This window comes from Bufo bufo, chromosome 4, assembly GCF_905171765.1.
Source record: "Bufo bufo chromosome 4, aBufBuf1.1, whole genome shotgun sequence".
In the NCBI taxonomy this organism is placed as follows: Eukaryota; Metazoa; Chordata; class Amphibia; order Anura; family Bufonidae; genus Bufo; species Bufo bufo.
The window spans coordinates 239,645,310-239,921,029 of NC_053392.1; the positions used below are offsets into that span (position 1 = coordinate 239,645,310).

At 43.1% G+C, this 275,720-nt stretch overlaps 1 protein-coding gene and 1 long non-coding RNA gene across 3 annotated transcripts; both read left to right on the forward strand.

The window, feature by feature from the left end:
* The first annotated feature begins 28,470 nt into the window (after positions 1 to 28,470).
* Positions 28,471 to 234,726, forward strand: MASP1 (MBL associated serine protease 1). 2 transcript variants are annotated; one of them, XM_040428394.1, is made up of 16 exons: positions 28,471 to 28,611; positions 41,962 to 42,187; positions 131,891 to 132,068; positions 132,672 to 132,803; positions 143,305 to 143,501; positions 144,769 to 144,916; positions 145,073 to 145,191; positions 147,573 to 147,651; positions 154,800 to 154,937; positions 156,194 to 156,268; positions 201,168 to 201,308; positions 222,453 to 222,566; positions 224,843 to 225,028; positions 225,181 to 225,248; positions 229,330 to 229,429; positions 234,387 to 234,726. In XM_040428394.1, the coding sequence occupies exons 1-16, from the start codon at positions 28,607 to 28,609 to the stop codon at positions 234,566 to 234,568; spliced, it is 2,088 nt and encodes a 695-aa protein (XP_040284328.1). In that variant the 5' UTR covers positions 28,471 to 28,606; the 3' UTR covers positions 234,569 to 234,726. The 2 variants fall into 2 exon arrangements, with proteins under 2 accessions (XP_040284328.1, XP_040284327.1); XM_040428393.1 differs by lacking the exons at positions 201,168 to 201,308; positions 222,453 to 222,566; positions 224,843 to 225,028; ... (1 more) ...; positions 229,330 to 229,429; positions 234,387 to 234,726 and adding an exon at positions 161,759 to 164,732.
* LOC120997993 lies at positions 168,530 to 184,376 on the forward strand. The gene is made up of 3 exons (XR_005778274.1): positions 168,530 to 168,904; positions 175,243 to 175,252; positions 184,366 to 184,376. It is a non-coding gene; the product is annotated as an uncharacterized LOC120997993 (long non-coding RNA).
* Positions 234,727 to 275,720: the final 40,994 nt, after the last annotated feature.

Here is a 275,720-nt window from a genome sequence, read left to right on the forward strand (position 1 = left end):
TGTGTGATTTTGTTGTCAGCACATTCAACTATGTAAAGAACAAAGTATTTCAGAAGAATATTTAATTAACTCAGATCTAGGATTTTTGTGTACCCTTTATTTTTTTGAGCAGTGTAGTAAGGTGGTCTGCGCTGGTGTGAGATCATATCCAGAGAGATTAAAGATTTTCACAGTTGTGCAGTTTTGTTCCGTTTCGGGCTGTGTTTGTTTTCGGTGTGACGTCTGATGGTTCCTCCTCTCCGTCCTCGTCTGCATTTTTTCTTTTTTCTTCAAATTAAAAACAGCACCAACCCAAAAAGGGACCAAAAGAAAAAATGCAGACGAGGACGGACTATTCGTTGATCTTAACACATTTATTCGAAAAATCACACTGCAGCGACATTTCGCCATTCGAGCCGAACAACCCGCAACTAAGAAAGAAGACCCCCCACAGGACCCAAGTTGGGACATCACTCTACACACCGAACTCAAACCAAAGTCCACTTTCAATCCCATTTACCATAGGGGCAACCACATAAACACATTTTTTTCCCTAGTTTCTAAAGAGGTCAGAAACATCAACAAAAACACCAACACCAAACCGAACCTTACTAAAAAAGAAAAAGATGCTTTGAAAGAAATAAGCAGCAACGATAACATCACAATAAGGAGTGCGGACAAAGGAGGCGGGATCGTACTCCAAAAGAAATCTGACTATATCAAAGAAGCACACAGGATCCTGGAAGATACTTCCTACTACAAACCCCTCACCCATAACCCTCTCAACGAGGACATAAGAGAACTCGGACTACTATTAAAATAGGCTGAAGACAACCATGTACTAACCAAAAAAGAAAGAGAATTCATCACCATTGATCATCCAACTACAGCAATATTTTATCATTTACCAAAAGTCCACAAAAGCATCGAAAACCCTCCAGGAAGACCGATCATATCAGGGATCAACTCCCTGACTAGTAACCTCTCACATTACGTCGACCTTTTCTTACAGAAACATGTTACTAACCTCCGTTCCCACCTTAGAGATTCCGCCCAACTTATTTCCTTACTAAAGGACATCAAATGGAACTCCACGTACCGCTGCATGACACTAGACGTGGCATCTCTATGCTCAAACATTCCACACGAAGCAGGTATCACCACATCCCAATATTACTTAGATATGGATAACCAACTTTCTCGGGAACACAAGACATTCATTAAAGATGCCATTCGGTTCATCTTAACCCACAATATATTCAACTTTGAAAACTGTATAGACAGCAGAAGGGGACCGCTATGGGGACGCGTTTTGCGCCGAGTTACGCAAACCTCTACATGGGACGTTTTGAAGAACAACTAATCTACAATAATCACAACTGGAACGATATGATCATATTTTACAAACGATATATCGACGACCTTGTCATAATCTTGGGAGGAAGCAATAAGGAGGCAGAAGCATTTATTTCACACCTCAACACTAACACCTGGAACCTCACCTTTACAGCCAACATCTCAACCACTTCAATCGAATATCTGGATCTACTCCTATTCCCCTGTGATGAAAACATTCAAATAAAAACCTTTTTCAAAAAAGTAGACGGAAACAACTATCTTGACTTCAGGAGCGCGCACTACAGAAAATGGAAGAACAACATACCATACAGCCAGTTCAAACGTATAAGGAGAAATTGCTCTACCAAAGAGAACTTCATTACTCAAAGTAAGATCTTACGGAATAGATTCATGAACAAAGGATACCCGAGTAAGATCGTCGAGAATGCCTTCTCCCGGGCGAACACCCTAAGTCAAGACGAATGCCTGGCGACCAAAACTAAACCAAGAGAAACAGAAACTTCTAATCCATACAAAACATCACTGATCACCACCTACAACACTAACCACGAATCCTTGAGGAAGATCCTGATGAAGCACTGGCACATTTTAACTAACGATCCATACCTCAAACCCAATATACCACAGAGGCCATAAATCACATTCAGGAAAGCAAAGTCGCTGAAGAACATCTTGGCCCCAAGTAAACTAAAAAAAAAAAAAACAGCCTCGATCAGTACTATCAGTGGGATGCCTGCCCCTGTTGGCAGCTTCAGGTGCGGCCACACCCTATGTAAATGCTGTACCAATATTTCCAATAAAACCCGGACCTTTAGGAGCAACACTACTGGCGAGGAGTTCCAAATAAAAAATTTCATTAATTGTGCAACATCATATGTGATATACCAATTGGAGTGCGAATGCGGTTTACAGTACGTCGGCAGGACAATCCAGGCCCTAAGAGAACGTATCAATAAACACAGATCCAACATCACCAAGGGGTACCTAAAACATAGCATCTCCAGACACTACCTGGCCACCCACAACCAGGACCCCTCTAAATTATTAATCACCCCTATAGAACACATCGAAGCTCATTGTCCGGACAGATACAGGACCCTCCAAAGACGTGAAATGTTTTGGATATTCAAACTCCACACACTTGAACCCAATAGTATTAAAAGCATGGAGAACCAGTGTTTTTAAAATACTCACGCTCATATATTCCACCTCGCCCTCTCTCTAGGTCCGCACCCTCCCACCTCTTCCAGAACACACCCGGACACCCAGTCTGATACCTTGATCTACCAGCTCTGCATCTTTTCTTGACGGCCTCCAGCCCCATATCCAGTAATATTCCCATCGGGACCCTCTATCCAGACATCCGGCCCAGCAACACCTCCACCCTGCACACTGCCACCATACACCAACCACACTCAACCACATGGTCTGTGAGTCCCCTTCCTGCATCCCCCCCCCCTTATTTGAAATCCATCCATTTTCAGCATTTCCAGCTATTCCAGTTCCTCCCCCAATTCCATCACCATCACATTTACTCCATCCACATCCACACACTCCTCCCCCCCTTTTTTTATCCCCTACATCCCCATACCCCATTTCCAAGCTCTGCAGTACAACCCCCAGCCACTCATCAATATATCTCCCCATTCCAATACTCAGAACCCTCTCAACTATGATAGCTCTCAATGCCACCATCTAGCCTACGGCACAAACATTACAACATCAGCCACCGCTGCATCCGCCGCCCACTTACTATCGCAAGCTACACAGCAGCGCATTCTCCAACCACCAGGACTGTCAGCGCGGGCGGCTTTAAATAGTGCGGCTGTGCCGGCTGTCGGAGCGGTACTGCCATACGCGGGATCCAGCTGTCAGGCCAGCAGGGAACATGAAGCAGGCCTGGTATCTTGGGAACAAGTCCACTGATTGTTTTTTCCCAAAGATAAGTAACCTCTTTGTTCTGACCCCCCGATGTAGTTGTGGCTTATGATATACTGCCAATACACTGGGAGGTTATGAAGTTTAACTAATATTGAAACAGTTCTCGCTATTGATTGCTGCATGGTTTGTTGTGAAATATATACTGACCCGCCTCCACCAGAGGGTGAGTCGAGTATATTGGTGCCGACATCAATGTGTTAAGGCCCCTGATGAACTGATAAATACCAGAGAAACGCATCGGGCTGCCAACGGTGTCTTGTCCAGCATTATTTCTACAATAATCTCACAGTATGTCTGCCGGGTGTTTCACGGACCGTGACGCCTGAACAGTTTGTGATGCAGGACGCAGGGTATTACTATCCAAGCGCTGCATAGACTAGTTGTGCCCCAGGGACCTGGGAGCATAACTTAGTGTCTAGATAGGTTGGTTAACTAGGGATCCCTCCCCTCTCTTCCCTTCCTCTTCAGGACGAAGCTGGGCAATCGGTGCACTGTCTAGGGAAGGATATAGGGACGGTATAGGAGGTGTGTGGCTGACCAGGATAAGGGCTCTTTAACCAGGGTGTGTAGTAGGGGCAGAGACCCAGCAGCCCCTTCCCCCCCCTTTCCTTACCCCTCCCTAGACATACCACTTACCTACCCCACATCGGGGTGCATTTACATCCCGCTCATTTAATTGCACTTATCACTTATGGGCATTTATTGTATAAATATATCATTAAAAGTTATATTTTAAAGGTAACCCACATTTTCGCTATATTTTTCGTGACTCAATTTTAGGGTACCTCATACTGATATTATAGAACATCAGCTAGTTTAAAAGGTTGAATCCTAGAGTGTCAGCTAAAGATTTACAAAAGTCTCTGGCATATGCTAACATCCCTGTTAGCGAATCTACGATACGTAAAACACTAAACAAGAATGGATTTCATGGGAGGATACCACAGAGGAAGCCACTGCTGTCCAAAAAAAACATTACTGCACATTTTCAGTTTGCACAAGAGCACCTGGATGTTCCACAGCAGTACTGGCAAAATATTCAGTGGACAGATGAAACCAAAGTTGAGTTGTTTGGAAGAAACACACAACACTATGTGTGGAGAAAAAGAGGCACAGCACACCAACATCAAAACCTTATCCCAACTGTGAATTATGGTGGTGGGGGCATCATGGTTTGGAGCTGCTTTGCTGCGTCAGGGCCTGGACAGATTGCTATCATTAAAGGAAAAATTGATTCCCAAGTTTATCAAGACATTTTGCAGGAGAACTTAAGGCCATCTGTCCACCAGCTGAAGCTCAACAGAAGATGGGTGTTGCAACAGGACAACGACCCAAAGCATAGAAGTAAATCAACAACAGAATAGCTTAAACAGAAGAAAATACGCCTTCTGGAGTGGCCCAGTCAGAGTCCTGACCTCAACCCGATTGAGATGCTGTGGCATGACCTCAAGAAAACGATTCACACCAGACATCCCAAGAATATTGCTGAACTGAAACAGTTCTGTAAAGAGGAATGGTCAAGAATTACTCCTGACCGTTGTGCACGTCTGATCTGCAACTACAGGAAACGTTTGGTTGAAGTTATTGCTGCCAAAGGAGGTTCAACCAGTTATTAAATCCAAAGGTTCACATACTTTTTCCACCTGCACTGTGAATGTTTACATGGTGTGTTCAATAAAAACATGGTAACATTTAATTCTTTGTGTGTTATTAGTTTAAGCAGACTGTGATTGTCTATTGTTGTGACTTAGATGAAGATCAGATCACATTTTATGACCAATTTGTGCAGAAATCCATATCATTCCGAAGGGTTCACATACTTTTTCTTGCAACTGTAAATGACTCCCCTAGTCTTACAATTAATGAAGTTTCTAATTGTATGAATGTCGTTAGTCACCGAGCAGGTTACAGTTTTTGTTGTTTGTATAAACTTGCAGGCCTTGCAGGTGCCACATCTAAAGACTCCTATTGGTCATGTACCTTTTCTTTTTGGGCCAGTGTAATGACTATGCACCAAACTGTCCTTTAGACTTGTACCCTTTCAGTATGTAATCTGTGGGAAGGGTAGGATGGCTTTAGAGAGATCCTTATCCATGGCTAAGAAGGGCCAATAGGTTTTTAGAATAGCCAAGATTTCCTTGTTGGTTACGTCAAATGTCGAAATCGGACGGATAAGATTGCCATCTTTTTTTATCCCTAGATTTGGGTACCAAGAGGTCGCTTATTCTACTTATCTCCGCTATCTGGAAAGCTTCTTTCAATATAGAACCGATGTAGCCTCTCTGAGATAGTCTATTTTGTAATTTTTTTCATTCACAGTGAAAATTCTCATTAGTCGAACAATTCCTGTGTATACGCAGGTATTGCCCCTTGGGGATACCTCTTTTTATTATGACTGGGTGATGATTACTCCAGTGCAGGATATTGTTGGTAGCGGTGGGCTTTCTTACAATATCACAAGACACCTGTCCACAGGTTGTGTGTAGTAAAGCAGCTCAGCCACATTCAGTCCAATGGAGGTGAGTTGCAATACCAGTAACAACCCATGGACATATGTTGGGATAGAGTCATGTGGAGGGAATTCCAATGTATTCTTCAGCATCAATAGAAAGGAAAACACTGGGATAGAAATAGGTGAATCTATTTGAAATCTCTGGGATGTGCAAAGAAGAATATGATATCTAACTACCATTATGCAAGGGGTATAACCACCTAAAATAAGCACAACAGCAATGCTACAGTATTTGTATAAGAAGAACCTAGCCTCAGAACAGTGGTCTCAGGTTTAACCACCTCAGCCCCCAGTGCTTAAACACCCTGAAAGACCAGGCCACTTTTTACACTTCTGACCTACACTACTTTCACCGTTTATTGCTCGGTCATGCAACTTACCACCCAAATGAATTTTACCTCCTTTTCTTCTCACTAATAGAGCTTTCATTTGGTGGTATTTCATTGCTGCTGACATTTTTACTTTTTTTGTTATTAATCAAAATTTAACGATTTTTTTGCAAAAAAATGACATTTTTCACTTTCAGTTGTAAAATTTTGCAAAAAAAACGACATCTATATATAAATTTTGCTCTAAATTTATTGTTCTACATGTCTTTGATAAAAAAAAAATGTTTGGGTAAAAAAAAAATGGTTTGGGTAAAAGTTATAGCGTTTACAAACTATGGTACAAAAATGTGAATTTCCGCTTTTTGAAGCAGCTCTGACTTTCTGAGCACCTGTCATGTTTCCTGAGGTTCTACAATGGCCAGACAGTACAAACACCCCACAAATGACCCCATTTCGGAAAGTACACACCCTAAGGTATTCGCTGATGGGCATAGTGAGTTCATAGAACTTTTTATTTTTTGTCACAAGTTAGCGGAAAATGATGATTTTTTTCTTTTTTTTTTTTTTTCTTACAAAGTCTCATATTCCACTAACTTGTGACAAAAAATAAAAACTTCCATGAACTCACTATGCCCATCACGAAATACCTTGGGGTCTCTTCTTTCCAAAATGGGGTCACTTGTGGGGTAGTTATACTGCCCTGGCATTCTAGGGGCCCAAATGTGTGGTAAGGAGTTTGAAATCAAATTCTGTAAAAAATGACGAGTGAAATCCGAAAGGTGCTCTTTGGAATGTGGGCCCCTTTGCCCACCTAGGCTGCAAAAAAGTGTCACACATCTGGTATCGCCGTATTCAGGAGACGTTGGGGAATGTGTTTTGGGGTGTCTTTTTACATATACCCATGCTGGGTGAGAGAAATATCTTGGCAAAAGACAACTTTTTCCATTTTTTTATACAAAGTTGGCATTTGACCAAGATATTTATCTCACCCAGCATGGGTATATGTAAAATGACACCCCAAAACACATTGCCCAACTTCTCCTGAGTACGGCGATACCAGATGTGTGACACTTTTTTGCAGCCTAGATGCGCAAAGGGGCCCAAATTCCTTTTAGGAGGGCATTTTTAGACATTTGGATACCAGACTTCTTCTCACGCTTTGGGGCCCCTAGAATGCCAGGGCAGTATAAATACCCCACATGTGACCCCATTTTGGAAAGAAGACACCCCAAGGTATTCAATGAGGGGCATGGCGAGTTCATAGAAATTTTTTTTTTTTGGCACAAGTTAGCGGAAATTGATATTTTTAATTTTTTTCTAACAAAGTCTCCCGTTCCGCTAACTTGGGACAAAAATTTCAATCTTTCATGGACTCAATATGCCCCTCACGGAATACCTGGGGGTGTCTTCTTTCCGAAATGGGGTCACATGTGGGGTATTTATACTGCCCTGGCATTCTAGGGGCCCTAAAGCGTGAGAAGAAGTCTGGAATATAAATGTCTAAAAAATTTTACGCATTTGGATTCCGTGAGGGGTATGGTGAGTTCATGTGAGATTTTATTTTTTGTCACAAGTTAGTGGAATATGTGACTTTGTAAGAAAAAAAAAAAAATTCCGCTAACTTGGGCCAAAAAAAAGACTAAATGCAGCCTTACAGGGGGGGGGGGGATCAATGACAGGGGGGTGATCAATGACAGGGGGGTGATCAGGGAGTCTATATGGGGTGATCACCCAACTGTCATTGATCACCCCCCTGTAAGGCTGCATTCAGACGTCCGTCTGATTTTTACGGATCCGATCAGTCTATCAGTGGATCCATAAAAATCATGCGGACATCTGAATGGAGCTTTACAGGGGGGTGATCAATGACAGAGGGGTAATCAATGACAGGGGGGTGATCAGGGAGTCTATATGGGGTGATCACCACAGTCATTGATCACTCCCCTGTAAGGCTGCATTCAGACGTCCGTATGATTTTTACGGATCCGATCAGTCTATCAGTGGATCCGTAAAAATCATGCGGACATCTGAATGGAGCTTTACAGGGGGGTGATCAATGACAGAGGGGTAATCAATGACAGGGGGGTGATCAGGGAGTCTATATGGGGTGATCACCTCCGTCATTGATCACTCCCCTGTAAGGCTGCATTCAGACGTCCGTATGATTTTTACGGATCCGATCAGTCTATCAGTGGATCCGTAAAAATCATGCGGACATCTGAATGGAGCTTTACAGGGGGGTGATCAATGACAGAGGGGTAATCAATGACAGGGGGGTGATCAGGGAGTCTATATGGGGTGATCACCACAGTCATTGATCACTCCCCTGTAAGGCTGCATTCAGACGTCCGTATGATTTTTACGGATCCGATCAGTCTATCAGTGGATCCGTAAAAATCATGCGGACATCTGAATGGAGCTTTACAGGGGGGTGATCAATGACAGAGGGGTAATCAATGACAGGGGGGTGATCAGGGAGTCTATATGGGGTAATCACCACAGTCATTGATCACTCCCCTGTAAGGCTGCATTCAGACGTCCGTATGATTTTTACGGATCCGATCAGTCTATCAGTGGATCCGTAAAAATCATGCGGACATCTGAATGGAGCTTTACAGGGGGGTGATCAATGACAGAGGGGTAATCAATGACAGGGGGGTGATCAGGGAGTCTATATGGGGTGATCACCACAGTCATTGATCACTCCCCTGTAAGGCTGCATTCAGACGTCCGTATGATTTTTACGGATCCGATCAGTCTATCAGTGGATCCGTAAAAATCATGCGGACATCTGAATGGAGCTTTACAGGGGGGTGATCAATGACAGAGGGGTAATCAATGACAGGGGGGTGATCAGGGAGTCTATATGGGGTGATCACCACAGTCATTGATCACTCCCCTGTAAGGCTGCATTCAGACGTCCGTATGATTTTTACGGATCCGATCAGTCTATCAGTGGATCCGTAAAAATCATGCGGACATCTGAATGGAGCTTTACAGGGGGGTGATCAATGACAGGGGGGTAATCAATGACAGGGGGGTGATCAGGGAGTCTATATGGGGTGATCAGGGGTGATCAAGGGCTAATAAGGGGTTAATAAGTGACGGGGGGGGGGTGTAGTGTAGTGGTGCTTGGTGCAACATATTACTGAGCTGCCTGTGTCCTCTGGTGGTCGATCCAAACAAAGGGGACCACCAGAGGACCAGGTAGCAGGTATATTAGACGCTGTTATCAAAACAGCGTCTAATATACCTGTTAGGGGTTAAAAAAATCACATCTCCAGCCTGCCAGCGAACGATCGCCGCTGGCAGGCTGGAGATCCACTCGCTTACCTTCCGATCCTGTGAACGCGCGCGCCTGTGTGCGCGCGTTCACAGGAAATCTCGCGTCTCGCGAGAGGACGCACCGGCGCGTCCACCCAGAACAACAGGACCGCCGCAAAGACGCAATCCTGCGTACGGCGGTCCTGAGGAGGTTAAGTGACATTAAAAATATATATATCTTTTGTAAATTTCTGTTCCCAAGGACAGAAAGGTGAGCTTGATGAGCTTGAATGGTACTCTGTAGAAATCTGCCATTACTTACAATATATTTTCATAGAAATACTTAATTCAGACAATATATCCAGTACAGGATAAGCCTGGGGACATCTTGCTTTGAAAGTGATTGAAGGCATCTATGAAACATTAATATTATTCAAAAGCCAAAATTGACTTAAGTAGTGCATCAGGCACCAAAAGCTTTGACGCGCATAAGCATTAACCGGAACTTATCTTATTTGGATTCTGCTTTCACAGCTGCGCTCTTGTGGAAAAGAATCTGCATATGCTGATGTACCGAGTTTGTCTCTGGATGTGCATCTGCGTTTCCACCACCTGAGGGCCCCGAGTGATTGTTTCCAGTTTATTTTCTTTCAAGACACTGATTCTTTGATATGGAGTTCATTGAAAGAGTCCTTTGAACATTGCGAAAACATGTTTTTCTGTAAACTATTTAAAGCTACAGTTTTATTGGCCTTAGAAAATAATGTACAAATATGAAAATAACACTGTGCATAAGAGGCGCTCTAGTATTTCTAGAGTTTCAACTTAGTAAATATGTTAGAGTTAAATATGGAGTTGATTTTTTTGTGATGTGTAAATTCTCAAAGTAATTGTTTTATTATGATGATGATAATGAGTATAATTCTTCTTCTTCTTCTTCTCATTAATAGAGTGACATTATCTTTATGGTGCTACACAATTTGTTACAAAAACATAATTACAAAGAGAAACCATGTCAAACATAGCAGTAAAACACACAGTAGGTGAGAGCCATGGCCTAAAATTAATAAGGGCTAGGAACATGAAGTATTATGCATACTGCAGTGCGTCTCTAAAGCAGTATACACATTATTAGATAGAGGACGAGTTAGTGACAAAATGGAGACTGAAGTCAAACATATGAGAGATCATATGCTTGTGTAAAGTGGTTAGTTTTAGGTTGTACTACTGAGCTTCAAAATCCGACATACAGATCTGAAAAATCCTGAAACTGGCATGACAAGGTTATCAAATTCAGGGCACATTGAAAACCAGGCACCAGTACAATGTGAAATGACACAGGTCCATCAAGTCCAACCTATAATCCTGCTGTGTTCCTCCAGACAAAAACTCCAATGCGTTGGATGCCGAATGCCCCATATTAAGGAAAAAAAGATCGTTCTTGACTCTAATATGCCAATCAAAATAAATCCCTGGGTCTAATTTTCTGAAATTTAGTACCAATAATATGTATAAAGAAAGCAATTTAGGAGCATCTATTCTTATGACTTTATGTTGTGCAATACCTGTATATGACAATAAAAATAAATCCCTGGGTCTAATCTTCAAAAATATAGTACCCATAACCTGTAATATTATATTTTTCAAGAAATACTGCATTATTAGTTATAGTAGTATAAATAGTAAGCAGGGGAGCAATAAGGAATTTTGGCTAGGGGGATTCCAGGATGAATAAAGGTGGCGCATGTAAAATTTTAGGCATTGACCATTATTATAAGCCCCTCCTACATATAATAGGCCACTACCAATAAACCATATAGCTGAAATTATATAACTATACCATCATGATGTCTAAAAGAGGACACTTGGCTAGACATTTTTTTTTAACATTTTAGACATGAAACACGTTGTTCTAAACTTGAGAATTTTTATTCATCGTGAAGTTCCAAGTGTCCTCATTTTGACAGCACTACCAACCACCCAGCTTTTCTAAGGTTCTGCGGGTATAACCTGGGTATTTCCTGTATATAATTATATATGTACAGCAGGTATAAGTTATACATCTTCTTGTATATTGTGATATGAACCATGCTGGTTTAACCTGGACATCTCCTGTATATAATTATATGTTCAGCTGGTATAAGTTATACATCTTCTTGTAAATAGTGATATGGACCATGCTGGTATAACCTGGGCATCTCCTGTATATAATTATATGTTCAGCTGGTATAAGTTATACATCTTCTTGTATATAGTGATATGAACCATGCTGGTTTAACCTGAGTATCTCCTGTATATAATTATATATGTTCAGCTGGTATAAGTTATACATCTTCTAGTATATAGTGATATGGACCATGCTGGTATAATGTAGGCATCTTCTGTATATAATTACAGTATATACTTATGTACATCTGGTATAAGTTATACATATTCTTGTACTGATATGGGCCATGCCAGTATAACCTGGGTATCTTCTGCATATAATTATATATGTAAATCTGGTATAAGTTATACATCTTCTTGTATATAATGATATGGACTAGTGTTGGGCGAGCATGCTCAGCCTAACACCTTTTTCACTCGGGCCAATAAACGTGCGGGGAAGTGGTGCCACTCACTGTAATGCCGTAGCCATGTTGGTTACTGGCATTACAGTGATTGGATGGCTGGAACGCGTCATCGGGTGCTATATAGCACCTAATGACACGTGGTTGGCTCAGACTTAGTCAGGGCGAGATGCAGCAGAAGGGACAGATAGTGTAGTGAGAGGAATAGTTTGGTTTTTTAGGGAGTTTTAAGTGTTGAAAGGTGTTAGAGACCCAAGGACTATTGTTTTATCCGGCTGCAAAATATATTAGCGCAACGTGTGCTTAATTGCATGCAACTGTTTGGCTGTTGGTGAAAGAAGCGACATTACCTGCGCTACATCTCCTGTATAACGTTAGCCGCTGGTGACAGCAGCGACATTACCTGCGCTACATCTCCTGTATAACGTTTGTGCATCATAAAAATCTGTGACATTCAGTTAATTTTTTTTGCCGCTGGTGACAGCAACATTACCTACGCTACATCTCCTGTATAACGTTTGTGCATCATAAATAACAGTGCATTCAGTTTAATTTTGTTGCCGCTGGTGACAGCGACATTACCTGCGCTGCATCTCCTGTATAACGTTTGCGCATCACGAATATCAATTACATTCAGTTAAATTTTATCGACGCTGGTGACAGCGACATTACCTGTGCTACATCTCCTGTATAACGTTTGCACATCCTAAATATCAGTGACATTCAGCTTAATTTTTTTGTCGCTGTTGACAGCGACATTACCTGCACTACATCTCCTGTATAATGTTTGCGCATCATAAATATCAGTGACATTCAGTTTAATTTTGTTACCGCTGGTGACAGCGACATTACCTGCACTACATCTCCTGTATAACGTATGAGCATCCAAAATATCAGTGGCATTCAGTCTAATTTTTTCGCCGCTGGTGACAGCGACTAGTGATGGACGAACATCAAATGGTCGCAAAACGCAAGTTTGCGGCGGGCCCCATTCACTTTAATAGCAGGCAAACCTGAAAAACCTTCAGCTCATAATTGAAGCCACCAAATACTTAGTAGAAGTGCACAAATAGTCCCACAACATGGACACTGACATACTAGAGGGGGATCGATGACAAAAATTCCAGCCAAAAATATGTATCTTAATCAGGGGACATTTTTATGCATTTTAAAGGGAAATTCTTTGAAATGTGCCCTGTTGCAGCCTAGAAAAATTTTATTTTAGGCCACGGGAGTATGGGCCTTAAAAATTAGGCATTCACCTGACATAAAATAAATTCTGATTATGTGGCTCGAGGTACATTATTCAGTCAATGGATAAAGATTTTACTGTAGGCCACTGGACTACAGGCCCCAAACATTAGGCATTTACCGGACAGAAAAGATCCAATGATTATGTGGCCGGAGGTATATTACACGGTCAATGGATATCAATTTTACTGCAGGCCAGTACAAATACACGTCAAATACATATGTTTAAAAGAACTAAAAATATAAAATTGGATTACAAACATGGCTAACGAAATCCCCTCTCTTGAAAAAAAAAACTAATGATAGTAGTTGAAATTTGATAACACGTGGTCGTCACTGGTGTTGAATTCCTCCGAGGTCCCAACAATTATTCATTCACCGTACGAAAAAGAACAATTAAGTATGTGGCTGGAGGTACATTACACGGTCATTGGATATCAATTTTATAGCAGTCCAGTGTACTACAGGCCCCAAAAATTATGCATTCAGCGGACAGAAAAGAAAAAGTAAGTATGTGGCTGGAGGTAGATTACACGGTCATTGGATATCAATTTTACAGCAGGCCAGTGGACTACAGGCCCCAGAAATTATGCATTCACCGGACAGAAGTGATTACGTGGCTGGAGGTATATTAGACGGTCATTGGATATCAATTTTACTGAAGGCCAGTACAAATACAGGTCAAATACATATGTTTAAAAGAACAGAAATTATAAAATTAGATTAAAAACATGGCTAACGAAATCCCCCCTCTTGAAAAAAAACCTAATGATAATAGTTGAAACACGTGGTCGTCACAGGTGTTGAATTCCTCCGAGGCCCATAACATTAGGAATACAACAGACAGAAAAGGACTTTTATGCCTCATTATTTACATAAGACAGGGACCATTATTTGTTCTTGGTGTTGTAGGATATGTGTGGGCTGGCATGAGGAAATTCAATTAAACGTGGTCATTGAATTCCTCCAAGATACATGCCTCATTCATTTTTATAAATGTGAGGAAGTCCACACTGTCTTGAGCTAGGCGAGTGCGCTTATCGGTCACGATCCCCCCTGCTGCACTGAATGTCCTTTCGGACAGTGTGGCTTTGTGGGTTCTGACGGTGTTGCTCCCACTGTGCTCGGTGATGGGAGGCCAGGTGCCTTCTTAAGGCGGTCGTACCTAGGTGAGTGTACATGTAACATACTTGCAAGCATATATACCATTTAATATGCGCAAGGCGAGCAGTAAGGGACGGGGAAGTGGCCATGCTACTCATAGTGCATGCAGAGGCCGTGGCCCTGGGCGCAGTGAAACGAATCCTCACCTTGATCCTCTTTCCTCCCACCATGGAGAGTCTTGGCAAACAAATGATCCCACACTCGGATATTCCGAGGAGCTCTTTTTATCGCCTCTCCTTGATTTGGGCCTCTCGCCAAGCCCGCTTGAAGAGGGACATGAGATCTTGTGCACTGATTCTCAAACTCTTGAGCATCCACAGTCAGAAAAAGATGAGGGTGGAGAATGGCAATTAGTGTTTCACGAGGTGGATGATGATGATGAGACACAGTTGCCAATACGTCAACCGCAATTAGTGTATCAAGAGGTTCATAATGAGGATGAGACACAGTTATCAATAAGTGAGGTTCTTGTTAGGTCAACAAGTCAGGAGGATGACCAGAGTGAGGAAGTGGAAGAGGAGGTGGCGGATAATGAAATCACTGACCCAAACTGGGAATGGCAAGCCGGGCGAGGACAGCAGTACAGAGGGGGAGGGATCAGCAACACCGCAACACGCTGGAAGAGGCAGTGAGGTGGCAAAAGGGAGAAGGGGGGCCACACCAAACAGGCACGCAACTGTTCCCCGGACTACCCCTTGCAGCAATCTCCCTTGCCAAGGGGTAGGTGTTCCGTAGTCTGGCGCTTTTTTGAGGAAAGTGCGGACGATAAAAGAATTGTCATTTACAACCTGTGCCATACCAAAATGAGCAGGGGCGTGAACACTAGCAACCTCACCACCACCAGCATTATCCGCCACATGGCATTAAAGCACCCAAATAGGTGGGCCGAACGCCTGGGCCCACAATCAGTGTCTGCGGGTCACACCACTGCCTCCTCTTCCCTTGTGTTATGTGCTGGCCAATCCCCTTTCCAAGACGCAGGCCCGGATGCCTCCCACTTTGCACCTGGACCTTCGCAAGCACCATCAGCTAGCACATCCACTTCTGTGTCCCAGCGCAGCATACAGATTTCCATATCCCAGGCTTTTGAACGAAGTGCAAATACCCAGACACCCACCCACAGGCCATAGCACTAAATGCGCACCTTTCCAAATTTCTCGCCCTGGAAATGTTGCCTTTTAGGCTTGTGGACACTGAGGCTTTCCTGAAGGCGGCGGTCCCTCGTTACTCAGTCTCCAGCCGCCACTATTTTTCCCGTTGTGCCATCCCCGCCTTACACCAGCATGTGTCCCATAACATCACCTCTGCCCTGACCAACGCAGTTATTGGGAAGGTCCACTTAATGACTGACACATGTACAAGTGCTTGTGGCCAGGGACGCTACATTTCCCTGACGGCACACTGGGTGAACGTTGTGAAGGCTGGGAGCGAGTCGTACCCTGGGATGGCACAGGTGCTATCGACGCCAAGGATTGCAGGCCCTTCTTCCATCAAGATGTCCACCACCACCTACATTAATGGCTGCAACCCCCCCTCCCTTCTCTTTCTGCACCTCCTCCTCCACTTCCACCTCTGAATTATCATCTTGCAGCACCAGTCAGTCATCAGTCAGTAGCTAGAAGCAGTGTAGCACTGCAGTGGGGAAGCTTCAGCAGGCCATGCTGAAACTAATTTGCTTAGGTGACAAACAGCACACCGCCGCAGAGCTGTGGCAGGGTATAATGGACCAGACTGAGCTGTGGCAATAGCCACCCAACCTACAACCAGACATCGTTGTGTCTGATAATGGCCGTAACTTGGTGGCGGCTTTGGAGCTCGGCAAGCTCACACACATACCATGCCTAGCCCACGTGTGCAACTTAGTGGTTCAGCTGTTTTTCAAAACCTAAACCAAATTGCCTGAGCTACTGGTGAAGGTGCGCCGCGTGTGTGCCCATTTCCAAAAGTCATCTACAGCTGCCAACGGTCTGGCAATGCTGCAGCAGCGCTTGCAATTGCCAGCTCACCGACTGTTTTGCGACGTGAGCACGCAATGGAACTTAACATTCCACATGTTGGCCAGGCTTTGTAAGCAGCAGAGGGCAGTAGTGGAATACCAGCTGCAAAATGGTCGTCGCCTTTCCAGTCAGCTTCCGCTCTTCACAAGAGACGAGTAGGCATGGATGTCTGAGCTCTGGGAGGTTTTACGCAACTTTGAGGAATCAACACAGATGGTGAGCGGCGATGCCGCTATTATCAGCTTAACCATCCCACTACTGTGTCTACGGAAACACTCGCTGCTCACAATAAAGTTGGGCGCTTTGCATGTGGAAGAGATGGAAATGGGGGAAGACAGTACACAGGGTGATAGCCAGACCACCCTCAGTTTGTCTTCTCAGCACGAATTGGATGATAATGATGAGGAGGAGGAGTTGCTGGAGACGGTTGCCTCCACTACAGAGGTTAGTACCCATAGCAGGTTTATTCCATCTGTTCAGCGTGAATGGCCGAAGAGGAGGAAGAGGATTAGGAGATTGAGAGTCATCCTCTTGACGAGGACAGCGAAGTCTTGTCTGTTGGGACTCTGGCACACATGGCTGACTTTATATTATGCTGCCTTTCCACACACCCTCGCTTTATATACACATTTTGGCCAACACGGATTACTGGTTGTTCACCTTTTTCGACCCCCACTACAAAGAGAACTTCTCATCTCTCATTCCTGTGGTGGAGAGGACTAGCAAAATGGTGCAATACCAGAAGGTCCTTGTGGAAAAATTGGTCCAAAAATTTCCAGCTGACAACTCTGGCAGCAGAGTACGTAGTTCCGTGGGCAACCAAGGAGAGGAGACGAGGGGAACACATAGCAGTTCGAACAGAGGCAGGGCAACACACTCCAAGGCCTGGGACAGTTTTATGACACCCTGCCAGCACCCTCACCCTGATACGCAGCCTAGTGTCACAAGAAGTGAAAAGTTTTGGAAGATGGTGAAGGAGTACGTAGAAGACCGTGTCAGCATCCTCAGTGATCCCTCTGTGCCTTACAACTATTGGGTGTCCAAACTGGACACGAGGCACGAACTGGCATTCTACGCCTTGGAGGTGCTGGCCTGTCCTGCTGCCAGCGTTTTGTCAGAGCGGGTATTTAGTGCTGCTGGGGGCATAATAACTGATAAGTGAATCCGCCTGTCAACTGAAAATGCTAACAGGTTGACTCTTATCAAAATAAATAAGGCCTGGGTTGCCCCTGACTTCTCTACTCACCCACAGGAAAGCGGCTGAACATAAAGGCACTTTAAATGTGGCTTTTATGGTGTATTGAATACATTGTATTACCATGCACCTCTTCCACCAGTAAATAGGGTATTTGGTTCAATCTTCCTTTTCTCATCCTCCTCCTCCATCATATCAACATGCTTATTAGGCTGCCCTCGCTCCTAATGTTTTAGAGGGTAAGCTCAGCTGCAGGCCCTCGCTCCTAATGTTTTAGAGGGTCAGCTCAGCAGCAGACCCTCACCCCTAATGTTTTAGAGGGTCACCAGCAGGCCCTCGCCCATAATGCTTTAGATGGTCAGATCAGCAGCAGGCCCTCGCCCCTAATGTTTTAGAGGGTCAGCTCAGCTGCAGACCCTCACCCCTAATTTTTTAGATGGTCAGATCAGCAGCAGGCCCTTGCCCCTAATGTTTTAGATGGTCAGCTCAGCAACAGACCCTCACCCCTTATGTTTTAGATGGTCAGATCAGCATCAGACCCTCACCCCTAATGTTTTAGATGGTCAGATCAGCAGCAGACCCTTACCCCTAATTTTTTAGATGGTCAGCTCAGCAGCAGACCCTCATCCCTAATTTTTTAGATGGTCAGATCAGCAGCAGGCTCTCGCCTCTAATGTTTTAGAGGGTCACCAGCAAGCGCTTACTCCTAATGTTTTTGAAGATCACCAGCAGGCCATCAATTATAATTTTTCAAGGGTGTGTATGATGCCCTACTTTATGTGTAATAAGGGGTGTATTTCGAGTGCCAGTTCCTTGCAATTTTTGGCAGCCCTTTCACTTAGTGCATAGGCTTTATGATTGTAGGAGTCCCATTACCTGAACAATTGTACCACAATGTGAATGAGGCCCTCCTTTATGTGATATACAGGTTGTATTGGAGTGCCTCTTCCTTGTAATTTTTGGCAGCACTTGCTTTTTATTTACAAGTAAATATACAGAAAATAATGTTTCCTAACAATTTTTCCTCTAAAATCGATTTTATCTTCGGTTTGGTGCGTATTATTGTCAGTCTGTAAAAGTGGCGTACTACTCGGACAACATCATTCCCAGCAGCGACCTGGGAGTCCAAGATGCATCCAGACATCCTCCCCATGCTGTTCCCGAACCATTTTGGCGGTGTTTCCATCAATTTCTGACCTTTTCCTATGAACCAGACACCCTCCCCTCTTCAGAGCAGGGGGTGCCTGGTTTAATGCTTGGGTTCTCCCATTGACTTCCATTGTGTTCTGGTGCTCTATAGAGCACCTGAGCTTCCCAAAGTGTTCTACTCGAACACCCGAGCACTTTGGTGCTCGATCAACACTAATATGTACAATGCTGGTATAACCTGAGTATCTCCTATATATAATTATATATGTACAGCTGGTATAAGTTATAAGAAGGGCCTTTCTGAACATCCAGATGGGGAGTGGGGAGGACTGCTCCATCCTGTCCTTAGACGCCGCTAAGGCGTTTGACAGGGTGGAGTGGTCCTTCCTCTGGGGAGTGATGTCTCGAGTGAGGATGGGAGAATACTTCACTAGATGGGTCCAGATCCTCTATCGAAACCCGGTCTCTAGGGTCCGAGTCAATGGGGAGTATTCCCCCCATTTCCCCCTGACCAGAGGAACACGTCAGGGATGTCCCCTCTCCCCTTTACTTTTCTCGCTTTTTCTGGAGCCAATGGCATGCAGAGTTAGGGCAGATGGGGAGATACAGGGCTTCGGATGTGAGGGAGAGGCCGATAAAATAAGTCTCTATGCGGACGATGCTCTATTATTTTTGGGGGAGGGTCATAGGGAATTACCCAGGGTTATGGAAATTATAGATGAGTTCGGATCCCTTTCTGGATATGAGATAAATTGGGAAAAATCTAAATTTCTTCCATTGAGGCACCCTGTCCCACCGGGTTATAACTATCGGGTGAGCGTCCTGACCCCAACAGAATCGCTGCTATATCTGGGTGTCCATATAGGGACCAAGTTGAAACACTATGAGAAATTGAACATACTCCCTATAATAGACAAGGTTAAGGGAAAAATCAGAACATGGTTAAGGCTGCCTCTGTCACAAATTAATCGTATAGCGCTTATTAAAATGACACTATTACCGATGTTACTATACGTACTCAATGCAAGTCCAATAACGATAGAAGATAAGTTCTTTAATAAATTGGAGAGTCTTTTTAATGAATTAATATGGGGGCGCAAACAAGTTAGAATTAAAATACAGTACCTTTATAAAGAAGAGGGCGGTATTTCCGCACCCTTTCTAAAAGGATATTACTTAGCTGCACAGCTGAGATGGTGTGTAAGGAATCGAAAGAATAAATGCATACGGCTTATTTTCAGTGAGAACTGTGGACCTAGAGAGGATGTCTTCTCTATTCTTGAGAAAGGCCCCTCTGAGAAGAAAACAATAATAAATCCTTTCAGAAAAATGCTTGAGTACACCTGGCAACAAGTTAGACGCATGGTCGGAGTATCCCAAGCAGTTCAGTACACTCCCCTGTGGGGAAATACACATTTACCACAAATCAAGCAAATGGGTGGCGTTAGATACTGGGAAAAACAGGGGATATATTTAATTTCACAAGTTTTTGATAGGGGACAGATTAAGCCCTTAAATGAAATCCTTCCGGATATTTCAGTAACACTTATTGATAAATTTCGCTATGCACAATTACGACACGCTATACACTATACTGAAAATAAGAAATATTTAGATATTGTACAGAATTCCTTTTTAGACTTTTGTTACGATATGACGTTAAACACTTCTGCTGTATCTTTAATATATGCTAAGTTAAAACACGAATACACTAGCCAGATTACATTTAGAGCTGAAGGTAAATGGGAAAGGGACCTGCAAAACGTGGAACCCATTACATGGGATATTGTTTATAAAAATATTAAAAGGTCCACGATCTCCCCCGCCCATGCATGGATTCTCCTAAAAATTATACACCGTCTTTATTATACACCGGCTTTTTTGCACAATCTTTATAAAGATAGGAAACAGAACTGCTACAAATGTAACAAAGACAGAGGCGAATATAAACACTTGCTGTGGGAATGCCTGGGTATAAAAGAATACTGGACTAAAATATTCTGGAAACTACAGAACAGATCCCCCCTGAAATATGAAGCTTGCATTGACTTTGTGATTCTGGGCACCTTCCCAGAGATAAATAAAAATAAAATTGAGCAATTACTCTGGTTCCGGGGTATTGCTTTGGCTAAAATAATAATAGTTAAATATTGGGGCTCCACAAAATACCCTAATTTCCAGGAATGGATAGAATATATGGACAGGGTAATGCTCTATGAATATAACCTTGCCTATACCGGAAAAAAAAAAGTAGTTTGGCAGCGGATATGGGGTAGGTGGAAAAAATAACACCAAAATAACACCAAATAATTAAAATATCAAATGGAAACAGCTGGGACTACGGCCGCTCCGCGGAAGAAAAGGGGGTGGGTGGGGGTGGGGGTGGGGGTGGGGGTGGTTATAAAATAAGAGGGGGATTTGCTATATGATGAAATAACGTCGTAATTTGTGGTACTGTACTTTGCGATAAGTTATCTTTTTTGATACATTGTAATCCCTCTCCCTTTCTTCTTTCTTTGTGATTTTCTTTTGAAAACAAAATAAAATATTCTTAAAAAAGAAAAAAAAAGAAAGGGGGGAGATTTAAAGAGAATTAGTAACCTCTCCTGACATGTCTATTGTATTAACTACTTGTACAGTACCCCATGCAATAACAATTTAGGATCATCTATTCTTATGACTTTATGTTGTGCAATTTCTCTACTATTCCTATATTGTTTAATAGGTTGCCAGCAGTTTGCAATAAAAGACCATCTGGGCATTGTCAGATGGGAGTGTGTCCCCTGCACAGTCTGTCACTGTCCAGTCAATTCTGCCAGTGTCAGACTGTATAGGGACCCCCCCTTCAAACTGGTAACTCCTACATGGAACTATTTCTGGTAATTAATTCATAAGCTTCAAATAGGAATAGTAGAGGAATTACATATCACATACTTATATGAAAGCACTCAAGAACTGTGAGGCTTAGAGGAGATCTAAAATGCAGAAGATTTTTTTGTAGCATTTACCATTATTTTGGCACAAAGTAATGGTGTAATCATTGCATATAAGTGAGAAAAATGTCTAACATATCTAGCAAAATATGACAAATGTATCACACCAGGCACCACTGTGATAGATTTGGCACCACTTCTACCTTGTCTAGTTTTATACTGTCTAAATTTAGGACAGTAATAATAAATCTCTCCAATTTCTGAAAAAAATTCTGCAATAATGGCTACATTAACTTCTTAAGAAAACAGCCAATTTTGGCATAGAGGATGCCGAGACCTTTTCATTATGAATGGTGTAAGCTCACCAGATGTATCACAGGGGCTCAGGCTGGATGACATTGATAAATCTGGTGCAAGGTCAGACACTTATCTGTCTCTATACCAACTTTTGGTTGGCTTACTTTGAGACAGAATTGTGGTGCAAAGTGGTCTTGCCCCTTTCCCTGTGAAATTATTTTTTTATACATTCAGTGTGTCATGCTAGTGTCATCAATAACATGAGAACGTCAATAAAATTGGAAACATTAGTAAAGACCACAATTATAAAGGCATTCAATACTAATAGTATATAAATCCTTCAGAACTGTGTTTTTTGCCACCAAAAATCCATAAGGTTCCGTAAACTATGTCAGGCATTCCCAAAACGCAGCAAAAATACTGAAACTGCATATCCTAAGCCTATTCATATTTGTAATATGACAAGTTATGGCATCTGACTGATAAATGATCTAACTTGTAATTGATGTAAACTAGAGATAAGTGAATCAAAGCTAACAAAGTGGAATTCAATCCGAATTTCAGGAAAAATGTGATTGTCAACGAATGCGAATTTCCTCGCGCTTCGTGGTAACAAATCACAATTTTTCCTAAAATGGCGGCTACACGTGTGAGGACATGGGTTAAGGAACTCTGGTAAGGCGGGATGACCCATAATGCCATGCATGCAGCCAATCAGCAGCCTGCCCTGTGATGTCACAGCCCTATAAATGCGGCGGCCATCTTGGATTCAGACATTTTGCAGTGTTCGGAGTGCAGGGACAGACGTGAGAAAGCGCTAGGGACAGCAATAGGAAAAACCTAATTGTGACAAAAAAATCCTGAAAAAAACTATTTATAAGTGCAGGGAAAGGATAGGGAGGAATCATTTCACATCTTAGTGCAGGGAGAGATGTTAGAAGGTGCTAGGGACAGTGCTAGAAAAACGATTTACAAGCGCAGGGAAAGGATAGGGAGGAATCATTTCACATCTTAGTGCAGGGAGAGATGTTAGAAGACGCTAGGGACAGTGCTAGAAAAACGATTTACAAGCGCAGGGAAAGAAATTTTGGGATCCAAATAGCCATTATACAGCTCTGTCATTCCAGCAATTTGTTCTTGGGGTGCAAGTGCTACGTTAAAAAGCCTTTAGTGGCTTATAGGTTAGGATGTGGGAAATAGCTCACCCCCTCACAATCACAAAGAGGTGCTCAAATCTGAAATGATTCACCCTTCAAAGAATGCAAATATGATGTCTAGTACTAGAAGACTGGCACACTCGACATATGGGACTCTATGGATCAATGCAAATCACAAAGTTTATTGTACATATAAATGAAAAAATAAAAGGATAAAAGATAAATATGACATAATAAAATGTTTGATCATTCAAACCTTGTACAATATGGATAGTACCACTTGGTTTCTATTTAAAAAAAAATGCATAATATTACACTTGTTATTGCATGATACAATAGAACATATATTTTCACATCCTGTATCATATAATGAACTTTATGTTGGTCGAATGGTCATTGCAAATAAACGGTAACTATTTGCAGGAAAGTTCCTATAGGAAAAAAAGGTCTGCCTTGATAATGTCCTTTATGGAAGAAAAAGGGGCAAGAAGATAATAGTTTCCGCTAGGATAAAGTCAATATTCCAATTGTAATTGCTTTAAGCCTAGTTGTTTCCTTTTGCACAGAATGACTTGATAATTGGCAGTTTCAGTGTAAATAGTAATCACCCACTATTGTGGGCTTACCTTCCCTACGTCCCGGCTGGTCAGTCAAGTTATTCGGGGCCCGCTGAATACCGGCGTCCCGGCTATTTTTTCGGTCAGCGTCCCACGTGTATTCGGAGGTAAGTTTGTCGCTCCGGAAATGACGTATCTGGCATACAGGACTGGGATTAATTCCATCATACGAAATAACAGTGCACTGTAAGACCGAGAAAAGATTTTTTCTTCGAAATATTGGCTGTTGAAGCGATAATTTGAGATTGAAAAAGATCGCTAGGAGGTGACCCTTTTCTCCCTAGCTTTTGGGCCTAGTCATTTGTTCTGTTTGCTTTCCTGTGTTTGGTAATTTCCCCGCTTACCCACCTATCGTGACAACTTTACTGTTGCAGTTATTTGTGGTGAAAGCGTTTAGTGACCTATTTCAGTACAAAAATTAAAATATATTCTCTGCAGCGTTTAGTGGCCTACACAGGAGCTTCTGTTGGAAGCAGCAGTTCATTTCTGAGACGTCTGTATAGTGCGGGGGGAATCCGAAGACCCTCTCCATCTCCGTGCACCACAGAATGTCCACCTTCCCATCCATGATGACTGGGAACTCGTGAAGTTTTCCCTGACGAAGAGACCAGGGGCTGGTAGTTATGGTTTGAATCTTGATGAACTTCTGGGCTTCAAGCAATCTTGAAGCTTTGTCTTCTCATTGTCTGTAGCTACTAGAGGCCTGTTAATGCCAGGTTATTAAATATTTAATATATAATGGAACCGAAACTTGATCAAAATTATAAGATACTAAACTTAAATTCGCCAATATATTATCCCAATCTTCGATGGAAATTCCCAGACAATCAATTTGCCAAGCCTTTTGTGCTGGAGAACGTGTATTATTTAATCTTGCAGAGCCAAAGTGGCCTCCTCATGCTGCTGCAACCTCTACAATCTTTTGTCGTCGTGCTACTCTGTGGCCTCCTCATGCTGCTGCCACCTCCACAATCTCTCGTCGTCGTGCTACTCTGTGGCCTCCTCATGCTGCTGCCACCTCCATAATCTCTCGTCATCATGCCACTCTTTGGCCTTCTCATGCTGCTGCCACCTTCATAATCTCTCGTCATTGTGCTACTTTGTGGCCTCCTCATGCTGATGACACCTCCACAATCTCTCATCATTGTGTTACTCTGACCTCCTCATGCTGCTGACACCTCCACACTTTGTCGTCGTGCCACTCTGTGGCCTCCTCATGCTGCTGCCACCTCCACAATCTCTCATTGTCGTGCTACTCTATGGGCTCTTTATTCTGCTGACACCTCCAAAATCTCTAATTGTCGTGCCGCTCTGTGGCCTCCTCATGCTGCTGCTACCTCCACAATCTCTCATCGTCGTGCCACTCTGTGGCCTCCTCATGCTGCTGCCACCTCCACAATCTCTCGTTATTGTGCTACTCTGTGGCCTCCTCATGCTGCTGCCACCTCCACAATCTCTCATCATCGTGCCACTCTGTGGCCTCCTCATGTTGCTGCCACCTCCACATTCTTTTGTCGTCGTGCTACTCTGGCCTCCTCTTGCTGCTGACACCAACACAATATCTCGTTGTCATGCTACTCTGTGGCCTCCTCATGCTGCTGCCACCTCCACAATCTCTAGTTGTCGTGCCACTCTGTGGCCTCCTCATGCTGCTAACACCTCCACAATCTCTAGTTGTCATGCTACTCTGTGTCCTCCTCATGCTGCTGCCACCTCCACAATCTCTAGTTGTCATGCTACTCTGTGTCCTCCTCATGCTGCTGCCATCTCCACAATCTCTCATTGCTGTGCTACTCTGTGGCCTCCTCATGCTGCAGACACCGCCACAATCTCTCGTCATCATGCTACTCTGGCCTCCTCATGCTGCTGCCACCTCCACAATCTCTCGTCATCGTGCCACTCTGTGGCTTCCTTATGCTACTGCCACCTCCACAATATCTCGTCGTTGTGCTACTCTGTGGCCTCCTCATGCTGCTGCCACCCCTAAAATCGATCATTGTCGTGGTACTCTGGCCTCCTCATGCTGCTGACACCTCCACACTTTGTCATCATGCCACTCGGTGGCCTCCATATACAGCTGCCAACTCCAGACTCTGTCATTGTGCCACTTGGTGGCCTCCTCATACTGCTACAACCTCCAGACCCTGTCATTGGGCCACTCTGTGGTCTCCTAATGCTGCTTCCACCTTACTACTATGTCATATGTCAACTCTGTAGACTTCTCATGCTGTTCCCACCATCCCCACTTTATGACTTTTTTAGCTTTCAGCCTGGCTGACATAATTTATTTGCCCTTTCTTCTGATCTGTCAGAAGGAAGGAAAAATGAGACGCACAACGGATCCTGTCTGTGTAGCAGCTGTAAGGCCTGTATGGTCCCATCAGAATTGGCTTATGATTTGGTAGTCAAAAGCAGGAGTGGGTACAAAACACAGAAGACATGCAAATATTCCATGTGATCTCTGTTTTAGATCCACTCCTGTTTTTTTGGGCATTAGCAATACTGATGGATTATTGAGCAAATGCTGACCGAGTGAAGGCGCATGCTCCACAGACAGGACCTGTTTTTTGTGGGTTATTGTTCTGACGGATCAGAAGTAAGGCAAATTAATCAGTGATGTCAACACAAACTTACTGCTGACACCCTCTGCACCCTCGGTTCTGTAGACATCTATGTGGAATCAGCTGACGAAGGTGTAAAAGGGGTGCGCTTCTTCTTGGCACTAACATTGACCTGTAAGGCTGAGTTCATACTTGAGTTATTTGGTCAGTTTTGGCCCCGTGACTACCCAAATAAGTGAAGTGTGCAGTGATTCTAAGAGTGACACCTGTCATCTGCATGTCATACAGACTCACAGTATTATTTCACTTATTTCAAAGCAGACTCCCTATGCGTGTTACTGCAAGACACAGTGTTCTACACCACTATAAAGGCTCTCTGCAGCCAGGAAATAGCCATTTTTTAACGTAATTCGCTGCAAATGTATTCAGTTCAAACCAAATTTTTCCCCAAAAATTCGGCGAACCAGCGAATCAATTTTTAAATTCGCTCATCTCTAATGTAAACCAAAAGGGGGCATTTAACAAAACTGGTCTTAGGAAAGCTGGCTTAGTTTCCCAATCACATTCTATGTTTCTTTATACAAAGCTCCTTTGGAAAATTAAATGATGCATCTGATTGTTTGCTATGGGCAACAAAGCCAGTTTTCCTTAGCACCAGTTTTGATAAAAGCCCTCCTATGTGTATTATAAACTGACATGTCAATGTCAATTTCTTAATGAAAATTTTCAATAATTAGTTGTTGTTTTTCTTTAAATGCCAGAACCTAAGTGGAACCCTGGTGGATCTCATGAAAGTCAATGTGGTCTATCAGTCACTGTTTGGGATCAGGAAAATGAATCCAGCATAGCTTTATACAGGTGAGAAAGAGAAATTTAGGAATATTTGTTTATAGCCAATTCTACATCACTTACCACTTATTTGCATCCCTTTCTGCACAGAGGAGAAACACTGACATACAGGCCTCATATATGAGGTGACAGGCCTTATATATGAGGGAAGATATGTGTCTCCTAGAATGGTGCAGGAATCTCCAGGTTTCACAGGTGGCCCATGTCCACGGTTCTCATTTGAAAAGTCAGCAACTATCCTCAGGTGAGAGAGGGATTGGGAAAGGAAGCCTGCGGAGGCTCTGTGTCGTCCCAGCCAGGAGGACTGTGGGGCTACAAGGCTGAGGAAGCCTGAATTTGGGGGGCCCAGCGACGCCTGAGGAAAGAGGTGGCACCCGGTCAGAGTCGGAAGGACTCTTGGACCATATTCCCCCAAGGTATTGGTGTGGTAACAGCCAGGAGGCTGCTGGACCGATTGGCTGAGTAAAGCCGGATCTCACCCCTTATGTGAACTGTGTCTTAGAGGTGAATTAGGGAGACTTTTGTATTAGGTAGAGCTGTTTATTTTGGTATTTGTGGTGCTGGTGCTGGACCTTCACCCAGTGACGTGATAACTAGAAAGATCAGCTGTACTGCTTAAAGTGATACAATACAGAACTGTTTGAGCTTGAAAAAAGTCTGTCATTGCTGACCCCCTGATAGAGAGCGATCCGTTACAATATATATACAGGTGAAACTCAGAAAATTAGAATATCGTGCAAAGTTCATTTATTTCAGTAATACAACTTAAAAGGTGAAACTAACATATGAGATAGACTCATTACATGCAAAGCGAGATATTTCAAGCCTTTATTTGCTATAATTTTGATGATTATGGCTTACAGCATATGAAACCCCAAAGTCACAATTTTGAGGTACCCTGTGCTCAGGGGTATGGATTCATTACCTGACTGGAGTGTGACACTTTGAGCCTAGAATATTGAACCTTTTCACAAAACTCTAATTTTAAGCTGCATTAATGCAATTCCTTTTCATTTGCATTACTGAAATAAATAAACTTTTGCACGATATTCAAATTTTTCGAGTTTCACCTGTATATATATATATATATATTTCTATAAGGCTTATAATGCCGATAACTACTAAAAAGTCAAATTTCCTAACGTGGCTTCATAGACTTGGGAGGTCTGGAAAGTGTAATTATGTAATAATTGTAGCACTTTGGGGAGTACTCTAATGCAATTTCACTTTTTTATCTTTCTTCTTCCCTTCCAACTTAAGTACTTATTTTAAAGTCCTGTCAGGCTTTTCTTATTTTCTCCTACTGGGGAACAGTTACAGACCAGGAGGCGTGACCAGAGTACAGAATAGCAGCACTCATTTCCAGGCAAACAACACAGAAGCCGCACAACAAAGCTAGACCCAAGCAGAGCAGCAATTGGGACCAGGCACACACACATACACAAAGGAGATACAAGGCAGAGAACCGCACAGCCTGCCAACATGAGGTTAGTAAGAAAACTCACATGGTGCAGGAGAAACATTGAGAAGTCATAACCTGGAGATGATTTATGATGAGTGTCTGACTGCTAGAGTGCGGCAATTGAAAGTTTTAAAGAGTTTATAAAGAATCTGTTATACAGTATATACTCTTAGCAATTGCTGCTTGTAGTTGTGTAGCACAGTTTGTCTGCTTGTTTAGCTAGCACGTGCCATTATATTATTGCTTCCTTCTATTATGCATCTAATCTATTGGTGAAAAGTTAAAAGAAAACTGACAATAACAATTTTCCTATAAAGGTAGGAGATTTATCAGTGATATAGTACAGTAAGTTACTGAGTTATTTTACTGATATATTTTTCATATGTTCTCTATAATTAACAAATGGTAATACGGACATGTGTAAAATAATATGATATCATGTGAAATGTGCACAATGCATATGTAAATCTAAGTAGGTTGCTGTAGTCTAAGTAGAAAGTCTCACAAAAATGTAATATACATAAGTATTATTCAATATGCAAATGTAAAAGGCCACAGTATGGTTCCAGAAGCCACAGTAGTACTGTAGCCCATATACTAGGGCTATACAGTACTACTTTAGTTTATATAGAAAGACTTCAAAATAATACTACTACTACAAAAATAATAATAATATATTTTTTGATAAAGAAAATGTTGCACGAAAATGGTGATAATGATTTCTGAACATGGGGCATGTGCTTGAGCTATTTTTCGTGCTAGATCTATATTATGGGGGTCATTTATTAAACAGAAATACTCCTAAATTAGGTGTATTTCTAGCACAGACTGCGGTGCAAAGGACTTGTACTTATATTTGTACTTTTGACATTTTAAAGAGAACCTGTCATGCCGAGCATGGTGTCAGAGCTGAAGGCAGCATTTTATAGAGCAGGAGGAACTGAGCAGATTGATATATAGTTTATGGGAAAAGATTCAGGAAAACTTGTAATTTATTCATGTAAATTCCTGCTCATTCTGGACTTTGAAGTCAAGGAGGCGGTCCTATCAGTGACTGACCGCTATCTCTGTATACACATAGAGGGAAGGCTGTTAATCACTGATAGGACCGCTTCCTTGACTAAAAAGCCCAGAATGAGCAGGAATTTACATGTATCAATTACAAGTTATCTAATGTTATGAGAAAATATTCAGTGTATTAATTTGCTCAGCTCCTCCTGCTCTATAACATGCTGGCTTTGGCTTTGACACCATGCTCCGTGTCACAGGTTCTCTTTAATGTTCACAGATTCTTAGATTTGGAACTATGGTATCCTCATTTGGCCCAACTTGTGGCAATGAAGATTTATCTTGCATTGCAGCTTCTGTTAAATTTCTCTCAAACAGGGGATGTGGAGCCTGATGTTGATGTTCCTCTATTTTTGGACTGTTTAGAGAAGATCAGGCAGTAGTTGTTCCAAACATCAGTCATAGTCTAAAGCACCGCAGTGTTCTGTTAAACACTCAGGTTGTACATTAGACATTTTGATCAGGAGCACAGATGGTCATTTTTGTCTACGGGCCACAGACAGAGCAGGAACTCATCACAAAAAAGGAAGGCTCATTCCCGATTAATGGTTCCTTGTTAGATGCCCTTACATGCAGCAATGATCACTGCTGTTTGGGGATGAACAATCTGTACTACAATGATTTTTACTCCAACAGTTTCCTTGCCTGGTAGCAGCTCATCGCTGTTTACACAGGACAATGTGCTGCAGAGAATCTATGATTTTTTATACTGCATGAGCATTTCTTCATTGAAGAGTAATTGGTGCCATATTTACACTAGGCAACTGTCAGGAACAACAGTTTGTATAAGCGCTCATTCCGTATAATTGGCCTGATCTTCACCTTGACCAGCAACCTGTCCTAGAATGTGAGCAGGACTGGTTGCCTCCAATTGCAGAGCTGCCTTGGGGTGTGGGGGAGGGGACGCACTACACACTGCGCTACTCTATGATAGATAGTAATGATATGATCCTGCCTATGATATGCCAACATGGCTGAGCAGCCTGACAGAAATGCTCACCAATATGTAGTACTAGCTGAAGGACCTGGCTTCGCTCAGGTATATTTAATCTATTTCATTTAATGTTTGTATGTGTCGTTAAAAGACAGTAGCTTTTGCAGCAATCTGCCCCTTAATACTGACTTCCATAGCAGACCATCCCCTAACTGTGACCTCCATAGCAGCCTGCCCCTAGGGTGGCCAGAGGTCCAGTTTTAGACCGGACAGTCCGGCTTTCAGACTCCCTGTCCTCCGTCCGGCCAAGTGCCTGGATGGACACAAGGATGTCAATTTGAACAGCTCACTCTCAGACAGCAGCTCTGTGCTGTCTGAGTGTGAGCTACAGGAAGAAAGTCACCATCCCTCCCACCCCTGCAGCTGACAGAAGTTGATTTTTAACTTCATTTTTTCAATCCCTGTCGGCTGAGGAGTGGGAGGGGGCGTAGCCTAACCAGATTGGGGCATAGCTTAGCGGGACCTAGAAGTTGATTTTTTACTTCATTTTTTTCAATCACTGTCAGCTAATGAGTGGGACGGGGCATGGCGTAATTGGATTGGGGGCGTGTCCTTTAGAACTGCTCACTCTTAGACTGCAGCACTGTGTGAGCTGCAGGGAGAAAGTCACCCTTCCTCCCACCCCTGCAGCTGACAGAAGTTGATTTTTACCTTTATGTTTTAGGCGTGGTCTAAACAGATCAGGGGCGTGGCTTAGCGGGACCTATGGGCAAGGTTTTTAAGTTCGTCTTTTGAGGGTGGACACATTGTGGCAGGGGGTGTGTCTGGGCTACTTCCTGCAAGAGTGACGCCCCTCTGGGCAACTTACTGGCTCATTTGCATACCAAATAAACTGGATTTTCAGAGGATAAAAACATCTATTGCTGGCACATCTTGAAATAAGGTACTAAGTGCTATTAGGCCATGGCTTTACTTCAATAGCAATAATCCTGGTGACAATTTCCTTTAAATCTCACCTACAGCAGTGAAGAAAAATGGCTGAGTTGTTATGGAAACCTGGTGTAAAGCTGTGTGTGTGTGTGTGTGTGTGTGTGGAGACTGGCCTGCGAGCTTCAATTGGCTGATAAGGGTCATGTGACCAAGCTTCTATTGGCTAATGCATATTTTGGGAATATCTCAGGAACGGTACGTCCTAGAGGGCTGAGACCTGGTCTAAAACCTTACCGGACACCTGATGTACCTGTGTGCCAAATTTCGTGATTGTAAATACGGATTCCTTTAGCAGACATACATACACACACATACACTCAGCTTTATATATTAGATGTGCAAGTGGTGATCATAGTGTGTCGTGAGGCCCCATCCTCTCACCCTCCTAGGCAGCTAAGGAAGTGGTGGTAACCAGTCCTGCTCACAAACTAGAACAAGATGGTGGCGTCCATTTTATTACATTCCCGGGGAATCCTTTTAATTTGTATATTTCTTCACTTCGTGTTCGGTGAGTTTTCCTTGATGTGTATGTCCGTTATTGAGGCTTTTAAACTATTGATTTACAATAAATGTACTTTTGTACTTTTTGGTAGAAAACATTTCTGATTCTCCTATAGTGCAGGTAAGGAAACATTTACCTTTTTAATATAACTTTTTTAATGTATTCAAGGAAGACAAAAGTATTTTCATTCATGATTGTTTTTTAGTTACATCCAAAATCTTGTCTTGTCGCACCAGTCTGAATGCATTCATTTATACAATATGAGCCTCTCAGTGAGACCCTGGCTCCGGGTCACTACAAATGCAATTGACTACTTAGCTGTGACCCGGCAAAGTCCTGCAACAGTTACAGTTCAGTAAAACTGAATAAGAAATGCAACAATTGCAATTCATTCCTATTGGAGCACAACTCAAAGGGGGTAAATTTGTGTGAATTCAAAGATGACATTTCTATGTAGTCAGGGACTTTCAGTTCAGTTCAATTTAAATCGCATAAGTTTGAGAAAGGAAAACTGTATAAAACCTGTGTGTTTTTGTGACAACATGTGGAAGCATAAGTCACTAATATTTATACTTGCGGTCCCACTCTTGTGCCTTTTTTAAGCAGTGAAATTATTGTTTGCCTGCAAGATGTTTCTCATGCTGCCGCTCTTCTATACGGTCATGGCTCTGAAACTGGCGTTTTAGACTTTCTTAAACACATGTAAAGAATGCTGCGTGTTTTTATACCACTATAAAATCTCCATTATGTACAATTGCTCTTCAATTATTTTTAAAGCAGTTTAAAAAATAATAATTAAAACTTCTGTGTGTGTGTGTGTTGGGGAGGGGGGGAAGGCATGTGGGGGTTGGAGGAAGCCATACAATAATAAATAGAAAAAACATCATAGTCACCTGATAAATCTTCCTTCATTCCAGCACAACCCACTCAGGTGGGCGCGATCATTCTTTGCATGCTGTGCTACAACAATGATGTGTCCAGCTATCCTGATAATTCTGCATTTACACTACCCTAGTCCCAATAGCTGCCTGCTCATCAGTGAGGCATGCAGCAATCACTTCCACTGTATGAGGATGAGCAATGGCTACTGCCATCACTCATCCTCATAAAGATTCATTGTTTCTGAACAGCAGATTGCTGTTCACACAGCATTGTCGGCTGCCCAGAAGCAATGTTTAATGTGTTGCACCAATGATTATTTCAACAAGCATTTTCTCATTTATTGGGTGATCGTGAAGAGAGTTACATGGGCTTATTATTGGGAACAAGCTGTCACGGCATCGATGTTGTGCGCCGTGACACTTTAGCCATGCATGCTGGTTGCCAGGGGCAACACGTTTTTGTCACAGCATGTATGTGCTTTGCTCCCCTTCTTCTGGTTCCTCCCCTGTTTGGTGTCTTTGGGGTTAACTATCTGGCTGGGTGTGGCCACTGGGTTCATATTGCCTGTGGCTTCCAGGCTGGAGTCAGTTGTCCTCCAGCCTTGGTGTGTGCTGGAGGTTCTCCTGTCCTGGTCATCGGTCCAGTTTGAGGGCCACCTAGTTGGAGATCGATGTCACCTTGATGTCTCCCCTTTGTTCCCCCGTTTTGGTACCCTTCCTTTCATGTCTTTTTGTTTGGTGTGGGTTTGTGTAATGGTGTGTTGTAATGTCTAGTTTGTTGTTACATGTCTGGTCTGTTGGTGTCTGTAGTCCAGCATGTTTGCTAGACATGTTCCCTATGTTGTGTACCTCCGGAAGGGGGGTCTCAGGGTTCCCCGGAGGGGGAACCACTAGTCAGTGTGCAGCTCTGACGGGGGCCGCCATGCATCCTGTCCACATGGGGGTCCAGTTGCCATTGTCGTGGCAGGTAAGTGCGTGTTGTCTGTTGGCTCTTGCCTGTCGATTTAGTAGTGGTGCACTGTCCATCCCTTCTCTGGCAGCTAGGCCAGTGAGACTCCTGTTCATACATGTCTGGGATGAACAGGTTGTCTCAGCCCCTTTCTCTAGTTGAGGGATTATCAGCGCAATTCAGGGTCCTAGGTTTCCTGGGTATGAGCCGTCCTACCATCCAGGTCTGCTCATACAATGAGGAGTTAGGGCAAGGATTAGGGCTCCGTGACCCCGGCATCCAGGCCTAGTTTCTTTACCATCTGCTCCTCATTATACGGTGGGGAGTTTTCCCCCACTCCCCACCATGACAGAAGCATTCATATTATTGTCCGTTCCCAATAATTGTCCCAAAAATTGGGCTTGTGTAAACCCAACTTAACCACGATGCAAATCACTGGCCCCAGCAGTGTACATTATGAGATAACTGAGAACAGTGGTTGGCTGCAGGTCATGTGGGTATATGGGCACATCATTGCTACAGCACATTAAACATAGACTGATTGGGATCAACAGAGTGGTAGTGCCGGAAGGGTGAGTGCATTACTCTGGGGTTTAAAAGTTTTAACATTTTTACTGATCTCAGAAAACCCCACAAAATTCTATTTAGGAGCCTATTTAGAGAGTTTTCTAAAAAAAAATGACATACCTCACTTTAATTTGTATGTCTTCTTCTTTACAGATAGTCTTAAGTATGATAGTATGACATCAGTTATAACATTTTCATATATTTGTGTACCACTTTTATATCTCCAAACAAATAAAGATTAGTTTATTATAGTCCAATTAGAAAGTAGAACACAGCAAAACAAACAGCACTTCTCGTTGCTTGTATTCCAAGGATAATGTAAGATTGCAGGTATTGAGTCGTGTGATGTAACTGTGATTGATGTCATACTGTCTTGATATTGATTTTCCTTTTGCTCAATTTAATATTCCTCTCTTTGAAAATCTCAATAAAAATATTATCACCAAAGAAAATAATAAACCTAGAATATATACTTTACATTGTACATCTGAAATAACAAGCATAAGATGTGCGGATTCTTCCAAGTTACTGTTATTGAGTGGATATGAGAAAACATAAATGCACACATTTTGCTTTGTTTGAGAAGATGATTGCTAATAATTGCAGCCCTGCTCTGTAGTAATTTCTTTCATAAATCTCCCCAAACCTTTCTGGCACCAAATAAATATGACAATAAAGGTAAAATAAGTATTTCGGAGTTAGCAAAAATGCTGTATACACCAATCAGCCATAACATTAAAACCAATAATAGTGATCATCTCACGGTGGCTCAGTGGTTAGCGCTAGTGCCTTGCAGCGCTGGGGTGCTATGTTCCAAGCTAACCAAGGACAACTTCTGCATGGAGTTTGTATGTTCTCCCCGTGTTTGTGTGGGTTTCCTCTGGGTACTCCAGTTTCCTCCCACACTCCAAAGACATATAGATGGGGAACTTAGATTGTGAGCCCCATTGGGAACAGCTTCATGTTAATGTGTATAAAGTGCTGTGGAATATAGGAGCGCTATATAAGTGCATAAAATAAATAAATAACCTAATGACACTGGTATCAGTGAAGGGGTGGGATATTCTAGGCAGCAAGTGAATATTTAGTTCTGCAAGATATTGTGTTGAAAACAGGAAAATGGTGAAGCACATGGATCTAAGCAACTTTGACAAAGAACAAATTGTAATGGCAAGATAGCTAGATGACGAGAATTTTTTGGTATGTAGTTGTTAGTACTAGAGATGAGCAAAGTTTTGAATAATTTGATTAGGTAGCTTTGCCGAATTTCTCCAAGAAATTTGCTTTGTTGCAAATTAATTCATCAAGAAGCACTTTAAATCAGCTATATCCCGGCCTGCAGTTAAACTTCAGGGAGAGTGAATCTCGGTGTACATCACTGTGCATTGCAGCAACTTGCACAGCTAGTCCTTTCTGGTATTGAAACAGTTACTGTGACAGGTAGGTCTCATACAGTATATGGACATGTACATCGTCATGCAGGCTACCAACAGTCCTAGCTAATCCCTAACTAAACTAAAGGAAAAGCATAGAGCAGCCTTCAGTAAAGAAAAGAAAAACACTGTGCATCCCTGCAGGAGCTGTGTCCTAATGACTCTTTAGTGCAGGCATCCTCAAACTGTGGCCCTCCAGCTGTTGTAAAACTACAACTCCCACAATGCCCTGCTGTAGGCTGATATCTGTAGGCTGTTCAGGCATGCTGGGAGTTGTAGTTTTACAACAGCTGGAGGGCCGCAGTTTGAGGATGCCTGCTTTAGTGGAACAATAGAAGGACATGGAGGCAGTGCCAATAAAGTAGTGGAGAAAAAAAAAAGTTTATTTTTAGCCATGTTTTAGCAGTGCAACACATGCTTTTGAATCACTTCTGTTAGCTGTAGAATGACTGTTTGTCACTATTAGCCCCAGTTCACAATTCACTTATTTGTTCAGTTACAGGTCAAAAACACAGCATGAGGCATCAAAATCTTGATCCAGTCACAAAGTAGGAAGGATGGCAACAGCATGAGGAGTTACAAAAATGGCCCAGTCACAGAGTGGGGAAGGGGGCAACAGCAGTGGTAGTAACAGCACAAGATGGTGGCAGTAGGAGAAGATGGCAGCAGAGGTAGCAAGCGTGTGGCATTAGGCAGGTGGCAGTATCAGAAAGGTGGCAGCAGCATGTGGGCAGAGGTAACAGGCTATTTTTCACAATGTTATGCTGTGGCAGCACACTGCAGAATGATGTACAGTAGTCTGATGCCTCAGACACCAATGTGTGGAAATCCTGGCTGATCCACTCCTGGTTCATCTTTATAAAGGTTAATCTCTCAACATTTTGTGTTGAAAGGAGAGTTCTCATTAGGGTAACTATGCCCCCCACTGTACTAAACACCCAGGGCTGGCTCCATGATCATGTAGGCCCTTGGGCGATAAAGTCTCAGTTGGCCCCCTTGTGGCATATTGCAAAGCACTTACAGCAATAAAACTGCATGTATATTTTAAGATTCAAATTTTCCCTACATTTCGGATCAAATTCCACCTCAGTTGCTTCAATTCGCTCAACACTAGTTAGTACCTACCAAAAGTTTTTGACAAGAATACAACCAGTGACCTGGAGACAGGGTAATTGGTACCCAAGGCTCATTCATGCATATCGTAAATGAAGGCTTGTCTGTTTGATATGGCTCAGTGGTTAGTACTGGGGTCCTGGGTTTGAATCCGACTTAGGAGTTAGGACAATATCTGCATGGAGTTTGTATAATCTCCTTGTGTTTGCGTGGGTTTCCTGCAAGTACTCCTATTTCCTCCCACACTCCAAAGACATACTGATAGGGAACTTAGATTGTGAGCCCCATTGGGGACAGTTGGATGATAATGTTTGTTATATATATATATACCAAGCACACTATAGATATGTACTTGGTATATATATATATATATATATACATACAAACATTCCATTTGTCTAATACTAACAGATGTCTGACTACAGTAATTGGGTGCAATTGAACAAAGATATACATTATGCACCCAAAGTTCATAATATAGACTTTATAAAAATGACTGTGTATGTATGTGACTATATGTATGTATTCATACTGTCAGTTTTTGGTCAATGTTTGATCAGTGATTTCCATCAGTGATTTTGAGTCAAACCAGAAGCAGATCCTATATAGAATTAAGGTATAATGGAAAGATTTGCACATTTTCTGAGTATTTGACTCACACCTGGTTTTGGCTAAAATATCACTGATAAAAATCACTGATCAAGAAATGGTCAAAAAGTAAGTGAAAGCAGTCTTAATGTGTCATCTTATAATTTAATAAATATAGCAATACATTGTATAAATTTATCTTAATGTATATAATTAATGTTACATAAGGAGTGAAATAAAGAATTTTCTATTGCTATAAGTTAGTACAGTAATTACTTTTTTATATTTATATTTATATCTCACAACCTACATTTAAGCTGCCAGGACAGGCTGAAAATAAGTGTTTATACTATATATTTAAAAAATACAGAAAATAAAAAGCAGCAGAAAATGAAACAATGGAACAAAGAATGCAGAGTATTCTAATAAAACCAGTGTCAATTTACTAAACTGTATAATTTTGTTTTCTGCAAGCTTCTAATTGTCACATATGTTTATTCCTCTACACACAAATTGGAATCTTAAATCACTTGACTTACTCCTAAGATTTCTTTGAAGAAACTCATTTACATAAGAATTATGTGCAGCAAGACTGACACTCATGCACAAAATGGAAATCATTCTCGCAAATGTCTTGAGTTGTAGAAGAAAATCTTTGAAATGCAAAATGCTGCAGTAATGAAATCATTCTCACAGATGCGCTCAGTAGTACAAGTCTGAAGCTTCCATTCCCACTCTGTTATCCTCTAAATGTATAATTCTGTAATAGTTTACATACAAGTCATATAAATTTACTAAGAGTCAGATCCTGAAAATTCTGTTTTATTTTCTTGATCAAATAGTTTGTTGCTATTAAGGGCATGTCTTGAGTGACTCCTCGTCTCACATATTTTGGAGCCTGTTAAGAGATCTCTTATTGATTTTTCTCATAGATCAATGCATTATAGTAGGGGTCAGCAATCCCTGACACCCCAGCTGCTGGGAAACTACAACTCTCAGCATCTACACTAGTGATGAGCGGCAGGGGCAATATTCAAATTTGCAATATTTCGCAAATATTTTGTAGAATATTTGTTAAATATTCGCGAATTCGAGAATTCAAGATTATATTCTTGATTGCGAAAATCGGCAATGTAATATTCGCGTAATGCGCGCAAAATACAGGCGTGGGTCACTTATGCTACATTTTTCAAGCTGGTATAAGTTTCCTGAGACTGGAGAAAATGGTTGGCACGGCAGAACATTAGAATAGCTTTATATGCAGATAGAGTGCTCCAATATATTTGCGCTTGCGAATTTTCGGCAATAGTAAGGGGTAGGCAACTTTTCTATTGGTTGCTAGGGATGTTGCTAAGCTGTGACAAAGCCTTCTCATTGGCCCACAAGCTAGAAGAAGGGAGGGATGATCACCTGATGTGTACTGTGTTAAAAAAAAATATATATATGTATATTTAATTTTACTAATATATAGCGCTATATTCTAAATATTCGCAAATTCTCCAAGTGCCGATATTTCGCTATTCGAATATTTGCGCTCAACACTAATCTACACTTCCTTAGCTGATCTCAAAACTCTCATAGAAATTAATGTGGCATGCTGGGAGTTTTAGTTTCACAACAGCTGGAGTGCCGAAGGTTGCTTACCTCTGCAGTATAGAAACATATACAGCCTGCAACCTTGTTGAAAAGACATGGTTTACCAATATTTTGCTAACATATTTCATTATCTCTGTCCTTTGATATAGTGCTTCTTAATTTACATTCAATAACATGATTTAATCAATGGTTTCCTCATTAAATCTTATAGTTACATTAGTCATGTTTTGTCGGCATTAGTTTACAGTTGATAATTCATTACTTATGTTTTCATCCTTACACTTAAAGGGGTATTCTAGATATAAAAAGTTATCCTTTCGGTAGTATAGGGAATAACTTTGAAATTGGTGGAAGTCTTATGTTCGGCATACCCACGGATAACGAGAACCAGGACATGTAAGGAGCGGCTGGTCATGCATGCGTCCTGCTGCTCATTTCATTCTCTATGGTACTGGTGGAAATAGCTGAGTGCTATATTTAGCTATCTCTGGCAGTTTCATAGAGAATGCATTGAGCAGCAGGCTTCTTTACTGTAAGAGCAGTGAGACTATGGAACTCTCTGCCAGAAGAGGTGGTGATGTTGAACTCACTAAAAGAGTCCAAGAGGGTCCTGATTTCTGGATTGTAATAATATTATAGGTTATAGTTATTAGATCTCTGAAGAAGGGCTGTTGATTGCAGGAGTTATTCTGTCTAATTGGAGTTGGGAACTAATTTCCCCCCTAAAATGAAGAAAATTGGCTTCTACCTCACAGGGTTTTTTTTGCCTTCCTCTGGATCAACTTGCAGGATAACAGGCTGAACTGGATGGACAGATGTCTTTTTTCAGCCTTACAAACTATTGGGGTTATTTATTAAACTGGTGAACTGCCTCAGCCTTAGGTCTCACTTCAGTTATTTGGTCAGTTATTGTGAGCCAAAACCAGCAGTGAAGCCTACTCAGAGATCAGGTGTAATGATCTGATTTGCACCCATACTTTGTTTTTGACCCGCACCTGGTTTTGGCTCATAATAACTGATGGTAATAACTGAAGTGTGAACTCAGCCTTAGTTGCCCATAGCAACCAATCAGATTCCACTTTTCATTGTTGGAAAAAGAAAGGTGGAATCTGATTGGTTGCTATGAGCAACTAAGCTAGTTCTACTTTACGCCAGTTTGATAAATGACCCCATATGTTACTATGATGCATGCTACTGCTGCTCCATTCATTACAGGGTACGGGTCTCCTGTCAGACCCCCAACATTATCCCTTATCCTATGCACTTTACGTGTTAGTGTCAATGAATTGAGCAAAGCTAGTCGCTGCCAGATACCTGCGACACCATGTTATATCCTAAATGAACAAATAATCAGACATGTTGTCCACAGTCCATCATGCCAGATTCTTATTTCTCTCAACATCTGCTGTTAGGGGGGAGTCAGAAGAATCCTTTACATATTAGATAATTGGCCAACTTTCATGTAATTTGGATGAGCACCTTTACATTACAGTCATTTAAGAAAATTCTATTTGTAAAGGAAAATATAAGAGAAAGAACTCTAACTCAGACATAAAGACTATAAATTAAACTTCCATGCAGTGTCTCTTGGGCTCCTCATAATAATAGTCTACTCATGGCAAGAATTTATACATTAACATTTCCATGCATGATGGTGTCTCTTTGTTAAAGCTCTGACTTGTTCTTTCCTGTCAAAGTGATTTAAGAAAACATGAAACCTCTAAGAGTAACCGGTGGACAGATAGTGTTTGATGTCTTGTGTGCTGTGCCCGCTGTTGATGTATTAGAGAGTTACTTTACATACGTTTCAGACAGCCAGAGTCCCCAGTACTGTTCACAGGGAACAGAGATTACTCTTTTCAAACCTGAATGTAGTATGGCTCATTTAATGGAAAACAAAGTATTTTATGTTTTATCCTATAGACGTTATAGATTTCTCAGGCAAGAGAAGGGTTAAAACCATTGTTTCATTTTTCCTCCTTATTCTAGTCACATGAATCATGATGAATTAAGTTTTTATGGATTGTTTAAAAATACACTTGGTCGAAATTGTAAATTTTGTACTGTGTATTCACGTGATCAATCTTTTGAATATGCAGTATAAAATAAATTGGCAAAAATACCATATTTGCTCAGTAGAAATTAGAAATGTTTTAGAGACTACTGTGAAAAAAAAATGTTTTCAAAATTATCTTTAAAGGGGTATTCCTATCTCAACATTGATGGCATATTGCCAGGATAATCAATGTCAGATAGGTGTGGGTACCACATCCGGACCAGCTCCTATCTCCAGAACAGGACCCCCGAGGGTAACAGGAAGTAGCCATGCAGGCATGGCTACATCTCCATTCACTGCTATGGGACTGCCAGAAATCTCAGCCCATAGCCGAATTCAAATCTCTCGCAATTTGATTTGTATAAATTTCTAAAGAAAGTGTCCGCCATTTTACAGTTCAAAAGACATTGAAGAAGGAATCTACCACCAAAAAGGGATAATTAGCAGACCACATTGATGCCTATTATACAGAGCCCAGAAACATATAAGGATTCCCTCATACTGCACTGCCAACTTAGTTAATTCAGGCAACAGACAATACTAATGTGCATTCCCCAAAATGCCAGGCAGAACAGGCAAAAATGACATACAGTAAAAGGAAACTAAGATTTTTTTTGTGTCTATAAGCATAAAGGTATATGTGTATAAATGTATATGTGTTTATAATGTGTTTGTAATATTCTTTGATTTTCTTCTAGGTTTCTTCTTGTTTTCACTCCTTTTCTGTGGTTGCTCTGTAAAGGAGATGTCATTGTGCTCACGGAGATGTATGGTGAGATCAGAACACCGAGTTTTCCAGATTCATATCCCAGTGAAACAGAGCTGACCTGGAATATTACTGTACCAGAGGGATTCAGGATTAAGCTGTACTTCATTCATTTCGATTTGGAGCCCTCGTACCTATGCGAGTATGATTATGCCAAGGTAAAATAAATATCTGTAGACTTTACAATAGACAGTATTCATAAAAGCTTATTCATCTTACTTTGTGGTTGATGTGGTTGTTACTTTGGACGTTTATCCCTGGTGAATAAATGAAGATATTTTACTTGAGCATGGGATCAGATGGACCACCCAGTTGAGGCTCCACAGTGACAGTGAGTTGCACTAAAGTTTCAGGCCTTTTGAAAAGAACAGACATAGGAAATATCAAAGTTGCAGCATGGTTGCATTTATCCCACAGTTTTACAGTGACTCACGGGCAGGGATACAGTACTGAGGGGCATAACTAGAAAAGGCTGGGCCCCATAGCAAACTTTTGAATGGGGCCCCCTCAAGCAAATTTTCTGCAACCCCCCCTACCACAGCTAGTTAAGCCCAGCCACACTCACCATACAACCACCACCCACTTAGTTATGTAAAAAATATGAAAATAAAACACTTACAAGTGCTGGACAGGTTGAGGAGTCAAGAGTTTACTTTATATTATGATGTCTGGGCTCTGTATGCCCCCCTTAGTAGCTATCCCCCTTAGTGCCACCTTCATAGTAATGATGCCCCATTAGTGCCCCCACACAGTAGAATGCTCCCTTAGTGCCTCCTTCAAAGTAGTGATGCTTTCTTAGTGACCCTACACTGTACAATGCCCTGTTAGTCCCCCCACACAGTAGCTATGCCTCATTTTTCTTCCCATACAGGATTCTTCAGTTGTATGTCATCAGGGCGAATGTTCCTGCCACATGTGACTGTGTCAGAACATAACCTTACAAAGAAAAAGCTCCACTTTCAGGACCATGTGACAGGGAGTTAAATCAGACCATCCATACAGTTAGTAAAATTAAAGTCTTTTAGTAAATTTCTTTATTTTACACTAGCAGAGCAGTGAATAACTATTTATGGTGTTGGACAAGTCCTTTAATGCATAAGAAATAGATTCTAGTTGCAAGCAATTGTCACTAATGTCAGCTCCAAATGGAGTTGTCTTCTGCTAGACATTTGGAGCCCATTATTGTGTTAAAACCTACATGAACAGTAGGTCCATTGTAGGCCTATTGATGCTCTCGTGGACCAGTCTGAGTATTGGGGAAAGCCATCTCGCTGCCTTCGTTCTGTCATAAATCTATGCTAATTATGATGGGAGAAACCAGGAATGTGGTTTTGTAGAAAATCTGTAGTAGAGGATCTTATCTGAAAAAGTGTTCATTGAAGAGAATACAAACCAGAGAAGTGCCCTCTGCCCCTAAATAAACACACTGGTCACTGGTTGAGTTAATATTTGCCATTTCCTGTCCTATCTCTTTTCACTGGCTGATGGATGTGCATAGAGAGGTTGTTGCTAATGAAATGTTTTTTTCTTGGACCCAGATAATGATGTAAACATGTTAATATGATTGACAGCTCAACCGTTCCTCTTGTGGGAGATTTTCCTTAACCGCAAAATAGGGATTATGTGGAAGATGGGGGAGGGTAATACGCACGTAGAACATTCAGTTATTTCATGCTTGCAATGTACTGTTCAGTTTTATGAAAAGTATAATGTTTAACTATCGATGCACTGATTGATTACTGATAAATCTTCAGGGTGCATTATTTTATTGTGAGTAGTAATACGTTCCTGCTCTTTGTCAGCAGTTTACACATCTCTGTTCATATTGTTCACTGGAGCCAAGGACTTTGTGAACTGTTCCCTGCTGATTTGTCACAATGGTCAGCACTGCTATCTGCCTGAAAGTGGTCTCTTTTTGTTTCTTTTCTTTTGCCCTCCGCACTCTCACACAGCTTGCATAACCTTTGCCCTTAAAACATGAGATTGGATTCAAGAGGATCAAGTGGAGCTGCATAATTTGGAAGAGAACGAGATTCCCAAAACATATCAGCCCTCCTTTTCTATTTCTTTCTTTTCCTCTGCCCCTTGCTCCCTACTGAGTGGTTTCTACTTCTCCTTTTGTTGAATTGATAGATGGTACCTTTAATTCATTCAGTGGCAGAAGATCTGATGTGGGTGTATGTCTTTTGGAATGTTCTTGACTTCACTTGCAGTTCTCTTCACTTGCATGTAAATTTGTAGTATCTCCAACAGCTCAGGAGATACTACAATAGATCATCCAACTCCTTTAAATCAGTTGTCTCAGTTCAGTAAGTGGCATTTATCATGTAGCGATAGTTAATGCAAGCCACTTACTAATGTATTGTGATTGTCCATATTGCCTCCTTTGCTGGCTTCATTCATTTTCCCATCACATTATACACTGCTCGTTTCCATGGTTACATGCCACCCTGCAATCCATCAGTGGAGGTTGTGCTTGCACACTATAGGAAAAAGATCTCAGCCTCTCTGGTGGCCAGGACCATGGGAACGCATTTAGGCTAGTGTTTTTTCCTATATTGTGCAATCACGACCACCACTGATGGATTGCAGGGTGGTCTGTAACCATGAAAACGAGCAGTGTATAATGTAATGCAAAAATGAATTCAGCCAGCAAAGGAAGCAATATGGATAATAACAATACATTAGTAAGTAGCTTGTATTAACTTTCTCTACATGATAAATGCCACTTACTGAAGTGAGACAACCCCTTTAATGATCAAATAATTAAAAGGCTTTTCCAGGAGTAGAATATTGATGGCCTATCCTTAGGATAAGTCATCTATATGTGTTCAGTGGTGGTGACTCAGTGATCAGCTGTTTGAAGAAGTTGCATTTCAGAGAGTGTTGCAGCCTCTTTCTAGGCCAGTGATGTAATGTTCATCAGGTTTATATGCAGTTTATTCCCAATTAAGCGATTGGGTCTGAGCTGCAATAAGAAGCTCACCCACTAAACAATGGACTGTGCTGTGCTTGATATGTTGTGACGGGGCTCCAGCGCTCACTAGAACATCATGGCATATCTATTTTGGGTAAGATTAGTGATGAGTGAGCATGCTCGGCCGAATATCTGTTCGGCTCGAGCATCGCTATGCTCGGCACATGGCGGTACTTGACCAAGTACCGCATGTGCTTGAGCGCAATGCTCGAGTCTCCTCCCTGAATGTTTTGTGGGTTTTAAGCAGCCAATAAAGGTGCAGGTAAGTACTGCCCTCACTGTAATGCCAGTAGCCATATTGGCTGCTGGAATTACAGTGATTGGCTGTCCGGAACGCTTCATCGGGTGCTATATAGCACCTGATGATGCATGTTCGGCTCAGACATAGACAGGGAAAGCAGGAAGGGAAAGGCAGTGTAGGCAGCGAATTTCACAGTTTTCATTCTGAGAAAGCTTTTCCAAGACCCAAAAGTCCTTTTAAGGACTACTGTGTGTGTGTGTGTGTGTGTGTGTGTGTGTGTGTGTGTGTGTGTTTTAGAGCAGCAATCTATTTACCTGCAGTCTCAGGGACAGTGCTGAGGAAGGGACAGAAATTAGCTGTTTTTACTACCAAAAGCTTTTCAATGAGCCCAAAGTCCTTTTAAGGACTACTGTGTGTGTTTGACAGCAGCAAGATATTTTTATTTTATACCTATTAGTGACATATACTGTACATCATCCGCAGACTGTGTCATTAATAATCTGGGCTACATCTAGTGTCCATAGTTTGTAGCTTTGTGTAAAAAATACTGAACTACATCAGAAAACTGTGTCTGTATTGCAAATTCCAATATTCTGGGCCTAATATAGTGTGCATATTCTGTGGTGTTCTGTAACCAATACTGTACTACATCAGATAAAAGTGTCTCTATTGCAAATTCCAATAATCTGGGCCTAATATAGTGTCCATAATCTGTGGTGTTCTGTAACCAATACTGTACTTCATCAGAAAACAGTGTCTGTATTGCAAATTCAAATAATCTGGGCCTAAGAGTCGTATTGTGCTGAATTTAGAAGATGGGTGACTGACTCGGAGTGGAATGATCCTGCACTCCGTAGTCAGTTTTGTCAGGGGCTATCTGAAAGATTAAAAGATGCCCTCGCATTTTAATGAAAATCCTGATTCTTTGGAGGCGGCTTTTTCTTTGGCCGTACGGATTGATAGACGTCTTAGGGAGAGGTGCAAGGTTTACCTTGGGCATGGGGTGCTGTCTGGTGGGGAATCAGTCCCTCCTGTGCCTCAGGGTACTATGACACTTGAATCAGGGACTGGAGAGGAGCCTATGCAATTGGGTCAGGTTACTTCTTGCTTTGGTAATAGGAAGTTTAGGAAGCTGAATAGACTGTGTTACTTCGGTGGTAAAGAAGGTCATTTTGTTAATGTGTGCCCTTTTTATTAAACCTTGAAGTGGTAATGAAAAACAAATAGGGGATTCCTTCAAAGGAAAAATAAACTCCCTTACTCTTGGTAGTGTGAATGGGGAGTCAGAGCAGGCATATTTGTATCCTACCTGCAGTACCCGATTCCTCCTGCCTGCCATGGTGGCGCTAGACTCTGGAAATTTTGAGTTAAAGGTATTTGTTGACAGTGGCGCAGGGGTTAATCTTATTGATTTTCAATTTCTTTAGAGTCATGGTTTTAAAATTAGCGCATTAAGTAAAGAGATACCAGTGTTTGCTATATATTCCGCCCCCTCTCGCAAAGATGTCTAACTCATATTGTTCAGGATATTCATTTAATGGTAGGTGATTCTCATGTTGAGTTCATTTCTTATTTTGTTATGAAAGGTTTGCCTGCTCCGATGGTTCTGGGTTTACCATGGTTGATAAAAAATAACCCTACCATTGACTGGCAAACAAGACAAATCAGTAATTGGAGTGAATTTTGTATGAACAACTGTCTTAGTGCCTCTATTTCGGGGGTGTCCACTAAGGTGTTCGGGGGTGTCCACTCAGTTTCTTTCCGATTTTTCGGACGTATTCTCAGAGGGTTGAGCTCAGGAGTTGCCCCCTCACCGAGAGTATGATTGTCCGGTCAATCTTATCCCCGGAGCAAAATTGCTATGCGGGAGTATATTGCCGAGAGTTTGGCAAAGGGACATATTAGACCATCTAAATCTCCTATGGCCGCTGGCTTCTTTTTCGTAAATAAGGACGGATCCCTTAGACCGTGCCTAGATTTCCCGGAACTGAATCTCATTACTGTCCGTGATACTTATCCCCTTCTCTTGATTCCGGATCTATTTGATCAGATTGTCGGTGCCAAGGTGTTTTCTAAGTTGGATTTAAGAGGAGCTTATAATCTGATCAGAATCAGGGAAGGAGATGAATGGAAAACGGCCTTTAATACCCCCGAGGGTCACTTCAAGAATCTAGTCATGCCCTTTGGTTTAACTAATGCTCCAGCAGTCTTTCAGCGCTTTATCAATGACATTTTTCATCATTTGGTGGGGAGGTTCGTTGTTATTTACCTCGATGACATACTAATTTACTCACCCGATATGAAGATTCATCAGGATAATTTGAGACAAGTGTAGTCGATCCTTCAGGAGAATAAATTGTATGCTAAGTTGGAAAAATGTGTGTTTGCGGTTCAGGAGCTGCCGTTTTTGGGGTACTTGCTTTCTGCCTCCGGTTTTTTTATGGATCCCGAAAAAAGGTCCGTGCGGTACTGGAATGGGATCGGCCGGAGAATCAGAAAGCTCTGATGCGGTTTTTAGGATTTACAAATTACTACAGAAAATTCATCCTGAATTATTCCACCATTGTCAAACCTTTGACAGATATGACTAGGAAGGGCGCTGACTTCTCTGTCTGGTCGGATGAGGCATTACAGGCTTTTTCTGCTATTAAGAAATGTTTTGCTTCTGCTCACATTCTGATGCAACCTGATGTGTCTCAACCCTTCATTGTGGAGTTTGATGCATCAGAAGTAGGAGTTGGAGCAGTTTTGTTGCAGGGTCCCTCTCCTAGCAAATGGTGCCCATGTGCTTTTTTCTCCAAGAAACTCTCGGCCGCCGAAAGAAGTTATGATGTTGGGAATAGAAAGTTGTTGGCCATCAAATTGGCCTTTGAAGAGTGACGTCATTGGCTAGAAGGGGCTACTTATCCGATTACGGTATTTACTGACAATAAGAATCTGGCTTACCTACAATCTGCAAAGTGTTTGAATCCTAGGCAGGCTAGATGGTCATTGTTTTTTACCAGGTTCAATTTTGTGGTCACCTATCGCCCTGGGATTAAAAACGTCAAAGCGGATGCGTTGTCATTTTCCTTTCCTGTAGTGGGGGGGATTCAGAGGATCCCGCTCCGATTTTGGCTGATGGGGTAGTGGTTTACACCGAGCTGGAGATGGAAGTGTTGGGTGCTCGAGAGAAGGCACCTGATTCTTGTCCTCCAGGCAAGTTGTTTGTTCCTTCTGAACTGCGATACAAGGTGTTCAAGGAACATCATGATACTGTCCTTGCGGGACATCCTGGAAGTAGATCCACTGTAGATCTTATTTCCCGGAGATTCTGGTGGCCAGGGTTGCGTAAAGGTGTTGAGGGTTATGTAGCAGCTTGTGAGACTTGTGCACGCATGAAGGTGGCTCACACTCGGCCATCAGGATCTCTTATTCCTTTGTCCATCCTATCTCGTCCTTGGACGCATTTGTCCATGGACTTCATTACTGATTTGCCGAGTTCCTCTGGGAAAACAGTGATTTTGGTGGTAGTGGACCACTTCAGTAAGATGGCTCACTTTGTACCATTATCAGGTTTGACCAATGTGAAAACTCTCACTCAGGTTTTTATTGATAACATTGTGAAATTACATGGCATTCCCTCTCATGTGGTGTCTGATAGGGGGACGCAATTAGTTTCCAGGTTTTGGAGGGCGTTTTGTTCTCGTCTGGGTATTCAGTTGTCTTTCTCTTCGGCTTTTCATCCTCAGTCGAATGGTCAAACTGAGCACACTAACCAAAACCTGGAGACCTATTTGAGGTGTTTTGTCGCTGAGAATCAGGATGAGAGGTCCTCGTTCTTGTCTTTAGCTGAGTTTGCCTAGAATAACCGCAGGCAGGAGTCAACTGATAAGTCACCATTTTTTGGCACATATAGTTTTCACCCTCAGTTTGGTAATTTTTCTGGGACCGAATCTTCTGGGATACCGGAAGAGGAGAGATTCTCTTCCTTATTGTCATCTGGCGAAAGATTCAAGTTAATTTGAAAAAAATGGGTGAAAGATATAAACAGATGGCTGATAAGAGACGTATGACTGGTCCGGACCTGTGTGTGGGTGATTTGGTGTGGTAGTCCACTGAGAACATTAAACTGAAGGTACCCTCTTAGAAATTGGGTCCAAGATTTATTGGCCCTTAGATAATCTCGGCCATTGTCAATCCGGTGGCATTTCGTCTGGAACTTCCGCAGGCCTGGAAGATCCATAATGTGTTTCACAGGTCCTTGTTGAAGAAATATGTGGAACCTGTGGAACCATCTCCTTTGCCTCCTCCTCCTTTGGTTGATGGTAATCTGGAGTTTCAGATCTCTAGAATTCTCAACTCACATGTTCTTCGAGGTTCCCTTCAGTACCTGGTGCATTGGAGGGGATACGGTCCCGAGGAAAGAATGTGGGTTCCAGCTACAGATGTTAATGCTAGCCGCCTTGTGAAGGCCTTTCACAGGGCACACCCGGATAAAGTTGGTCCTGGGTGTCCGAAGGTCACCCGTAGATGGGGGTACTGTTACGCCCTGCCCTGCTGGTGTTCTGAGGAGATCTTTTAGAATTGCTGCACGTGACTCGATCTGACAGTTTGTTTTGTTGTGGGTTTGAGCAGAATCCCACCTCCTCCCAGGTGTTGGTCTTCAGGTAATTGGTGAGGCTATTTATTCCTCTCTCTCCCTATAGCCTTTGCGGGTTATAGTTCTGCCTTGTGTGAGCTCTGAAGTTTGGTGGATCGTCTGCTCCAGCACATCTCTAGATAAGTCATTTTTCCTTATTCCTTCTGTGTCTGTTTTGACTAAGCCTCTAGGGAGACGCTAGCTCCTTCGGTTGTTGAAGGAGCTGGGTGTCTCACTCTTTCCTACAGCTGAGGGTTTGGTTCAGTGTGTTTTAGTCTTAGGTACGTGGGCATGTGCATGTCTACCACCGAGATATGCACATGGGCTTAGCAGCTTAGGGAATGTGTTTTAGGGATTGCTAGGAGGTGACCCCTTTGTTCCCCAGCTTTTGGGGCCTAGTCAGTTTTGTTTGCTTTGCCATGTTTTGTTTCCTTCCCTTATCTTACCTACTGTGACACCAATACTGTACTACATCAGAAAACAGTGTCTGTATTGCAGATTCCAATAATCTGGGCTTAACATAGTGTCCATAATCTGTGGTGTTCTGTAACCAATACTGTACTACATCAGAAAACAGTGTCTGTATTGCAGATTCCAATAATCTGGGCCAAATATAGTGTCCATTTTCTGTGGGTTTCTGTGACATATACTGTTCTGCATCCAAAAACTTTGTCTTTAGCGGACAGTAAAACAATATGCGCCACATCTAGTGACAACACCATTAATCTGAAGAAGGCGAGCACTAAGGGACGGGTAGGTGGGTGTGATGCTGATGGTGCACGCAGAGGCCGTGGCCCTGGGCGCAATGAAACTGTGCCTGCTGCCAGTGCAACAGAAAAAAAAATTCCACCGTACCCAGATTCATGTCCAACTTAGCTGGGCAGCGCAGGACAACACTGTCCAAGTCAGACCAGTGCGCACAGTTGGTCGGTTGGATTGCTAAAGATAATGCTTCCGGTCGGTTAAGCACCACCCTCTATTCCACCAAGTGCAGTCTCTGTAGCCAAGAGTCTGGTCAACCGAATCCTCACTCTGATCATCCTCCCTCCCACCATGGAGAGGCTTGCTAAACAAGTGATCCCACACTCAGATATTCCGAGGAGATCTTTCCAGCGCCACTATTACATTTGGCCCTCGCTTGAAAAGGGACCTGAGATATTGTGCCCTGATTCCCAACCTCTTGAGCCTTGACAGTCTCAAGAATATGACGGTGGTGTACGGCAATCATTCGTTCACGAGGTGGATGATGATGAGACACAGTTGTCAATCACTGAGGTTGTGGTTAGGTCAAGTCAGGAGGATGAGCAGAGTGAGGAAGTGGAAGAGGAGGTGGTGGATGATGAGGTCACTAACCCAATATGGGAACGTGAAAAGCCGAGCGAGGACAGCAGTACAGAGGGGGAGGGATCCGCAGCACCGCAACAGGCTGGAAGAGGCAGTGTGTTTGCAAAAGGAAGAAGTCGGCCCACACCAAACAGGCCCGCAACCGTTACAGCAAGCACACCCATGCGTAAATCTACCTTGCTAAGGGGTAGGTGTTCTGCAGTATGGCGCTTTTTTGAGGAAAGTGCAGACGACAAAAGAGTGGTAGTTTGGAACCTGTGCCGTACCAAAATGAGTCGGGGCATGAACACTAGCAACCTCACCACCACCAGCATGATCTGCCACATGGCATCCAAGCACCCTAATAAGTGGGCCGAACCCCTGGGTCCACAATCTGGGTCTGCGGGTCACACCACTGCCTCCTCTTCGCCTGTGTTACGCACTGCTGGCCAATCCCCTGTTGAAGGCACAGGTCCGGATGCCCTTCGCCCTGCACGTGGATCTTTGCATGAACCATCAGCAACAACATCAACTTCCCTGTCTCAGCGCAGCGTCTAAATGTCCATAACACAGTCATTTGAACGCAAGTGCAAATACCTACCCACAGGCCTTCCGCAGCCTGATGCCGGCGGCCGTCCCTCGGTACACAGTCCCCAGCCGCCACTATTTTTCACGGTGTGCCGTGCCCGCCTTACACCAGCATATGTCCCAGAGCATCATCCGTGCCCTGACCAACGCACTTACTGGGAAGGTCCACTTAACCACGGACTCATGGACAAGTGCTCGACGCTACATTTCCCTGACCGCACACTGGGTGAATGTTGTGGAGCGCCAGGAGTGAGTCGTACCCTTGGATGGCAAAGGTGCTACCCACGCCCAGGATTGCAGGCCCTATGTCTATCAGGGTCTCCGCCAGCAGCTATGTTACGGGTTCCAACCCCCACTTCTCCTCCTCCGCCACTTCCACCTCCAGCAGCAGTCAGCCATCAGTCGCTAGCTGGAAGCAGTGTAGCACTGCTGTGGGTAAGCGTCAACAGGCCGTGCTGAAGCTGATCTGCTTAGGGGACAAACAGCACACCGCCGCAGAGCTGTGGCAGGGTATAAGGGACCAGACCGAGCTGTGGCTCTCGCCACTCAACCTACAACCAGGCATGCTGGTGTCTGACAATGGCCGTAACTTGGTGGTGGCTTTGGAGCTCGGCAACCTGACACACATCTCATGCCTAGCCCAGGTCTTAAATTTTCCATCTGACAACGCGGCCGGCAGAGTCCGTACTTCCTTAGGCAACCGAGGAAGGGAGACAATGGGAACACACAGCAGTTCCAGCATAGGCAGGGCAACACTCTCCAAGGCATGTAACACTTTCATGACACCCCGCCAGCAACCTCACCCTGAAGCGCGGCCTAGTGGTACAAGGAGGGAAAAGTTTTGGAAGATGGTGAAGGAATACATAGCAGACCGTGTCAGCGTCCTAAATGATCCCTCAGTGCCTAATCCAGATTCTATATATTCCCTCCACTCAATTTTTTTTATAGGGTCAGCTCAACTGCAGGCCCTCAACTCTAATTTTTTTTATTGGGTCAGCTGAACAGCATGCACTCACATATAATGTTTTAGAGCGTCAGCTGTACAGCATCCACTTGCATATAATGTTTTAGAGCGTCATTTGAACAGCATGCACTCGCATATAATGTTTTAGAGCATCAGCTCACCTGAAGGCACTCGTAAATAATGTTTTAGAGCATCAGCTGAACAACATGCACTTGAAAATAATGTTTTAGAGTGTCAGCTGTACAGCATGCACTCACATATAATGTTTTAGAGTGTCATTTAAACAGCATGCACCTGCATATAATGTTCTAGAGCATCAGCTCACCTGCAGGCACTTGCGTATAATGTTTTAGAGCGTCAGCTGAACAGAATGCATTTGCATATAATGTTTTAGAGCGTCAGCTGAACAGCATGGACTCGCATATAATGTTTTAGAGCATCAGCTGAACAGCATGCACTTGCATATAATGTTTGAGCGTAAGCTCACCTGCAGGCACTAGCATATAATGTTTTAGAGCGTCAGCTCATCAGCAGGCCCTCGCCCCTAATGTTTTAGAGGGTAAGCTCAGCAGCATGCCCTCGCCCCTCATGTTTTGGATGGTCAGATCAGCAAGCCCTTGCCCCAAATGTTTTTGAGGATCACCAGCAGGCAACCAGTCATAATTTTTCAAGGGTGTGTATGATGCCCTCCTTTATGTGTAACAAAGGGTGTATTGTAGTGCCGGTTCCTTGTAATGTTTGGCAGCCCTTTCACTTAGTGCATAGGCTTTATGAGTGTAGGAGTCCCACTACCTGAACAATTGTACCACAATATGAATGTTTTGGAGTACCTCTTGCTTGTAATTTTTTGCAGCACTTGCAATTTATATGCAATTGAATATACAGGAAAGAATGTTTCCCAGCAATTTTTCCTGTAAAATTATTTTTTGGGGGGCTTTGTCCGTATTTTTGTCAGTCTGTAAAGTGGCGTACAACTTGGACAACATGGTTCCCAGCAGCGACCTGGGAGTCCAATATGCATCCAGACATCGTCCTCATGCTGTTCCCAATCCATTTCGGTGGTGTTTCTGTTACTTTCTGACCTTTGCCAATGGACCAGGCACCCTCCCCTCTTTAGAGCAGGGGGTGCCTGGTTGTCTCCCATTGACTTCCATTATACTCGGGTGCTCGAGCACACGAATATAGCAATGTGTTTGGGCCGAACACACAAATTTTTGGGTGCTCGATCATCACTAGGTAAGATGTCCTGTGTATTTACACATTTATTATCACAATTATACACTATTTATATGCTGTCAGTATTTCTTCATGACTTTTTAGGCTGACTATACTGGCGAGTCCCATGAACCTCTATGTACCACCATACAATACTCTATCACTAGACATTTTTTATTTCAGATTTATGTAGTACTACCTGAAGGACCCGGCTTCGCTCAGGTATATTTAATCTATTTAATTTAATGTTTGTATGTGTCGTTAAAAGATATCAACCCTATCCACTGTAACAGTGACATCTACAACACCACGCCCTGAAATCAGTGACCTCCACAGCCCCCCACCCCTTAACACTGACCCCCCCCCACAGTGCCTCATGCCTTAAAATTGGACCTCCACAGCAGCCCACTCCCTTAACTTTGACTTTTACAGCAGCCTTTCCCTTTAACAGTGACTTTCACAGCATACCACCCCCTTGACAGTGACCTCCACAGGGGCCCGGCCCCTTAACAGTGGCCTTTACTGGATTGGGGGCGTGTCCTTTTGAACAGCTCACTCTAAGACAGCAGCACTGTACTGTCTGAGTGTAAGCTGCAGGGAGAAAGTCACCCTCCCTCCCACCTCTGCAGCTGATAGAAGTTGATTTTTACCTTCATATTTTCAATCCCTGTCAGCTGAGGAGTGGAGGTGGCGTGGCCTAACCAGATTGGGGCATGGCTTAGCGGGACCTGAGGCCGGGGGGGGGGGGTTTAAGTCTTTTGAGGGTGGACACATTGTGGCAGTGGCCCTCTGGGCACCTTACTGGCTCATTTGCATACCAAATAAACTGGATTTTCATAGAATAAAAACATCAATTGCTAATACAAAGGCACATTTTGAAATAAGGTACTAAGTGCTATTAGTCCATGGCTTTACTTCAATAGCAATTATCCTGGTGACAGATTTCCTTTTTAAAGCTCTCCTACAGCAGTGAAAATAAATGGCTGGGTTGTTATGGAAACCTGGAGAAAAACTATGTATGTGGAGGCTGGAGGACCTGCGAGCTTCTATTGCCTGATAAGGGTCATGTGACCAAGCTTCTATGGGCTAATGCATTTTTTGGGAATATCTCAGGAACGGTACGTCTAAAACCTTCCCAGACACCTGATGTACCTGTGTGCCAAATTTCGTGATTGTAAATGTGACGGTACAGATTCCTTTAGTGGACATACATACATACACACATACACTCAGCTTTATATATTAGATACAGCTGGAAGAAAAAAATCCCTCTGTATGCTTTCTAATGAAATCAAGAACCAATTGACTTATATTTTTGAATACGCCATTTAGGAAACACTTTAAAAGTGTTGATTATCTTTGTCTCTTTATCTGAAGGCATTATACTGGCTAGTAACAAACTAGCAAAAACACTCACATGGGGCTGAACCTTAAATAGGACCTTTCATGGGTCCAAACATTGTAAACTAACTATCAGGATATGTAGAGTGGCACCCAGGGATATCACTGCACTTACTATTATTCCTGGGTGCCGCTCCATTCGCCCGCTGTGGCCCCCGGTGTGGCGAAACCAACCTCGCCACTGGGTTTTGGAGAGGCCTGGCTGCTGGCCTCTTGCCCCAGGATTATGGGCCATATACTAACTTTTAAACCCCTGAACCTATTCAAGTGAATTTTGAATAGGTTTGTCCCCAAGTTATACTGTTTAAATTGATGTAAGTTATATGTATGGCCAATGTAAACTCACCAAGTTGTAACAATTTATAATAAGTGTAACTTGTCAGCTTGGGAGGAAAATGCTGGGTGTGTTTCTATTGTGCCATTGTCCCATTGTGTGTTTAAATGGTGATGTCTGTTCTGTTGTCTGCACATGTGTATTGGTGACTTCTCTTTGTCTTGAGAGATAATTGGATTACGCCTCGGGTGTCTCCAGGGGAGAGAGGAGGAAACCATGATGCATTGTGGGGATAGAAACATAGAAACATAGAATGTGTCGGCAGATAAGAACCATTTGGCCCATCTAGTCTGCCCAATATATCTGAATCCTATGAATAGTCCCTGGCCCTATCTTATATGAAGGATAGCCTTATGCCTATCCCATGCATGCTTAAACCCCTTCACTGTATTTGCAGCTACCACTTCTGCAGGAAGGCTATTCCATGCATCCACTACTCTCTCAGTAAAGTAATACTTCCTTATATTACTTTTAAACCTTTGCCCCTCTAATTTAAAACTGTGTCCTCTTGTGGTAGTTTTTCTTCTTTTAAATATGCTCTCCTCCTTTACCGAGTTGATTCCCTTTATGTATTTAAAAGTTTCTATCATATCCCCTCTGTCTCTTCTTTCTTCCAAGCTATACATGTTAAGGTTCTTTAACCTTTCCTGGTAAGTTTTATCCTGCAATCCATGTACTAGTTTAGTAGCTCTTCTCTGAACTCTCTCTAGAGTATCTATATCCTTCTGGAGATATGGCCTCCAGTACTGCGCACAATACTCCAAGTGAGGTCTCACCAGTGTTCTGTACAGCGGCATAAGCACTTCACTCTTTCTACTGCTTATACCTCTCCCTATACATCCAAGCATTCTGCTGGCATTTCGTGCTGCTCTATTACATTGTCTTCCCACCTTTAAGTCTTCTGAAATAATTACTCCTAAATCCCTTTCCTCAGATACTGAGGTCAGGACTGTGTCAAATATTCTATATTCTGCCCTTGGGTTTTTACGCCCCAGGTGCATTATCTTGCACTTATCCACATTAAATTTCAGTTGCCAGGGTTCTGACCATTCTTCTAGTTTTCCTAAATCTTTTTCCATTTGGCGTTTCCCTCCAGGAACATCAACCCTGTTACATATCTTTGTGTCATCAGCAAAAAGACAAACCTTACCATCGAGGCCTTTTGCAATATCACTTATGAAGATATTAAACAAAATTGGTCCCAGTACAGATCCCTGTGGAACCCCACTGGTAACATGACCTTGTTTTGAATGTTCTCCATTGACTACAACCCTCTGCTGTCTGTCACTCAGCCACTGCCTAATGCACTCAACAATATGGGAGTCCATGCTCAATGACTGCAGTTTATTGATAAGTCTTCTATGTGGGACAGTGTCAAAAGCCTTACTAAAATCTAGATATGCGATGTCTACTGCACCTCCACCGTCTATTATTTTAGTCAGCCAGTCAAAAAAAATTTATAAGATTTGTTTGACATGATCTCCCTGAAGTAAACCCATGTTGTTTTTCATCTTGCAATCCATGGGATTTTAGATGTTCCACAATCCTATCCTTTAATAGGGTTTCCATTAATTTGCCTACTATTGATGTCAGACTCACTGGTCTATAGTTGCTCGATTCCTCCCTACTACCTTTCTTGTGAATGGGCACGACATTTGCCGATTTCCAATCTTCCGGGACGACTCCTGTTACTAATGATTGGTTAAATAAATCTGTTAGCGGTTTTGCCAGCTCACCACTAAGCTCTTTTAATAATTTTGGGTGTATCTCATCAGGCCCCTGTGACTTATTTGTCTTCACCTTAGACAGCAAACTTAGAACATCTTCCTCTGTAAAGATACATGCATCAAATGATTTATTAGTTATCCTTTCTAGTGGAGGTCCTTCTCCTTTTTCTTTTGTAAAAACTGAACAGAAGTATTCATTAAGGCAGTCGGCTAGCCCTTTATTCTCTTCTACATGCCTTCCGTCCTTTGTTTTTAATTTAGTTATTCCTTGTTTTAATTTCCTTTTTTCATTTATATATCTGAAGAATGTCTCTGTGTATCCTACAGTGCTGCATATCTGTCCTATGTCACAAGTCTTCCTTCTGGTCCCCTACGGGCGTGTACTTACATTGTATGTGTTGTAACATATTGATTGGCTGTATTTCAAACCCCTGTGGGCGGACCTGTATTTGCAACAACTGTAATAAAAACCAGGCTGGGTGTGCCAGCACCTCAGACCACTGCTTGACCCTCAACACGGAGCCTTGTCTCGTTATTGGGGGGATCCGCTGTATGCTGTTAGGGACTGATTGCCAGGAGTGTAGGCTGATTCCTGTTCGTCTGCTAGCAGCTATTCGTGAGGTTCCAGTTCGGAGTGCTACTTTGTATCCAGTTCGGGACATTGGTGTTCTGCAGTAGCTGTGCCTGTCTCTCAGAAAGGGGCACATCGCTTAAACGGATTTTAACCCCTTGTCTGCTGAAACGGTCCGTTACACCCGGTATATACTCCCACTCTGTATGCTAATTGCTAGCATCGGAGCAATGGGGAGGAGACTGCTCTTTTTCTCAATGCTCTGAAGTGTATGTAAACCTTTAAAATAAGATATTCGGGTTTATTTCTGAGCGACTGCACAGTGAAGATTAAGTATACCTTTTTGATTGATGTGACGTCAGGAAGCAATGAATATAAACAAACTAGGAACGCTAGGGCCGATAAACCGGATATGGCGGCCACATGCGTTCCAAAGACCGGACATGACGCGCGCCTGTGGTCAAAGGACCGGATGTGGCGCACTAGGAAGCACCTCGCGACCGGAAGTGACTGTTTGGCGTTCCATTAAGCGCCGATTTCAAACAGCTGGCATGGGGGTATGTAGGGAAGCTAACAACAACAGTGTGTGTGACTATCTGGAGGAAGGGGACGATACCAGAGCGCAAGGGAGCGTGAGTACAGGACTTTTTAACTGAACTTGGCAAGTTCGATTTTTGGTCTACATCAAAGCCTTATATACTATATGTTTTTACAGTTCTGGACACTTTATTGGTCCTTATCTGAATGGGCTCCTGATAATGATGACCGTGCCTGATGCTAAGTAAGTGTTATAAAAATTAGGGGACATAAGTACAAATAGGACTAAGGCTTTACCCTGATACATCTCTGCCTTCTATCCACAGGTGGGATATATCTAATTGGTCCCCTTGAGTCCTTGCACCTATCATTATCTGTGCTATCTGGTTCTGTATCCTCCATTTGTATTATCTTATATTCTAAGTATATCACAATATATCATAACTATCTTTTACTAAGACGGTTTACCCATGACTGTTTATTTACCCCCTGATGAACCTAAAAATAGGGGAAACGCGTCGGGGATTTTTCTTTAAAAAGCCTGGGAACGTATGACTATCTTGACGTCTCCAAGGGGCTTTTTTATGGTGCCAGAGGTGGAACCCACACCTTCACACCATATGTTTTTCCATCTACATGGGCTGCTGTCAAGACAGGCGATAACTATCCTGTGACATTAGCTATATCCGTCTTGTATACAGGTTGCCGGATTATTGGTCATTGAGAAGAGGGTGTACGTAGGGCAGCCAGTCCAGGTTCGAGGACAGGGAGTCTCCACCATCAGGGGACGTCCCTGGGCTGAGGTTTTACAAAGGGTGAGTGTAGGGATAGGATAGACACTCCAATACTCCCCATTACTGCCTTGTGTACACCAACCTTCATAACCATATCAATGGTTGGTGATTCTGTATAAGTACCTATCACTATATATATAATTTTTTTGATTATCATTTCTTTCACAGATATTCACTGGTGAACCATGTATGTGGTATTATTTTATAATTATAACTAAGTAAAAGTTAAGTTTTAAGAGGGTCAATTTTTCTGGAATTCTGTATATTCGATGATCCCATTATAATTTATTTACTAATTCAGCTGGACGTTTAGCTCTTTTTCTCAATGGGCGTTCCTTTTCCCTGGCTGTAGCGCTGTTCAATCAAAAAAAAACTCACCTTCAACGATAGTGAATGCTTTTTACAAAATGATGCCAACATAAAGTAGACATATGGTGAATGTTAATGACTATTTTGTGAGTTGTCACTATAAGTCTTAAAAGCAGAGAAATTCAAAATTTTCTGTACATTTTGGATTTTTTTTATAAATAAAAGTAAAACATATCAATTCAAGTTCACAACTATCATGAGGTACGATGTGTCATGAGAAAACAGGCTCAGAATCGGTTGGATAAGTAAAAGCATTTCAAAGTCATTACCACATAAAGTGACACACGCCATATTTGCTAAGGGGTTAATGCTGTCAGCAAACAGTACATGAATAAATATACAGATTGAATGATGAAACTCCTCATACCATGTCATTCTCCTGTCCTATGCTTGGCCTTCCTGTTCAGGGCTGTATTTCGTTTCATAGAACACAGTAGTGTGGGGAAGGGACAAATAATTGCCAGCTGCTGTCTTATAAAGGGGGTCTTAGCCCCTAGTGAAAAGTCAGAATGAGATGAGGTATTTTCAGAGAGTGCCACTGTACATAGATCATGATGTATTGCAAATAGATTACAGAAAATCTGGTCTTTATGGGATGGTTCACTAAAAGAAGTGGTCTTCTGAGGGGTTTCTTGGATAATGGATAATATTGTTACTGTACATTCAATTAATTTCCCTTAGTCATTTTACATTCCTTCTATACTTGTTTTGTCTTCTTAGCATTAATGTAGTCTGTGGGGAAATTTATCAATCCCTCTGTGCCAGAATAGTGGTGCCAAAAAGTTCAAAATTTAGGCATGACAGTTTTTACCCTTTATGCCATGCTCACCACTTTTGTAAACAAAACTAGGCATGATTGGGAGGGGCTAGAGAGAGAGATTTCAATTCTGGAGTATGAATGGATTGACGTTTATCGGACCACGCTGCTTTAGATCCTCAGGAAGTGTTCCTTTTTAGGTTAGGGCCATATGCACCTTCAGACATAGGAAAACATTGATCTCCACACAAATCTTCCTCCTTCTCAGTGAGCCAATCTGTGAATCATCAAATAGGTCGCACCGATACTGAAGTACCATCGACAAGGGTCAAATCGTAAAAGATTTATTATACTCACAGACGTAATCAAGTTTAAAACATATCATAAAACACTAGATAACCCTCGTGTTTCTGCCCGGCCCGGGTTTTGCTCACGCTTCGTCAAGGGCAAACACTCCACCCAGTTTTGGGTTGTCTTATAATTCCACATAAATCCCTTCTCCCCACCTTAGTCCAGCAAATTAGCATAAACTTAATTATAATAAAACCTATACAGTTGCAAGAAAAAGTATGTGAACCCTTTGGAATTATATGGATTTCTGCACAAATTGGTCATAAAATGTGATCTGATCTTCATCTAAGTCACAACAATAGACAATCACAATCTGCTTAAACTAATAACACACAAAGAATTAAATGTTACCATGTTTTTATTGAACACACCATGTAAACACTGTAGTATGTGAACCCCTAGACTAATGACATCTCCAAGAGTTAGTGAGGTAAATCAACAACAGAATGGCTTAAACAGAAGAAAATACGCCTTCTGGAGTGGCCCAGTCAGAGTCCTGACCTCAACCCGATTGAGATGCTGTGGCATGACCTCAAGAAAGCGATTCACACCAGACATCCCAAGAATATTGCTGAACTGAAACAGTTCTGTAAAGAGGAATGGTCAAGAATTACTCCTGACCGTTGTTCACGTCTGATCTGCAACTACAGGAAACGTTTTGGTTGAAGTTATTGCTGCCAAAGGAGGTTTAACCAGTTATTAAATCCAAGGGTTCACATACTTTTTCCACCTGCACTGTGAATGTTTACATGGTGTGTTCAATAAAAACATGGTAACATTTAATTATTTGTGTGTTATTAGTTTAAGCAGACTGTGATTGTCTATTGTTGTGACTTAGATGAAGATCAGATCACATTTTATGACCAATTTGTGCAGAAATCCATATCATTCCAAAGGGTTCACATACTTTTCTTGCAACTGTATATACCCTATAAAATCTTTACATAGATAACTATCCATTCCTCTAGTTTCATAGTCCAGATTTATTTTCCCCAATGAAATACTAAAACTTTATTCCTATCCACCATATACAGAATATTATGCCCCAGCTAGTACTACTTCTACTCCACTCTCATGATTCATTCAGACCACTCCGGTATTGCTTCCATTCATAATTCCTATTCAGCTACTAGGTCCCGGTCACGGAGTTAATTTCAGCCAATCAAAGGTTACAACCTTTCAATCACAGAACTATTACTCTATAAGGCTCCTCCCTCAACCCAAGGTATCGTACTCCTTGTTCTTTAGCTTTCCCATCTCATTCACAACTCATACCTCTCTTAGTTCTCTAGCTTTGTCAAACTTCCGCATATTCATATAACTTATCGGGTCGCAACCTCCCTTTTATATAGTTAGTACACATTCTCATCTCCATCACTATTTCTCTGGTTCTACTATGGTTAAAAACAGGAGCAATTCCATCACATCAAGCAGGGCTTGAGATCAAATTCCACATCGTCTCCAGTATATATATACATTCAACTTCACAGCGGCTTATTTTAGCAATAGGGTCCCCACCCCGCCAATGAGGTTTAACCAATTCAACACCACTGAATATCAAACCTTTCGGATTTTTCTAATGCACTTCTTTAAAATGGAGGGAGACACTATGTGTCTCCAAGCCTTTTTTGATGTTTCGGATATGCTCCTGAATTCTTGTTTTTAATTTCCTCATTGTCCGTCTCACATAATGGAGGCCACAAGGGCACTACAATAGGCAAACGACCCCTGCATGTTGACATGTAATCTCCCCTTTGATTTCAGATGTTTTATATAAGGTTGAATTGTTTGTACATTGTTCTTTTTATTTTCTTTAGTTCTATTTCTACATGGGGGACAGAAGCTGCACCATGTGAACCGGTTCCCTTTCTTCTTCGTGGTCTCTCCTGGAATACAACTGCGCACCAAATGGTTGCATATATTTGGGGCTTTCTTGTATGTTATGTCTGGTTGGTCAGGGATCACCTTTCCCAAAACTGGATCATTTTTTAAAATTGCCCAGTTTTTCCTAATGGCATTTTTCATACATCCAACATTTACATTATACTGCATAAAGAAGATGAAATGAAAATCCTTTTCTTTCTTAACCACTTTTGTCCCCCCTTATTTTCACTTCCTGCTACATCCTTACTGCATCTAATAAGATACTCTCTCAAATAGCCCTTTTCTATAAAGCGGTTTTGAATAAGTTGGCTTTGTTCTTTATAGACCTCAATATCTGTGCAGTTTCGATAAACCCTTTTAAATTGCCCCTTTGGTATACCGTATTTTTCAACCAAGGGCCATAATGACAACTGGTAGTTTTTATATAGGCATTCATATCAGTTTCCTTAAAAAAGGTTTTTGTTTTAAAGGTAGTAGCTAGAGTTGAACGGACACCTGGAAGTTCGGGTTCGACAGGTTCGGACAAACTTTGCAAAAAAGTTTGAGTTCAGGACTCGAACTTGACCCTGAACCCGAACCCCATTGAAGTCAATGGGGACCTGAACTTTGGAGCACTAAACTGGCTCTAAAAAGTCATGAAAAGGGCTAGAGGGCTGCAAAAGGCAGCAAAATGTGGTTAAGAGCATGGCAAGTGCTCTGCAAACAAATGTGGATAGGGAAATGACTTAAAATAACATAAAATACGTAAAGATAAAAAATAATCATCTTGATCTAGGAGGAGGAGGTCCATATAGAGTAGGAGGTTGAGGAGGCGGTGGATGTGGCGGTTTAGGTGGAAGTGGAGGTGGAGGAGGAGGTAGCCTACACTGGTTTTTGTTTTTTATTTGATTTTATTATTTATTTATTTTTTGTTTAAATTTGGGTAGACCCCAAAACATTGGGAAATATCAAAAATCAAACAAAGAGAAAGTGCGCTGGAGTACAACAATGGCTGGGTGAGGCCGGTATACATGTCTATTCTGCACAAGGTACGGACAAGTCCTGTGGGATCCCTGCCTGGTTCATTTTAATGAACGTGAGCTTGTCCACATTGATTGTGGACAGGCGGTTGCGCTTGTCTGTGATAACCCCCTCCTGCAGTGCTAAACAAACGTTCTGACAATACACTGGCTGCAGGGCAGGTCCGCACCTCCAAGGCGTAACGGGCAAGCTCAGGCCATGTGCCCAATTTGGAGACCCAGAAATTGAAGGGGCAGACCCATCAGTCAGTACGTGTAGGCGTGTGCACACATACTGCTCCACCATGTTGCTGAAATGCTGAAATGCTGCCTCCTGCTAAGACATTCCATATCAGCTGGTGGTGCTGGTTGTTGTGGCGTGCTAACAAAGCTTTTCCACATTTTGGCCATGCTACCTTCTAAGGTGCTGGCGGTGCCCCAGCTGCATTGGCGACCTCTTCCTCCTCCTCAGCCTTCGCCTTGTGCTTCCACTGAGCCCCCGCTGTCAGGTGGGAATGCCATCAGCAGCGCGTCGACCAGCGTGCGCTTGTAGTCGCGCATCTTCCGATCAGTAACAGACGTTGTTAAAAAAATTTGTTCCCTGTCAGCAATGCAGAGCGGGGGTTTTTCACCGGCAAAAATGGGTTAATGTCAACCATCAATGTTAACAGTTGAATTTTAGAAATTTAGGTCCCTGTCACCTATGCAGAGCAGGGGTTTATTCACGGCAAAACTGGGTTCATGTCACCCACCAATGGAATAGGCGATTTTACAAAAATTAGGTCCCTGTCATCTATGCAGAGCAGGGGTTTGTATACGGCAAAAATTGTAAAATGTCACCCAAGAATGTAACAGACGATTTTTAGAAATTTAGGTCCCTGTCACCTATGCAGAGCAGGGGTTTATTCACGACAAAACTGGGTTCATATCACCCACCAATGGAACAGACGATTTTACAAAAATTAGGTCCCTGTCACCTATGCAGAGCAGGGTTTTATTCACAAAAATTGTAAAATGTCACCCAAGAATGTAACAGACACTTTTGCACCCTGCTCCCTCTTTTGCTGTGCTGGTGCCTCTGTGCGACCACCGCCTCTTCCTCCAAACTGCACACGTCACTCGCATGACCTTGATTCCATGTGGGGTCTAGTACCTCATCATCCTCCACATCATCTTCCACCCACTCTTTACCCCTGCCCTCCTTGTCGGTCTGCACACTTTCGAAAGCCACAGCAGTTGGCACCTGTGCTTCGTCATCATCAGAGACGTGCTGCGGTGGTCTTCCCATGTCCTCATCCTGAAACTTAAGTGGTTGGGCATCAGTACACTCAATCTCTTCCACTTCATGTGGATGGCCCACGGAAACCCTGCCAGCAGAGTCATCAAAAAGCATAAGAGACTGCTGCATGACTTGGGGCTCAGACTGCTTGCCTGATTTGCAAGGGGGTGAGTTAAAAGACTGATGGCCATAGGCTGTAGGTGCCAACTCTGAGCTTTCAGCAGGGGATACCTTGGGTTGAGGGAGGAGCCTTATAGAGTAATAGTTCTGTGATTAAAAGGTTGTAACCTTTGATTGGCTGAAATTAACCCCGTGACCGGGACCTAGTAGCTGAATAGGAATTATGAATGGAAGCAATACCGGAGTGGTCTGAATGAATCATGAGAGTGGAGTATAAGTAGTAGTAGCTGGAGAATAATATTCTGTATATGGTGGATAGGAATAAAGTTTTAGTATTTCATTGGGGAAAAGAAATCTGGACTATGAAACTAGAGAAATGGATAGTTATCTATGTAAAGATTTTATAGGGTATATATAGGTTTTATTATAATGAAGTTTATGCTAATTTGCTGGACTAAGGTGGGGAGGAGGGATTTATATGGATTTATAAGACAACCCAAAACTGGGTGGAGTGTTTGCCCTTGACGAAGCGTGAGCAAAACCCGGGTCGGGCAGGAACACGAGGGTTATTCAGTGTTTTATGATATGTTTTAAACTTGATTATGTCTGTGAGTATAATAAATCTTTTACGATTTGACCCTTGTCGATGGTGCTTCACTATCAGTGTGACCTCTTTGATGATTCACAGAGAGGCTCACTGAGAAGGAGGGCGATTCGTGTGATGATCAATGTTTTCCTATATCTGAAGGTGCATATGGCCCTAACCTAAATAGGAACACTTCCTGAGGATCTAAACCTTTAGAGACTTTTTTTAATTGTATGAATGGATTGAGTTGCAACACAATTGTTAAGAGGTGTGTGGGTCTTAAAAATTGTGGTGCATATCATACCAGTGGACCACAGATTAAGACTGGTGTATAAAATGCTGGTTTTAATTAGTGTTGATCACGAATATTCGAATTTCGAATTTTTATTGCGAATATAGGTACTTCGAAAATTCGCGAAAATTTCGAATATAGTTATATATATTCGAAATTTTGAATATTCAAATTTTTCCCTTTTTTTTTTTTGATTTTTTTTTTTTTATCAGTACACATGATCCCTCACTGCTTCTAGCTTGTGGGCCAATAAGAAGGCTGCAATATACTTGACTTTAGGAGTAGTAGTGTTTGCGAATTTTGCTCTATATTCGGTTTTTTTGAATATTCGCTATATTGCTATATATTCTTGTTTTAGAATATTACGAATATTCGAAAAAACGAAGTTATAGCAATATAGAGAATATTCAAAAAAAATCGAATAGAGCAATTTAGCTAATATAGTGATATAATCTTCTTTGTCTAATAGTTGTAAGTTGAAAAATTCGCAATAAAAAATTCGAATCCGAAAATTCGCATATTACACAATCATTACCTTTCAGATTTTTTGAGTAATAAAAAAATCGCGAATTTTCGAATTTGCGAATTTTCGACGAATATTCTACAAAATATTCGCGAAATATTGCGAATTCGAATATGACCCTGCCGCTCATCACTAGTTTTAATGAATGTCTTGACAAAGTCCTGAGTTTTAGGATCTTTTCACCTAACATTTTGGAGAGTCACTCTCCTATAATTTTTTTAAATCAAAATTATTTTGGTTGAACCTGATGAACATATGTGTTTTTTCAACTGTAGTAACTATTGTAACTATGTGTAATCAAGGACTGGATCACAGGGCATAGGGGAAACATTCACAAAGGAAATATGTAATGTTTCCTGTCTCCCTTGTCTTGTTATCCGATCCTCTATTTTATAAAAAAAATAATACGGGAGAGTGGATCTGCCAGGTGTAATGTTAAAGGGGAATTACCCTTGATAACTAAATGAGTTTGACCAGTAATATTGAATCTCTAATGGTCACTTTGTGGGCCTGAAAGGGGTATTCCATAATATAGGTATTAATGGCTCCTCCTCAGAATAGGTCATCAATATCAGATCAGCTGTTTTGGTCAGCTGCCAGTGCTGGAAATTATACGGAAGGACCCGTCCACTGTGTAGTTTCCAGCACCAATATGCTGTGTAAGAGCTTTCATTCACTTGAATGGTAGCCAAGATGAAATACTTTAGCAAAGCCACTACAAAGTGGACAGAGCCATGTGCTTGTGTTAAAAAGAGGTTGTCTAGGACTGGAAAAAGATGCCTGCTTTCTTTCCAAAACAGTACCACACCTGTCTACTGTTTATTTGTGACACTCCAGCTCAGCCCCATTGACTTCAAGCAGAGTTGCAATATTAGGCACAGCCCATGGACAGGTGTGGGGCTGTTTTTGGTATAAAACCGACATCTTTTTTCTATTCCAGGACAACCCTTTTAACCACTGTGTAAATATAAAAAGATTTATTAGTACATTTGTGGAATTTCAGGCTGAGCTAATGAAGTTTTTGTAGAATAGGGCAGTTAGTGGATCATTCTAATTTTAGTTGTGCTCCGTGGTGACACAATATTTGCATTTCTGCTTAAATAGTAGTTTATTGGAACAGATCTCCTCTACCTTTGAGAGCACCCCAATAACAACCACAGCCGCAAACATTTGGGCACAATGGATGTGACAGCACAGAGAAAGGACATCATTGTCCCTACCATAAAATAAGATGACCCTGACCAGCCTGTCTAAAGAAATTGTGCTTTCAAACTGATCATGCGAACTATGGAGCACAACCTCAACTTGCCTAATGATCCATCAGCCCCCATAAAATTTATATAAACTATCTACACTATAACAACATGAGAAAAAAAACTCCACCAATGAAAGCTCAGTATTTCTTAGTCTCTGAGTACTTTAGTTTTCTCTCACAAGTTAATTAACTTCCTATAAAATTGGCCCCAATGTGAGTCCCATTACAGAAAGAGACTGATGTGATGATGCTATCTTCACAGATATGAGAAATACGTTGGTACTATATAGACAATTAATCAAATCTATACTTCAACACATTCAATAAAACATTCTGCATTTATGAACTTGTGTTTGTAAAGAATATTAAAGGAGCACTACCATAATTTTTTTTTTACAAAAACAGGCAGACAGGTTCCAGTATATAATTTTCTGATGTTACTCCATTCATTCTACTTCCTGTCCTGACTTTTAACTTCATCTTTTGTTTGGCCTTTAGTATGGTGAACAGTCTTGCTTGACTTTGTCAGTCCAACTATTTGCTGTGGCCAGTGAGAGAAGGGGGAGAGCTACACATATTACACTGATAAGTGCAATGCTCTTCTGTGTCCATCTTTATCTAGGCCTATCAAGAAGACAGTTGAGATATCATACTATTATCCTAATGCTAATCTACAATTTTACTAAAAGATAGCATCTTTACCTTACAGCAGCAGTAAAATGAGAAATAAGATTCCTATGTATATAGGTGTTTTAACTCTCTTTTCTGACTGCTAAAGAAGGGCAATATTTTGCATTTTCAATGGTATAGTACTGCCAAAATGAAAAAGAAAAACAGCCAGAAGTTCTTGAAAAAAGGTTTTCTATGAATGTTAAGCTTAAAAAATACCCCTTTCTGACGGGAATGTCCCTTCAAAGAATGTATTAGTCAATGTCTTCTCATCTGTGCTAGGATTTCATCAAGAGTTGAAAGGTTTATCACTGAGTGTTTACAGTTAGTGATAATGACCTCAAGGGTAACGTCCTACCAAGAATAGAACAGAATGAACAGGACAAAATGAACAAGCAAACCATTGGAAAGAAGAGCTTTCCTTAATTGGCTATTTTCATGAAAATACATTTTTACATTCATTTTACAAATACATAGTGTGGGGATTTGTTCTAGTAGACAGGCTAGTGGACGCAGTATAGAGGCAACCACAAAGTCTTCAACTTAAACAGTTCAGTGTTTTCACACATAAGTAAAAACAAAAAGTGACGTTTTGCAGTCTAGCTGTTTGTTCACACCATGAAAAGTCCACAGAACAAAAACCTTCACCTGATTTGCAGTTTCTCCACCTGTGATCCACAGCAGGCTTTAGGGGCCTGTTTCTCAGCATGCGGCTCCCAGCCCTTTTGCACGGCACAAGTTTTCAGATCCCAAAACACACAGGGACTGACAGCGCTCCACTGTCAGAGAGGAGTAATCACACACAGCTGAGATTGCTGACTGGGTTTCATATAGGCCAGTAAAGACCCAGCCTGAAGCATGGGGAGAAGCCACCCACCCAGCACTTTGGCTACTCCCAGTAAGAGTCGGCCCGGATCAGCTTACAGCCATACTAAAATAGCAACATGTCAACCAGCACTAGTTGCCGCTGACAATTGAAAATACCGGCTCTTACTTCACCGAGGCCAGGAACCTTGGTGACACATACCTTCCGTCAACGACGTACCATTGCGCCTTTCTACAATAGTTAAAAAATATTGTCTGAACCTTAGGAGAAAAATGAGCAAATTTCCAATAACACATAGTTGATTAACCCCTTAGTGACGAATGACATGAAATGAAATTAAAGTGTCACCGCAAGTATACCTGCGGTGACACCGGCATCTTAACAGGTGTAACGGACAGCAGAGCTATCTGGGCACCCGTCAAGGAACCAATCACAGCGGTCCCTGTTTCCCGATCGCTGTGATTGGTCACTCAGATCTGAGTGACCAATCGCAGCGAGTCCTGCTTGTCGGCAGGAAAAAAAATCACACAGCGCAGCTCCGATCTACTCATTCTAACAGTTCCACTGCAGGAGATCGGAGCTGTGCTGCCCCCTAGTCTCCTGTCAGAGTGCCCCCAAGCAAGTAAACACCCCACAGTGCCTCAAACACACACTGTTCTCTTGACACCCCATCCTCCAACCATCCTTCCTCCCCACAGAACTTCAGTGTTTTGTTTTGTTTTAATAAAATAGTGTAGTATATAGATTAATAGGTAGTTTGAAATAGTTGAGGTTAGTGTTAGAGTTAGGCGTTTGTAAAAAAAAAAAATATATATATATATTATTTAAAAAAATATATATATATAAAAATGAATGGTAATTAAATAGTTTTAGTTATTCCCCAGAGTACTGGCAGTTAGCTAGAAATAGTTTAGGCGTTTGAAAAAAAATAAAAAAATATATATATATAGAAAAATAATATGTATAAAATTACTGGTAATTAGCCGTAGTTAGTTAGCCTGAGTACTGGCAGTTAGATAGAAATAGTTTGTAGTAGTGTTAGGGTAAGAGGTTTGAAAAAAAATTAAAAAAAATAAAAAAATATATATATACAAAAAATATACTAGGTACATATATATATATATATATATATATATATAAATTGTTTTGACTAGTGTTAGGGTTAGCGGTTTGATATATATTGTAGGAAGGCGCATATATATATATATATATATATATATATATATTGTAGGAAGGCGCAGGGGCCGGCATTGATGGAAGGTATGTGTCACTGAGGTTCCTGGCCTCGGTGAGGTAAGAGTCGGGAGTTTTAAGTGTCAGCGGCAGCTAGTGCTCATTGACACTGTTGTTGTTAGCATGGCTGTAAAGCCAATCCAGGCCGGCTCTTACTGGGAGCAACCAAAGTGCTAGGTGGGTGGCTTCTCCCCACCCTCCAGGCCGGGTCTTTATTGGCCTATATAAAACCCAGCCAGCAGTCTTAGCTGGGTGTGGATAATCCTCCATCTGACAGGGAAGCTGTGGAGACTCTGTTTTGGGATCTGTGAATTGGTGCCATGCTAAAGGCTTGAAAGCCGCATGCTGGAAAACAGGCACCTAAAGCCTGCTGTGGATGACTGGGAGAAAGACTGCTAACCAAGTGAAGATTTTGTTCTATGGACATTGCATGGTGTGAAAAAACACCAAGACTGTGAATGGTCATTTTGTGTTTCATTATGTGCGAATAAACACCGAACTGTTTAAGTTAAAGACTTTGTGATTGCCTCTATACTGCGTCCTCTAGCCTGTCTACCAGAGCTAAACCCCACAATATATATATACAGTACAGACCAAAAGTTTGGACACACCTTCTCATTCAAAGAGTTTTCTTTATTTTCATGACTATGAAAATGGTAGATTCACACGAAGGCATCAAAACTATGAATTAACACATGTGGAATTATATACATAACAAACAAGTGTGAAACAACTGAAAATATGTCATATTCTAGGTTCTTCAAAGTAGCCACCTTTTGCTTTGATTACTGCTTTGCACACTCTTGGCATTCTCTTGATGAGCTTCAAGAGGAAGTCCCCTGAAATGGTTTTCACTTCACAGGTGTGCCCTGTCAGGTTTAATAAGTGGGATTTCTTGCCTTATAAATGGGGTTGGGACCATCAGTTGCGTTGAGGAGAAGTCAGGTGGATACACAGCTTATAGTCCTACTGAATAGACTGTTAGAATTTGTATTATGGCAAGAAAAAAGCAGCTAAGTAAAGAAAAATGAGTGGCCATCATTACTTTAAGAAATTAAGGTCAGTCAGTCAGCCGAAGAATTGGGAAAACTTTGAAAGTAAGGGCTATTTGACCATGAAGGAGAGTGATGGGGTGCTACACCAGATGACCTGGCCTCCACAGTCACCGGACCTGAACCCAATCGAGATGGTTTGGGGTGAGCTGGACCGCAGAGTGAAGGCAAAAGGGCCAACAAGTGCTAAGCATCTCTGGGAACTCTTTCAAGACTGTTGGAAGACCATTTCAGGTGACTACCTCTTGAAGCTCATCAAGAGAATGCCAAGAGTGTGCAAAGCAGTAATCAAAGCAAAAGGTGGCTACTTTGAAGAACCTAGAATATAACATATTTTCAGTTGTTTCACACTTGTTTGCTATGTATATACACTCACCTAAAGAATTATTAGGAACACCTGTTCTATTTCTCATTAATGCAATTATCTAGTCAACCAATCACATGGCAGTTGCTTCAATGCATTTAGGGGTGTGGTCCTGGTCAAGACGATCTCCTGAACTCCAAACTGAATGTCAGAATGGGAAAGAAAGGTGATTTAAGCAATTTTGAGCGTGGCATGGTTGTTGGTGCCAGACAGGCCGGTCTGAGTATTTCACAATCTGCTCAGTTACTGGGATTTTCACGCACAACCATTTCTAGGGTTTACAAAGAATGGTGTGAAAAGGGAAAAACATCCAGTATGCGGCAGTCCTGTGGGCAAAAATGGCTTGTGGATGCTAGAGGTCAGAGGGGAATGGGCCGACTGATTCAAGCTGATAGAAGAGCAACGTTGACTGAAATAACCACTCGTTACAACCGAGGTATGCAGCAAAGCATTTGTGAAGCCACAACATGCACAACCTTGAGGTGGATGGGCTACAACAGCAGAAGACCCCATCGGGTACCACTCATCTCCACTACAAATAGGAAAAAGAGGCTACAATTTGCACGAGCTCACCAAAATTGGACTGTTGAAGACTGGAAAAATGTTGCCTGGTCTGATGAGTCTCGATTTCTGTTGAGACATTCAAATGGTAGAGTCCGAATTTGGCATAAACAGAATGAGAACATGTATCCATCCTCTGATGGCTACTTCCAGCAGGATAATGCACCATGTCACAAAGCTCGAATCATTTCAAATTGGTTTCTTGAACATGACAATGAGTTCACTGTACTAAAATGGCCCCCACAGTCACCAGATCTCAACCCAATAGAGCATCTTTGGGATGTGGTGGAATGGGAGCTTCGTGCCCTGGATGTGCATCCCTCAAATCTCCATCAACTGCAAGACGCTATCCTATCAATATGGGCCAACATTTATAAAGAATGCTATCAGCACCTTGTTGAATCAATTCCATGTAGAATTAAGGCAGTTCTGAAGGCAAAAGGGGGTCCAACACCGTATTAGTATGGTGTTCCTAATAATTCTTTAGGTGAGTGTAATTCCACATGTGTTAATTCATAGTTTTGATGCTTTCATAGTCATGAAAATAAAGAAAACTCTTTGAATGAGAAGGTGTGTCCAAACTTTTGGTCTGTACTGTATATATATATATTCACTGCTCAAAAAAATAAAGAGAACACAAAAATAACACATCCTAGATCTAAGTTAATTAAATATTCTTCTGAAATACTTTGTTCTTTACATAGTTGAATGTGCTGACAACAAAATCACACAAAAATTTAAAAATGGAAATCAAATTTTTCAACCCATGGAGGTCTGGATTTGGAGTCACACTCAAAATTAAAGTGGAAAAACACACTACAGGCTGATCCAACTTTGATGTAATGTCCTTAAAACAAGTCAAAATGAGGCTCAGTAGTGTGTGTGGCCTCCACGTGCCTGTATGACCTCCCTACAACGCCTGTGCATGCTCCTGATGAGGTGGCGGACGGTCTCCTGAGGGATCTCCTCCCAGACCTGGACTAAAGCATCTGCCAACTCCTGGACAGTCTGTCTGGGGGTAAAGAAGTCTGTGGTGCAGCGAGACATGGTGGATAGAGCGAGACATGATGTCCCAGATGTGCTCAATTGGATTCAGGTCTGGGGAACGGGCGGACCAGTCTATAGCATCAATGCCTTCGTCTTGCAGGAACTGCTGACACACTCCAGCCACATGAGGTCTAGCATTGTCTTGCATTAGGAGGAACCCAGGGCCAACCGCACCAGCATATGGTCTCACAAGGGGTCTGAGGATCTCATCTCGGTACCTAATGGCAGTCAGGCTACCTCTGGCGAGCACATGGAGGGCTGTGCGGCCCGCCAAAGAAATGCCACCCCACACCATTACTGACCCAATGCCAAACCGGTCATGCTGGAGGATGTTGCAGGCAGCAGAACGTTCTCCACGGCATCTCCAGACACATGTGCTCAGTGTGAACCTGCTTTCATCTGTGAAGAGCACAGGGCGCCAGAGGCGAATTTGCCAATCTTGGTGTTCTCTGGCAAATGCCAAACGTCCTGCACGGTGTTAGGCTGTGGACGTCGGGCCCTCATATCACCCTCATGGAGTCTGTTTCTGACCGTTTGAGCAGACACATGCACATTTGTGGCCTGCTGGAGGTCATTTTGCAGGGCTCTGGCAGTGCTCCTCCTGTTCCTCCTTGCACAAAGGCGGAGGTAGCGGTCCTGCTGCTGGGTTGTTGCCCTCCTACGGCCTCCTCCACGTCTCCTGATGTACTGGCCTGTCTCCTGGTAGAGCCTCCATGCTCTGGACACTACGCTGACAGACACAGCAAACCTTCTTGCCACAGCTCGCATTGATGTGCCATCCTGGATAAGCTGCACTACCTGAGCCACTTGTGTGGGTTGTAGACTCCGTCTCATGCTACCACTAGAGTGAAAGCACCGCCAGCATTCAAAAGTGACCAAAACATCAGCCAGGAAGCATAGGAACTGAGAAGTGGTCTGTGGTCACCACCTGCAGAACCACTCCTTTATTGGGGGTGTCTTGCTAATTGCCTATAATTTCCACCTGTTGTCTATCCCATTTGCACAACAGCATGTGAAATTGATTGTCACTCAGTGTTGCTTCCTAAGTGGACAGTTTGATTTCACAGAAGTGTGATTGACTTGGAGTTACATTGTGTTGTTTAAGTGTTCCCTTTATTTTTTTGAGCAGTGTATATATATAAAAAGTTGTAGTTTGCATCATATAAAATGGCTGAGAATATGTATAAGGCAGAGGAGGCATATGCATTTATCTGTTCTGATACAGAAAGTGCAAGCGAGACAGAACAGTTTCAAATTTCATCATTGTCCGCTAACACTAGTGATGACGAGCCACAGCAAAGTCGTAGACGAGACTCTTTGCCTGGCACTAGCGCCATTGACCCCGAATGGATTCCCACAGAGTCATATAGTCCGTCTGTTCCAGAATTAAATTCTATCACAGGCATCTATTATGATGTTATGGGGTTTAGGAGGGTGGATTTTTTTAAATCTTATCAGAAGAACTGCTAAATTTGATGGTTGAGAAGACCAATTTATACGCTGCCCAATTCATCGCTAGTCACCCCACCTCATATCATGCCAAGAATGGCATATGGTGCCCTGTTGTTGTGTTGAACATTTTTAAATTTTGGGGCCTCCTTCTAAATACTGTATGAGTCTCTTAAAAAAAAAAACACTATTAGATCTTATTGGTCATCTGATGTGTTGTACAATACCCCTATGTACAGGGAAGTAATGACAAGACAGAGATTTGAGACAATTCTGCGATTTCTTCATTTCGGTGACAACACACAGTACCCCCCCCCCCCCCCCACGTGATGACCCCAGCCATGACAGGCTTTTATAAAATTGGGCCCCTTATAAATTATTTAAATAAAAAATTTAAAGTGGCCTACACCCCAGAAAGAATTATTCACGTGTCCTTTTTAAAGGCAAGCTTCAATTTCGCCAATATTTGCGAAGGAAGAGGGCACGATTTGGGCTAAAAATGTATAAGGTCTGTGAGAGCGGATCTGGCTACACCTATAAATTTAGAGTGTATGAAGGCAAAGATACCCAGTTTTGCCCTCCTGAATGCCCCCTTCCCTCAATGTGGCAGGTAAAATAGTGTGGGATTTTTTGCACCCTCTTTTAGATAAGGGGTACCACTTGTACATCGACAATTATTACACCAGCATACCCCTTTTCAGGTACCTTTCAGTCAGAAAGACAGTGGCATGTGGCACCATACGCCGCAATCAAAGAGGCCTGCCCAAGCCTTTAGTCAACCAAAATTGAAGTCTGGGGGAATAAAGGGCCTTTGCAATGGGGACATCCTACTTGTAAAATATCAAGACAAAAAAGATATCCTCATAATTAAATCTATACATCCAGACAGTAACAGCCCTGTTCCTGTGCACGCCACAAATGCCACCATCTGTAAGCCTGTCTGCATACAGGATTCCAATAAATATATTGGTGGGGTGGACCTTTCAGACCAAATGCTACAGCCCTGTGCTGTAGCTAGCGCGGTCAGGAAATCCTGCATTTGGTATAAGAAACTTGCAGCCCACCTTATGCAAGTAGCCCTATATAATTCTTTTGTCATGTTCCAAATAGCAGGGAACCAAGGAACATATCTTGATTTTCAAGAACAAATAATTAAAAATTTTATATTTGGAGTGCAGCGCCAGGATAGCAGTGGGAGAGTGTCATCTAGTCATGGCAGCATAATTATCCCAGGGCAACATTTCCCATCAGAGGCGCCCCCTACTGCAAAAAAAAGCAGAGCCCAAAAGAGATGTAGGGTCTGTTACAAGAATGGGATACAGCGGGATACCATATATCAATGTGACACCTGTCCAGATAAGCCTGGACTTTGCATTAACCAGTGTTTCCACATTTATCATACTTCCCTAGATTATTAATTTAATCAATTTAAATTTTTTTCTTCTTTTATGCACTTTTGGCCATTTTATATTTATCATGCAATCCACAGTTTTTTAACACTCCACATTTCATTATATTATTAGCCAATGATAATTTAGAAAATTAGACAAACTCCAAAATGTAAAAATAAATTCTCATTATACCCCTAGATGAATACCATAAAATAATAAAATTCTCACTACACCCCTTAGATGAATATTAGGGGGTATAGTTTCCAAAATGGGGTCACATTTTGGGGTACTTCAGGGTAACTTCAAATGCGACACAGCGCCTTAAAATTATTCCAGTGAAAGCTGCCCTCCAAAAACCATATCGTGCTCCATCTGTTCTAAGCTCTGCCGTGCGCCCATGCTGCAGTCGACAACCACATATGGGGTGTTGCCGTATTCAAGAGAAAATGGGTAACAAATTTTGTGGTGACTTTCTCCTGTTACTAATTGGGACAATGAAAAACTTGGGCCTAAAGTGACATTTTTCAGTAAAATATGTAATTTTTCTTTTTTACAGCCAAGGGTTTCTAAATTCTATAAAAAGCATATTGGGCCAAAGTGCTCACTACACCCCTTGAAAAATTCCTTGGGGGTGTAGTTTCCAAAATGGGGTCCTTCAAATGCGACCCAGTACATGAAAATTATTCTATTGAAATCTGCCCTCCAAAAGGCATATTGTACTCCATCTGTTCTAAGCTCTGCCGTGCGCCCATATAGCAGTCGACAACCACATATGGGGTGTTACTGTAAACTGCAGAATAAGGGTAATAGATATTGAGTTTAGTTTGACTGTTAACCCTTGCTGTGTTACAGGAAAAAAAATGTATTAAAATGGAAAATCTGGGAAAAAAGTAAAATTTTGAAATGTTATCTCCATTTTCCTTTAATTCTTGTGAAGCACCCAAAGGGTTAACATAGTTTTTAACATCAGTTTTGAATAACTTGATGGGTGTAGTTTCTAAAATAGGGACCATTTTTTGGTGGTTTCTATTATTTAAGTCCCACAAAGTGACTTCATAACTGAACTGGGCCTTAAAAACTTTCCTAACAAATTTAAGAATTGCTTCTAAAATTCTAAGCCTTCTAATGTCCTAAAAATAAAAAAATAATGTTTTCAAAATGATGCCAACACAAAGTAGACATATGGGAAATGTAAAGTATAACTATTTTGTGAGGTATCACTATCTGCCTTAAAAGCAGAGAAAATCACATTTTAAAAATTATTAATTTTTCTAAATTTTAAGTAAATTTGGGATTTTTTATAAATAAAGATGAAACATATTGACTCAAATTTACCACTAACATGAAGTACAATATGTCACGAGAAAACAATCTCAGAATAGCTTTGATAAGTAAAAGCATTCCAAAGTTAGATTTGCAAAAAGCAGTCTGGTCACGAAGGTGCAAAATGGTCCGGTCATTAAGGGGTTAAACATCTAATGCAATATACCATATGTCATAATCATTGCAACAACAGAGGAGTAAACATGGATTGTAAAATGTCCCTATGTGTCCATTCCTCCCACCTCTCATCCAACTCACTTTTTAAACAGCTACAATCTGGTGTAAAACTGCACCACTTGGTTAAAACTGCCTTAAAGGGGTTGTTTCATCTGGACATTTATGGTATATCGAAGCTGTATATGTCATAAATGTCTGAGAGGGCAACTCCCACCTTTGAGAACAAATCCTGTCTCAGCAACAGGGCCCCAAAATTAATGGAGACTATGTTACGCATTAACAGCATCCTCTCCAATTACTATGGGACTTGGTATGGGAAATCCTATAGCAGTGAAAGGAAAACACGCCGTGTAGGTGTGCCCACCTCCCTATACACCACTATGGGTCTTCTAAAAGTAGCCGAGTCAAAGGTTGGATAGTTTCAGAAGTCCTATAGCAGCAAATGGAGGAGTCGCACGCCTGTATGGCTTGCTGTCTTTCATGGCAGGGCCCTGTTCTTGAGAAAGGAGCAGGTCCCAGAGGTGGAACTCAAGCCTATCAAACATTTATGTTTTATCCTGTTGATATGCCATAAATGTCTAGATGGGAATACTCCTGTAGTCAAAGTCATTAATGATCGGCCAACCGCCACAGCCAAACAATATTACTTCTAGACCTGACTTCTGTCTTTGACACTTTTGACCACTTCCTCTTATTACAAGCTTTCTTATTCCTTGGAAAGACTTGAACTTCCTCTGTATCTCCTCATACCTCACCAACTGAGCATTCAGTGTTTCCCACGTACATACCTCCTTGTCTTGTGCTTTCACTGTTGGTGTCCCTTATGGTTCTGTCCTAGAACCACAACTTTTCTCCATCTATACCTGAAAAAACATTTCTAGATCTAGAATCCTCAATCCTGAATAAATAAAAAGGCAAATGCCCTTATTACCTCCTTCCTTGACTAAAAGACTTCTCTATGGCCTCCCATCTAGCACTCTGCTAATCCGTCAACTGACTACCTATTGATCAACAAATTAAGTTCATTCAAATTATTAAAGTATCAATGTTATACATGGTTGTCCACTACCTCTTCCCCTCCATGTATTTCTAATCTACTCTCCGGTTGCTTTCCAACACCTTTGCTCTCCTCTAGTCTGCCGCATCAAAGCTTTCTCCTCAACTCCACCTACAATAATGCTACCTTACCTACTGTCTCTTTCCCCATTCCCTTGTGAACTGTAAGTCCTCAGGGGTTTTCAGGGACCCAGCAGATGCTGCAAATACACTTTAATTACACAGAACACACCTGTAGGATAAAGTTTTAATATACAGACTAGGGATGAGCGAACCCGAACTGTATAGTTCGGGTTCGTACTGAATTTTTGGGTGTCCGTGACACGAACCCGAACCCGAACATTTTCGTAAAAGTCCGGGTTCGGGTTCGGTGTTCGGCGCTTTCTTGGCGCTTTTTGAAAGGCTGCAAAGCAGCCAATCAACAAGCGTCATACTACTTGCCCCAAGAGGCCATCACAGCCTTGCCTACTATTGGCATGGCTGTGATTGGCCAGTGCAGCATGTGACCCAGCCTCTATATAAGCTTGGGTCACGTAGCGCTGCACATCACTCTGCTGATTCAAGCATAGGGAGAGGTTGCTGCTGTGACGTTAGGGCAACATTAGGCAGATTAACTCCTCCAAAAGACTTCATTCTGTGATCGATCTGCAGCTGTGGATCATTAAAGTGCTAATATCGACTTGCTCACTTTTTTAAAGGCTGCCCAGAGCGTTTTTAGATCCCTTTTTTCTGGGGTGATCGGCGGCCATTTTGTGGCTTGTGGTGCGCCAGCACAAGCTATCACCAAGTGTATTTAACCATCAATAGTGTGGTTATTTTTTGCTATATCCTACATCAGCTGCAGGCTGAGCCTGTGTCACCGAAGTGCATTTAACCATCAACAGTCTGGTTATTTTTTGGCCATATACTACATCTGGTGCAGGCTGAGCCTGTGTCACCCAAGTGCATTTAACCATCAATAGTGTGGTTATTTTTTGGCCATATACTACATCAGGGGCAAGTTGAGCCTGTCACCCAGCGCCTAAAAAATAGACCTGACATTTCTATTCAACCAAATTTGTACTGTTTTAGCTGGTCAAGTTATTTGTAGTGACCGTAAAAGCACACTTTTTGTTCTGGGTTGAAAAACTATTCCCAAATTTGCCATTCTCAAAATAACTAGTTTCTGCTATATGAGGCCTACTTGAAATCTATACCAAAAAGGATATCTTACATTGAAGGTGCTGATAGTGTCATTCAGAAAAACCTAACACACACGCTACCGTGCAGATACAAGTCTAATTCTGTGATTAAACCTATACCTGTCACACAGCGCAAAAAAAAAAACAGGCCTCACATTTCTATTCAACCAAATCTGTACTGTTTTAGCTGGTCAAGTTATTTGTAGTGACCGTAAAAGCACATTTTTTGTTCTGGGTTAAAAAACTATTCCCAAATTTGCCATTCTTAAAATTGTGGTGAACGGGAACAATGAGGAAAACATCTAATAATGGACGCGGACGCGGACGTGGACATGGTCGTGGTGGTGTTAGTGGACCCTCTGGTGCTGGGAGAGGACGTGGCCGTTCTGCCACAGCCACACGTCCTAGTGAACCAACTACCTCAGGTCCCAGTAGCCAGCAGAATTTACAGCGATATTTGGTGGGGCCCAATGCCGTTCTAAGGATGGTAAGGCCTGAGCAGGTACAGGCATTAGTCAATTGGGTGGCCGACAGTGGATCCAGCACGTTCACATTATCTCCCACCCAGTCTTCTGCAGAAAGCGCACAGATGGCGCATGAAAACTAAGCCCATCGGTCTGTCACATCACCCCCATGCATATCAGGAAAACTGTCTGAGCCTCAAGTTATGCAGCAGTCTCTTATGCTGTTTGAAGACTCTGCTGCCAGGGTTTCCCAAGGGCATCCACCTAGCCCTTCCCCAGGGGTGGAAGAGATAGAATGCACTAACGCACAACCACTTATTTTTCCTGATGATGAGGACATGGGAATACCACCTCAGCACGTCTCTGATGATGACGAAACACAGGTGCCAACTGCTGCGTCTTTCTGCAGTGTGCAGACTGAACAGGAGGTCAGGGATCAAGACTGGGTGGAAGACGATGCAGGGGACGATGAGGTCCTAGACCCCACATGGAATGAAGGCGTGCCACTGACTTTCACAGTTCGGAGGAAGAGGCAGTGGTGAGACCGAGCCAACAGCGTAGCAAAAGATGGAGCAGTGGGCAAAATCAGAACACCCGCTGCAAAGAGACTCCGCCTGCTACTGACCGCCGCCATCTGGGACCGAGCACCCCAAAGGCAGCTTCAAGGAGTTCCCTGGCATGGCACTTCTTCAAACAATGTGCTGACGACAAGACCCGAGTGGTTTGCACGCTGTGCCATCAGAGCCTGAAGCGAGGCATTAACGTTCTGAACCTTAGCACAACCTGCATGACCAGGCACCTGCATGCAAAGCATGAACTGCAGTGGCGTAAACACCTTAAAAAAAAGGAACTCACTCAGGCTCCCCCTGCTACCCCCTCTGCTCCTCCCACCGCCTCGGCCTCTTCTGCTGCTGCCGCCGCCTCGGCCTCTTCCTCCGCCTCTGGAGGAACGTTGGCACCTGCCGCCCAGCAAACATGGGATGTACCACCAACACCACCACCTGCGTCACCAAGCATCTCAACCATGTCACACGGCAGCGTTCAGCTCTCCATCTCACAAACATTTGAGAGAAAGCGTAAATTCCCACCTAGCCACCCTCGATCCCTGGCCCTGAATGCCAGCATTTCTAAACTACTGGCCTATGAAATGCTGTCATTTAGGCTGGTGGACACACACAGCTTCAAACAGCTCATGTGGCTTGCTGTCCCACAGTATGTTGTTCCCAGCCGGCACTACTTCTCCAAGAGAGCCGTGCCTTCCCTGCACAACCAAGTGTCGGATAAAATCAAGTGTGCACTGCGCAACGCCATCTGTGGCAAGGTCCACCTAACCACAGATACGTGGACCAGTAAGCACGGCCAGGGACGCTATATCTCCATAACTGCACACTGGGTAAATGTAGTGGCGGCTGGGCCCCAGTCAGCCACACACCTTCACCACCAACTTCAGCACAGCACGGGGTAAACGTCAGCAGGCCGTTCTAAAACTCATATGTTTGGGGGACAGGCCCCACACCGCACAGGAGTTGTGGCGGGGTATAGAACAACAGACCGACGAGTTGTTGCTGCCGGTGAGCCTCAAGCCCGGCCTGGTGGTGTGCGATAATGGGCGAAATCTCGTTGCAGCTCTGGGACTAGCCGGTTTAACGCACAGCCCTTGCCTGGCGCATGTGCTGAATTTGGTGGTGCAGAAGTTCATTCGCAACTACCCCGACATGTCAGAGCTGCTGCATAAAGTGCGGGCCGTCTGTTCGCGCTTCCGGCGTTCACACCCTGCCGCTGCTCTCCTGTCTGCGCTACAGCATAACTTCGGCCTTCCCGCTCACCGCCTCATATGCGACGTGCCCACCAGGTGGAACTCCACCTTGCATATGCTGGACAGACTGTGCGAGCAGCAGCAGGCCATAGTGGAGTTTCAGCTGCAGCACGCACGGGTCAGTCGCACTGCGGATCAGACCCACTTCACCACCAATGACTGGGCCTCCATGCGAGACCTGTGTGCCCTGTTGCGCTGTTTCGAGTACTCCACCAACATGGCCAGTGGCGATGACGCCGTTATCAGCGTTACAATACCACTTCTATGTCTCCTTGAGAAAACACTTAGGGCGATGATGGAAGAGGAGGTGGCCCAGGAGGAAGAGGAGGAAGAGGGGTCATTTTTAGCACTTTCAGGCCAGTCTCTCCGAAGTGACTCAGAGGGAGTTTTTTTGCAACACCAGAGGCCAGGTACAATTGTGGCCAGACAGGGCCCACTACTGGAGGACGAGGATGAGGAGGAGGTGGAGGAGGATGAGGATGAAGCATGTTCACAGCGGGGTGGCACCCAAAGCAGCTCGGGCCCATCACTGGTGCGTGGCTGGGGGGAAACACAGGACGATGACGATACGCCTCCCACAGAGGACAGCTTGTCCTTTCCTCTGGGCAGCCTGGCACACATGAGCGACTACATGCTGCAGTGCCTGCGCAACGACAGCAGAGTTGCCCACATTTTAACGTGTGCGGACTACTGGGTTACCACCCTGCTGGATCCCCGGTACAAAGACAATGTGCCCACCTTACTTCCTACACTGGAGCGTGATAGGAAGATGCGCGAGTACAAGCGCACGTTGGTAGACGCGCTACTGAGAGCATTCCCAAATGTCACAGGGGAACAAGTGGAAGCCCAAGGCGAAGGCAGAGGAGGAGCAAGAGGTCGCCAACGCAGCTGTGTCACGGCCAGCTCCTCTGAGGGCAGGGTTAGCATGGCAGAGATGTGGAAAAGTTTTGTCACCACGCCACAGCTAACTGCACCACCACCTGATACGGAACGTGTTAGCAGGAGGCAACATTTCACTAACATGGTGGAACAGTACCTGTGCACACCCCTCCACGTACTGACTGATGGTTCGGCCCCATTCAACTTCTGGGTCTCCAAATTGTCCACGTGGCCAGAGCTAGCCTTTTATGCCTTGGAGGTGCTGGCCTGCCCGACGGCCAGCGTTTTGTCTGAACGTGTATTCAGCACGGCAGGGGGCATCATTACAGACAAACGCAGCCGCCTGTCTACAGCCAATGTGGACAAGCTGACGTTCAAAAAAATGAACCAGGCATGGATCCCACAGGACCTGTCCATCCATTGTGCAGATTAGATATTAACTACCTCCCCTTAACAATATATTATTCTACTCCAGGGCACTTCCTCATTCAATACTATTTTTATTTTTATTTTACCATTATATTGCGGGGCAACCCAAAGTTGAATGAACCTCTCCTCTGTCTGGGTGCCAGGGCCTAAATGTGTGACAGTGGCCTGTTCCAGTGGTGGGTGACGTGAAGCCTGATTCTCTGCTATGACATGAAGACAGATTCTGTGCTGACATAAGGCCAGATTCTCTGTTACGGGACCTCTCTCCTCTGCCTGGGTGCCTGGGCCTATATATGTGACAGTGGCCTGTTCCAGTGGTGGGTGACGTAAAGCCTGATTCTCTGCTATGACATGAAGACAGATTCTGTGCTGACATAAGGCCAGATTCTCTGTTACGGGACCTCTCTCCTCTGCCTGGGTTCCTGGGCCTAAATATGTGACAGTGGCCTGTTCCAGTGGTGGGTGACGTGAAGCCTGATTCTCTGCTATGACATGAAGACAGATTCTGTGCTGACATAAGGCCAGATTCTCTGTTACGGGACCTCTCTCCTCTGTCTGGGTGCCGGGGCCTAAATATGTGACAGTGGCCTGTTCCAGTGGTGGGTGACGTGAAGCCTGATTCTCTGCTATGACATGAAGACTGATTCTGTGCTGACATAAGGCCAGATTCTCTGTTACGGAACCTCTCTCCTCTGCCTGGGCCTAAATATGTGACAGTGGCCTGTTCCAGTGGTGGGTGACGTGAAGCCTGATTCTCTGCTATGACATGAAGACAGATTCTGTGCTGACATAAGGCCAGATTCTCTGTTACGGGACCTCTCTCCTCTGCCTGGGTGCCTGGGCCTAAATATGTGACAGTGGCCTGTTCCAGTGGTGGGTGACGTAAAGCCTGATTCTCTGCTATGACATGAAGACAGATTCTGTGCTGACATAAGGCCAGATTCTCTGTTACGGGACCTCTCTCCTCTGCCTGGGTGCCTGGGCCTAAATATGTGACAGTGGCCTGTTCCAGTGGTGGGTGACGTGAAGCCTGATTCTCTGCTATGACATGAAGACAGATTCTGTGCTGACATAAGGCCAGATTCTCTGTTACGGGACCTCTCTCCTCTGCCTGGGTTCCTGGGCCTAAATATGTGACAGTGGCCTGTTCCAGTGGTGGGTGACGTGAAGCCTGATTCTCTGCTATGACATGAAGACAGATTCTGTGCTGACATAAGGCCAGATTCTCTGTTACGGGACCTCTCTCCTCTGTCTGGGTGCCGGGGCCTAAATATGTGACAGTGGCCTGTTCCAGTGGTGGGTGACGTGAAGCCTGATTCTCTGCTATGACATGAAGACTGATTCTGTGCTGACATAAGGCCAGATTCTCTGTTACGGAACCTCTCTCCTCTGCCTGGGCCTAAATATGTGACAGTGGCCTGTTCCAGTGGTGGGTGACGTGAAGCCTGATTCTCTGCTATGACATGAAGACAGATTCTGTGCTGACATAAGGCCAGATTCTCTGTTACGGGACCTCTCTCCTCTGCCTGGGTGCCTGGGCCTAAATATGTGACAGTGGCCTGTTCCAGTGGTGGGTGACGTAAAGCCTGATTCTCTGCTATGACATGAAGACAGATTCTGTGCTGACATAAGGCCAGATTCTCTGTTACGGGACCTCTCTCCTCTGCCTGGGTTCCTGGGCCTAAATATGTGACAGTGGCCTGTTCCAGTGGTGGGTGACGTGAAGCCTGATTCTCTGCTATGACATGAAGACAGATTCTGTGCTGACATAAGGCCAGATTCTCTGTTACGGGACCTCTCTCCTCTGTCTGGGTGCCGGGGCCTAAATATGTGACAGTGGCCTGTTCCAGTGGTGGGTGACGTGAAGCCTGATTCTCTGCTATGACATGAAGACTGATTCTGTGCTGACATAAGGCCAGATTCTCTGTTACGGGACCTCTCTCCTCTGCCTGGGCCTAAATATGTGACAGTGGCCTGTTCCAGTGGTGGGTGACGTGAAGCCTGATTCTCTGCTATGACATGAAGACAGATTCTGTGCTGACATAAGGCCAGATTCTCTGTTACGGGACCTCTCTCCTCTGCCTGGGTGCCGGGGCCTAAATATGTGACAGTGGCCTGTTCCAGTGGTGGGTGACGTGAAGCCTGATTCTCTGCTATGACATGAAGACAGATTCTGTGCTGACATAAGGCCAGATTCTCTGTTACGGGACCTCTCTCCTCTGCCTGGGTGCCTGGGCCTAAATATGTGACAGTGGCCTGTTCCAGTGGTGGGTGACGTGAAGCCTGATTCTCTGCTATGACATGAAGACAGATTCTGTGCTGACATAAGGCCAGATTCTCTGTTACGGGACCTCTCTCCTCTGTCTGGGTGCCGGGGCCTAAATATGTGACAGTGGCCTGTTCCAGTGGTGGGTGACGTGAAGCCTGATTCTCTGCTATGACATGAAGACAGATTCTGTGCTGACATAAGGCCAGATTCTCTGTTACGGGACCTCTCTCCTCTGCCTGGGTGCCTGGGCCTAAATATGTGACAGTGGCCTGTTCCAGTGGTGGGTGACGTGAAGCCTGATTCTCTGCTATGACATGAAGACTGATTCTGCGCTGACATAAGGCCAGATTCTCTGTTACGGGACCTCTCTTTTCTGTCTGGGTGCCGGGGCCTAAATATGTGACAGTGGCACGTTCCAGTGGTGGGTGACGTAAAGCCTGATTCTCTGCTATGACATGAAGACTGATTCTGTGCTGACATAAGGCCAGATTCTCTGTTACGGGACCTCTCTCCTCTGCCTGGGTGCCTGGGCCTAAATATGTGACAGTGGCCTGTTCCAGTGGTGGGTGACGTGAAGCCTGATTCTCTGCTATGACATGAAGACTGATTCTGTGCTGACATAAGGCCAGATTCTCTGTTACGGGACCACTCTCCTCTGTCTGGGTGCCGGGGCCTAAATATGTGACAGTGGCCTGTTCCAGTGGTGGGTGACGTGAAGCCTGATTCTCTGCTATGACATGAAGACTGATTCTGCGCTGACATAAGGCCAGATTCTCTGTTACGGGACCTCTCTCCTCTGTCTGGGTGCCGGGGCCTAAATATGGGACAGTGGCCTGTTCCAGTTGTGGGTGACGTAAAGCCTGATTCTCTGCTATGACATGAAGACTGATTCTGTGCTGACATAAGGCCAGATTCTCTGTTACGGGACCTCTCTCCTCTGCCTGGGTGCCTGGGCCTAAATATGTGACAGTGGCCTGTTCCAGTGGTGGGTGACGTGAAGCCTGATTCTCTGCTATGACATGAAGACTGATTCTGCGCTGACATAAGGCCAGATTCTCTGTTACGGGACCTCTCTCCTCTGCCTGGGTGCCTGGGCCTAAATATGTGACAGTGGCCTGTTCCAGTGGTGGGTGACGTGAAGCCTGATTCTCTGCTATGACATGAAGACTGATTCTGCGCTGACATAAGGCCAGATTCTCTGTTACGGGACCTCTCTCCTCTGTCTGGGTGTCGGGGCCTAAATATGTGACAGTGGCCTGTTCCAGTGGTGGGTGACGTAAAGCCTGATTCTCTGCTATGACATGAAGACTGATTCTGTGCTGACATAAGGCCAGATTCTCTGTTACGGGACCTCTCTCCTCTGCCTGGGTGCCTGGGCCTAAATATGTGACAGTGGCCTGTTCCAGTGGTGGGTGACGTGAAGCCTGATTCTCTGCTATGACATGAAGACTGATTCTGCGCTGACATAAGGCCAGATTCTCTGTTACGGGACCTCTCTCCTCTGTCTGGGTGCCGGGGCCTAAATATGTGACAGTGGCTTGTTCCAGTGGTGGGTGACGTGAAGCCTGATTCTCTGCTATGACATGAAGACTGATTCTGCGCTGACATGAAGCCAGATTCTCTGCTATGGCATGAAGAAACTGATTCTCTGCTGACATGAAGCCAGATTCTTTGCTATGGCATGAAGAGACTGATTCTCTGCTGACGTGAAGCCAGATTCTCTGCTATGGGACCTCTGTCCAATTGATATTGGTTCATTTTTATTTTTTTTATTTTTATTTTAATTCATTTCCCTATCCACATTTGTTTGCAGGGGATTTACCTACATGTTGCTGCCTTTTGCAGCCCTCTAGCTCTTTCCTGGGCTGTTTTACAGCCTTTTTAGTGCCGAAAAGTTCGGGTCCCCATTGACTTCAATGGGGTTCGGGACGAAGTTCGGGTCGGGTTCGGATCCCGAACCCGAACATTTCCGGGAAGTTCGGCCGAACTTCTCGAACCCGAACATCCAGGTGTTCGCTCAACTCTAATACAGACCATTCTGAAGTTGCATTGATCAGCCTCCAAAAACTTGACACTCCTCTTCTGAAACTCCAGCTTTTCTGAGATCACGTCCTTTAACAGGTTTCCAGCTTGGGCTATGGATGGGACATCACTTCCACTATGGATGGGGACAGAACCATTCCTCTCCATGGTGCATGGGCAAACTCTTGAATCAACCTTATCTGTGCATGCGCCAGTGACAGGAAAAAATTCCAGCTATGTACAGTAGGTCATCAGATCAGTGGGGGTCATATACTTGACACCCTCACTGATCAGCTGTTTTCAGCATTCACTTTAATGGCCGCTGAACTGCAGTTTGCAGTCTACACAGTGGAAAGAACCTTCTACTTCTGGCTCTGCCAACTGTTTAGTGTCTAGGCTGCTGACTATAGCTGACTGGTAGGAGTTTCGGACTACCACTGATCTGATATAGATAACCTATCTGGATAATAGATCATCAGTGCCTAAAAGCTGGAATACCCCTTTAATATTTCTCAATTAGGGTCAGATCTCTGTTTTTAATACAATGCAATACTCTCAACAAACATACCACAGGCCAGGATTGTAATAACATAGGAAAAAAATAAACAATGCTCAATAGTTAGTTTTCACCACTTCAAGTGCTGCTTCTCTTCTGCCTCTCTCCAATCTATTTATATAAATATATTATTAAAAGAGAAGTCTGAGCAGGAGCCAAAAGGTAATTTCCAATGTAGATATATATGTAAAACTAACATAATTTCGAGAATTTTGACACTGCTTCACTTTCATATTTACAAATGCATTGGTTATCATGGCAACCGATGTACAGGGTGGGCCATTTATATGGATACACCTTAATAAAATGGGAATGGTTGGGGATATTAACTTCCTGTTTGTGGCACATTAGTATATGTGAGGGGGAAAACTTTTCAAGATGGGTGGTGACCATGGCGGCCATTTTGAAGTTGGCCATTTTGAATCCAACTTTTGTTTTTTCAATAGGAAGAGGGTCATGTGACACATCAAACTTATTGGGAATTTCACAAGAAAAACAATGGTGTGCTTGGTTTTAACGTAACTTTATTCTTTCATGAGTTATTTACAAGTTTCTGAACACTTATAAAATGTGTTCAATGTGCTGCCCATTGTGTTGGATTGTCAATGCAACCCTCTTCTCCCACTCTTCACACACTGATAGCAACACCGCAGGAGAAATGCTAGCACAGGCTTCCAGTATCCGTAGTTTCAGGTGCTACACATCTCGTATCTTCACAGCATAGACAATTGCCTTCAGATGACCCCAAAGATAAAAGTCTAAGGGGGTCAGATCGGGAGACCTTGGGGGCCATTCAACTGGCCCACGACGACCAATCCACTTTCCAGGAAACTGTTCATCTAGGAATGCTCGGACCTGACACCCATAATGTGGTGGTGCACCATCTTGCTGGAAAAACTCAGGGAACGTGCCAGCTTCAGTGCATAAAGAGGGAAACACATCATCATGTAGCAATTTTGCATATCCAGTGGCCTTGAGGTGTCCATTGATGAAGAATGGCCCCACTATCTTTATACCCCATATACCACACCATACCATCAATTTCTTTGTTCCAACAGTCTTGGAGGGATCTATCCAATGTGGGTTAGTGTCAGACCAATAGCGGTGGTTCTTTTTGTTAACTTCACCATTCACATAAAAGTTTGCCTCATCACTGAACAAAATCTTCTGCGTAAACCAAGGGTCATGTTCCAATTTTTGTTTTGCCCATTCTGCAAATTCAGTGTGCCAATCTGGGTCATCCTCGTTGAGATGCTGCAGTAGCTGGAATTTGTAAGGGTGCCATTTGTGAGTAGCTAATATCCGCCGCAGGGATGTTCGACTAATGCCACTCTCCCGTGACATGCGGCGAGTGCTACGCTGTGGGCTCTTGCTGAATGAAGCTAGGACAGCCACTGATGTTTCTTCATTAGAGACAGATTTCATGCGTCCACATTTTGGCAAATCCAACACTGAACCAGTTTCACGAAACTTAGCAAGCAGTTTGCTAACTGTAGCTTGGGAGATGGGTGGTCTCGTAGGGTGTCTTGCATTGAAATCTGCTGCAATGACCCGGTTACTGCGTTCACCAGACATCAACACAATTTCTATCCGCTCCTCACGTGTTAACCTCGGCGACATGTCAATGGCTGTAAACAAAGAGAAACTTGTAAATAACTCATGAAAGAATAAAGTTACGTTAAAGCCAAGCACACCATTGTTTTTCGTGTGAAATTCCCAATAAGTTTGATGTGTCACATGACCCTCTTCCTATTGAAAAAACAAAAGTTGGATTCAAAATGGCCGACTTCAAAATGGTCGCCATGGTCACCACCCATCTTGAAAAGTTTCCCCCCTCACATATACTAATGTGCCACAAACAGGAAGTTAATATCACCAACCATTCCCATTTTATTAAGGTGTATCCATATAAATGGCCCACCCTGTATAGTGTATAGAATCTTGTCAATGACATTCAAAATTCATCATTTTTTTCTCACGAGCAGCATTAAATCTACAATCACACACATATATATATATATATATATATATATACATACCAGCACTCTGGTTGGTGCTCCCACTGGACTTTTTCCTTTTCATATATATATATATATATATATATATATATACAGTACAGACCAAAAGTTTGGACACACCATCTCATTCAAATGGTTTTCTTTATTTTCATGACTATGAAAATTGTAGATTCACACTGAAGGCATCAAAACTATGAATTAACACATGTGGAATTATATACATAACAAACAAGTGTGAAACAACTGAAAATATGTCATATTCTAGGTTCTTCAAAGTAGCCACCTTTTGCTTTGATTACTGCTTTGCACACTCTTGGCATTCTCTTGATGAGCTTCAAGAGGTAGTCCCCTGAGATGGTTTTCACTCCACAGGTGTGCCCTGTCAGGTTTAACAAGTGGCATTTCTTGCCTTATAAATGGGGTTGGGACCATCAGTGGCGTTGAGGAGAAGTCAGGTGGATACACAGCTGATAGTCCTATTGAATAGACTGTTAGAATTTGTATTATGGCAAGAAAAAAGCAGCTAAGTAAAGAAAAACGAGGGGCCATCATTACTTTAAGAAATGAAGGTCAGTCAGTCAGCCGATAAATTGGGAAAAGTTTGAAAGTAAGGGCTATTTGACCATGAAGGAGAGTGATGGGGTGCTGCGCCAGATGACCTGGCCTCCACAGTCACCGGACCTGAACCCAATCGAGATGGTTTTGGGTGAGCTGGACCGCAGAGTGAAGGCAAAAGGGCCAACAAGTGCTAAGCATCTCTGGGAACTCCTTCAAGACTGTTGGAAGACCATTTCAGGGGACTACCTCTTGAAGCTCATCAAGAGAATGCCATGAGTGTGCAAAGCAGTAATCAAAGCAAAAGGTGGCTACTTTGAAGAACCTAGAATATGACATATTTTCAGTTGTTTCACACTTGTTTGTTATGTATATAATTCCACATGTGTTAATTCATAGTTTTGATGCCGTCATAGTCATGAAAATAAAGAAAACTTTTTGAATGAGGTGTTTCCAAACTTTTGGTCTGTACTGTATATCAAGTACTACTGCAAACCGAACAGATCTCCTTTAAAAGCTATGTACACCTTTTTGGCAGTTTTTTATTATTATTGAATTGTGCTTATTTTGGGAGAAGATTTTTTTTTTCTACTTATTCTTACTGAAATCTTTCAGAGAATTGATCTGATGGCTATATCTGTAGACTTTGGCCCTGATTCATTAAGACAGGCCTTGGTGTGCAGGCCTCACCATAAATGACATGCCTCCTCCGGCAGTCTGAGCGGCAGGATCATTTCTATAGTAGCTCTGAGCTGCCTTAGATTTCAGTCATTGCTTAAGTCAGTTTCTGTAGTTTCTGTAGGGCTAAAAAATGGCGGTAGATGGAATAATGAATTTTCCCCTTTATCTCTTGTCTGATTAACTTGATCATAATGTAGCTTAAAACATGTTTATGAGCTGTCAGAAGTGTAGAGATAAGGGCTACAGATCAATCCCTCAGAGCAGCTGAGAGAGAGACAGATTTCGATCCCAGAAATGATCAGAGGAGCATGGGTGCGTCTGACGTGTGACGCTAGGCTCCGCCCCCCCCCCCCCCGCTCCCTCTGCACGCCGACTGCCCGGAACGCTCGCTCGCTGCTGCTATTCTGATGCGCCTGTTTGAGACGCCGTGTGAGACGCTGATGCCGATGTCCGGGTTCTGACTTCTGCCTGCTACCGCCGGAAGGTGCCTGATGGGGATGCCGCTTTCTGGATGGTAAGTCGCCGACGGAGTTGCCTGTGGTGCGGAACGGAGAGGACTTATACCAGAGGAGGCGGTGAGCTAATGAAGCTGGAGCGGCTAGGACTGAGGTTGTGAATAGGGGTTATAAGATGGAGACTGCAGCACCTGTTCAAGGCTTGCAAGGCTGTTCATTGCCTCTTCCCCTGGGCAACTTGAACTGAAGCCGACTATATCGTGAACCTGGTGCAGAGTGAGCCCACAGTTCTTTGTGTCTGTTCTGATGCCCCCCACTCTATAACAGATAGCCTTAGAGATATCCCAGAAGGGGTGAAGAAAGAAAAAAAGAAGGAAGGACGGAGAAGAGTGAAAGGGGAGGGGGTAAAAGGAAGGAAGGAAAAAGAAAAGAAAGAAAGAAAGGAGCAAAATAGAGGGGCTGGAAGTTGGAGTGTGGAGAGTGGAAGATGGAGGTTGTTATGTAAATCTTTGTAATAAGTAAGTACATTCACTATCTATATTTGTGTCACACTGCCTGAAGAACGTATTTAAAAAAAATAAATAAAGTGTTTATTAATATCTAGTTCACTTTCGTGACTTTCAGGCTCCAGACTCAAGTAATGTAGTTCAGAAAGTTAATACACCAACTACATTACATATAGTCTGGACTAAATCCTTATCCTGCTGGCACGTTGGTGCCAATATGTGCTGGAGAAGGAAACAGGAAACGGTTCTTATATTTGAACCCGGCACAGGTGCGTTCATTAGCAGTCCTACCTAGCGTGAATTGCAGAGCAGCTGATAGTGAATCAAAAGCTGGAGTCCCTGTTACGAGTGGAATGAGTATAATCTTCCAATCTCATAATCTAATAGTGTGTGAGACACGTCACACACCGTATCAGGGCGTTCCAGCATAAAGCATCCACGTTGTATTGATTAATTCTATAGACGCTCACTCAGCTGCCTACATCTGCCTACCCATTCATGCAAGACAGCACTGGGTCTCGGTATCAGACCGCATTCAAACTACCAGGTCAGCTGTTGCGCTGCCTGACACTTGGTCTGTACCCTGCCTATAGAGCCGTGTCCTAAGTAGAGATCACCGGCTCAACGCGTTTCAACCTGACATGGTCTGCCTCGTATCATCAGGAGCAAAAGTCTCTCATTAGAGGTAAACCTGTAGAGGAAAGGATGCCTCACACTTTTGCGTGTCAAGGCTCCGGCGCTATGATGGCCGTACGCGGCCGCTCAAACGCCGAAAGGATATCAGACAAGCCCGCCTGTAGGGGAGGTGTGTGCTAGTACTCCGCGAATCATGGAAAGGCGCGTCATCTGACGTTCACCTCCTGAGCCGCCCAGCACTCTCGTCACTACACATGCCTCCTCATCATTGAGCAACATGCGCTACTGTATTGGGGGAACCGAAAATTGCGGCTTAACATATATCATATAAACGCCTCGTTCCAATGTGGGTATAGTAGAAGACCCTTACAGGTGACAGATCAGTATCCATCTGCATCAAATCTAGAACCATTATATAACAGATACACAAACCAGACCTACATCACTATGTCACCTATCCTCTCTGCGTGTCAATCACCATACCTGTTCTCTGTGACTACATGCCAATCACAGTGAAGAGGGTGGAGACTTTAGGGAAGACAAGCAGGAGAGAGCATCAACACACTGCTGTATATGTCTGAACTTAGTAAACAGCAGTGGAAGAAGCCACAGTTGTGTCCTACAGTTGGATTAGATGAAGCAAGCATATGAAATTGCTTCATTCAGACCTCTCGGATGGATAGTTTGTAGCTTAAAGATCCACATTGCTTCTTTCCAGAGTAGCAATGTGTCAATATCTCCACCGCGTATGGGTCTATTGATCAGAACAATCCCTTGAACCCGCAAAACGTCTGGATTACCGTCATGTGCTTCACGTACATGACGTGACACAGTTGTGTCCCGTGAGTTGCGTATATCTGATAGGTGTTCACCTATTCTCCTCCTAAGTTCGTGCTTGGTCTTGCTTACATAATGTAGGCCGCATTTACAGGTAATCAGGTACATTAAACCCACTGAGGTACATCTAATGAAGGAGCGAATATTATATCTCTCCCCAGTCGAAAAACTGGTGAAGGAGTCTCCTTTCATGATGTGTTTGCATATAATACAAGAACCACAGGGGAAGTTGCCTTTCCCTGTATTTTTAAGCCATGTCCCAGACGTAGGACGTGTATAAAGGCTGTGTACCAATCGATCGCGCAAGTTGGAGGCACGTCGATACGTAACAGATGGACGATCAGATATAGATGATCCAATGTCTGGATCAGACTGGAGGATAGACCAATGATTCTGCAGAATCTCACTGACCTGTCGGTGGGCCTTAAAGGGCAGACCCATTGTTTCGGGCATTGGCAGCCTCACTGCAAACATTAGTATATATGTGCACAATGCGAGAGAGAAGGAGTAACAAAGTTGCGGCACTCACCAGGATACAAACGAAGTCTTTATTGATGCTTCCTTGGAAGTTGTTACATGGGGGATCCAGGGGCGGACACACTGTTGCGGGCGGCGACGGCCGTTTCGCGCGTGGGATCGCGCTTCCTCAGGCCGCTCAATACGTCATGACGCAGGTGGATGATTTATAGAGGCGGACAGGGGACGGCCGGCGCCATCGGTCACAGCTGTTCGCCCTCAAGATATAATGACATATATTAAAAATCTGGACACAGCAGGGACAAAAGCATGGAAAAGGTAAATAAATAAATAAACCATACAAGCACAAAGACTACAATTCATACATCAATGTCCTTGAATATAGGACAAGTATATAAGGTCATGAATAAGTACTAAGAGTAAAGTATGGAAAAAACAGTACATATGATGCCCACCTAAACACAAGGAGAGCATATGGTGGCAGCATGATTCAGAACAAGCATTAAGTGCAAGGCTGTACAAAGAGAGGCATCTCATATAAAATATGGAGTTAATAAAAGATAAAAGATAAAAGACAAAAGGCAGGAAATAAAGTAAGGGGTAATAAAAGACCATAATAGTGATATTACTAGGAGGACAGGGACAGGTGGGCGTATATGTAGGCAAAACGAGCGCATTCAAATCACAGAAAAACAGACATGTCATTCCTGTCATTCATGCCTGCTGGGCCCATAGCGCCAGTTTGCATTATCCACCTTGCCTCCCTCTGCAGGAGTAGGCGGTGCCGGTCCCCCCCACGAGGGATGGGACGGACATGCTCCACCCCCGCAAAAGAGAGGCAACGCGGATAAGCATCATGGGCGGTACGAATATGGTTAAGGCGTGGACTGCCTCTACCTGACCTAATGGAGCCCACGTGTTCACGAATGCGCTCAAACAAAGGACGTATAGTCTTACCCACATAAAAACGCCCACAAGGACAGAAGACCACGTACACGACGTAAGACGTGCGGCAGTTAATGAATTCTTGTACTGTGTGTGTTACTCCTCCAAAAAACAGATGTTTATTACATGTATTGAGTGCGCAAAACGAACAATGACCGCATTTGAAGTTGCCCTTAGGCTTGCCTAACCAGGTCTCAGTCTTGGGTGTAGAAAAAACACTCCTGACGAGTTTATTTTTGAGTGTAGGGCATCTCCTAAATGCGATCAATGGTTTTTCGCCCGTCACACTGCTGAGGGAAGGATCCCCTCTCAGGAGGTCCCAATTTTGATTGATCACCTGCTTCACTGTATCTGCCGCAGCACTATATTGGAAAGAAAAAGCAAAACGTGATTGTGCAGATTCAGTGTCTCTCTCCCTCAAAAGGGAGGTACGATCCAATTTAGCGGCCCTGCGCATGGCCGCAGAAACACTGTTCGACGGGTAACCCCTATCCAGAAGCCTCACACGAAGCTCCCTAGCTTGCCTAAAAAAACTAGTATTATATTAGTATATTAGTATATATGTGGACACCATTTTGCGTCCATTTGTAGTGAGCCTGCCGTCGTATGCCCGTGATACCATGGATGTGTTACAGCGGTTGGATGGTATCTATTGTGATGAGGGAGTATCGTTGGCAAGCTTGGATGTAGAAGCCCTGTACACCTCTATACCCCATGATTTGGGATGTGAGGCGGTAGGGACCTTTCTCCAACAGAGAGGTGATCACTGTCGTCGCCATAATACCTTCATCATGCAACTCTTGAATTTTATTCTGACAAGAAACATTTTCCTCTTTGACCAACGTATCTACCACCAGCTCAGGGGGGTTGCGATAGGCAGTCCTTGTGCCCCGACGTTCGCAAACCTCTTCCTGGGCTGGTGGGAGAAGGAGGTGGTGTTTACTGACATAATGGAACAATATACATCTTGTATCCAATTATGGATTAGATATATAGATGATGTGCTGATACAATGGAATGGCACTAGAACCAGCTTCACGCACTTTGTGGAAACCTTGAACACGAACCGAGTAGGCCTATTCTTTACATCTGAAATGCAAGAGAGCCAGATTACTTTCTTGGACCTTGCCATTTTAATAGGTAGGGACAAGAGAATTACCACCAAACTATTCAGAAAACAAACTTCCACCAATACTCTCCTGCATTGGGAGAGTGGTCATCCCCTGGCCCTGAGAAGTGGCATTCCAAAAGAACAGTACCCCAGGGCCAGAAGGAACTGTTCTGAGCTTGGTGAGTTCAAAGCAGCGGCCTCTGATCTGAGATCTAGATTTAAAAATCAAGGGTACCCACAGCACACTCTGAAAAAGGCATACCATCATGCCATGAGTGCGAATCGGAGTGAATACTGGTCCGAAAAAGTAGGACTAATATTGATTCCACCCGTCGCATTTTAGCTACTTTTGATAAGGCCCACCGACAGGTCCGTGAGATTCTGCAGAATCATTGGTCTATCCTCCAGTCTGATCCAGACATTGGATCATCTATATCTGATCGTCCATCTGTTACGTATCGATTTGGCTCCAACTTGTGCGATCGATTGGTACACAGCCTTTATACACGTCCTACGTCTTGGACATGGATTAAAAATACAGCGAAAGGCAACTTCCCCTGTGGTTCTTGTATTATATGCAAACACATCATGAAAGGAGACTCCTTCACCAGTTTTTCGACTGGGGAGAGATATAATATTCGCTCCTTCATTAGATGTACCTCAGTGGGTTTAGTGTACCTGATTACCTGTAAATGCGGCCTACAGTATGTAAGCAAGACCAAGCATGAGCTTAGGAGGAGAATAGGTGAACACCTATCAGATATCCGCAACTCATGGGACACAACTGTGTCACGTCATGTACGTTAAGCACATGACGGTAATCCAGACGTTTTGCGGGTTCAAGGGATTGTTCTGATCAATAGACCCATATGCTGTGGAGATATTGACACATTGCTATTCCGGAAAGAAGCAATGTGGATCTTTAAGCTACAAACTATCCATCCGAGAGGTCTGAATGAAGCAATTTCATATGCTTGCTTCATCTAATCCAACTGTAGGACACAACTGTGGCTTCTTCCACTGCTGTTTACTAAGTACAGACATATACAGCAGTGTGTTGATGCTCTCTCCTGCTTGTCTTCCCTAAAGTCTCCACCCTCTTCACTGTGATTGGCATGTAGTCACAGAGAACAGGTATGGTGATTGACACGCAGGGAGGATAGGTGACATAGTGATGTAGGTCTGGTTTGTGTATCTGTTATATAATGGTTCTAGATTTGATGCAGATGGATACTGATCTGTCACCTGTAAGGGTCTTCTACTATACCCACATTGGAACGAGGCGTTTATATGATATATGTTAAGCCGCAATTTTCGGTTCCCCCAATACAGTAGCGCATGTTGCGCACTGATGAGGAGGCGTGTGTAGTGACGAGAGTGCTGGGCGGATCAGGAGGCGAACGTCAGATGACGCGCCTTTCCATGATTTGTGGAGTACTAGCACACACCTCCCCTACAGGCGGGGCTTGTCTGATATCTTTTCGGCGTTTGAGCGGCCGCGTACGGCCATCATAGCGCCGGAGCCTTGACACGCAAAAGTGGCAGACCATGTCAGGTTGAAACGCGTTGAGCCGGTGATCTCTACTTAGGACACGGCTCTATAGGCAGGGTACAGACCAAGTGTCAGGCAGCGCAACAGCTGACCTGGTAGTTTGAATGCGGTCTGATACCGAGACCCAGTGCTGTCTTGCATGAATGGGTAGGCAGATGTAGGCAGCTGAGTGAGCGTCTATAGAATTAATCAATACAATGTGGATGCTTTATGCTGGAACGCCCTGATACGGTGTGTGACGTGTCTCACACACTATTAGATTATGAGATTGGAAGATTATACTCATTCCACTCGTAACAGGGACTCCAGCTTTTGATTCACTATCAGCTGCTCTGCAATTCATGCTAGGTAGAACTGCTAATGAACGCACCTGTGCCGGGTTCAAATATAAGAACCGTGTCCTGATTCCTTCTCCAGCACATATTGGCACCAACGTGCCAGCAGGATAAGGATTTAGTCCAGACTATATGTAATGTAGTTGGTGTATTAACTTTCTGAACTACATTACTTGAGTCTGGAGCCTGAAAGTCACGAAAGTGATGTAGTTATTTCCCGTTTAACTAGATATTAATAAACACTTTATTATTTTCTTTTAAATACGTTCTTCAGGCAGTGTGACACAAAAACTTTGTAATACCTGTATCTGGGGGTTGAGTGTCCTCACTTTTGATGGAAGAAAGAAAGTAACAAGTGAGAGAGGAGGGAGGGAAAGAGGGGGAAAAAAAAAAAGGGGGAGTGAAGACATTCATTCGGTTGTCGACTATAGTGTACAGCAGCCGTTTTATTTATACCCCTACTGCTACTTCTATCTGGTCTTCTTCCCTCTCTGCTAGATGGTTAGGATTGTTTCGTTGAACGTGAGAGGCTTACGAGAGAGAGTAAAGAGATATGCTATCCTTGAGTGGATGAAGAGGTTTTTGCCAGTCATCGTCTGCCTCCAAGAGACACACTTAGACAAGGAATCTTTAAGGTGGTTGGAGAAGAGATGGATAGTGGAAGGGTACCATTCAGTATATACTACCTATTCTAGAGGGGTCTCAATTTTGATACATAATAAGATGAAATTTGAGTGTGTTGCATATGAGGCTGATGACTGTGGCAGGTACCTCTCTTTTTACAATGTAATATAGAAGGGGTTAAAATGGTAATCACAAATATATATATTCCACCACCATATAAGCCAGATGTCTTGTATGAATTGCATAGATTTATGTTGTATAGACAAGAATGTATAATGATTGCGATAGGAGATTACAATGCGCTAATGGATCCACTCAGGGATAGAACGTCTAGCAGAGGGGGAAGAACACAAAATGTAGATTTGTTTAAACTAGCCCAGGAATTTAATTGGATTGATGTTTGGCGTTTTCAGAACCCGGAAGAAACCATGTATTATTGCTGTTCTAAATCACATCAAACCTGGTCAAGAATAGATATGGCCTTGGGAAATAAAAATCAAATGTCCCAAAATAGGATTAAGATAAAGTATTTGCCTATGGCTTTATCAGATCACAGTGCTGTGGTAATGGAACTGGATCTGAACAGAAAGAATATTTTGCCATTGTTCAAGTTTAACTCTCACTGGCTATCGTTGATTCCAGATAAAGAGAGTATAATGGAGGAATTAAAAATCTTTTTTCAGGAGAATAATAATTCTGCTAGAAGACTGATTGTTTGGGATACTGCCAAGGCATACTTAAAAGGACTGTTGGTTAAAAGGGTGAATTACTGGAAGAAAAAGTACTAAAGAAAGAGGTAACGCACTGGAAAAAAAATTAGAAGAAGCAAGAATAGCATGTATAACGCACCCCACTGAATATAATAGGAAAGTATGGGAGGAAGAAGAGGAAAAGTTAAAAATACATCAGCTATATAGAAGTAGGAAAAATTGCTTTTTCAAGGGATCCGGTTTGCCTCAGAGGGAGAAAAGGTCGGTAAAATTTTAGCAAGTATAGTAAAAAATCAAAGAGGGAAATCCTGGATAGGGGCGATTAGAGATAAAATGGATGAAACAATTAGTTCATCTGAAGGAATTAAAAAAGTCTTTGTGGAATATTTCCAGGAACTTTATAAGTCTAGGGTACAATACTCGAAACAAGATTTGGATTTATATTTAGACCAGATTGCTTTGAGAGAGATATCTCAGGCTCAAAAGGAATATTTAGAAAAATAAATATCGACGGTAGAAATAAACGAGGTTTTGGGTAAGGTGAAACCTGAAAAAACACCAGGGTGCGATGGCCTTCCCTTTGAAATATACAAAACTTTCTCCCAGGTGCTAATACCAGAACTAAAAACAACACTGAATGAGGCTCAAAAAATAGGGGATTTACCAGATTCTATGAAAGAGGCAATTATCACATTAATTCCAAAAAAGGGTAAAGAACAATTAGACCCCGGGCCATACAGACCAATATCCTTGTTAAATACGGACGTTAAAATTTTGGAAAAGGTCTTTCTAAGGTGATCAAAGTTGTAATCCACGAAGATCAGACTGGTTTTATACCCGGTAGAACGATATATTCAAATATAAGAAGGTTGTTCCTTAATATTGAAGCCAATAGAATAGAAACAGGTGAGAAAGCTGTACTTTCATTGGATGCTCAAAAGGCATTTGATTGTATTGAATGGGAGTATTTATGGGCAGTATTGAAAGGGGTTGTTATAGGGGAGGGATTTATAAGATGGGTTCAGCTTATATAATCCAACCCGAGGGCTAGAGTGATGGTGGACGGGAGCTTGTCCCTGCCTCTTGCCCTTTATCGGGGCACTAGGCAGGGATGACCTCTCTCCCCACTACTATTTGCTATTGCGATTGAGCCCTTTGCAAGTATAATAAGAAATGATAGGGAGTTTAAAGGCTTTCAATATGCGGAAGGAGACGGAAAATTATTAATGTATGCGGACGATATTTTATTATTTATGCACAATACTGGGGATCAGTTTAATAGAATAATAGATATAATAGATACTTTTTTTTTTCTGGTTTAAATATTAATTGGGGGAAATCCCATATGATGATATTAGGAGACGTGCAATCACAGGGAGATTTAAGGGTGCATGTGCTTGAAAAACACGAGAGTTTTAAATATTTAGGTATACAAATCTCCGGAAGTATAGAAGAATATGAAAAGCTAAATGTACTCCCCGTAATAAAAGAACTTAGAACCAAAATACATACTTGGAAAAGATTACCGCTGTCAATTCAGTGTCGGGTAAATCTAATAAAAATGGTTTTCCTCCCAAAAATACTCTATGTTCTACAAAATGCCCAGTTGAGATTACTGCAGAAGATTTTTAGGCTATTTGATAGCCTAATGGGGGATTTTATTTGGAAAGGCGCTATCCCTAGGATAAAAAAAGAAGTGCTTCAGCTCCCAGTAAGAGAGGGTGGATTAGCTGTTCCGAACTGGTTTTTCTAGTATTTAATAATACAATATAGTCAGATAAAAGGTAGCTTGAACGGTTTAGTGGGAAGGCAGGAATTAAATAAATTGGGTTGGAGAGAGGAATGGAATCACTTAGAGGTATTGGAATCAGGCACACTAGGGGAAAATAATACAGCAAATAGAATATTAAATTTAACAATAGAATAATGAGCGGGCACTCATACACTTGGCAACCAAATTGACATATGCAGAAAATATTTATAAAATCCCCATAAAATACAAGTAATAAAATTTATAAGAACAATGTAGCAATAATATACAACATTACAATCACATATATTGTGGTAGATATAATCGATACTACAGGGTGGGCCATTTATATGGATACACCTTAATAAAATGGGAATGGTTGGTTATATTAACTTCCTGTTTGTGGCACATTAGTATATGTGAGGGGGGAAACTTTTCAAGATGGGTGGTGACCATGGCGGCCATTTTGAAGTTGGCCATTTTGAATCCAACTTTTGTTTTTTCAATAGGAAGAGGGTCATTTGACACATCAAACCTATTGGAAATTAGGAAAAACAATGGTGTGCTTGGTTTTAACGTAACTTTATTCTTTCATGAGTTATTTACAAGTTTCTGACCACTTACAAAATGTGTTCAATGTGCTGCCCATAGTGTTGGATTGTCAATGCAACCCTCTTCTCCCACTCTTAACACACTGATAGCAACACCGCAGGAGAAATGCTAGCACAGGCTTCCAGTATCCGTAGTTTCAGGTGCTGCACATCTCGTATCATCTGAAGGCAATCGTTTATGCTGTGAAGATACGAGATGTGCAGCACCTGAAACTACGGATACTGGAAGCCTGTGCTAGCATGTCTCCTGCGGTGTTGCTATCAGTGTGTGAAGAGTGGGAGAAGAGGGTTGCATTGACAATCCAACACAATGGGCAGCACATTGAACACATTTTGTAAGTGGTCAGAAACTTGTAAATAACTCATGAAAGAATAAAGTTACGTTAAAACCAAGCACACCATTGATTTTCTTGTGAAATTTCTGTAACGGTCCGTTTCAGCAGACAAGGGGTTAAAATCCGTTTAGGCGATATGCCCCTTTCTGAGAGACAGGCACAGCTACTGCAGGATACACCAACCTCCCGAACTGGATACAAAATAGCACTCCGAACTGGAACCTCACGAATAGCTGCTAGCAGACGAACAGGGATCAGCTTACCCTTCTGGCAATCGGTCCTCTAGCAGCATACAGTGAATCCCCCCAATAACGAGACAAGGCTCCGTGTTGAGGGTCAAGCAGTGGTCTCAGGTGCTGGCACACCCAGCATGGTTTTTATTACAGTCTTTTCAAATACAGGACTGCCCACAGGGAGGTATAAAACAACCAATCACATATCAGTTACATCCCACATATTCCCTCCCCTTATCCTGAGAGCAAACTCAATTACACATACAGTTAAAACATACTTTCTACCTAACTTTCATAACTCTAAAACCATACATCACATTCACATAAAAATTACATATTCACAATCAATCCATTCAGGGGAACAACATATTACAAAATGTATAAACACTTTATCCAGCTCACCTCCGTAATATATGTAGTCCCGGCTCCAGAGGCCCTAGGGGAGTGTTCCCGTTACAGGCTGCAGGTAAATAGAAAAGACGGTCCTGGAGACAAATGCGGTTCCTCTTTCGGCTTTGCTTTAATAGTTGATCAAATCACAGACATCACCACAATCCACATGACATAGCGTTAACGCGTTTCGGGTAACCACCCTTAGTCGTAACAATTTGCCAAGTGTGGCATTCCTATTTAAGGAGTCATAGGACACTCCCCCCCTGTAACAGGGAACGGAGTCTCCGACTTCATAGGTTGCCACACACATCGACACACCTTGCAATCATGGTTAACATAATTGCTATCACACCGTGCGGACACCGCCCAGAGAAAAGTTAACCCTAGGGTCACCGTGGCATTGGCCTACTATCAGTAGCCGCACAGTGTGAATGTGTACTTGTTTAAAAATTCATCTATTATCCCCATTAACATGTTACATAAAATAAAGTTAATAATAAAACACAAAAGAACAAAAAACAGTGGCCCTCAGAACTCCCATCTATTATAGACTATTACATTTGGGTAAATTGTGCTGGACAACCAGATAAAGTTACATATAGTCCAAAATAGATTGTCAGTTAATTATTCACATTTTAATTCATCATATAACAAGAGATGCTGACATTCTGCGTTGGACACAGTATACGGGTGTCAGCATTGAATGTGCACATGTAATCCGTAATAGGTCACAAGTGCCATGATGAAGCCGATGCTCAATCGCTTCATGTGAGGCCAACAAGACGCGTCGTCTGACTATGATCCTATATTGGAGGACCGATGAACAGAGATGTGTGCGGACCTCGGGACAGTCTGTTGGAACAAGTCAACAGGTATATTTAAACCATAGTATCAAATTGCCAGTTCAAGTGACCAGTTCAGTTTATTTCATAATTTATTGATAAACATAAGTCAGTTCTTTTTTCAGATTTAAACCTACCGGAGTTCTAGTACCAAGTCTAAAAATCCAGTAGGCTTCCCTGAGAAGGATTTTTTTCCGATAATCCCCCCCTCTTTTGGGGGCTAGTACTCGCTCAATGGCAAAGGCTTGAAACGATGACACTTGACGTGCATGTTTGTATATAAAGTGCTTGGCTGCATTCGATATATTTAAAATGTTGGGGTTATTAATATAATTCAAGTGTTCGAGAATGCGATTTTTAAACCTGCGAGATGTGCTGCCTACATACATTAGATCACATTGCGTACATTTGATCACATATATTACATTCTCTGTGTTACAGTTGATGTAACTACGGATGGGATATTTTTGTGTATGATTTGAGTTTTCAAATGACTTGGTAGGCAGCACATAATCACAGGTTTTGCAAGGGTTACCTCCACATTTTGTGAAACCCTTGTAAATAAGCCAATTCTGTTTGAAATTATTTCCCTTGCCATTGGCGGTATACAGGGATGGAGACAGCGAGCAGGACAGAGTTGTGGCTTTTCTAGACACAATTCTGCACCCTGATTTCAGGGCTTGATATAAAATATGGTCATCATATAGTATAGGTAAACATTTCTGTATGACAGAACTGATTGCATTAAATTCACTACTATAAGTTAATGATAAAGTTGGAACTCTGTTCTGGTCACTGTCTCCACTTTCCCTGGCACCGCCCACGGTCAATTTGTTAACTGATCTATTCTTTGAACCTCCAAATAACATGTCTTTTCTGTCCTTTTTTGAGGCTATCTCTCGTCCCCTTCTAATCATCCAAACTGGATAATTTCTCTCCCTCAGTCTTTTCTCCACTTTGTTGAACTCTTCTTCCAATTTATTTTTTTCACTACAATTTCTAGCTATACGTGTAAATTCTCCCACGGGGATTGCTCTGATGGTATGGATAGGATGGTGGCTCTTGGCATTTAGTATGGAGTTGCCTGCTACCTCTTTTCTGTACGTGGTGGTATGCACCACCTCACCTGGAGACCCGCGGAGTGTCAAATCAAGGAAATTTGTATGCACAGAATGTGCCGCGCACACAAATTGTAAATTGTAATTGTTGTTATTTAGGTATGCCTGGAGGTCTGGGACGGCAGACACACCGCCCGACCATACCATAAGCACGTCGTCGATGTATCTGCCGTACCAGACCAAACCAGGCATAAAGGGATTGTTTAGATCATAAATATATTTTTCTTCCCAATATGATAGCGTCAAATTTGCTAATGATGGTGAGAACTTGGCTCCCATTGACACACCGCGGGTCTGCAGGTAGTACACCCCATCAAACATAAAATAGTTATGACTTAACAGGAAAGCAGTTACTTCACATATAAAATCCACACAGCCTGGGCCAATTCCTGTATATCGATGGAGATGGTATTCCATCGCCAGCAGAGCAACCCCGTGGGGAATAGATGGATAGAGAGAGACTACATCTGCTGTAATCCAGCAGTAGTTGGCACCCCAAACAAAATTGTACATCGCTCGCAGTACATCGGCTGAATCTTTAAGGAAACCTGGGGTGCGCCTGACCAGTGGCTGGAGGATATTGTCCAGCCAACTGCCCAGGCGCTCCGTCAGGGAACCAATACCAGATACTATGGGACGAAGGGGGGGGGGGTGGACGCCCTTATGGACTTTAGGCAGAGCATGCATAATCGGTGTAACCGGTGTCTCCACACACAGATACTTAAATTCATTATCACTGAAAATATCTAGACCTTTACCTTTTTGTAAAAGTGACATATAATTTGCCATATATTCTTGTAATGGGTCTTTGGGTAGTTTACTGTATGTGGAGATATCTGTAAGCATTTCCCGTAATTGGCTGCCATAACTTTCTTTGTCCATAACGACCACCGCCCCCCCCTTGTCCGCCATTTTGATGACCAGAGAGTCACATTGCTGTAACTCCTGGAGTGCCTGGATTTGGGATGCATTAAGATTATTACTGTGTTTTGTATTTTTGCTCTCTCTTTCAATATTTGTCAGCTCCTTTTCCAGGACTTCCTGGAAAATATCCATGCTATTTGTCCGAGACATATATGGGTATAAATTTTGTATTTTTTGTACGGAAATCTCCAGGAGGTCTGGGCAAGTCTTTGATTCCCTGCTCATATTGAAGCCCCTCCAGACAGCATAATGATACCTGTTCTTTAAATAGAAGATTTTTGTATGAGTTTTCTTCATAAATTAATGCTTTGTCTGGCGGGGGATCAGGCTGGGATGGGATATCATAGAAATGACGTGAAACAGTGATATTACGCACAAACTTATTTATATCTAACAAAGTGGAGAACATGTCAAAATGCCCTGTGGGCGCAAAATTCAGACCAAGCGAGAGCACACATCTCTGTTCATCAGTCAACTCCCTACCGGACAAATTCACAACACTCAATAAATCGGAATTCATTTGTGCTTCACTTGCAATCTGGTGTTCCTGGGATGCCGCTGGCCTGTGCCTCCGTCCACTCCTCCTTCTATGTTTTTTGAGACAACAACTGTGTCTTTTCTATTTTTATCTGTTTTACATTTTTTGTAATAAGAGGTAATATTACCTATCTCATCAGATGAAAGAGGCAGGGCGGAGGCATCGGCACCTGGCTCCAGTTCACCGGTTGCATATGAAAGATCAGAGCCCTCTGTATCTGAGCAAAAACTGACTTTGGACATTCTTTTAGGTATTTGTTTTCTTTTACGGTTTTTGAGTATTGATTTGGGTGTGGAATACATATTATCCCTCCTCCCCCATTCATAAACCTGGTTGTTTTCATAATCGTATAAATCCCGCTGGTATTTCGAATGTTTGTATTCCATTATAGTGTCCTCAAGTTTAGTAATTGATATTCTCATATCTTCCTCTTTTTCAATGTATTCCGTGTTGTTGTTATATTTCCCCAGGAAATCTCTGGTGGACTCAATTTCCCGTTGTAATGTAGACAGTTTGTCATTTTCTAGCTCTATAATAAGCTTCATCAGTTCCATTGAACAATTTGTCAAAATGTTATTCCATCGATCCACAAAATCATCTGAAAAGACTGTGGTGGGCACTTTTTTAATTCTTAGACCACGCGGTATCATATTTTGCTCCATATATTTTGTAAGTGTGGTACAGTCCCACCATACTCGAGTCTCTTGATTTAATAGACGCTCCAATTTATTTAATCCACTTATAATATCAAGGTCTTTGGAGCTGTCTGGATCTTTGGCAGAAAACACTGAATCAGCTTTCGATTGTCGATTTGGTCGGTTGCTGAAGGCCATAGTTGCAAGGTGTGTCGATGTGGAAATGGGTTAGGAGTCTGTATAATTAGTCTCAAAGCCAGAGGTAATATTATCTACTCGGGACAACGGAGGTGTAGCACGGAAACCAACACTTGTAATATATAAACACTTTATCCAGCTCACCTCCGTAATATATGTAGTCCCGGCTCCAGAGGCCCTAGGGGAGTGTTCCCGTTACAGGCTGCAGGTAAATAGAAAAGACGGTCCTGGAGACAAATGCGGTTCCTCTTTCGGCTTTGCTTTAATAGTTGATCAAATCACAGACATCACCACAATCCACATGACATAGCGTTAACGCGTTTCGGGTAACCACCCTTAGTCGTAACAATTTGCCAAGTGTGGCATTCCTATTTAAGGAGTCATAGGACACTCCCCCCCTGTAACAGGGAACGGAGTCTCCGACTTCATAGGTTGCCACACACATCGACACACCTTGCAATCATGGTTAACATAATTGCTATCACACCGTGCGGACACCGCCCAGAGAAAAGTTAACCCTAGGGTCACCGTGGCATTGGCCTACTATCAGTAGCCGCACAGTGTGAATGTGTACTTGTTTAAAAATTCATCTATTATCCCCATTAACATGTTACATAAAATAAAGTTAATAATAAAACACAAAAGAACAAAAAACAGTGGCCCTCAGAACTCCCATCTATTATAGACTATTACATTTGGGTAAATTGTGCTGGACAACCAGATAAAGTTACATATAGTCCAAAATAGATTGTCAGTTAATTATTCACATTTTAATTCATCATATAACAAGAGATGCTGACATTCTGCGTTGGACACAGTATACGGGTGTCAGCATTGAATGTGCACATGTAATCCGTAATAGGTCACAAGTGCCATGATGAAGCCGATGCTCAATCGCTTCATGTGAGGCCAACAAGACGCGTCGTCTGACTATGATCCTATATTGGAGGACCGATGAACAGAGATGTGTGCGGACCTCGGGACAGTCTGTTGGAACAAGTCAACAGGTATATTTAAACCATAGTATCAAATTGCCAGTTCAAGTGACCAGTTCAGTTTATTTCATAATTTATTGATAAACATAAGTCAGTTCTTTTTTCAGATTTAAACCTACCGGAGTTCTAGTACCAAGTCTAAAAATCCAGTAGGCTTCCCTGAGAAGGATTTTTTTCCGATAATCCCCCCCTCTTTTGGGGGCTAGTACTCGCTCAATGGCAAAGGCTTGAAACGATGACACTTGACGTGCATGTTTGTATATAAAGTGCTTGGCTGCATTCGATATATTTAAAATGTTGGGGTTATTAATATAATTCAAGTGTTCGAGAATGCGATTTTTAAACCTGCGAGATGTGCTGCCTACATACATTAGATCACATTGCGTACATTTGATCACATATATTACATTCTCCGTGTTACAGTTGATGTAACTACGGATGGGATATTTTTGTGTATGATTTGAGTTTTCAAATGACTTGGTAGGCAGCACATAATCACAGGTTTTGCAAGGGTTACCTCCACATTTTGTGAAACCCTTGTAAATAAGCCAATTCTGTTTGAAATTATTTCCCTTGCCATTGGCGGTATACAGGGATGGAGACAGCGAGCAGGACAGAGTTGTGGCTTTTCTAGACACAATTCTGCACCCTGATTTCAGGGCTTGATATAAAATATGGTCATCATATAGTATAGGTAAACATTTCTGTATGACAGAACTGATTGCATTAAATTCACTACTATAAGTTAATGATAAAGTTGGAACTCTGTTCTGGTCACTGTCTCCACTTTCCCTGGCACCGCCCACGGTCAATTTGTTAACTGATCTATTCTTTGAACCTCCAAATAACATGTCTTTTCTGTCCTTTTTTGAGGCTATCTCTCGTCCCCTTCTAATCATCCAAACTGGATAATTTCTCTCCCTCAGTCTTTTCTCCACTTTGTTGAACTCTTCTTCCAATTTATTTTTTTCACTACAATTTCTAGCTATACGTGTAAATTCTCCCACGGGGATTGCTCTGATGGTATGGATAGGATGGTGGCTCTTGGCATTTAGTATGGAGTTGCCTGCTACCTCTTTTCTGTACGTGGTGGTATGCACCACCTCACCTGGAGACCCGCGGAGTGTCAAATCAAGGAAATTTGTATGCACAGAATGTGCCGCGCACACAAATTGTAAATTGTAATTGTTGTTATTTAGGTATGCCTGGAGGTCTGGGACGGCAGACACACCGCCCGACCATACCATAAGCACGTCGTCGATGTATCTGCCGTACCAGACCAAACCAGGCATAAAGGGATTGTTTAGATCATAAATATATTTTTCTTCCCAATATGATAGCGTCAAATTTGCTAATGATGGTGAGAACTTGGCTCCCATTGACACACCGCGGGTCTGCAGGTAGTACACCCCATCAAACATAAAATAGTTATGACTTAACAGGAAAGCAGTTACTTCACATATAAAATCCACACAGCCTGGGCCAATTCCTGTATATCGATGGAGATGGTATTCCATCGCCAGCAGAGCAACCCCGTGGGGAATAGATGGATAGAGAGAGACTACATCTGCTGTAATCCAGCAGTAGTTGGCACCCCAAACAAAATTGTACATCGCTCGCAGTACATCGGCTGAATCTTTAAGGAAACCTGGGGTGCGCCTGACCAGTGGCTGGAGGATATTGTCCAGCCAACTGCCCAGGCGCTCCGTCAGGGAACCAATACCAGATACTATGGGACGAAGGGGGGGGGGGGTGGACGCCCTTATGGACTTTAGGCAGAGCATGCATAATCGGTGTAACCGGTGTCTCCACACACAGATACTTAAATTCATTATCACTGAAAATATCTAGACCTTTACCTTTTTGTAAAAGTGACATATAATTTGCCATATATTCTTGTAATGGGTCTTTGGGTAGTTTACTGTATGTGGAGATATCTGTAAGCATTTCCCGTAATTGGCTGCCATAACTTTCTTTGTCCATAACGACCACCGCCCCCCCCTTGTCCGCCATTTTGATGACCAGAGAGTCACATTGCTGTAACTCCTGGAGTGCCTGGATTTGGGATGCATTAAGATTATTACTGTGTTTTGTATTTTTGCTCTCTCTTTCAATATTTGTCAGCTCCTTTTCCAGGACTTCCTGGAAAATATCCATGCTATTTGTCCGAGACATATATGGATAAAATTTTGTATTTTTTGTACGGAAATCTCCAGGAGGTCTGGGCAAGTCTTTGATTCCCTGCTCATATTGAAGCCCCTCCAGACAGCATAATGATACCTGTTCTTTAAATAGAAGATTTTTGTATGAGTTTTCTTCATAAATTAATGCTTTGTCTGGCGGGGGATCAGGCTGGGATGGGATATCATAGAAATGACGTGAAACAGTGATATTACGCACAAACTTATTTATATCTAACAAAGTGGAGAACATGTCAAAATGCCCTGTGGGCGCAAAATTCAGACCAAGCGAGAGCACACATCTCTGTTCATCAGTCAACTCCCTACCGGACAAATTCACAACACTCAATAAATCGGAATTCATTTGTGCTTCACTTGCAATCTGGTGTTCCTGGGATGCCGCTGGCCTGTGCCTCCGTCCACTCCTCCTTCTATGTTTTTTGAGACAACAACTGTGTCTTTTCTATTTTTATCTGTTTTACATTTTTTGTAATAAGAGGTAATATTACCTATCTCATCAGATGAAAGAGGCAGGGCGGAGGCATCGGCACCTGGCTCCAGTTCACCGGTTGCATATGAAAGATCAGAGCCCTCTGTATCTGAGCAAAAACTGACTTTGGACATTCTTTTAGGTATTTGTTTTCTTTTACGGTTTTTGAGTATTGATTTGGGTGTGGAATACATATTATCCCTCCTCCCCCATTCATAAACCTGGTTGTTTTCATAATCGTATAAATCCCGCTGGTATTTCGAATGTTTGTATTCCATTATAGTGTCCTCAAGTTTAGTAATTGATATTCTCATATCTTCCTCTTTTTCAATGTATTCCGTGTTGTTGTTATATTTCCCCAGGAAATCTCTGGTGGACTCAATTTCCCGTTGTAATGTAGACAGTTTGTCATTTTCTAGCTCTATAATAAGCTTCATCAGTTCCATTGAACAATTTGTCAAAATGTTATTCCATCGATCCACAAAATCATCTGAAAAGACTGTGGTGGGCACTTTTTTAATTCTTAGACCACGCGGTATCATATTTTGCTCCATATATTTTGTAAGTGTGGTACAGTCCCACCATACTCGAGTCTCTTGATTTAATAGACGCTCCAATTTATTTAATCCACTTATAATATCAAGGTCTTTGGAGCTGTCTGGATCTTTGGCAGAAAACACTGAATCAGCTTTCGATTGTCGATTTGGTCGGTTGCTGAAGGCCATAGTTGCAAGGTGTGTCGATGTGGAAATGGGTTAGGAGTCTGTATAATTAGTCTCAAAGCCAGAGGTAATATTATCTACTCGGGACAACGGAGGTGTAGCACGGAAACCAACACTTGTAATATATAAACACTTTATCCAGCTCACCTCCGTAATATATGTAGTCCCGGCTCCAGAGGCCCTAGGGGAGTGTTCCCGTTACAGGCTGCAGGTAAATAGAAAAGACGGTCCTGGAGACAAATGCGGTTCCTCTTTCGGCTTTGCTTTAATAGTTGATCAAATCACAGACATCACCACAATCCACATGACATAGCGTTAACGCGTTTCGGGTAACCACCCTTAGTCGTAACAATTTGCCAAGTGTGGCATTCCTATTTAAGGAGTCATAGGACACTCCCCCCCTGTAACAGGGAACGGAGTCTCCGACTTCATAGGTTGCCACACACATCGACACACCTTGCAATCATGGTTAACATAATTGCTATCACACCGTGCGGACACCGCCCAGAGAAAAGTTAACCCTAGGGTCACCGTGGCATTGGCCTACTATCAGTAGCCGCACAGTGTGAATGTGTACTTGTTTAAAAATTCATCTATTATCCCCATTAACATGTTACATAAAATAAAGTTAATAATGAAACACAAAAGAACAAAAAACAGTGGCCCTCAGAACTCCCATCTATTATAGACTATTACATTTGGGTAAATTGTGCTGGACAACCAGATAAAGTTACATATAGTCCAAAATAGATTGTCAGTTAATTATTCACATTTTAATTCATCATATAACAAGAGATGCTGACATTCTGCGTTGGACACAGTATACGGGTGTCAGCATTGAATGTGCACATGTAATCCGTAATAGGTCACAAGTGCCATGATGAAGCCGATGCTCAATCGCTTCATGTGAGGCCAACAAGACGCGTCGTCTGACTATGATCCTATATTGGAGGACCGATGAACAGAGATGTGTGCGGACCTCGGGACAGTCTGTTGGAACAAGTCAACAGGTATATTTAAACCATAGTATCAAATTGCCAGTTCAAGTGACCAGTTCAGTTTATTTCATAATTTATTGATAAACATAAGTCAGTTCTTTTTTCAGATTTAAACCTACCGGAGTTCTAGTACCAAGTCTAAAAATCCAGTAGGCTTCCCTGAGAAGGATTTTTTTCCGATAATCCCCCCCTCTTTTGGGGGCTAGTACTCGCTCAATGGCAAAGGCTTGAAACGATGACACTTGACGTGCATGTTTGTATATAAAGTGCTTGGCTGCATTCGATATATTTAAAATGTTGGGGTTATTAATATAATTCAAGTGTTCGAGAATGCGATTTTTAAACCTGCGAGATGTGCTGCCTACATACATTAGATCACATTGCGTACATTTGATCACATATATTACATTCTCCGTGTTACAGTTGATGTAACTACGGATGGGATATTTTTGTGTATGATTTGAGTTTTCAAATGACTTGGTAGGCAGCACATAATCACAGGTTTTGCAAGGGTTACCTCCACATTTTGTGAAACCCTTGTAAATAAGCCAATTCTGTTTGAAATTATTTCCCTTGCCATTGGCGGTATACAGGGATGGAGACAGCGAGCAGGACAGAGTTGTGGCTTTTCTAGACACAATTCTGCACCCTGATTTCAGGGCTTGATATAAAATATGGTCATCATATAGTATAGGTAAACATTTCTGTATGACAGAACTGATTGCATTAAATTCACTACTATAAGTTAATGATAAAGTTGGAACTCTGTTCTGGTCACTGTCTCCACTTTCCCTGGCACCGCCCACGGTCAATTTGTTAACTGATCTATTCTTTGAACCTCCAAATAACATGTCTTTTCTGTCCTTTTTTGAGGCTATCTCTCGTCCCCTTCTAATCATCCAAACTGGATAATTTCTCTCCCTCAGTCTTTTCTCCACTTTGTTGAACTCTTCTTCCAATTTATTTTTTTCACTACAATTTCTAGCTATACGTGTAAATTCTCCCACGGGGATTGCTCTGATGGTATGGATAGGATGGTGGCTCTTGGCATTTAGTATGGAGTTGCCTGCTACCTCTTTTCTGTACGTGGTGGTATGCACCACCTCACCTGGAGACCCGCGGAGTGTCAAATCAAGGAAATTTGTATGCACAGAATGTGCCGCGCACACAAATTGTAAATTGTAATTGTTGTTATTTAGGTATGCCTGGAGGTCTGGGACGGCAGACACACCGCCCGACCATACCATAAGCACGTCGTCGATGTATCTGCCGTACCAGACCAAACCAGGCATAAAGGGATTGTTTAGATCATAAATATATTTTTCTTCCCAATATGATAGCGTCAAATTTGCTAATGATGGTGAGAACTTGGCTCCCATTGACACACCGCGGGTCTGCAGGTAGTACACCCCATCAAACATAAAATAGTTATGACTTAACAGGAAAGCAGTTACTTCACATATAAAATCCACACAGCCTGGGCCAATTCCTGTATATCGATGGAGATGGTATTCCATCGCCAGCAGAGCAACCCCGTGGGGAATAGATGGATAGAGAGAGACTACATCTGCTGTAATCCAGCAGTAGTTGGCACCCCAAACAAAATTGTACATCGCTCGCAGTACATCGGCTGAATCTTTAAGGAAACCTGGGGTGCGCCTGACCAGTGGCTGGAGGATATTGTCCAGCCAACTGCCCAGGCGCTCCGTCAGGGAACCAATACCAGATACTATGGGACGAAGGGGGGGGGGGGTGGACGCCCTTATGGACTTTAGGCAGAGCATGCATAATCGGTGTAACCGGTGTCTCCACACACAGATACTTAAATTCATTATCACTGAAAATATCTAGACCTTTACCTTTTTGTAAAAGTGACATATAATTTGCCATATATTCTTGTAATGGGTCTTTGGGTAGTTTACTGTATGTGGAGATATCTGTAAGCATTTCCCGTAATTGGCTGCCATAACTTTCTTTGTCCATAACGACCACCGCCCCCCCCTTGTCCGCCATTTTGATGACCAGAGAGTCACATTGCTGTAACTCCTGGAGTGCCTGGATTTGGGATGCATTAAGATTATTACTGTGTTTTGTATTTTTGCTCTCTCTTTCAATATTTGTCAGCTCCTTTTCCAGGACTTCCTGGAAAATATCCATGCTATTTGTCCGAGACATATATGGATAAAATTTTGTATTTTTTGTACGGAAATCTCCAGGAGGTCTGGGCAAGTCTTTGATTCCCTGCTCATATTGAAGCCCCTCCAGACAGCATAATGATACCTGTTCTTTAAATAGAAGATTTTTGTATGAGTTTTCTTCATAAATTAATGCTTTGTCTGGCGGGGGATCAGGCTGGGATGGGATATCATAGAAATGACGTGAAACAGTGATATTACGCACAAACTTATTTATATCTAACAAAGTGGAGAACATGTCAAAATGCCCTGTGGGCGCAAAATTCAGACCAAGCGAGAGCACACATCTCTGTTCATCAGTCAACTCCCTACCGGACAAATTCACAACACTCAATAAATCGGAATTCATTTGTGCTTCACTTGCAATCTGGTGTTCCTGGGATGCCGCTGGCCTGTGCCTCCGTCCACTCCTCCTTCTATGTTTTTTGAGACAACAACTGTGTCTTTTCTATTTTTATCTGTTTTACATTTTTTGTAATAAGAGGTAATATTACCTATCTCATCAGATGAAAGAGGCAGGGCGGAGGCATCGGCACCTGGCTCCAGTTCACCGGTTGCATATGAAAGATCAGAGCCCTCTGTATCTGAGCAAAAACTGACTTTGGACATTCTTTTAGGTATTTGTTTTCTTTTACGGTTTTTGAGTATTGATTTGGGTGTGGAATACATATTATCCCTCCTCCCCCATTCATAAACCTGGTTGTTTTCATAATCGTATAAATCCCGCTGGTATTTCGAATGTTTGTATTCCATTATAGTGTCCTCAAGTTTAGTAATTGATATTCTCATATCTTCCTCTTTTTCAATGTATTCCGTGTTGTTGTTATATTTCCCCAGGAAATCTCTGGTGGACTCAATTTCCCGTTGTAATGTAGACAGTTTGTCATTTTCTAGCTCTATAATAAGCTTCATCAGTTCCATTGAACAATTTGTCAAAATGTTATTCCATCGATCCACAAAATCATCTGAAAAGACTGTGGTGGGCACTTTTTTAATTCTTAGACCACGCGGTATCATATTTTGCTCCATATATTTTGTAAGTGTGGTACAGTCCCACCATACTCGAGTCTCTTGATTTAATAGACGCTCCAATTTATTTAATCCACTTATAATATCAAGGTCTTTGGAGCTGTCTGGATCTTTGGCAGAAAACACTGAATCAGCTTTCGATTGTCGATTTGGTCGGTTGCTGAAGGCCATAGTTGCAAGGTGTGTCGATGTGGAAATGGGTTAGGAGTCTGTATAATTAGTCTCAAAGCCAGAGGTAATATTATCTACTCGGGACAACGGAGGTGTAGCACGGAAACCAACACTTGTAATATATAAACACTTTATCCAGCTCACCTCCGTAATATATGTAGTCCCGGCTCCAGAGGCCCTAGGGGAGTGTTCCCGTTACAGGCTGCAGGTAAATAGAAAAGACGGTCCTGGAGACAAATGCGGTTCCTCTTTCGGCTTTGCTTTAATAGTTGATCAAATCACAGACATCACCACAATCCACATGACATAGCGTTAACGCGTTTCGGGTAACCACCCTTAGTCGTAACAATTTGCCAAGTGTGGCATTCCTATTTAAGGAGTCATAGGACACTCCCCCCCTGTAACAGGGAACGGAGTCTCCGACTTCATAGGTTGCCACACACATCGACACACCTTGCAATCATGGTTAACATAATTGCTATCACACCGTGCGGACACCGCCCAGAGAAAAGTTAACCCTAGGGTCACCGTGGCATTGGCCTACTATCAGTAGCCGCACAGTGTGAATGTGTACTTGTTTAAAAATTCATCTATTATCCCCATTAACATGTTACATAAAATAAAGTTAATAATGAAACACAAAAGAACAAAAAACAGTGGCCCTCAGAACTCCCATCTATTATAGACTATTACATTTGGGTAAATTGTGCTGGACAACCAGATAAAGTTACATATAGTCCAAAATAGATTGTCAGTTAATTATTCACATTTTAATTCATCATATAACAAGAGATGCTGACATTCTGCGTTGGACACAGTATACGGGTGTCAGCATTGAATGTGCACATGTAATCCGTAATAGGTCACAAGTGCCATGATGAAGCCGATGCTCAATCGCTTCATGTGAGGCCAACAAGACGCGTCGTCTGACTATGATCCTATATTGGAGGACCGATGAACAGAGATGTGTGCGGACCTCGGGACAGTCTGTTGGAACAAGTCAACAGGTATATTTAAACCATAGTATCAAATTGCCAGTTCAAGTGACCAGTTCAGTTTATTTCATAATTTATTGATAAACATAAGTCAGTTCTTTTTTCAGATTTAAACCTACCGGAGTTCTAGTACCAAGTCTAAAAATCCAGTAGGCTTCCCTGAGAAGGATTTTTTTCCGATAATCCCCCCCTCTTTTGGGGGCTAGTACTCGCTCAATGGCAAAGGCTTGAAACGATGACACTTGACGTGCATGTTTGTATATAAAGTGCTTGGCTGCATTCGATATATTTAAAATGTTGGGGTTATTAATATAATTCAAGTGTTCGAGAATGCGATTTTTAAACCTGCGAGATGTGCTGCCTACATACATTAGATCACATTGCGTACATTTGATCACATATATTACATTCTCCGTGTTACAGTTGATGTAACTACGGATGGGATATTTTTGTGTATGATTTGAGTTTTCAAATGACTTGGTAGGCAGCACATAATCACAGGTTTTGCAAGGGTTACCTCCACATTTTGTGAAACCCTTGTAAATAAGCCAATTCTGTTTGAAATTATTTCCCTTGCCATTGGCGGTATACAGGGATGGAGACAGCGAGCAGGACAGAGTTGTGGCTTTTCTAGACACAATTCTGCACCCTGATTTCAGGGCTTGATATAAAATATGGTCATCATATAGTATAGGTAAACATTTCTGTATGACAGAACTGATTGCATTAAATTCACTACTATAAGTTAATGATAAAGTTGGAACTCTGTTCTGGTCACTGTCTCCACTTTCCCTGGCACCGCCCACGGTCAATTTGTTAACTGATCTATTCTTTGAACCTCCAAATAACATGTCTTTTCTGTCCTTTTTTGAGGCTATCTCTCGTCCCCTTCTAATCATCCAAACTGGATAATTTCTCTCCCTCAGTCTTTTCTCCACTTTGTTGAACTCTTCTTCCAATTTATTTTTTTCACTACAATTTCTAGCTATACGTGTAAATTCTCCCACGGGGATTGCTCTGATGGTATGGATAGGATGGTGGCTCTTGGCATTTAGTATGGAGTTGCCTGCTACCTCTTTTCTGTACGTGGTGGTATGCACCACCTCACCTGGAGACCCGCGGAGTGTCAAATCAAGGAAATTTGTATGCACAGAATGTGCCGCGCACACAAATTGTAAATTGTAATTGTTGTTATTTAGGTATGCCTGGAGGTCTGGGACGGCAGACACACCGCCCGACCATACCATAAGCACGTCGTCGATGTATCTGCCGTACCAGACCAAACCAGGCATAAAGGGATTGTTTAGATCATAAATATATGGACAAAGAAAGTTATGGCAGCCAATTACGGGAAATGCTTACAGATATCTCCACATACAGTAAACTACCCAAAGACCCATTACAAGAATATATGGCAAATTATATGTCACTTTTACAAAAAGGTAAAGGTCTAGATATTTTCAGTGATAATGAATTTAAGTATCTGTGTGTGGAGACACCGGTTACACCGATTATGCATGCTCTGCCTAAAGTCCATAAGGGCGTCCACCCCCCCCCCCTTCGTCCCATAGTATCTGGTATTGGTTCCCTGACGGAGCGCCTGGGCAGTTGGCTGGACAATATCCTCCAGCCACTGGTCAGGCGCACCCCAGGTTTCCTTAAAGATTCAGCCGATGTACTGCGAGCGATGTACAATTTTGTTTGGGGTGCCAACTACTGCTGGATTACAGCAGATGTAGTCTCTCTCTATCCATCTATTCCCCACGGGGTTGCTCTGCTGGCGATGGAATACCATCTCCATCGATATACAGGAATTGGCCCAGGCTGTGTGGATTTTATATGTGAAGTAACTGCTTTCCTGTTAAGTCATAACTATTTTATGTTTGATGGGGTGTACTACCTGCAGACCCGCGGTGTGTCAATGGGAGCCAAGTTCTCACCATCATTAGCAAATTTGACGCTATCATATTGGGAAGAAAAATATATTTATGATCTAAACAATCCCTTTATGCCTGGTTTGGTCTGGTACGGCAGATACATCGACGACGTGCTTATGGTATGGTCGGGCGGTGTGTCTGCCGTCCCAGACCTCCAGGCATACCTAAATAACAACAATTACAATTTACAATTTGTGTGCGCGGCACATTCTGTGCATACAAATTTCCTTGATTTGACACTCCGCGGGTCTCCAGGTGAGGTGGTGCATACCACCACGTACAGAAAAGAGGTAGCAGGCAACTCCATACTAAATGCCAAGAGCCACCATCCTATCCATACCATCAGAGCAATCCCCGTGGGAGAATTTACACGTATAGCTAGAAATTGTAGTGAAAAAAATAAATTGGAAGAAGAGTTCAACAAAGTGGAGAAAAGACTGAGGGAGAGAAATTATCCAGTTTGGATGATTAGAAGGGGACGAGAGATAGCCTCAAAAAAGGACAGAAAAGACATGTTATTTGGAGGTTCAAAGAATAGATCAGTTAACAAATTGACCGTGGGCGGTGCCAGGGAAAGTGGAGACAGTGACCAGAACAGAGTTCCAACTTTATCATTAACTTATAGTAGTGAATTTAATGCAATCAGTTCTGTCATACAGAAATGTTTACCTATACTATATGATGACCATATTTTATATCAAGCCCTGAAATCAGGGTGCAGAATTGTGTCTAGAAAAGCCACAACTCTGTCCTGCTCGCTGTCTCCATCCCTGTATACCGCCAATGGCAAGGGAAATAATTTCAAACAGAATTGGCTTATTTACAAGGGTTTCACAAAATGTGGAGGTAACCCTTGCAAAACCTGTGATTATGTGCTGCCTACCAAGTCATTTGAAAACTCAAATCATACACAAAAATATCCCATCCGTAGTTACATCAACTGTAACACGGAGAATGTAATATATGTGATCAAATGTACGCAATGTGATCTAATGTATGTAGGCAGCACATCTCGCAGGTTTAAAAATCGCATTCTCGAACACTTGAATTATATTAATAACCCCAACATTTTAAATATATCGAATGCAGCCAAGCACTTTATATACAAACATGCACGTCAAGTGTCATCGTTTCAAGCCTTTGCCATTGAGCGAGTACTAGCCCCCAAAAGAGGGGGGGATTATCGGAAAAAAATCCTTCTCAGGGAAGCCTACTGGATTTTTAGACTTGGTACTAGAACTCCGGTAGGTTTAAATCTGAAAAAAGAACTGACTTATGTTTATCAATAAATTATGAAATAAACTGAACTGGTCACTTGAACTGGCAATTTGATACTATGGTTTAAATATACCTGTTGACTTGTTCCAACAGACTGTCCCGAGGTCCGCACACATCTCTGTTCATCGGTCCTCCAATATAGGATCATAGTCAGACGACGCGTCTTGTTGGCCTCACATGAAGCGATTGAGCATCGGCTTCATCATGGCACTTGTGACCTATTACGGATTACATGTGCACATTCAATGCTGACACCCGTATACTGTGTCCAACGCAGAATGTCAGCATCTCTTGTTATATGATGAATTAAAATGTGAATAATTAACTGACAATCTATTTTGGACTATATGTAACTTTATCTGGTTGTCCAGCACAATTTACCCAAATGTAATAGTCTATAATAGATGGGAGTTCTGAGGGCCACTGTTTTTTGTTCTTTTGTGTTTTATTATTAACTTTATTTTATGTAACATGTTAATGGGGATAATAGATGAATTTTTAAACAAGTACACATTCACACTGTGCGGCTACTGATAGTAGGCCAATGCCACGGTGACCCTAGGGTTAACTTTTCTCTGGGCGGTGTCCGCACGGTGTGATAGCAATTATGTTAACCATGATTGCAAGGTGTGTCGATGTGTGTGGCAACCTATGAAGTCGGAGACTCCGTTCCCTGTTACAGGGGGGGAGTGTCCTATGACTCCTTAAATAGGAATGCCACACTTGGCAAATTGTTACGACTCAGGGTGGTTACCCGAAACGCGTTAACGCTATGTCATGTGGATTGTGGTGATGTCTGTGATTTGATCAACTATTAAAGCAAAGCCGAAAGAGGAACCGCATTTGTCTCCAGGACCGTCTTTTCTATTTACCTGCAGCCTGTAACGGGAACACTCCCCTAGGGCCTCTGGAGCCGGGACTACATATATTACGGAGGTGAGCTGGATAAAGTGTTTATATATTACAAGTGTTGGTTTCCGTGCTACACCTCCGTTGTCCCGAGTAGATAATATTACCTCTGGCTTTGAGACTAATTATACAGACTCCTAACCCATTTCCACATCGACACACCTTGCAACTATGGCCTTCAGCAACCGACCAAATCGACAATCGAAAGCTGATTCAGTGTTTTCTGCCAAAGATCCAGACAGCTCCAAAGACCTTGATATTATAAGTGGATTAAATAAATTGGAGCGTCTATTAAATCAAGAGACTCGAGTATGGTGGGACTGTACCACACTTACAAAATATATGGAGCAAAATATGATACCGCGTGGTCTAAGAATTAAAAAAGTGCCCACCACAGTCTTTTCAGATGATTTTGTGGATCGATGGAATAACATTTTGACAAATTGTTCAATGGAACTGATGAAGCTTATTATAGAGCTAGAAAATGACAAACTGTCTACATTACAACGGGAAATTGAGTCCACCAGAGATTTCCTGGGGAAATATAACAACAACACGGAATACATTGAAAAAGAGGAAGATATGAGAATATCAATTACTAAACTTGAGGACACTATAATGGAATACAAACATTCGAAATACCAGCGGGATTTATACGATTATGAAAACAACCAGGTTTATGAATGGGGGAGGAGGGATAATATGTATTCCACACCCAAATCAATACTCAAAAACCGTAAAAGAAAACAAATACCTAAAAGAATGTCCAAAGTCAGTTTTTGCTCAGATACAGAGGGCTCTGATCTTTCATATGCAACCGGTGAACTGGAGCCAGGTGCCGATGCCTCCGCCCTGCCTCTTTCATCTGATGAGATAGGTAATATTACCTCTTATTACAAAAAATGTAAAACAGATAAAAATAGAAAAGACACAGTTGTTGTCTCAAAAAACATAGAAGGAGGAGTGGACGGAGGCACAGGCCAGCGGCATCCCAGGAACACCAGATTGCAAGTGAAGCACAAATGAATTCCGATTTATTGAGTGTTGTGAATTTGTCCGGTAGGGAGTTGACTGATGAACAGAGATGTGTGCTCTCGCTTGGTCTGAATTTTGCGCCCACAGGGCATTTTGACATGTTCTCCACTTTGTTAGATATAAATAAGTTTGTGCGTAATATCACTGTTTCACGTCATTTCTATGATATCCCATCCCAGCCTGATCCCCCGCCAGACAAAGCATTAATTTATGAAGAAAACTCATACAAAAATCTTCTATTTAAAGAACAGGTATCATTATGCTGTCTGGAGGGGCTTCAATATGAGCAGGGAATCAAAGACTTGCCCAGACCTCCTGGAGATTTCCGTACAAAAAATACAAAATTTTATCCATATATGTCTCGGACAAATAGCATGGATATTTTCCAGGAAGTCCTGGAAAAGGAGCTGACAAATATTGAAAGAGAGAGCAAAAATACAAAACACAGTAATAATCTTAATGCATCCCAAATCCAGGCACTCCAGGAGTTACAGCAATGTGACTCTCTGGTCATCAAAATGGCGGACAAGGGGGGGGCGGTGGTCGTTATGGACAAAGAAAGTTATGGCAGCCAATTACGGGAAATGCTTACAGATATCTCCACATACAGTAAACTACCCAAAGACCCATTACAAGAATATATGGCAAATTATATGTCACTTTTACAAAAAGGTAAAGGTCTAGATATTTTCAGTGATAATGAATTTAAGTATCTGTGTGTGGAGACACCGGTTACACCGATTATGCATGCTCTGCCTAAAGTCCATAAGGGCGTCCACCCCCCCCCCCTTCGTCCCATAGTATCTGGTATTGGTTCCCTGACGGAGCGCCTGGGCAGTTGGCTGGACAATATCCTCCAGCCACTGGTCAGGCGCACCCCAGGTTTCCTTAAAGATTCAGCCGATGTACTGCGAGCGATGTACAATTTTGTTTGGGGTGCCAACTACTGCTGGATTACAGCAGATGTAGTCTCTCTCTATCCATCTATTCCCCACGGGGTTGCTCTGCTGGCGATGGAATACCATCTCCATCGATATACAGGAATTGGCCCAGGCTGTGTGGATTTTATATGTGAAGTAACTGCTTTCCTGTTAAGTCATAACTATTTTATGTTTGATGGGGTGTACTACCTGCAGACCCGCGGTGTGTCAATGGGAGCCAAGTTCTCACCATCATTAGCAAATTTGACGCTATCATATTGGGAAGAAAAATATATTTATGATCTAAACAATCCCTTTATGCCTGGTTTGGTCTGGTACGGCAGATACATCGACGACGTGCTTATGGTATGGTCGGGCGGTGTGTCTGCCGTCCCAGACCTCCAGGCATACCTAAATAACAACAATTACAATTTACAATTTGTGTGCGCGGCACATTCTGTGCATACAAATTTCCTTGATTTGACACTCCGCGGGTCTCCAGGTGAGGTGGTGCATACCACCACGTACAGAAAAGAGGTAGCAGGCAACTCCATACTAAATGCCAAGAGCCACCATCCTATCCATACCATCAGAGCAATCCCCGTGGGAGAATTTACACGTATAGCTAGAAATTGTAGTGAAAAAAAAAAATTGGAAGAAGAGTTCAACAAAGTGGAGAAAAGACTGAGGGAGAGAAATTATCCAGTTTGGATGATTAGAAGGGGACGAGAGATAGCCTCAAAAAAGGACAGAAAAGACATGTTATTTGGAGGTTCAAAGAATAGATCAGTTAACAAATTGACCGTGGGCGGTGCCAGGGAAAGTGGAGACAGTGACCAGAACAGAGTTCCAACTTTATCATTAACTTATAGTAGTGAATTTAATGCAATCAGTTCTGTCATACAGAAATGTTTACCTATACTATATGATGACCATATTTTATATCAAGCCCTGAAATCAGGGTGCAGAATTGTGTCTAGAAAAGCCACAACTCTGTCCTGCTCGCTGTCTCCATCCCTGTATACCGCCAATGGCAAGGGAAATAATTTCAAACAGAATTGGCTTATTTACAAGGGTTTCACAAAATGTGGAGGTAACCCTTGCAAAACCTGTGATTATGTGCTGCCTACCAAGTCATTTGAAAACTCAAATCATACACAAAAATATCCCATCCGTAGTTACATCAACTGTAACACGGAGAATGTAATATATGTGATCAAATGTACGCAATGTGATCTAATGTATGTAGGCAGCACATCTCGCAGGTTTAAAAATCGCATTCTCGAACACTTGAATTATATTAATAACCCCAACATTTTAAATATATCGAATGCAGCCAAGCACTTTATATACAAACATGCACGTCAAGTGTCATCGTTTCAAGCCTTTGCCATTGAGCGAGTACTAGCCCCCAAAAGAGGGGGGGATTATCGGAAAAAAATCCTTCTCAGGGAAGCCTACTGGATTTTTAGACTTGGTACTAGAACTCCGGTAGGTTTAAATCTGAAAAAAGAACTGACTTATGTTTATCAATAAATTATGAAATAAACTGAACTGGTCACTTGAACTGGCAATTTGATACTATGGTTTAAATATACCTGTTGACTTGTTCCAACAGACTGTCCCGAGGTCCGCACACATCTCTGTTCATCGGTCCTCCAATATAGGATCATAGTCAGACGACGCGTCTTGTTGGCCTCACATGAAGCGATTGAGCATCGGCTTCATCATGGCACTTGTGACCTATTACGGATTACATGTGCACATTCAATGCTGACACCCGTATACTGTGTCCAACGCAGAATGTCAGCATCTCTTGTTATATGATGAATTAAAATGTGAATAATTAACTGACAATCTATTTTGGACTATATGTAACTTTATCTGGTTGTCCAGCACAATTTACCCAAATGTAATAGTCTATAATAGATGGGAGTTCTGAGGGCCACTGTTTTTTGTTCTTTTGTGTTTTATTATTAACTTTATTTTATGTAACATGTTAATGGGGATAATAGATGAATTTTTAAACAAGTACACATTCACACTGTGCGGCTACTGATAGTAGGCCAATGCCACGGTGACCCTAGGGTTAACTTTTCTCTGGGCGGTGTCCGCACGGTGTGATAGCAATTATGTTAACCATGATTGCAAGGTGTGTCGATGTGTGTGGCAACCTATGAAGTCGGAGACTCCGTTCCCTGTTACAGGGGGGGAGTGTCCTATGACTCCTTAAATAGGAATGCCACACTTGGCAAATTGTTACGACTAAGGGTGGTTACCCGAAACGCGTTAACGCTATGTCATGTGGATTGTGGTGATGTCTGTGATTTGATCAACTATTAAAGCAAAGCCGAAAGAGGAACCGCATTTGTCTCCAGGACCGTCTTTTCTATTTACCTATATTACAAAATGGCATGAATCAGACCAGGGGTTGAAAAGTTAGTAAAAGTATCTTTTGGGCCCTGGCTGGCAGCATGGCAATCTGGCTCAAGCAGGTTTTACAGAGACAATACATCCCCACAATGCATCATGGTTTCCTCCTCTCTGCCCCGGAGACAACTGAGGCGTAATCCAATTATCTCTCAAGACAAAGAGAAGTCACCAATACACATGCGCAGACAACAGGACAGACATCACCCTTTAAACACACAATGGGACAATGGCACAATAGAAACACACCTAGCATTTTCCTCCCAAGCTGACAAGTTACACTTATTATAAATTGTTACAACTTTGTGAGTTTACATTGGCCATACATATATCTAACATCAATTTAAACAGTATAACTTTGGGACAAACCTATCCAAAATTCACTTGAATAGGTTCAGGGGTTTAAAAGTTAGTATATGGCCCATAATCCAGGGGCAAGAGGCCAGCAGCCAGTCCTCTCCAAAACCCAGTGGCGAGGTTGGTTTTGCCACAATTTCCAAATAAGTTTCATGTGTCAAATGACCCTCTTCCTATTGAAAAAACAAAAGTTGGATTCAAAATGTCCGACTTCAAAATGGCCGCCATGGTCACCACCCATCTTGAAAAGTTTCCCCCTTCACATATACTAATGTGCCACAAACAGGAAGTTAATATCACCAACCATTCCCATTTTATTAAGGTGTATCCATATAAATGGCCCACCCTGTATATTCGATAAAAGTATATTCGATAGATTGAATGGTAGAAAATTCAATATTGGAATATTCGATAGAATATTCGATACCACTCAATAGTGTCAATAAATTCAATAATATATATCACACCAGAAACTTCAAGTATTGCCCAGATCTTATATATGCTGTTATTTGGGAAAGAGAAGGTATTTTCTTCTAGAGCTCTATCCCAATTTGGGAAACTGAATTTCACTGAAAATGTTGTAGGTGTATTCACTGGGAGCGCAATATGTTCATAAAGTGTCCACAGGAATCCTGATAATGTGAAAAGTCTCTTATAGCATATCCTTTTAAGGTCGATATGAGCTTTGAATTGAAGAAAACTTTAAATCGATATTTGGCTTACCGTCTAGCGTCTGCTGTGTCCCTATTGCTTCAATGGAGCTTTAAATATTTGCCGGCTTATTCAGTCGCTCCATACAGCAAGCTGGATTCGATTTCGCGGGAGTTCCAAAGATCGCGGGAGTTGCCACTCTGTTCCGCAATTTCCTTCGGTGTAGCTTTCGACGATAAGAATAATTAATCCTTTACTGTATAAATTTTCTTCTGTATGGCCATACAGTATTATCAGAGGTTTTTCAATGCAGGTATATCACTTGTTTCACCATACGCGTTTCGGGTAGATTCACTCTCCCTTCCTCAGTGGTCGAGTGTCTGCCTGCTCTGCCTCCATTTTTATCTATTCCTTAATTGCTTCCCAAATCTCGGACACCTGTTGTTCATGCTACTCCCAGTTGGCCAGGGAATCCTCCCACATAATCAGGGGATAATTCTATACAGCCTTGATGTTTTGTTTTGTTTTTTGTTGTTTTTTTACAATACATTTATTACAATACTTGCCAGAAAAAAATGGGAAAAAGAACTACAGTCTTTTACGGAAAAGAAATGGAAAGATGCTCTTAGAAGTTATGCTATGGTGTCGGATAGGGGTTCACATAAGGTATCACAGTTTTTTTTTATAGTGCATAGATTACATCGATCCCCTTGGATGTTAAAGAGAATGGGCGTGAGAGCTTCAGACAAGTGCCCAAAATGTAGGGGAGAGAAAGCAGACTTAATACACTGTTTTTGGAGATGCCCGAGACTGTTAAGATATTGGACAGAAATAGCAGAGATAGTATTAGTATTTCTGAAGGTTCAAATATTTGAAGATCCAGTAGTCTGTATATTAGGGGCAACTGAACATCTGAAGTTAAACAAAGAGACTCGATTGGTTTTGAGTAAAGTACTATTCCAAGCTAGACTCCTTATACTTAGGAAATGGGTAAAGGAAGATCCCCCGACAGTGGCGAGAAGCCGTCAACTTGATTAAAGTGGAACGGGTGACTGAGTGCTATATCAAAAAATCTGAAAAACTTGATGAAATATGGAAAAAATGGTTATATTAGGGCTGGAAGTTCTTTCTCTTTTTTTTTTTCCCTCCCTGTCCCTCTCCCTAAGGGTGGTGGGTGGGTATTTGGGATAAAACAAAAAAAGTCACTGTAATATTTACTCATTTGTAATATGGACTTTTTTATTGTTGAATTGTTGTGTTCTGTGTATAAATGTATATGTTTTTACAAAATCGAAATAAAAATAATTAAATAAAATAAAATAAAAAGAAATGATATACAACTCTTTTTTAGCATCTATACATTTAAATAATTTTTGGAGATTTTAATATTTTTTTTTTGCTCTCTGAAGAGCATCCTTCAGTTCGGAAAATTGCCTTTTTTGAAATTGTTTTTGCCCTCCCAGCCCCAGTATGCTTTTTATAGTTTAGGGGAAATATAAGTATATTGTGGTCACTATTACCAAGTGTTTTACAAACATTAACATTTCCACAAGCTCTGCATTGTTAAGAATTACCATATCCAACAGAGCATTGCCCCTAGTGAGATCTTCTACAAACTGTCCCATACAGTGGTCCTGTAGCAAGTTGAGGAATCTTCTCCTCTTTGCGGTTGAGGAAGAACCCATGACGCTAGTCAAGGTCTGGGAAGTTAAAATCTCCTATTATGACCACTTTACCGGCCTGTGCAGTAGGGATCGACCGATTATCGGTTTTACCGATATTATCGGCCGATATTAAGGATTTTGAACGTTATCGGTATCGGCATCTATTTTGCCAATATACCGATAACGTATGGGGAACAAGGATCGCGCTGCTGACAGCGCTCTCTGTGTTCCCTCAGCAGCACAGGGGAGGAGGAAGCAGTGTCTCCCTCCCCCTGTGCTGCTGCTGCCGCTGCCACCAATGAGAGGAGGGAGGACAAGAGGAGGGGAGGGGCTGTGGCCACTGCGCCACCAATGAAGATAAGTCTCTCATTAATTAATATACAGGAGGCAGGAGCTGGCTGCAGAATCACATAGCCGGCTCCCGACCTCTATGAGCGGTAGCTGCGATCCGCGGTAGTTAACCCCTCAGGTGCCGCGTATCGCAGCTACTTGTCATAGAGGTCGGGAGCCGGCTATGTGATTCTGCAGCCAGCTCCCACCTCCTGTATATGAATTAATTAGCGACTTATCTTCATTGGTGGCGCAGTGTGCCCCCCCCCAACCCCAGTATTAGACATTGGTGGCGCAGTGCCCCTCCCCCAAACCCAGTATTAATCATTGGTGGCGCAGTGCACCCCCCCAAACCCACTATTAATCATTGGTGGCGCAGTGCGCCCCCCCACCCAAGCCGCCCAGTATTAATCATTGGTGGCAGTGGCCACAGGGTCCCCTCTCCCCTCCCCTTCTCATTGGTGGTGCAGTGGCAGTTTCGATCGGAGCCCCAACAGTGTAATCCTGGGGCTCCGATCGGTCACCATGGCAGCCAGGACGCTACTGAAGCCCTGGCTGCCATGGTAAGCTCCATGCTGCTGTGTGCACTATGCACAGAGCAGCAGGGACAGTGTAAGGTCCTATTCACCCTGATAGAGATCTATCAGGGTGAATAGGACAAGGGTTCTAGTCCCTAAGGGGGCTAATAGTTAGTAAAAAATAAAAAATAAACACACCAAAAGATTAATTATAAATAAAAAAGAAAGATTTACAAAAAAATAACTACACGTTAACAATAAACATTCATTTTCAGCAGATTTGAGTAGGATTTTAAAAAAAAAATTAAAAAATTAAAATTCACAGAATGTCAGTATAAATTATCGGCTATCGGACAGAAAGTTCACAGATTATCAGTATCGGAATCGGCCCTAAAAAAATCAATATCGGTCGATCCCTACTGTGCAGCCTGCTCTATTTGGTGGTTCAGCTGAACTACTATCTCCACTGTGATGTTAGAGGGTCTATAGATGACACCAAGTATTATTTTTTTCAGAGTTTATTTCCCTTTGTAATTCCACCCATAAGGTTTCAACATCCTCACCCACAATTGCCTCTTTCCCACTTACCTTCATATCACTCCTCACATGCACTCACATGCCACCGCCTTTTCTATTTGCACTGTCTTTCCTAAGGGTATGGCTACACGGTGCGGTCGTGAACCATTCAGGGTGCAGCCGTCTTCAGTCATTAACCAAGCGGCCAGTTAGGCCACAGCTGCCTTTTATTTAACTAATGAAGACCGCACTGTATAACTGGTCTTCATTGTTAATGGCCGCAGAGTTTTAAAGGCACATTTAATACCAGGTGGTTATTAACAATGAACACCAGATATATAGTGCAGTCTTCATTAGTTAAATAAAAGGCAGCTGTGGCCCAATTGGCAGTGAGGTTCCCAACCCGCGAACCATGTCTCAGCCACACCAACTACATCTATGTGTTTCTCTAGTACCGTAGACTCCAGCTCCCCCATTTTTCTTGCTAGATTTCTGGCATTTTAAGTTAGTATTTAATTTTGGTTTTCATTGTTGGTTTGTAACAGGTTGATGTTACCAGCAGCTCTGTTTTTTATAGGTGTACAGTCATTCAATCAAGGAAAAAATTGATTATCATATGTAATCACTCACATAAATCATAGAATCGGAATTTAGTGATCTAGATTATTTAATACTTAACTTTTACTTCTTTTTATAAAATAGATGGGATATATCCCTCAAAATAGAAATACTCAATACACAAGACCGTTTTCAAAGTCCCACAAACTGGGGGAAAATTGCTTATTGAAAGCGGTAGTGCTGTGTCCACACTGATGCAAATAGTGTCAGACACAGAGGGTAACAGGTGTAGGTATACACTGATACCCAATCAAAAATATTGCTACCTATAGTGTCGCACTTTTTCGATTAAGTGCGGACACAGCTGATACCGTTTTCTTATAGTCCCTCCTTCCTGAGGAAATTGGAAAACGGTATTGACAAATCAGCCTTCATTTATGCCCACATGGTGTCAGCACATATCGATTATTGCCGTCACATATTTTTGATTGGGTATCAGTGTATACCTACACCTGTTACCCTCTGTGTCTGACACTACTTGCATCAGTGTGGACATAGCACTACCGCTTTCAATAAGCAATTTTCCCCCAGTTTGTGGGACTTTGAAAACGGTCTTGTGTATTGAGTATTTCTATTTTGAGGGATATATCCCATCTATTTTATAAAAAGAAGTAAAAGTTAAGTATTAAATAATCCAGATCACTAAATTCCGATTCTGTGTACAGTCATTCCTAGTCACCTCCCTACTTCCTTCACCAACCCCAACCCCCACTATATCACACTCTCTATCTATTCTATCTAACCCCATATTGGTATGACCCAGCTTCCTCCCTAGTAACTCTATAATTCCTGAATGGCTATAAGACACTTTTCTGCCATACAAGTCACAAATTTCCATGCAAACCTCATTTCTGAGGTTCTCATTTCTCACTTTTGAGAAATGACAAAGAAAGTGATTGGAGCTTAGCAGGATGGGGTTTAGCCTCCCAACAGGTTTACCATACATTTTGGTAAATTATGGCACAAGTTTACGCCTGCACTTTCCTGGCACACTGAAACCTCATAGATGCACCAAAGGTATGCACATCTTAATAAATTTGATGCATGTTCCTTCAGCGTACTTCAGCTTAAGACCAGTGTATACAATGCAGGTCTTAATAAAATCCTTCCATTGTGTTCTTTCAGAAATGTTTTCTTTCAGAAAAGATTTATCACAATTTAAACTAATGCTGGCCTTTAATACATGAACACATCACAATTTAATACAAAATACAACACCCTTCTGATCTATTAAGAAGTTAGAACCAGAAAGATACATGATTTCAATGGAAATTGTTTTTCTGATAATCTTCCAGAGGATAATATGTTTAGACAAGACGTTGGCAACATTGGCAGAGCCATCATAATAACTTTCAAGATGAATATCTGTAATTGTGTTGTCGCCATTGTATGAACATTGGATGAATAATATGTTTTTTGTTTTGTTTTTTCAGGTGGAAACTGATGAACAAATATTGTCTGTTTTCTGTGGAAGGGAAAGTACTGATACTGAGCAAACTCCAGGACAGCAGGTTATTGTGTCACCTGGGAACTTCCTGAGCCTTACCTTCAGGTCTGACTTTTCCAATGAAGAACGTTATACAGGCTTTGATGCTCATTATAGTGCAGTTGGTAAGTTATACCAGTTTCAGTAACATGCAACCTTCCTGGAGCTTCCTAGCTGCCAAAACCTAATATCCATAAATCCTGATTTGTAGTCACAGGAGATAATTTATTAATGAAATGCCAATACATACTCATATTTTAGGGAATGGATAGCTTCTCCAAAATTCCCTATAATTCCCAAATAAAAATGTATAGTTTCTCTAATGGTTAGGGATAAATCTGATTTTGTTCTTAATTTGCTTTTTACATTTATTATTAACTGGGACTGTATTTATTTTCCATAGATGGTACATTTACATTCCAACTATTTCAAAGATTTTATAATTTAAACATAAATTAGTTTATGTACTTTTATTTTTGTGAAGGTCAGCTTTGTTCCTATTGACTTCAAGTCTTAAAAATTCTTTATTTTGTCATGGGGATTATGGTTTCTACAGAACAAACACTCAAAATGTAATATTGCTTCTTTAAAGCAAGCACAAAATACGTGATGAAATCCAAAAGACAGTAAAGTAAAACCAATATATTATCAGTGAGCTGGAGCTAGTATCATTGTGACAATGTTTGCACAGGTGGCAGCTAATTCCTCTGTATGATGTCTTTTTTCAGATGTCGATGAGTGTGCAGAGCGAAACGATGAAGACATGGTCTGCGACCATCATTGTCATAACTATATTGGTGGATTCTACTGCTCATGCAGATTTGGTTACCTTCTTCACTCAGATAACAGGACATGCAAAGGTATTTCATAGCTTTTTTCTTTATTGTGGCTTTTTATATCCATGTCTAAACCAGTTGCTTTGCTTAGAAATAACCCTCAGTTATGAGTCACTTCTCCATATTAAAAAAATAAGAAATATAAAAATAAAAATACAGGTAAAAATAACTGGTTACATTTACAAATGAGTGAATTAATTCTAATTAGGGAATTTAACCCAAATTTTGCTAAAAGTTTGTGTTTCAATAAATTCCATTTTTTAACTCGGTATAAAAAAATTCTGATTAAAACTCTGTGATTAAGGTTCATGTTCCAACATTTAGTTCTGGATTAAAAGAAAAAGGAAACATTGGAAGGAATGTTGTTTGTAGGTTAGGCTAAATTTGCCATGTATTTGAGCACTACTTTCAGAAATGCTTCCATCATACGTATATGTCTAATGTACCCATATAGTTCTCTTGACCTGTACCAAAAGAGTGTCTTTTTGGCAAACTGTACGTTATACGTGCAAACAAACAATGATCAGCTCAATAGTCAGTTAAGTTCAAGCCTCCATCTGTGCATGGACAATTGTAGAAGCAATCCAATGTGAACAGGTAAATATAAAAATCTAGCACCAGATCAAGATTCTGTTCCTAGTTTCCCAGGGTGCATCAATTACTGCCTGTGTCACGGAAGGGGAGAGCGTGCACAGCCCTGAGCTCAACCCACACCTCTGTCCCTGCCTACTTGCACAGTTCGCCCTAGGCGACGGTGTACAACTGGACGACGTTCCCTAAACTGAGTACGTGCTAGGCCTTAAAGGGAACAATAAAACTGGAGAAGATTAATAAACAAAGTGACAGGCAGGCATGGAGGGGTAAATACACAAACAATGCAAATACAAGCAGTGGTCAAAATTAGGGCTGCAACGATTAATCAAAGTTATCGATAATATTCGATAACGGGATTCGTTGTCAATGAATCAAATTATCGAATAATCGCCTATTCGTTGCTATGCGGGGTGGGAGCGGGCGGTCAGGGTCCTTAACCAGCAGTAACTTTTACTTCAACTTTAAAGAGGACCTTTCACCGATTATTACACTATGAACTAACTATACAGACATGTAGAGCGGTGCCTGGGGATCTCACTGCACTTACTATTATCCCCGGGCGCCGCTCCATTCTCCTGCTATGCCCTCCAGTATCTCCGTTCACTAAGTTATGGTAGGCGGAGTCTGCCCTTGTTCTTCTGTAGCGCTGGCCAATCGCATTGCAGAGCTCACAGCCTGGGAGAAAATAACCTCCTAGGCTGTGAGCTCTGCGCTGCGATTGGCCAGCGCTAGAGCAGAACAAGGGCAGACTCCGCCTACCATAACTTAGTGACTGGAATCTCCGCCTACTATAACTTAGTGAGCGGAGATACCGGAGGGCATAACGGGAGAACGGAGCGGCGCCCAGGGATAATAGTAAGTGCAGAGAGATCCCTGGGCGCCGCTCTCCATGTCTGTATAGTTAGTTCATAGTGTAATAATCGGTGAAAGGTCCTCATCTTTACTAACTTACAATGAAGCTCCGGTAACAGGCAGAGCGGGCGGCGGCGTTATGTCACTTACTCACGTGATGCGCCTGCTCCGCCTGCTTCAGTCGTAAAGTGCCTGATACTGGAGCTTCATTGTATTTGTAAGGTTATAAAGATCATAGAGCTGATTTAAAGTTCAAGTAAAAGTTACTGCCAGTTAATTAATAGTCTGAATACTGATGTGGCCGGTGTATTGGGAGATCTGTGGATTGCACTGTTATGGGGAGGGGGATCTGTGCACTGCTATGGGGAGGGGGATCTGTGGATCACTGCTATGAGGAGGGGATCTGTAGATGGTACTGTTATGGGGAGGGGGATCTGTGGATGGTACTGTTATGGGGAGGGGATCTGTGGATGGCACTGTTATGGGGGAGATCTGTGGATGGCACATATAGCATACAATGCTATACAGGGAGTGCAGAATTATTAGGCAAGTTGTATTTTTGAGGATTAATTTTATTATTGAACAACAACCATGTTATCAATGAACCCAAAAAACTCATTAATATCAAAGCTGAATATTTTTGGAAGTAGTTTTTAGTTTGTTTTTAGTTTTAGCTATTTTAGGGGGATATCTGTGTGTGCAGGTGACTATTACTGTGCATAATTATTAGGCAACTTAACAAAAAACAAATATATACCCATTTCAATTATTTATTTTTACCAGTGAAACCAATATAACATCTCAACATTCACAAATATACATTTCTGACATTCAAAAACAAAACAAAAACAAATCAGTGACCAATATAGCCACCTTTCTTTGCAAGGACACTCAAAAGCCTGCCATCCATGGATTCTGTCAGTGTTTTGATCTGTTCACCATCAACATTGCGTGCAGCAGCAACCACAGCCTCCCAGACACTGTTCAGAGAGGTGTACTGTTTTCCCTCCTTGTAAATCTCACATTTGATGATGGACCACAGGTTCTCAATGGGGTTCAGATCAGGTGAACAAGGAGGCCATGTCATTAGATTTTCTTCTTTTATACCCTTTTTTGCCAGCCACGCTGTGGAGTACTTGGACGCGTGTGATGGAGCATTGTCCTGCATGAAAATCATGTTTTTCTTGAAGGATGCAGACTTCTTCCTGTACCACTGCTTAAAGAAGGTGTCTTCCAGAAACTGGCAGTAGGACTGGGAGTTGAGCTTGACTCCACCCTCAACCCGAAAAGGCCCCACAAGCTCATCTTTGATGATACCAGCCCAAACCAGTACTCCACCTCCACCTTGCTGGCGTCTGAGTCAGACTGGAGCTCTCTGCCCTTTACCAATCCAGCCACGGGCCCATCCATCTGGCCCATCAAGACTCACTCTCATTTCATCAGTCCATAAAACCTTAGAAAAATCAGTCTTGAGATATTTCTTGGCCCAGTCTTGACGTTTCAGCTTGTGTGTCTTGTTCAGTGGTGGTCGTCTTTCAGCCTTTCTTACCTTGGCCATGTCTCTGAGTATTGCACACCTTGTGCTTTTGGGCACTCCAGTGATGTTGCAGCTCTGAAATATGGCCAAACTGGTGGCAAGTGGCATCTTGGCAGATGCACGCTTGACTTTTCTCAGTTCATGGGCAGTTATTTTGCGCCTTGGATTTTCCACACGCTTCTTGCGACCCTGTTGACTATTTTGAATAAAACGCTTGATTGTTCGATGATCACGCTTCAGAAGCTTTGCAATTTTAAGAGTGCTGCATCCCTCTGCAAGATATCTCACTATTTTAGACTTTTCTGAGCCTGTCAAGTCCTTCTTTTGACCCATTTTGCCAAAGGAAAGGAAGTTGCCTAATAATTATGCACACCTAATATAGGGTGTTGATGTCATTAGACCACACCCCTTCTCATTACAGAGATGCACATCACCTAATATGCTTAATTGGTAGTAGGCTTTCGAGCCTATACAGCTTGGAGTAAGACAACATGCATAAAGAGGATGATGTGGTCAAAATACTCATTTGCCTAATAATTCTGCACTCCCTGTATAGTAACATAGTAACATAGTACATAAGGCCGAAAAAAGACATTTGTCCATCCAGTTCGGCCTTTCATCCTGCAAGTTGATCCAGAGGAAGGCAAAAAAAACCTGTGAGGTAGAAGCCAATTTTCCTCACTTTAGGGGATTAAAAATTCCTTCCCGACTCCAATTAGGCAATCAGAATAACTCCCTGGATCAACGACCCCTCTCTAGTAGCTATAGCCTGTAATATTATTACGCTCCAGAAACACATCCAGGCCCCTCTTGAATTCCTTTATTGTACTCACCATCACCACCTCTTCAGGCAGAGAGTTCCATAGTCTCACTGCTCTTACCGTAAAGAATCCTTTTCTATGTTTGTGTACAAACCTTCTTTCCTCCAGACACAGAGGATGTCCCCTCGTCACAGTTACAGTCCTGGGGATAAATAGTTGATGGGATAGATCTCTGTACTGACCCCTGATATATTTATACATAGTAATTAGATATCCCCTCAGTCGTCTTTTTTCTAACGTGAATAACCCTAATTTTGATAATCTTTCAGGGTACTGTAGTTGCCCCATTCCAGTTATTACTTTAGTTGCCCTCCTCTGGACCCTCTCCAGCTCTGCTATGTCTGCCTTGTTTACAGGAGCCCAGAACTGTACACAGTACTCCATGTGTGGTCTGACTAATGATTTGTTAAGTAGTAGGAATATGTTCTCATCACGGGCATCTATGCCCCTTCTGATGCAACCCATTATCTTATTGGCCTTGGCAGCAGCTGCCTGACACTGTTTTTTGCAGCTTAGTTTGCTGTTTATTAAAATTCCTAGATCCCTTTCCATGTCAGTATTACCAAGTGTTTTACCATTTAGTATGTACGGGTGACTTGCATTATTTCTTCCCATGTGCATAACCTTTCATTTGTCAGTGTTAAACCTCATCTGCCACTTATCTGCCCAAGCATCCAATCTATCAAGATCCCTCTGTAGTAGTATACTGTCCTCCTCAGTGTTAATTACTTTACACAGTTTAGTGTCATCTGCGAAAATTGATATTTTACTGTGCAAGCCTTCTACAAGATCATTAATAAATATATTGAAGAGAATAGGGCCCAATACTGACCCCTGAGGTACTCCACTAGTGACAGTGACCCAATCTGAGTATGTACCGTTAATAACCACCCTCTGGTTTCTATCACTGAGCCAGTTACTTACCCACTTACAGACGTTTTCTCCCAGTCCGAGCATTCTCATTTTATATACTAACCTTTTATGTGGTACAGTGTCAAATGCTTTGGAGAAGTCCAGATACACGACATCCATTGATTCGCCGCTGTCAAGTCTAGAACTTACCTCCTCATAGAAACCGATTAAATTAGTTTGACATGACCGATCCCTCACGAAGCCATGCTGATATGGCGTTATTTGCTTATTTCCGTTAAGATGCTCTAAGATAGCATCTCTCAGAAAACCTTCAAACAGTTTACCCACAACAGATGTTAAACTTACCGGCCTATAGTTTCCAGGCTCTGTTTTTGGACCCTTTTTGAATATTGGCACCACATTTTCCATGCGCCAATCCTGTGGGACATTCCCTGTCAGTATAGAGTCCGCAAATATCAGAAATAAGGGTCTGGCTATGACATGACTTAATTCCCTTAGGATACGGGGGTGTATGCCATCCGGTCCTGGCGATTTGTCTATTTTGATCTTTTTAAGTCGCTGTTGTACTTCTTCCTGGGTCAGACAGGGTACTTTTAATGGGGAATTTATTTCAACATTCAGCATTTTATCTGACAGTTTATATTCCTCAGTGAATACACTGGAGAAAAAAATATTTAACAGCTTTGCTTTCTCCTCGTCGCTCTCTGCGAATCCCCCCTCATTACTCTTTAAAGGGCCGACACCTTCAGATTTATACTTTTTAACATTTATATAATTGAAGAACATTTTAGGGTTAGTTTTACTCTCTTTGGCAATTAATCTCTCGGTCTCTAGTTTGGCCGCTTTTATTAGTTTTTTACATGTTCTGTTTTTTTCCTTATAGTTTTTCAGTGCTTCCGTTCCACCCTCCTGTTTTAGTGTTTTATATGCTTTCTTTTTGTCATTTATTGCTTTCTTTACAGTTCTGTTTATCCACATTGGTTTCTTTTTGTTCCTTAACCTTTTATTCCCATACGGTATGTACCTCTCACAATGAGATTTTAGGATGTTTTTAAAGATATCCCATTTTGTGGCTGTATTTTTATTTTTGAGGACTTTGTCCCAGTTAGTTAGGCCTATGGCCTCTCTTAGTTGGCTAAATTTAGCTTTTTTGAAGTTTGGTATTTTTGTTCCTTCCTGTAGAAACGCTCTTTTGAAAGATAATTGGAAGGTTATTACTTTATGGTCACTATTTCCCAGGTGTCCCCCAACCTGCACGTCTGTTGTTCTGTCAGGTCTATTGGTTAATACTAAATCCAGTATGGCCGTCCCTCTAGTCGGGTCCTGAACCAGTTGGGAGAGATAATTGTCTTTGGTTATTGCCAAGAATCTGTTTCCTTTATGAGATATACAAGTTTCAGTTTCCCAGTCTATATCTGGGTAGTTGAAGTCCCCCATAATAAGCACCTCATTATGATTTGCCGCCTTGTCTATCTCATTTAGTAGTAGAATTTCTGTGGACTCTGGTATATTAGGTGGTTTATAGTAAACTCCTATTAGTAATTTATTGTTGTTTTTAGCTCCATGTATCTCTACCCACAGTGACTCCACATGTTCATGTCCCTCACTTATATCTTCATGGAATGTGGGCTTTAGACAGGACTTTACATAAAGACAAACCCCTCCCCCTCTCCGGTTTTGACGATCCTTTCTAAACAGACTGTAACCTTGTACATTAACCGCCCAGTCATAGATATCATCCAGCCATGTCTCAGTTATTCCCACTATGTCATAGTCCTCCTCACACATCACTAATTCCAGTTCACCAGTTTTATTAGTCAGGCTTCTGGCATTAGTATACATACATTTGAGAGGTTTATGTATATTTTTTACCCTACACCTTTCCTTCTGAACTGTTCTAGTCCCTCCTTCCATTCCTCCCCCAGTCCCACTACCTTGCCCCCGGTCTCTATCTGCACTATCTTCCCCTTCTATAGTGTAATTACCCTCCCCCCCAGTCCCTAGTTTAAACACCATCCATAGTTTATGTCATCCATAGATCCCCCCCATAGCAGTGTCATCCACAGATCCCCCTCGCCATAACAGTGCCATCCACAGATCCCCCTCCCATAACAGTACCATCCACAGATCCCCCTCCCATAACAGTACCACTGCCATCCACAGATCCCCCTCCCCATAACACTGCCATCCACAGATCCCCCTCCCCATAACAGTACCATCCACAGATCCCCCTCTCCATAGCAGTGCACAGATCCCCCTCCCATAACAGTGCCATCCACAGATCCCCTCCATAACAGTGCCATCCACAGATCCCCCTCCCCATAGCAGTGCACAGATCCCCCTCCCCATAACAGTGCCATCCACAGATCCCCTCCATAATAGTGCCATCCACAGATCCCCTCCATAACAGTGCCATCCACAGATCCCCCTCCCCATAGCAGTGCACAGATCCCCCTCCCCATAACAGTGCCATCCACAGATCCACTCCATAACAGTACAATCCACAGATCCCCTCCCATAACAGTGCCATCCACAGATCCCCCATAACAGTGCCATCCACAGATACCCTCCATAACAGTGCCATCCACAGATACCCTCCATAACAGTGCCATCCACAGATGCCATCCACAGATTCCCCCCCATAAGTGTGTCATACACAGATCCCCCCATAACAGTGCCATCCACAGATACCCTCCATAACAGTGCCATCCACAGATCCCCCTCCCCATTACAGTGCCATCCACAGATCCACTCCATAACAGTACAATCCACAGATCCCCCTCCCCATAACAGTGCCATCCACAGATCCCCCCCATAACAGTGCCATCCACAGATCCCCCATAACAGTGCCATCCACAGATGCCATCCACAGATTCCCCCCCATAAGTGTGTCATCCACAGATCCCCCATAACTTGTCTTTTTTACATTGTAATGCAAAATTTTAATAATTATGTAACTCCTAAATTTGTTTTAATATGGCCTTTGAACATAATTTTTCAAGTAAAATCATATAAACCCCTTTTTTTGTCATTTTGGTGTTTTTTACTGATTAATCGATTAATCGATGAAATTATCGACAATTAATCGATTATTCAAATAATCGTTAGCTGCAGCCCTAGTCAACATACAGGACAAAAGATACATATAAAAGAGTAAGCAAGGTCAAAACAAGCCGAGGTCAGTACCAGGAGGTCATGTCAGTACAGAGGAATAACCAAATTACAACAAACACAAGCTGAGGTCCGAATGAGAGGAGGTCACGTCAATACAGAGGAAACAGCAGAAGCGGGGTCAAGGAAACAGAGCCAAGGTCAAGGTACAATGCAAACCAATACAGAGAACTTGGTAATGAAAATACCTTATTCACAGGCAACCTGTGGCCAGCAGGCTGCTTAAATAGTCCTGGCTGGTGAGTCACATGACGTGGCCGGCGTAATGTGACTCACAGCAGCCCAACTCAGCCGAGCACTGATCATCATTATCGGTGCTCGGCTCTCCTGCAGCTCGCCTGCTGTCATAGAGATGAGGACGCAGGCTACATCCCTGTCCCTCTCCTTGCGCAGGGTGCCAGCGGTGCTGTGAAGGAAGCGCGCATCGCTGGCCCCTCGTTACAGCCTGCCTGGGAATACAAAACATGCGCAACACCCTAGATTTCTGACAAATTTACATACAGTACAGACCAAAAGTTTAGACAGACCTTCTCATTCAAAGAGTTTTCTTTATTTTCATGACTATGAAGGCATCAAAACTATGAATTAACACATGTGGAATTATATACATAACAAACAAGTGTGAAACAACTGAAAATATGTCATATTCTAGGTTCTTCAAAGTTGCCACCTTTTGCTTTGATTACTGCTTTGCACACTCTTGGCATTCTCTTGATGAGCTTCAAGAGGTAGTCACCTGAAATGGTCTTCCAACAGTCTTGAAGGAGTTCCCAGAGATGTTTAGCACTTGTTGGCCCTTTTGCCTTCACTCTGCGGTCCAGCTCACCCTAAACCATCTCGATTGGGTTCAGGTCCGGGGACTGTGGAGGCCAGGTCACCTGGCACAGCACCCCATCACTCTTCTTCATGGTCAAATAGCCCTTACTTTCAAAGTTTTCCCAATTTTTCGGCTGACTGACTGACCTTCATTTCTTAAAGTAATGATGGCCCCTCGTTTTTCTTTACTTAGCTGCTTTTTTCTTGCCATAATACAAATTCGAACAGTCTATTCAGTAGGACTATCAGCTGTGTATCCACCTGACTTCTCCTCAACGCAACTGATGGTCCCAACCCCATTTATAAGGCAAGAAATCCCACTTATTAAACCTGACAGGGCACACCTGTGAAGTGAAAACCATTTCAGGGGACTACCTCTTGAAGCTCATCAAGAGAAAGCCAAGAGTGTGCAAAGCAGTAATCAAAGCAAAAGGTGGCTACTTTGAAGAACCTAGAATATGACATATTTTCAGTTGTTTCACACTTGTTTGTTATGTATATAATTCCAAATGTGTTAAGTCATAGTTTTGATGCCTTCAGTGTGAATCTACAATTTTCATAGTCATGAAAATAAAGAAAACTCTTTGAATGAGAAGGTGTGTCCAAACTTTTGGTCTGTACTGTATATATATATTTTTTTTTTTGTTACTCAAATTGAAGAAATTTTAATTAAATACAAATTGTAATAAAAAGTTGCCTTTGTTCTCACCTCTTTATTTGACTTTTATGTTGGAAAAAATAGAGCAGGTGCTTCAAATAAATGGAGCTCTTCTGAACACCATATTTCTTAGTGTATTTACACCAGAAAACTGAATTGATAAATCTGCTTCTCTTCTATCACAAATCTAGCTGACTGCCTGCAGCCATCACTAGGGAGCGCTCGGTGAATAGGAATTAATACAACTACCATGGAAGCTGTAATCATTTCTTTGCATTGAACTCCCCCTAGTGGTTGCAGCTTGAAAATGCACTGTTTTCAAACAGGGAAGAGAAGAACAAGTTCTGTGCCAGGTGCCCCTCCCCCCAGACCCCATAGCAGTCGTGTGGTCTGCTCTATTGCAGTTATAAGAACAGAAGGATGAGTATGGGAGGTGTATCCGTTGGGTTCCACCCAACTTAACTAGTTGAGGCAGGCACAGGAGACTACCAGCAAATGAATAGTAAGAGTTTTATTGATGGGTAATTTTCAAAAACAGACAACGGGTTTTGGGGTTCTAGGACCAAGTCTTTTCCGATGAGTGGATATGGTGGGTGCTAGTATAGTACTCAGCATATTTGTACTGTTCCTTATTACAAGGTGACCAGCAGTAAGGACTTCTATGCACGCTACACAGTGTGGTGGGAGGGAGTACAGCTGCTGGGTCCTAGAACCCCAAAACATGTTTGTTTTTGAAAATTACCCATCAATAAAGATTCTTCTATTCACTTGCTGGTCATCTCATGCGCCTACCTCAACCAGTTGATTTGGGTGGAATCCAACTGGTACACCTCCCCTACTCACCCCTCTGTTCTTGAGATATTCCTCCGGCTGTTTGGCGACTTTGCCTGGCACTGGCTGCAGCGACCTCATCATCTCCACTTACGAACCTTATATCTCAACGCACTCACCACACCAATACAGGTGAGCGCATAACCATCCCTTCAGGGATTGAGATGCCTTACATACTTAACCTATGAGCACCTTCTCTCTCACCATTGTACACTTTATTGCATTGATTTTTATATTTGACTGTACATTATACGGTACAGTATAAGTTGGTAAACTGTTTCTTTATCTACAGTATATTAGCAGCATATTAGAAGCATTGTTGACTTTAGCTATATTGACTACACTTTTCGTCTCCTTATTGATATTTCACAGTGGAATGCAGTGATAATTTGTACACTCAGAGGAGTGGAATCATTTCCAGTGCGGATTTTCCAAGCCCATATCCGAAGAGCTCTGACTGTCTGTACAGAATTGAGCTGGAGGAAGGATTTGTCATTAATCTTCAGTTTGATGACAACTTTGATATTGAGGACCACCCAGAAGTATCATGTCCATATGATTACTTAAAGGTACAAGTTCACTTTCGTCCAATTTCACATTTCTCCATGATCTATAGATGATTACATTATTTTAGAGAGCTTGTCAAATTAAATAGATCTAATAGAGCTATATTTGTTTAAATTGAAATTTTTAGTGCTGATTTATGTAGGAATGCACTGGACTTTTGGGAATAGGGTAACATAGAGTAAATGTCCTCTTCCCATACATACAGAATGCTCTGTGTAGAAACTTCCATTCTTTGGCCATGTAGCATTGTCATGTGATGCCATCTACCATCAGAACAGGTGCTGTATGCCTAGAGTGCCAGATCTATTACAAGGTGACCACAGTATTGAGAGCCCTATACCGAGCCTTTTGTTCATGTAGAGGAGGAGGACATATATGAGCTGGATCGTGGCTGCAATGTACACACACGTTTTAATTAGTGTTGAGCGCGAATATTCAAAAAGCAAATTTTTATCTCGAATATCGCAACTTCGAGAATTTGCGAATATTTAGAATATAGTGCTGTATATTAGTTTTTGGAATATTCGGCATTTTTTCCATCTGAAGCCATGATTCCTCCCTGCTTAAATTGCTTTTTGGGCCAATGACTCATTGACCCACAAGCAAGAAGCAGGGAGGAATCGTGTGTTCAGATGGAAAAAATGATGAATATTCTAAAAACAAATATATAGCACTATATTCTATAGTACTATATATTAGTTTTTGACCCACGCCTGTATTGATCTTGTAATATTTGCAAATTAAGCGATCATTACCTTGCCGATTTTCGAGTAAAAAAAAAAGAATGACGAATATTCTACAAAATATTAGCGAAATATCGCAAATTCGAATATTGCCCCTGCCTCTCATCACTACTTTTAATAGCACCATTTATATTACACATCATGGAAACTCTTTTAATGAGTGAAAGGTTGTAAAGTAGTACTACATACACTTGAAGTCATATTTTCTCTTCTTTTACCTGTACATATTGTGGAGCATTTTCATAGGAATATGTGGACGTACATTTGATTGCACACCTACTATAGGTTAATAATAAGACAATTGGCAAAGCAAGTATCCATGCAGTTTCATATGCAAGATTATTCAGTATGTCTGTTGTGTCACTTGATCTGTCATCATCTATCACCACTTCATTCCGATGAAACCACCGGGAGTATTAATTATCAAGGACTCTGGATGTAAGGAAATGTCATGCAGTTTTTGCTGATGTTACTTTTTGTATGTTACATTCAGTTATAATAACTGTGTTAATCCATGAATGGTTAGATCAAAGCTGGAAGAAAGGAATTTGGTCCAATATGTGGAGAGAAATCACCAGGAAGAATAGAAACAGAAAGTAACAGTGTTCAGATCCTATTTCATAGTGATAATTCTGGGGAGAATGGAGGATGGAGACTGTCTTATACTGTCACAGGTACCTTTATGATCATTAACATCAGTGTGCGCTCTAGCAATATCATATGCCTAAGTCGTTCAATCATACAATGTACATCACACAATCTCATTTCTAGTCAATTGATGTATCTCTGGCATACTCTTTCCTGCATAGTGTAACAGAATGTCATTTTAGGAGTTCCTTGTCCTGACCTACGGCCACCCACAAATGGGAAAATTGAACCTTCTCAATCAGAATACACCTTCAAAGACCAAGCAGTTATCACCTGTAACCCTGGATATCGAATTATAAAGGTGGGCCATAGTTATCCCCGTCCATAATACAGACACCTACAGTATTCTAATCCAACCAACCAAGTTATGAGATCATGTACAGTCAGAAATTATGGAGTATATTAATGTTAGCATTGGCATTTATTTCTATAATATGGAATCTTGAAAGGACATTTTGATCTATGGAAACTGTTCAGGTTATATACAGTATAGATTAGGTTATATACATTATAATTTGCTTAAATGTTGAGTAACTTTTCAATACATTACTTATCTACTAATCCAGATTTTTGGCTGCCTATAGACTACATCTGTTTTCCTGTTCCTCTTGGGAGAAACAATCCCAAAGTTTTACTTGTTTCAAAGTCACCCTATTAAGGCTAATTTCTTGCATTTTTGATGCTGTTTTTGTGCAGATGTTTGGCATACATATCCACTTAAGTGTGCGATCAGAGGATCTCACAAAGTAGTGTGAAGGCAGCCTGAGGATACGGCCACACAGAGTTTTTTCGGATGAAGTTTTGAGGCAGATTTGCCTGCAGGATTTTTTGCCAAAGTCAGAAATCAGAAATGTAAAGCAAGGATTTAAGCTTCTCTTTCCTGGTGGATCCACATCTGGCTTTGGCTGAAAACCCTGTGGAAGCTCTGCCTCAAAACTTCTTCCAAAGAATTCTGTGTGGCTGTACCCTTACAGTCTGTATTATATTCCAGTGCTGCATTCTCAGTTCTGCTGATCATCAATAGAAACAGCTGAAAAGCTGAAATTTTTGTGCGAAATGGACTTTACATTAAAATTGGCACCACATTTCTGGTGCATAGGATACATTTCCCCAAAAATGTTTAGCTCAGCTTCAATAATGTGGTGAAAATTACTATTCTTTCCAAATCTGATTTCTGTAACGTGGCTGTAGTAAACATGACACTTCCGGCAATGAAGAAGACTGATGGGAGTTTTCAGATCTGAAGCCTGCAGAATTGTGAATGCAGCTCTCAGAAGAGAAACAAAACCATGTATTTATAGTTATGGGTTAGAGGCTCCTGTTACATGTAAGGATGTTACAGATGTTTTATGACTGCATGGTTTGTAGATCGATAAATTTACCATGTTCTAGTATAGAATCTAAGAGTAGATGCAAGCATGAAAAGGGTCTTATATTACATTCCACTGAAATTTCATAGTATAAGTCAATAAGATATTTGGAGTGGGTAGTGAGTCGGACTTAGGCTACTTTCACACTAGCGGCAGCCTTCTCTGGCAGGCTGTTCCGGCAGGTCAACAGCCTGCCAGATCCTGCTGCTGTTAGTGCACGCATGACGCCGGAGGTCCGCTCCGGCCCCATTGACTATATTAGGGGCGGCCGGAGTTCCGGTGGCAGCACGGCAATCATGCTGAGAGGCGGCCGGAATAAAACTACGACAGAAGCGTGAATAAGAATGCTGCCGCTAGTGTGAAAGTAGCCTTAAACAGTCCCGTTGAATGGACCAGCTATCTAATGTCACTTGTGTAAGAGGTTATGTCACTGGGAATCAATGGGTTAAAAAGAGAGGCTGGTGCCAATGTTTGTTCATTGCCACCCCTTGTTTGTGTTTTGGTTTTCAGATCCAGTCTGTTGTCCTTATGAGGACTAATGGTTGTAAGAGCGTAGGTTAGGTGCACCCATCTGTTTTAGTGATGTATGTAAGGAAAGCTTCAAGGGACTCATCTTTGGTTATTTATCTTATCAAATACGTACAGACCTGACTTAGGTAGCATTTCAAATATGTAGTTATACTTTTGAAGGAACAAAACTTTCTCAAGGTTTTTCCTCCCCATCCAGGATTCAAAGCATGTAGAAGTTGTTTGCAGTAGTGGAATGTAATTTGTTTTATAGATATCTGTCCAATCATGATTGCCTCGGTATTTACTATCCACATTCGCCATTTCTTATATATAATCTCACCTGTCAGCTAAAGATTTCCCTCTCCTTATGCTTTTACAAGAATTTGCTGCATTTCTTCATATCTACTTCTTCTACTGATGTTCATTGTTTCCATTCTCCATGTACTACCTAAACTGTTAGAATTTTAACTTAAAGTGGTACTCTCATCACAGACATTTATAGCATACTTACAGGAGTAATTTAGCAGCTGTGGAAATGCTGTTTACGTAACTCCCATTCATTTCTATGGGAGTTACTTCTTTTGTACTCCATGCCTCCTCTGCTTTTGATCTCATGATGGATGTGGCAGTCAGTCACTGCCTAGATTGGGTTGGGGGATCACCATTCTTGAGATGGTTGCAAATCCCAAAGTTGACACCCATATATATCAGACATTTATAACATATCCTGTTGAAAAGAAAATTATACAATGAACAGAATGAAAGGCTGAAATGAAAGCATGTTTTTTTTCTCTTTTACTAGGACAGTGTGGAAATTGAAAGTTTCCAGCTTGAGTGCAGGAAAGATGGGACATGGAGTAATGAGGTTCCAAGATGTCAAAGTAAGAGACATGCTACTATCTGATATATATAGAAGCAGAAAATATCTTCAGAACATCATTACCTCTTATTGTCAGGACTTTAACGGACTACTGAAACTTTTTCAGCAAGCACAATTTTTGATGCCAAGAATCATTTGCTGTTTTCTATAGCTCTTTTAAGCTTCATTTAAGATGATAGAATTATATTTTCAGGTGCATTCTTCCTCATTTATTAAAACACAGGGCAAAAAACTCTACCTACAAAGGCGGGTATGAATTTTTAAAAAGATGGAGTCGAAAAGAATTGTCCATATTCCTATTGCTTTAATGTTCATCTTAAATGTAGCATGAATATTTCTCTTGCTCTTTAAACTATTGTGTAAAAGGATTCTCCAGTAATTGGAACGGAACCAATTTTCTTCACTACCCTATTTATTATTTCTGTTCTGCAAAACAACTTATTCGGTGGAAATGCAACCCTCTACCCTCTTCCTTGCTCCTGCCTGTGGAGTAATCAATTAATTTATTTCTTAAGAGGGTTCGTGATAGCTGTACTCTGGTGGTTGGTTTTCTGCATGGGGCTTGTTTGCATGTATACTAATCTCCCTCTCCTCTTTTTGTCTCCCTTCTACAATATTTTTACTTCTTTGTTGCTTTCCTCCTTTTCATGAACCTACAGAGAAGGATGTCAGGATGAGCTGAAGACTGGAATGAGAACAAGCTGCCATGGGCCTGTTGTCATTTGTCCCAATGTTAAAGAACACTTTGTTTACCTCATATTTTAACCTCACAAGACAGATGATTGTGTGAATAGCAGCTGGAGGTTTCTGACCAGAGTCAATACATACAATAAGCAGGCAGCTCCTGCTTCTAGTTCAGCCTGTTGCTCTCATTAACTACTCAAAGCACATATGCCAGAGGAAAGAATTATTATTATTACGTAGACCGAAAAGCCTGTCTGCTGACTTCCTCGCCCTCTAAAATGTAATTTGCATATGCTTAGCTGTAGCTTTATTATTTAAAGGGCATTCTTTCCAATAAAGGGCAAAACACATATCTAGGCATGCTGACAGAATTATCAGTCTTGAAATTCTTGAAATTACAATTATAACAAATCGGTTGGCAGATTCGGTCGGCAGATTTGACCCCAATTGAGAGTGCTCAGATTGTCCTGACAAGTTGTGGATGACACTCTGAGGTCTCTAAAAACTGTATGCAACTCATTTCAAGCTCTTTAATGCCAACACAGCATTAGTAATGTCAAAGTGACAGTGACATACAGTACTGTCCAAAATCTTTAGGCAGGTGTGGGAAAAATTCTGCAAAGTAAGAATACTTTGAAAAATAGAGAATTAAATGGGTTGTGCAGTGGGTACATATTGATGACTTACCCTCAGGACACCTGGTACCCCCCACGATCAGGTGTTTGAAGAGGAGGTAGCGCTCATCTAAGTACTACTTCATCTTGATTACAGAGGTGGACCCCCACAATCAGATATTGATGTCCTGATGATAGGTCATCAATAGTTTACTTTGATCAGTTAACAAAATGTAAAGTGAATGAATAAGAAAGAAATCCAAATCAGACCAATATTTATTGGGACCCTCTTTTGCCTTCAAAACAGCATCAGTTCTTCTAGGCAAACCTGCACAGTTTTTGAAGGAACTTGGCAAACAACTTGGAGATCTAATCACAGATCTTCTGTGGATGTAGGCTTCCTCAAATCCTTCTGTCTCTTTATGTAATCTCAGACAGACTCAATGATGTTGAGATCAGCGCTCTGTGGGGACCATATTATCACTTCCAGGTCTCTTTTTTATGCTAAAGATAGCTATGATTGTTTGGGGTCATAGGTGGAAGTCTGGGGTTGTTGTACTGCAGCAAAATTAATTTGGAGCCAATTAGACACCTACCATATAGTATAGAATGATGGATAATCATCTGCTCATATTTCGTAGCATTGAAGATATAATCCTAACCAAATCCCCAAATCAATTTGCTGAAATGTAGCCCCAAACTTGCAAGGAACCTCCACCATGCTTCATTTAATTCCTAATTCTAAAGAAAATCTAATTTGACTCTCATTTTCCAAGAAAGTAGGTCAAATTCAACGTTTTGGAATTTCTCAAAATGACATTAGCCATTTTTCCAGAGCAGGAGACAGGAAAGAGGAAGGAGAATGTCATGATTAGAGATGAGCAAATAATTGAAAAGTTTGATTTGGCTGATTCTGCGAATAAAAAAAAAAAATTGCTTCGTTACGAATTACTTCGTCACAAAACGCATATTTTTGTAAGTAGCGGGTGCAATGACAGGGAGCTGCTATAGCGCTGCCCCCTTCATTGTACCCCTCAGATGCCGGGTTCATACATGATCGTGACATCTGAGTGTAAAATTAACGATAAAAAAATTTAAATCAAACTTACCGCCTCCATTTGCTTGAGACGGGCCGGCTGTCTTCATCTTGCTTGAAGATCTGGAGCGAATGGGATTTCGGACGAGATCTTCAATCAAGATGGAGGCTGGCAGCCCGTCGTGAGTAAATAAGTTTGTTTTTTACACTATTTCAGGTTAAATTGATTTGCTGACATGAAGCACGAGGAAATTCGTCTACGAGGCGAATCTAATTTATCCTGAAATTCAGATCGAATTCCACTTCGTAGGATTCGATTCGCTCATCTCTAGTCATGATCCAAGGCAGTGTCTTTGTGTATACACACCAGCAAGCATTTGCCACCAATAAGCAAAAATGTTTACGACCATTTAAAAACAGCATAAAAAATTCTACTGTGCAGTTTGTTTTAAAGAGGCTGTTTGTTACCACCACTAGCCATATGTTTATCCATAGCCATATATGTTACTATCACTTTACGATTACTAACACTGTCTTGGAATTAAAGAGCTTACAATGATTTGCATACAGCTTTAGGAGACCCCAGAATGTAGTTCATATCTTTTCAGGGCAGTTGGAGCACTTTCGATTCAGGTCAAATTTATTCAGACCCAAATTGAATCTACTGCCTGATTCAGCCGAATCAAATATGAATTTCAAGAAATTTGCGTATTACCCTAGCTGCATTTTTGAGAGATTCGACGGTATCGAATCACAGAAGACTTGGGTAAGTCTGGAATCCAAAGTTTTGGGAAATTCAAGAGAAATTCATCAATTTGCTCATCTCTATTGATATCATTATTATATTTATTATCTACATGTGTACAGCTCCTTCAACTATACTGTTGGGCATTATGAATAAAATAACTGATAAAGACTAGTTTTACAAGCTAAAGTGGATAGTATATAGTTCCATGAAATACTGTCATGAAGAAATAAATGCAATTATTTCTAGTTTGTTTAAGCTGTATTTATTATTCAGAAAGACAGGGCTTTTACTGTGCACATATATTTTAATATTGTATGTTGCTTCAGTCATAAGGAGGAGGAGAAAAAAAAAATTCAAGATATGATGTAAGTGACTGGATTAGGGTGCATGAACCCTTTATGATGCCTCCAATTGTCTCCCATACAGGATCAGGAGACAATGTCCATTGTAAATGGAGGAATTATTTCTAGGGGAGTATATTTTTGTGCACTCGACTGTTCAACAGTGCATGATGTGTGCTAAGGATTCTGATGGCTCTGTGATAAGGTGTCATACAGCCTCCATGCACACAACTCTTTTTAGGCTTTTTGTGAGCATTTTATATACATAGCATGTGAACAGAACAAGTAATGATGGCACATGCCAATTGCTAAGGAAATGCAGTTTAGGCTTAAAACGATGTCCATACAAAAGGATAGTTTATCAGCATCCAAACATAATGTATGTTTTATGGACATAATTTCTTATAATACACCACATATCGGCCCACACAGGTATTTTTCAAGATCCCTACTGTACTGTGTATGTGATCTATGTTTCAGTGTCAATAAAAAACACATTGGGGGAATTTATCAAGCCCTCCAGATTTCTGGCTTCAACAAGGCACAAAAGAGGGCACAAATGTCACAAGTTCACTCCAGGGGGATGAGGGTGGTATAAAAACTGAAGTATCTCTAGACACATTTAAAGATGTACCAAACGTATCATACAACTTGCGATGTTTGATAAAATTGGTGCTTATGTTGGCAATGCAGACTTAAGCAAAGCTTACTTCAGTAATTCCCCTCATGATACATTCTTCCATTGGCTTTGAATGTTAGTCCTCTTGTACACATCAGTATTTTGGTGATTTAGATCAGCAATTGGATGTCAAATCTAGGAGTGGATCAAAAATAGTGAGGAGGTACACATTTTTTCATTATACTTTTCTTTATGTAGGATCCACTCCTGGGTCTGGCTTATTGAGGCAAAATGCTGACCAAATACTCTCCATGTGAAAGAGGCCTTAGTCTGAGCATGGAATACATGCTCAGAAATATGTCATAAGAGATCTACCAATACCAAATCTTGACTAGTAGGCAATATGGAGTGAGGATCAGATTATTAAAGGGAGTCTGTCAGCAGTTTTGACCATGCAGGTAGTGCTAGGCAGGGGCCCTGGAAAGCTTTGTAAATCTACAGTATCTACGGTAGCTGAGCGGTTATAGTCTCAGCATTACTTTTAAATATATATTTTAATCAAGCATGCAGCCCTCCCATAAGCACTACATCCATCACTCAGCCCAGAGGGGAGAGGTTGTGGAGCTACTTGAGTAATTCTGAAATTACAGCCACTTACATAGGCATGTTTAAGCAGCTCTCCAGTGCCCCTACATAAAACTGTAAAAACTGCACACAGACTCTTAAATTATTACTTAAATTTACTGACTCGTGAGAAGAAGGGTCAATAATTATACTGGAGACATGGTAACGGGAATGACTATACTGGAGATTGTTAAGAACGTCCTTACATATCAGATATATTAGGTGTTGGGAGAAGTAAGCCCTGGACTCCAGAACTCTGGCTTCAATAAATCGCAAATAGGTCTTTTTGACTTTTTAGGCTTATTTGCGCAAACATTTTAACAACATTTTTTATTATTATATCACTCACTCCAGTTTTAAAGAATTGGTGGGAAAGTAGGTGTGGGCTTATAAACACAACCAAACTATGCATTGGTCATTGCTAGATAGAGAAAATGGTACCAAAAAAATCACACAAAATATTCATAAATATAATTGGATACCATAAAACTTAACTTTTATTCTATTAACAAAATAAATCCCTAGATGCTTCAGATAAACACCACTTGCTGTGCCATTGGCAACCAGGAGCTAGGGATAATGGGGAGACTGGTACTGGGTCTCTTACAACTAGTCTATCCCTACAATGGATACACCCTGAGGTGGCAGTCAGAATATCCACAGTAGAATCCCACAGCTGCCCGTGGACACCTAGCAGGCCCTCCCTGTCCCTGTGCAGCAATGGAGACTGCCCAGCTTCGTCACACTGTGGTGGAGGGCCCTGTTACCAATAAAGTATTTCTTTATGTCCCTAATTAACGTTCCAACGCCTTTCGTTGGACATTAGTCCAACTCATCAGGGGATCAGTTAGTTATGATCCCAGTTTCTGAGGCGGTAATCCAGTTGCAGGGCTGTGCTGGTAACGACACAGACCCAAAACTGCCTCTTCCCGCTGGGTCAAAATACACACAGATCAGATAAAAAAGGGGAATGTGGGTCCCAATATGCTGGTCCGTTCACTTGGATAAGAGTCAATACTTATCATAGCCCCACCATGTCTCGATCCACAAGGATGCGGCTGTGTTCTGGCATGTGGCAGCAATACTTCCACAGGTGAGGTAGCACCCTTTAAAGACCGCCGGGAACTCCAGCACGCCTACCTCACCAGTCAGCTGTCTGCTGCGTGACTGGGTCATGTGTGGGTAGCCCGTCAGGCTGATCAAGACAGTTTTATCAACTGTGACATTTTAAAAAGACACAAAAAGTGTTGCAATCTTACCCTTGTAAAGAAGTAGCATAGAATGTGGAATAACATCTCAAGACAGAAGTGATGGGGACCTTTATCAAGACCGGTGTCCCAAGTTATGGAGCGAATATAGGGTGCACCATCATTTGCAATTTTTGACGCCATAAAATTAATGTAAAAGCCTTAATAAATCCCCCCTTAAGACCTAAACAGTATCCTGCAAAAATGACTTTAAAGAACATCTGTCATCAGGCTCAATCCTATTAAACCAGGCACAATGCCTGGTGGGTTTGATTCTGGTGAGTAAAACAATATGTTATTTACACTGTATCTGTCTCCACTATGCCATTAGTGATATGTCAATTACTCATCCGGTGCACCGCGGCATGTCCTGCACCTCTGGCCACTGAACCGTCCCTCTAATTGACAGGGCCATGCATCTCCCCTGGCCCTGTAACCTCTAGCCTGTGCCATAGTCTACACTATTGACTCATGCGCAGTGAATCTGTCTCTACTTCCCCAGCAGCATAGAAGACTACTGCACATGTGCTGACTGTGCCACGGAGGGAGATAAAGTATTGTTTTACTCATCAGGGTCCTCCCAACTGGGCATTTTCCCTGGTTTAATAGGGCTGATCCTGATGGCAGATGATCTTTAAAAATTTCCCTCATGATAAATATCTTCCACTACTATATCTTCTGAATTATAGGTAAATCCATGAAAATTAAGTTGAAATGCGGAGAGGAAAATATGTTATATAAATGCTTAAAAATAATGTAAAAAAATAAATAAAAAATTTATAACCTGGATTTAAGCAAATATTTGTGATTTGCATTCTCTGGAAGAACAGCCTTTACACTAGGGTTTGTGCAATAATCTGATGTAGAATGTGGTGCAGCATGGATCTTTAACAGAGATCTTTAAGCTGTCAGTAGTATATATGTTGAAACACAGATATGACATTGATAGTCAAGTCACAACGTAAAAAAAAAAAAAATCATAATACAGAAAGTATCTCTTTAATACGACATTTAAAGAAGGATGAGACATATTTTTTTTTGTCACTGACATTTTTGGGTGCCTCCATATACAATTAGAGCACATGAAGGTATAGAATAGTTCTACAGAACTTTATTGAATGGATCCATATAGCTGTGTGTATAAGGTACACATGAGGCGTTCTTTTTAGTTTACCAGGTATAAGGCTAAAAGACACAACTACCTAAACCTGACCTGTTGTTTTGTTCCTTTTCTAGTTGTTGACTGTAATTTGCCGAAAGAACTTGAGAGTGGATATGTGACTTTCTCGACACCAGAAAACACCACCACCTATCAGTCGACTGTCACATATTTATGCAAAGAACCTTACTACTCTATGGTACCAAACATTACTGGTATGTATGTGCCAATATTATATACTGCACAATGAAATACATTAATACCAATAAACATGTCAGGTCGAGCGTGGGCACTGCTGCTCCATTCATTCTCTATGAAAGCGCTGGAGATAGCCAAATAGCTCTCAGCAGGGTGCATGCTCCGCCTGTCGCTCCATCAGAATAGAGGGTCAGTGGGGGTCCCTGCATTCAGACCCCCGGCAATCAGTTATCCCCCATCCTGTGGATGGGGGATAACTTATAAACTTAGCACAACCCCTTTAAAGGGAATCTGTCACTCTGATTTTAGACCATTATCTACATTAATACATGAGTAGTACTGTAGATATGGTGTTCAGATCACATTTTTTTATTTTCCTCCTGCTCTTCATTTCCCCACTGTCAGCACACAGAGCTGCTTTGAATTACATAGTCAGGGGCTGCAGCTCATGCACACGCAAGTCCATTATGTAACAGCACAGCAGTCTGGACTGTGTATCTCAGTGCAGCTTTGGGCGCTGACAGCAAGGGAAAGGGAGACAGTAGGAAAATAAAAAATAGTGATCTGTGCATAACAGTCGGAGAGACAGATTGCCTTTAATCTTCCAGTCTAATGGCAATGCCAAAAAGAAGCCAGAAATAGCTACAGGATAAACTGTTTACCAGCAGGCATTGGATTCCTTAGTATTCCACTTTGACAGATTATTTACCAGAGAAGAGCAATGAAGTTCAAAAATAATCTAGATATGTTTTCCATCCCTCATACAGTATGTATAAAACTGTGTAAGTAAAGTATGCAAAAAATGGTGATTCAGGTTTTCATCTCATCACTGATAAGAGGAAATTTCATACAGGATAATTTGTATTCAACTATAAATGAGGCTTTTAAAAGTAAACTGAGAGGCTATTACTCATTTTCAATTTACATCAGCAATGACATGAAACTAAATAATAGGACCAGGACAAACACAGAGGTCCTCCATTAAGCTGAAATAAATATAATATTCTAGTCCTATGATGCTTAAATCGCTAAAAATTACCTTACCTTCCTGTGATCCACTATCACTGCTCTGTCTATTTTCTCGGGCTGCAGTGTGGATGTTCCATATACCACTGCAGCCAATTACTGGCCTCATTGGCTTGGACCATAAATTGATCTGTGGCACATTTACACAGGGCAATTATCTGGAACAAGCATAATAAGATAATTTCCTCGATTGGCCAGCGTAAAAGGGTGGTAACTATCTAATGGGTTGTTTTAATTTGTCATGCAGCTGGATACACCTGCAACGCAAATGGAGTGTGGATAAATTCTGAGATAGGAGATAAACTTCCAGTGTGCCAGCCAGGTAGGCAGTGGACACAATAATATGCAAAATTCATTGCCAATGTGTTGTAATTGTTTTTGTCTAACAATATGCTATAGCTTTTGCTTTTAAAAATAACATTGCAGCTTGTGATGTAAGATGTAGTTTATCAACAAAGACAAGCTACGATATTCATACCTCACTCTATCTTCTTCATAAAAGTGTTGCATATCTATTTGTCAACTCCACCACAAATCACTATATGTTTATATTCATTAACACTAGTTATTAAAAGCATTATAACCACAGCAAGAAAAGTATATATTCAAGTATGAAAATAACATTTCTTCCTTATACAAAGCAAATTATTATTGTCCATTCGCTGAACATTTTTTGTTACTGTTGATATTTCTTTGTGGTGCACTATACCCTTCATTTTCCTACTTCCATGGCTTTAACCCATGCTTTGAGATTGCAATGATTTAACTCCATTCAGGTTTAGCTGATGCTTGCTTTGTACAGAGAAACCTCTTTGGGACAACCACCCAAAACTGCATTTCAAAATAGTCTTCTAGGGTGGTGGCCTTCTTAAGGAAGATGGTCAGTAAGTATGCATAGTATATGGTGAACTGAACATCTGTCACAGGAGATCTGTTCTAGATAAGGGAGTGGTCGTCCTAAAGAGGTAGTCTTTAGGAGAGGTTTCACTGTATATCATTTATTAATACTCACTTATATGAGCTTTAGGCTTTGGTTTTTTTTTTTGGCTTTTTTTCACAAGGCTTGTGATTCATGCAATGAGTTCCACCCTTTTCGCATGTTTTTTTTTGTTAACTACACGTTGGAATTCCAAATATATTTTGCAAATGTACTGATCATAGGTCATAAGGCTGTATTCAGTGAGGCTTAAGGGAACTCTAAACCTAGAAATAAGTTCTAAAAGTAAACAAGAAACATAGTTGCCTTCACTGTTTTTCAATCTGCAACACTTTATGTATGATCCTGAAACAGTCTAGTAGAGATCCTGCAGAGAACAAAGGTTCGGCTCCAGACCAATAAGCCCCTCAACAGTCACATTAAAACTGAAACAAAAAAACCTCCGGAAAATGTCACTTTTTATTGTAGATTTTGAATTTATGTCTGACGTAAAACTAGTTGGCGCATAACTCAGGGGAAATAAGTGCATTTTTTCATTTTTTAGCATTACCATTAATAGCATGACTAATTTTAGCCTTAAGTAACATTTTACCCCCTCTGTGTTCCAGAGGTCATAACTTTTTAATTTTCCTTCAGTTTAGCTGTATGAGACCTTGAATTTTCGTGACAAGTTTTATTTTATTTTAGGAACCATTTTGGGGTTCATATGGTGTATTAAATAACTTGTAAAAACACAGCAATGGTAACATTATTTTGTCAGATTTATTTTCTGGCATTCATTGTGGTATAAATAACAGGATAACTTTATTTTGTGGGTCACTATGATTATAATGTTGCCAAATTTTCCAAATTTATATATGTGTTACATTTTCTTCTCTTCTCCCTGCAACCTGTCAGCGCCTCTATTTCCCTTCTACTTCTCTATGCCGGCTGATTCACTGCCAGTTGAAGGAGAGCTGATTTAACTCTTCATAGTTCAAGCTTGGTAACAGATAAAATAGAATATCTGATGATTGTTTGAAATCTGACATTCTTGGCTTTAAAACAAGATCGGAATATCAGCATTATCTCCTCTACATAGGGAAATCGGGTCAGTAGTGAAAGCAGCTAAATGTTGGTTTCCTAACAGCTACAGTTGCAAGAAAAAGTATGTGAACCCTTTGGAATTATATGGATTTCTGCACACATTGGTCATAAAATGTGATCTGATCTTAATCTAAGTCACAACAATAGACAATCACAGTCTGCTTAAACTAATAACACACAAAGAATGAAATGTTACCATGTTTTTATTGAACACACCATGTAAACATTCACAGTGCAGGTGGAGAAAGTATGTGAACCCCTAGACTAATGACATCTCCAAGAGCTAATCGGAGTGAGGTGTCAGCCAACTGGAGTCCAATCAATGAGCTGAGATTGGAGGTGTTGGTTACAGCTGCCCTGCTCTATAAAAAAGACACACCAGTTCTGGGTTTGCTTTTCACAAGAAGCATTGCCTGATGTGAATGATGCCTCGCACAAAAGAGTTCTCAGAAGACCTACGATTAAGAATTGTTGAATTGCATAAAGCTGGAAAGGGTTATAAAAGTATCTCCAAAAGCCTTGCTGTTCATCAGTCCACGGTAAGACAAATTGTCTATAAATGGAGAAAGTTAAGCACTGCTGCTACTCTCCCTAGGAGTGGCTGTCCTGTAAAGATGACTGCAAGGGCACAGCGCAGACTGCTCAATGAGGTGAAGAAGAATCCTAGAGTGTCAGCTAAAGACTTACAAAAGTCTCTGGCATATGCTAACATCCCTGTTAGCGATTGTACGATACGTAAAACACTGAACAAGAATGGATTTCATGGGAGTATACCACAGAGGAAGCCACTTCTGTCCAAAAAAAACATTGCTGCACGTTTACAGTTTGCACAAGAGCACCTGGATGTTCCACAGCAGTACTGGCAAAATATTCTGTGGACAGATGAAACCAAAGTTGAGTTGTTTGGAAGAAACACACAACACTATGTGTGGGAAAAAAAGAGGCACAGGACACCAACATCAAAACCTCATCCCAACTGTGAAGTACGGTGGTGGGGGCATCATTGTTTGGGGCTGCTTTGCTGCGTCAGGGCCTGGACGGATTGCTATCATCGAAGAAAAAATTAATTCCCAAGTTTATCAAGACATTTTGCAGGAGAACTTAAGGCCATCTGTCCACCAGCTGAAGCTCAACAGAAGATGGGTGTTGCAACAGGACAACGACCCAAAGCATAGAAGTAAATCAACAACAGAATGGCTTAAACAGAAGAAAATACGCCTTCTGGAGTGGCCCAGTCAGAGTCCTGACCTCAACCCGATTGAGATGCTGTGGCATGATCTCAAGAAAGCGATTCACACCAGACATCCCAAGAATATTGCTGAACTGAAACAGTTCTGTAAAGAGGAATGATCAAGAATTACTCCTGACCGTTGTGCACGTCTGATCTGCAACTACAGGAAACGTTTGGTTGAAGTTATTGCTGCCAAAGGAGGTTCAACCATGTATTAAATCCAAGGGTTCACATAATTTTTCCACCTGCACTGTGAATGTTTACATGGTGTGTTCAATAAAAACATGGTAACATTCAATTATTTGTGCGTTATTAGTTTAAGCAGACTGTGATTGTCTATTGTTGTGACTTAGATGAAGATCAGATCACATTTTATGACCAATTTGTGCAGAAATCCATATCATTCCAAAGGGTTCACATACTTTTTATTGCAACTGTATATATCCCAATGTAGAGGAGACTATGCTGCAATTCTTAGGCTGTCAGATTTCAAATACATCCAGTCTCATATCTCTAGCTATTACCAAGCCAGAGATATGAGGGATTAATGCAGGTTCTACTCTCCCCCAGAACTGTTAGTCCCTTTTCTCAAAGCCGGAGCAGAGTTCGGGCAAAACTGTTAAGGGGTTAAAGAGGTTATCCCATAAATAAATAAAAAATTGACTCATATGGGACCACTTCCAATATTAGGTGGCACAAGCAAAAAGATGATTTTTTTACTTTTCTCTGGTTGATAGCTATTTGCATATCATTTTCTCATGGAGCCAAGATAGTCTCCTAAAGGAGCATCAGTTCTTTCCCTTACCTGCGTCCAAGACATTTCAATCAGCCAGTTAGTACCCTACTCTGCAATGATGAGGGGCAAACACATTGAAACAGCTGTCTGAGGATGAAATATAGCATGGCTATTTTCTCTTGTCATGTTCCAATGCTTGTCAAAAGGTTGAACATAGATTAGGCACTAACATGACAGCTCTCTTTGCTTAGGAGATTCTTCTTTGCATAGATGCATTAAATTCATCCTCTAGATTTCATTCTATTAACATTGCTGCTAGTATTGCTGGTGTTTTTATCATAAATCCATTAGCAATGTACAATAATATAGTATGTTCTGGTAGTTCTGCTTATGGCTCCTGAAGACATCAAAACATGCCTCAGCTCCAGACTGTGAGGAGACCATAATTTCCAGCAATTCCTGTTTCCATAGAGATCTCTGTTTGTAAGTGATCTTGTGGCCAAGAATTCTGGAACATAGTTGTGGTTGAGATGTAGGCAATAGCATTTATTGCTTGGCTACAGCTTGCTGCTCTTCATTTTCCTTTAACGGTTAAACCAGGTCTGCCATATTTCACTTTCTCTCCTATATCATTATTATATCACAACTTTTTTATTTTCAAATCACTCTTATGAAAAACGAAGTTAACCTTGCCACTGCATGCGTGAATGAAGATCTGCCTCACCCTGTTTTCACCCTGAGTTTCCGTTCACACACGAATACTGAAGAATATCCTTTGTAAACTTTTGTTGCTATTTTCCTGACATTTGGAGGCATGTCACTCAGGTTCATGCTGGAATGGACTAATGTCACCACTGGCAGGTATTCAAAGGTTCAAATGTGCAATGATGTATTAAACCTTGACTGATACATCATTGATAGTAGATTATGCCTGGACAAAACAAATTTGGCTAAACATATTTCATTACAACATAACCCAAACATGGATTACTTAATTATTATAAAGTTGAATAGACAATCTAGTCAAAGTAATTCTCCTCCATAAGGAAGAAAACTATTCCCCTAGCAATACCTCTAAACAGTTACCCTGTCCAGCCCTTTTGAGAGCTCTGAAACATGAGTCAGGTGACTTGACAAACCCTAGTCAGGATTCAGGGCTCATTAGATGGTCTGATATTGACTTAGAGAGTAGCTACCTATAAGTAGCAATAGAAAGAGACAGTTTTCCTCCTTTTTTAGGTGCTTTTTCCCAGGGAACATTGCTTTAAAGTCTTCTGTATAAGTAACCTCAGAGAAACAAAGATAGACAAAGAGATAGCTTTATAGATGCATGCGCTGCTACACTTCCAGATACCCAAATATATAGCGACACATGCATGGTTGCTACTCTGGTAGAAGCAGCAGAGCCTCTGCATTTGTGCAACTACTCTGAGCAACAGTGCCAGCGCGAGATTGACAGAGCCAGGATAGATGTGCAGTACTGTCAATCAAGGAGAAGGGAAAACCCCTTGAGAAGTGGGGACAGTCCCTCACTGTGCAGTAACTCTAATGAACAAATCGAATTGTACAAAAAGATTTGTTCATGTCTAGTAGATAGATAGAGGGCTAGACAGAGAAAAATTGCAGCTGTGCTATGAGTGGTTGCTATGACCAAAGACAATTTTTATACCCCTAAAGCCTAAACAATCCTTCCAACCATAGTTTAATTAAAAAAAAATTAAAAAAAAAGGCATAATCTACTTGACAGTACATTACCAAACATCATTAGCTATAGTTTGTTACCTATTGACGGTGCTTCTACCCTACATTTTTGTTTCAACAGTTTGCGGAAGGCCTACACAACCCCTCCCAGGAATAGTGAAACGTATCATTGGTGGACGTAATGCAGAACCTGGATATTTTCCTTGGCAGGTTCTAATTGTGGTCGAAGACATGTCCCGAGTTCCTGAAAACAAGTGGTTTGGCAGTGGAGCATTGCTGTCTGACTACTGGGTGCTAACTGCAGCTCATGTATTGAAATCTCAACGACGTGATAACACTGTAATTCCGGTGTCAAAGGATCATGTCACTATCTATTTAGGGTTACACGATGTGAAAAATAAAGATAATGCTATTACCAGAACAATAGAGAAGATAGTACTACATGAATCCTTTGACCCACAGATTTATAACCATGATATAGCACTGGTAAAATTGAAAGAAAGGGTAGTAATGAACCAATTCATAATGCCAATATGTCTACCAGAGCTGGATCATGAGTTGGAAGGTCCTCAGCCCAATACTCTTGGTCTTGTAGCTGGTTGGGGTATCTCTAATCCTAATAATACCATAGATGAAGTCATTAGCTCTGGCATGAGAACATCTTCCGATGTGCTCCAATATGTGAAACTCCCAGTAGTCCTTCATGCTGAGTGTAAGGAGAGCTATGAGTCCCGCTCTGGGAATTATAGTGTAACGGAAAATATGTTTTGTGCAGGATATTATGAAGGTGGGAAGGACACCTGCCTGGGAGATAGTGGGGGTGCCTTCATAATTCAAGACTCTGACTCAAAGAGGTGGGTGGCACAAGGGCTAGTATCATGGGGAGGACCTGAAGAATGTGGAAGCAAACAAGTTTATGGTGTATATACCAAAGTGTCAAATTATGTGAACTGGTTGGATAATCAGCTCAATTCATAAAGAGCGTGTTATTTTGGAACTAATGGGAAGGGAATATTAAAGGGATCATGTCATCACATTTGCCATATGCAACTAATAATATAGTGCCGAGGTTGACACCATAGCAAAATTATTGCTTTGTCTTTTAAAGCTCTCAGCCTTGGCATCTTGATGTAATTCCACTTTGAAAGTGTGCCTTTCCATATGTAAATGTGGGTCATAGAGTCATCTGGGTGTCTTCTTACATTGCCTGAGTCACAGAGTCACCGCCACAAATTTCACTGTGATTGACAGCCCCTGATATTCCGGCACGCCTGAAATCTTGTGCGTGCGCCATAGATACCTTTTCCCTTCTCCTCTAATGGTAAGAGTAAGCTGACATGCATACTGAATACCAGAGGAGAATCAGAGAAGAAGGGAACAAGTATTTATGGCACACACACAAGATTTCAGACACACCGGGGTGTCAGAGGGATGTCAGTCACAGTGAGATAGGCTGGCTAGCAGCGGTGACTCAGGGCAGTTCAAGAAGACACCCCAATGACTACAGCACCATATCATTAGTTGCATATGGCAATGGCATATGTGATGACAGGATCCCTTTAAAAGTTAGTGATGTATGTTTAATTCTAGAAGACTTCTAAACCACTTAAAAACAATTGCCATCCCATGATAAAATGCCACTTTATTTTGGCACAGCACACTGTTTACAGTTACTCAAGTATCAGTTAGGGTTCTTAACATTAAAGGAGTTCTCTGGACCTGTGCCTTAAAAGCTTTTCTTGGCTAACCTGTGTAGCAGTACTTACCCTTCTGTCACTCCAACGATTCCACGATCCCGGCTGGGAACACGTGACTGCGACTGGTTGTGGGTTTTTCTTCTGTTGTTGCAAACAGATGTGCTCCTCTTTCTTCCTGTTGAGCTACTTCTACATTAGGCAGATGAAAATAGAGGAGCACATCCAATCACAACATCAGAGAATCTCAGAACAGGCAGAGCGACGGAAGGATAAAGTACTACTCAAAGTATGTTCTGTCCACAGTTTAGCAGAAAGAGGATTTTTAGGCACAGGACCAGAGAACCCCTTTAATGGGTTCTGCTGAGCCTTTGGCTAAATTCTAGCTTTCATACAACCTGTTAAAGGAAGATTATTTCACCACTACTTACCCTTCCATCGCATCTCCGATTCCACAATCTGGGCTGTGCTCTTGTGGCCTCCTGGCTGGCTGCAGGCTATTCCACTGATATCTCAACTGGATTTGTATATCTGGGCAAGACATCAGCAGAAGAACCCACAGTCAGTTAGGAGGACATGAGAGCACAGTCCAGATTGTAGTATCTGCAGTGTGACTGAACAGTAAATAGTAGTGAAATGATCTTCCTTCCACAGGTTGTATGCAAGTTAAAATTCAATCAAAGCCCCAGAGAACCAATTTAATACTTAAAGTGGTTTAGACTGATTTTTTTCTGAAAATTAAATACGCTGTATAGACACTAATAGAAATGAACAAAAGTATCCAAAAGTAAAACTTCAACTGCCTAATCTTCAACTCCCCCCAACATCTGCAGTCAGGGGTAGAGCCTTGGGTAGCTCCTGTACACATTAGATGGTTGGTCAGTCTCATCAAAATTAGGGGGGTCAGTTGATATACATGTGAAGTGTATGGCCAATTGTAGTGTGGGAGCAGTTAGGGGAATTGAAGGTGAGTACATATTTTTGCTACTTTAACAAAAAATCTGCATATTCAATAGGTCTGAAAACTTTAAGACACTCCAAACGTTTATGAAAATCAATTCCAGTTGACAATGACCGACAGACCTCACACTGCAAATGAGATGAGTTTGAAAAAAGAGAAGTGTTTTATGTACTGTAATTTATTTATATTGGCTAACAGAATTGCTGTTTTTATAGATGGAAAATCTGTTACACTGACAAAAAGCCATGAGACATGCTTTAAATATTTCTTTAGGTTGGATTTCCATGAGGCGGCTTTGATGTGTCAGCCACATCCCTATCCACCCATGGCAGCTAATGGCAGCACAAATTTAAATATAATATCCCGCAAATTCATATAGCAAATTGCGGGTGGGGTTGTGGACACCATGTGGAAATCAGCCTAGTGGCATTTCTTATTTAAGGTAAAAAAATGGCCCTGATTTATCAAAACTGATGTGAAGGAAAACTGACTTACAATAGCAACCAATCAGATTCCACCTTTTATTTTTCCGAGCTGCTTTGAAAAATGAAAGGTGGAAATTGATTGGTTGCTATGAACAATTTTCCTTTACACCAGTTTTGATAAACCTCCCCCCACCAAAAACATCATAAAAATGCCTCATATTGCTGACCTTTCTTACAGGACAATAATCCTGTGAAAGAGCCCTACAGCCACTTTTTACGTAGGGTATTTTGATCAATTTATGTTTCAGTATATGTAAGCCAAAACCAGTATAGCAATATAAAACGAGAAAATGTATAATGGAAAGATTTTCACCTGTTTTAGGCTCCAGATTGGTTATCGCCAATCATAGACATTAGCCCTAAGCCTCTGGTCTTTGAAACAGCAGAAATCTGGTAGCTATGGTGCCCACTGTGCTTGCGTTATATTTAAAGTGACAACTTCTGCCATACATGAACGGCGCTAGTCGTCAAAGAGTTAATTGGGCACAAGTTCCAATCATTTGGGTTGTCGGCTCCTAAGCCAGACAGCCTCTTTAAAAATAACATCACCAAAAGTGATTTACTTAATAAATCACTTTCTGATTACACATTACCTTCACAAGTACGCATACAAAATTGCATGTGTGATTCCAAGCAACACTGCACATTTACCATTTTGTCTTGTTCTCCATGTATGCCTATTAAAGGAGTTGCCCAGGAGCTCCCTATTGGACCTGTGAAGGGAAGCATACTTACCTGCTCCCTGCACTTGATTCTGGCTCCATCAGTCCCCGGCTGTCTTCATTGCACTTTGGTCGCCACATTTAAATATTCAACTCAGATTGGGGAGCTTTCCCACTGCTTGTCCCTTTTAATCAAAGCAGTGATAGAGGGGCTGGCCACAGAAATGAGTGGAGCTTGGGTCCAACAACAGCAATGGTGACACCCTCACTGCACCAAATGCGTAATTTGCATATTAAAAGTATCATAACTTGGGAATGGAGTCTCTAATGAAGAAATGAAAAACATAATCTTAAAGGGAACCTGTCACCAGGATTTTGTGTATAGAGCTGAGGACATGGGTTGCTAGATGGCCGCTAGCACATCCGCAATACCCAGTCCCCATAGCTCTGTGTGCCTTTATTGTGTAAAAAAAAACTATTTGATACATATGTAAATTAACCTGAGATGAGTCCTGTATGTGAGATGAGTCAGGGACAGGACTCATCTCAGGTTAATTTGCATATGTATCAAATAGTTTTTTTACACAATAAAAGCACACAGAGCTATGGGGACTGGGTATTGTGGATGTGCTAGAGGCCATCTAGCAACCCATGTCCTCAGCTCTATGCACAAAATCCCGGTGACAGGTTCCTTTTAATCAGGTGAACCACAGCTATGTGTCTATGCAGAAAGTTGGATAGGGAGGTCGCCGGTCCCTGATTTCCTTTAAAAAAAAAGTACAAAAAATCACAAATCGGCATAATAATTGATGTTTTATAGTGTTCATCTACCCAGTTACTATATCAATAAGTCTCATTATATAATATTCATACAGTAGTATGTGTAGAAAAATAATTACTGTGTCTTAATCCTATACCCAAGGAAAAGTGTTCTACATTATCATTGCCAATCGCTATACATTTTTCTATCTCAACTTTATTACAACACAGATCTGGAGAAACGTATTAATTTTAACCCAATTTCCGAGTCTACTACATTTTATGTTTTCAATTATGTTTAAGGGATTGTTAAAGGTGTCCAGTCTTTATTGGACAAAGCAATCAACCAATGTTAATCATTTCTTTCTATTTTTATTCGTTCCTGAAATATTTGGAATAGAAATAACAAATAGGAATGTAATTGCCAGCAAATATAATCTGGAATGTGGTGCGGACTCCAGTAAATGGGATCTGGCAAATATTTGCAAAAAAAACAAAACTATTTGTCATTAAAAATAAATAGGATTGTATATTTTTTAAACCTTTTTCCACTGTTTATAAAAGGTGTGCCCTGTATAAAACTTCAGTTCTTGCCCATTACAGCAACCTGAATCTTCATCTGTTTTTATACAATGTGTGTGTGTGTGTGTGTGTATATATATATATATATATATATATATATACAGTACAGACCAAAAGTTTGGACACACCTTCTCATTCAAAGAGTTTTCTTAATTTTCATGACTATGAAAATTGTAGATTCACACTGAAGGCATCAAAACTATGAATTAACACATGTGGAATTATATACATAACAAACAAGTGTGAAACAACTGAAAATATGTCATATTCTAGGTTCTTCAAAGTAGCCACCTTTTGCTTTGATTACTGCTTTGCACACTCTTGGCATTCTCTTGATGAGCTTCAAGAGGTAGTCCCCTGAAATGGTTTTCACTTCACAGGTGTGCCCTGTCAGGTTTAATAAGTGGGATTTCTTGCCTTATAAATGGGGTTGGGACCATCAGTTGCATTGAGGAGAAGTCAGGTGGATACACAGCTGATAGTCCTACTAAATAGACTGTTAGAATTTGTATTATGGCAAGAAAAAAGCAGCTAAGTAAAGAAAAACGAGTGGCCATCATTACTTTAAGAAATGAAGGTCAGTCAGCCGAAAAATTGGGAAAACTTTGAAAGTAAGGGCTATTTGACCATGAAGGAGAGTGATGGGGTGCTGCGCCAGATGACCTGGCCTCCACAGTCACCGGACCTGAACCCAATCGAGATGGTTTGGGGTGAGCTGGATCGCAGAGTGAAGGCAAAAGGGCCAACAAGTGCTAAGCATCTCTGGGAACTCCTTCAAGACTGTTGGAAGACCATTTCAGGGGACTACCTCTTGAAGCTCATCAAGAGAATGCCAAGAGTGTGCAAAGCAGTAATCAAAGCAAAAGGTGGCTACTTTGAGGAACCTAGAATATGACATATTTTCAGTTGTTTCACACTTGTTTGTTATGTATATAATTCCACATGTGTTAATTCATAGTTTTGATGCCTTCATAGTCATGAAAATAAAGAAAACTCTTTGAATGAGAAGGTGTGTCCAAACTTTTGGTCTGTACTGTATGTATATATATATATATATATATATATATATACTGTGTATAGTTTTTTTTTATATTTTATATAACCAGAAGATTTGCAATTGATCCGCACATGGATTTGGATTCAATGGAACTAATCCTTGTGTGGTGCAAGTTTCTGTGTGGTTTCCATTGCAATAACTTTTTTACTTTTTTTTTTTGTGCATTGTGGATCTCAAATCTGCACCTGGAAAAAATCTATGCTGTATGAACAAGTGCAAATTTCCATTTAAATGAATGGAACACTTATCTTAAAGGGGTTGTCAAGTTTTATAATACTGATAACTGTCATCAAAATCAGATCAGTGGAGGTCCAAATTCAAGCATCCTTGCTGATCAGCTGTTACACAGAGCCATGGCACTTGTAGCAAAGGTGTAGTATAATTACAGCTTTTCATCCCATTCACTTAAATAAAACATAGAACATAGAAACATAGAATGTGTCGGCAGATAAGAACCATTTGGCCCATCTAGTCTGCTGTAATGACTGCACCACCACTACAATCTTGAGGGCGAGCAGGTAAACATTGAAGAGCACACAGCGCTAGCATGAGCGTCACAGCTCTTTCAAACAGCTGGTCAGCGGGAGTGTCGGGAATCAGGCCCCCACAGGTCTAAAACCGATGTCCTATGCTGATGATAGGTCATCAATATCATGAAATTGGACAACCCCTTTAAGTAATTTTTTACACTTTTTTTATGAAAACACTTATGGGAAATGTAAACAAACCAAAATATAATTATCCATTAAAGTAGTAATAAATATGTGAACATAACCAAATTATGCTATTGCCTGCATTTTGTTATACTACAATATACCAGTGTTGCATTTTTGTATGTTTTTGTACTTACATATTATTTGTACTTTATTTTATTTATTCATTTGTATCATTGTCTTGCTATGAAATAGCTTTGAAGCCAAACGCAAATGAAAGTGTGGTTACACTGACCATCTGACTACATTTAAATAGGCCATTAGTTGTATTTGATGCCAATTTCCAGGTAAAAGTTGTAAGATGATTGCAGCCAACTACCTGTAAACTGCCTTTTATCTTATCCCACACAATGTGTTATAAACCTAAGTGTAAAAAATAAGAAATCTGTTAGATTTGTATACTGTAACTTGTTAAAACAATATGTAATGTCCATTGTGTTATTCAAATAAAGTGTATTTTGGATCTGAAATTGAAATCAGAGACTTTTGATAATTTTGTATTTAAAGGGGTTAATCAAGATGGGTTGTGATCCTGTGCAGTGGCCACCTCTGGGATCACTGGGCACGTGACTCTAGCCTGTGGTTAGAACCTGCAGAGCATGTGTAGGTCTGAATCTATCTCTAGTGCTGTGGTGTGTGAGTCAGACTCACGCTTGTGCTGCAGGTTCTAATCCCAGGGTAGAATCACGTGCCTAATGTAAGGAATGTGATACTGGAAGTGGCCGCCGCGCAGGATCGCGTTGCAACTCAAATAACCCCTTTAAGGTTTAAAGTTGCTGTCCTGCTTAGGACATTAATTGGTAGTGGCCATACTTCCTGTGTCAACATGGACCAGAAAGTGGATACCACAGGGGAACTTTTTTTAGGAAAGGTTTACCGACCGGACACCTACTTTACCAAGATTAATTGCATTTGAAATATGTTTAACTCCATAATGCAAAATGATGTACGTAATTTGTATGTTGAAAATGTATGGAGGGGGCTCACGAGCTGAGTCCCCTCTATATGCGGTGGGTGCTGGCTGGGTAATATAGCCGACACCCAGATGCAATAATGAATAACTCTGATACCTTGATGTCTCAGATGTTGCTGTCAATTGCAACCGTGGCATCTGGGCGATTAGACAGAGGAAGGTAGCTCCCTCTGTTCTCCAGTCAGACCCTCATGGTGAAATTGTGGGGTTTCAATTAGTTACTATGGCAGCCTAGCGCATGGGCGTCCGCAGGGGGGGCAAGGGGGGGGGCCCCCGGGGACCTGAGCACTGGCGGGTCCAGGGGGGGGGGCAACGGGGCAATTGCCCCGTTGCCCCCCGAGCGGCTCAGAAGTTGGGGGGCAGCGGCGGGGTACAGGGAGATGAACGCTTCCATTGTGGAAGCGTTCATCTCCATAGTCATCTGTATCGCCGTCCTCAGGACAGCGATACAGATGACTGTGCTGAGGCAGGGGAGAGAGAGGCGTTTCCTTTGATAGGCTGTAGGCACTAGGCCGGCAGCCTATCAGAGGCCGGCGCAGGCATGATGTCATTGCGCCGCCTGAGCCGTACAGCGTGGGACAGAAGAGGCCTGCATCACATCGCTGCCAAGGAGGTAAGTATAAGTGGTTTTTTTGTGTACAATACTGGTGGCTACAGGCACATAATGGGGGTCTCTGGCTACTGGCACATAATGGGGGTCTCTGGCTACTGGCACATAATGGGGGTCTCTGGCTACTGGCACATAATGGGGGGCTCTGGCTACTGGCACATAATGGGGGGCTCTGGCTACTGGCACATAATAGGGGGCTCTGGCTGCTGGCACATAATGGGGGGGCTGTCATTACTGGCACATAATGGGGGAGTTGTCATTACTGGCACATGATGGGGGGCTGTTATTACTGGCACATGATGGGGGGCTGTTATTACTGGCACATGATGGGGGCTGTTATTACTGGCACATTATTGGGGACACTATAGGGGCATCTATTGAGGCCACAAAGAAGGGGTGTTTTATATAGGGGGCTCTGTACCGTAGGATTTTATACTGGGACACATCATGGTGGGTACTATGAGGAAGGGGGGAGAGGAGTACTATGGGGTCATCTACGGGGGGCACTAAGAAGGGGTATTTTATACTTGCAAATTATGGGGGACACTGAGGGCATCTACTGGGGCGTTTTATACTGGTACATTATGGGGGACACCAAGAGGAAGGGGGGAGAGGATCACTATGGAGGCATTTACTGGGGGCACTATATAGGGGTATTTTATACTGGCACATTATGGGGGCACTATGGGGACATTAGCTCAACTGAGGGCATTACAAGGGGGTATTTTTTGCACTGTCACATTATAAGGAGAATTATTTCTACTGGGGGGCATTATGGTGGGCTTTTTTACTCCCACATGGTATGACCCCCTAGTAGCAGCACCATTCTCTCCCTGCTCTGCTATTCCTCTGCCCCTTCTCCAAATCCTTATTATGAAATCTTTCTCATTAGGATAAAACACAACATCAACTCCGCCGAGCCCCCCAGCCAAGTGTTGAAGTGGTGTCCGAGATCCCCAAGGGCCAAGTCAAGTAATTGTAAGTTTTCATGTGGATTATGTTTGTTATACACATATAGCCTACACTGTGCCACACAATATACAGTATACTGCTACACTGTGTAGTCTGTTCTATAAGCACCATTGTTTTGTGGCGGCGGACAGAAAAAAATTCTGGAAGTGCACCTCCCGAGACCAGGCTCTGGATCCGCCACTGCACAGCTCATGCGTTATTATACTTTGTGATAATGAATATGCCCCTCCCCTTCATTACATTCTCAGAAACAAGCAGAGCATGGATGTCAATAAAATTATGCCCCCTCCCTGAAAAAATTTCTGCGGACGCCCATGAGCCTAGGGCCTTGTGAAGGCCCCCAGGCTCACAATAGCTAACTGACTGTGGCAGGGTCTAATAGGTAGGCAGTAAGATTCCCATAGACTGCCACAGAATTACATTGTAGTCTGTGGTACAAGCGATCAGAGGATCACATGTTCAGGTTCCTAACTAAAACTACAGACTAAAACTGTAGACTAAAAACTACAGTAAAACAAAATATAAAAAATCTTAAATCACCTCCTTACCCAATTTTATACACAACAATAAATAAACAAAAATAAATATAATAGGAATCACTTCATCTGAAAATGTCTGGTTAAAATATAAAAATATTTATCCTGCACAGTGAAAATCATAATGGGAAAAACATTAAAATGCAAAATTTTTGATGATATTGCATCTTTAAAAATTGGAATAAAATATGTTATGTACACCAAAATGTACCAATGAAAACTACAGCTTGACCCACAAAAAAACAACCCCTCAAAAATTTCTGCAGACAAAAATATAAAAAATTTATTGGTGTCGGAATATGGCGATGCAAAGCCATAGTAAAACATAATAAATACTATATACATTTGGTATTAACATAATTGTACTGATCCACAGAATATAATTTTCATGTCACTTTTAGCACATCGTGAACGCCGTAAAAACAAAACCCATAATATATAACTCGAAATTATGTTTTTTTTCCAGTTTCACCCCACTGAAAACAAGTATGGTAAATTAAATGGTCCCATTAAAAACAAGGCTATTTGAACATAAAAATACAAAAGTTGTAAGGTGGGCAGGAAAAAAACAGAAACGCAAAAATGAAAATTTGACCGGTCCATAAAGGGTTCTCGATGAATCATGTAAAAGTGTCTTCCAGCAACCCATCCTAGAATATGACTCTGCTTGTAGAACTGCTGAAGGAGCAGGGCCTCACTACATTGCACTTCAGGCCTGCTGCTGCATTAACTTAAGATTGCTGAGATTTGCTGTCAGGCTGCTTAGGGTAGCTTCACATCACCATTTAGCTTTCTGTTCTTCTGATCCAACATGATGTGAACCCACCCTAACTGCTATATTTGGGAAGCAGCTCTGAATGAAAGGCTTAACCTACTGGTTCTGTATCTGTGCATTGAAAGGGGGAACTGAAAGTTACAGGCCAGAAAAATTGCATGGCGCCAGACTGCACCGAAGCCGTTGGTGGTGGAGTGTTGGAGAGAATGTTAGGAATAGTGGCAGCAGCAATGAGGACATACCCATTCCTCACTCGAGGCACACCCTGGACTTTTTGGGTGCGCTTGATATTAGGTGGATGAGCAGCAGGGTGCAAGGCAGGAGAGCAAGTGTGAAGGTTGACGGGTGATAGAGGCAATCACCAGGCCCATTTGGTTAGAATAAAGTATCTCTGTTTACTGAGCAGAGGATAGGAGTTACAGTATAAATGCAAACAGCAGGCACAGTTCTCAAGTATTTAGTATAAGAGGAGTATCTCTCTAGAAACACTATGCATTCTTCCCCTATCAACCAAAGGCAAACTTTAATTATATAGTATTTTCTGCAATTACTAGTCTGCAGGGTGCAGTTCTTAGACCAGGATGGCCTGTCCGTCTGAGAAGTATCAGTAAAGTCTATTGGCATAAACATGCAATTACCTTATTGTCTTATTCTAGCACAGTCTTTAACATGGTCCTCAACCTTCTGTATACATATTGTATGCTTTCTTTCTCTCTGGGGGCAATCCTTAATAAAGTTGCTTTTTGGTAGTTTTCCACTCTCAGGAATGGTGTTTTCCTGGATAAGGATTCTATTTAGGGCCTACTTGGCAGAGCTCACCAAAGCAGGTCTTGTCTCTTGCCTGTTAAGAAGCAGACTTTCTACTCTACCAACCAGGGAGGTAGGACCAGTCTGTCTCCAATTAATCACTGCCAGATTAACTTTCACCTATATATAATCTTTTGGGATTCACAGTACATAAATCATCATCACAATAAACATTTTAAAGTAGTGAATCTAAGTATTAACTTTTTTATCAGTGATCCACAATATTAACCCTTTCAGCATTTATCCACTTGGTCACTGCAACATTACTGCTGATTCCACCCTGTACAACCTTCCAATGATCCCAGATATTTGAAATTAGAACTGTTTATTTCCATCATCACTACTTTCACCAATTACTAAGGATTTGCACTCTATGATTGTTACAAATATTTATTTTCTATTAATGGGGTGAGATGATGAACAGTTGTGCTAAATTAGATTTTTGGTCTCTTTAAAGAGGTATTCCCATCTTGGACATTGGGGGCTAGGCTATAGAGACTTAGAATGAAGCCCACAAAGTGCCAGAGGGTGCACCGTGCATGTACAGCCACTCTCTATTAATTTCTATGGGACTGCTGAAAATAGCGTGCCCATCTATTTTTGGAAGCCACATTGAAATGAATGGCAATCGCACCACACAAGAGCGGCCACCACTTCATTCACTTCTATGGGGCTTATGGAAATAGTTGAACCAGCGCTCGGCTATTTTCAGTAATCCCATAGAAATGAGTGGAAGGTGGCGGCACATGCACTCTAGCGATATGCCCCCAATGTCCAAGATGAGAATACCCCTTTAATATTGATGATATGTGCATGTAGACATATACATAAGTAGCATGTATAAACTCTGCTCCTCTTGAACTTTGAAGCATAAGTCAATGGCGGTGGCCATTACTGTTAAGTACTGTCTGTTAGGTGTGTATTTCCAGAAAATAGATGGGTATGGGTTATAACCCTTGCATTACTCATTGTTATCTTGTCCCCAAGGGACAGTATTAAGAGTTGAACTCTCTTGATATACTGTGTTGATTTATATACTGAAGTTTTTAAAGGGTTTTTCCATGACAAAACTTATCCCCTGTACACAGGGTAGATGATAAATGTCTGATCGGCAGTGCTTCAACCTCTGGTTCCCTCGCGATCACTAGAATGGAATCCTGTTTTCCCTATTTGATTGGTCCTGGAGACACATGTGTAAGTCTGCCATTCCTTTCAACTATATATGACTACCGGACATAGCCGAGCACTTGTACTCAGCTATCTCCAGCAGCCCCATAGAGTTGAATGGAGCACCGGACATACATGCCTGTCTGCCAGTCCATTCAAATGGGGAACACAGATCCCTGTTCTCTCTAGGGGCACCAGTAGTTGGACCCCAAATGATCAGACATTTAACCCCTATACTGTGAATAGGGGATATGTTGTTGTATTGGGACAACACCTTTAATCTTTTGACTGGTAGATGGCGCAAGTCACTAGTCTGTAGCTATATCTTCTGATGATACTGCATTAGCACTTGTTCTCAGGCAATCTAGCAGGATCAGGCATGGTGCCCAAGGACAATATGTTTAGTGGATTATAATCCTTTCTGTATTCTCTTTTTCAGGCTACATAGCGCTGAACAGACCCAGAACAGCTCTGCCAGTGACCGTAGTCGCGGCTGATTTGTCCCGTAACTGTGACTCCTATGGATGCTATAGTTACAGTGGAAAACTGCAAAATAAAAAAAGATAATAAAGTGTGAATGTCCTCCAGGTGTCTTATAGCCTCATGGCAGACACAGTGGGGGACATTTACTTAGCATGTTGCACCAGAATTATGAAGTAAAACCAAAAAGAAAAAAGTTTTGGTTTGGACCAAATATATCAACTGTTTTGTCCAGAATTATTTTCACCATAAAGAATGCATCAAATGAATTATACATGTCAAAGTAGGCAGGACTATCAAATTGGCGCATATTACGCCGCATTTATCATCCTCTTATCTGCAGAAATGGCTCAAATTGTTGCCGACAATTAGGCCAGCTTATGTGGTGGTGTTTTGTGTAAAAAGTCGCATTTATGGCAGAAAGATGTCACATTTATGAAAGGAAGAAGCAACATGCCGTGGGAACAAGTGATAGGTAAGTTAAAACAGGAGGCATTTATTTTTATCTAATATAAATGAGCTAAACAACAGGGTTTTGTCAGTAAATTGATATTTAACAAAAACAAAACAATAACAAAAGCGTCCCGAGTCTAAGACAAAAGTCGCAATTTACCAGTGAAAATGTTACAAGTATGTTTCAAGGGTTGTCTGAAATGGCACATTTCAGTTTAAAAAAAGTCACATTTTAGTGCTATTGGCATTAAAATGACACAAATGGAGAGAAACAGGCGAATAATCATTTATATTTAAAAAAAAGTTACATTTTAAAAGTGGCATGTGCCTTTTGATATGAGGTGAAACAGTTGATTTGTAATGTATTTTTTTTGCGCAAAATACGCCATTATTGATAAATGTCCGCCAGTATGTAACAAAATACTTACATATACAAGAAAATTATATAATAGAATACAAAAAAGAGGCAAAAAATGCCCACGCCAACGCAAGCTGTTGCCATAGAAGCCCATAACTGATACTATACATCCAATAAATCAAAACAACAATAATACAATAGGGAACACATTTTAATACATTATTCTGATGTAAATTTGAAAATTGAAAAGAAAAAAGGAATAAAACATCTTTTTTCACTTTTGGACAGTTTACCCTGAATAAAATAAAAAAAACAAAAAACTCTATATAAAGTGTTAAAGGAATCATCCAGGATTTTAATATTGATGGCCTATCTTCAGAATAGGCCATCAATATCTGATCAGCAAAAGGCCAACATCCCCTCCCCCCAGCAGTATTGGGGTAGCTCCAGTGCAGGAAGTTGGCACCGGAATGACACAGCTTCAATTATTGTGAAGTGCGTAAAGCTGGTCAGCAATGATGGCCAGTTCGCATTGTTCGCCCGCGAACACATACGGGCTGCCATCTTTTCTCACAAGTCCGGCGATGCACAGGTAAGCCCTTACCTGTGCCTGTGCGCGAGCCGGTCTGAAATCAAATGCGGTCACCGGGAGCAGGCAGTTCCGAGAACAGCCGCCGGGGGCCTTTATCGGGCTGTTCTCGGAACTGCCTGCTCCCGCTGACCGCATTTGTTTCAGACCGGCTCGCTGCACAGGCACAGGTAAGGGCTTACCTGTGCCTCGCCGCACTTGTGAGAAAAGATTGCAGCCCGCATGTGTTCGCGGGCGAACAATGCGAACTGGCCATCATTGCTAGTCAGTGCAGCAATGCTTTCATTCTCTTCAATGTTAGCAGTGCTGCAGTAACCAGCTCCGTCCACTACACAGTGGATGGAGCTGTACAGTTTTGGCACCAGTGCTTCAGCAGAATAGTTGATCAGTGGGGTTGTGGGGTGTCAAACCCATCAGATTTGATGGCCTCATGAGGATAGGCCATCAACAGGCAGCGCCTATGATAAACAACAATATATGTAGAAAATAGGCACAAAAAATATCACAACAATGAAAAATTTGGTTAAGCCACCATAGTGCAAAAATGCTAAAGAGTGTTTGGTGATTACGCCTCTTTTAGGAATGGTCATTAAGGGGTTAATACATCTTTCTAGCCAAAGCAAGGAGTGAATACAAAAAAAAATAATAATTCTTCATTAGGATTTACTTCTGATTTTATGTAACAAATTGTATGAAATCCTGTATGAGAACTCCATTGCCATGTGACTGCCACAGCTAGCCAATCGCTATACTCTGCTATCAATAGCAGTCTTTTAGAGATAAATGAAGTGGCCCCTTGAAAGCACCACTAATACTGATGGATGTAACCACTGCAAAGGGTTAACATGTCCTATTTGGGGTAATTTGTTTTTCTTGTGCTTTGATGTAATCCCAAGAGCTGTTTATAGATGGCACCTCTCCTGCATAACGGAAACGGGACGGATCCGTTATTGAGGCCATAGACTTCTATTATGACGGAATGAATAACGGAATGCCTATGGTCTGTATTATGGTCCGTGGTAACGGAATCCGTAACACAATTCTGCTTTTACCACCAAACAAAGCGCAAACAAATTTCATAACACCATAATAGGGCTCCCATTTAATTGCATGGGTATCCTCCACTGTACCTCTATATGACTTTGATTTCATCGGATGCATATGGATGAGAATATTCTAGAAGTAGTGTTTCTATGAGGGTAATAGCTCATATACCACCCAACAGAGCCTGTACGGGAGCACACAGGAGCCATCCTGTTTTGTACTAGAACCACAGTATGTTTGAACTCCAGTATACAAGCGATATACACTGCCAGATGGGCTGCATACATAAGACTCTGCTCAGTCAGCCTCTGCAGCTTCAGATTTCTGTCAGTGTAAATTAGAATGCTTCAGAATGTGGTGGTTCCCTTTCAGACATTGTAGTCTCCATAGCATGAGGGAAACCCATTCATCCTCCAATCTGTACCAAGATCTTATAGCATCCAGCAATGTTAATCCATCTTATAATTCATGCATTATTAAAGGTGGAGATGTAGGATACTCCTTCTTAGATTTTGTCAAATAAAACAGGACAAAATAGTGCTGAGCTCCCTGTGGAAAACCTGACAGGACCCAAGACCCAATTTTAGTATGGTAAATAGGGGCACTGTTTGATCCTTTAATTTGATGGATCTGTTATTTCATTCTTATTCGCCATTATAATGGAGCAAAAAACTGAAATATTAGTGGAAATGTGAATAGACCCTTACCCTGCTCAGTGTTCAAGGTACATGTCATACAGTACTATAAATTAAGCATGAGCTTATTTCCAAAAAGCCCATGACATGGTTTAAGCCAGTGTATCATCAAAGTATCATTTTCTCTAAGAATTTAAGTGCTCTTTAGAAATTGAGTGTCAAAGCATCACAGCACAAAATGATCCATAGTTATGGCTACATAAAATCATATTTGAGTGAATATTCCAAAAATCCATCTTTCATTTCTCAAAGGACCCTTTGAAACATGAAAGCAGCATTGATTGCTAAGGGCTCCCACTTCACTATATTTTTGATTTAAGTTTATTTTTAAAGGGGTTTTCCTGGGTTTTGATACTGATGACTGATCCCCGTCACCTCCGCTGATCACAATTAAATCAAGCATCTTCTGTAAGTTGAAAATGTTCATGTGTTTTTATCTGCTCCGTCTGCATTCGATCTCCAGAGCACACAAGACATGACAGGAGAGTCTCTGCTTTGGAGTCCAAGTCCAGTTTCTTAAGATCAGGAGTTCCATCAGAATTGTGCGTAGCATTCTTGCTCCCTGTGCAAAGCCATAACAAAAGGACTGCATAGTTATACACATCAGAGGAAGCTGAAGCTGGTTGCCCCAATTTTAATTCAGGAGCAAAAAACAGCGGGAAGCAAATAGAGGTGGTTGAACTCCACTTCTCTTTATCTCTTGTGAAGTCAATGTCTCCAACTATGCCCCTCTCGCGATTTACAGCAAATACATTATTTTCATGTAGAGATCCAAGATTTATGTTGGAGGCATGTAGTGTATGCAAGCCATGTGCGACCCCTCTCATCACTCTCACGCTGTTCTGCACCTGGTTTGCCTCGGCGAACGGAATCCACACACTATGTTACCTTGCCACTCTGTGGCCTCCTGATGCTGCTGCCACCTCCACACTATGTCATCTTGCCACTCTGTGGCCTCCTCATGCTGTTGCCACCTGCACACTGTCATTGTGCCACTCTGTGGCTTCCTCCAGATGCTTCTGCCACCTCCACACTATGTCACCTTGCCACTCTGTGGCCTCCTTATGCTGCTGCCACCTCCACACTATATCATTGTGCCACTTTGTGGCCTCCTGATGCTGCTGCCACCTCCACACTATGTCACCTTGCCACTCTGTGGCCTCCTCATGCTGCTGCCACCTCCACACTATGTCACCTTGCTACTATGTGGCCTCCTCATGCTGCTGCCACCTCCATACTATGTTACATTGCCACTCTGTGGCCTCCTTATGCTGCTGCCACTTCCACACTATGTCAACTTGCCACTCTGTGGCCTTTTCATGCTGCTGTCACCTCCAGACTATGTCACCTTGCCACTCTGTGGTCTCCTCATGCTGCTGCCATCTCCACACTATGTCACCTATCCACTCTGTGGCCTCCTCATGCTGCTGCCACCTCCACACTATGTCATCTTGCCACGCTGTGGCCTCCATGCTGCTGCCACCTCCATACTATGTCACATTGCCACTCTGTGGCCTCCTGATGCTGCTGCCACCTCCACACTATGTAACCTTGCCACTCTGTGGTCTCCTCATGCTGCTGCCACATCCACACTATGTCACCTTGCCACTCTGTGGTCTCCTCATGCTGCTGCCACCTCCACACTATATCACCTTGCCACTTTGTGGCCTCCTGATGCTGCTGCCACCTTCACACTATTTCACCTTGCCACTCTGTGGCCTTCTCATGCTGCTGCCACCTCCACACTATGTCACCTTGCAACTCTGTGGTCTCCTCATGCTGCTGCCATCTCCACACTATGTCACCTTGCTACTCTGTGGTCTCCTCATGCTGCTGCCATCTCCACACTATGTCACATTGCCACTCTGTGGTCTCCTCATGCTGCTGCCACCTCCCCTCCACACTATATCACCTTGCAACTCTGTTGCCTCCTGATGCTGCTGCTACCTCCACACTATTTCACCTTGCCACTCTGTGGCCTTCTCATGCTTCTGTCACCTCCACACTATGTCACCTTGCCACTCTGTGGCCTCCTGATGCTGCTGACACCTCCACACTATATCGTTGTGCCACTTTGTGGCCTCCTGATGCTGCTGCCACCACCACACTATATCACCTTGCCACTCTGTGGCCTCCTCATGCTGCTGCCACCTCCACACTATGTCATCTTGCCACTCTGTGGCCTCCTCATGCTGTTGCCACCTGCACACTGTCATTGTGCCACTCTGTGGCCTCCTCCAGATGCTTCTGCCACCTCCACACTATGTCACCTTGTCACTCTGTGGCCTCCTCATGCTGCTGCCACCTCCACACTATGTCATTGTGCCACTTTGTGGCCTCCTGATGCTGCTGCCACCTCCACACTATGTCACCTTGCTACTATGTGGCCTCCTCATGCTGCTGCCACCTCCATACTATGTCACATTGCCACTCTGTGGCCTCCTCATGCTGCTGCCACCTCCACACTATGTCACCTTGCCACTCTGTGGCCTTTTCATGCTGCTGTGACCTCCAGACTATGTCACCTTGCCACTCTGTGGTCTCCTCATGCTCCTGCCATCTCCACACTATGTCACCTTGCCACTCTGTGGCCTCCTCATGCTGCTGCCACCTCCACACTATGTCATCTCGACACGCTGTGGCCTCCATGCTGCTGCCACCTCCACACTATGTAACCTTGCCACTCTGTGGCCTTCTCACGCTGCTGCCACCTCCAGACTATGTCACCTTGCCACTCTGTGGTCTCCTTATGCTGCTGCCATCTCCACACTATGTCACCTTGCCACTCTGTGGTCTCTTCATGCTGCTGCCACCTCCACACTATATTACCTTGCCACTTTGTGGCCTCCTGATGCTGCTGCCACCTCCACACTATTTCACCTTGCCACTCTGTGGCCTTCTCATGCTGCTTCCATCTCCACACTATGTCACCTTGCCACTCTGTGGTCTCCTGATGCTGCTGCCACCTCCACACTATATCACCTTGCCACTCTGTTGCCTCCTGATGCTGCTGCCACCTCCACACTATTTCACCTTGCCACTCTGTGGCCTTCTCATGCTGCTGCCACCTCCACACTATGTCACTTTGCAACTCTGTGGCCTCCTCTTGATGCTTCTGCCACCTCCACACTATGTCACCTTGCCACTCTGTGGCCTCCTGATGCTGCTGCCACCTCCACACTATATCACCTTGCCACTCTGTGGCCTCCTCATGCTGCTGCCACCTCCACACTATGTCACCTTGCTACTCTGTGGTCTCCTCATGCTGCTGCCATCTCCACACTATGTCACCTTGCCACTCTGTGGTCTCCTCATGCTGCTGCCACCTCCCCTCCACACTATATCACCTTGCAACTCTGTTGCCTCCTGATGCTGCTGCTACCTCCACACTATTTCACCTTGCCACTCTGTGGCCTCCTGATGCTGCTGCCACCTCCACACTATATCGTTGTGCCCCTTTGTGGCCTCCTGATGCTGCTGCCACCTCCACACTATATCACCTTGCCACTCTGTGGCCTCCTCATGCTGCTGCCACCTCCACACTATGTCATCTTGCCACTCTGTGGCCTCCTCATGCTGTTGCCACCTGCACACTGTCATTGTGCCACTCTGTGGCCTCCTCCAGATGCTTCTGCCACCTCCACACTATGTCACCTTGTCATTCTGTGGCCTCCTCATGCTGCTGCCACCTCCACACTATGTCATTGTGCCACTTTGTGGCCTCCTGATGCTGCTGCCACCTCCACACTATGTCACCTTGCCACTCTGTGGCCTCCTCATGCTGCTGCCACCTCCACACTATGTCACCTTGCTACTATGTGGCCTCCTCATGCTGCTGCCACCTCCATACTATGTCACATTGCCACTCTGTGGCCTCCTCATGCTGCTGCCACCTCCACACTATGTCACCTTGCCACTCTGTGGCCTTTTCATGCTGCTGTCACCTCCAGACTATGTCACCTTGCCACTCTGTGGTCTCCTCATGCTGCTGCCATCTCCACACTATGTCACCTTGCCACTCTGTGGCCTCCTCATGCTGCTGCCACCTCCACACTATGTCATCTCGACACGCTGTGGCCTCTATGCTGCTGCCACCTCCACACTATGTCACATTGCCACTCTGTGGCCTCCTGATGTTGCTGCCACCTCCACACTATGTAACCTTGCCACTCTGTGGCCTTCACACGCTGCTGCCACCTCCAGACTATGTCACCTTGCCATTCTGTGGTCTCCTTATGCTGCTGCCATCTCCACACTATGTCACCTTGCCACTCTGTGGTCTCTTCATGCTGCTGCCACCTCCACACTATATTACCTTGCCACTTTGTGGCCTCCTGATGCTGCTGCCACCTCCACACTATTTCACCTTGCCACTCTGTGGCCTTCTCATGCTGCTGCCACCTCCACACTATGTCACCTTGCAACTCTGTGGTCTCCTCATGCTGCTGCCATCTCCACACTATGTCACCTTGCCACTCTGTGGTCTCCTCATGCTGCTGCCATCTCCACACTATGTCACCTTGCCACTCTGTGGTCTCCTCATGCTGCTGCCACCTCCACACTATATCACCTTGCCACTCTGTTGCCTCCTGATGCTGCTGCCACCTCCACACTATTTCACCTTGCCACTCTGTGGCCTTCTCATGCTGCTGCCACCTCCACACTATGTCACTTTGCAACTCTGTGGCCTCCTCTTGATGCTTCTGCCACCTCCACACTATGTCACCTTGCTACTATGTGGCCTCCTCATGCTGCTGCCACCTCCATACTATGTCACATTGCCACTCTGTGGCCTCCTCATGCTGCTGCCACCTCCACACTATATCACCTTGCCACTCTGTGGCCTCCTCATGCTGCTGCCACCTCCACACTATGTCACCTTGCCACTCTGTGGTCTCCTTATGCTGCTGCCACCTCCACACTATGTCACCTTGCCACTCTGTGGCCTCCTCATGCTGCTGCCACCTCCACACTATGTCACCTTGCTACTATGTGGCCTCCTCATGCTGCTGCCACCTCCATACTATGTCACATTGCCACTCTGTGGCCTCCTCATGCTGCTGCCACCTCCACACTATGTCACCTTGCCACTCTGTGGCCTTTTCATGCTGCTGTCACCTCCAGACTATGTCACCTTGCCACTCTGTGGTCTCCTCATGCTGCTGCCAACTCCACACTATGTCACCTTGCCACTCTGTGGCCTCCTCATGCTGCTGCCACCTGCACACTATGTCATCTTGACACACTGTGGCCTCCATGCTGCTGCCACCTCCATACTATGTCACATTGCCACTCTGTGGCCTCCTCATGCTGCTGCCACCTCCACACTATGTCACCTTGCCACTCTGTGGTCTCCTTATGCTGCTGCCACCTCCACACTATGTCACCTTGCCACTCTGTGGCCTCCTTATGCTGCTGCCACCTCCACTCTATATCACCTTGCCACTCTGTGGCCTCCTCATGCTGCTGCCACCTCCACACTATATCACCTTGCCACTTTGTGGCCTCCTGATGCTGCTGCCACCTCCACACTATATCACCTTGCGCTTTGTGGCCTCCTGATGCTGCTGCCACCTCCACACTATGTCACCTTGCCACTCTGTGGTCTCCTTATGCTGCTGCCACCTCCACACTATGTCACCTTGCCACTCTGTGGCCTCCTCATGCTGCTGCCACCTTCAGGCTCTGTCATTGGGCTGCTCTGTGGTCTCCTCATGCTGCTTCCACCTCACTACTATGTCATAGGGCTACTCTGTGGACTTCTCATGCTGCTCCCACCCTCCCACTTTATGACAGGGCCACTTTTTAGCTCTTTTAGCTTGGCTGACATCATCATTTTTTTGACTCTTCTTCTGATCTGTCAGAAGGAATGAAAAATGAGACACACAACGGATCATGTTTGTATAGCAGCTGTAAGGCCTGTATGGTCCCATCAGAATTGGCCTATGATTTGGTAGCCAAAAGCAGGAATGGGTACAAAACACAGAAGACATGCAAATATTCAGTTCACGTGTCATCTCTGTTTTGGATCCACTCCTGTTTTTTTTGGCATTAGCAATATTGATGGATTACTAACCAAATGCTGACAGAGTGAAGGCAGATGCTCCACAGACAGGATACATTTTCTGTGGGCTATTGTTCTTACGGATCAGAGTAAGGGCAAAATAATCAGTGACGTCAACACAAACTTACTGCTGATACCCTCTCTACTCTGTCGGGGGCTCTACTTGTATATAGAACAGGTTCTGTAGACATCTATGAGATACATATATCTCAGCTGACGACAGTGTAAAAGGAGTGTGCTTCTTTTTGATGCTAACATCTACCTGTAAGGCTGAGTTCATACAGTATTTGAGTTATTTGGTCAGTTTTGGCCCCGTGACTGCCCAAAAAAGTGAAGTGTGCAGTGATTCTAAGAGCGATGCCTGTCATCTGCATGTCATACTGACTCACAGTATAATTTCACTAACACAGCAGACTCCCTATGCGTGTTAGGCACAGTATTCTATACCACTATAAAGGCTCTCTGCAGCCAGGAAATAGACAATCTTTAATGCGATTCGCTGCTAATAAATTTGGATCAAAACGAATAAAAAAAAAATAAATTTTGCGAATTGAATTTTTGAAAAATTTGCTCATCTCTAGTCACCAATATCAGACTCTCTGAAAACCCCTTTAAGTCTGGTTATTTGCAAAGTAGCCAAACAATAATTTGCTAGTTCAGTAGTCAATAGCAACGACACTTTGACACCAATACACAAAAACAAATAAATATTCAAAGGTGGAATATTGAATAGTTAAAACGTAACTTTTACTGTATACATTAAAATAATAGGTGCAATGGTACATAGAAGAGACTCCACTGAGTAACTAGAGTGGATACTGTGGGGATTTGCTCTGGTAGACAGGCTTGCAGATGCAGTATAGAGGCAACGACAATGTCTTTAACTTAAGCAGTTTGGTTTATTCACACATAAGGATAAGCAAAACAAAAAGTCAGTTTCAAGGAAAACAGTCACGCTGAGTCTGGTGTTTGTGCACACCATGCAGCAATGCAAAAGTCCTTGGACATAGCAGAAACCACCTGCTCTCACGCCAACAAGGTAGCAGGCCCTTACCCAGGCCCAAACTCCCAGGTCCCAACACAAAGACTGACAGAGCTTCACTGTCAGAGAGGAGTAAATTCCTACCACCTGACAGTGCTGCCTGTATTTTATAGCCCAAACCAAGACCCAGCCTGGAACGTGGGGAGAAGCCACGCACCCTGCACTTTGGCTGCTCCCAGTAAGAGCCGGCCCGGATCGGCTTTACAGCCATACTAAATAGCAAAACCATGTCAGCCAGCACTAGCTGCCGCTGACACATGAAATTACCGGCTCCTACCTCACCGAGGCCAGGAATCTCGGTGACACATACCTTCCATCAATGACGGACCATTGCACCTTCCTACAATACCCAGAAAAAAATTAGGTAAGATAAATGCCTTAAGTATGGAAGGATCACATACGTCTTACCGATCCTGTCGTGTTGGTCTATAGGTGTAAACCATGCCCACAATCCTGGATCTGGTGATGGCTAGTTGCATATGTAAATGTTGGTATGATGGGGACGCCTTGGTGGGTAAGGCTGAAAAAGTGTAAGGGCAACTGGTGTAAAGTTCTTGCCTATCATATACAGAGCACCCGTCCCTATTCAATATCCCACCTTTGAATATTTATATGTTTATTGGCAAAGTAAAAACACATTTCCTTGGTTGAACATTAATACATTCTCAGTAGCATTTTGCAGAAAATAAACCACAGCCTTATATTTAAAGTGTTTCTTTCTATCCAAAGTTTGCTCATAAATTTTTTTTTTCAAAATTTCACGGAGTAAATTTACAGCACATTTTAGCATTTACAAAGTACCATTAAATCAGTTTCCTAACATGATGCTGACATATTGTGCTATTTAATGTGGCAATCAGATCGGGCACAGATTTATTATTTGGCTAAGAGTCATATTCATGCAAAAGCAAAGATGTGTGGCAGGTTGTTTCCAGACAGTGAGACTGCAGAGAATAGGAAAACATTTGGTAAAGAACATAGCCACAATAGAAACGCAACGTCAGTATTTGCATTCTTCAGTTTTTCCAGGGCTGGAAATTCTAAATGAATTCCCAGTAGATTAACGCCATCCAAGTACCTCACAAAGTAGGCAAATACTATCACCTGCCTGAATGAGCAGCAGCGATATTTGTGGCCCAGGGAGTTGCTGTAATGATTTTTGCTACTCTGATATACATATTGTAGAACAGGCAAGTCTAGAAGATAGATAGTTCAGATTAATACTTGATATAAGGCATCCTAAGGGTAAAGCAAAGCTGACAGGTCGTTAGATATTATAGAGGGAAAAGGCAATTTTAAGTTTGTGAGGTTTATTTTGGCTTCAAATAATGTACTTTATTAACACTATATTATTTTATAGAGGTTATGTAGGAAGCAAAGCAAATACCCTATCATTAGGTTTTATTTACACCTGGGGCCCAACGGGCACTCTGCCTTAAAGGGATTGTCTGAGTTCAGAGCTGAACCCGGACATACCGGCATTTTCACCCCTCCGGCCCCCCTGATATGAGCATCTGAGCATTTCATGCTCCAATGCTCTCCCTTGCCCTGCACTGGATCGTGCGGGGCAAGGGCTGTTTGATTATGTTTTTAACACTACTAGGCAGAGACATCCACCCAGCAATGTTCCAGGTGACGTCACCGGCTCTGATGGGCGGGCCTGTAAAACGGCTAGGGCAGCGCTAAAGCCTGACCATTAGTACCGGTGATGTCACTGGGCTCACTGCTAAGGGGAAGCCTCTGCCTAGCTCCTCCCCATGGAGAGCCCGGTACGTCACAGGATCTCCTAAAAAAGCCCTTGCTCTACACGATTCAGTGCAGGGTAAAGGAGAGCATCAGAGCATGAAATGATCCCATGCTCATATCAGGGGGGCTGAGTCGGGGGAAAAGGGGATATGTCCAGGTTCAGCTTTGAACCCGGACAATCCCTTTAAATATTTCAATGATAATTATTTCTGTACTGTTAGATCCCTGTTTATCATCAGAGAAGAGCGAATTTTCCAAGATGTGTTTCAGGTCCAGTTTAGTTGAATTAGCCAGGCAGATTTGATTCGGTCCAAATAAATTTGGTCAGAAGTGAAAGTGCCCCCATTGCCCTGAAAAGTCATATATCATACCTTGAGGTCTCCTGGGACTGTATCCAACCCCTTTCAAACTCTTTAATGCCAATACATGTATAGCTATGGGTAAGCTATGGTAGACAGCGGTAACAAACGGCCTGGTTAAAAACATGATTTTTTAAAATAAAAAAACAGTCCAAAAATGATCCCTTTTGGTGGCAGATGCCTTCTTCTCTGTCTTCTGATCTCTGATCTTCTGATCTCCATTTTGAGCGATTAGTGCGGGATGAATCTTAAATGTTTCAGATTCAGTGGATTCCAAATCCTTTGGGAGATTTGATATGTGTAGAATTCATTCACTCATCTCTATGTATTATCCTTCTGTCTTTGACATACCTGTCAGCATTATGTTTTAGCTTTATCACCATGTTTATAAGCTCTTTCCAGTGACTGTGTTAATTACCCCTAAAGCATGACATCACCAAATTCCTTACCTCTGTACTGTGACATTATTGTGGGCATTATTCCCATACTCAGACATCAATATGTCCAATAATCTTTTCCATGGCCTCACAGTGTGTCTTATTCATGTTACTGTGACATCACTCGGTTGGTTATTCCTGCATCATGTTCAGAAACATCCCTGAATTTTCTTGTGTAGACAATATCTCTGTATCGTGACATCACTGTATTTAAAGAGGTTATCCGATATTATAAACAACCCCCCATGTGCCGGGCCCCTCACACAGAATATACTTACCCTGCTCCCTTTGCCGCTCCTGGTCCCCGCACCGCCGCTGCTGCTTCTCCCTGTACACGGATGAAAACATCCAGTGTCGGTGGGGGGGAGAGCAGGCAATAGAAGGCGGCCATTGGTTGCTCCCCCCCCCCCCCCCCCGACATCGGATGTTTTCATCCGTGTATAGAAGCGGCGGTGCGGGGACCAGGAGCACGCCGGGAGTGGGGTAAGTATATTCCCTGTGAGGGGCCCGGCACATTGGGGGGGGGGGCTGTTTATGATATTGTATACCCCCTTTAAGTTACATCTCTTCTCCTCCTGGTTTTGGTTCTTGATTCATTATCATATTTTGCTTTTGGTAAGGATTCTGGGGTCTGAGTTTGAAACTGTTTCTTTTCTATATATTTATTAGTTAGACTTTAATCAAAACTGAAAATTTATAAAATACGGTACATTTGTGGTGGAAAAAGAACTCATGATAAATCAGTCGATCAACCTTGTGAGACAAAATGCTGACAAAGTGCATTAGTTTGCAGCTACCTACAATATGTTTGAAAGAAAGCCACTAGTGTGAAAAGGCCTCTAACCAGTATCGCTAAAGCACAGAGATACATCTGCATTGACAGAGGTTCTAAACATACATTTTGCTGTTACTTCAGTGACATCTAGTGGGCAATTTGTGAAATATTATCTACAGTTAGAATACAATAAGTAAAACGATAAAATTAATAAGTGTTTTTATTAGGAGTGATTATTAATAATAAATTCCTCTGTTAGCTCCCCTTTATTATGGACTCCTAGACAAGGGTACATACATTGCTCTGTACACCTTGCCACATGACCACATTCTCCAATACATCTGGTGCTGTACATGGGCCGATTTGGCGTTTCTGGGGCCCCAAGCCCCAAGTTTTGTCTGGGTACTCCTAAGCTCTACACCGTCACTCCATTAAGCTCTGCCCCCATTGACCAGATAAGCTACACTCTCAACTTAGCATTTCCAAGATGCTGAAATCTGTCCCTGGTGCTGTACATATTTCCTACTCCTATACAAAGTTGTCAGGAGATCCTGTGAAAACCAGTGCAGTGACCTGAAGGGAAGGCATGGGGCAGAAAGGATGGGAGTGGTGATTGTGGCTCTGAGAGGGGTAGTAGTACTCACAGTTCACAGAGGCAGACCTCTCTCTGGCGCTCCCTGGGGCCGTGCAGTAAATGGAAAGCTCGCCCTTTTTTACCTGGAAGCACACCCTGGTGTTGGGGCTCCTGCCTGATGGTAGTTGTCCTTGATGGTGGATCGTAGGCAGGGTGCAATGCAGGATGGCAGATGCAGGGCAGACAAATGGTAGAGACAATAATCAAGCTTGTTGGTTGCAATATCGTCTTTCTATACTGAATTGATGATAGGAGTAGTAGTACATGTAGCAGAAAAAGGCACAGTTCCAAAGTATATCACAGTGTAGTGGTCTCCCAATAGCTGTGTATAGGCAGCAACAATGATGGAAATAGGTGTACATGTGAAACTCTAAAAATTAGAATATCGTGGAAAAGTCCATTTATTTCAGTAATGCAAATTAAAAGGAATTGTATTAATGCAGCTTAAAATTAGAATTTTGTGAAAAGGTTCAATATTCTAGGCTCAAAGTGTCACACTCTAGTCAGCTAATTAATCCATACCCCCTGAGCAAAGGGGACTTCAGAATTGTGGCTTTGGGGTTTCATAAACTGTAAGGGCTCTTTCACACCTGCGTTATTGTCTTCCGGCATAGAGTTCCGTCGTCGGGGCTCTATGCCGGAAGAATCCTGATCAGGATTATCCCCATGCATTCTGAATGGAGAGAAATCCGTTCAGGATGCATCAGGATGTCTTCAGTTCCGGAACGGAAAGTTTTTTGGCCGGAGAAAATACCGCAGCATGCTGCGCTTTTTGCTCCGGCCAAAAATCCGGAACACTTGCCGCAAGGCCGGATCCGGAATTAATGCTCATTGGAAGGCATTGATCCGGATCCGGCCTTAAGCTAAACGTCGTTTCGGCGCATTGCCGGAGCCGACATTTAGCTTTTTATGAATGGTTACCATGGCTGCCGGGACGCTAAAGTCCTGGCAGCCATGGTAAGTGTAGCGGGGAGCGGGGGAGCAGTGTACTTACCGTCCGTGTGGCTCCCCGGGCGCTCCAGAGTGACGTCAGGGCGCCCCAAGCGCATGGATCATGTGATCGCATGGATCACGTCATCCATGCGCATGGGGCGCTCTGACGTCATTCTGGAGCGCCCCGGGAGCCGCACGGACTGTAAGTATACCGCTCCCCCGCTCCTACTATGGCAACCAGGACTTTAATAGCGTCCTGGGTGCCATAGTAACACTGAAAGCATTTGGAAGACGGTTCCGTCTTCAAATGCTTTCTGTACACTTGCGTTTTTCCGGATCCGGCGGGCACCTCCGGCAACGGAAGTGCATGCCGGATCCCAACAACGCAAGTGTGAAAGAGGCCTAAGCCATAATCATCCAAATTATAACAAATAAAGGCTTGAAATATCTCGCTTTGCATGTAATGAGTCTCTCATATATTAGTTTCACCTTTTAAGTTGCATTACTGAAATAAATGAACTTTGCACGATATTCAAATTTTTTGAGTTTCACCTGTACTTCCTAATTCTCCCTCAAAGGACACTTTGCATTCTCTCTATATCACCACAGATGAGCTATTCTGTTCTTGTTAACTCTTTCTGCAATTCCCAAGCTGAGGGGTGCAATTCCTAGATCCGGATGAGCACTCTGTCTTAAAGACTGCTGGGCGCCGGAGGCAATATACCCATTCCATAGCAGTAAAGTCTTTAATGTCATTAACGAGCGGTACTTTACTCATATGACCTTGCATGACCTTGATGGTTTGGGACATTCTAATGCCTGATCTCAGAGATGAAAGTTATCTGGACTAGGACATAGTTTGCAGGAGCATGCACATGTAAGTCTTGTCTGTAGCTCAGCTCAACTGAGACTCACTAACCAGGGGGCGGACAAAGTCCATCACCATGGTGACCTAACCAAATCTACCAGTGTTAGCTATTTGTTGTCCACACATTGCTAAGTGTACACGGTGCATAAAGATATATAAATTGCAACAGTTATCTCAGTAACAGTAAATTAACTCTTTAAGCAATAATGAACCCTTTGCAGTAGTCCTCTAGGGAAGTGCACCAGCAGCCATTGACAATGACTTAATTTGTACAGTCAGTTTTACAGTTCCACAAAGGGCAACGGGATGAAAGGCCCTGCTCTAATGCCTACAATATAAAAGGAATGAGGGGAATGACAGACAAAAGAGTCATACTACTGTTCAGCTATGAACAAGACACATACTAAGATATGTGAATATTCAAATTTATATCAGTCGACCAGCATGGTTCTGTGTTGAAAACATATGTACCCCCCGTGTAATCTAATTTTAAGAGAGGCATTTTAATACAGTATATTGAATATAACAAACAGTGCAATGATTTAGCAGTTTAAACTGGATCTGTCACCTAAATCAGTTTTATTGTGTAAAGGCAGCAAATTACCGGACAGGTCCTTTCTTCTATTAACTAACATGGCACAATAAAAGTATTGTACCACTTGGCTACTAGGAGCGATGAAAGAATAACACAGACTTACAGATGTAGCAGAGTTAGCACTACAGCTCTTAACTCAAATTTCTTAACTCATCGCGTTATCTTGAGACAAAAGCCATTGAAAAGCAATTGAAGGTGTTTGCTTAACGCATTTAGTTTAGATAACGTGTCTCATAAATCATGAGTGTTAACTCTACTACATCCGTAGTTATGGGTCGCTATATTCATAATGGAAGTAAAGGCTGATCCTCTCACCCCTGCTGTCACGGAGGTTCCTGCGACAGGTGGCAGGAGATCGGTGAGACTGGCAACACAAGGTTTGATCTGACAGGTTTTCCTTGTGGATCAATAGGCATCTGTGTTGTTTCTGATAATGGCCACATCCCTTGCCCCAGGTGTTGCTAATGTGGTAATTTAACCTTCCTTATTTATAGTTGCTCCTCCCACTATGCTGTGCTGTTTATAGCTTCAGTTTTTGTGTTGGATTGCTGATGTGTGGATCTTGGCTGAGTTCCTGGTGCTTCCATTGCTTCTTTGAAGTTAAGTCTTTCCTTTCCCTTTTCGTACTTTGTTTGAGTTCTGTGTGCATTTCCCTGTCATTTGTATTAAGGCCTGTTGTCTCAAAGGAACAGGTTGTCTCAGTCCTGACAGTAGTACCAGGGTCCTATAGGGTGAGTTAGGACATTAGGTATTCCTGTGTATGAACTCACCTACCTCTGGGGTCTGTTCATACTGGTAGTTAGTCAGGACTTTGATTAGGGTTTTACTAGGAGGTGTCCATCTCCATTTCCCTAGTTTCCAGGCCTTGTTCCCTCACCCCTTTCCTTCCAATGTTCGGTTTGGTGTTTCCCTCTCACACCCGAACGTGACACCTGCCTCTCTCAATAATTATTGACAGGCTGTTTTGTATAGAGTATAAGTAGATGGCCATCCTAGCAGATTAAATGCATAGGAGCTCTATCAAGCTGATAGAGGTGTATGTTTTGGGCTATATTCCATCAGAAGTAGTAATATAGATGGCACTGTAAATCTGCTTTGTATCTCAGGACGCCAAAGTAAACTCAGTGTGACATTAACCCCTTAGGGACCGGGCTCATTTTTACCTTAAGGACCAGGCTATTTTTTGCAAATCTGACCAGTGTCACTTTATGTGTGAATAATTTTAAAACGCTTTTACTTATACAGGCCATTCTGAGAAAGTTTTTTCATCACATATTGTACCTCATGACACTGGTAAAATGGAGTAAAAAAAAATATTTTTATTTATAAAAAAAATACCAAATTTACCCAAAAAATTTAGAAATTTGCAATTTCCAAGTTTTAATTTCTCTACTTCTATAATACATATTAATACCTACAAAAATTGTTATTACTTTACATTCCTCATATGTCTACTTCATGTTAGGATGATTTTAGGAATGACATTTTATTTTTGGGGGATGTTACAAGGCTTAGAAGTTTAGAAGCAAATCTTAAAATTTTTCAGAAATTTTCAAAAACCCACTTTTTAAGGACAGGTTAACAGCCAAACAAAACTCAATATTTACTTCTCCGATTCTGTAGTTTGCAGAAACACCTCATATGTGGCTGTAAACTACTGTACGAGCACACGGTAGGGCGTAGAGGGAAAGGTGCGCCGTGTGGTTTTTAGAAGGCAGATTTTGCTGGACTAGTTTATTTACACCATGTCCCATTTGAAGCCCCCCTGATGCACCCCTAGAGTAGAAACTCCATAAAAGTAACCCCATCTAAGAAACTACACCCCTCAATGTATTGAAAACCGATTTTAAAAACTTTGTTAACCCTTTAGTTGTTCCACAAGAGTTATTGGCAAATGGAGATGAAATTTAAGAATTTCAATTTTTTGGCAAATTTTCCATTTTAATCCATTTTTTCAAGTAACAAAGCAAGGGTTAACAGCCAAATAAAACTCAATATTTATTGCCCCAATTCTGTACTTTGCAGAAACACCCCATATGTGGCCGTAAACTATTGTACGGGCACACGGTAGGGCATAGAGGGAAAGGTGCGCCAAGTGGTTTTTGGAAGGCAGATTTTGCTGGACTGTTTTATTTACACCATGTCCCATTTAAAGCCCCCTTGATGCATCCCTAGAGTATAAACTCCATAGAAGTGACCCTATCTAAGAAACTACACCCCTCAAGGTATTCAAAACTGATTTTGCAAACTTTGTTAACCCTTTAGGTGTTCCACAAGAGTTATTGGCAAATGGAGATGAAATTTAAGAATTTCTATTTTTTGGCAAATTTTCCATTTTAATTCTTTTTTTTTTCAATAACAAAGCAAGGGTAAACAGACAAACAAAACTCAATATTTATTGCCCTGATGCTATAGTTTGCAAAAAAAAACCATATGTGGCTGTAAACTACTGTACGGGCACACGGTATGGCATAGAGGGAAAGGTGCGCCGTGTGTTTTTTGGAAGGCAGATTTTGCTGGACTGGATTATTTACACCATGTCCCATTTGAACCCCCCTGATGCACCACTAGAGTAGAAACTCCATAAAAGTGACCCCACCTAATAAACTACACCCCTCAAGGTATTCAAAACTGATTTTACAAACTTTGTTAACCCTTTAGGTGTTCCACAAGAGTTATTGGCAAATGGAGATGAAATTTAAAAGTTAAAATTTTTTGGCAAATTTTCCATTTTAATCCATTTTTTCCAGTAACACAGCAAGAGTTAACAGCCAAACAAAACTCAATATTTATTGCCCTGATTTAGTAGTTTGCAGAAACACCCCACATGTGGCCGTAAACTACTGTACGGGCACACGGTAGGGCGTAGAGGGAAAGTGTGTGCCGTGTGGTTTTTGGAAGGCAGATTTTGCTGGACTTCTTTATTTACACCATGTCCCATTTGAAGCCCCCCTGATGCACCCCTAGAGTAGAAACTCCATAAAAGTGACCCCATTTTGGAAACTATGGGATAAGGTGGCAGTTTTGTTGGGACTATTTTTAGGGTACATATGATTTTTGGTTGCTCTATATTACATTTGTGTGAGGCAAGGTTACCAAAAATAGAAATTCTGAAATTTTATCTCCATTTGACATAAACTGTTGAGGAACACCTAAAGGGTTAATAAAGTTTGTAAAATCAGTTTTAAATTACCTTGAGGGGTGTAGTTTCTTAGATGGGGTCACTTTTATGGAGTTTCTACTCTAGGGGTGCATCAGGGGTTCTTCAAATGGGACATGGTGCCAAAAAAAAAGGACATCAAAATCTGCCTTCCAGAAACCATACTGCGTTCCTTTCCTTCTGCGCCCTGCCGTTTGGTCAAACAGCAGTTTATGACCACATATGGGGTATTTCTCTAAACTGCAGAATCAGGGTAATAAATATTACGTTTTGTTTGGCTGTTAACCCTTGCTTTGTTACTGGAAAAAACGGTTTAAAATGGAAAATTTGCCAACTAATAGCTGTTTTGTCACCGTTTTTATTTTATTTTTGTGACCATGTTCATCTGAGGGGTTAGGTAATGGGGTATTTTTATAGAGCGGCGCGGCGATACCTAATATATCTACTTTTTTTAAATGTAATTAGGTTTTACACTATATTATCCTGTTCTAAACAAAAACAAAGTTTTTATAGAACGACGCGGCGATACCTAATATATCTACTTTTTAAAAATGTAATTAGGTTTTACACTATATTATCCTGTTCTAAACAAAAACAAAAAACATTTTAGAATCTCCATAGTCTAAGAGTCATTTTATTTTAGTTTTTAGCCGATTATCTTAGGTAGGGGCTCATATTCCACTTTGGTGCGGCCTCATCTGGAATATGTAGCAACCGTACCAATGCTAAAGTGGTAGTATTACATCCCTGCCCCGCTAGTCCATGCCTCGTTTAATGCATGACAATATCCTGGTGGCCTTAGAAGCACTTGATTGACATTGTATGATGTAATTTAATCTACCATCCACAAGGACCTAGGACATATGAAGCACAGAAATCATTACTACCAAGATGCATAACTTTACATTTGTCCACATTGAACCTCATTTACCAAGTAGATGCCTAATCACTCAGAGTGTCCAAGTCAGCTTGTAGTTTATGGACATCTTCCATAGAAATGGTGCTATTAATCCCGTCCTCGATATCATTAATAAAAAAATTCAATAGTAAAGGGCCCAGCACTGAACCTTGGGGTACACCACTTATTACCCGGGACCATTCTGAATAGGAATCATTGACCAAAACTCTCTGGACACGGTCCTTCAGCCAGTTTTCAATCCAACTACAAACTATACTTTCCAAGCCTATGGGTCTATAATTACCTGTGAAGGACCTAGATCCTTTTTTTTATATGGGCACCACTTTTGCCTTGTGCCAATCACTTGGCACTGTACCAGTACCCAGAGAATCTTTAAAAATTATAAACAGGGGCACAGCAATGACTGAACTGAGCTCTTTAAGCACTCTTAGGTGTAATCCATCTGGACCCGGAGCCTTCTTCACATTTACCCTATTTAACTTGTCCTGGACCATATCTACAGTTAGCCAATTGAGTATATTACTGGATGTACTAACAGCCCCAGCACCACAGATATCAGCTCATTTCTCTTCTTTTGTATATACAGAGCTAAAAAAAAAAAACATTTAGTAACTCTGCCTTTTCCTTATCAATGGACACCTACAACCACAAGTGCCAGAATAAAGCCATAGGGAAGAGCATCAGCTAGAAAATTTCTGTGTCATCTTCTGCCATATTGCCAGCCACCATACTCCATCATCTGGGAGAAAAGAAATTGCTTTGAACTGCTGCTGAATGTGCTGCTAACTGTACACTACACTACATTAGGGCCACTATCACTTCCATCCCCTGTACTGGCTCCTCTCTGTAGCCAACCCCTTCCAGGCTGCTTTGATTCACAAGGCCAGGCAGTTGCAAAGCAGTGAGAGAGGGGTTGGACACAGAAAGGAGCAGAGCTTGGGTGCAAAGAGATCAAGGGTGACACCCTCATTGCATCAAATGCCTATTTTGCATATTAAGAATAAGGCACACCAAATTATAGACCAGGGCGTCAATGAATACATAAGTAGGAAGAAATCAAGTCTATCCAATTACCCCACCAAAGAAAAATTTCTTTCATCAAGATTGAAAAAATATATATACTTTATTTAATTCATACAATACTTATAAAAACATGTAGATAGAGAGGGCAAAGAGGGAACTATAGAGTCCATCAGCCTCAGGGTGTAATCCAGCAATGAAACCACTATCGCAATATGTCCACAGGAAATATTATTAGCACCCAGGGCACAATGGCCACATATGGGTTACTTACAAATCCTATATAAGGGCAGGATAGGAAGTCAATTCATGTCAGCACCGTCTGTGGCACGCCGACTCTGGAGTTGCCTCCTGAGGAGGCGACTGCAGAGTCGGCATGCCACAGATGGTGCTGACATGAATTGACTTCCTATCCTGCCCTTATATAGTTATTTTTTATATAGGTTTTTACTGTAAGGTAACAACAGAAGCTAGGAGCCAAATGGGTATTTGTATCACTGCAGTATTTTGTTAAAGGGTTTTTGCCATCGCAGAAGGTAACAGCATATTACTAGGGCACTATTACCATCAGGAGGGCACTATAGGATAGCTATTACTGTGTTAGGGGCACAAACAGGGTACTATAACTGTGCAGTTGAAGTAAGGGAGCACTATTACTGTGTGAGGGGGGACTATAAGTTTGGTGGCAGTAAGTGGCCACTATTACTGTAAAGGAACTCTAAAGAAGCAGTATTATTGTCTCAGGGCAGCAAGGGGGCACAGTTAATGTGTGGGGCCACTGTTACTGTATTGGGGCATTATTACAGTGTACAGAAACAGTGTTTTGGGGCACTCTTACTGTGATTCCGCTACTAAAGGAGTACCGTGTGTGGTAGAGAGGGGGCACTGTGCAGAACACAAAGGAAGGTTCTGTTATTGTATGGGGTGTATTATCACTGTCTATTTAGCACCGGTTGCCCAGTGGTAACTATAGATATGGGGGAACTTTATAGCTTTCAGCAATTTTCTGCAAATCTGTCCTTCTTTACTTAGGGGTAAACAGTATTTTTCAGAAATGTATGTATTCAAAGTATTGACAATATGTACTTTATAAGTACTATACATACTTTAATTAGTATTTTAATTTACTACTACGCTACATTTCTGCATGGCTAGATGTGTCTCTTCACCTAGGCTACGTCTTTGCAGTGGCAAAAAAGATGAATATACTATTATGTAGCCATGTTACAACAGTAATGGCATGAAAAGAAGAAAAAAAGAACTCCATAGTATAAAACTGTACCTTAAAGGGGTTGTCTGGGCTTTTACAACTGATGACCTATCATCAGGATAGGTTATCAATATCAGATCGGCGGAGGTCTTACAACCAGCACCCCCGCCGATCAGCTGTATGAGCAGATAGAGCGCTCAGTGCGCACGTGCCGTCTCCCTTCTCTCTTCCTGCTCACTGCTGCTGTCTATGGTCTTTGACATAGACAGCAGCAGACAGGAAGAGAGAAGGGAGACGGCATGTGCGCACTGAGCGCTCTATCTGCTCATACAGCTGATCGGCGGGGGTGTCGGACCCCCACCAATCTGATATTGATGACCTATCCTGAGGATAGGTCATCAATAGTAAAAGCCCAGACAACCCCTTTAAAGGTGTAGCTGCACAGGTATAAGTGCACTTACCAGATGTACAGTAGAGTAAAATAAGCATGAGTTATCCACATAGAAAGGCCAGGGAATGGCGGTCCAAGAGCAGTCTAAAAATCCCTCTGTGCAATCCCCAGATATTGATCCCAATTGAAGATTATGAGGATAAAAGATAATAATAGATTCAGGGCGCTGCCATTCCAGGATAAGATAATTTATTAACAAAAAGGTAAAAAGCACAATGTGTTTCGCTAACGGTCTGTCAGCTTCCTCAGGTGCAGATAAGACAAGGTTAAAACTGCAGGTATATATACACATGCACAGAGATTATGGGGTGGTACCAATCAACAGGGCCGGCTCCAGGTTCATGTGAGCCCTTGGGCGATAAATCCCAGTGGGCCCCCTTAAAGCATCTTTTTACATTTACATGTCCCCTGTGGTTCCCACATTGTATAATGACCCCCAGTGGCCCCCATAGAGTATAATGAACACTAGTGGCCCTTAACACAGTATAATCCCCCCCAATGCCCCACACACAGTATATTGACCCCCAATGCCCCCCCCCCACAGTATAATGACCCCACAGTGGCCCTCCAATCAGAATAATGACCCCCAGTCGCCCCCCATTCAGAATAATGACCATTAGTCGCCCCCACACTGGGGGTTATACTGTATGGAGGGGGCACTGGGGGTCATTATACTGTATGGGGGTCACTGGGGGTCATTATATAGAATGGGGGCTCTGGGGGACTTTATACTAAACGGAGTGTCATTGGGGATCATTATACTAAATGGGGGGCATTGGGGGGCATTATACTGTGTAAGGGGCCCTCACAGTGTAATGACCCCCCAGTGGCCCCCTCACATACCTATCATTGCTGGAGCGCAGGGGAGGCGGTGGTCCTGTCATTCACTAACTGCAGCTCATCTCCCAGCGCTCCTTCTCTCCTCCGGCCCGCTGCAGCAGTGAGACATGTAGCAGGGGTAACACACACACTCTTTATTCAAATTTCTTAACTCATTGCGTTATCTTGAAACAAAAGCCACTGAAAAGCAATTGCTTAACGCATTTAGTTGCATGTAGTTTAGATAACATGTCTCATAAAGTATGTGTGTTAACCCTGCTACATCGCTGGGCCAGGCCTGGAGGAGAGAAGGAGCTGTGCAGTGATGTAGCTAGAACTGATGGCCCCACAGAAAATTGTAGTAGCCCCCCCCCCCCCCCCCTCAGTGGGTTCACATCACGTTTTTCCTATCGGTTTGATGTATACAAATGTGCAGCACATTTTTGTATCCTGCAGAGTCCAGTAAAAAAATACATACGTTAACGTATATGTATTTTTTACAATGGAACTGTATGGTGAACGGACACCACTGTATGGCATCAGTCTGAGACATCTGTTAATGTATATGTTTTTGGTATACATTAAACGGATGGCAAAAAATGTGATGTGAACCCAGCCCTAGTGCCAGAATAAGGCTACTTTCACACTAGCGTTTTTGCTGGATCTAGCAGGGATCAGCGAAAACGCTTCCGTTACTGATAATACAACCATCTGCATCCGTTCTGAACGGATCCGGTTGTATTATCTGTAACACTGCCAAGACGGATCCGTCATGAACTTCATTGAAAGTCAATGGGGGACGGATCCGTTTTCTATTGTGTCAGATTATGTCATATCCCAGGACGAAAAGCAAGCCGCAGCATGCTGCGGTTTGCTCTCCGGTATGAGAATAGAACGGAATACATTCTGGAGTATTCAGTTCTGTTCAGTTACATTTTGTCCCCATTGACAATGGCGGATCTTAATACCGGAAAGTATTAACACTAGTGTGAAAGTAGCCTAAGCACTAGTACACAGCGGAGCAGCGGGGAAGAGGAGAGGCCGCCATGTACTGACAGAGCGCACAACCTGGGCTTGGTGGTCAGCAATCTGCAACTTTTCCCCACTCACGCCAGGTCTAAAAAAGGTGGCATGGGCAGGGAAGGGGATACAGTTATTGCCATACAGTGACCGGATAACACCGCCATACAGTGACCGGATAAAAGGGTATAAGAACGCACAGTACAGGGAATGACTAGGGGCACAGTACAGGGTGTGGTAAGAGGGCACAATGCAGGGTATAAGGGGGCACAGTACGGGGTGGGGGGCACAGTCACATGACCCTGAGACATTAGAAGGTCCTTATGGTGAATGCGGTTTAGACACCACCATAATGAGAGGCAGAGGAGTGAGGGTACTTTCACACTAGCGTCAGGACGGATCCGACAGGCTGCTTACTAGCGGCGGTCCGGCGGCACGGCGAAATAGCGGCAGGACAGATCAGACAGGGTGAACAGCTTGTCTGATCCGTCCTGCCGCTAGTGTGAAAGTACCCTGAGACAGGTGACCAGGGCCCTGGATGGACAGGAGGGGTGGACACAGCAAGTAGGTGAAAGGGGCTCTGATGGGGATTCATACAAGAAGTAGGGGCAGGAGGTCTGTGCAGGGCAGCAATAGGAGATAGGAGGGTGTAACAGGAACTCTGGATACATGAGGGAGGAAAGGAGACAGCAGGGGCTCCATGAGGATGAGATATGACCGGATATGAAGGGGGGGCAGGTGTCATGGAGGCAAACTGCAGCAGCTTGATTCAAAAGTTATCAACTCAGAAAGTAGCAACAACAACCGGAAATGTTCCATGTGATGAATAGCTATTTGATGTATTCAATATATTGTCCTTGCTGCTGAACACAGAACTTTGAAGTTTTGAACTTTCTTTGTTGATAACTTTTGAACCAAAAGACATATTGCAAATCTGATTGTGGCAATCGATTTCTGAGAAAATTCTGGTCAAAATTCTGGAAAATTTGCCCAGCTGCCTCTGCCCTGTCCTGGTGTGATGGTGATGGTATGTGCTAATAATAAGAAAATGACTAAAACAGTAGCCATCCATGTAATATTCAATATGTTGTTAATCCTTCTTTTAGTGTGTGGGTTACCAAAGTTTTCCAGATCAAAACTTGCAAGGATTTCACGTGGAAATATTGCAAAGCGAGGAATCTCTCCCTGGATTGCCATGCTTTCCCGTGCCTCCAATAACAGCCCTTTCTGTGGTGGATCTCTGATTGGTAAGAACATCTGCACAAATATATAAATATAGAATTCCAAGAAATAATTTAAAATAATTAATTGAAAGTTTAACTTTTAAAGGGTTATCCAAGTTATTTAAAAAGGAGCCTAAAGCTACCAACTTAAGGTCTCCTGCACACGACCATATGGCTTTTTCAGTGTTTTGCGGTCCGTTTTTCACAGATCCGTTGTTCCGTTTTTTGTTTACGTTGTGTTTCCGTTCAGTTTTTCCGTATGCATATACAGTATACAGTAATTGGGCTGGGCATAACATTTTCAATAGATGGTTCCGCAAAAATGGAACGGATACGGAAGACATACGGAGTACATTCCGTATGTATTCTGTTTTTTTTGCGGACCCATTGACTTGAATGGAGCCACAGAACGTGATTTGCGGGCAATAATAGGACATGTTCTATCTTTCAACGGAACGGAAAAACAGAAATACGGAAATGGAATGCATACGGAGTACATTCCATTTTTTTTGCGGAGCCAATTGAAATGAATGGTTCCGTATACGGAATGCAAAAAAACGGCCCGTAAACAGAAAAAAAAAACGGTCGAGTGCAGGAGGCCTAACTGATAAAATAAAAAAAGATCCTATACTCACCAGTTAATCCAATGATGTTTCCAGCTCTGCCACTCCAGCTTTCACTCCTGGTCTTTGTTTACATGGCTGCAGGGGCAATGTAGCATACACCCCATGTGACCACTGTGGCCAATCAAGGGCCTCAACGGCCTTGTGCATCAGGCCTCTTGCACACGAATGGGGTTTTTTTCCGTCTCCGTTCGGTTTTTTTTTTGGATTCCGTTTGCAGTCTGTATGCGGAACCATTCATTTTAATGGTTCCGCAAAAAAAACTGAATGTACTCTGTATGCATTCCGTTTCCGTATTTCCGTTTTGTTCAAAGATACAGTAGAACATGTCCAATTATTGCCCGCAAATCACGTTCCATGGCTCCATTCAAGTCAAGGGTTCCAACAAAAAAAACGGAATGCATACGGAATGAATCTGTATGTCTTCCGTATCCATTTCGTTTTTGCAGAACGATCTATGGAAAATTTTATGCCCAGCCCAATTTTTTTATGTACTTACTGTTTAAACATTATTGTATGCGTCCATTTGCGATCCGCAAAAAACGGATCACAAACGGAACGGAACCAGAACGGAAACGGAAACACTACTGAAACAGAAAAACTGAAAAAACTGATCTATTTAAAATGGACCACAAAACCATACGGTTGTGTGCAAGAGGCCTTACACTACTGAGGCCACAGCAGTGATGAGATCCTTTTTTAATAACTCTCAATTCCTTTAATGAATCCAAGTTTACTGTACACAAAAATAATTTTATAAATATGAAATCCCCAAAATTCTATCAATGAATTCCCCTATATACTTACTGTATGAATGAGTGATCTGATAACAGATGAGGCAGTGTCATCTTCTCAGCACTGGTCTATGACAGCCCCTTCCATGTTAGGCAACATGCAGGCTGCTGGAAAACTTTAGGGTCGGTTTCACATTCCATTTTTATGCTACTATGTCACTTATTACCCATAGACCTTCACCTAATATCTGGAGCTGGCGTTTTCACCTCAAAAGGCACACACACACACACACAAAAACCTGCAAAAAACACCACTTGTGTTGGGCGAGCATGCTCGGCCGAACACTAATTTTACTCGAGCATCGCGATGCTCGGCACATCGCAGTGTTCGACCGAATACCGCGTGTGCTCGAGCGCGATGCTCGAGTCTCCTCCCCGCACGTTTGTTGGCTGCTACGCAGCCAATAAACGTACAGGCAAGTACTGCCATTCACTGTAATGCCGTTGGCTACTGGCATTACAGTAATTGGCTAGAATGCATCATCTGGTGCTATATAGCACCCAATGACATGTGTTCGGCTCAGTCTTAGTCAGGGCGAGCTGGAGAGCAGAAGGGAGAGATAGTGTAGGGAGTGAAATATGAATATTTTAGTTTTTATACTTGTTATAGACCCAAAAGTCCTTTTAAGGACTATTGTTGTGTGAGGCAGCAATATATATTTTTAGTGAAACCTGCACTAAATTGCTAACACTTGTTAGAGACCCAAAAGTCCTTTTAAGGACTATTGTTGTATCGGACAGCAATATATATTTTTTGCGCAACCTGCACTAAATAGCTTGCAATTGTTTGGCTGCTGCAGACAGCGACATTATCTGCACTTCATCTCCTGTCTATCATGTGCGCAGCCTAAAATTATCTGTGACATCCAGTGTACTTTTTCCGTAGACGGTGTCCGCTGCTGACACTTACATTACCTGCGCTACATCTCCTGTATAACGTTTGCCCATCCTAAATATTAGTGACATTAATTCAGTGTAATTTTTATTAGGCGGTGGTGACAGTGACATTATTTGCGTTATACCTCCTGTATAACGTTTGTGCAGCCTATATATCAGTGACATTCATTCAGTGTAATTTTTTTATTAGCCGCTGGTGACAGCGACATTACTTGCACTATACCTCCTGTCTAACGCTTGTGCAACCTAAATATCAGTGACATTAATTCCGTGTAATTTTTTATTAGCTGGTGGTGACAGCGACATTACTTGCGCTATACCTCCTGTATAACGTTTGTGCATCCTAAATATCAGTGACATTCATTCAGTCTAATTTTTCATTAGGCGGTGGTGACAGCAACATTACGTGCGCTATACCTCCTGTTTAATGTGTGTGCATCTTAAAAATATCTGTGACATTCTGTGTACTTTATTTGCACATACACTTTCAAAACCTGCGCTACTGTACGTGTGACATACTTGCAAGCCTACTGTATATACCATTTAATATGCGCAAGACGAGCAGTAAGCGACGGGGAAGTGGCCGTGCTGCTGATGGTGCACGCAGAGGCCGTGGCCCTGGGCGCGGTGAAACTGTGCCTGCTGCCAGAGCACAAAAAACACACTCATCCACGATACCTAGCTTCATATCCCAGTTTGCAGGGCGGCGCAGGACACCACTCTCGAAGTCAGACCAGTGCGACCAGGTGGTCGATTGGATTGCAGCAGATAATGCTTACAGTCGGTTAAGCACCACCCTGTCTTCCACAAAGTCCAGTCTCAGTAGCCAAGAGTCTGGTGAACAGAATCCTCACCCTGATACTCCTTACACCCACCATGGAGAGTCTTGGCAAACAAGTGATCCCACACTCGGATATTCTGAGGAGCTGTTTTTATTGCCATTCCTTAATTTGGGCCTCTCACCAAGCACGCTTGAAGAGGGACATGAGGAGATCTTGTGCCCTGATTCCCAAACTCTGGAGCATCCACAGTCAGAAGATGACGGTGGAGAATGGCAATTAGTGTTTCACGAGGTGGATGATGATGATGAGACACAGTTGCCAATAAGTAAAACCGCAATTAGTGTCTCAAGAGGTTCATGATGAGGATGAGACACAGTTGTCAATAACTGAGGTTGTTGTTAGGTCAACAAGTCAGGAGGATGACCAGAGTGAGGAAGTGGAAGAGGAAGTGCTGGACAATGAAGTCACTGACCCAACCTGGGAAGGTGGCAAGCTGTGCGAGGACAGCAGTACAGAGGAGGAGAGATCCGCAGCACCGCAACAGGCTGGAAGAGGCAGTGGGGTGGCAAAAGTTAGAAGACGGGCCACACCAAACAGGCCCGCAACTGTTCCCCGGAGTGCCCCCTTGCGGCAATCTCCCAAGGGGTAGGTGTTTGGCAGTGTGGCGCTTTTTTGAGGAAAGTGCGAGCGATAAAAGAATTGTCATTTGCAACCTGTGCAGTACCAAAATGAGCAAGGGCTTGAACACTAGCAACCTCACCACCAGCAGCATGATCCGCCATATGGCATCAAAGCACCCTAATAGGTGGGCCGAACGCCTGGGTCCACAATCTGTGTCTGCGGGTCACACCACTGCCTCCTCTTCCCTTGTGTTACATGCTGGCCAATCCCCTGTCCAAGATGCAGGATGGATGCCTCCCGCCATGCACCTGGACCTTCACAAGCACCATCAGCTAGCACATCCACTTCTGTGTCCCAGCGCAGTGTAAAGATGTCTATACCCAGAGGCCTTTGAACGAAAGCACAAATACCCAGCTACCCACCCACAGGCCATAGCACTAAATGTGCACCTTTCCAAATTGCTGGCCCTGGAAATGTTGCCATTTAGGCTTGTGGACACTGAGACTTTCCGCATTCTGATGGCGGCGGCTGTCCCGCGGTACTCTGTCCCCAGCCGCCAATATTTTTCACGGTGTGCAGTCCCAGCCTTACACCAGCATGTGTCCCGTAACATCACCCGTGCCCTGACCAACGCAGCTATTGGGAAGGTCCACTTAACGACTGACACATGGCCAGGGACGCTACATTTCCCTAACGGCACACTGGGTGAACGTTGTGGAGGCCGGGAGCGAGTCGCACCCTGGGAAGGCACAGGTGCTACTGTAACATCCCAGAGTTATGTTACTAAACTCTTTTTCCCCGCTACTATTTGTTGGTAACATGTGCCTTCTCATCTAATGTGATTTTATTTAATATTCCTCACAAATGTGCATTGAACCCCTTGTTAAATGTATTTGCTGTAATTTCCATGTACACCAGCAGGTGGCAGCAATGTTTAACAGGGATTTAGTTCAGTTTAGCATTTCTAGACTGGAATAGTACATTCCAGTTTAGCTCCCCCCCTCTTTGAGCAGAGTGGGCTCGCCCATGTCCTGCCTCATGGGGAGGAAAGGAAGTTAGAGTGAGTGTGCCAGCCACCCCGGTTAGGGGAAGGCTGTGCAAGAAGGAGCTCCCAGAAATAGGGATCCCAAGCCAGGATCTTGTCTCGGTTGAGACCAAAGATCTCCATTCCCAGTCTGAGCCTTCAGCCTCAGCTGGTGACAAGCAAGCAGCCACCTCCAGAACTCCAGGAAGAACCATCCCCTGTGAGCATAACTGTGAGTACCGTCCAGAGATCAGGAGAAGCCAAATTCCTCCTCAGCTAGTCAGTCCCATACACAGCAGAAGATAGACAGAGCAGAAGATATAGATTCCTGCCACAACTTACAGAGCCATAAGCAGACGACTAATCCTGCAAGAGAGCTCCAGGCACATGATAGAAGCAGAAGAGATATTGATCCCTGCCGCATATTGCTAATACCTGCTGGGACCCAAGACTATTGTTGTATCTCATGTGGATTAATGCTGCCTCCAGTAAAGACAAGTTGAATTATATTTCAAGTCTGGATCTCATTTATTGCTACCAAGTTCCTCAATTACTCCTAGTAGCAACACACTCATTTATTGCAAGTGAGCCAGGATACAGGAGTCCAGCCGTACCCAGGTAGGAGACACTATTGCCACTATCACACAGAGACATTATACCACTCTGGCATTCCTAACTGGTACGTGAGTTGCAACATCTTAAAGGGCCCTGAGACTGTACCCTGTGCACGCTGCAATTGGCATCACGAACAAAAACAATAGACTTCTATATCCATATCCAGACCCACTGCATAATTTTGGCGTCCACCTAACCGTACCACGGTCCGGCTCATTGCACTACCGACGCCAAGGATTGCGGGCCCTACTTCCATCAGGGTTTCCGCCGCCACCTACGTTGGTGACTGCAAACCCCCTTCTCCTCCTCCACCTCCTCCTCTACTTCCACCTCTGAATTATCATCTTGCAGCACCAGTCAGTCATCAGTCAGTAGCTGTAAGCAGTGTAGCACTGCAGTGGGGAATTGGCAACAGGCCTCTCTTAAACTGATCTGCTTAGGTGACAAACAGCACACTGCCGCAGAGCTGTGGCAGGGGATAAGGGACCAGACTGAGCTGTGGCTCTCGCCACTCAACCTACAACCATGCATGGTTTTGTCTGATAATGGCAGTAACTTGGTGGCCTCTTTGGAGCTCGGCAAGCTCACACACATCCCATGCCTAGCCCACGTGTTCAAACTAGTGGTTCAGCAATTTCTCAAAACCTACCATACTTTGCCTGAGCTACTGGTGAAGGTGCGCCGCATGTGTGCCCATTTCCACAAGTTATCGACAGCTTCCGCCGGTCTGGCAACTCTGCAGCAGCGCTTGCAATTGCCAGCTCACCAACTGTTGTGCGACGTGAGCACGTGTTGGAACTCGACGTTCCACATGTTGGCCAGGCTTTGCGAGCAGCAGAGGGCAGTAGTGGAATACCAGTTGCAACATGGTCGTCGCCTTTCCAGTCAGCTTCCGCTCTTCACAAGCGACGAGTGGGCATTGATGTCTGACCTCTGTGAGGTTTTACGCAACTTTGAGGAATCAACATAGATGGTGAGCGGCGATAATGCTATTATCAGCATAACCATCCCACTTCTATGTCTACTTAAACGCTCGCTGCTCACAATTAAGGCGGACGCTTTGCATGTGGAAGAGGTGGAAATGGGGGAAGAAAGTACACAGGGTGATTGCCAGACCACCCTCAGTTTGTCTTCTCAGAGCAAATTGGATGTTGATGAGGAGGAGCAGGAGACGGTTGCCTCCGCTACAGAGGGTAGTACTCATGGAAGTTTTATTCCTTCTGTTCAGCATGGATGGGTAGAAAAGGAGGAAGAGGATGAGGAGATTGAGAGTCATCCTCCTGATGAGGACAGCAAAGTCTTGTCTGTTGGGACTCTGGCACACATGGCTGACTTTATGTTAGGATGCCTTTTCCGTGACCCTCGCGTTGTACGCATTTTGGCCAACACGGATTACTGGTTGTTCACCCTTTTCGACCACCGAAGAGAACTTCTCATCTCTCATTCCTGTGGTGGAGAGGACAAGCAGAATGGTGCAATATCTTGTGGAAAAATTGCTCCAAAAATTTCCAGCTGAAAACGCTGGCTGCAGAGTACGTAGTTCCTTGGCTAACCGAGGAGGGGAGACGAGGGGAACACACAGCAGTTACAGCAGAGGCAGGGCAACACTCTCCAAGGCCTGGGACAGTTTTATGACACCCCGCCAGCACCCTCAACCTGATGCGTGGCCTAGTGTCACAAGGAGGGAAACATTTTTGAAGATGGTGAAGGAGTACGTAGCAGACCATGTCAGCGTCCTCAGTGATTCCTGTGTGCCTTACAACTATTCGGTGTCCAAGGTGGACACGTGGCACGAACTGTCGCTCTACGTCATGGAGGTGCTGGTCTGCCCCGCCGCCAGCGTTTTGTCAGAGCGTGTATTTAGTGCTGTTGGGGCATAATAACTGATAAGCGCATCCGCCTGTCAACTGAAAATGCTGACCGGTTGACTCTTAGAAAAATGAATAAGGCCTGGATTGCCCCTGACTTCTTTACTCCACCAGAGGAAAGCAGCTGAACATAAAGGCACTCTAAATGTGGCTTTTATGGTGTATTGAATACACTGTATTCCCATGCACCCCTTCCACCACTAAAAAGGGTATATGGTTCAATCTCCCTTTTCTCGTCCTCCTCCTCCATCATATCAACATGCTTATTAGGCTGCCCTCGCTCCTAATCTTTTAGAGGGTCAGCTCAGTAGCGGACCCTCACCCATAATGTTTTAGAGGGTCACCAGCAGGCCCTCAACCATAATGTTTTAGAGGGTCAGCTCAGCAGCAGACCCTTACCCCTACATTTTTAGATGGTCAGCTCGGCAGCAGGCCCTCGCCTCTTCCTTGTAATTTTTAGCAGCACTTGCACTTTATATACAAGTAAATATGCAGGAAAGAATGTTTCCTAACAATTTTTCCTCTAAAATTGATTTTATCTTCGGTTTGGTGCGGATTATTGTCAGTCTGTAAAGGTGGCATACTACTCGGACAACATTGTTCCCAGCAGCAACCTGGGAGTCCAAGATGCATCCCCATGCTGTTCCCGAACCATTTCAGGGGTGTTTCCATCAATTTATGACCTTTTCCTATGAACCAGACACCCTCCCCTCTTCAGAGCAGGGGGTGCATGGTTTAATGCTTGGGTTCTCCCATTGACTTCCATTGTGCTCGCGTGCTCAGTAGAGCACCCAAGCATTCTGTGGTGTTCAATTCGAGCACCCAAGCACTTTAAAAGCAAAAGTGCATAGACATTAAAAACCTACATGTGAACCCATTGCATCTGTGACTTTGTAATGAGGTAAACTTGGGTAATAAGTTAGTCATGGAGGGAGCCAGAATAAGACTTGAAAAAAAAAAAAGAAAAACAATATTTTCCTGCATTTAATTTCGGCTGAGCAATTGGAGAAAGTATGTAGTGTAGAATGTGCAATATTCATGCTGTCTAATCAGCACCTTCATATGCTACACCTGTGAAGTGGGATGGATTATCTCGGCAAAGGAGAAGTGCTCACTAACACAGATTTAGACAGATTTGTAAACAATATTTGAGAGTAATGGGGCTTTTCTGTATGTAGAAAATGTTTGAGATTGTTGAATTCAGCTCATGCAAAATGGGAGCAAAACTGAAAGTGTTGCGTTTATATTTTCACTGTGAAAAATCACCCTAAACTTCGTTAAAGGGGTTGTGCAATGTGATGATATTGATGACCTATCCTTAGGATAGGTCATGACGGGGGTATTGGCTACTTGCCGTCTGACCCCTTCCTTATACTCATTTGCCCTCCACCCATCATCTCCTACCCCTTACCTTTTAATAAAGACTCGGACACCAGGCTGGAATAAATCGGCCACAGCAGACGTTTTTATTAACAAACAACATAAAATATAAATAACCATAACTCTAAAATCAGTTCCTTGCAAGGGGAAGTCCTTGAAGCCCCAAATAACAGAAATACCTCACCGGGGTGCCATCTTGCCTCCAGCCGTTGCCCACCAGCTCGGAAACACCACTGAATGGCCCCCCTCTTAAATTCTGCCACCACTGGGAGTCCAGCCCCAACCGCTGAGCCCTCCCATCCTCCTAACCAGTGAATAAACCGACTTCAAGGACCTCCCCCAGCCACCAACGTGCAGACTTGACCCCTTAAGTCTGCGCGGCCCTCCATACTCCCAAGGCCCTCTCAATACCTTCCTGCATGGCCAAACTCCACATGTCCAACCTGACCGCATTGAGGTGTACTCTGTCAGACCTCCAAAACCCCCCAACCCCTTTTTCCAGCTCTATATGCCTCACCGCCACCACTCCATTCCTGGCCATAAAACGACCCATCGCCCTGTTCAACTTTATTCTAGCTCTATTCACCCCCTCAACCGATCTAGCCCCTCTCTAGACCGTCCTCGGAACTATGTCCGACCAAACTCTTACTAACCTTGGAAACAAAGCCCACAGCCGTAACAAATCAAATTTCATAGTACTCAACAGCTCCCACAATAGCCGCACCGCCAAATCATTGCCGCCAACGTGCAGCACTAGAACATCTGGCACCCTATCCAGCCTAGCAAAGCGATGAACCTCCGGCAGTACCCCACTCCAAATCATGCCTCTACGCCCCAGCCACCTTACCACCACTTCCGATCGAGCAAAGCCCAGTTGCTGACTGTCTGGCCGAACCGCTGCCCGGACAGCCCCCCAAAAGACATAGGAATGACCCAGGATCCATACCAAGGCCGGTCCCGCACCTGTAACGAGAAAACCATAACACCAAAATACCACCACCATTGACGACAATCCCCAATACAATACCTTTTTTCCTTCCCCAACCCTTTAAGTTACAAACGATTCAATCTGACATATAACCTGAACCGCCCAATTTACTTAATAATCTCATCATCCAGCCCCCATCGCGCTGCCTCTGTCGCCGCACCAATCATAAACAAATGGCTTGAGTACCCCGCCTGCCCTAACCCTAATCGCTCCAAACATTTTGCAAAAACAGCCGCAAACTGAAAACAGGACAAAAAGGTCCTGTCAGCATGCACTAGCAGTGGTCTAACTCCTTTCCCCATTACCCCCCCCCCCCCCCCCGTAATTGCTAAAACACTGCACCGGACACATTCTACAACCCGGAACACTGAACAGCACCACCCTCCGCCCTTTTCCTTCCACGTCCTTCTTAGACCGACGAATAACAAACTCCACCCTATGCTAAAACAAATCAACATCGTCCTTAAGTAACCCCCCCCCACCTGACTAACCGTCAGACAAACCAGCTCCCCCAAACGCAACGCCCCAAAAAATGCAAAAGAAAAAGCCTGCCCAAACAACCGTTCCTCCCAAGCCGAACTGCAAACATTCAGAACCTGTTCGCCCAACCCCAAAAGCAATTCAAAAGAAACCGGCCTCCTACCATCAACCCTGGCCCCCAACCAACGCCACCCTTTTAAGGCTCTCGAAACCAAAAAGGACTTAGTAAAGTCCGCCATTTTAATCAATTTAAATCCAAAAGCCAACCCCGCAATGCATCCATTCATTTTTGCCACCGCCCACTCTTCATCCCTACAATGCCCCACAAACGGCAACAGCGGAACTTCCAAATCCCCATTCCCAACATCCAGCCTACTACACATTCCTCCCAGTACCCCCACGCCTTGACATATGTCACCCATGTACCTGGCGCCAACAATGCTTGAACGAGCTCGGCTGCGGTCCTTCCAGAAGCTCCCAAAGACAGCTCGGGCACTCCCTCCCAGACTCTTTTGCCTCTGGGGCCAGCTGCTGAAATTGATCCCACTGTGAATGAGAGAGTGCGTCAGCGATACCACTGTCAACTCCTGGCACATGCGCCACCACAACCCAAGCGTTGATCTCCAAGCATTCCAAGACCAGTCTCTGTAGCAGCCGTACAACCAAGGGCGACGAGGCAGATAACCCATTTATCGCCTGAACCCCCCCCCAAGTTATCACAGTGGAAACAAACCTTCTTATCCCTGAAACACTCCCCCCACAACATGACTGCTACCACAATGAGAAACAGCTCCAATAGGGCTAAATTCTTTGACCACCCCCTCTCCGCCCAACTCGCCGGCCATTCCCCAACGCACCATTGTCGCACCATTGTCGCACCATTGTCGCACCATTCAGTAAACTCCGAAACCACAACCCCCCGCCGCATCAGAAAACAACTCACAATCAAACGAGTTCACCACTTGAATAGCAAGTGACCGCTATACCGTTCCAAGAAGGAATTTCAACCTGTAAGTCCGCTCTCAATTCTCTACCCAAGCGAATGTAGTGATGTGGTGAAACCATGCCCGCCGTCGCCCCTGACAACCTTCTGCAAAAAACCCTCCCCATGTGCATTATCCGACACGTAAAATTGAGTTTTCCCCAGGAGTGACTGAAGCTCCCGCAATTTTAACTTCTTCAAACGAGTCACCCTCCCCACCTCCCTTTTCAAATCCTCCAACTTGTCCTCCGGCAACCTGCACTGCATTCCAATGGTGTCGATAACAATCCCCAGATAAATCAATTCCGTACCTGGCCCTACAGTCTTTTCCGTTGCCAACGGGACCCCAAACAACGTAGCCAGTGTTTTCAGCAATAATGCGCACACTTTCGAACCCGGAGGACCTATACAAAGGAAATGGTAATGTAGAAGAAAAATGAAATAGCGGCACTCACCCGTGTGGAGTAAAACCAGCAACTTTATTATTCAAATGCTACATCAGGCAGGGGGCGGACAATTCAATACACACGCATTGATCAGCGGCGGCCGTTTCGCGCCAAATGCGCTTCTTCTGGCTGTGCGTCAATGCGTGTCCACACATCACTTCTCTTAAATACTGGCGCAGACAGCTGTCAACAATCGACAGATCAGGCTACGTCAGCATCCAGGTGATATGCTAATGTGGGAATACATTATAGACACAATATAAAAACAATGTATGCGCAACAAACAAAGAAACATACACAGAACTGCACAACGGAAAGCTTGGCATATTGGGACATTCACAGAAAAGGACTTAGATCGTTCCTATCATTCAGTCCCAATTCCCCTAGGGCTTGTGTTCGTAAAATCCATTTAGCCTCTCTCTGCAGGAGGAGGCGATGTCTATCTCCTCCCTGCACAGGGGCCCTACAGTCTTTTCCGTTGCCAACGGGACCCCAAACACCGTAGCCAGTGTTTTCAGCAATAATGCGCACACTTTCGAACCCGGAGGACCTATACAAAGGAAGTCGTCTAAATAGTGAATAATAGATTCACAACCAGACGAATCCACCACCGCCCACTCCAAAAACAAACTAAACGCTTCGAAGAATGCGCATGACAAAGAACATCCAATGGGCAAACACCTATCTACAAAAAATCCCCCATCCCAAAAACACCCCAATAAATGCAAACAATCCGGAAGTACTGGCAGTAACCTAAAAGCCGCCTCAATGTCAGCCTTTGCTAGTAGCGCCCCCGTCCCAAACTTCTTAACCAATGCAACTGCCGCATCAAAGGAGGTATAGACCACGGAACACAAAGCCGGATCAATACCATCATTGACCGACGTCCCCTTTGGAAAAGCCAGGTGGCGAATAAGCTGAAACGTATTCACTTCCTTCTTAAGTCACTGTCACATTTAGGACAGAAATACAGCTTTTTGGTTAGTGGGGTGAAAAAAGCCTCTAATATACTGCACATCTGTGATTACACGTGCATAAGTCACTGTCACATTTAGGACAGAAATACAGCTTTTTGGTTACTGGGGTGAAAAAACCCTCTAATATACTACACATCTGTGATTACACGTGCATAAGTCACTGTCCCATTGAGGACAGAAATACAGCTTTTTGGTTAGGGTGAAAAAACCCTCTAATATACTGCACATCTGTGATTACACGTGCATAAGTCACTGTCACATTTAGGCCATAAATACGGCGTTGACATACTGGGGTGAAAAAACCCTCTAATATACTGCACATCTGTGATTACACGTGCATAAGTCACTGTCACATTTAGGACAGAAATACAGCTTTTTGGTTAGGGTGAAAAAACCCTCTAATATACTGCACATCTGTGATTACACGTGCATAAGTCACTGTCACATTTAGGCCATAAATACGGCTTTGACATACTGGGGTGAAAAAAGCCTCTAATATACTGCACATCTGTGATTACACGTGCATAAGTCACTGTCCCATTTAGGACAGAAATACAGCTTTTTGGTTAGGGTGAAAAAACCCTCTAATATACTGCACATCTGTGATTATACGTGCATAAGTCACTGTCACATTTAGGCCATAAATACGGCTTTGGCATAATGGGGTGAAAAAACCCTCTAATATACTGCACATCTGGGATTACACATGCATAAGTCACTGTCACATTTAGGACAGAAATACAGCTTTTTGGTTACAGGGGTGAAAAAACCCTCTAATATACTGCACATCTGGGATTACACGTGCATAAGTCACTGTCACATTTAGGACAGAAATACAGCTTTTTGGTTACTGCGGTGAAAAAAGCCTCTAATATACTGCACATCTGTGATTACACGTGCATAAGTCACTGTCACATTTAGGCCATAAATACGGCTTTGGCATACTGGGGTGAAAAAACCCTCTAATTTACTGCACATCTGGGATTAGACGTGCATAAGTCACTGTCACATTTAGGCCATAAATATGGCTTTGGCATACTAGGGTGAAAAAAGCCTCTAATATACTGCACATCTGTGATTACACATGCATAAGTCACTGTCACATTTTGGACAGAAATACATCTTTTTAGTTACTGCGGTGAAAACCACTTGTTTCCTGATGAGCACATGGGAATACCACACTCAGTACGTCTCTGATGATGACGAAACACAGGTGCCAACTGCTGTGTCTTTCTGCAGTGTGCAGACCGAAAAGGAGGTCAGGGAGGAAGACGATGAGGTCCTAGACCCCACATGGAATGAAGGTCGTGTCACTGACTTTCAGAGTTCGGAGGAAGAGGCAGTGGTGAGACCGAGCCAACAGCGTAGCAAAAGAGGGAGCATGGTGCAAAAGCAGAGTAGCCGTCGCCAAAACAGTTCGCCTGCTACTGGCCACCGTCAACAGGGACCGAGCACACCAAAGGCAGCTACAAGGAGTTCCCTGGCATGGCACTTCTTCACACAATGTGCTGACGACAAGACGCGAGTGGTTTGCACACTGTGCCATCAGAGCCTGAAGCGAGGCATTAACGTTCTGAACCTTAGCACAACCTGCATGACCAGGCATCTACATGCGAGACACGGGCTGCAGTGGAGTAAGCACCTTCAAAACCAAGAAAGGGCTCAGGCCCCTCCTGCTCCCTCTTCTGCTGCTGCCTCGGCCTCTTCCTCCGCCTCTGGAGGAACGTTGGCACCTGCCGCCCAGCAAACAGAGGATGTGCCACCAACAACACCACCCCCGTCACCAAGCATCTCCACCATGTCACACTGACCTTTGAGAGAAAGCATAAATTCCCACCTAGCCACCCTCGATCCCTTGCCCTGAATGCCAGCATTTCTAAACTGCTGGCCTTTGAAATGCTGTCATTCAGGCTGATGGACACAGACAGCTTCAAACAGCTCATGTCGCTTGCTGTCCCACAGTACGTCGTTCCCAGCCGCCACTACTTCTCCAGGAGAGCCGTGCCCTCCCTGCACAACCAAGTATCGGATAAAATCAAGTGTGCACTGCGCGACGCCATCTGTGGCAAGGTCCACCTAACCACAGATACGTGGACCAGTAAGCACGGCCAGGGACGCTATATCTCCCTAACTGCACACTGGGTAAATGTAGTGGCGGCTGGGCCCCAGGCGGAGAGCTGTTTGGCGCACGTCCTTCCGCCGCCAAGGATCGCAGGGCATTATTCTTTGCCTCCTGTTGCCACCTCTTCCTACTCGGCTTTCTCCTCCTCTTCTACCACCTCCTCATCCGGTCAGTTACAGACCTTCACCACCAACTTCAGCACAGTCAGGGGTAAACGTCAGCAGGCCATTCTGAAACTGATGTGTTTGGGGGACAGGCCCCACACCGCGCAGGAGTTGTGGCGGGGTATAGAACAACAGACTGACGAGTGGTTGCTGCCAGTAAGCTTTAAGCCCGGCCTAGTGGTGTGTGATAATGGGCGAAATCTTGTTGCAGCTCTGGGACTAGCTGGTTTGACGCACATCCCTTGCCTGGCGCATGTGCTGAATTTGGTGGTGCAGAAATTACAGCGTAACTTCGGCCTTCCCGCTCACCGCCTCATATGCGACGTGCCCACCAGGTGGAACTCCACCTTGCACATGCTGGAGAGGCTGTGCCAGCAACAGCAGGCCATAGTGGGTGCTGTTCCGCAGCACGGGTGAGACGCACTGTGGAACAGCATCACTTCACCACCAATGACTGGGCCTCCATGAGAGACCGGTGTGCCCTGTTCCGCTGTTTCGAGTACTCCACCAACATGGCCAGTGGCGATGACGCCGTTATCAGCGTTACAATACCACTTCTATGTCTCCTTGAGAAAACAGGGCAATGATGGAAGAGGATGTGGCCCAGGACGAGGAGGAGGAAGAGGGGTCATCTCTAACACTTTCATGCCAGTCTTTTAGAAGTGGCTCAGAAAGAGGATTTTTGCAACAGCAGAGGCCAGGTACAAACTTGGCCATCCAGGGCCCACTACTGGAGGACGAGGAGGAGGAGGATGGGGATGAAGCATGTTCACAGCAGGGTGGTATCCAACGCAGCTCGGGCCCATCACTGGTGCGTGGCTGGGAGGATACGGAGGACGCAGACGATACGCCTCAGACAGAGGACAGCTTGTCCTTACCTCTGGGCAGCCTGGCACACATGAGCGACTACATGCTGCAGTGCCTGCGCAACGACTGCAGAGTTGCCCACATTTTAACGTGTGCTGACTACTGGGTGGCCACCATGCTGGATCCCCGTTACAAAGACAATGTGCCGTCCTTAATTCCCTCACTGGAGCGTGATCGGAAGATGCGCGACTACAGGCACACTCTGGTAGATGCGCTCCTGAGAGCATTCCCGACTGACGCCGGGGGACAAGTGGAAGCACAAGGCGAAGGCAGGGGAGGAGGAAGAGGTCGCCAACGCAGCTGTGTCAGCGCCAGCACCTCAGAAGGCAGGGTTAGCATGGCAGACATGTGGAAAAGCTTTGTCACCTCGCCGCAACAACCGGCCCGAACTGCTAATATGGAGCGTGTTAGCAGGAGGCAGCATTTGAACAACATGGTGGAACAGTACCTGTGCACACGACTACACGTACTGACTGATGCTTCTGCCCCATTCAACTTCTGGGTCTCCAAATTGTCCACATGGCCAGAGCTTGCCCTGTATGCCTTGGAGGTGCTGGCCCGCCCTGCAGCCAGTGTACTCTCTGAACGTGTATTTAGCACGGCAGGAGGCGTCATTACAGACAGACGCAGCCGTCTGTCCACAGCCAACGTGGACAAGCTCACATTCATTAAAATGAACCAGGCTTGGATCCCACAAGACTTGTCTGTACCTTGTGCAGAATAGACATTTATACCACCATCAAACATACATTCTTGTACTCAAGTCAAGTGCAATGATTCTTTGTTTTCTTTTTTTTTTATTTGTCCCAATATTTTGGGGGATACCTACCCCATTAATAAAAAATAAAAAACATTGTTGGCTACCTGTTCCTCCTCCATTGCTGCCTCCACCTACAACACCACATTCACCTCCTTCTCTGAGTTGCAGGTTAATAATTTGTAATTTTTAGTTATTTTATTTCATTTTAAGTTATTTCCCTATCCACATTTGTTTGCAGAGCAGTTACCATGCTCTTAAGCACATTTTACTGCCTTTTACATCCCTCTAGCCTTTTCAAGGACTATTTTAGAGCCATTTTAATTTTAAAAAAGTGCCAACTTTAGTGCCCTAAATTGAAAAAAATCGTATTTGTCGGGTGACATTTTACAATTTTTGGCATATACAAACCCCTGCTGTGCCTGGGTGACAAGGGCCTAAATCTCTAAAAATCCTCTGTTCTATTGCTGGGTGACATGAACCCCCTTTTGCCGTGAATGAACCCCTGCTCTGCATTGCTGACAGGGGCCTAAATCTCTCAAAATCCTCTGTTGTATTGCTGGGTGACATGAACCCCTTTTGCCTTGAATGAACCCCTGCTCTGCATTGCTGACAGGGGCCTAAATCTCTCAAAATCCTCTGTTCTATTGCTGGGTGACATGAACCCCCTTTTGCTGTGAATGAACCCCTGCTCTGCATTGCTGACAGGGAACTAAATTTAGTGAAAACATCTGTTACTGATCGGAAGATGCGCGACTACAAGCGCACGCTGATGATAGCATTCCCACCTGACAGCGGGGGCACAGTGGAAGCACAAGGCGAAGGCAGAGGAGGTGGAAAAGGTCGCCAACGCAGCTGGGGCACCACCAGCACCTGAGAAGGCAGGGTTAGCATGGCCAAAATGTGGACAAGCTTTGTCAGCCTTGGAGGTGCTGACCTGCCCTGCAGCCAGTGTATAGTGTGAACGTGTGTTTAGCACGGCAGAGAGCATTATCACAGGCCGCAGCCAATGTGGACAAGCTTACGTTTATTAAAATGAACCAGGCATGGATCCCACAGGACTTGTCCGTACCTTGTGCAGAATAGACATTTATACCAGCCTCAACCATCCATTCTTGTACTCAAGTGCACTTATTCTTTGTTTTATTTTGTTATATGTCCCAATATTTTGGGGGATACCCCAATTTAAAAATAAAAAATAACACAAATCAGTGTTGGCTACCTATTCCTCCTTCACCGCCGCTTCCACTTACACCGCCACGTCAACCTACACCGCCACATCCACCCACCCACCGCCTCCTCAACCTCCTACTCCTAGATCCAGATTATTATTTTTAATTTTTTCTGTATTTTATGTTATTTTAAGTCATTTCCCTATCCACATTTGTTTGCAGAACAGTTGTCATGCTCTTAAGCAGATTTTGATGCCTTTTGCAGCCCTCTAGCCCTTTCCAGGACTATTTCAGAGCCATATTAGTGCCCAAAAGTTCGGGTCCCCATTGACTTTAATGGGGTTCGGGTTCGGGGTCAAGTTCGGGTCAAGTTCGGCTTCCGAACGCGATTTTTTTTTTTCAAGTTCGGCCGAACCTGCCGAACCCGAACATCCAGGTGTCCGCTCAACTCTACCCACAGCAAATTTGAAAATGGCGGCTCCGAAAACGGGCCCGCCATTTTGCCCAATGCAACCTCCTTCTTAAGTTTCTCTGCCACTACCTCCGGATGCTCTCTGGCCGACCTCAAATTTCTTTTTAACAACACCGCCTCTGCGCCGATCCTCCAGCTCTTGATCCGCCTTCATCCAAACTCTGTCCCCCGGCCGCGCTCCAACCAGGGACGTTAGGGCTGTTCTCCACAGACAGGCGAGAGAGGGTGGAGCTTCTCCCTGGCTGCAGGCTCGACAATGGCGATGGAGACCTACTGCAAAACTCCCCTGGCACCGCAGCAGCCCCGTGTCTCCCGTCACCTTGAACATGCTGAGGGGTACCTTCCTCCCCAGGACATCCAGGACATGAATGGGTTTCCCGCCATTCCAGGTCCTGCCTCCATGCCGCTTCCAGATAACGACGGAGGTGACCGGGCCTGGCCACCTCGTGGACTCCGCTAGCAAGCTGGATTCCTCCCACGCCGGGGAGTGCGGGAGGAAGCTATCCCCGCCGTCCCACAGCGTGGAGGGTCCTCTGAAGGGCTCCGACATCGGCGCTGAGCCCGGTGGGGGATGAGGATTGAGGGCTAAAGCGTGCCAGCGGCCTGGTCCACCGCAGCCGGGACGCCGCGCGGCTGAGGTGGAACGGAAGCCTCAGCCGCCCCCCTGAAGAGATGCTGCAGCTGCTCCTAGTCTCCGGATCGTCTATACGTTTGTACACCTTGGCTACTCTTCACACCTCTACCTAAAATGACACCTTCTTTCTCCCTGCCTAAATCTTTTAACCCCTCAATCCCCACCCCTAAACTCATATTAACCAATCCCTCACTCCTATAATCTCCCCTTTTCCACCCCCCTTTATACCTGACCTATCACTATGTCTGGGGTCTCCCTGAACCAAACCCCCGTCATGCTAGCCTCCCCTAACGCTCTGCTCCCAGTCCGGCCATACTTCAATATCAGAACTCCTGACACCCCCGCCCATCAGCTGTTAAGCTTCATTCACACATCAGTGTTTTGGTCAGTGATTTCCATCAGTGGTTGTGAGTAGGGATGAGCGAATTTCATATTTTGAAATTAGAGTTCGGGTTGTGGTATAATCTGAATTACCACGGACCATAACGCAATTCCATGACGGAATGCATAACGGAATGCCTTTAGAGGCATTCTGTTATTCATTCCGTCATAATTGAAGTCTCTGACCTGTATAACGGATCTGTCCGGTTTCCATTATGCTGGAGTCCTCTATCCGTTATGCAGGACATAGACTTCTATTTTGACGGAATGAATAATGGAATGCCTCTAAAGGCATTCCGTTATGCATTCCGCCATGGAATTGCGTTAACGCAATTCAGATTATACCACAACCTGAACCCGAACTCGAATTTTTAAATATGAAATCCACTCATCCCTAGTTGTGAGCCAAAACCAGGATTGGAGCCTCCACAAACATAAGGTACTGTATAAAGGAAAGATCTGCACCTGTTATGTTTAGAGCCGCACCTGGGTTTGGCTGCACTGCCACAATAATCTAGATGGCATGCAGTTAGATTTTGAAGAAGATGCAGTTAGATTTTGAAGAAGACGCAGCACTTACAAGAGTGCCATAACCCCTTCAAACAGCAGATCGGCAGGGGTGCCAGGCAGGTGTGGACTGGCCATATACCCTACAGTGAAATCTTCCAGTGAGCCGATGCACAGGGAGCCATTTGACCCCTTCTCATGGCTGCCGGCTGGATACATAATGATCTGATGTTCTCAGCATTAACTATTGCTATGTACATCAGGTACTTATGCACCTGGCACAACCTGTTTTATTAGTATAGTACATACGGTAGCTTAAAAGAGCCTAATTTTAAATCTGCCATTTTTATCTTTCTGCTCACTTGCATTCCCCCACTGTGTACCTGCAAACGGGCCAAGTGCTGCATGCTGATAAATATGTTACATTATATCATGCAAGCTTAGGAGTCCTCTCTATGCATTAACATGCAGCGCACGGCCTGCATGCCACAGATTTGTGGCAGCGTTTCATACAATTTTTGAGCCAAATCCAGCAGAATAAATAAGTCATTCCTTTATATTTCACTACTTCTTGAATCCAACTCTTTATTTGGCTCAAGAAACAGCATGAAAAACTGACACAAAAACTGGACGTTTTAAAAAAGAGCCATGTGTGAAACTAGGGTGGATGAACAAATACCGTAAGTTGCTATAGGCTTTTTTCAGCTCTTTTGCATTTTTTCACTTACATTTTTTTGCATGTGAGGCAGTGAGTGACAGGCCTCATATATGAAGGACGGTATGTATCTCCGAGAATGGTGCAAGAAACCTATTAAGGAGATGCATATCGAGGTTTGCTGTGGTACCCGGCCTTGGTGGAGTTAAAGCCGTTAGCTTGTGCATCCACTGGAATAGATAGTGGACGCTCTTGTTAACTAGCATAGCTGGTTTCAGCTAATCTGGGCCTGGCTTTTACTGTGAGTAAGCAAAGAGCTGGGTGGGTGCTTATTCCCCACAATCCACTCCGGGGTTTATACGTGGCTTATGTCCACGATTGTGTTTAAAAGTCAGCAGCATGATGCAGGGTGTGTCTGTTGTGTGAGAGGCTGCAGATCACACCCTGCAAGGCGCATGTGACGTAAACACTAGCCTGTGGACACTTCTAAAGGAGCCCCGAGCCTGCATGACTTTATTGTGGATGACATGGACTGATTACTTGTCCTGGCTGAACTGAACTGTAGGTTGGCTGGAACAAGCAATAAACTGTATTAAAGTGACTTTGTTGTGTCCCTGCCTGTCTTTAAAACTGGTCATAGGAGCCCACTGCTTTACAGCGGTTAAAATGCCACCTCCAGATGTTAGCTGAAAGACTGTACAAAATGCAGGGCAGACAAACGTTTATTGCCTAGTGGCCTTTTTATCTAATTCATGGCTTTTCTTGTCTGTTTAGTGGCAAAAAAAAAAAACAGCAGAGTAAATTCATGTGGGTAGGGGCCCTAAATTCAGATACTTAAGTAAAAGTATCAGCACATGAAGGCATGCATGATCTACACAATGAGTTAAACTGCAGTAATGTTCCAGGTGGTTCCATACGAAATTTTTAAATATTTTGATTTCAAATGTGTACATAATCTAGGTGATAAATGGATTGTAACAGCTGCTCACTGCCTGCACGATGAACTGGTGGACGAGAACAGCATTCTCACACAAGAAGACATTATAACACCATCTTCTTTCAACATTATACTTGGTAAGTGAATATATAGTAGAAGAGTATTTGTGGGTATGATTAAAATTAGGAAACTTCATATTCAAATTTTTTTTCCATTTTTAGTATTTTTTCCAAAGTTTTTGTTAGTTTTATATACACTGCTCAAAAAAATAAAGGGAACACTTAAACAACACAATGTAACTCCAAGACTCCAAGTCAATCACACTTCTGCGAAATCAAACTGTCCACTTAGGAAGCAACACTGAGTGACAATCAATTTCACATGCTGTTGTGCAAATGGGATAGACAACAGGTGGAAATTATAGGCAATTAGCAAGACACCCCCAATAAAGGAGTGGCTCTGCAGGTGGTGACCACAGACCACTTCTCAGTTCCTATGCTTCCTGGCTGATGTTTTGGCTACTTTTGAATGCTGGCGATGCTTTCACTCTAGTGGTAGCATGAGACGGAGTATACAACCCACACAAGTGGCTCAGGTAGTGCAGCTTATCCAGGATGGCACATCAATGCGAGCTGTGGCAAGACGGTTTGCTGTGTCTGTCAGCGTAGTGTCCAGAGCATGGAGGCGCTACCAGGAGACAGGCCAGTACATCAGGAGATGTGGAGGAGGCCGTAGGAGGGCAACAACCCAGCAGCAGGACCGCTACCTCCGCCTTTGTGCAAGGAGGAACAGGAGGAGCACTGCCAGAGCACTGCAAAATGACTTCCAGCAGGCCACAAATGTGCATGTGTCTGCTCAAACGGTCAGAAACAGACTCCATGAGGGTGATATGAGGGCCCGACGTCCACAGGTGGGGGTTGTGCTTACAGCCCAACACCGTGCAGGACGTTTGGCATTTGCCAGAGAACACCAATATTGGCAAATTCGCCACTGGCGCCCTGTGCTCTTCACAGATGAAAGCAGGTTCACACTGAGCACATGTGACAGATGTGACAGAGTCTGGAGACGCCGTGGAGAACGTTCTGCTGCCTGCAACATCCTCCAGCATGACCGGTTTGGCATTGGGTCAGTAATGGTGTGGGGTGGCATTTCTTTGGAGGGCCACACAGCCCTCAATGTTCTCGCCAGAGGTAGCCTGACTGCCATTAGGTACCGAGATGAGATCCTCAGACCCCTTGTGAGACCATATGCTGGTGCGGTTGGCCCTGGGTTCCTCCTAATGCAAGACAATGCTAGACCTCATGTGGCTGGAATGTGTCAGCAGTTCCTGCAAGACAAAGGCATTGATGCTATGGACTGGCCCGCCCGTTCCCCAGACCTGAATCCAATTGAGCACATCTGGGACATCATGTCTCGCTCTATCCACCAACGTCACGTTGCACCACAGACTGTCCAGGAGTTGGCAGATGCTTTAGTCCAGGTCTGGGAGGATATCCCTCAGGAGACCGTCCGCCACCTCATCAGGAGCATGCACAGGCGTTGTAGGGAGGTCCTACAGGCACGTGGAGGCCACACACACTACTGAGCCTGATTTTGACTTGTTTTAAGGACATTACATCAAAGTTGAGTGTGACTCCAAATCCAGACCTCCATGGGTTGAAAAATTTGATTTCCATTTTTTTATTTTTGTGTGATTTTGTTGTCAGCACATTAAACTATGTAAAGAACAAAGTATTTCAGAAGAATATTTAATTAACTCAGATCTAGGATGTGTTATTTTTGTGTTCCCTTTATTTTTTTGAGCAGTGTATTATATAACATCATAATCATGGGTATACTCAAAAGTACATAAATCAAGCACAACTACACAATGCGTGTTCAGTACACACATATACAGAATTAAAGGCAATAAGCAAGATTTTTGGTAAAACACAATGGGGGAGATTTACTAATCCTGTAGATGCAATGAATATAGGCTGTCTGGACCTGCACCAGATTTATCACATTGGTTCGGGCTGGATGATATGTCTGGTGCAGAGACAGATACTATTATCTAGCTCTATACCAACTTTTGGTTGGCTTACTTTGAGACAGAATCTTCACCAGAATTGTAGTGCAATTTTGGCACAAAATGTTACATCTTAGGCCACCCCTTTTCCCACAAATCCATGACCTCATGCTAAGCTCCAACCCTTTCGATCAAGTCAAAGAAATTGGAAAGAACATAGTTATGCCAAATTACCAAATTCCTAAATAATGTTCATGGTTTAAACTATGATGGCTGATACATTTTTTCATATTGTACTAAGCTGTATCCAAAAGGTTTGGTGGGTCAGCTGACTGTCCAGAAAATGAGGTTTTAAAGTGAATTTGAGTACGGAGCACCATGTTTATTTCATTTTCCTTTTTCCAGGAAAGCACAGGACTTTGAAAACTGATGATACTGAACAAGTGCTTCAGGTCAAGAACCTAATTCTGCATCCTGCATACAACTACAGTACATTTCAGAATGACCTTGCCTTGCTAGAGCTTTCAAGTAAAGTTTCCCTCAATAATTATGTGATGCCTGTCTGCTTACCAGACGTACAGATTAAGCCAGGTACTGCAGGTTTTCCATATCTCATAGCCGACATGCATGTCCACAAAATGACTGAAATATGTATATGATGCGATGTATATGCATATAAGCAAACACAAGAGCCATAAATAAGAATAATCAGGGTGTCATGAATTTTACATCTTGACTTTCAGATGACTTTGTAGTGGTGAGTGGATGGGGCAAGCAATTCTTAAAGAGACTTCCTGAAGCTCTAATGGAGGTATTTCATATTTCTTTCTAATATACTGTATGATTTGCAATGCACTTGAAGGGATTTGCCCAGTTGACAAACTTTGACAAGGAGTGCATCATTGAACCCCGAGAACCAGGACAATTTAGACAAATTTGCAGCAATCTAGGCTGTTCTAACATAGCTCTTAGGAGGTGTTGGGAGCATAGATTACATGACAGCACACAAACACGGTAAACAGGCTCTGGAATTCTTAGACAAAACACCAGTAGAGAGGACTGTTTGATCCACTGACAAGCACAAGAAGCTTGCACTGTTTCATTGTCCACAATCCAGACACAGGCCGCACCTTCACTACACACCCCATCTCTGCCTGAACAATTTCCAGGTGCTTTAGCAGAAGGAAATTTGGTGTCACTGCACCCATTACATGCCCTGCCATTGACAGCCAGTCACCATCGCCTTTGGTTGCAGTGGTGTCATGAATGGGAAACCTGGACTGCTATGGACTGGAACTGTACCGTCTTTAGCAACAAATCCAGGTTTTGTTTGCGATCACACAAAGGTCAGGTTTGGGTATGGAGGCCTCATAGTGTGCACTTCAATCCTGCCTTTGTTATGGAGTGACACACTGCCTCAATGATCTGAGGAGCCATTGAATATGACAGTCAGTTACCCCTAGTAGTGATATGAGGGATGCTAACAGCTCAGTGATATGTGCAGGACATCCTGCAGCCATGTGTTGCCTCGTAGGTAGAGCTTCGAACTGACATTTTTTAGCGGAATAATGTCCACACACATAAAGGGTTTCCCAGGAATGTCTATGCCAGATTGCAACACTTCCTTGGACTGCCTGGTCACCAGATTTATTGCCAATTGGGCATTTATGGGACCAGCAGGGATGCTAGCTTTGGCAATTTATAAGTGTGCAACATCTACAGGCCCAAAAGCAACATCTGTGGACAAATAAGCCCCAGGATATAATACGAAACCAGGGGCATAACTAAAGGCTCATGAGTCCTGGTGCAAGAGTTCAGCTTGGCGCCCCCTTTCCCTCAGTGTTTTGTGGCCAGGGGCAGGAAAGCACATACCCTTCGTGCTGCCAGAGGCAAAAATTTAAATGGCACCCCCCATGTCAAATTCTTGACCTAACCCCCTCTCTTCACTCAGAGGTGTAACTTAACCAGCATGCACTTTCCATAATATTGGTGTCGTCTTATGCAGCACAAGGGTCTTTGGGCCCCCTCAAGCTCCTGGGCCCTGTAGCGACTGCTACTTCTGCAACCCCTATAGCTACACCCCTGTACGGAACCGTATTCCTCCAAGCCCAACCGTGTCTCATCTTGTATCCAGGCTAGAGGTGGCCCAACAGGGTAGGGTGCTAAAGCCTCCTTTCACTTGTACAGTTTGCCCCCAAAATATCACTCTAATATTGTAATCATTTACATAGATCATCATTACACATTTTATTTAATTCCAACAACTCCTTCTTGGTGCGTTTTTTTTGTCCATGAGTGTACATAATAAATATTAGTGTTGGGTGCGACTATTTGAATTCACAAAGATTTGGAATATGGTGCAATATATTCGTATTCATGAATATTCTAGATTTTTTTTCATCTGAACCCATGACCCCTGCTTCTTGCGTGTGGACCAATGAGAAGGCTGCAATGTCTTTGTCTGAGCTTAGCAACATCCTTAGCAACCAATAGGAATGTTGCCTGCCCCGTACTATATAAGAACTTCCCCAGCAGCCATTTTCTGCAGTTTTTTTGCAGTTCTGAGAGAGAGAGAGCAGTGTCATTGCTGTGCTTTGTTATTTGCTGTGTCATTCCATTAGTTAGTTAGTTAGTTAGCTCATATACAGGGTGGGCCATTTATATGGATACACCTTAATAAAATGGGAATGGTTGGTGATATTAACTTTCTGTTTGTGGCACATTAGTATATGTGAGGGGGGAAACTTTTCAACATGGGTGGTGACCATGGCGGCCATTTTGAAGTCGGCCATTTTGAATCCAACTTTTGTTTTTTCAATAGGAAGAGGGTCATGTGACACATCAAACTGATTGGGAATTTCACACGAAAAACAATGGTCTGCTTGGTTTTAACGTAACTTTATTCTTTCATGAGTTATTTACAAGTTTATCTTTGTTTACAGCCATTGACATGTCGCCGAGGTTAACACGTGAGGAGCGGATTGAAATTGTGTTGATGTCTGGTGAACGTAGTAACCGGGTCATTGCAGCAGATTTCAATGCAAGACACCCTACGAGTCCACCCATCTCCCATGCTACAGTTAGCAAACTGCTTGCTAAGTTTCGTGAAACTGGTTCAGTGTTGGATTTGCCAAAATGTGGACGCATGAAATCTGTCTCTAATGAAGAAACATCAGTGGCTGTCCTGGCTTCATTCAGCAAGAGCCCAAGGCGTAGCACTCGCCGCATGTCACTGGAGAGTGGCATTAGTCGAACATTCCTTCGGCGGATATTAGCTACTCACAAATGGCACCCTTACAAACTCCAGCTACTGCAGCATCTCAACAAGGATGACCCAGATCGGCGCACTGAATTTGCAGAATGGGCAAAACAAAAATTGGAACAGGACCCTCAGTTTACGCAGAAGATTTTGTTCAGTGATGAGGCAAACTTTTTTTTGTGAATGGTGAAGTTAACAAACAAAACCACCGCTATTGGTCTGACACTAACCCACATTGGATAGATCCCTCCAAGACTGTTGGAACAAAAAAAATTATGGTATGGTGTGGTATATGGGATACAAAGATAGTGGGGCCATTCTTCATCAATGGAAACCTCAAGGCCACTGGATATGCGAAATTGCTACATGATGATGTGTTTCCCTCTTTATGCACTGAAGCTGGCACGTTCCCAGAGTTTTTCCAACATAATGGTGCACCACCACATTATGGGTGTCAGGTCCGAGCATTCCTAGATGAACAGTTTCCTGGAAAGTGGATTGGTCGTCGTGGGCCAGTTGAATGGCCCCCAAGGTCTCCCGATCTGACCCCTTTAGACTTTTATCTTTGGGGTCATCTGAAGGCAATTGTCTATGCTGTGAAAATACGAGATGTGCAGCACCTGAAACTACGGATACTGGAAGCCTGTGCTAGCATTTCTCCTGTGGTGTTGCTATCAGTGTGTGAAGAGTGGGAGAAGAGGGTTGCATTGACAATCCAACACAATGGGCAGCACATTGAACACATTTTATAAGTGGTCAGAAACTTGTAAATAACTCATGAAAAAATAAAGTTACGTTAAAACCAAGCACACCATTGTTTTCCTTGTGAAATTCCCAATAAGTTTGATGTGTCACATGACCCTCTTCCTATTGAAAAAACAAAAGTTGGATTCAAAATGGCCGACTTCAAAATGGCCGCCATGGTCACCACCCATCTTGAAAAGTTTCCCCCCTCACATATACTAATGTGCCACAAACAGGAAGTTAATATCACCAACCATTCCCATTTTATTAAGGTGTATCCATATAAATGGCCCACCCTGTATATAATACAGATAGTTAGTGGGAGATAGTCAGTGTAGGTTAGATGGTGATATAGTGTAGCTATTCCAGGACAGAATGTTAGGTAGTGTGATAGGTTCTGCTGTCCATACATACATGCTACAGACATAGTGATGTCACAACAACACATTGTGCACCAATCAGTAATATGTAGTCAGACCTGCTAAAATGTGAAGTTGCATGTATTGCGCCAAAATATGTGCATCATTAATTGCCGATTTGCACAATCCCAAATATATTGGAGCACTTTATCTGCATATAAAGCTATTGTAATGTTGTGCCTTGCCAACCATTTTCTCCAGTCTCAGGAAACTTCTAGCAGCTTGAAAAATGTAGCAAAAGTGACCCAATACGCGCATATTACATTGCTGATTTTCGCAATCAAGAAAATACTCACAAAATATTGCGAATTCGAATATTGCCCCTGCTGCTCATCACTAATAAATATATAATTAACTAAATTAGCAAAAAGTTTATGACTCTAATGCTAATAAACATCTGATGCTGAGAGATCTGTGAGTTCTGGAAGAAGAGCGCTGCATGAATTAAAAATATTGTCCTCTGCTTACAGATTGAAATTCCAGTGGTGACCTATGATACATGCCAAGCTGGCTACATAAAAATAGGCAAAGTACTTACTGAAGACATGATATGTGCAGGTTTTAAACAAGGTAAGAAAGGTTGCTAGCGCAGTCTTCTAAAATATCATGCTACTTCTATGTATTCAACAAAAAACAATATATCATAGGGTTCAATTTTATTTGTTCTCATTAAAGGAAACCTGTCAAATTGAACAGGGTGTCTGGTCTGCCAGCAGCAGGCTATAGAGCAGGAGATGATGAGCAGATTGATATATAGCTGTGTGGGAAAAAAATCAGTAATCACATGCTAGGAGGAAAATAAGAAAAAACAAATGTTTCATTAGACCACAGATTAGATCACCAGTCAGACCCCCAATGTGAAAAAGACCCCCATTCAGATCTCAGATCAGACCCCCAATGTAAATGAACCCCAATCACACCTCAGATCAGACCCCCAATGTGAATAAACCCCAATCACACCTCAGATCAGACCCCCAATGTGAATGACCCCCATTCAGACTGACTCCCATGCTTAGAGCAGACAAAAATAAATAAAAATTTACTTACCTCTCCTGGTTTGGATGCCGCCGTTCCGAGCATTCCGATATGTCGTACTTTTATTCCGGCGGCCTCTCGGCATGTTTGCCGTGCTGCTGCCGGAACTCCGGCCCGCCCCCATTATAGTCAATGCGGCTGGAGCGGTAGTCTGGGGGCACGCGTGCACTAGCGGCAGCACGGATCCGACAGGCTGTTCACCCGCTGGATCAGCCCGCCGGAGTTCCTTGCCACTTGTGTGAAACTAGCCTTAGTAAAAGAGAACCGGGAAGTGGTTAATGCAGTGTTGGCTCTGTACTCACCACTTCATGGTCTTCTCAGGCAGAACAGCTTGCCGGAGTTCCATGCCGCTAGTGTGAAAGTACCCTAATGAGCGCTTCTATAATGGAAGCACTTATTAATATTTGCCCCCATAAGATACACTGATATTTTCCCTTCACTTTATGAATTAATAAGTCACTCACTGACTGACAGCCTTTCTTGAATGAGTAATAAGGAGATAACATAAGATAACATAAGTAAAGGAGATAACTATAACATGTTGCCTGCAGATGGCACTGTATTTTAAATGACAGACTTGTTTTAAATATCTAAAAGATAGAAATAGAAATGTCCTTGAAAAAAAAAACCTTTCCATATATTTGAATTGGATAGTTTGTGCAGCATGTTAGTGCTGAGCAAAGCATTCGAAGCGTAATTCAGTCAGAAGTTTAGGAAAACTTTGATTCGCAACAAATCCAAAATTCCTTGTGCTTCGTGGTAACAAATCTAGTTTTTCCTAAAATTGCAGCTACAAGTGTTACAAAGTGAAAGTAAGAAGCCCGGGAACGCAAGATCACCCATAATGCCTTACAGCCAGCCAATCTGCAGATAGCCATCCCAGTGATGTCACAGCACTTCAAAACCCTCATGCCACGCGGTCTCCACCATTGTCCTGTCAGCTGAGCACAGGGAGAGACGTGGCAAGTGCTCATGCGCTACGGGCAGTGTTGCTGAAAAGGATTAATAGAAGGATATTGGAGAGGGAGAGTGCAGGGAGACTTATTCTGCATCCGTTTTATTTATTTATTCCTACATTTACTTATTCCTAAATCAGCCGTAAACTAAGAAATGTAATTCAGTACCAATAAGATGGAAACCTTTATTCCGGTGCCAGCGTGCCAACCAAAACCATCCAGTCAGCACCCCTTAGGGGGGCCAGGTCTTAATGATGACCATCCTCATCTTTTGCTGGCTTTTTTTTTACCAAATCATCCTCAAAAGTCTCCATTTCCTAGTCAAAAGTCTAAAAGTCAGCAAGATCCAGAGAGAGGAGGAGCTGGATGTTCCTGATGACATGTGGAAAAGCAGATGGCAGAAGAAGGGCTCCCACCTGTAGGGCAGGAGAGCACTGGGGTTGGAGCAGTGGGTATGCCAGAGCTGATTAATATCCTGTGTTTGATGTCAAATAACCTACAGGAGATTGCAGGCAAGAACAGCAATAATATGTGTATTGTCCCCCCACCTAACCAGCCAAACCCCATACCAGCAAGAGCCCCTGTTTAAAGGTGCAGCACGGCCATTAACAATAAAGAAGAATTATATAGTGTGGTCTTCTTTATTAAATAAAAAGCAGCTGGGGGCTAATTGGCCGCAGGGCTGCAACCCGCCTGCAGAATGGTCTGGGTATACCTAATTTATAGTGATTTGTGACAAATTAATTTGCAACAAATCAAATTTCTTGGTCAGCTTTGGTAAAGTTGCCAAATTAAATTTTTCAAAACTTTACTCATCACTACAGCATGTATATACATTTTAGAAAGCCCCATTCAAATTTGCCATGTGTGAAACCAATAAAAGCTGGAACATTTTTCCACAGGTTTTCAATATCTATCAATATTGAAGATTATTAGTAGAGATGAGTGGAGTTTTGAAAAATTTGATTCGGCAGCTTCACCGAAGTTCGACAAGAAATGGGATTAGTTGTGAATGAATTTGTCACGAATTGCTATAATTCAGATATACCCAGGCCAATATGCCTAAAAGTAACAATGGCCTGTAAAACTGATGCATAGTAATACCTTGTTCACACGTCAGTGTTTGGTCAGTGATTATGAGCCAAAACCAGGTGCATCTCTAAACGCAGAACAGGTGCAGAGCTTTCCCTTATGTCTGTGCTCCACTGCTACTTTTGGCTCACAATCAATGATTGAAATCACAGACCAAAACACTGACGTGTGAATGAGGCTTAACGCTACAGGTAACAGAACGGATTAACTATGAATATTGGTGCACTGCACACTTATGTACACAGCGATAACCTATACCTGCCTGCAATACTGACTGCACAGTAACTCTACAGTTAACAGAATGGATTAGCTATGACTCTTGGTGCACTGCACAGTTATGTACACGGCAATAAATTGTAGCAGAGTCTGTAGTTCAGCAGTCTCCTACGCTCTTTCTCCACTCTCCCTCTCCAATATTGTCCTACACTCACTGTTAACAGTTTGCAGTAACACTGTACCTAGGCCATGAGCGTCTTGTCATATCTCTGCCTATGCACAGCTCCCAGAAAAATGGTGGTGACCGCTCAGGATCAGGGTTTTATAGGGCTCTGCCTAGCTGTGACATCACAAGAGGATGGCTATCTATTGATTGGCTGGCTGCACGGTATTATGGGTGATCTCACGTTCCTAGGCTTGTCATCTCTACACTTTCACTTTCTAATATGTGCAGCTGCCATTTTAGGAAAACTGATTCATTACCACGAAGTTTGAGGAAACTCAGATTTGTTTAGAATCAGTTTTCCTAAATTTTGGACCAAATTCCACTTCAGATGCTGCGCTTCTCTCAATGACTAATTATTATCAATAATGATTGTATCTATCGCAATAATCAGATACAATAATCTGGAACCATTTTTGTAACTGGGAAAATTTTACAAGTCAGATTTTAAAATGTTGACTGATTCTCCGGGAATTAAGAAAATGAAAATACTGAATTTATTATAAATATATTTTCAAATACCTTTCATTAGTTATACTGGCTAGTTTTGTCTAGGGAGCAATCATTAGTAAAAAAATAAAATGGCTGTTGTCCTATTAGTACACAAAAAACCTGTCCTAATCACACAGCAGAACAATTACTTTAAAAGACTGAGGTAAAAAGTTAGCTCAGCTAAATCTCTGTAGGAATGGAGTTCATGAGGAGACATGAAGAGAGGAGGATAAGGCAGTTCTTTAGTTGTGTATACTAATAGGACAGCAGCCACTTTATTTCTCCTAATGATTGCTCCCCAGACAAAACAACAATTACAACTAATGAAAGGTATTTGGGAATATATTTATAATAAAAGTAATATTTAAGTATTTTCAGTAATTACATTATTTTCATTTCTATAGTAGCCCTTTAATGATTTTTATGGTACAGCAGCATCAATCATTTGGATTTTCAGTAACTCATGAAATGTGTAGAAAATAATTAAAATTGTAATTTGTTTGTTGGGTTTTTTCACATACATGGAGACATGTATTATAGTTCGGCGACATATGCTGGGCTATGATCACCATGCCTCTGGCCCTGCCCCCTCCCTGCCTTTGCCACACCCTCTTTTTGAACTAAACACATGAATGGCTATAAAGGTGCATTCACGAGACAGATTTTATTAGAGAAATTTTCTTGCGATTACAAAGTGTTTCTATTCAATTGAATGGGACTTGCAGACAGGGGCATATTGGCCATAGACCTTACAGGGAAATTTCCCAGTGGGCTGATGACCAAGGGGCCACATGAGCACTCCTCACGGCCAGCCAGTGGAAGTTTTTGGGGATGTATTTTGTGCTGATGGGGGCAGTATTTTGTGATGGACTGTGGTATTTGGCTCTGTTGGGGTGGTATAATGTGCCACAATATGGTATTCCTGGCCCCGCCTACTTGTGTTGACCCTGCCTTCCATCAAATTGGACCCAACTACAAAACAGGGCCACTTTTGGTATTTTTTGCCAGGGTCACTTTAAGTTCCCAGTCCGTCCCTGCTTACAAACATACATGTGCTTTCCGTCAAAAACAACCCCAATCAGATTAATGGAACTGATTTTCAGTTGCAGAAAATTTCTGCAACCAAGTCTGCAGTGTGTTACGGAGAGGAGGTGTGTGAATCCTTCATACTGGCTTGTTTTTTAAAAAACATTTAAAGTGTTTTTTGGTGCATTTTGGCTCCTGTTTTTACAGCTTTTTTATGTAAAAAAAAATTAAAATATGCACTCCAGACATTATATGAAGGTCCATGAGAAAATATTAAATGCAGGAGAAACATGTGTTTTTTTGTTTGCTGCTTTTTAACCCTTGATGTGCACTATATGGACAAAAACCATCAGATCCTGGCCTGCTTAATGTCATTTTTTGTATTTGTTCCTGTTCTCGGGTGCTGTGAGATTTTGGCATAAGGTAGTAGTGTGTAATGTGTAATTATGACTTATTTTATGACTATATATTTATTTTAACCTTCTAGGAGGGACAGACGCCTGCTCTGGAGACTCTGGTGGTCCAATGGTCACATTCAGTCATGAAACAAACAACTGGTTCCTAGCAGGAGTTGTGTCATGGGGAGTGGGCTGTGGGGAAAGTAATAAGTATGGAGTGTATTCAAATGTCTACAAAAATGTTGACTGGATTAAAAATAAAGTGGGTTGAAATAATTATGAACATATAAAATGATGGCACAATCTCTGGGATTATTTCTACACACAAGACTCATCATAACTGGCTATAAAAATCATACATCAGGGTTATACAAAAATATGCCCTGATAGAAATAATGCCCAATAACCTCGTATGGATGGGTTATTGAATGTAATTAAAGGGGTATTCCACTTTCAACAAATGCATTTTATTTTGTGCATAACAAGGTTATACAGTTTTTGAATATGCTTTTTGTATTATTGTCTCATTTTTAAGATTTCTGCTTGCAGTTATTCAGTAGGAACTTTCATTGTTCACTCCCAGGGGTGAAAAAAGACTTTACTGGTCATGAGATGTTGACAATTACAGTCATGGGTTACAGTCATGCAAGTCTATTTTGAGCACGAGTATGAAAAATAGCGAGTAGCTACCATCATAACCCACGAAAAAGGTGTGTGAATAGTTTAGGATCAGGTTAAAACTGAAGGGGTGCAACTGGAAGGGAAGTATCTCCTCCCTTTTAAGGTCTCTTTTGAGAGAGATGGAACATGTCAGGGTCTGTACAGTAAAAACTTGATAGTTTTGAGCACAAGTTGAATAAGTTTTGTCTGAGATTGCATTCAGTGTTTCAGTCTTTTCCATCAGTGTTGCATCCGTTTTACAACTGCTTTTCAAGCATGTGAAGAAAAACTGAAGAATAACACACAGCATATCTTAGCAACCATCAGTGAAAACCATAATGCATCTAGATGCCATGTGTATGCTGTCAGTGTTTTTTCACTGATCCATTCACTTGAATAGAGCAGAACTGCGTGAAAAACATATGAAGAAAAAACATGCTGTAATTTTTCCCAAACAGAAAGGTGATCGTGAAAAACAATGCATGGATGCTGACAGTTCACAAAACAGAATGCATCCGGATGGAAAGCTCACTTTTGTGAAATTAGCCTAAGCCACGCAGACGTTGAAGGGCCTACAATTTTTGAGTGGTTTGGCATGACTGATTCCAAAAGAACTCCCATAGTAGCTTTGCTTAGGGATACCCCTGTATATTTAAGTTGTTTTTTTTTGGCTCTAGTTTTTTAATTTACTGCCAGGTCGTGAACTCAATACCTTCTATATGACAGACAGAAACTTTTGGCAGTGAGCCACAAATGGCCACTGTTATTTGTACAGTAGGAGGGTTTTCTCTGACTAAAAAACTCAATAGTACAGTTGTGGGCAAAACCTAACATGGACTTTTGTGCATGCAATCAGGCCCCCCTCCCCCACTTCAGTTAGAGCATATTTCCTCTCTGATTGTCATATAAGGGAAAAGGATTAAGAAAATAATCCCCCCTCTGCACCGAATTAGACAGTTTTATTGATGCCATGACCCAGAAATATACCAGCATCCTGATCACAGCATCTGATTAGTCGAACCAAACACACAGACAGTAGTAAAGTTTCCATGCGACACTGTCCCTTCTGTCCATACTGGATCTGTAGTGTAAAACCTGAAGAGCGCTTCTCTATCAATACCCATTACATGCTGCAGTAATAGGCAGGACCACTATATATAATGTATCTTTTTTTCATAATTAGGTTCGACAAATTTTTCGGAAAAATTAGCTTCGATCTGAATTTAGTTGCGGCGAATCGCATAAAAAAAAGTCTATTTCCGGGCTGCAGAGAGCCTTGATAGGGGTGTAGAACACGGTGCCTTGCAGTAACAAGCATAGGGAGTCTGCTTTGGTAGTGAAATAATACTGTGAGTCCATATGACATGCAGATGACAGGCGTCGCTCTTGGAATCACTGCACACTTCCCTTATTTGGGCAGTCACGGGGCCAAAACTGACCAAATAACTGAAGTATCAACTCAGCCTTACAGGTCGATGTTAGCGTCAAGAGGAAGCGCACTCCTTTTACACCATCGCCAGCTGATTCCACATAGATGTCTACAGAACCTGTTCTATTACACGCTTATACAAGTAGAGCCCCCCTGACAGAGTGGAAAGGGTGTCAGCAGTAAGTTTGTGTTGACGTCACTGATTAATTTGTTTTCTATCCACTCCTGCTTTTGGCTACCAAATCATAAGCCTATTTTGATGGGACCATACAGGCCTTACAGCTGCTACACAGACAGGATCCATTGTGCGTCTAATTTTTCCTTCCTTCTGACAGATCAAAAGGTGTAAAATAAATTATGTCAGCCAGGCCGAAAGGCAAAAAAGTGGACCAGTCATGAAGTGGGGAGCAGCATGAGAAGTCCACATAGTGGACCTATGACATAGTGGTGAAGTGGAAGAAGCATGAGAAGACCACCGAGTGGCACAATGACCGAATGTGGAGGTCACAGCACCATGAGTAGGCCACAGAGTGACACAATGACCGAGTCTAGAGGTGGCAGCAGCATGAGGAAGCCACAGAATGGCACAATGACTGTAGCTGGCCAGCTAAGACCTGTCCTAGGTTGCTAGTATAGCTTATATGTGTATACAGCTAAACCTGCCAATAGCCTAAATACAGTTCCTATGTTTATGTGTTAAAGACAAAAGCAGAGAAAATTTACTGTGACATCATGTTTTTGGATGTCATATTACTGTTATATTTTGTGTTCACAGAAGCAGAAAAAGATAATATGCCTTTAAGATTCATTTTGTAATGTAAGGTAAACTCAGTGACACAGCAGAAACAACAAAAAGCATAGTGTTAATCTGTTGTTACTGGGCAGAAGTTTAGACCAATCACAGCCAGCTTCTCATACAGCAAGAGTTTTCACCAATCACAGCCAGCCTCACAGACAGCCTGTCTGGGAATTCCCCCAGCTCCTGCTGCTAGAATCATTATTCACCAGAGACAGGAGATGAAGAGACATTCACTCCACTGAGAGCTGAGTTTTATGGGAACAAGAGGCCAATATAGGTATTTTAAAACAAGTTATATAATGTTCATATTGTTAGTATTGTGTTTAGCACTGTATACTGAACTAGATATAAATGTGTTTACTTACAGTTCCACCAATTGCAATCATATAAATTCAATTGCAAAGTACAAATACAAATTGCAAGCTACAGTTGCAAATAGGGTTGAGCGAACCCGAACTGTAAAGTTCGGGTTCGTACCGAACTTTAGGATTTTTGGAGCCCGAACCCGAACATTTCAGTAAAAGTTCGGGTTCGGAGCTTTCTTGGCGCTTTTTGAAAGGCTGCAGAGCAGCCAATCAACAAGTGGTTAACTGTCTGACCTTAGAAGCCATCACAGCCATGCCTACTAATGGCATGGCTGTGATTGGCCAGAGCAGCATGTGACCCAGGCTCTATATAAGCTTGAGTCACATAGCGCTGCACGTCAGTCTGCTGTTACAAGTGTATGGAGAGGATGCTGCTGGACTTTTGATTTCAGGGAGAGAATAGGATAGAATCTAACTCAGCGATCTACATAGAAATAGTTGTGTGGGTGCAGGGCACAATTGTTTTACCCTGCCCTAAGCCCATTGGCCAAAAAAATAAACCTTTTATAATTCTGTTAATTAGGTGGGCGGCGGCCATTTTATGAAAGCTCAGTGCACCAGCACTGCGACTGAGCTTTTGGGACATTGCAAATCACCAATCTACAACATCTATATTAGTCAGTGTGCAATTTAAGGTAGAAATACACCCATTATTTTCTGGGGTTTTAAAAACACACTTTTTGCCAAAAAACTGTATTTTCCTAATCTGCAAGTGTTAAATTCAAGTTTAACCAGCTCAGGACCGCCGTACGCAGGATTGCGTCCTGGCGGCGGCCCTGTTATTCCTCCTGGACGCGCCGGCGCGTCCTCTCGCGAGAGACGAGATTTCCTGTGAACGCGCGCACACAGAAGCGTGCGTTCACAGGAACCGGAGGTAAACGAGTACATCTACAGCCTGCCAGCGGCGATCATTCGCTGGCAGGCTGTAGATGTGATTTTTTTTAACCCCAAAAAGGTATATTAGATGCTGTTTTGATAAGAGCGTCTAATATACCTGCTACCTGGTCTTCTGGTGGTCCCTTTTGCTTGGATTGACCACCAGAGGACACAGGCAGCTCTGTAAAGTAGCACCAAACACCACTACACTACACCCCCCTGTCACTTATTAACCCCTTATTAACCCCTGATCACCCCATATAGACTCCCTGATCACCCCCCTGTCATTGATCACCCCCCTGTAATGCTCCATTCAGAAGTCGGTATGTGTTTTGCGGATACGCAAAACACATACGGACGTCTGAATGGAGTCTTACAGGGGGGTGATCAATGACAGGGGGGTGATCACCCCATATAGACTCCCTGATCACCCCCCTGTCATTGATCACCCCCCTGTAAGGCTCCATTCAGATGTCCTTATGTGTCCACGGATCCACGGATCCGCAAAACACGGACACCGCGGATCCGCAAAACACGGACACCGGCAATGTGCTTTCCGCATTTTGCGGATCCGCACATTGCCAGAACTATATAGAAAATGCCTTTTCTTGTCCGCAATTGCGGACAAGAATAGGACATGTTCTATAGGCTCTGCAAAAAACGCAGTGTTCGCCCGATCAGGCCTGATCTTGTGCGCACACTTGCGTTCAGTCCGCCCCACCGCAGTGACAGAAATGTATTTTTTTCTGATCACTGCAAAAACACCGTAAAACCGCTGCGGCGCTATAAAGATCACTTTTGAGGGGCATAGCGAGTTCATAGAAGATTTTTTTTTTTGTCACAAGTTAGCGGAAATTTATATATTTTTTTTTGTGTTTTTTTGTTTTTTCTTACAAAGTCTCATATTTCACTAACTTGTGACAAAAAATAAAATCTTACATGAACTCACCATACCCCTTACGGAATGCAAATGCGTAAATTTTTTTAGACATTTATATTCCAGACTTCTTCTCACGCTTTAGGGCCCCTAATGTCACGAGTTGGAGGTCCCAGGAGAGACCACCGTGTCGTCAAGCAATAAACGGAAATCAGGTACAGACACATAAGAGTTTATTGCACAAACAGAAACATGGAAAGCAGCACAGATAAAACATGAGCTCTATGTACCGTCAGCACAGTGGGAGAAAACCCCCACTGCGCCACTGTCTAGTAAATCTCCAGAGGGGCGTAACTAAGCAACTCCTGGTTTTCACTAGAGCCCTAGATGGTAGGGTTAGACTTAGCCGCAGGAAGTTGCCAGGGTCCACTCTGGAGCGTGACCTAGACAGTGACAGCAGGAGCGAATGGACAACAGGTACCAGAAGGTACCGACGGCACATAGGCAAACATAACAGACAGGTAAATACAAAACAGGGCAAATAATAACACAAGCAGGAGTTCTTGCAAGGGAGCAGGAGTGGCAATGAGCAGAGAAGGACTTGCTCCACCAGTGGTAAACTGCATGGCCTTGTCTTGCCACTCTGCTGCAAAGGCTTGCTGAACACAGACATATGAATACAAAACAGGGCAACTAATAATACAAACAGGAGTTCACGCAAGGGAGCAGGAGTGGCAATGAGCAGAGAAGGACTTGCTCCACCAGTAGTAATCTGCATGGCCTTGTCATGCCACTCTGCTGCAAAGGCTTGCTGAACACAGACATCATAATAAACACAAAGTAACTAAAACATAACAGGCAGATCAGATATCAGAAAGACAGGAAAGAGGACATCAGAGAACGTAAATGAACAAGTAGGGAAACCCACAGAGCACAAACAGACAGACACGGATCCCATGGGTCAGCAGCATGGGAGAGAAACTACAAACCAGGAGCAGGACAAAACACACACCAGGAGAGCTGACACAGAACTGAGGAAACCTCAGCCTTATATACAGGTTCCATGGGTGCAGCAGAGAGACCACACCCATGGAGCAGACAGAGGATTAACTCCTAATAGGAATACAGGGGAGTTAACCCATACAGAACCACAAATAATACAGAGGAACGGAGCTGCAGCGAGAGCATAGACAGAAGGTCACAGCCAGAGGTAACGACTGTGACACCTAAAATGCCAGGGCAGTATAAATACCCCACATGTGACCCCATTTTGGAAAGAAGACACCCCAAGGTATTTCGTGAGGGGCATGGCGAGTTCATGTAAAATTTTATTTTTTGTCACAAGTTAGTGGAATATGAGACTTTGTAAGAGAAAAATAAAATAAAAAATAAATAAATCATTTTCCGCTAACTTGTGCCAAAAAAAAAATATTATAGGAACTCGCCATGCCCCTCAAGGAATACCTTGGGGTGTCTTCTTTCCAAAATAAGGTCACTTGTGGGGCATTTATACTGTCCTGGCATTTTAGGGGACCTAAAGCGTGAGAAGTAGTTTGGAATCCAAATGCGTAAAAAATGCCCTGTGAAATCGTAAAGATTCTCTTTGGAATTTGGGCCCCTTTGCGCACCTAGGCTGCAAAAAAGTGTCACACATGTGGTATCGACGTACTCATGAGAAGTAGGGCAATGTGTTTTGGGGTGTATTTTTACATATACCCATACTGTGTGTGAGAAAAATCTCTAAAAATGACAACTTTTTAAATTTTTTAATACAAAGTTGTCAATTTACAGAGATATTCCTCTCACCCAGCATGGGTATATGTAAAAATACACCCAAAAACACATTGCCCTCCTTCTCCTGAGTACGGCGATACCACATGTGTGACACTTTTTTGCAGCCTAGGTGCGTAAAGGGGCCGAAAGTCCAACGAGTACCTTTAGGCTTTACAGGGTTGCTCACAATTTAGCCCCCCCCAAAATGCCAGAACAGTAAACACACCCCACAAATGACCCCATTTTGGAAAGTAGACACCCCAAGGTATTCACTGAGGGGCATATTGAGTCCATGAAAGATTGAACTTTTTGTCACAAGTTAGCGGAAAGGGAGACTTTGTGAGAAAAAAAAATAAAATAAAATAAATTTGTGCCAAAAAAAGAAACTTCTATGAACTCGCCATGCCCCTCACGGAATACCTTGGGGTGTCTTCTTTCCAAAATGGGGTCACATGTGAGACTTTGTAAGAAAAATAAAGTAAAAAATCATCATTTTCCGCTAACTTGTGACAAAAAATAAAAACTTCTATGAACTCACTATGCCCATCAGCGAATACCTTAGGGTGCCTACTTTCTGAAATGGGGTCATTTGTGGGGTGTTTTTACTGTCTGGGCATTGTAGAACCTGAGGAAACATGACAGGTGCTCAGAAAGTCAGAGCTGCTTCAAAATGCGGAAATTCAAATTTTTGTACCATAGTTTGTAAACGCTATAACTTTTGCGCAAACCAATAAATATACACTTATTGCATTTTTTTTAACAAAGACATGTAGAACAATAAATTTAGAGAAAAATTTATATAGAGATGTAGTTTTATTTGAAAAATTTTACAACTGAAAGTGAAAAATGTCATTTTTTTTGCAAAAATTTCGGTCAATTTCGATTAATAACAAAAAAAGTAAAAATTTCAGCAGCAATGAAATACCACCAAATGAAAGCTCTATTAGTGAGAAGAAAAGGAGGTAAAATTCATTTGGGTGGTAAGTTGTATGACCGAGCAATAAACCGTGAAAGTAGTGTTGTGCAGAATTGTAAAAAGTGGTCTGGTCATTAAGGGTGTTTAAGCTAAGAGAGCTGAGGTGGTTAATATATACAGCTTTCATATTCTGTTACCAAAAAAACACTTATTTTGGCAATCTACAACATCTGGATTAGTCAGTGTGCAATTTAAGCTAGAAATACACCCATCATTTTCTGGGGTTTGAAAAACACACTTTTTTGCCAAAAAACTGTATTTTCCTGATCTGCAAGTGTTATATTTAAGTTTAATATATACAGCTTTCATATTCTGTTACAAAAAAAAACACTTTTTTGGCAATCTACAACATCTGGATTAGTCAGTGTGCAATTTAAGGTAGAAATACACCCATCATTTTCTGGGTTTTGAAAAACACACTTTTTTTGACAAAAAACTGTATTTTCCTGATCTGCAAGTGTTAAATTCAAGTTAAATATATACAGCTTTTATATTCTGTTACCAAAAAAACACTTTTTTGGCAATCTACAACATCTGGATTAGTGTGTGCAATTTAAGCTAGAAATACACCCATCATTTTCTGGGGTTTTAAACACACTTTTTTTTATAAAAAACACTATTTTCGGGGGTTGCAGCATCAGCACTTGTGAAATTCCAGGGTTATATACTGCTGTCAAATTCAGTTATTAAACAAACACCCGTTTGGGCAAAAAAAATTAGTTGGCAGCCTTTGCTGCAGATGTCATTGTGAGATACTTCCTTTACATACTGTCTTTCTATTCAGTTATTTGAAAAAAAAAACATTTTGGGCACAATTCTTTGATAGCGTCCTAGTGTGGATCAGGGCGTGTGAGATACACCCTTTAAATACAGGGGTTCTATTCAAGTATTTGAAATACAGCCATTTTGGGCAAACAAATCTTTAATTGAGGCCTAGTCTGGTTCAGGCCTTGTGAGATACACCCTTTACATACAGGGGTTTGATTCAGGTATTTGAAATACAGCCATTTTGGGAAAACAAATCTTTGATTGAGGCCTAGTCTGGTTCAGGCCATGTGAGATACACCCTTTAAATACAGGGGTTTGATTCAGGTATTTGAAATGCAGCCATTTTGGGCAAACAAATCTTTAATTGAGGCCTAGTCTGGTACAGGCCGTGTGAGATACACCCTTTACATACAGGGGTTTGATTCAGGTATTTGAAATACAGCCATTTTGGGCAAACAAATCTTTAATTGAGGCCTAGTCTGGTTCAGGCCGTGTGAGATACACCCTTTACATACAGGGGTTTGATTCAGGTATTTTAAATACAGCGATTTGGGGCAAACAAATCATTAATTGAGGCCTAGTCTGGTTCAGGCCGTGTGAGATACACCCTTTACATACAGGGGTTTGATTCAGATATTTGAAATGCAGCCATTTTGGGCAAACAAATCTTTAATTGAGGCCTGGTCTGGTTCAGGCCGTGTGAGATACACCCTTTACATACAGGGGTTTGATTCAGATATTTGAAATGCAGCCATTTTGGGCAAACAAATCTTTAATTGAGGCCTGGTCTGGTTCAGGCCGTGTGAGATACACCCTTTACATACTGTCGTTCTATTCTACTATTAATTAAACACCCATTTAGGGCAAGATCCTTAATTCGAGAAATATGAGGAGAGAGTCAAATAAGGGACGCTGCCAAGTCGTGGTGCTGCTGGTAGAGCTCCTGTTGCAGGGAGAGGACGTGGTAGATCTGTGCCAGCTACACGCACAAGTGAAAACCCTTCCTCAGGTGCGAGTAGGCGACAGAACCTGCAGCGGTATTTGGTCGGGCCTAATGCGGCTCTATGAATGGTGAGGCCTGAACAAGTACAGGTGATAGTAGATTGGGATGCTGACAGTGGATCCAGTTCCTTCACATTGTCTCCCACCCAGTCTCCTGCTGAAAGACCACAGTTGGTACCTGCAGCAGATGTCCATCAGTCTTTCACCTCACCCCCTTGCAAATCAGCCAAGCAGTCTGAGCCCCAAGTCATGCTGCAGTCTCTTCTGCTTTTTGATAACTCTGTTAGCAGGGTTTCCCAGGGCCATCCACCTAGCCCTGCCCCAGAAGTGGAAGAGATTGAGTGCACCGATGCCCAACCACTTATCTTTCAAGATGAGTACATAGGAGGACCATCGCAGCACGTCTCGGATGATGACAAAACACAGGTGCCAACTGCTGGGGCTTTCTGTGTGCAGACAGACAAGGAAGGCAGGGGTGAAGACTGGGTGGAAGATGATGTGGAGGACGATGAGGTCCTCGACCCCACATAGAATCAAGGTCATGCGAGTGACCTATGTAGTTCGGAGGAAGAGGCAGTGGTCGCACAGAGCCACCAGCACAGTAGAAGAGGGAGCAGGGTGCAAAAGCGGAGCAGCCGTCCTCTAGACAGTACGCCTGCTACTGCCCACCGCAGCAAGGGACCGAGCACACCAAAGCCAGCTCCAAGGAGTTCCCTGGCGTGGCAGTTCTTCAGACAATGTGCTTACGACAAGACACAAGTGGTTTGCATGCTGTGCAATCAGAGCCTGAAGCGAGGCATAAACATTCTCAACCTGAGCACAACCTGCATGACCAGGCATTTAAGTGCAAAGCACGAGCTGCAGTGGAGTAGACACCTCAAAAACCAAGAAAGGTCTCTGGCTCCTCCTGCTTCCTCTTCTGCTGCAGTCTCGGCCTCTTCATCCACATCTGGAGTGACAGTGCCACCTGCCACCCCGCAAACAGAGGATCTGCCAGGAACACCAACACCTGGGTCACCAAGCATCTCCACAATGTCCCAAGGAAGGGTTCAGCTCTCCATCTCCCAAATGCTGGAGAGGAAGAGGAAGTACCCCCATACCCACCCGCGATCCCTAGCCCTGAATGCCAGAATTTCTAAATTACTGGCCTTTGAAATGCTGTCATTCCATCTGGTGGTTACGGATAGTTTTAAAGTCCTTATGGCGGTGGGTGTCCTACAGTACGTTTTGCCCCGCCGCCACTACTTTTCCAGGAGAGCCATCCCTTCCCTGCACAACCAAGTAGGGGACAAAATCAGGTGTGCACTGCGCAACGCCATCTGTGGCAAGGTGCAACTCACTACGGATATGTGGACCAGTAAGCACGGTCAGGGACGTTATATCTCCATAACAGCACACTGGGTAAATGCAGTGGCGGCTGGGCCTGAGGCGGATAGCAGTTTGGCGCATGTCCTTCCACCATCGAGGATTGCAGGGCGCTTAAGTTTGCCTCCTGTTGCTTCCTCCTCCTACACTGCTTCCTCACCCTCTACCAGCTCCTTATCTGGTCAGCGTAACACCTTCACCACCAACTTCAGAACAGCCAGGGGTAAATGACAGCAGGCAGTTTTAAAACGTATATGTTTGGGCGACAAACCCCACACCGTGCAGGAGCTGTGGACGGGCCTTGAACAACAGACCGATAAGTGGTTTGTGCCAGTCAGCCTCAAGCCTGGCCTGGTGGTGTGCGATAATGGGAGAATCTTGTAGCAGCTCTGGGACTAGCCGGTTTGACGCACATCCCTTGCCTAGCGCATGTGCTGAATTTGGTGGTGCAGAGATTCCTTAAAAATTACCCCGCTATGTCAGAGCTGCTGCATAAAGTGTGGGCCGTCTGTGCGCGCTTTTGGCGTTCTCTCTCTGCTGCTGCTCGCCTGTTAGCGCTGCAGCGTAACTTCGGCCTTCCCGCTCACCACCTCATATGCGACGTGCCCACAAGGTGGAACTCCACCTTGCACATGCTGGCCAGACTGTGCAAGCAGCAACAGGCGATAGTGGAGTTTCAGCTGTAGCACGCACAGGTGAGTCGCTCGGCGGAACAGCACCACTTCACCACCAATGATTGGGCCTCCATGCGAGACCTGTGTTCCCTGTTGCGCTGTTTCGAGTACTCCACCAACATGGCCAGTGCCAATAACGCCGTTCTCAGCGTTACTATCCCACTTCTATGCCTCCTTGAAAAAACGCTCCTGGCGTTGATGGAAGAGGATGTGGCACAGGAGGAGGAGGAGGAAGAGGGATAATTTCGTAGGGTTTCCGGCCAGTCATTCCCAAGTGGCTCCGAGGTTGGGTTCCTGCACCCACAAACGCCAGGTACACAATTGTCCAGCCAGGGCACAGTTCTGGAGGATGAGGAGGTGGAGGATGAGGAGGAGGAGATGGAGGAGGAGGAACCATGTTCACAGCAGGGTGGCACCCAGACCAGCTCATGGCCATCACTGGTGCATGGCTGGGTGTCACTACCAGAGCTTTGGGACGTTCTCACAGCTCTGTTTCTCCACCCCTGTGATGATGTCACTACTAGAGCTGGGAGGAGTTTTCTGTTTCCTTCCTCCCAGCTGCGTTTGATTTCCCTGCCTTTATATTCCCCCTCCTCCTATTGTAGGTATGGATTATATTTCTCATTTGGGTTGTAGCTCTTGCTTGAGTATCTTCCCTTGTATGCTATCCTTTCACTGGACCTGTGTTCTGCTGCAGCAAGTACTCCGGATATTGCCAGCCTGTCTTTGGATCCGTCTTCACTGCGGCTGCAGCCCCTTCAGCTAAGTGTGCAGACATTGTTGTGTATCTGATTGTTTTCTGACTGGATCCGAGGCGACCACGGTTCCCTCCATATACTGAGCAGGGCACCGGTGGCCGTGCCCCTTCCACTATTGTAGGGGTTACAGTGGTCATCAGTCTTAGGTACGCGGGCATGCCTCCTTCCACCATTTGGATCCGGGCATGGGCTTAGCAGCATAGGGAGAGCTTTCGAGGGTCTGACAGGGGTCACCCTTTATCCTCCCTAGTTTGGGTCCGGTCAGTAGCTCTATTTTCTGTGCATGCTCTTGTTGCTCACATACAGCCGTGACATTATAATCCACCAAAACCGTCTTTTTTGACATGGATCCGCTTTCTTGCCTGGTTGACCGCATGCAGGGTCTTTCTTTGGAGGTAGCGGATCTCCGTCAATCTATGACTCAGCTTCAAGCATTGGGCTCTGCTCCGGCCCATGGAGTCTGTTGCGAGCCAAAGATCTCACTTCCGGAAACGTTCTCCGGGGGCAGTGAGAGTTTTGTTCGCTTCAGAGAGGCATGCAAACTCCATTTTTGCTTGTGTCCACATTCCTCTGGTAATCAGGAGCAGAGGGTGAGGATTGTCATCTCCCTGCGCAGGGGTAATGCTCAGACTTGGGCTTTTTCGCTGCCATCAGGGGATCCCTCCCTTCGATCCGTGGAAGGATTTTTTGTGGCCCTGGGGCAGATATATGATGACCCGGATCGTGTTGCTCTGGCCGAATCTAACTTACGTTTTTTATGCCAGAGCAAACTGTCTGCGGAGCTTTATTGTTCTGAATTTCGGAGATGGGCAGCTGATTCAGGTTGGAATGATGCTGCACTCCGAGTCAGTTCTGTCATGGTCTCTCAGAGAGATTGAAAGATGCGTTTGCTTTCCATGAGAGACCAACGTCCTTAGAGTCTGCCATGTCATTGGCGGTACGCCTTGACAGGCGTCTAAGAGAAAGAAACGAGACCTCTCTGTCCAGCCATTGTCAGTCTAGGGGCAGTGGTGCGGACTCATTCAGTGTGCAGGGGCCTCATCCTGTCTCGCTCCCCTCTGAGGAGGAGCCCATGCAGCTAGGTCGACTTGCCACTGATAAAAGAGGATTTAGTCCTCAGAGTATGGTGTGTTTTTGTTGTGGGGGCATAGGTCATTTGGCAAATGTTTGTCCCTCTAGGAGATTCTTGAACTGTACTAAGAGCGATAATAAGAGAAAAACCTCTAAAGGTAAATCATCAAATTCTGCTTCATCTGCTACTTTGGGCAAAGTTGATGTAGGAATTGATGCTTTTCCTCTGACCTGCAGTTCCCGTTTTCTCCTGTCTGCCAGGGTGGCACTAGAGAGCAAAGTCATTTCTTGTGAGATTTTTGTCTATAGTGGAGCGGCCGTCAATCTTATTGACACTCAATTTGTAGCCATGCATGGTTTTCAGGTTTGCACATTAGAAAAGGATATACCTGTTTTTGCTATTGACTCTGCTCCACTCTCACAGAGATCTCTGAAGGGCATTGTTCACAATATCCGGCTAGCTGTAGGTGACACTCATGTGGAGGATATATCTTGTTTTGTCCTTAACGGATTGCCTTCTCCTCTAGTTTTGGGGTTACCCTGGCTCACTAGACATAACCCCACTATTGATTGGCAAGGAAGGCAAATAAATGAGTGGAGTGACTTTTGTAGAAAGAATTGTCTCACAGCGACTTTTGCAGAGGTGTCTACTAAAACTGTGCCATCATTTCTCTCTGATTTCTCGGACGTGTTTTCCGAGAGCGGTGTTCAGAAGCTACCTCCTCACCGGGAGTTTGACTGTCCCATTAACCTCATTCCCGGCGCCAAGCTGCCAAAAGCACGCCTCTACAATCTCTCACAACCGGAAAGAATCGCAATGCGAACTTATATCTCCGAGAGTCTCGAGAAGGGGCATATTCGTCCCTCAAAGTCACCTGTGGCCGCGGGGTTTTTTTTTGTTAAAAAAAAAGATGGCTCTCTGAGACCTTGCCTAGATTTTAGGGAGCTGAACCGTATCACGATTCGTGATCCCTATCCCCTTCCTCTGATCCCGGACCTCTTCAACCAAATTGTTGGGGCCAAGGTGTTTTCCAAATTGGATTTGAGAGGCGCGTACAACCTGGTCAGGGTCAGAGAGGGGGATGAATGGAAAACGGCCTTTAATACCCCTAAAGGGCATTTTGTGAATCTCGTTATGCCTTTCGGCCTGATGAATGCTCCGGCCGTCTTTCAGCATTTTGTTAATAGTATTTTCTACCATTTAATGGGGAAATTTGTATTGGTGTATCTTGATGATATTTTGATTTTTTCCCCTGATGTTCAGACCCATCAGGATCATCTTTTTCAGGTTCTGCAGATTCTGCGGGAAAATAAATTGTACGCCAAGCTGGAGAAATGTCTTTTTATGGTATCGGAGATTCAATTTCTGGGTTTTCTCCTCTCTGCTTCTGGTTTTCGCATGGATCCGGAGAAGGTCCGTGCTGTACTTGAGTGGGAGCTTCCTGAGAATCAGAAGGCATTGATGCGCTTTCTGGGTTTTGCGAACTATTACAGAAAGTTCATTTTGAATTATTCCTCTGTTGTCAAACCCCTTACTGACATGACAAAAAAGGGGGCGGATTTTTCCTCTTGGTCGGAGGAGGCGCTTGCAGCCTTTTCTAAGATTAAAGAGAGTTTTGCGTCTGCTCCCGTCTTGGTGCATCCCGATGTTTCCTTACCTTTTATTGTTGAGGTGGATGCTTCCGAGGTGGGTGTGGGTGCGGTTTTGTCCCAGGGCCCTTCTCCTGCCAAATGGCGACCCTGTGCCTTTTTCTCTAAAAAACTCTCCCCGGCAGAGAGAAACTATGATGTGGGAGATAGGGAGTTGTTGGCCATCAAGTTGGCTTTCGAGGAATGGCGCCATTGGTTGGAGGGGGCCAGGCACCCTATCACCGTTTTTACCGACCATAAGAATCTGGCATACTTGGAGTCGGCCAGGCGTATGAATCCGAGACAGGCCAGATGGTCTCTGTTCTTCTCCAGATTCAATTTTGTTGTTACATTCCGACCTGGGATAAAAAATGTGAAGGCTGATGCTCTCTCTCGCTGTTTTCCGGGAGGAGGAAACTCCGAGGACCCGGGTCCCATTTTGGCGGAGGGGGTAGTTGTTTCTGCTCTATATTCCGTTTTGGAGGCCGAGGTCCAGGCTGCCCAGACTGAGGCACCTGCCCGTTGTCCTTCTGGGAAGTTATTTATGCCTCCTGAGCTACGTCACAAACTCTTTAAGGAGCATCATGATACGGTTCTTGCTGGTCACCCCGGGAGTAGAGCCACGGTAGATCTCATTGCTCTGAGATTTTGGTGGCCGTCTCTTCGTAAGTCGGTGGAGGGTTTTGTGGCTGCTTGTGAGACGTGCGCTCGCGCTAAGGTCCCTCGTTCACGGCCTTCAGGTTCCCTTCTCCCGTTACCCATACCTTCCCGTCCTTGGACACACCTGTCCATGGACTTTATCACGGATCTTCCTCGTTCCTCGGGGAAGTCGGTGATCCTGGTGGTGGTGGACCGTTTTAGCAAGATGGCTCATTTCGTACCTTTCCCTGGTTTACCCAATGCTAAAACGTTGGCGCAAGCTTTTGTCGACCATATTGTTAAATTGCACGGCATTCCCTCTGATATTGTTTCCGATAGAGGCACGCAGTTTGTGTCCAGGTTCTGGAAGGCTTTCTGTTCTCGCCTGGGGGTTCGGCTGTCCTTCTCTTCTGCTTTTCACCCGCAGTCGAATGGTCAGACTGAGCGCCTCAATCAGAATCTGGAGACATATTTGCGCTGTTTTGTGGCAGAGAACCAGGAGGATTGGTGTTCATTTCTCCCTCTTGCTGAGTTTGCTCTGAACAACCGACGTCAGGAATCTTCTGATAATCACCATTCTTTGGTGCATATGGGTTCCATCCGCAGTTTGGGACATTCTCGGGAGGGGCTCTTTCTGGTTTACCTGAGGAGGAGAGATTTTCCTCGTCTTTGTCTACCATTTGGCAAAAGATTCAGAGTAATCTTAAAAAGATGAGTGAGAGGTATAGGCGTGTGGCTGATAAGAGACGTGTGCCTGGTCCGGACCTGAATGTGGGTGATCTGGTGTGGTTGTCTACAAGAAATATTAAACTGAAGGTTCCCTCCTGGAAATTGGGTCCCAAGTTTATTGGGCCTTATAAAATCTTGTCAGTCATCAATCCTGTTGCCTTCCGTCTTGATCTTCCACGGGTTTGGAAGATACATAATGTATTTCACAGATCTCTCTTAAAACCATATGTCCAGCCCACGGTACCCTCCTCTTTGCCTCCTCCTCTGATTTTGGTTGATGGCAATCTGGAGTTTGAGGTTTCCAGAATTGTGGACTCTCGCATTGTCCGCGGTTCTCTTCAGTACCTCGTTCATTGGAAGGGTTATGGTCCTGAGGAGAGGATGTGGGTTCCGGTGTCGGACATTAAAGCCACTTGCCTCATCAGGGCATTTCATAGGGCTCATCCTGAGAAGGTGGGTCCTGGGTGTCCGGAGTCCACCCGTAGAGGGGGGGGGGGTACTGTCACTACCAGAGCTTTGGGACGTTCTCACAGCTCTGTTTCTCCACCCCTGTGATGATGTCACTACTAGAGCTGGGAGGAGTTCTCACTGCTCTGTTTACTTTTGGTTTCCTTCCTCCCAGCTGTTCCTCATGTGTTTGATTTCCCTCTCTTTATATCACCCCTCTTCCTATTGTAGGGCGTGGATTATAGTTCTCATTTCAGTTGTAGCTCTTGCTTTAGTATCTTCACTTGTAGCTATCAGTTCACTGGACCTGTGTTCTGCTGCAGCAAGCACTCCGGATATTGCCAGCTGTCCTTGGATCCGTCTTCTCTGCGGCTGCAACACCTTCAGCTAAGTGTACAGACATTGTTGTGTACCTGATTGTTTTCTGACTGGATCTGAGGTGGCCACGGTTCCCTCCATATGCTGAGTAGGGCACCGGTGGCCGTGCCCCTTCCACTATTGTAGGGGTTACAGTGGTCATCAGTCTTAGGCACGTGGGCATGCCTCGTTCCGCCATTGGGATCCGGGCATGTGCTTTAGCAGAATAGGGAGAGCTTTGAGGGTCTGACAGGGGTCACCCTTTATCCTCCCTAGTTTGGGTCCGGTCAGTAGCTCTTTTTACTGTGTATACTATTGTTGCTCACATACAGCCGTGACAGTTTTTCAGGGAATAGTTTTTCAACCAAGAACAAAAACTGTGCTTTTACGGTCAGTAAATATAACTTGACCAGCTAAAACTGTACTGATTTGGAGGAATAGAAATGTCAGGCCTATTTTTTACGAGCTGTGTGACAGATATACCTTTAATCACAGAATTAGACTTGTAGCTGCACGGTAGCGTGTGTGTTAAGTTTTTCAGAATGACACTATCAGCACCTTCAATCTAAGATATCCTTTTTGGGATAGATTTAAAGTAGGCCTGATATAGCAGAAACTACTAATTTTGAGAATGGCAAATTTGGGAATAGTTTTTCAACCCAGAACAAAAACTGTGCTTTTACGGTCACTACAAATAACTTGACCAGCTAAAACAGTACAGATTTGGAGGAATATAAATGTCAGGTCTATTTTTTAGGCGCTGGGTGACAGGCTCAACTTCCCCCTGATGTAGTATATGGCCAAAAAATAACCACACTATTGATGGTTAAATGCACTTGGGTGACACAGGCTCAGCCTGCACCTGATGTAGTATATGGCCAAAAAATAACCACACTGTTGATGGTTAAATGCACTTGGGTGACACAGGCTCAGCCTGCAGCTGATGTAGTATATGGCCAAAAAATAACCACACTATTGATGGTTAAATGCACTTGGGTGACACAGGCTCAGCCTGCAGCTGATGTAGGATATAGCAAAAAATAACCACACTATTGATGGTTAAATGCACTTGGTGGTAGCTTGTGCTGGCGCACCACAAGCCACAAAATGGCCGCCGATCACCCCAAAAAAAAGTGATATAAAAACGCTCTGGGCAGCCTCAAAAAAGTGAGCAATTCAATATTAGCACTTCAATGATCCACAGCTGGAGATCGATCACTGAATTAAGTCTTTTGGAGGAGTTAATCTGCCTAATCTCGCCCTAACGTCGCAGCAGCAACCTCTCCCTATGCTTGAATCAGCAGAGTGACGTGCAGCGCTACGTGACCCAAGCTTATATAGAGGCTGGGTCACATGCTGCACTGGCCAATCACAGCCATGCCAATAGTAGGCAAGGCTGTGATGGCCTCTTGGGGCAAGTAGTATGACGCTTGTTGATTGGCTGCTTTGCAGCCTTTTAAAAAGCGCCAAGAAAGCGCCGAACACCGAACCCGAACCCAGACTTTTACGAAAAGTCACAGGTGATCCTGTGTTTGTTACACGGCTCTTTAGGCAGGGTGTGTGCTTGACTCAGGCAGCGCTACAGCTGACTTGTGTACTTAGGGTTTGTGATCATCATTACACCTTGGCTGTTTGGGCTGATGGAGATGGCTGAGTGAGCGTCCACAATATTGTGGCACCTGGTGGATGCTTTACCCCAAGGGGGCTTGATTCACTTGTCAGCTATCCCACATCGCCCAGCCAGGTTGATCTACACCTGACAAACCTGTGCCTGGTTTAACCCCTTGAGCCGTGTGCAATTTCCTGATCAGCTTATATTAGCACTGCAGTGCTAGCTGTATAGGATTCTAGTCCGGACTCTATTATAGTGGTGTGGATTTAATCCCTCTCCTACACCACCATTGGAGTCTGGAAGCCTGATTGTCACAGACGTGATATTCAGTTTTCCCTATTTATATTTAATAAATCTTTTATTATTTTTCTCCTCATACGTCTACTCAGGCAGATAATTTTATGTAATATTGGGCGTAAAACTTCTTTATTAGATTATTGTGAATATTTATCTGGTAGAGGACGTCCCCACTCCAGTAATGCGTGACACTAGGTTTTTTGACTAGGCCCATATGCAGCACGAGGCCCCAAAACGTCCTCATCTCGGCTGCACTGACCGGAGTCCAGCCACCGGCCCTAGTCAAAAAGGAGCCCGGGTGTTGAGCAACGAACTGTTGGGCATACAGGTTTGTTTGCTCCACCATCCGATTTACAAATTGGTCACTGAAAAAAAGACTAAAGTAGTTGTATTCAGTGAAGCCCACTCTGGAAATCAGGATTCCTGGTTGGCCTACAAAATCAGGAATCGCGGTAGGGGGCTCCAGTGGACCTAACTGGTGGGCCGGAAAACTAGTACGAGCCCCAGAGCTGCTCGTACTAGTGTGGGCCACAGGGTCCCTAGCATGGCGGTCCCCTTGCTCCGCCTGGCGGTGTCTCCGCCAACTTGGGGGCTCATCATCATCGCTAGATGATGAGGAGGACGCTGATGACAAAAGGAAAGTGGGGTCATCCTCATCCTCACTGGGGCTCTTGGACTCGGAGGCAAGCTGGGCGTATGCCTCCTCGGCCGAGAACATCAGGAGGCCATAGGGGAGTGTGTGTGTACATGTGTGTGCGTGCGTGTGCGTGCGTGGAAATCTTTATTTGGTGTGCGTGTGTGTGGGAGCACGGGTGTTCGCGGACTTACCCTAAACCTAACAGACAACAAAAAAAAATAACGAAATTTAAAAAAGGCCAAAAAATGTGAAAGAAATTTTTTTATAAATTCTAACTCGCTTATCAACCGTCTGAAGTTGATCAGCGGTGGGGTGTGCAATGCGCTAACAGTGGCCGCACGCTAAGAGTGCCGGCCACAGTGAACGTACGCAGGAAAAAAAATAAAATGCTTGCACCCAAAAAAAAGTTGGGGGGGGTAGGGGGGCAAGTGGACCCCAGACACCCGATTTAGGGTGATGCAACCAAAAACTTTTTTTTTTTAACTAAACTTTCCCTGAATATCCCTGCCTAACCTAACCTGTCCCTAACCTTTCCCTAAATACCTTTTAGTGAAGGTGAAGGGGGTGCTGGGCACAGATGGGGGTGCTGGGGTGCTGGCTCTGGAGATCCGTGCAGCGCTTCTCTCTCCTCTGCTCCCGGACACAAAAGGAGGAGGAGAGGAGCGCTGCAATAATTTGAACTGCCCGCCCGCCCCTGCAGCCAATGAGAGCCGATCCTGAGAGGTGATGTCACCATCACCTCTCAGGATCGTAGGATGGTGATTGGTGGTGTATTATCACACCACCGATTACCATCCTGTTCCGGGTTATCGGGTCCCCAGAGACCTGAATAACCCGGAAATGCAGCAAACCGCAGGTCTGAATTGACCTGCGGTTTGCTGCGATCGCCGACCAGGGTGCCTGTTGAATGATTTAAGCAGGCACCCAGTTCCGATCACCGCCCGCCTCGTGGCGGTGATCGGAACTATACATGACATACCAGTACATCATGTGTCCTTAAGTACCGGGACATCATGCCGTACTGGTATGTCATGTGTCCCCAACAGGTTAAGAAGGGATTTATTATTTATACAGGGAATCAAACATAAAAGGTTACCTAACTTACTAAAAGAGAGGAACAAAGGGAACATACAGGTCAGGGGTAGGGAAGGAATTGCCTAACTGGCTATCTATGTACAGTCTTATATTAGCCATACAGACACACACATAGCCCATACAGTGTCTATCCCTGGAACACCTCTCAGATACTGTCTTAGCCAATCAGCAAAGCCCATTTATAGTCTGTAGATATAGTTGTAGATGTTAACACCATCCTGTAGGTGGCATCTGTGAGTCCAGAGTTGTCCTTCCTCTAAAGAACAAACAGACTTGCAGAACAGGTCACCCCAGGCCTGGAAGCATCATAAATCACGTGTTCACAGGTGTGCTCCTCAAGGTGGTAAGGCCCTGTAAAGTCTCTCGAGCACGGTGACTCTTGATTTCCCAGACAAAACAGCAGTGTCTATTGTCTGTTGGGCAGATAGGACTTGTCCACCACGATTGCTTTGTGGGAGAGTTGCTTATGTATTTACGGCCTAATTCCACTCTGCTGTAAAGGCCTCAAGTCAGGGGTCAGTAAAATGTTGGGCTTCCAACAGTATCTAATCGCATTTTGTATGATATAGCCTGCTGAGTGGTGTATCTAATCCCATCTTGTATGATCCTGCCTGCTGAGCTGTGTATATAAACCCTTATGCACATGACCATATCCATTTTGTGATCCACATTTTTTGCAGTCCCATTGAGTTCTATAAATTTGGGGTCCTCATTTTGAAGACCAGAATAGGACACTTTTTATCAGTACTGGAACTCACATACGGATGTAGAAAACACACTGACGAAGTCCATGTGTTTTCCACATCCGTATATGAGTACTGCGAAAGATAGAACATGTCCTATTCTGGTCCTCATAATGCAGATCTAAAACCCAAAGAACTCAGTGGGACTGCAAAACATGTGAATTGCACATGAATAGTATCCTTATTTAGTGGATCCACGACTTGCAGACAGCAAAACGGATATGGTTGTGTGCATGAGCCCTATCACTCATACTGAGCGCTCTATGTTCTCAGTGCTCCCATAACAGTGATATCCACAGTGCCATCATAAGTGACCCTCACAATGCCCCTAGTGCCATCCAGTGCCCCCTGTTTGCCATTCATAGTGCCCCCAGTGACATGCACAGCACAGAGATCAGCCTCTTTGGCTGATCGCTGTGCTGTCACTTCTGCAGATACTCTTGGTTTTCACGATGCTGTTTTGATCACTAATGTTCTGTAACAAACATCTGAGGCCTTCACAGAACAGCTGTAGTTACACTTAGAATAAATTACACACAGGCATAGGCGTGCGCAGCCTATTGCATAAGGGTGTGCACCCTAAAGCATAAACACACACCGTGCATGTGTGTATGTATGTATATATATATATATATATATATATATATATATATATATGGCCTTTATGCCAATAGCCCCCATTATCAACCCTTATGCCTCATTAATCCCCATTATGACTCTCATTAGCACCCATATGCCTCATTAGCCCCCATTATGACTCTCATTAGCACCCATATGCCTCTCATTAGCCCCCATTATGGCTCTCATTAGCCCCCATTATGCCTCTCATTTGCCCCCAGCAGCCTCATTTGTTATAAAAAAAAAAAAAAACACTTACCTCTCTGCTCCTGGACACTGCCGCTCCTCGCCGCCCGCGATCCTCTTCATCCTGCTGTCGGCTGTGCCCTGAACTGGCACACACAGCGTGACGTCACAAAGCGCCTCACGTTGTGCGCAGCCCTGCACAGCCGAGGACCAGGAAGCGGTAAGTACATAGCGTTCACCGCTTCTTGGTCCTCCGGTACTGAGCGCTTCCAAAATGGAAGCTCTTCATTAGTATTCGCCGTCCAGCAGGCTTGATTAGGGTGTGCCCAGGCATACCTGACACACCCTGAGCGCACGCCTATGCACACAGGTGACTCTATTTACTAATTAGGTGACTTCTGAAGGCAATTGATCACACTAGATTTTATTTAGGCTAGTTTCACACTTGCGTTTTTTGCGGATCCGTCATGGGTCTGCAAAAAAGCTTCCGTTACAATAATACAACCGCATGCATCCGTCATGAACGGATCCAGTTGTATCATGTCTTCTATAGCCAAGAAAGATCCGTCATGAACTCCATTGAAAGTCAATGGGGGACGGATCCGTTTTCTATTGTGTCAGAGCAAACGGATCCATCCGAATTGACACTGTGTGTCAGGACGGATCCGTCTCGCTCCGCATCCCAGGACAGACAGCAAAACGCTGCAGGCAGTGTTTTGGTGTCCGCCTCCAGAGCGGCATGGTGGCTGAACGGAGACAAACTGATGCATTCTGAGCGGATCCTTTTCTATTCAGAATGCATTAGGGAAAAACTGATCCGTTTTGGACCGCTTGTGAGAGCCCATGACGGATATTACAAACGGAAAGCCAAAACGCCAGTGTGAAAGTAGCCTTAGGGGTATCAGAGTACAGGGGGCTGAATACAAATGCACACCACACTTTCCAGATTTTAATTAATTAAACATTTTAAAAATCAGGAATCATTTTTCTTTTCACTTCAGACATACTTGCTACTTTGTGTTGGTCTATGACATAAAAGCCCAATAAAATACATTTAAGTTTGTGGTTGTAACGTGAAAAAATGTGGAAAAGTTCAAGGGGTATGGATACCTTTTCAAGGCACTGCATGCAAATATCTGCGATAACATGTTGAGGGGGATTTGCCTGTATTCGGGTGTAGAAAAGCTGCAAATTTCTTGCTCAAGCCATGATTTATACAGAAAATTTTCAACTTTCTGCCCTTTTATAACATGCTCCCCTCTTTTGTAAAAAGTCATCTGGACATGGAAAGTAGTAAGCAGGTTGTGGGTGAGAGCTAGTGGGCCCTACATGGCCTCACAGATTTATAATTACTTACATCAGTTTTTTGACCCAAGTTACACCTGAAATCAATACCAACTTCTAGATGTGTAGTACCCTAGACCTGGGGGCAGAGGCTGACTCACAAATTTTAGCCTGGGGGTCAAGCACACAGCAAAGGCCCATGTTCAGCAGCCCATCCTTAGGCCTCTTTCACACTACCATATGGCTATTTCAGTGTTTTGCGGTCTGTTTTTCACGGATCCGTTGTTCCGTTTTTTTGTTTCCATTCTGTTTTTCCGTTCTGTTTTTCCGTATGGCATATACAGTAATTACATAGAAAAAATTGGGCTGAGCATTACATTTTCAATAGATGGTTCCGCAAAAACGGAAAGGATACGGAAGACATACGGATGCATTTTCGTATGTGTTCCGTTATTTTTTGCGGACCCATTGACTTGAATGGAGCCACGGAACGTGATTTGCAGGTAATAATAGGACATGCTTACGGAGTACATTCCGTTTTTTTTGCGGAACCATTGAAATGAATGGTTCTGTATACGGACAGTATACGGAACGCAAAAAACGGCCCGCAAAACGGAAAAAAAAACGGTAGTGTGAAAGAGGCCTTAACCTGTTTAACTCCGTCTACCATATAAAGGCGGCAGGGCCGCACCGCCAATTAGGCGAGGTGAGGCGATCGCCTCAGGCGGAGAAGCCCTGTAGTTAAGTGGAGGATGGCAGCAGGGACGAAGGAAATTAGCGCTGCCATTGTGGAAGCGCTCTTCTCTCTATATTCAGCTGTATCGGCGTCCTCAGGACAGTGATACAGCAGAATGCTGCTGCTGGGCATGGGAGCGACGTCTCCCTGCCCACGTTTCTTCTGATAGGCTTCAGGCACTAGGCCCGCAGCCTATCATAGGCCAGAGCCGGGCAGCCTAGAGTATGGGACACAGGCCAGAAGAGGTCTGCACTGAATCGCTGACAGTAGCATGGAGATAAGTATATGTGTTTATTTTTTTATTTGACACTATGGGAAAGCGGACAGAGGAGCATTAACGAGGAATCTACTGGGGGCACTATATAGGTGAATTTATTCTGGCACAGATTATGGAGGCACTATGGGGAAAGGGGCAGAGGAGCACTATGGGGCATCTACTGGGGGCACTATATAAGGGAATTTTATTCTGGCACAGATTATGGGGACACTATGGGGAAGGGGGGAGAGGAGCACTATGGGGGCATCTACTGAGAGTGCTCTATAGGGTTATTTTAAACTGAACTAGACACCGCACACAGCCAATCAATCTAAACACACCCTCCTGCTATTCTTCTCTGATCCGGTAATGCCGATAGGTATCTCCACTAGATAATCAAGATTACCTTGATTTGGATACTGTCCCGGGACTTCTCTTTATCCGAGGTGCAGGTTATTTTAAACTGGCACACATTGTGGGGTCACTATGGGGACATTGGCTCTACTGGAGGCACTAAAAGGGGTATTTTTTGTACTGGTACAAAGTAGGAAGCATTGGCACACATTATGGGGGCACTATGAGGACATTGATTCAACTTTGATCACTAAGAGGAGGTATTTTTTGTACTGGCCCTCAAAGGGGGCATTTCTTGCGTTGGCACACAATGGGAGCATTTTTTGTACTGGTAAACATTATGGGGTCATATTTTGTACTGGCACACATTATAAGGGGGCATTTTTCTACTGGTAAACATTAGGTGACATTTTTCTACTGTCACACATTATAAGCAGAATTATTACTACCGGGGGCATTATGGTGGGCTTTATTACTACTAGGGGACTATGGGGAACATGATTACTATAGTATGGGCACTATGGGAGCATTGTTACTTCTGGGGGACAGTGGGGACATTAGTACTGTTGGGGGCACCGTAGGGTCACTATTACTACTAAGTGCACTCTGGCAGATGATTATTACTATTGGTGTCACGGCCATGGTCATGGCCGTGACTCCTTTACCGCATGCGGTTGCCTGCGGTCTGGTTTAGTTGTTCAACCACAGATGAGGGCCGCTAGTGTGTAGCCTCACTTGTGGTTGCCGCGGGCAACAAGTAGTTGGGTATTGTCGCAGTAGAGCAGCCTGAGCTGGTGCTAGGCAGCTTGCGGCAATGTTCATGCGGTTGCACCTAGCAACCTCTCTGTTAGGTGTGTGTGTGTGTGTATGTTATGCACTTTGTATGTCTGGTGTGCACTAGGTTTATGTATGGTGTTTAGAAGATGTTTGTTTGGTCTTTATTTATTGCGGAATATGGTTTTCTGGGTCCCCGTGTGATGTCTGTGTGTGCGGTGTCCTGTGTGTTGTTTGTGGACAGCAGCACTTGCACGTGGGTTCCAGGTTGTGTGTCTGTGGCAGGTAAGTGTGGTACTAGTCTCACTTACCTGTCATTGCCATATGTCTGTTTCTGTTCCCCTTTCTTTATAGCTTGGCCACTTTAGACTCCTGTTACTCCGTGTCCAGGAGGAACGGGCTGTCTACCTAGCTCCTAGTTCAGGGATCGACGGAGGGTCAGAAGGGATCCAAGGTTCCTGAGCATGAGCCCTCCTACCTTCAAGGGCGGCTCATGCAGCTAGGAGTCAGGGTCAGATTAGGGAAGCTCTAGGAGGTGACCTGCTCCCTAATTCTGTGTAACTGGCCAAGCAGCGACCTTCCATCTCATGATACCGCACGGCTGAGGGTTTTCCCCATCCTCAGCCGTGACAATTGGTGGGACTTTGGGGAGCACTGTTACTATGGGGGGCACCATGGCACAGTATTGGCTTAGCACAATAATTTTTTGGGGACATTATGTTTACACTATTAGTGTCAGGGGCACAGGACACAGTCATTTTTTAGGGCACTGCTTGTCAATAATTATTGAAGGGGTCACTATCTGTGTGGTACTAGTATTTTCAGGGGGACTGTTTCTGCAGTATAGTTTTAGGGAGCACAGTAGGCACAGTATTGGGGTGGCAAGATGGGGATCTCAGAAGGTGGGAGCATGATGGAAAAGTAAGGAACTAAGATGTCTGTTTGTCAATCTCTGCAGAGATGAGACATGGCTGAAAGAAATCATCATGGCAATCTGGTCTGAAGGAGATCAGGAAAGAGAACATCTATATCAAATGAGACATCACTGGATGTAAGAGGTATGGGGTGCTGTATTATCCTGTATGTTTTGTAGTGCTGTATATAATGTTAGGAGGGAATAGGTTAGGTTGAGAATTTGACATGGGGGATTTAAATTTTTGCTTCAGGCAGCAGAAAGACTAGGTGCACCCCTGAAAAGTGGTATAGGTAAATGGGCTTTAAATCGTTAAAAGGCGGCAGCTGGTTGTGTTTTCATTTTGGGATCACACACATGTGCAATCCCAGATACAGTACACGATTGAGTCCGTAGCAATAGGTTGTTCATTAGAGGGACCAGATTTACCAACCCCTGAGCTGAAGAGACTCCATTGAATATACACTGCTCAAAAAAATAAAGGGAACACAAAAATAACACATCCTAGATCTGAGTTAATTAAATATTCTTCTGAAATACTTTGTTCTTTACATAGTTGAATGTGCTGACAACAAAATCACACAAAAATAAAAAAATGGAAATCAAATTTTTCAACCCATGGAGGTCTGGATTTGGAGTCACACTCAAAATTAAAGTGGAAAAACACACTACAGGCTGATCCAACTTTGATGTAATGTCCTTAAAACAAGTCAAAATGAGGCTCAGTAGTGTGTGTGGCCTCCACGTGCCTGTATGACCTCCCTACAACGCCTGTGCATGCTCCTGATGAGGTGGCGGACGGTCTTTGTTTGTTGGTAATAGGAGTTAGTTCCTGAAGGGTTCTATTTCAGTCCAAAATCTATTTCTTATATAAGCTTATATTTCATCACTATCTATACATTAATACATCATCACGTAACACATAGGGGGGAAAGAGTTCTTGGAAAACTATTTCATAAGAGCTAAGTGTTTTTGCTCACATATAGCCTTGGACTCTGCTAAAAGATAAGATAACTGAAATGTGTAGCTGGCTAAGACGTGTGCTACTTTGTAATTGGTTAACTTAAACATCATGTCATTAGATTAAGACTATATCCACTCACCTAAAGAATTATTAGGAACACCATACTAATACGGTGTTGGACTCCCTTTTGCCTTCAGAACTGCCTTAATTCTACGTGGCATTGATTCAACAAGGTGCTGATAGCATTCTTTAGAAATGTTGGCCCATATTGATAGGATAGCATCTTGCAGTTGATGGAGATTTGAGGGATGCACATCCAGGGCACGAAGCTCCCGTTCCACCACATCCCAAAGATGCTCTATTGGGTTGAGATCTGGTGACTGTGGGGGCCATTTTAGTACAGTGAACTCATTGTCATGTTCAAGAAACCAATTTGAAATGATTCGAGCTTTGTGACATGGTGCATTATGCTGCTGGAAGTAGCCATCAGAGGATGGATACATGTTCTCATTCTGTTTACGCCAAATTCGGACTCTACCATTTGAATGTCTCAACAGAAATCGAGACTCATCAGACCAGGCAACATTTTTCCAGTCTTCAACAGTCCAATTTTGGTGAGCTTGTGCAAATTGTAGCCTCTTTTTCTTATTTGTAGTGGAGATGAGTGGTACCCGGTGGGGTCTTCTGCTGTTGTAGCCCATCCGCCTCAAGGTTGTGCGTGTTGTGGCTTCACAAATGCTTTGCTGCATACCTCGGTTGTAACGAGTGGTTATTTCAGTCAACGTTGCTCTTCTATCAGCTTGAATCAGTCGGCCCATTCTCCTCTGACCTCTAGCATCCACAAGGCATTTTTGCCCACAGGACTGCCGCATACTGGATGTTTTTCCCTTTTCACACCATTCTTTGTAAACCCTAGAAATGGTTGTGCGTGAAAATCCCAGTAACTGAGCAGATTGTGAAATACTCAGACCGGCCCGTCTGGCACCAACAACCATGCCACGCTCAAAATTGCTTAAATCACCTTTCTTTTCCATTCTGACATTCAGTTTGGAGTTCAGGAGATTGACTTGACCAGGACCACACCCCTAAATGCATTGAAGCAACTGCCATGTGATTGGTTGACTAGATAATTGCATTAATGAGAAATAGAACAGGTGTTCCTAATAATTCTTTAGGTGAGTGTACAGTTTCTTCTGTAAAAGTCATCAAGTGTCATGGGGGAACCCCTTATTGTTTTTCGCCCCAGGGCCCCATTTCACCTAGAACCGGCCCTGCCCTTGTCTAAAAGGGGTAAAAAATAATGAAAGTGTAGCTCGCTGCACTGTTTGCAGCAGTGATTTTTCAATTTCCCATGGTGGGTTAAATGACTGTAAGAGACATGTTGAGGTGAGTAACTGTAATTTTGTGTGACACTTTACCGTTAACCCTTTAGGACAAAAAAAAAGAAAACCTCCCTGAAATGAGAAGTGCACCTCCCTGAAATGAGTTTTTGCAGGTTGGGATGTCTGTATATACTGTATATATCCACTGCATCTATTATACTTTTATAATATATGCAGTGTGTACAGATACATAGTATATACAGCAGTGTATTGATATGTGAGGTACGAGGTATAATAGATGCAGTGTGTACAGATACAAGGTATATACAGCAGTGTATTTATATGTGAGGTACGGTGCTTTGTATACTTATATCTGTACACACTGCATCTATAATACCTCATACCACACATATCAGTACACTGCTGGATATACTATACAGCAGTGGGTACAAATATACAGTTGCAAGGAAAAGTATATGAACCCTTTGGAATTATATGGATTTCTGCACAAATTGGTCATAAAATGTGATCTGATCTTCATCTAAGTCACAACAATAGACAATCACAGTCTGCTTAAACTAATAACACACAAAGAATTAAATGTTACCATGTTTTTATTGAACACACCATGTAAACATTCACAGTGCAGATGGAAAAAGTATGTGAACCCTTGGATTTAATAACTGGTTGAACCTCCTTTGGCAGCAATAACTTCAACCAAATGTTTCCTGTAGTTGCAGATCAGACGTGCACAACGGTCAGGAGTAATTCTTGACCATTCCTTTTTACAGAACTGTTTCAGTTCAGCAATATTCTTGGGATGTCTGGTGTGAATTGCTTTCTTGAGGTCATGCCACAGCATCTGACTGGGCACCTCCAGAAGGCGTATTTTCTTCTATTTAAGCTATTCTGTTGTTGATTTACTTCTATGCTTTAGGTCGTTGTCCTGTTGCAACACCCATCTTCTGTTGAGCTTCAGCTGGTGGACAGATGGCCTTAAGTTCTCCAGCAAAATGTATTGATAAACTTGGAAATTCATTTGTCCTTTGATGATAGCAATCCGTCCAGGCCCTGACGCAGCAAAGCAGCCCCAAACCATGATGCCCCCACCACCATACTTCACAGTTGGGATGAGGTTTTGATGTTGGTGTGCTGCGCCTCTTTTTATCCACACATAGTGTTGTGTGTTTCTTCCAAACTACTCAACTTTGGTTTCATCTGTCCACAGAATATTTTGCCAGTACTGCTGTGGAACATCCAGGTGCTCTTGTGCAAACTGTAAACGTAAACGTGCAGCAGTGGCTTCCTCTATGGTATCCTCCCATGAAATCCATTCTTGTTTAGTGTTTTACGTATCGTAGATTCGCTAACAGGGATGTTATCATATGCCAGAGACTTTTGTAAGTCTTTAGCTGACACCCTAGGATTCTTCCTCACCTCATTGAGCAGTCTGCGCTGTGCTCTTGCAGTCATCTTTACAGAACGGCCACTCTTAGGGAGAGTAGCAGCAGTGCTGAACTTTTTCCATTTATAGTCTTACCGTGGACTGATGAACAGCAAGGCTTTTGGAGATACTTTTATAACCCTTTCCAGCTTTATGCAAGTCAACAAGTCTTAATCATAGGTCTTCTGGGAGCTCTTTTGTGTGAGGCATCATTCACATCAGGCAATGCTTCTTGTGAAAAGCAAACCCAGAAGTGGTGTGTGTTTTTTATAGGGCAGGGCAGCTGTAACCAACACCTCCAATCTCATCTCATTGATTGGACTCCAGTTGGCTGACACCTCACTCCAATTAGCTCTTTGAGATGTCATTAGTCTAGGGGTTCACATACTTTTTCCACCTGCACTGTGAACGTTTACATGGTGTGTTCAATAAAAACATGGTAACATTTAATTATTTGTGTGTTATTAGTGTAAGCAGACTGTGATTGTCTATTGTTGTGACTGAGATGAAGATCAGATCACATTTTATGACCAATTTGTGCAGAAATCCATATCATTCCAAAGGGTGCACATACTTTTTCTTGCAACTGTATAGTATATACAGAAGTGTACTGATGTATCTCTACCCCTTAGATATTTTACCTCATACCTGCCATATAAATACACTACTTGATATACTATATATCTGTACACCGGTACACACTGCATGTATTAAACCATATAATACATGCAGTGTGTACACATAAAGTATACACAGCAGTGTACTGATACACCTGTACCCACTTTATCTTTTATACCTTGTACCTGATGTATCAGTATACTTCTGTATATACTATATATCTGTAGACACTGCATCATTTGCATACCTTGTTCCTGATGTATCAGTACTGTGTGTGTGTATACTATGTGTCAGGTACAAATAGATATAAAAGATGCAGTGGATACAGATATATAGTATATACAGAAGTGTACTGATATTGCTCTACCCCTTTGATTTTTTGTAACTCATACCTGTCGTATAAATACACTACTTGATATACTATATATCTGTACACACTGCATTTATTATACCTTGTCCCTGACGTATCAATACACTGTGTGTATACTATGTGTCAGGTACAAGGTATAAGATAATCCTTTAATAGTCCCACCATGGGGGAAATCACAGTGTTACATCATCATAGAGAATACAAAAACTCCAAAATAAAGGCATTGCACTACAGGTTACAGATAAAATAATGTAAAAAATAAAGGATATAGATATCACAGCTATATAATTCTCTGGATGGAACAGGAACCCGTAGGCGATTAATGTCTCTGGCTAACCCCATTCATATTATTGCTATTGACTCCACCCCTTTGGTGGGCAGAACAGTAGAATATTGTACCCCTGACCCTGAGGTGACCTTGACTGTGGGAGCCCTTCATACGGAGTGTTGTTCTTTTTTGATTTTAAAGGATTTACCCGTGGAGATAGTTCTTGGTATGCCTTGGCTCCAGGTTTATAACCCAGTCATCAACTGGTCCACGGGTGAATTAGAGAAATGGGGGTTAGAATGTGAATCATGCTGTCTACCTATTATTCAGGCTGGAGTCACTATGGAGTTGAAAACTCTTCCCATGTATATCAATGACTTTGCTGATGTTTTTTCCGTGTCCGATGCTGATTTCCTTCTCCCTCATAGACCATATGATTGTGCCATCAATTTTGTTCCGGGATCTAAGTACCCAAGAGGTCATGTTTATAATTTGTCCAGTCCGGAACGGAAGTCTATGAGGGATTACTTGAAGGAAAGCTTACAAAAAGGACATATTAAACCTTCGGTATCTCCTATGGGGGCAGGGTTTTTCTTTGTTGGGAAAAAAGATGGTGGACTGAGACCATGTATTGATTATAGAGAATTAAATAAGATTACCGTTAAGAACCAGTACTCTTTGCCTTTAATCCCAGACCTGTTTAACCACGTTCTTGGAGCTCACTTGTTCACTAAACTTGATCTCAGGGGAGCCTATAATCTTATTCGAATTAAGAAGGGAGATGAGTGGAAAACGGCCTTTAATACCCCTAGGGTCATTATGAATATTTGGTGATTACGTTTGATTTAAGTAATCCTTGTTTTCCAAAAAAGATTGTGTATTTAGATGATATTCTGATTTATTCGCCAGACTGGGATTCTCACGTTACTCACACTAGACAGGTACTGGAGGTTCTTCGGGAGAACCAATTATTTGCGAAAAGTGAGAAGTGTAAATTTGGAGTGCAGGAGATTTCATTTCTGGGATATATTCTCACACCCCAATCCTTTAAGATGGATCCGGGGAAGGTGCAGGCTATTTTGGAATGGGTGAGACCCTCCTCTCTTAAAGTGTTACAACGCTTTCTGGGTTTATCAAATTATTACCGGAAGTTTATTAAAAAAAATCTATTATTGCAAAGACTCTCAATGATCTAACCAAGAAGGGGGCGGATCTAGTGAATTTGTTGCCTGAGGCCATAGAGGCTTTTGAAACACTCAAGAGGTGTTTCGTTAACGCCCCTGTATTGGTTTAACCAGACCAAGAGAGGCCTTTTGTGGTTGAGATTGATGCCTCCGAGGATGGGGTAGGGACAGTACTCTCCCAGGAGTCATCATCTTTCACTAACTTGAGGCCTTGCGCTTTCTTTTCTCTAAAGTTCTCTTCTACTGAGAGAAATTATGATATTGGTAATCAAGAGTTACTTGTGATTAAATGGGCCTTTGAGGAATGACGTCATTTTTTGGAGGGGGGTCAACATTGTGTTACGGTACTTACTGATCATAAGAATTTAATGTTTTTGGAATCTGCTAAACGTTTGAATCCCAGACAGGCTAGGTGGACATTGTTCTTTACACGCTTGAACTTTTTGCAGTACTTTAGGCCAGGAAGTAAAAATGTCAAAGCTGATGCCCTATCCTGGAGTTTTTGTGCCTTTCAATCTCCTGATACTCCACCAGAACCTATTTTGCCAGCAGATATCATTGTCGCTGCGGTTTCTTCCGATTTGACGACCGAGATTACTGCATGACAAAACTTGGCTCTGGTACAATCCCCTAAAGATAAGTGGTTTGTCCCTGGTCATTTGCATCTCCGACTGTTAGGTGAGTGCCACAATTCTGTTTTTAGTGGGCATCCTGGCATTATTGCCACCAAGGAACTAGTTTCCAGGTTTTACTGGTGGCCCACCTTGTCTAGAGATATACAGTCATATGTATCCTCTTGTGAGGTTTGTGTCAGGTCCAAGACTCCTAGGTCCCATCCGGTGGATGAGTTGCGACTGCTGCCTATCCCTAGTAGACCATGATCCCATACTTCCATGGATTTTATTACCGACCTACCGGTTTTGGATGGTAAGTCGGTTGTGTGGTAATCGTTGAAAGGTTTAGCAAAATGGTTAATTTCATCCCTCTGTCAAAATTGCCTAATGCTAAAACTTTAGCTTCCCTTTTCATGGACCATGTAATACGTCTACACGGAATTCAGGAAAATGTGGTCTCGGATAGAGGCGTTCAATTCGTTTTGGAGGGCCTTTTGTCATAAATTTCATATTTTTCTGTCTCTTTCTTCAGCCTTTCATCCTGAAACCAACGTTAACTGAACGTTTAAACCAGTCTCTGGAACAGTATTTGAGGTGTTACGTCTCCGACAACCAACGTCTTTGGGTGAAACATTTGTCCTTGGCTGAATTCGCCATTAATAATCAAGTGAACTCGTCTACTGGTATGTCTCCCTTCTTTTGTAATCTTGGATTTCATCTGTGATTTAGCTCATTCTTGTCGTCTTCCTCTCAGATTCCTGAAGCTGATGTAGTAGTTAAAGAACTGTGCACAGTCTGGGCCCAGGTTCAATCATGCCTGAAAAAAGCCCAGGAGGTTCAAAAGGTTAATGCTGACAAAAGGCGCTCTAGAGGGGTAGATTTTGGGTTGGGAGACAAGGTGTGGTTATCCACCAAGAATTTGCATCTTAAGATACCTTAGGGTAAATTTGCACCTTGATTTATTGGCCCTTATGAGATTATTGATATCATTAACCCTGTGTCTTTTAAGTTACTGTTACCTGATTCCTTTCACATTCAAAATGTTTTTCACAAAGCTTTACTCAAAAAGTATGTGTCAACGTCACCCATGTCTCCTGCACAGGAATCTCCGCCGCCAGTAGTGGTTGCCGGTCAACTAGAATACGAGGTCTCTAGAATCCTTGATGTGAGGAAAGTTTGTAATTCTTTGCAATATCTAGTTCACTGGAAGGGTTTTGGTCCCGAAGAGAGGTCTTGGGTGCCAGTGAGTAAAATGCATGTGTGAGGAATATGGATTAATATTTACTGTCAGCCATGTCTTCACACCCCCATTTGCTGACAGATAGCGGAGGTAGTGAACTCCACAGGAGGGCCCTGCTTCAGAGCCCCAGCCCTGCTTGTCATTTGATTCACCTTTTGACAGGTTCATCATTATACATGCAAAATAAGTTTCCACCCCCCCCCCCCCAGCTATCTGAGTGTCAGCTGGCAAGGAAGAAAGCCCAGGGGGTCCAGGATTGTAGCCGGAACCCAGGCAGGTCCGTTGGTCCCAGAACCATCTCCCTGTGACCCTCTGGTCTGGAGCTATGAACCCTAAAGGGTTTTGTGGGTCATTTGCTGCCAGCCCAGAAGAGGGGGAGTGGACCCCTCCCTGAGGCCGGGAGGGGAGGGGCCGGCTACAGGTTAAAAGGCTTGTGCCAGCAAGCAGCCGTGTCTTTCTCTGAAGAATGGTCACATCTTACAAATGTATTTAGAGGAACCCAGGAACTAACTGAGATCACGGCCCTTCATGTGGACTCCAGCAAAGAACATCTCACAACCAAAAGGAACTTTCATCTTACCCGGTAACTGACTTTTACACTGCTTAACCCTGTTGTACCCATCTAATCTGTATCTGTAACCTCAGACCACTGTATATATTTGTAAGAAACAGTCATGTAATGTCTCTAAGTTTCATTATCCTGGTAAACTGTGTTAAAATTTAATGTAAATGCCTGCAGTATTCGTTTGGTCAATAGATGGCAGCATAGGACCAATTTGCATTGGAATTTACCATAGAGAAAGTGTATTACTGTGATACTAGTTCTTTAAGGCAGCAGCGAAGTGTTGAAGTGACACGCCCCTTATGATGTCACCCTGCCTCAGTGTGAGCAGGAAGAAGGAGGTAGAGAAACTTGAACTACAACTGCCGCCATATTGGCAAGATAGAAAACAAGTTCTGTGTTGTGTAAGACGTGTGTGGAGATACTAAAGGACGTCCCTGTACAGCCAAGCTGTGTGAATTTCGGTCTAGAGACGGATGGAGTACAAAGAAACAGTGCATTTAGTGAAGCCAAGTTAAAAAGGACTATATGCAGCAACTAACCTGTGGAGCCGACATTGGGCTGTGTGGATTGCCCCAAACAGTAAAGAGACTCACAGTGCTGTCGAGGTACCGGACAGTAACTGTAATAATCCTGGATTATATTCAACTGGTTTTCCGGCCTGCTGAGGAGGACTTCTTTGTTGCGTATCCTGCGCTGGTTAAAGGAAAAGGACGACATCGGGCCCCACCGTGCACTTCCACAAACTGTAAGCGGTCCACTTGGACCACTGGAATAAGGGGGGTGCGCACCCACTTGAAAGTTAGGGTCAGTTAGGAACAGTTTCTGGGACTATTATTTCTTAGTGTCCGCACTACGAATACGGACACAAAAAGGTGAAAATTGTTGCAGTGTTTAACTTGTATTGTTTATACTGTTTTGAAGATTTTGCTTGTCTTTACCTCTGTAACTTCACTGTTAACCTGCTTTTATTAATTTATAGGAAATGCTATTTTCTTAATCTTGACTTCTGCGTACGCACTCTTTTCTGGTGGCGGAGTCAAATCACCTGCCTTGCTCTCGGTTCACATATTCTCTGTGTATATTGTGTTAAATCTAGTGTGCCCTTACGGCGATTAAATATATAATTTATCTAAAATAAATGGATGAGAGGGGCACACCGACAACTAGAATCACAATGGAGACCAGCCAGTATGTGAATAAGCTATTTATTAGCAACTCAATAAAATAGGGTGAGGATCCTCAAAAATCAATCATTAAAACATGCACATTAAAAGACATATAAAACCATGAGGTGGTGGTATCGTAGGATACAACAATAACACTGATGGATAATAATGTTAGCTGATTGTAGCAGGTTTATATAGACGGTCTTTCTAGGAAACAGTTCAGGTGCGTAGGTCTAATGCGCAATGTCTCTCTTATTAATAAGAGTTCAGGCTAAGCCGATAATTGCAAGTACATGCAGAGTCTTTGTAGTATTAGATCTTCACAGCATATAACAAAGAATCTGCTGCTAGACTGTACTGTGTATGGACACACTACTCACAGTTTCGATGTAATGGAGCGGCCGATCACTTGTGCTTAGCGTGGCGTCCCACGTGGTACAGCACCGATGGTCTGATTTTGGATCCGCTTATTTGTACTGGTGAGTAGATCTCCAGGACAAAGCAAACAATAGGTTTAGGTGCCGGGGTCAAGTGTTTGTCAGGACCCAATATGTTGTTCGGCGTTACTGTGTGTCTTTTATCCAGACACAAGAAATCCTATGTTTCTTCCTGTCCGCTGTGTGGAAGCGCTTCTGAAGATTCAAAGACGGTGCGCAGATGGTAGCCTGCGGTTTCTTTCTTTCCTCGAGACTGTGTACACCAGACGCGTTTCGGAGTTGGCAGTGACTCCTTCCTCAGTGGACCCTATATAATCCCGTTAGCGGACCGGGCTTATATCAAACGAGAAGCTGGTGGCAGATTTCCGAGGCTGAGACAGCGCTGTTTTCACTGCGGCAGTGAAAAGGATCTCTCAGCTTGTTGCCTCTCTGTGCCCGCGTGGACAGGAGGTGTGTGTGTAAACTGTACCAACCTGACCTTACCTGCCCCTCCCGGAGGGCGTAACGTCACATTTTTGGTAACCAGGGACAATACCGCCTCTCGTGAGCTCGACGTAGTTGATGTCAAGCGGTGACGAGGTGTGGTATTCGTCACAGCATGCTACGAGGTTGGTGAGGAGATTCCATTTAGCCCACCCGGAAAAACTTACTCTAGTGATTATGGGTCCGGTGGCCCCTCGTGGAAGGGGGGTACTGTAGCGGGAAGTCGGCGACGCGCTCTCTCCCTGCAGCACCTCTGGCATCCCATTCGTGAGGAGGAACGCGGGCGCGTCCTCGTCTCCATGGTAACAAGGGGGCGGAGAGGACACGGCCGCGCACGCCTCTTCAGCGTGGCTGGCGTCCTTCGTCCCCTAGACAACGAGCAGGGAGGTAACTGAGCGCTGATGTTAATGAGTCTGCGCTCAGGTGTATTGATGTGCAGGACATGGGTCACGTGACGCTGGCCACGTCACGTGACTCATCAATTAGACCTATTTAAACAGGCAACCTGGTGGGCACAGGATGCCTGTGATTGGTCTTGTTACCTCTGTATTTGACTTCAATCTTTTGTTACCCCTTGTACTGACACGACCTCTTGGCTCATGACCTCGGCTTGTATTGACTTTGATCTTGAATTACCCCTTTGTGCCTTGTTACCTCCTGGGTCTTGACCTTGGCTTCCATTGGTTTTAGTTACAGTTTTACCCAGTCTGGGAAGCCTGTTGCTTCTGTGTTTTCTATCCTTGTCTTTTGTTTTCTCCCCTTGTTGTTTCCTCCCTTTAGGCCCCTGCACATACGTTAGCTAGGGACTGCCGCCAAAATGTACCCCGTCAGTTAGGACGGACCATGCAAGTAGGTAGGGATAGGGGAGTGGGTGGAGTTTAGTGCTGCACTTATCCCTACCTTTTCGTGACAGTAGGGAACCAGTCGTTCCCTTGTTCCACCGGCGCTGCCGCATGCTCAATTGTACCTGCGTCCAGTGGACTCAGATACAATTGAGTGCACGGGCCACACTCAGAAACTGGCGGCCGTTAACATTAATCGCCCCCTACCCGGCACAGCCCTCCCCTGTTTAGGGGTATTACTGTTGGGTTCTTTAATTGCTGCATTCTTAATATGTATTTCAATGCAATGCTGGTGTCATGAATAGGAGGGGTCCCAGTGTCTTAATGCAACTGGCTGGTTGTTGTCTAACACCCCTAAAAATGACTTTATTACTTCTAAGGCTACTTTCACACTTGCGTTCAGAGCGGGTCCGTCTGGTGTCTGCACAGACGGATCCGCTCCTATAATGCAGACGTTTGGATCCGTTTAGAACGGATCCGTCTGCATTATAGTTTAGAAAAAATTCTAAGTGTGAAAGTAGTTCAGACGGATCCGTCCAGACTTTACATTGAAAGTCAATGGGGGACGGATCCGTTTGAAAATTGAGCCATATTGTGTCAACTTCAAACGGATCCGTCCCCATTGACTTACATTGTAAGTCTGGACGGATCCATTTGCCTCCGCACGGCCAGGCGGACACCCGAACGCTGCAAGCAGAGTTCGGGTGTCCGCTTGCTGAGCGGAGCGGAGGCTGAATGCTGCCAGACTGATGCATTCTGAGCGGATGCGCATCCACTCAGAATGCATTAGGGCAGTACGGATGCGTTCGGGGCCGCTTGTGAGGGCCTTCAAACGGAGCTCACAAGCGGAGCCCCGAACGCTAGTGTGAAAGTAGCCTAAGACTTAGAGAACTGTGCCACAAGCTGTACTCCAGTATAATAGAGGTTAATCGGCTATCTTAGAAATGTGCCTCTTATACAGCCACGGCCCCTTCAGAGCAGAAAAAGAAAGATCCGCCCAGCTTCCGAGTGGAAAGAGAAAGCCCCACCTCTACAGATCTTCCTGTGTTCCTGCTAACAGGGAATCTCAGGAGCTGTGTGATGGCGAGGAAGCATTACACTTAGTCATCTGACTATAGAACGTCTTTTTACATGTGCTCCAATAGTTAAAACATAATTTTTATTCCTAAATCATATTTGAAACATGTAGGAAAACATAAACTGTGAGACTGATAAAAAATCTGAGTAGTCAGCAGAGTTGTTCCCTATATTCCATTTGGTGTATAAAGGGTAAGCTGAGTCACTGTTTATTTCTCTACAGCAACACCATTGCTAAGTAACAATGTAGCCTGCTAGTTGGGCGCTACCACTGGCTATATATTGCTTACTGAATCTCTGCTCACGCCCTATTCATTATTTCCTAATAGAGACTATCTGCATCTACTACTGCTCTTAAAACACACACACTGCCTCCCGACATGTTTCGCCTGCAAACCAGCGTCCTCAGGGGATTGGGCAGGTATGCCTGTGGGGGCGGGGACCACCTTTTATTAGGTTGGTAGGTGATGTCAGAGTATAGAGGTCCAATAGCTCAAAGTCTATACTAGTTAATACTAGGGGAAATGTAAGTCCGCGATTCACTCACCTTACCTCCGCATGCCGCCCACTTACTTATTCTTATCGGCATCTCTCCGGCAGAATCACTCGTCACGGAGGCTGACACATGCACGCCAACTTAAATAGTTTTCTCCCAGCTGAGCTAGTCCTGTGCATATATGGGGACTTAGCTTCTTGCAGCTAAAGGTATTTTCACACTTGCAGCAGAGAAATCCGGCAGGCAGTTCTGTCGCCGGAACTGCGTGCTGGATCCGTCAAAACGTATGCCAACTGATGGCATTTGTAAGACTGATCAGGATCCTGATCCGTCTTACAAATGCATTAAAATGCCAGATCTGTCTTTCCAGTGTTATCCGGAAAAACGGATCCGGCATTTATTTTTTTTAAACATAATTTTCGGTCTGCGCATGGACGGGTCTGGCATTGCAGTATTTTGAATGCCGGATCCGGCACTAATACATTCCTATGTAAAAAAAATGCCCGGCAAGTGTTCCAGATTTTTGGCCAGAGATAAAACCGTAGCATGCTGCGGTATTATCTCCGTCCTGAACAGTCAAAAAGACTGAACTGAAGACATCCTGATGCATCCTGAATGGAATGCTTTCCATTCAGAATTCATGGGGATAAAACTGGTCAGTTATTTTCCGGTATTGAGCCCCTAGGACGGAACTCAATGCCTGAAAAGAAAAATGCTAGTGTGAAAGTACCCTAACTGGTATCACTTAATATAGTAATGAAGGCTTCTACTCCTTATATCTCTACATCACAACATCTTGTTTTTATATATTATTAGGACTATAATCATGGTAATTATGGTGTTATTACATTGAGAATTATTATATTGTGCCAATTATAGTATAATAGTATTATTCTAGATGTATTACAGTGAATACCACAAAATTATAAATCGTAAGTTTATTAATTGGACAGTAAATAAGCGACAGACATCATGTCTTAATCCTCCTTATCAATAGCTTAAGTATCTTATTAGCTTAAATGAATTACTATTAGAAAGTGGTTATTTATTTTCTATCAGTTATTATTTATTTACTTTTTATTTATTGATATACCATTGATTATGTACCCCAATAAACTTTCCTTTGAAAAATTAGCCAATAAATGTACAGTACAGACCAAAAGTTTGGACACACCTTCTCATTCAAAGAGTTTTCTTTATTTTCATGACTATGAAAATTGTAGATTTACACTGAAGGCATCAAAACTATGAATTAACACATGTGGAATTATATACATAACAAACAAGTGTGAAACAACTGAAAATATGTCATATTCTAGGTTCTTCAAAGTAGCCACCTTTTGCTTTGATTACTGCTTTGCACACTCTTGGCATTCTCTTGATGAGCTTCAAGAGGTAGTCCCCTGAAATGGTTTTCACTTCACAGGTGTGCCCTGTCAGGTTTAATAAGTGGGATTTCTTGCCTTATAAATGGGGTTGGGACCATCAGTTGCGTTGAGGAGAAGTCAGGTGGATACACAGCTGATAGTCCTACTGAATAGACTGTTCGAATTTGTATTATGGCAAGAAAAGAGCAGCTAAGTAAAGAAAAACGAGTGGCCATCATTACTTTAAGAAATGAAGGTCAGTCAGTC

What these genes read in the sequence shown, in the direction of transcription:
- MASP1 (XM_040428393.1), top strand. An exon ending in ACTGTCTTATACTGTCACAG is followed by an intron (nt 144,917 to 145,072) that starts GTACCTTTATGA and finishes ATGTCATTTTAG; the next exon opens with GAGTTCCTTGTCCTGACCTA. An exon ending in TGAGGTTCCAAGATGTCAAA is followed by an intron (nt 147,652 to 154,799) that starts GTAAGAGACATG and finishes TTCCTTTTCTAG; the next exon opens with TTGTTGACTGTAATTTGCCG.